General features: G+C 37.2%; 3 protein-coding genes, 1 non-coding gene and 2 pseudogenes across 4 annotated transcripts; 4 read left to right on the top strand and 2 right to left on the bottom strand.

Moving 5' to 3' along the window:
* Positions 1–13,170: 13,170 nt before the first annotated feature.
* LRRD1 (leucine rich repeats and death domain containing 1) lies at positions 13,171–41,702 on the top strand. Its single transcript, XM_047754008.1, has 5 exons — positions 13,171–15,075; positions 22,744–22,942; positions 37,492–37,653; positions 40,702–40,819; positions 41,467–41,702. The coding sequence occupies exons 1-5, from the start codon at positions 13,171–13,173 to the stop codon at positions 41,648–41,650; spliced, it is 2,568 nt and encodes an 855-aa protein (XP_047609964.1). The 3' UTR covers positions 41,651–41,702.
* Positions 20,834–21,793, bottom strand: LOC125111872 (chromobox protein homolog 3-like; annotated as a pseudogene).
* A 9,632-nt stretch (positions 41,703–51,334) lies between the features above and the next one.
* LOC125112332 (U6 spliceosomal RNA) lies at positions 51,335–51,438 on the top strand. Its single transcript, XR_007131125.1, has one exon. It is a non-coding gene; the product is annotated as a U6 spliceosomal RNA (small nuclear RNA).
* A 6,133-nt stretch (positions 51,439–57,571) lies between these two features.
* On the top strand, positions 57,572–80,412 carry LOC125111076 (lanosterol 14-alpha demethylase). Its single transcript, XM_047752865.1, has 10 exons — positions 57,572–58,113; positions 60,153–60,251; positions 64,520–64,696; positions 66,602–66,728; positions 68,966–69,140; positions 71,368–71,487; positions 72,142–72,337; positions 73,684–73,779; positions 74,614–74,782; positions 79,478–80,412. The coding sequence occupies exons 1-10, from the start codon at positions 57,940–57,942 to the stop codon at positions 79,654–79,656; spliced, it is 1,512 nt and encodes a 503-aa protein (XP_047608821.1). The 5' UTR covers positions 57,572–57,939; the 3' UTR covers positions 79,657–80,412.
* Positions 80,413–83,320: 2,908 nt separating this feature from the next.
* Positions 83,321–234,004, bottom strand: AKAP9 (A-kinase anchoring protein 9). The gene is given in 51 exon segments (XM_047754061.1): positions 83,321–83,864; positions 85,130–85,269; positions 85,833–85,962; positions 87,547–87,632; positions 89,241–89,473; positions 90,680–90,880; positions 91,747–91,926; positions 93,412–93,517; positions 93,818–94,020; positions 94,247–94,915; positions 96,358–96,508; positions 97,396–97,615; positions 103,985–104,129; positions 108,881–109,069; positions 109,333–109,524; positions 110,238–110,359; positions 110,449–110,512; positions 110,716–111,204; positions 111,712–111,852; positions 113,234–114,310; positions 116,386–116,565; positions 116,930–117,082; positions 121,856–121,960; positions 122,611–122,787; positions 124,891–125,010; positions 125,940–126,172; positions 128,659–128,871; positions 129,980–130,142; positions 145,696–145,928; positions 153,627–153,832; positions 156,458–156,558; positions 157,026–157,166; positions 158,250–158,474; positions 160,274–160,498; positions 160,500–160,631; positions 168,136–168,228; positions 169,695–169,791; positions 171,442–171,640; positions 172,122–172,236; positions 176,744–176,829; positions 178,369–178,495; positions 181,043–181,122; positions 183,685–183,898; positions 186,666–189,044; positions 194,805–195,002; positions 195,874–196,029; positions 196,810–196,980; positions 197,335–197,388; positions 204,489–204,533; positions 212,655–212,909; positions 233,733–234,004. Coding segments are annotated over 51 exon segments (11,697 nt in total). The 5' UTR covers positions 233,781–234,004; the 3' UTR covers positions 83,321–83,829.
* Positions 99,977–100,571, top strand: LOC125111911 (synaptobrevin homolog YKT6-like; annotated as a pseudogene).
* Positions 234,005–266,406: the final 32,402 nt, after the last annotated feature.

Here is a 266,406-nt window from a genome sequence, read left to right as displayed (position 1 = left end):
TCTGATTGACCTCACTTAGCATGATAATTTCTAGGTCCATCCATGTTGCTAAAAATGACAGTATTTCGTTCCTTTTAATGGCTGAATAATATTCCATTGTGTATATGTACCATTTCTTCTTTTTCCACTCCTCTGTCAATGGACACTGAGGTTGTTTCCATGTCTTGGCTATTGCAAAAGAAGCTGCAATAAACATTGGAGTACATGTGTCTTTCGGAGTCATGGTTTTCTCTGGATAGATGCCCAGGAGTGAGATTGCTGGATCAAATGGTAGTTCTATTTTTAGTTTTCTGAGGAATCTCCATACTGTTTTCCACAGTGGTTGTATCAATTAACAACCCCACCAACAGTGCAATAGGGTTCCTTTTTCTCCACACCCTCTCCAGCACTTATTGTTTGATGGCCATTCTGGCTGGTGTGAGGTGGTACCTCAGAGTGGTTTTGATTTGCATTTATCTAATAATGAATGATGCTGAACATCTTTTCATGTGTGTTTTGGCCATTTGTATGTCTTCTTTGGAGAAGTGTCTGTTTAGATCTTATGCCCATTTTTTGCTGGGGTTGTTTGTTTTTTGGTATAGAGCTGCAGAAGGTGTTTATAAATTTTGGAGATTAATCCCTGTCAGTAGATTCATCTGCCAAGATTTTCTCCCACTCTGTGGGTTATCTTTTCATTTTGTTTAGGGTTTCCTTTGCTGTGCAGAAACTTTTAAGTTGATTAAGTCCCATTTGCTTATTTTTGTTTTTACTGTCATTACTCTAAGAGGTGGATCTGAGAAGATATTGCTGTCGTTTATGTCAGAGAGTGTTTGGCCTATGTTTTCCTCTAGGCGTTTTATAGTGTCTGGTTTTATATCTAGGTCTCTGATCCATTTTGAGTTTATTTTTGTGTATGGTGTTAGGAAGTGTTCTAATTTCATTCCTTTACATGTGCCTGTCCAGGTTTCCCAACACCACTTATTGAAGTGTGGCCCATTGTATATTCTTACCTCCTTTGTCATAGATTAGTTGGCTGTAGGTGCGTGGGTTTAATTCTGGGCTTTCTATCTTGTTCCACTGATCTATATGTCTGTCTTTGTGAGAGTACCATACAGTTTTGATGACAGTTGCTTTGTAGTATAGTCTGAAGTCTGGGAGCCTGATTCCTCCAGCTTCATTTTTCTTTTTCAGGATATCTTTGACTATTTTGGGTCTTTTGTGCTTCCAAACAAACTTTAAAATATTTTGTTCGAGTTCTGTGAAAAATGTCCTTGGTAATTTGATGAGGATAGCATTGAATCTGTAGATTGCCTTGGCTAGTATAGTCATGTTGATAATATTGACTCTTCCAATCCAAGAGCATGGTATGTCTTTTCATCTATTTGTGTCATTTTTGATTTCTTTCATCAGTGTCTTATAGTTTTCAGAGTACATGTCTTTTGTCTCTTTAGGTAGCTTTATTCCTAGGTATTTTATTCTTTTGGATGTGATGGTAAACAGGATTGCTTCCCTAATTTCTCTTTCTGATCTTTCATTGTTGGTTTATACAAATGCCGTCAATTTCTGTGTATTAATTTTGTATCCTGCAGCTTTCCAAATTCATGGCTGAGCTCTAACAGTTTTCTGGTAGAGTCTTTAGGATTCTCTAGGTATAGTATCATGTCATCTGCAAATAGTGATAGTTTTACTTCTTCCTTTCCAATTTGGATTCCTTTTATTTCTTTTACTCCTCTGATTGCTGTGGCTAGGACTTCCAAAACTATGTTGAATAGTGGTGAGAGTGGACATGCTTGTTTGTTCCTGATATCAGCAGGAATTCTTTCAGCTTTTCACCATTGAGAATGATGTTAGCTGTGGGTTGGTCATATATGGCCTTTATTATGTTCAGGTAGGTTCCCTCTATGCCCACTTTCTGAAGGGTTTTTATCAGAAATGGGTGTTGGATTTTGTCAAAGGCTTTTCCCGTGTCTACTGAGAGGATCATATGGTTTTTATTCTTCAGTTTGTTAATGTGGTGTATCACACTGATTGATTTGCAGATATTGAAGAATCCTTGCATCCCTGGGATAAATCCGACTTGATCATGATGTACAATCCTTTTAATGTATTGTTGCATGCAGTTTCCAAGTATTTTGTTGAGGATTTTTGCATCGATGTTCATCAGTGAAATTGGCCTGTAGTTTTCTTTTTTTTTTTTTTTTTGTGGTGTCTTTGTCTGGTTTTGGTATCCAGGTGATGGTGGCCTCATAGAATGAATTAGGGTGTGTCCCTTCTGCGATTTTTTGGAATAGTTTCGGAAGGATTGGTGTTAGCTCTTCTCTAAATGTTTGATAGAATTCGCCTGTGAAGCCATCTGGTCCTGGACTTTTGTTTGTTGGAAGTTTTTTAATCACAGTTTCAATTTCAGTTCTTGTGATGGGTCTGTTCATCTTTTCTATTTCATCTTGGCTTATTCTTGGAAGATTGTACTTTTCTAAGAATTTGTCCGTTTCTCCTAGGTTTTCCATTTTATTGGCGTATAGTTGCATATAGTAGTCTCTTATGATCCTCTGTATTTCTGTGTGTCCATTGTTACTTCTCCTTTTTCATTTCTAATTTTATTGGTTAGAGTCCTCTCTCTTTTTTTCTTGGTAAGTCTGGCTAAGGGTTTGTCAATTTTGTTGATCTTTTCAAAGAACCAGCTTTTCGTTTCATTGATCTTTTCTATGGTTTTCTTTGCTTCTATTTCATTGATTTCTGCTCTGATCTTTGTGATTTCTTTCCTTCTACTAACTTTAGGTCTTGTCTGTTCTTCTCTCTCGAGCTGCTTTAGATATAAAGTTAGCTTGTTTATTTGAGTTTTTTTTTTTTTGTTTGTTTCCTGAGGTGGCCTTGTGTTTCTATAAACTTTCCTCTTAGAACTGCTTTTACTGCATCCCATAGGTTTTGGAGTGTCATATTTTGTTGTCATTTGCTTCTAGGTATTTTTTAATTTCCTCTTTGATTTCTTCAGTGATCCATTGGTTGTTCAGTAGCATGTCATTTAGTCTCCACGTGTTTGTGTTTTTTGTAGTTTTTTTCTTGTTGTTGATTTCCAGTCGTATAGTGTTGTGGTCAGAAAAGATGCTTTTGATATGATATCAATTTTCTTAAAGTTACCAAGGCTTGATTTGTAGCCCAGGATGTGATCAATCTTAGAGAATGTTTCACGTGCACGTGAGAAGAATGTGTATTCTGTTGCTTTTGGATGGAATGTCCTATAAATATCTATTAAGTCCATCTGGTAATGCTTCATTCAGGGCCTGTGTTTCCTTACTGATTTTCTGTCTGGATGATCTGTCCATTACTGTAAGTGGGGTGTTCAGTTCCCCCGCTATTACTGTGTTATTGTCAATTTGTCCTTTTAAGGTTGTTAGCAGTTGCCTCCTATATTGTGGTGATGCTATTTTTGGTGCATAGATACTTAAAATTGTTATATCTTCTTCTTGGATTGATCCTTTGATCATTATGTAGTGTCATTTCTTGTGTCTCAAAATATTCTTCATTTTAAAGTCCATTTTGTCTGATATGAGTATTGCTACTTCAGCTTTCTTTTGATTCCTGTTTGCGTGGAATATTTTCTTCCATCCTCTCAATTTGTATGTGTCCCTAGAAGTGAAATGGATCTCTTGAAGACAGCATATATATGGGTCTTATTTTTGTATGCATTCAGCCAGTCTATGTCTTTCAGTTGGGGCGTTTAGTCCATTAACATTTAAGGTAATTATTGTTATGTATGTTCTTATTGCCTTTTTAGTAATTGCTTTGGATTTGTTTTTGTTGCTCTTTTTTCTTCCCTTCTTCTCTTGTTCTCTCTTCTTCTTGTTCGATGACTATCTTTAGTGTTGTATTTGAGATAATTTTTCTTATTTGTTTGTGTATCAATTGTAGCTTTTGGGTTTGCTGTTACTCTGAAGTTTTGATATAAGAGTCTATACATATACAAAATTGTTTAAAATTGTTGGTCTCTTAATTGCAAGTGCATCTCCAGTGTCCTGCATTTGTACCCTCTTCTCATTTTTATGGCATTTTGACTTCTTATTTTGGTGGCATAATTGTGCATGGATGATTTTGTATCTTTACTGTATATATACCTTTACTGGTGAGCTTTGTCATTTGCGATATTTTTGTTTCCTGTTGTGGCCTTTTCTCTTCTGCCTAGAGAAGTTCCTTTAGTATTTGTTGTAAAGCTGGTTTAGTGTTGCTGAATTCTCTTACCTTTGCTTATCTGTGAAGCTTTTGATTTCTCCTTCAAATCTGAATGAGAGCCTTGCTCGGTAAAGTAGTCTTGGTTGGAGGTTTTTTCCTTTCATCACATTAAGTATATCACACCACTCCCTTCTGGCCTGCAGAGTTTCTGCTGAAAAACCTTCCAATAATCTTATCAGGGTTCTCTTGTAAATTATTTGTTTCTTTTTCCTAGCTGCCTTCAATATTTTCTCTTTAGTTTTGGTCAGTTTGATTAATATGTGTCTCCGGGTGTTCCTTCTTGGGCTTATTTTATATGGTACTCATTGCACTTCCTGGCTTTGAGTAAGTGGTTCCTTTCCCATGTTAGGGAAGTTTTCAACTATTATCTCTTTGAATATTTTTTTCTGTCCCTTTCTCTCTCTCTTCCCCTTCTTGCACCCCTATAATATGGATGTTGGCGCATTTAACATTGTCCCAGAGTTCTCTGAGACTCTCATCATTTGTTTTCCATCTTCTTTCTCTTTTCTGTTCCACATCACTGATTTCTACTAATCTGTCTTCCACCTTGCTTATTCGTTCTTCTGCCTCCTGTATTCTGCTGTTGGCTGCTTCTAATTAATTTTTTTATTTCAGTTATTGTATTTTGCATCTTTTCTTGCTTAAATTTTATATCTTTTATTTCTTTGGTCATTGTTTCCTGTAAGTTATCCATCTTTGCCTCCAGTTTATTTCCAATGTCTTGCATCATCTTCAGCATCAACAGCCTAAAGTCTTTTTCCTGGAGGCTGAGACTCTCCTGATCACTTAGCTGTTTTTCTGGGTTTTTTTCTTTCTTCCTCATCTGAGTTATAGTTCTCCGTCTTTTCATTTTTACAGGTTTTTGGTGTGGTGACCTTTTTACAGATAATAGAGTTGTAGCCTCTTACTTCTGGTGTCTGCCCCCTTGTGGCTGAAGTTGGCACGGGGGCTTGCTGTAGGCTTCCTGATGGGAGGGACTGGTGCCGTCCACTGGTAGATGGAGCTGATTCCTATCCCTCTGGTGGGTGGGGCTTTGTCTCTGGGTGAGATTAGAGGTGACTGTATGCCTGGGGGGTCTTTAGGCAGCCTGTTTACTGATGCATGGGGCTGTGATCCCACCTGGATTGATGTTTGGCCTGGGGCTTCTTAGCACTGAAGGGTGGGGCCGGATTTTCCCAAAGTGGCCACCTCCAGAGAAACACAGGCTGATGAATATTCCCAAGAGCTTTGCTTCCAATGCCCTTCCCCCACAACAAGCCACATTCACCCGTTTTCCCAGGATGTCCTCCAAGAACTGCAGTCAGGTCTGGCTCAGATTCCTAGGGGGACTTTGCTTTGCCCTGGGACCCAGTGCACATAAAAGTCTGTGTGAACCTTTTAAGAATGGGGTCTCTGTTTGCCCCAGTCCCATGGAGCTCCTGCACACAGGCCCCACTGGCCTTCAATGCCAGATGCTCCAAAGGTCAGATTCTCCCAATGCCAGATCCCCATGCATGGGAACGTGATGTGGGGCTCAGAACTCTCACTCCTGTAGGTGAGTCTCTGTGATACAGTTACTTTCCAGTCCATGGGGCTTCCCACCTGGGAGGTATTGAGTTACTTATATCATGTAATCGCCCCTCCTACCTCTTGATGTGGCCTCCTTTTTGTCTTCTGGAGTAGATATCTTTTTGAAAGTTTCAAGTTAATTTGATTGGATATTGCTCAGCATTGGGTTGTAATTTTGTTGTATTTAAGAGAGAAGTTGAGCTCCAGTCCTTCTATTCCACCATCTTTATCTCGTGTCCTTAATTCAGTTCTTATTGAAATACAAGCAAGATATTTTGTGGAACTTGACACACTGATCCTGAAACTGATCTAGCTATGTAAAGGACTTAAAATTAAGCACCATAGTTTTGAAGAAAAACAATAAGTGAGAGTGCTTTCTTTACTAGATACCAAGTTTTATTATAACGTTATAATATTAAAAAACATGTAGCATTGAAGCAAACTTAAACAAATAGATTAAACAGAATTGAAAGTCCAGAAACTCCTCCCGCACATATGTGATATATGATTGAGGCAACATTAGTCATCAATAAAGAAAGGGCTTATTCTTCAATAAACAACTGAGTAGAAATATGAGAAAAAGTTAAATAAGATCTCTACCTCATAGTAAACAAAAAGTAATTTCCATATATTAAAGAACCAACTGTAAAAGGCAAAGCATAAAATGTTTTAGATGCTGGATATCTTTCATTTGTGCCTTGTATCAGTCCTTCCTGCATAACACTTTATTAAGCTCATAATTCTGGGTTAGCCATTTGGGGTTGACTCAGCTGGACATTTCTTTTCATAACCGTGGCTGGGCTCATCTATGCAACTGTAGTCAGCTGCCAGTCAGCTAGGTAACTCTGCTTCTGAATGTTGGTGGCTAAAGGCTGAGGTAATGAGCCAGATGTCTCTCAGCCTCCAGTAGGCTACCCATACTTCTTCACATAGGTTGGGATCTCAAAAACACAGATCATGGTTATATCAAAAACTGTTGGAGAGAATAGCTCTATAAGCTCCAGTGTCCACATCTCTCAAAACTCTGCTTGCATCATGTTTGGTTAATATCCCATCAGCCAAAAGAAGTCATACGGCCCAATGAGATTCAAGAGGTGGGGAAACAGATTCTACCTCTTGGAGGACATACAGAAATGGGAAACATTTATGGCCATTGTTGTAATTTCTGATTCTGCTTTCTGTCCCCAGAGGCTAAATGATACAGATTGGATCAAGTGTCTTTCATGATCTTTGGTTTCCATTTGAATTTAGCAAATGGGGAACTAGCACAGGGATAAAAGGAAGGAGGAGAGTGAGAGTGAAGATTTATTCTCTGGTGCTGCAGCACATTGCTGCAGACTGACTGGTCTCTGTATCCAAAGGCCCGGCTCCAATCAGGTGGCCTTTCTCCACAGCGCACTGTCTCAGTTCTATGTATGTATATCTATTTCTCTCTCGCTCTATCTATATCTTTCTCTCTCCCCCATCCCAGGATAAAGCATTATCCTTTATGGTTTCCCTTCACTCTCCCCATACCTTTGTAAATAAGCTCTCTGTTACATTTTCCTCAAATTACTCAATTTCAATGGATTGTGTCTTTCCTGAGGGACTCTAATTATATAGAAGTAAATATGTTGGAGTTCCTGTTGTGGCTCAGTAGTAATGAACCCAACTAGCATCCATGAGGATGGGGGTTCAATCCCTGGCCTTGCTCAGTGGGTTAAGGATCTGGTGTTGCAGTGAACTTCAGTGTAGGTTGCGGATATGGCTCTGATCTGGCATTGCTGTGGCTGTGGTATAGGCCGGCAGCTGCAGCTCCAATTCAACCCCTAGCCTGGGACTTCCATATGCCATGGATGTGGCCCTAAAAAGACAAAAAAAAAAAAAGTAAATACAGAAGAATTTCTTAAGTGAGGCACAAAAAGCAAAAACTATAACATTAAAATATGACAAAACACACTGTGGGTATATTTTGACTTATCCATAGTTGATGTTATAGTTAAAGCTGTCTAAGCCATACATTTTGAGAAACTTCTGAGTGGAGACCATTTAGACACAGATTTTTTTTTTTTTAAGGGCCACACCTGTGGCACATGAAGGTTCCCAGGCTAGGGGTTAAATTGGAACTATAGCTGCTGGCCTACACCACAGCCACAGCAATGCAGGATCCAAGCCGTGTCTACAACCTACACCACAGCTCATGACAATGCCAGATCCTTAATCCACTGAGCAAGGCCAGCAATTGAACTTTCAGCCTCATAGTTCCTAGTTGAATTCGTTTCCATTGCGCCACCAGGGGAACTCCTGGACACAGATTATTTTAATAACCTTTAACACTCACTTAAAGCAAAAGCCAAAGGGATACTGATTAAACCCCAATCTAGTCTGGTGTGGATAAGGTTATGTTGAAGTTAGATCTACGCATAGAAATAATATATAATTTATTTAATATGTCTCCTATTATGGACATTTATGTTATTTCCAACTGGTTACCATTACCAACAATGCTTTTTGTGTCCACTTAAGTATTCATTCTCTATATACTAAAGACATGAATACATTTTCACTCAGTGCATTAAGGATCTGGAGTTGCCAAAAGTTACAGAGTAGGTCATAGATGAGGTTTGGATCCTGCGTTGCTGTGGCTGTGGTGTAGGTTGGCAGCTGCAGTTCCGATTCAACCCCTAGACCAGGCACTTCCATATGCCACAGGTAGGGCTGTTAATAAATAAATAAATAAATAAGCAAGCGAGCAAGAAAGAAAGCATCATGACTATCTTTGGTCCTTTGTTTAATCTAAGTACTTTAAGAATCAGCTTGTCAAGTTCCACAAAAATAAGATCAGGATTTTGATTGGAATTTTATAGATCAATTTGAAGACAAACCTCTCTATTTAGGTTTTGTCCAATTTCTCTCATTACATTTTTGTGGTTACATTAAGTAGTATTTTTTTTGTAGAAATCTTACACATTTTTGTTAGATTTATTCCTATATAATTGATATTTCTTTATCATAAATGAAACCTCTATTTTTTTATAATGATTTTTATTTTTTCCATTATAACTGGTTTACACTGTTCTGTCAATTTTCTTCTGTACAGCAAGGTGACCCAGTCACATATACATGTATACATGTATACATTCTTTTTTCTCACATTGTCACATTGTCACATTGTCACATTTGTAAGGTTGCTATCATAAGTGACTAGATACAGTTTCCAGTGCTATATAGCAGGATCTGATTGCTTATCCATTCCAAAGGCAATAGTTTGCATCTATTAACCCCAAATTCCCAATCCATCCCACTCCTTCCCCCTCCCCCTTGGCAATAAGTCTGTTCTCCATGTCCAAGATTTTCTTTTCTGTGGAAAGTTGCATTTGTGCCATATATTAGATTCCAGATATAAGTGATATCATATGGTATTTGTATTTTTCTTTCTGACTTACTTCACTTATTATGAGTCTCTAGTTTCATCCATGTTGCCACAAATGGCTTTATTTTGTTGTTTTTTATGGCTGAGTAGTATTCCATTGTGTATATATACATCTTCTTAATCCATTCATCTGTCAATGGACATTTAGGTTGTTTCCATGTCTTGGCTATTGTGAATAGTGCTGCAATAAACACATGGGTGCATGTGTCTATTTCAAGGAATGTTTTGTCTGGATATATGCCCAAGAGTGGGATTGCTGGGTCATTTGGTAGTTCTATGTTTAGTTTCCTAAGGTAGCTCCATAATGTTTTCCATCGTGGTTGTATCAACTGACATTCCCACCAACAGTGCAGGAGGGTTCCCTTTTCTCCACACCCTCTCCAGCATTTGTTATTTGTGGACTTATTAATGATGGCCATTTTGACTGGTGTGAGGTGGTACCTCATAGTAGTTTTGATTTGCATTTCTCTAATGATCAGTGATGTTGAACATTTTTTCATGTGCTTGTTGGCCATTTGCATATCTTCTTTGGAGAAATGTCTATTCAGGTCTTTTGCCCATTTTTCCATTGTGTTGTTGGCTTTTTTGCTGTTGAGTTGTATAAGTTGTTTGCATATTTTAGAGATTAAGCCCTTGTCAGTTGCATCATTTGAAACTATTTTCTCCCATTCTGTAAGTTGTCTTTTTTTGTGTGTGTGTGGTTTCCTTTGATGTGCAAAAGCTTGTCAGTTTGATTAGGTCCCATTGTTTTATTTTTGCTTTTATTTCTGTTGCTTTGGGAGACAGATCTGAGAAAACATTTGTAAGGTTGCTATCAGAAAATGTTTTTCCTATGTTCTCTTCTAGGAATTGAATGGTGTCTTGTCTTACATTTAAGTCTTTAAGCCATTTTAGGTTTATTTTTGTGCATGGTGTGAGGGTGTATTCCAGTTTCATTGATTTACATGCAGCTGTATAAATGACACCTCTTTAAACTTTCATTCTAACTCCTTTTTGTTAGCATAAGAAATGAAATTGACTTTTTATGTTTAGTTTGTATTCAACAACATTAATCAATGTTCATCAATTCTAATAATTTATCTGTAGATGATATTGGATTTTCTACATACATAATAACACTATTTGTGACTAATGATATTTATTTATTCTTTTATAATTTTCCATAACATTTTTCTTTGCCTCATGTCACTGGCTAAGATCTCTAATGCAATACTGAACAGAAGTGATAGAGGGCATTTTCTTGCTTCCAATATCAAAGGAAAAGTTTTTGCTATTTTAGCACTAGGTATGATTATGTATTGTATAATTTTTATGAAAACCATTTAGCAAATTAAGGAAATTCCCATCTATTCCTAGTTTTCTTTAAAGTCATGAAAATGGTTGCAATTTATCAAGTACTTCTGCATCTATTAAAATGATAATTTTTTATTCTGTAATATTTCAGTGTGGAAAAATAAATTAATTTTCTAATGTTAAAATCAAACCTTGTATTTCTGGGAGAAATGCAAATTAGTCACAAAATATTCATCTTCTTTTATATTTCTATTTTTAGACATAGAGAAGAGTATTACAATATATAGAATTTTTGCATTTTTGCCTTCAGTAAAACTGGTCTGTGATTTTCTTATTCATATTCTCCTCCTTAGGTGTTGATATCAGGTTAGTGCTAGTCTCACAAAACATGATGAAAACTATTCCATATCAGTTTAATAGAAAGAATTTTTGGAGGGAGATCAAGGTGATGGAGTATGGAGCTCACTTCCCCCCACAAACACATAAAAAATACATCTACATGTGGAACATTTCTCACAGAAAACCCACTGCAAATAGGCAGATCTCCTATCCAACCAAAACTGAAAGATCTCCATGTAACTGGGTAAGACAAAAAAAGAAAAAAAAAAGGCATCCCGTGGGGATTGGTGTCTCCGGGAGGGATCTGCAAGTTCAAGAAAGTCCACATGGGTGGACCCGTGCCCAGAAGCACTGCCTTCCCTGCTGAGAAATCTATTAAGACAGATAGAAGGGCTGGAGAAGGCTTTACTCTACTCACAAGGAGTGCTTGTGTGCTGGCTTGCTAACAATCAGGGTAGAAAGAGACTTGCACTGGCAGCTGCCACCTTGTTGTACTTCCCAATCCAAAGGGGCAAACACCCTGGTGCCACTCACTCAACACCACACGCTGGCCCAAGATCAGAGCAAAGATTCAGTCTCACTACACAGAGGCAGACTGGGGCATCTGAGTTGTGATCTGTGGAGGACTGCCAAGATCACTGTCAGCATATTTGGAGACTGCAGGCTGAACTGGGCAGACATTGTCAACTTGTGGACCAGGCAATGCCACAAGAACATACGGCAGCTAAGCGCTTAATCTCTGGTAGACAGATCCTTTGCAGAACTATGCAGCAATTCATTTCCCAGTAAGAATGCCCTGACTCTGCCTACTTCACATGGTTGTTTAACTTGAGATCTGGGGAAGACAAATCCCTGGAAAAGTTTGCCATGGAGGCAGCCCAGATCCCAGGTGGCAGCATAATTCCTCACTTCCTGCAGCCACAGCAGGCTGCTACCCACCATAGCACTGCACTAGATTTGGGATCAACACAGAAAGAAAGAGCTGCAACCTCGGGCTGTTTTTGAGTGGAACTGTGGACACCTACACAAGTAACACACAGGGTTTTTGTGACCACATGGGTCTCATTTTCTTCAACAATCATTCCTTTTAGGGCAGGGCTCACATTCAAGGGCAATGGAGTCTGATCAAACCCAACCCTTAGGGCTTCTACTCCAACAACTGGGGAGCAGATCTTACTCCCTATAAGGCAGTGACAGACACAGTGCGGAGGAAGCCCCACTTCACATCCATCACAGTTTCTAGACAGCATAACACCAATCACACCTTCTACCAAGGGGATAACAGCTAGCACACCCTGAGGAAAGATGTAGCTGCTATCCACATCAAAACTAGCCCTTGTACCAGAAATACTGGAAACACAATCTTCAAAAGGATGATCCCACAAAAAAAAAAGCCACCTTTTTTTTTTTTTTGGTCTTTTTAAGGCCACACTCATGGCATATGGAAGTTCCCAGGCTAGGGGTCAAATAGGAGCTAGAGCTGCCAGCCTATGCCACAGCCATAGCAACACCAGATCCTTAACCCCCTGAGCGGGGCCAGGGATTGAACCTATGTCCTCATGTATACCAGTTGGATTTGTTAGTGCTGAGCCACAGCTGGAACTCCAAGACACACTTTCAAGACCACATAGCTGTTTCTCCTAAATTCACAGACAGAGAAAGCTAAGTAAAATAAAAAAGCAGAGGAACTATTCCTAGTCAAAGGAATAAGAGAAATCTCCTGAAAATAGTAAAACAGGCCTCACTACTCTACTAGACCCTAAGTTCAAAAAGGATGTAATAAAAATGCTAAAGGAATTTAGAAAGATTACTGATAAAAGATGCAAATCACTGGAAAATACAAAGATGAGTCAATCAAAATTAGATAATTCAATTGCTGAGATAAAAACCCATCTAGAAACAATGAATAGCAGACTAAATGACACTTCAGTACCATATGTAAATCTGCAATGTCCACAATGAGAATGGCATTCTCTGCCTGTGGCATGAGCGGTCACTGGTTGTCCGTTTTCTGTCTTCCAAAACTTGCTGAATTATTTTATTCCCTTGTGTCTCCTTCCTGATTTTCTTTAATTTTTTTATTCCTTTCTATAATTTTAATGTGATTTTAAGAGTGTCATGTGATAAATGCATGTAATCAATAAAATATCCTTAGCCAGTAATTATACCTAAATTACTTTATCATTCATAGATGTATTTTTATAATTATCAAATTATTCATTAGAGAATTAAAATTCATTTGTAATTTTAACATCTTATACTTCTTTTAAAAAATCAACATTTGTTTTGTAGGTTTCAAAGGAAAAAATTAAACATGAAAACTAGAAGTGAGTTAAAAACCTGTGTTGGTATAAAACCTATCTGCAAAAAAGATGTCTGAAAAGGAGAGTACTCCAGAAGAGAGAGAGGATGTCACTAGTCAACTTAGGGAAGAAGCTACATCACGGTCAGTGGAGGAATCTGGATTTATTAAAGAATCCTCAAGTTCATTAAAGGAAGCCTCTGATGGGACACCTTCCAACCAAATTAGTGAAATGCGTCCTAGAAAAAATATGTTAGGTATACATGATGATACATCAATATCCTCCTCTGGAAGTAAGGCTAAGAGATTTTCTGAAACAATCACTAGACCTGACAGCTTGCAGTCAAAAACTGAGATTTCACCAAGTTCGTCATTATCAATAACTGGGATGACTGCTGAATATCAAGATTTCCTTGAAACATTAGAAAAAATTAGTCCACAACTCTCTGAAGAAAGTCAGAAAGGATTTGCTTTAGGATTAGATAACTTTACAGTTAACCTTAAAGCCAAGGGTTTGCAAGAATTCCCTAAGGACATTTTAAAAACCAAGTATGTAAAATATCTAAATTTAGATGAGAACAAAATAAAAAGCTTTAAAGGGGTAGACCCAAGTGATCTGCTAGGACTTGAAATTTTATCCATGAAAGAAAATGGGTTATCATCACTTCCATCCGAAATTCAGTTACTTCATAATTTAAAGACATTAAATGTCAGTCACAATCAAATATTGCACATACCTAAAGAACTATCTCAGCTTGGGAATATCAGACAACTCTTTTTAAATAATAATTGTATTGAGGGTTCTCCTTCCGGCTTGGAAAGTCTTGGAAACTTAGAAATTTTAAATTTGGCTAAAAATAAGTTAAGACATATACCAGATACTCTATCTAGTTTGAAAAAATTGAGGGGTCTCAATCTGGAATATAATCAGTTAACAATATTTCCTAAAGCTCTGTGCTTCCTTCCAAAGTTAATTTCACTAAATCTTACTGGAAACCTGATAAGCAGTTTGCCAAAAGAAATTAAGGAGCTTAAGAATTTAGAGAAACTTTTACTTGATCACAATAAACTCACCTTTTTGGCTGTGGAAATTTTTCGACTGCTCAGAATGAAAGAACTCCAACTGACTGATAATAAATTGGAAGTTATTTCACACAAAATTGAGAATTTTAGAGAACTTAGGATTCTAGTACTTGACAAAAATTTATTGAAAGACGTACCAGAGAATATTTCCCACTGTGTAATGTTGGAATTCCTTAGTCTTAGTGATAATAAAATAACAGAACTTCCCAAGAACATCCATAAGCTTAAAAATTTAAGAAAACTCCATATAAACAGAAATAATATAATAAAAATACCTGAAGATATTTCACATCTCAATAATATGTTCAGTCTAGAATTTGCAGGAAATATAATCACAGATTTTCCCATTGAAATAAAAAACTGCAGAAAAATAACTAAAGTTGAATTAAGTTATAATAAAATAATATATTTTCCGCTAGGTTTGTGCGCTTTAGAGTCTCTTTATTATCTGAGTTTTAATGGAAATTACATTTCAGAAATACCTGCAGACATATCTTTCAGTAAACAACTGCTTCATTTAGAGTTTAATGAAAATAAACTCCTCATATTTTCTGAGCACTTATGCTCACTTATTAATCTTGAATACCTGGATCTTGGTAAAAACAAAATAAAGAAAATTCCACCATCTATTTCTAATATGGTATCACTCCATGTTCTTATTTTATGCTGTAATAAACTGGAAACTTTCCCTATAGAAGTGTGTACTTTAGAAAATTTGCAAGTACTTGATCTTTCAGAAAATCAAATACAGAATATTCCTCCAGAGATCTGTAACTTAAAAGGAATCCAGAAATTAAACATCTCAAGCAATCAATTTATTTATTTTCCTATTGAACTTTGCCAACTTCAATCACTGGAAGAGCTGAATATAAGTCAGATAAATGGGAGAAAGGTAAGAGACATATTTTGGGCTTTGTGGGAAGATAGGACTGAAGGGGATCAAAATCTAAGCTGTGTGTGTGTGTGTGTGTGCGTGCGCGCGCACGCATGCATACACACACGTGCATGAGTGTTTAATTTAGTTAGAATATTTTATTTTGTAAAGGATAGTTTTTTTTTTTCTGCTTTTTAGGGCTGCACCATGGCATATGGAAGTTCCCAGGCTAGGGTTTGAATCAGAGCTGCAGCTGCCGGCCTACACCACAGCCATAGCAACTCAAGATCCAAGCACTGTTTGAGAACTACACCAATAGCTCAGAGCAATGCCAGATCCCTGACCCACTGAGCGAGGCCAGGGATTGAACCCACATGCAAATGGATAGTAGTCAGATTCATTTCTGCTGCACCACGATGGGAACTCTAGGAGAGCTTTTTTTTTTTTAACCCAAAATGTGGCTTACAAATAAATTTTCAACATAATAGATTTATAGGAAAATATTTCATTAAAATGAAATGTCAAGTAATTAATACTTACAACTTTATAGGTTTATTTTTATTTCAGTTTAATAATAAAAGGAGTTTTAAAGTTGCTGATATAACATTATTGAAAATTTGGAAAGTTGTGAAAAAGAAGTAAAAAAATTTCACAAGCATACTGTCATAAATACTGGTCATAGGTTGATACAACTTACTTTTACTTTTGCTTCTTATATATATGATTTTATAAACAATTATAAAAATACTGTTTACTCAATTTTAAATTCTTTTAAATATTTTCACTTAACTTATAAGAATTTTCCCATGATATAAAATCTTAATCTTCTAATCTTAATCTTAATAATCTTAATAATCTTCTTAATCTTAATAATCATAATCTCAATAATTACTATAAACAATACATGATTTACGTAACTAATCCATTGTTGGTAAGCATTTAGGGATGTTCTAATTTTTAAATAATTCTGTGATGAACTTCTTTATAATACAGTCTTCTTCATATTTTACTATTTCCTTAGGGAATGTCCCCTAAAGGACTGCTATATCAACAGGAATAAATGTTCTTATAATATTTCATTTTACTCAAACTCTAAGAGTGAGTTTTGTGGAAATATTTTTTAAATAAAAAAACTCTGATTTATGATAAGATCTCAGTAAATGAGTGAAAAGGACACATCTATTATCTAGTTATCTTTAATTTGATCTTCACAGTCAAATTAAAGTAATTTGATAGAAGCTGGACTATTTTTGGAGGATGAGATTTCCCAGAATTTTTTCCCAAAAAAACTAATCCCAAGAACATTGAAAAGCACTGGCTTCTTTTCTGAGAGAATCACAGTAGATTCAGTATATTAAAAGCTCTGAAGGTTCCTGCAGTAAAGAAATCAGTTTGTCTCTATTTAACCCACATTTCCCAAAGTTATTTGACCATTTAAAATCTAATATCTGCTATATAATACAATTCCAGAAGGGCTACTCCAGAAAATACTTGCTTAAGTAGATGGAATAAAGAATGATATATATATATATATATTTTGTCTTTTTGCTATTTCTAGGGCCATTCCTGTGGCATATGGAGGTTCCCAGGCTAGGGGTCGAATCGGAGCTGTAGCTGTCAGCCTACGCCTGAGCCACAGCAATGCAGGATCCTAGCCACGTCTGCGACCCACACCACAGCTCACAGCAATGCCGGATCGTTAACCCACTGAGCAAGGTCAGGGATCAAACCCGCAACCTCATGGTTCCTAGTCGGATTCGTTAACCACTGTGCTACGATGGGAACTCCTAGATGTTGTGTTTTAAAAATTGCTTTTTTACTAAAAGACATGTTGTAATTCTGCATTATAATCAACTAATTCATTGGCTGATTTATAATCTCACTTTTTCCTCCTGTATCTTACTATTGTGGTCTACAAGGTTATGCCCTTAACTTTCTCTCTTTTTTTGCTTCTTAGGGCTGCGCCCATGGCATATGGAGATTCTCAGGATAGGGGTCGAATTGGAGCTGTAGCCACCTGCCTACGCAACAGCCACAGCAATGAGGGATTTGAGCAGCGTCTATGACCTACACCACAGCTCACGGCAATGCCAGGTCCCTAAACCACTGAGCCAGGGATCAAGCCTGCATCCTCAGGGATGCTAGTCAGATTCATTAACTGCTGAGCCACTTCGGGAACTCCAACTTTCTCTTTTCTATTAACTTCTTCCTAGACCTCACCATGCATTCTGTTTGTGACGCCACTTTCTTCACACTTGTCTAGAAATCATGTAACTATCACCATTTATACCAAACTACATCAAAACTGTTTGTTTCCTCTGAAAAAGTTCTTGAATCATCTCTCTCATTTTCCAGTGTTACTGTCTCAATCCTGGTCCATGCTCATCACTCACTTCATGCCTAGACTATCTGGGAGCCTCCAAATTTTCTCTCTGACTCAGTTTCCTCTCTTTTCTTACAACTTATCAAAATGTGGACTTCATTTCACAGGACCATTCTTAGGAATCCAGATGTCATATCTATAGCCCACTCATGCAGGTGATTGCCAAAGACACCATATTACAGTACAACATCATTTCAAAGGTCACCAAGTGGAAAAAAAGATTTATCACAACCCCTCTCAAAAAGAACATTCTGAGTTCCTGTCGTGGCACTGCGGAAACGAATCCGACTAGGAACCGTGAGGCTGAAGGTTCAATCCCTGGCCTTGCTCAATGGGTTAAGGATCTGGTGTTACCATGAGCTGTGGTGTAGGCAGCAGACATGGCTCGGATTCTGTTGCTGTGGCTGTGGTGTAGGCCAGCAGCTGTAGCTCTAATTTGACCCCTAGCCTGGGAACCTCCATATGTCGCAGGTATGACCCTACAAACCAAAAAAAAAAAAAAAAAAAAAAATTCTATCATTGGAAAGATCACTTTGTTAACTCTCTCAGGGTAGAGATAATATGCACAAAGGATTAATTTACATAACAACAGATGGTCACTAAAGTGTCATCTGAAGAAGATGAGTCAGGTTAATCATAAGGCTTTGATTTTCCTGAGTGAAAGACCCCAAGAGGACTCTTCTTTCTCTAGTCAAACAGTTGTCACGCACTTCCACTAGCAAGAGATTCAATAATGTTTGTTCGAAGAAATGTCAAACTACAGACCTTCTTATCTTTCTTGATCTGACTCCTATCTCATAGGTTCAGATTCCAAGTCTTTCCAGGGCCTGGTTCTATGTTCCTTCTCTAAATATGTATCACTCTTCTTTCTATCACCTTTCTTTACCAGCGACTTTTATGCATGATACTTGTCTTGCTTGAAGTGTCCCGTAACTTCTATTCAATCTTTTTTTTTTTTCTTTTTAGAGCCACACCTGCAGCATATGGAAGTTCCCAGGCTAGGGGTCGATTTGGAGCTGCGGCTGCCGATCTACATCATAGCTCACAGCAATGCCAGATCCTTAACCTACTGAGGGGGGGCCAGGGATTGAACCCGAATCCTCATGGGTACTAGCTGGGTTCGTTACCACTGAGCTATGACACGAACTCCCCAATCCTATTCTTTTTTAAAATTCATTCTTTTTTAAAAAAATCTTTTGCCTTTTTAGGGTTCATATTTTCACTGTCCTCAAATTATATCAGAACATATTTAATGTTTTACTCATCAGTTGAAAGGACTGATCTATTTTTTTCTATTTTAAGGCTGCACCCACAGCTTATGGAGGTTCCCAGGCTAGGGGTGGAATTGGAGCTGCAGCTGCTGGCCTACACCACAGCCACAGCAATGAGGGATCTGAGGCACGTCTGTGACCTATACCACAGCTCACAGCAACGCCAGGTCCCTAACCCACTGATTAAGGCCAGGGATCAAACCTACATCCTCCTGGATACTAGTGGACTTCGTTAAACACTGAGCCATGATGGGAACTCCCCAATCCTATTCATTCTTAAAAGGCCATTTGAGTCCTGCCTCCTACATGAAGCTTTCTTTTAGGACTCTGGTTTATACTGATATACATTCTCTAAACACCTATATATCTGTGGTTGTAAACTTTATTATTATTTTTTGAATATAAAACTATTTATTGACCACTGTTCACCAATATTTACAATAAAGGAAACAATATACAATTGAATACCATTCTGATTACTACAAAGTTATTGTTTTTCCTGGCTTAAGCTGAACCGGTAACCTAAATACTGAGAAGACTGAGCCTACATGTAAGAAATGGGTTGTGGTGGAGTTCCCGTCGTGGCACAGTGGTTAACGAAGCCGACTAGGAACCACGAGGTTGCGGGTTCGGTCCCTGCCCTTGCTCAGTGGGTTAACGATCCAGCGTTGCTGTGAGCTGTGGTGTAGGTCGCAGACGCGGCTCGGATCCCGCGTTGCTGTGGCTCTGGCGTAGGCCGGTGGCTACATCTCCGATTCAACCCCTAGCCTGGGAACCTCCATATGCCGCGGGAGCGGCCCAAGAAATAGCAACAACAACAACAACAACAACAAAGACAAAAGACAAAAAAAAAAAAAAAGAAATGGGTTGGGGTAAAGAAAAAACATGCAGGTAAAGTTTAGATTACAAAAATTTGTTTACTCCATATATTCCTGCAGGTCTTCAATTGCCAACCTATCTGATATTAGGTTTCTATGAACAAGTCTTAGAAATTCCATGTATCATGGCATTTCAGTCAATATAGCACAGGGATTTCAACTTCTTGAAAAAGAGTGGTTCACCAGAAAGAACCTCTCTTTTTTTTGGTCTTTTGTCTTTAGAGCTGCACCCACAGCATATGGAGGTTCCTAGGCTAGGTAGGGGTCTAATCAGAGCTGTTGCTGCCAGCCTACTCCAGAGCCACAGCGACGCCAGATCTGAGCCTCGTCTGCAACCTACACCATAGCTCACGGCAATGCTGGATCCTTAACCCACTGAGCGAGGCCAGGGATGGAACCCGAAACCTTATGGTTTTTAGTTGGATTTGTTTCCGTTGCGCACAACAGGAACTCCCACAAGGAACCTTTAAATGTCCATTTAACTAAGTGTTGCTTGGCTTATTTAAAACACAGTAGGATTTTTCTAGTTTTTTCATTTGGGTGGGGAAGTTGTTGGTAGTGATAAAATTTTCCTTTTAGGGATTTTAATATAAAACTTCATTTACATGACTGTAGATATGGATACAGATTTTGATATGGCTGCTTTAAAAAGTGTCCAATTTAAATTGTTTAAAGTTGTCCAATTAATTACAAAATTATTTAATTTGAAATGTTAACACTCAAAAAATTTCAATTTTATTTGAAGTGATTTCTTATATTGTTTAAAATTATGGAATCCCAGAAACATGGGATTATGCATGGTTCTTAAATGCTGTTTTTATTTTGGTAAATGTATTAAAAAAATACCCCAAAACAAAAAACCCCAGGTCACATATATATGTATTTTATGTATACACACATGAAAAACCCAGAATGGTCCTTAGGCATTTGAGTTAAATGCAAATTCTAAATTCTGACTGAGCAATGACTACAGAGATTTTCCCCAGCATTTAGAAAAGCTGTTCTCTAATGCTGAGGAAATAATATACCATAGTATCAAATGTTCTTTTCTGCTAAAGGAAGCAACTACAAAAAGCTTTGTAGCAACTACAAAGTAACCAGTGCTACAGATGTAAAGAACAAAAATCCCCCAAAACTCCTCCAATACTACTTAAAAACAAACATATCAAACTTGATTTTCATTAGAATGTAGTTATTTCTTCACGCTAATAAATAAAAAAACCCTGAGACCCAGATTTTATATATATGTATAAATATATATATAAAGCAATGCAAACAATTATTGAGCTTCATCTTCTGGACAAGAATGCCAAGTTAGCCTCTCTTCATAAAAAGCAATTACAAAAAAAAAAAGGCAATTATAATTTGAGGAAACTTCATATTTGCCTTTTTGCCAGCACCAAGTCTGCCTCATCTGAATCTTTCCATTTCATGAGAAACATTAATTCTCCACTGCTGTCTATGGCATCAGTTATCCTTTCCAGATCAAGACCTCTGGCAAAACCTCTTGGTTTATCAGCAGCATCTCTTTTCTTTGATTTGCTATCATCAGATTCACTGTCAGACAATGACTTTCTCTTTGCTCCATCTTTTTCTTTACCAGCTTTTTGGTAAATAAATGCTTCAATTAACTCTGGACAATCCAAATTCTCTTCAGGTTCCCAAGTATTGTCTGCATCTATAAACCCCTTCTACTTCAGGAAATATTCCATTTTCCCATTCACTACACGTCAGTCCAGTACCTTTTCTACAGTAAATTCTTCAGGCTCTGCCTCTTCAACTGTTTTACTTTTTCCATTCTGTTTCTTTCCCATTTTTTGAAATGTAGTTTTATTGGAGGCCATTTTTTATTGCAGACTTGAGCTATTATTCACCGCTTCAGAGCTGCTCCAAGTCCCAGGCCTGTGGCATCCTCGGCCCTGTGCACCTCTAGCTCCAGCCCTGTTGTTGTAAACTTTATTTTGGCACTAATTATTTATTGCTTAATGCTGATTCTTCATTGTTGCATATGTGTGTGTTTTGTTCCCTGAACTAAATTTTGATCTCCTTTAAGTTAGGAATTGTCTATTTTGCTTCTTTTACAGATGGAAGAACACTGAGCACAATAACCAGTATTCACCTTGTTGTTTGGTTATTTTTGAGGGGAACATATATTCAGAGCTCTTTGGTTCACTCATGAAACTTCCTTTATTTCAAAAGCCTCTTTGATAGCCTTATTTTTCTGAAGATGTGTATTTCTTCTTTGCCTTAGCAGAATGTCTTAATTCCTGTTACTTTGTGATAATTTTTATACAAGGAATTTTTATTTGAGTCTACTTTGTCTAACTGTGTGTGTCCGTTATAAAGCCATTTACTGAGTACTTACTCAAAATTCATCATAATTGGGAACTTGTATACAAAAATTATAAAATATGTATCATGTCATTTTAAAAAATCCAAGGAAAACACACAGGAACTAATTAAAAGCAATATTGGTGAGAGTAGAAGTAAAGAGATGAAATACAGAAGAGAATCATTTAGAACAACTTTAGGGAGGAGAAGAAAACAAAGCAGGGTAAGCTTTAGGGAGAGAAGACAGTGATAAGGTGGCAACAAACACCAAGTGGTGGGAGAGTTAGGAAAGTGGTTAGCAAGGCACAGGACTGAATTGGTAGCACTGGTCAGACTGGGGAGATACCTGGATGGTATACAATTTGTCGTGGGTTTTATTAAGCAAGAGAGTCACAAAGTCTTTTTGACATGATAGAAAATATCTCCTTTTTAAGACAAACCATCTCTCCTTCCATTTTACTTTAGAAAAAGTTTTAGTCATGTAAATATTTATTAAGAATATAATTGTTTAGGAGTTCCCGTCGTGGCGCAGTGGTTAACGAATCCGACTAGGAACCATGAGGTTGCGGGTTTGATCCCTGACCTTGCTCAGTGGGTTAACGATCCGGCGTTGCCGTGAGCTGTGGTGTAGGTTGCAGACACGGCTCGGATTCCGCATTGCTGTGGCTCTGGCGTGGGCCGGCAGCTATAGCTCTGATTCAACCCCTAGCCTGGGAACCTCTATATGCCGTGGGAGAGGCCCAAGAAATAGCAAAAAAAAATAAAAATAAAAAATAAAATAAAATATATATATATATATATAATTGTTTAATCTTTGTTACAGTTAACAAGACTTCCAGAAGAGCTGTGTAATATGATCCAACTTAAAGAACTTGATATCTCAGATAATGCAATCAGAGAGATGCCAAGAAGCATAGGGGAATTGAGAAGTTTGGTTAGTTTAAAAGCGTACAACAATCAAATAAGATATCTACCACCATCTTTTCTATCTTTAAATGCTCTCCAGCAGCTAAACTTGAGTGGTAAGTGTCAAGCATAATCATAAGCATAATCAATAAGTTGAGTATTAATTTCTAGGTTGTAAGTTTTTCTGGCAAGACAGAATGGCAGTCAGCATTATATATGAAGTGCCCATTGGAAGGAAATAGCTATTGTAGGTACAGAAAATGAGATCAAGCATAAGGTCCAGTTCCCTCCTGGAAAGAGGTAATAATTTGCCTGGGAAATATGAGCATATTTTCATTTCTTTACTGGCTTCTCTGCTTATACCCAGCCATTCAGTATTTCCTCCCTTTGTGAAGCTGACCTCGTCCTTCCCTCTACACACTACCTACACAAAGTTAGGTCCACATTTTCTCTATCTTCCCTTCTCTTGGCTCCCCTGATCCCACTCCAATACCCCAGAATACTCTACTACCTTACAGTCTTTTACAAAGTAAATCACTACAATAATGAAAAAAAAGTAAGTCACTCAATCTAAAAATATCAGAAAAGATCTCCCAAAGCTAGACTGGTATTTTTCTTAATAATTGTCATTATGAAATATTTCAAGCATAAAGAAAATAATAAACACCCACATACCTACTCCCAGATGTAGAAATGTTAACATTTTGTGATATTTACTTGAGATTTTTTGATTAAGAAATAAAACAATAGAATCTTCTTTTGTACTTCTCCCCAGAGTAGAAGTAACCATTGTACTGAAAGTGGTATATATCTTCTTTCCATCCAAGTTTTTATACATTTGTATCCATAAAAAAGTAACATTATTTTGAGTTTTTAAAATGTATTAAACTTTGTCATACTATAGGGTATGTAATTTATTATTCTGTAATTTAATTTTTCATTTGTCATGTTTATAAAATTAATCCACATTAACAAATATGTAGACATTTCACTGAATTTAATTATTGTATAATATGTATAATATTCAACTATATGGTTAAATAACAATTACTCCATCTTTCTGTTAATAGACAAGTAGGTTATTTCCAATTTGTTTGCTACTATAATCATCCCTGTACATATTTCTGGTTTATATGTGCTTTAAATTTTTTGTGTGTGTATGAGTATAGCTGTAAGTAGAATAGCTGGATCAGAATGAGAACCTTACCATACTTGGGCAATTTATGTCCATAGTGGCTATACCAGCTAATCACACCAATAGTTGAGTTTCAAAAATTATGTTTTTCAGTTGGGAGTTGCACTTATAAGCAGAGCCTTATACCTTGTTAAATTTAGAGGAGTTCCAGATTAAAAACAAATCAAGAGTACAGTAAAACCTATAGTAATGCATCAATACTTAGATATAATGTAACTGACATTTGTCACCGGTATCCCCACAACTCTTAGTAAGCTGGCTGTGTAGGTATACATCAGTCTTTTCTTTTTAGGACTGCACCCACAGCATATGGAAGTTCTCAGGCTAGGGATGGAATCAGAGCTGCAGCTGCTGGCCACAGGCGCAGCCACAAGCCACAGGGGATCCAAGCCACATCTCCAACTTATACCACAGCTCACAGCAACACTGGATCCTTAACCTACTGAGCAAGGCCAGGGATCAAACTGGTGTTCTCATGGATACTAGTCAGATTCACTCCTGAAATTTAAATTTTTGGCCCCATTTTTTTATTATGGCAAAGTTTTACTGTTTATCAGACAGGTTGTCTATTTTGTCCAGGTGTAGGATATACTCTACTCACCTACTATTTGTGCATGAAGGAAAACAAGCTGAGCAGGCTCTTCTGGTATACTGGAGAACACAACTACCAATAGGAAGCCTAGTTCTCTGGATACTTTCTAGTACAAGAATCAAAATAAAATAGGAAGATCATAGGCTTTTCTGCAAGCTGAGGCAATTCTCTGTTAGTCTCCATCAGTATTAGAAGAGTATTAGTGAGGATCCTGTCAGGAGACAGAAACCACACTCTAGCTAATGACTGAGTATAATGTTGTTATCTGTATAACTGATAGCGTATGGAGAGAATCGCAAAGTTATCACAAAAGGAGCAATGACAGGAAGCAATAACCACCCTATGGATGAGGGAATAAAGTAAAGAAGTTAGAATTATTAAAATTTAGAAGTTTGGAGGAGGGGTCACCCAGCAGTACAACTCAGAAATCCGAGGGTGGAGTACTGCTTGTCTGGAGCTGGCTGCTCTGAGCTTGGGGGTGGTGAGGCTCTGTGTTTGTGTGTGTGTGTGTGTGTGTGTGTGTGTGTGTGTGTGTGTGAGAGAGAGAGAGAGAGAGAGAGAGAGACAGACAGACAGACAGACAGACAGACAGACAGAGACAGAGAAATTGATAAAGCTAGTTGAGAAAACTGCAAACTGCATTCAGCTGTTATAGGCAGGAACCGTTGCTGGTGGGGTAAAAGTGTTCCTGATGTGACACTCAAGGAGCCCACAGAAGTGGCTTTGGAGCTAAGAGACAATCACTAAACAATTGGCATGCCCAAAGTCTCCAGCTTTTACTGCCAGATTTAAAGTTAACAGGCCGAGTTCAAGTCTTGCATTTAATCTCTTTTCCTCCAATCATAAAATGAAGCTAACAGGAATACTCATGTAATATATCTGGTTTGCAGACTGAATGAAACTTCAAAAGCTGTTTCATCTGTGAAAGCATTACTCAGACAAAAATGAAATGCACTCTGGTGAACTAGCCCTCTCTGACACTAATGGATTTAGGGAGATAGAGAACCCCTCAGAACCTCAGTTTTTCCATCAGTAATATAGGAAAGCTACTAATTCTGCTTGTTCATAGAATTGTTGTGGAAATAAAATTGGATGAAGAGTATGAAAATATTTTTACATATGTAAGGCATTATACCAATGAAAGGGATTTAGAGATTAATTCCTTGCTTTCCTCACAGCATGGGCTTTAAAGTAGGACATTATTTAGAATTCTAGGAGTTCCTGCTAAGGTACAATGGGATTGACCATGTCTTGGGAGTGCTAGTATTCAGGTTTGATTCCTGGCCTGGCACAGTGGGTTAAGGATCTGGCATTGCCACAGCTGTGCCTTAGGTAGTGACTGCAGCTTGGATCTGGATCTGAACCCTAGCCCAGAAGCTCCATATGCCACGGGGCAGCCAAAAAAGAAAAGAAAAAAAAAAAGAGTCCTAGCTCCAGCATTCACTGAGAATTTTTTAAAATGGAAATAATATCTACTCTTTGGATTGTGAGAATTAAGTGGTCAATCACTAAGAACAGAAACTGCTGTGGTGTAAATTTTTAACACATTACCACCTCTCTTCCAAGGAACCAAAATACCAAATGAAAGGAAGGTAGATTGACATGAAAGCTGATTGTGGTTGTTCTCAGGGAGAAGGAAAGTTGTCTCACAGTTCCCTCTTTCTAGATCTGTATTGGTAATGCCACTGTGAAGTTATATCATCTCCTACCTGCAGAACAGCTAGTTATATCAGTATAGTATTATTTACAGATGGCGTCCATTCTGATGCTCAATACCTGGGCTTTTTAAAAATTTATTTTATTTATTTTTATTTTTTTGTCTTTTCTAGGGCCACACCTAAGGCATATGGAGGTTCCCAGGCTAGGGGTCTAATCAGAGCTGTAGCCAACGGCCTACGCCAGAGCAACAGCAGCACGGGATCAGAGCCGCGTATTGAAAACATAGCTACCATGTGAACCAGAAATTCTACTTCTGGATATTTACCTGAAGTAAATGAAAATAGCAACTCACAAATATATATGCACTCCCTTATCACTGCAATATTTAATAAGTATTCATCAATGGATGGATAGATAAAGAAAATGTGATATAAAAAGAAAAGGCACAAATCAATAAAATCAGAAATGAAAAGTTTCAAGAGAAATACAAAGGTTGTTAAGAGACTACTACAAACAATTATATGCCAATAAAATACATAATCTAGGAGGAATGGACAAATTCTTAGAAATGTACCATCTCCTAAGACTGAACGAGGAAGTAATAGAAAATATGAACAGACCAATTAGCAGTAATGAAACTGAGTCAATAATTTAAAAACTCTTGGAGCTCCTGCAGTGGTGTGGTGGGTTAAGAATCCAACTGTTGGAGTTACCATCCTGGCTCTGTGGAAACGAAATCTGACTAGCATTCATGAAGACACGGGTTTGATCCCTGGCTTCGCTTAGCAGGTTAAGGATCCACTGTTGCCATGAGCTGTGGTGTAAGTCACAGATGTGGCTCGGATATGGCACTGCTGTGGCACAGGCCTGCAGTTACAGCTCCAATTTGATCCCTAGCCTGGGAACCTCCATGTGCCTCAGGTGCAAATCTACAAACACACACACACACACACCACACACACACACACAATCCAACTGCAGGAGTTCCCATTGTGACTAAGTGGTAACAAACCTGACTAGTATCCATGAGGACATGGGTTCAATCCTTGGTCTTGCTCAGTAGGTTAAGGATCCGGCATTGCCAAGAGCTGTGGTTTAGGCTGCAGACATGGCTCGGATATGGCATTCCTGTGGCTGTGGCGTAGGCCGGCAGCCATGTGTCCAATTTGACCCCTAGCCTGGGAACTTCCACATGCTGCCAGTGCAGCCTTAAAAAAAAGAATCTGACCTCAATGGCTCAGGTTGCTGAGAGGTGCGGGTTCAATCTCTGGCCCAGCATAGCGGGTTAAAAGGATCTGGTGTTGCCACAGCTTCAGTGTCAGTTCCAAGTGTGCCTCAAATTCACTCCCTGCCCAGGAAATTCCATATGCCATGGATACAGCCATAATATTTTTTAAAAGTTAAAAAATAAAAATTAAAATTAAAAAAATTTAAAAAATAAAAACCCTCAAAAAACAAAAGTCCAGGACCAGACAGCTTCACAGGTGAATTCTACCTAGCATTTAGAGGAGAGTTAACATCTATCCTTCTCAACCTACTCAAAAAAAAAAAAAAAAAAAAAACCTGCAGAGGATAGAACACTTTCTAACTCATTCTATACACCCAGCATCACTCTGATATCCAAACCAGACAAAGATACCACAAAAAAAGAAAATTACAGGCCAATATCACTGATAAACATAAAGGCAAAAATCCTCAACAAAATATCAGTAAACCAAATCTAACAATTAAAACATTAAGCATTAAAAGGATCATATACCAGGATCAAGTGATTTAACCCAAGGATGCAAAAAATTTTAATATTCATAAATCAATCAATGTGATATATGACATTAACTGAAGAATAAAAACCATATTATTACCTGAATAGATGCAGGAAAAGCTTTTGACAAAATTCAGTATCCATTCATGATAAATATTCTCCAGAGGAGTTCCCATTGTGGCTCAGTGGGTTAACTACCCTACATGGTGTTGGTGAGGATGCAAGTTCAATCCCTGGCCTCATTCTTTGGGTTAAGGATCTGTTGTTACCACGAGCTGCAGTGTAGGCTGCAGATACAGCTCGGATCCAGCATTGCTGTGTCTGTGGCATAGCCTACTAGCCGCAGTGCTGATTCAATCCCTAGCAGCACTTCCATATGCTGCAGGTATGGCCCTAAAAAGCAACATCACCAGCAAAAATAAAAAAGAATAAAAAGGAGTTCCCGTTGTGGTACAGTGGAAATGAATCTGACCAGGAACCATGAGGTTTCATGTTCAATCCCTAGCCTCACTCAGTGGGTTAAGGATCTGGCATTCCTGTACGCTGTGGTATAGGTTGCAGATGTGGCTCGGATCTCGTGTTGCTGTGGCTGTGGCATAGGCTGGCAGCTGCAGCTCTGATTCGACCCCTAGCCTGGGAACCTCTGTGTGCTGCCTGTGCAGCCCCCAAAAAAGTAAATAAACAAACAAAAAACAAAATCTCTCCAGAAAGTGGGCACATAGGGAACATACTTTAACATAATAAACACCATATATGATAAATCCACAGCTAATGTCATACTCAACAGTAAAAAGCTGAAAGCATTTCCTCTAAAATCAGAAACAAGACAAGGATGCCCACTCATGCCAGTCATATTCAACATAATTCTGTAAGTCCTAGCTACAGCAATTAGACAAGAAAAAGAAATAAAAGGATTCCAAATTGGAAAAGAAATAAAACTGTCACTGTTTCCAGATAACAGGATATTATACATAGAATGTTCTAAAGAGGCCACCTGAAAACTAGAACTCATCAATGAATTCAATAAAGTTGCAAGATACAAAATTAATACACAGAAATTTATTCCTATGATAACAATGAACTATCAGAAAGGGAAATTAAGGAAACAAATCAATTTATCACTGTATCAAAAAAGAATAAGGGGAGTTCCTGTCGTGGTGCAGTGGTTAACGAATCTGACTAGGAACCATGAGTTTGTGGGTTCAATCCTTGGCCTCGCTCAGTGGGTTAAGGATCCAGTGATGCTGTGAGCTGTGGTGTACATCACAGATGCAGCTCGGATCCTGTGTTGCTGGGGCTGTGGCACAGGTCAGCAGCTGTGGCTCTTATTTGACCCCCAGCCTGGGAACCTCCACATGCTGTGGGTGCAGCTCTAAAAAGCAAAAAAAAAAAAAAAAAAAAAAAAAAAAAAGCTGAAATAACTAGAAATAAAACTTTCTAAGCAGGTAAAAATCTGTTCTCAGAAAACTATAAGACACTGGTGAAAGAAATTGAAGACAACAGATGGAAAGTTATACTGTGTTCTTTAATAAGAATTAATCTTGTTAAAACGACCATACTACTTGGCACAATATATAAATTCAATGCAATACCCATCAAAACACCAAGGTCACTTTTTACAGAACTGGAACAAGTAATTTTAAAATTTATATGGGAGTTCCCATCATGGCTCAGTGGTTAATGAATCCGACTTGGAACCATGAAGGTTCAATCCCTGGCCTTGCTCAGTGGGTTAAGGATCTGGCGTTGCAGTGAGCTGTGGTGTAGGTTGCAGATGCAGCTCAGATCTGCTGTTGCTGTGGCTCTGGCATAGGCTGGTGGCTACAGCTCCAATTCGACCCCTAGCCTGGGAACCTCCATATGCTGCAGGTGCTGCCCTAAAAAGACAAAACAAAACAAAACAAAAAAAAACAATAAAATTTATATGGAAACACAAAAGATGCCGAATAGCCTAAGCAATCTCGAGAAAGAAAAATGAAGCTGGAGGAATCAGGTTCCCTGACTTCAGACTATAATACAAAGCTACAGTCATCAAAACAGTATGGTACTGGCACAAAAACAGAAATATAAATCAGTGGAATAGGACAGAAAGCCCAGAAATAAACACATGCACCTATGGTCAACTAATCTATAACATTAGTTTAGGAGGTGGATCTGAGAAGATATAGCTGTGATTTATTTCAGAGAGTGTTCTGTCTGTGTTTTCCTCTAAAAGTTTTATAACCTCTGGTCTTATATTTAGGTCTCTAATCCATTTTGAGTTTATCTTTGAGTATGGTATTAGAAAATATTATAATTTCATTCTTTTTCATGTAGCTGTCCAGTTTTCCCAACACCACTTATTAAAGAGACTTAATTTTCTCCATTGTTATTCTTGCTTCCTATGTTTGATAGGGATTGTGTTGAATCTGTAGATTGCCTTGGTAGTATACTCATTTTGACAATATTGATTCTTCCAATTCAAGGGCATGGTATATCTTTCCACCTGTTTGTGTCATTTTTGATTTCTTTCATCAGGGTCTTACAGTTTTCAGAGTACAGGTCTTTTGTTTACTTAGGTAGGTTTATTCTTAGGTATTTTATTCTTTTTGATGCAATAGTAAATGGGAAGTTTTCCCTAATTTGTCCTTCTGATCTTTCTCTGTTAGTATATAGAAATGCAGTAGGTTTCTGTGTATTAATTTTGTATCCTGCAACTTTACTAAATTCATTGATGAGCTCATGTCATGTTCAAACACTGATAGTTTTACTTCTTCCTTTTCAGTTTGGATTACTTTTATTTTTTTCTTCTCTGATTGCTGTGGCTAGGATTTCCAAAACTATACCAAATAAAAGTATCAAGAATAGAAACCCTGGTCTTGTTTTTGATAATAGCAGGAATTCTTTCATCTTTTCCCCACTGAGAATGATGTTAGCTGTGAGTTTGTCATATACGGCCATTATTACATTGAGGTAGGTTCCCTCTGTGTCCACTTTCTAGAGGGTTTTTAAATAAATGGGTATTGAATTTTGTCAAAAGATTTTTCTGTGTTTATTGAGATGATCATGTGGTTTTTATTCTTCAATTTGTTAATGTGGTGTATATATTGATTGATTTGCAGATATTAAAAAAATCTTTGCATCCCTAGGATAATGGTGTGTGATCATGTTGTGTGATCCTTTTAATGTATTGGTGGATTTGGTTTGCTAGCATTTTATTGAGGATTTTTACATCTATATTCATCATTGACATTGGCCTATAATTTTCTTTTTTTTTGTAGTATCTTTGGTTTTGGAATCAGGGTGATGGTGGCCTCATAGAATGAGTTTGGAGTGTTCTTTCCTCTGTAATTTTTTTGGAATAGTTTTGAAAAATATCTGTTGCAAAGGAGGCAAGAATGTGCAATGGAGAAAAAACACTCTCTTTAATAAGTGGTGTTGGAAAAATTGGATAGGTACATTTTAAACAGTGAAATTAGAACATTAACACCATATACAAAAATCAACTTGAAATGGATTAAAGACCTTAGTGTAAAGCTGGAAATTATAAAACTTCTAAAAGAAAACAGAGGCAGGATACTCTGACATAAACTGTAGCAATTTTTTTTGGCTCTGTCTCCCAGAATAAAGGGAAAAAAAGCAAAAATAAACAAATGGGACACTTTTGCACAACAAAGGAAACCATCCGCAAAACAAAAAGGTAACCTACTGAATGGGAGAAAACATGTGCAAATGATTTGGCTGATAAGGGGTTAATATCCAGAATATATAAACAGTTCATACTACTCAACATAATAAAACAAAAAATGGGCAGAAAACCGAAATAGACATTTTTCCAAAGAGGACATGCAGATGGCCAACAGGCACATGAAAATATGCTCAACATCATTAACCATCAGAGAAATGCACACATGTCAAAACGGCTATCAACAGAAAGAACATAATTAACAAGTGTTGACAAAGATGTAGAGAAAAGGGAAACCTCTTACACTGTTGGTGGGAATATAAATTGGGGCAGCCACTGTGGAAAACAGTATGGAAGTTTCTCAAAAAAATTAAAAATAGAATTACCATATGACTCAGCAATTCCACTTCTATATATATCTGAGAAAAGCAAAACCACTTATTCCAAAAGATACATGCACTCCAATGTTCACAGCTGAATTATTTAAAATTGCTAAGATATAAGCAACTTAAGTGTCCATCAAGAGAAAAATGAATAAAGAAGATGTGGAATACACATACACAGACACACAGGAACACTACTCAGCCATAAAAAAAAGAAGGAAATTTTGTCATTTGCAACAACATGGTTGGACTTGTAGGATATTATGTTAACTGAAATAATCTGACAGAGAAAAACTACTCCACGATATCACTTTCCCCCCCATCCTCCCCTGTATATCATTTTTATGTGGAATCTAAAAAGAAATACAAACTGGTGACTATAGAAAAAAAAAAGACAGATTCACAGATATAGAGAACAAACTACTTGTTACCAGTGAGGAGAGTGGAGGGAGGAGGGGCTGTATGGGGGGTAGGGTTTTAATGATACAGAATATTACATACAGAATAAGCTACAAGGACATACTGCATAGCATAGGGAATAGAGCCAATAATTTGACATAACTACAAATGGAATATAACCTTTAAAAAATGTGAATCACTTTGTTGTACACCTGTAACTTATGTAATATTGTGTTGAACTGTAATATAATTTTTTTAAAATGTGATACACACACACACCAGAATATCATTCAACCATAAAAAAGAAGGAATCCTTGCTATTTGTGACAACATGGATGGACTTTGAGGGCATTATGTTAAGTGAAATAAGTCAAACAGAGAAAGACAGATACAATATGATCTCATTTGCATGTGGAATCTAAAAAAACCCCTAAACTCAGACGTCCAGAGAACAGATTAATGCTTGCCAGAGGCAGGGGATGGGGAGGGTGGGAATGGATGAAGTCGGTCAAAAGGTACAAGGTTCCAATAATAAAATAAATCAGTTCTGAGGATGTAGTGTACAGCATGGTAACCATTTATCATTTATTTGAAAGTTGCTAAGAGAGTAGGTCTTAAAAGCTCCTATCACAAGGAAAAAAATCTGTAACTGTGTGGTGGTGATGGATGTTATTCACACTTTTGTGGTAATTATTTCACAACATAAACAAATATCAAATCATTATGTTTCACATCTGAAACTAATATAATGTGTCAACTGTATCTCAATTTAAAAATATATATATTTTGGAGTTCCCATCGTGGTTCAGCAGTTAAGGAACCCGACTGGCATCTATGAGGACATGGGTTCCATCCCTGGCCTCGCTCAGTGGGTTAAGGTTCCAGCATTGCTCTGAGCTGTGGTGTAGGTTGCAGACATGGCTCAGATCCTGTGTTGCTGTGGTTGTGGCATATGCTGGGAGCTACAGCTCCAACTGGACCCATGGCCTGGGAACCTCCACCCTAAAAAACAAAAAACAAACAAACAAACAAAAAACCACAAAAAAACACCATATTTTAAAATATATAGCTCAATGAAATTCCATACACAGAAAAAAACTCCTATTTCAAGACTCTGATCAAGAAATAGGACATTCCCAGAAACCTTTTCCTGCCCCTTTCCAATCACTTCTCTCCCTTCTGTCAACCAAGGGTAACTACTATCATGATTTCCAATAGTATGCCTTAAAAAATACAGTATGTCAAATGAAATCATGAAGTATATACCCTTTTGTGTCTGGCTTCTTTCACTCAACATTATGTTTGTGAAATTCACTCATATTATTCTATGTAGTCATAGACAATGCAGTACAGTCCATTATGTGAATACACTGTCTTTTATTTATTCTGCTGTTGATGGACATTTAATAGGAAAGCAATCATTTCTCTATGGTCAGATATTAAACTCTGTGTGAATTCAATCCTTTTAAATTTATTGGAAATGGCTTTATGGCTCAGCATATAAGCTATCTTGATAAACATATCAAATATTATTTTTAAAAGTGTTAGTATAAAAAAAGTATAGTGATTTATGAATATCACATAGGTCCTGGTTGATAACCTTGTTGAAATCTTGTCTTTACTGGTATATTGTCTTGTGATGTTAGTTGCTTAGAGAGGGGCATTAAAATCTACAACTATGATTGTGGAATCGTATATATTTTGCTTTAATTGTCAATTTTCTTCATGTGTTTTGAAAAATATACATGTATGATTGTTGTAACTTTCAACTCTAACGAATTTTTATCATATTAAATGCCCTATGCCCCCTTTATCACTCGTTATATATATTTACTATCAATTTACTTTCAACATATCTATCTTTATATATGAAGTATAGCCCTTGTAGAAGAACCTGTCTATGTCTATCTAATGTTAGTAAAGCCACTCCAACTCTTTTGGTTAGTATTTGCATGGATATCTTTTTCTGTTCTTCAATAGCTAAAGCCAGAAAAGAAAATACTGTTTCCCTGGTCTTTGAAGCTTAGCTCTAAGTTGGAGCACTTCAATGTTAAGCTAGGTCACCTGTGACTACCTCGGTCTTCTGCTTGTGTGAAGTCCTGAAATTCACCACAGGTGTAAATCTGTTTCTTAGTTCTCTTCTGAGCATGTGTCCAATCCTCGATATGCTTATTGTATTCCTTTATCCCGAGGATTCACTGTGGGCTTTTGAACCTTATTCCCCCAAGTAACTTCCTCTTTAGTCATCTCCTTCCTGAGTTTTTGGATCTGTTTGCTGCTTTCCCTGTCTGCTGTCCCTTGTCCCAGGTGGGCACAGACATGTTACAACAACAGCCACCAGAAAGGCTGCTCCTGCCTGAGTCAGGGGAGCAAAACAAAGGTCTCTGTGCCAGTCCCTTGAGGAACCAGCAGACAGAACAAAATGCAAAACCATGGTATTAAAAGAACAAGGTCCACATTAACTTTCTGGCCTCAGCAGGCTGCACCTGGAAGGTGGGCTTCCCTCCCTATGGCTGCTGCTGCTCTGCTGGGAAATGGAGGATGGTAGGGAGATGAATGCAAAATGATTAAATTCCAGAATTCTGAAAAAGCTGATTCTATCAGCCCTTTCAGCTTATGACTGTTTCAGGTAGAGGGGATGATTTCTTGAAAGGCCTACTCTGAATTTTCTGTGACATTCATTCTAGGTGTGGTTTTTGTGTGTATTTATATTGGTTGGATTTTACTGAGTTTCTGGTCTGTATATTCATGTATTTTACTGAATTTGGGGATGTGTCAACATTATTTCTTCAAAATTTTTTTCTGCTTCATTTTCTCTCTTCTTTTTCCAAGACTTTAATTACCTTTACATATTGTCCTACAAATCCCTAAAGCTCTGTGGGGGTATGTGTGTGTACTCAGAGTTTTAAGCATCTTGTATTGATCTGCCTTTAGGTTTTCTGACTTGTCTATCTCTATATTACTATTAATTCTGTTAATTTTTAATTTCAGATATTGAAGTTTTCAGTTCTAGAATTTCCATTTATTTCTTTTTTATAATTTATGTTTACCCCCAAGAGTTCCTATTTTTTTAGTTATTATGAGAATATCTTTCTTTGCCTTCTTGAACATCATTGTATTAGCGGCCTTAAAATTCTTATATGTTGACTACAACAACTGAGTCATTTTTTTCTCTTGGGAGTGAGGCGCATTTTCATTTTTCTCTATTTTGAATCCTAAACTCTATAATTAATTCTATTTCTATGCAAAGAATGTTGATATTTGTTTTTGTTGCTATTGTTGCTTCATCGGGCACTTAAGTTACTGGACCAAAAACACAAACTCCTTCCCTGCGGTTGGCAGCTCCTTACATCTTATTTCAGTACTTTTAGCTATTAGCTGTTTGATATAGCAGTTATCTATTGATGTGTGAGAAATTTTGATGAAGTTTAGCTCTTTAAATTAATCAAACATTTATTTCATACAGTTTCTGAGGGGCAGGAACCCAGGAGGTATTTAGCTGGCTTGTTCTATCTCAGAGTCCTGTATGAGATAGCTGCCAACCTGTGGGCTGGTGCTACAGTCAGGCTTTATTAGGGCTGGTGGACTTGCTTCAAAGCTTTTTTGTGTGGTTACTGGCAGCAGGCTTTAGCTCCTTGCTATATGAGCCTCTTTATGACATGGCAACTACTTTTTCCCAGAGCTAGTGATACCAGGGCAGAGAGAGAATATACACAAGTTAGAAGTAGCATAATTTCCAAGAAGCAATGAGCAACGCTAGGACCCAGATATTGGTTTCTAAATACCTTTCTTCACTAAAAGGAACCAAGTTCCTTCATTTATGGCTAAAATAATATGACTATAAATATATAAATAGCATAAAGATAAACTGAGGCCAGCTCCTCTTGAAATGATTACAAATTCTTTGTCAGTTATCACAGTTTTACCTTTTATGCCAGGTTTATATTAAATTAAGGTGGTTTTGAAAAAAGTATGTTTAGGGAAGTAGAGCTTAATCTCCACTCCTTGAAGGTGGGCCAGACTTAGTAACTCAGTTTTAAAGAATGGATTATGGGGAGGAAAAAAATCTAAACATTATATTGGAGAAAGCTGGTAGGTACTATTTGAGCCAAGGGAGTAAGTTTAACATGCTAATGATGTCTTGTAGATATCAGGTATCCCTGGTGTGATGAGAGGATTTAAAAATTCTTTCATAAACCAAAAGCCTCAGGCTATTCTTGAAAAATATAACAGATAAACTCATATTAAGGAATATTCTACAAAATACCCAATCAATACCCCTCAAAACCATCAAGGTCATAAAAAAACAAGGAAAGACTGAGAAATTGTCACATACCAGAAGACATAGCTGAATGCAGAGTGCTATCCTAGAATGGATACTCAAACAGAAAAAGGACATTGATGGAAATACAATGGAATCCAAAAATGTCCAAAGATTTTTTTTAATAGTAATGAACCAATGTTTGTTTCTTGGATTTAACAAATGTAACAGGGGTAAACTAAAGTTAGATGAAGCGTATACAGAAACTCTATGGAGTTCCCACCGTTGTGCAATGAGATCAGCGGTGTCTTGGGAGCGCTGGGATGGAGGTTTGATCCCTGGCCCGGCACAGTGGGTTAAGGATGTGGCATTGCTGCAGCTGTGGCTTAGGACGCAACTGCAGCTCGAATCTGATCCCTGGCTTGGGAGCTCCATATACCATGGGGAAGCCAAAAAATAAAAATAAAAAGTATATAGGAACTCTATACATTTTATTCAACTTTTCTGCAAATATGAAATTATCCCAAATGAAAAGTTTATTTTAAAAATTATCATCACATCTACTCCGTGAAGTCCTTTCCTATAAGAAAACAGCCTCCTATCTTAAGTTGTCATCCTCTGTGAGGAAAAGGAACTGTTTTTCTGTTTCTATACTTCCTCCTTTTCAATCCTAGCAAGTGAACAACAGTAAAAACTTAGAGAAGGATATAATTCAAAGATAAATTCAATTATAATTTTTTTTTCTGCTAGGAAATAATCTGACAGCTCTGCCTAGTGGTATCTACAACCTATTTTCACTGAAGGAGATAAATTTTGATGATAACCCTTTGCTGAGACCTCCCATGGAAATCTGTAAAGGAAAGCAATTGTATACTATTGCCTGCTACCTGCAGAGGGCAGATGAAAGAGATGGTAGGTAATGAGTGATGACTGGCTAGCCTACAAGTCATTTTCTGGTACTATCTGTAAACTTTAAAATACTTTGCTTTAAATGGAGGTTTTCAGTCTGGCAGAGATATTACAATATTTATCATTTTCCATTTCCTGAAGGTTAGGAGTTTGTTTTGATAATTCAAATTATTTAATCTGGATCTATACAATTTGAACCACTAAAAACAGGTAAATTTAAGTGGCCAGGTGAACTCCCTCCCACCTATTGGCCTCGATGCACTTAAACAGTCTTGTCATCATGGTTATGGCCAGACTCAGAGAATTCACATACAGATTTCATCAGTTCTGATCTGTACCACCATATGCAGTTGTTCTAAAGAGCTATTTAGCCTTGTAGGAAGTTCAGAGGTTTTCCCCTGATGATGGTCACTATCTGGCTCATTGTGATCACCTATCTGTAATCCTTGCACAGTCTTCACTCCTTTTGTTCCTAAGTACTCCTTTGGTTGTCCCTGATTACTGCAGAGAGCAGGTAAATTGTCTTTTAATGTCCTTCCACTGAGCCAGATAGAGGCTGGTTTCTCCAAGCCTCTGGGATGGAAGTTTCACTGTCCAGTTCTTTCCCTGGGCCTGGGTTCCCAACAACTAAGCTTTTTCCTGGGACTATGACTTTGCTGCTCATTGTCAATTCTCAGAATAGATCCAGATTTGGATCCCCCAATTTAATTGAAGAAGTATTAAATAAATTCAATGATCCAGATTTGGGGGAAAAGAATATATACAACTGTTCCCCTAAGTCATTCTATCATGTACCATGTGTCTGTAATCAGAATGCTTACATCAGCATAATCTCATAATCTACTGTGATCATCACTAAAAATGCACAATCCTCTGTAAGCCACAGTATGCATGGCTACCATTCAAAAGCTTTTGTGGGACGTGGACCTCATTGATGGAAGGAACCTAAGAAATAAAATGAAAAGTCACAGTGATCGCCTCCTCTAACTTGCTATGCAAGTTGATTCTGCAAATTATCATAAAAAAGGGGTTCCCATCGTGGCTCAGTGGTTAATGAATCCGACTAGGAACAATGAGGTTGCAGGTTCAATCCCTGGCCTTGCTCAGTGGGTTAAGGATCAGGTGTTGCTGTGAGCTGTGGTGTAGGTCGCAGACGTGGCTGGAATCCTGCGTTGCTGTGGCTCTGGCATAGGCTGGCGGCTACTGCTCCGATTCAACCCCTAGCCTGGGAAGCTCCATATGCTGTGGGAGCAGCCCAAGAAATGGCAAAAAGACAATAAATAAATAAAACCAGCTTTAAAAAATTGTCATAAAAAAGAATATTTAGGAGTTCCCCGTCGTGGCGCAGTGGTTAACGAATCCGACTAGGAACCACGAGGTTGCGGGTTCGGTCCCTGCCCTTGCTCAGTGGGTTAACGATCCGGCGTTGCCCTGAGCTGTGGTGTAGGTTGCAGACGTGGCTCAGATCCCGCGTTGCTGTGGCTCTGGCGTAGGCTGGTGGCTACAGTTCCGATTCGACCCCTAGCCTGGGAACCTCCATATGCCGCGGGAGCGGCCCAAGAAATAGCAACAACAATAACAACAACAAAAGACAAAAAAAAAAAAAGAATATTTAGCAATAACTTTATTTCTATAAAACAAAGCTTTCAGGGGTTTAGAGAAAGGCTCTCTAAAGTACATGACTCAAGTTCCTTGTTAAAATTCTGTTACTCAAGTTCCTAAGGAAGGAAGATTCATGTGGTTCTAGCCTCTATGGGTAAAGTTCAGTGGACAATGGCAACAGATCAAAGTCAGCAAAAACAAGAGCATCCAAGCCATTTATCTCCTTCCTTTATTCCCAAAGGGACTTCATACTGCAGGCTTGGCATCCAGAGAGACTGAAAGGAAGTCATCATGGGAGATGTATTTATTCTGTAATGAACTAAAATTTCACTTGGGAGATTGAATTTTCATTTATATCATTAATATACAGTCTAGCCTGGGGGATTAATGGTATGAATAAAAATTTAAAAACAGAAAGATGGGAACTATATCTAGTCACTTATGATGGAGCATGATAATGTGAGAAGAAAGAATGTAAACATGTATTTGTGACTGGGTCACCTTGTTATACAGTAGAAAATTGACAGAACACTGTAAACCAACTATAGTGGAAAAAATAAAAATTAAAAAATTAAAAATAACAGAAAGGATAGAACATATGTGAGATGATTACAGGGAGGTATTAGATTGCTAGTTCTTGAAAATTCCCAAATTACCCTCGTTAACAAAAAATAGATTTAATTCAAATTACCTAGAAGCTTTTTTTAAAAAAACTAAAACCCAGGAGTTCCCATCGTGGCGCAGTGGTTAACGAATCCGACTAGGAACCATGAGGTTGCGGGTTCGGTCCCTGCCCTTGCTCAGTGGGTTAACGATCCGGCGTTGCCGTGAGCTGTGGTGTAGGTTGCAGATGCGGCTCGGATCCCGCGTTGCTGTGGCTCTGGCGTAGGCTGGCAGCTACAGCTCCGATTAGAACCCTAGCCTGACCTCCATATGCCGTGGGAGCGGCCCAAGAAATAGCAAAAAGACAAAAAAAAAAAAAAAAAAACCCTTAAAACCCCTCTACTTATATGTAAGCCAACATTCATTAAATAAGTCACTTGAATATAAAATAAGCATATATACACTATATTTATAGTGAATTTAAACTTGGTTTCTCAGGATGGTACCCAAAGAAGCATATTAAAAAGCCAGAATTGAAGGAGTTAAATTCATTTCAAATCCTGAAAGAATTAAAGGGTTTGTGGATCACTTTGAAGTTGTTTATAATATCCTTTTAAATAGCCATTTTATGTTATTTATTTTAGGGTTATTCAGATTTTAGAATAAATGGAACAAATGGTTCAAATTCTGGTTTGTACATTAGGTTTGCATTTTGCTTTTCAATTTTACTTGACATATGCATCTTATAGGAGCACAGAAATAAAAAATCTAGCTATAATATTAACTCAAAATAGAGTATGTTTTTCAAAAGAGATGGCCTAAATTTTCTTTTATGTTCAAATGTAGAGAAAATCTTAGAGAAGATCTTCAAGATAGTTGCCACAAATATTACAGAAACAAATTTTGAATTTCTGTGTCAAAAATTAAACTTGACAATCTCAGAGACTGATAAGTCTACAATGAGGTATGTATAAATGACAACATGTGGTCTAAGCTTATTCTCATGTTCTGATTTATATCATATTGATATTACATAGTTTTGAAGCATTCATATTAACATGACCTCTAATCTGCAGTAAAGGACTGATGTTCGTTTATTATATATTTGAGATCTACGTGGGTATAGTAGTAGTTTTAGAGCAAGTAGTCTGAAGACAGACTGCTTGGCTTTAAATCCCAACTAGTTTTGTGACCTTGGACAAGTCCTTTAACTTCTTCATGCCTGTTTCTTCACCCGCAAAATGGACAGACAACTAAGAAAGCTGTCATGAGGTGAAGTTAGAAAGAATGTAATACTGTAGCAGTAATATACTGGTTTATAGTAAATAATCTGCAATTATTTTGAGATCTTGAGTAAAACTCTCTTAGAATCAAATATTAATTGACTCGTTGATTTTCTACAAGGAAAAAAGGGATGGCATGGAATTAACATTCATTTACTATGTATGTGCCAAACAGCTAAATTTTTATATAGACTATCTTCACCAGTTAATTTAATCCTCACTTCAATCTGAAAAATTGGTTTTAAAAACCTATATACAATCCTGATGTAGTTTAAAACAATGTTCTTAACTGATAATTAAAATAATTATTATTTAAACTTATTTTCAGCACTGTTTCATTAAGGGAGAAAGTTCACCAATTACTTGATCGGTGGAAAAGGGAAAATAACTTATCAGTAACCGCTGCTGCTCTAAGAGACCAACTAACTCGGGCACTAACTATGATTGGAGCATATGAAATTATGGACAAAATAACAGCTTTACAACTTTTTACACGTGCAATTAAGTTCTGAACAGTGTCTCCATAATATGTGCTTATGATGCACTTGTATAACTGAAACAGATGTAAAAGAATTGCATGCCATGTCTCTTTTCAAGGATTCCTAAGAGATAATGACAATTTATGGCTACCACACTAGTGCCATCCTAATAAAATATTAAGACACCATTTGTGTATTTTTCTATTGCCTTGGAATTGTGATAATTATTTTTTAAAAGAAATACTTCCATTTAAAAATTATTTTATATGCTTTTTTACAACCCAAGATTTACCGGTAATAAGGTCATTAGTAACTTTCATTGTAGTTAGAAAGCAGAGCAATTTCTTCTTAGATGCTGGCTTAAAAACTGAAATGAAATTACTGTCCCTACTGTTACTGTGTTATAAATTGGATAGCCCTGTTAAACATAAGCCCAGGCCAGCATCAGTAATCCTCTAGTTTGTCTGGACTGATGGAGTGACCATCTTGTCTTGCTTGTCATGCATGCCATTCTCCCTCTCTTTTTTTTTTTTTTTCCATGTCCATGGCAGGCAGAAGTTCCCAGGCCAGGGACTGAACCCATACCACAGTAGTGATAATGCCAGACACTTAACATGCTATGCCACCAGGAAATTTAGCCTCTTTCCTTCTTCTGCTGTCAAAACCCCTCTTTTATATGAGGAACTCATTTCACGTATTTTAGGTGGAGCTGACCTTCTTCCCCTTCCCCTGTAGCCATGAGTACCAAGGTATTTTACCAATATAACTATAGGGACTGATTCAGGAAAAACCATTTGATTCAAGTCAGGATATTAAGAATTTCACTTGGCTTTTATAAAGCAAAGGAAACCATAAACAAAACAAAGAGGCAACCTATAGAATGGGATAAAATACTTGCAAAAGATACAATGACAAGGGCTTAATCTCCAAAATATACAAGCAACTCAGACAAACAACAACAAGAAAACAAACAACCCCATTGAAAAATGGGCAGAAGACCTAAATAGACATTTCTCCAAAGAAGACAGAGAGATGGCCAGTAGGCACATGAAAAGATGCTCATCATTGCTAATTATCAGAGAAATGCAAATCAAAACTATAATGAAGTACCACTTCACACCAGTCAGAATGGCCATCATTAATCAGTCTACAAATAAGAAAAGCTAGAGGGGGTGTGGAGAAAAGGGAACCCCCTTACACTGTTGGTGGTAATGTAAATTGGTACAACCACTATGGAAAATAGTACAGAAGTTCCTCAGAAAACTAAATATAGATCTGCCATATGATCCAGAAATCCCATTCCTGGGTGTATATCCATGCACCAAAATACCAGATGTATATCCATGCATCAAAAAGGTGCATGCACCCGTGTGTTCATTGCAGCACTACTTAAATAGGCAAGACATGGAAATAACCTAAATGTTCATTGACAGAGGAATGGATTAAGAAGATGTGGTACATATATACAATGGAATACTACTCAGCCATAAAAAGAACAAAATAATGCCATTTGCAGCAGAATGGATGCAACTAGAGATTATCATACCAAGTGAAATAAGTCAGAAAGACAAATACCATATGATATCACTTATATGTGGAATCTTAAATATGGCACAAATGAACTTATCTACAAAGCAGGACACAGACATAGAGAACAGACTTGTGGTTGCCAAGGGGGAAGGAGGGAGGGAAGTGTGTGGGAGTTAGGGTTTAGTAGATGCAAACTATTACATGTAGAATGAAAAAACAACAAGGTCCTACTGTATAGCACAGGGAACTATATCCAATCCTCTGGGACAGACCATGATGGAAGCTAAAATTTTTTTAAAAAAGATGGTAACTGGGTCACTGTGCTGTACAGCAGAAAATAGCACAACATTATAACTCAACTATACTTTGATTTTTAAAAAGCAAAAAGCAATTTCACTTGGACTTCTCAGTAGTTACCAGGCAAGATGCACTCTTTATGCTGGTAGGTTATGAATCTTGGAATCTTGGTCTGTCATACACAGATTATGGTAGTCTGTCTGAGAGCTGGAGAGAGAGAGAGAGAGAAATCCAGCTAGTCAAGGTTCTCCAGAGAAACAGAGCCAACAGGGTATGTGTGTGTACATATATATACACACACAAATATAGATATATAGGAGGATATTTACTACAGAGATTGGTCTACACAGTTACGGAGAATGAGGATTTGCACAATTTGCCATCTGCAAACCATAGAACCAGAAAAGCTGGTGGTTTAATTGAGTCCAAGGCCAGAGGCCTAAGAACCAGAACCACCAGTGTCCAATGGCAGAGGAGATGGATATCTCATCTCAAGAAGAATCTGTTTGGCCTTTTTGGACCATTTGGCCCCAATGGTTTGGGTGATACCTGCTAGACTGCTGCGAGTTTACCTTTTATTCAGACTACTGAATCAAATGCTAATCTTTTCTAGAAACATCTTACAGATAACACACTTACGGGGTTTCATCAGCTATCTGGGGTTTCCTTTAGTCAAGCTGACACAAAATTATCATACCAGCCACATCTGAAATTAATGGTACTTCTGGACACTCCACTTTTCACTCACTTAAGCTGGTATGACCTGGGTTTCCACAATTTTGAATGGATGAAGACCTAATATGAGTGGTTGAAAATATTCTAGACACAGTAGTTTTTTGTTGACTTTATAAAATAATTTTCTACTTGAAAGATGCAGTAAACTTTGTGATGTGAGACTAAATTAAATAAAGGACTTAGTTCTTCAGGTTGGATTTAAACACTGTATATTTTATCATGTTCTTGGTTGTTTTAGAAGTGTAACATGAATTTTGGTTCACAACCATAACACTTATGTCTCCAATCCTCCTCTATTTTTAAACTTCTTCCACTATGGATAAGAGAATCTAAGGATTTATATCAGCTTATGAACAGCTATTATTAATGTTCTCAACTTATGGCAAGATATTTCCATAGAACATTAAAATGGGAAGGATCTTAGAAATGGTCTATCATTTTGCAAATAAGAAAATTAAGACCTAGAATAATTACGTGATATAAGCCAGCTTCTCTACCCTTCCTTCAGAGATAAAGACATAAAGACATGATAATTCTTTAGATGAAACTTTTGTCTAAAGTTAGAGAAAGAGAAAAAAAAGAAGAAAGCAAGATAACATCAACAGTGAAAGCACTTTCATTGTACCTACCCAGTTCTCATCATCTCTTGCCAAACTGCTAGAATAACCTTTTAAACAAATGTCCTATTCTATGGACTCATCCAAACCACTCTGTATACTGCTGCCAGATTTATCTTTTTTAAAAACATAGATCTAATCATAGCAACTTCATGATCAAAATTTTAAAGTATTTCTTTTTTTTTTTGTCTTTTGCCTTTTTTGTTGTCATTGTTGTTGCTATTTCTTGGGCCGCTCCCGCGGCATATGGAGGTTCCCAGGCTAGGGGTTGAATCAGAGCTGTAGCCACCGGCCTACACCAGAGCCACAGCAACGCGGGATCCGAGCCGCATCTGCAACCTACACCACAGCTCAGGGCAACGCCGGATCATCAACCCACCGAGCAAGGGCAGGGACCGAACCCGCAACCTCATGGTTCCTAGTCGGATTCGTTAACCACTGCGCCACGACGGGAACTCCTAAAGTATTTCTTTTATAGCCTAAATTATTCTTTCCCTTGCTAGTCTCCAGTCAAGCTAAGGTATTCAAACTCTTCAAATATGCTATGAACGCTCACTCTCCTGCATTTACTGTTCTTTCTACAGAGAACATGTTCTCCTTTTCTTTGAGAAGCTACCTCTCCTGACAAATTTCCACACATCTTCCCTAAGACTTAGCCCAGATCATATCCACTCCCTCCCTAAAATCAAATGTTGAAACAATGATAAAATTTGCAATGTAATTACAAAAATGTCTATAAAATGATAGCTATGAGAATCCACTTCCTTAATTATCAAGTTCTGCATGTATTATACAATAGTATTCATAAAATTAGTAATGAAAGAATAAAAGCAATTTGAAATCATAAGTTAGAGCAGAACATAACTGAAAGACCAAGTACATAACAGCTATGACAGGTGAAAATTAAATCTCTAATATAGCAGCAATATTAAATGCTGTAGTTAGGTGTGTGCTTATGCTGGTGTATGACAGAATCTGTCTCTTTGCAACTGGACTTCTTTATTTTTGATGAGCTTGATATCATATCAATACCTTAGAAACTGATGTCTAGATCCTGAAAATTTTCCATCAAAAATTTCTTGTATAGTTATATTTTCTTTGGCCACACACATGGCATATAGATGTTTCCAGGCCAGGGGTCCAATCCCTGATGCAGAGAAAATGCCAATCCTTAACCCACTGTGCCACAGTGGGAACTCCTACATTTTGTTTTTAATCAGTCTGACAATTTTAGCTTTTTTAAAAACTGTAGTTGATTTATAGTGCTTCTTCAAGTTCGGTTACACAGCAAAGTGTCCCAGTCATACACAGTTCCCTTCTGTGCTGTACAGTAGGACAATTTTAGCTTTTTGAGTATTTAGTCCATTTAATTTAATTACTGATATTTGTGGTGGCTTTTTTAGATATATTCACATGCCATAAGATTCATCCTTCTAAAGTGTATAGTTAGGTGAGTTGTGCAAACTTCACTACTAACTTCAGAATATTTTCATCACTCCACAAAGAAACTCCAGGCCCATTAGCAGTCACTCTCCATTTCTCCTTCCTAGCTTCTGGCAACTAATAATTTGTTCCTGTCTCTATGGATTTGCCACTCTACATGTTTCATATAAATGGAATCACATAATGTATGGCCTCTTGTTGGAGCATGCATCAACATTCATCCCATTTTATGATTAAATAATATTCCATTGTATAAATATATCCATTATGCTTATCCATCAGTTGATGGAAATTTGGGTTGCCTCCACATTTTAGTTGCTATGAACATTAACTTACAAGTTTTTGTTTAAACATCTTTTAAAAAATTATTTGGGGTATATGACTAGAAGTAGAATTGCTGGGTCATATGATAGAACTATGCTTTTTGAGGCACCATCAAATGGTTTTCCACTGTGGTTCAATTTCTATTCTCATCAGCAATATATAAAAGTTTCAATCTTTCCACATTTTCTCCAATACTTATTTTCATTAAAAATTTGTTTTTTACTATATACATCCCAGTGTGACGTGGTATCTCATCATGATTTTGATTTGCAGTTGCCTCATGGTTAAGGAGCATCTTTTCATGTGCTTATTGGCCATTCATATATTTTCTTTGGAGACTTATCTATTCATATCCTTTGCCTATTTTTAACTGTTATACTTGTCTTCTATATTGAGTTGTAATAGCTCTTTTTATAGTCTAGATAAAAGTCTTTTTTCAAATGTATGATTTACAAAATTTTTCTCCCATTCTGAGGGCCACTTTTTCATTTTCTTGGTGTCCTTTGAAGTATAAAAGTTTTTGATTTTGATTAAGTCCAATTTACCTACTTTTTTGTTGCTTGTGCTTTAGGTGTTACATATACAGCTGCATTTCTTTAATAAATGCTCCATGGATTGCTGACAGGCTTTAGTTAGCTTTCAAAATTCTGAAAAAATTGATTTGACATTTTGTTTTGGAGGGGAGAATTTTAGGAACTTTTGACTGCATTTTCACTGACATCACCCAATGTATTTAGTTTTATATCTACCATCTTGCTATATGTTTTATCATCTGTTTTGTGTTTATTCTCTTGATCTGTTTTAATTTGATCATTTTTTCTATTAATTTTTTTTGCTATTCTTTTAGACATTACGTTAGCCATCACAACATATGGATAGCAAAATACACAGTTATTTTTACCAATTTCTGTATAATGCAAAGATCTAAAACTCCTTAATGCATGTTCTCCCTTTTTCAGTTGTTGTGTTGTTATTATGCATTTAATTCTGTATATGAAACTGGTTAACTTTATAATTAAGTCAATAAATATATGCATATATACAAGTTTATGTTTCTCAGTGTACATTCCTTTCTACATTTCTACCATCTATCTGGAATCATTTTTCTCCTGCCTAAAGAGCTCCTTTTAGTATTTATTTTAATCCAAATTTTCTCATGATGAATTTTCTGTATATTTGACCAAAAAGAGCTTGGCCTTCAGGAATGCATTTTAATAATGTTAGCACATTAGTTCTTATATGCTTCTCTAGGTAACCACTCAATTGTTCTTGGCTCTCCTAAAACTAAAAAGGTTCAAGAATCCCATCTCTCCTCAGAGGAGTTTGTTGTACTACATTCAGGCTGCCTAGTTATCTTGCAACCACAGCTCTCAGGTTCCAAAGAAGGTTATGACTTTAGAAATTTTTTCCTCTGGAGTTTGGATTTAAGAGGGGGCAATATTCTCATGTGATTTTCTTCATCCTGAATAGAAGCAGAACTCCTAGTTTCTTCATACATTATTCCTAGAATGCTTTTCCATCACTTTGCTTAAAAAATTATAATAATATTGGCTTTGGGCCAGTGCCTTCTGCAAGAACCAAAGAGCAGGATGACTTAGTTGAAGTTTTTTCTTTTTTTTTCTTCCTTTATTTTGAGACCCTTAGTTTATGTTTCTTCTCAGTCTCCCATATAGTAGTGACTGCTTAAGGTCCTAAATATACCCTCTTCTTTAGGTCTCTTCTGAGTAATCTCTATCCTACTTTTCCTTGTCTTGAGCAAATTAATTTTTTTATAGTTTGTAGCTAGAGCCTTGTGTAAATCTTAATGTCCTTGCTTTGCAAATTTGTGTCCTCTGTCAAATTCTCTATTAATTTTTGTATTCTTGCTGATAGTCTCTCAGAAAATAATCTTATTGTACCCCTAGGCAACGGCTCTGCTTGTGGATGATGCTGATACTTTAACTTTTCCACATTATTCTCTTCCCACTAATGCTATGCATTCTAGCCTCAATTATGGCAACATTCTTCCTTCCTTCATTTAATCTTATCTTTAACATAAACAACACAGAGGAGGTGATTAAGCCTCTTCAAAGTCAGGCTGGCACAATGCTTTCATCACGTTACCACAGCTTTTCAAAAGTCAGGTAGGTGTTTGTGTTTGCTTCCAGCTATCCCCTATCCTTTATAGAACACATACCCCAAAGCATAGTGGCTAGCTTGCATGTATAACTTTCTTGATTTCAAAGTTTGCCTTCTTATAGAAATTAGAGTATTCACTTCTTTTGAAATTTATCTGAATATAATCTTAGTTTGCCAATATTGTCAGCAATATTAGGGTTTGTGTGTGTGTGTGTTTGCTTTTGGTAGACAATGGTAGTCATTAATAGTTTCAGGTGAGCAAGGGTTAGTTACGTTCCCCTACGGCTTCACTCTATCAATGAAGCAAGTCTTGGACAATTCTTCCACAAATTTGTGGAAAGAAGAAGGTAAAAAAAAAAGTTATATAACTATTCTAAGTGTAATGAAGTCCTAGATCTGTCATTTTTTGATATTCTAACCACACCTTTCAGGAAAGACACTGTGGAGGCAAATGTTGCAATATACTAAAGGTAAGATTCAGTTAATTTTATACTTTGTTTCAGACAAGCAGAATTTTCCAAATTCCTAGCTGGACACATGACAATTTAGGGATTGAGCCTGGAGAGTTATCCCTATCAGAAGAGGCTATGGGGCAACAGAATTTTTTTTTTAATGGCTGCACCTGAGGTATATGGAAGTTCCAGGGCCAGGGGTTGAATCCAAGCCCCAGCTGCAACCTAAGCCCCAGTGGCAACCTATGCCACAGCTTCAACAACAACGTTGAATCCTTGGACCCATTGTGCTGGATGGGCATCGAAGGTGTGCCTCTGCGGCAAATTGAGCCACTGCAGTCAGATTCTTAACCTAATGTATCACAGCAGGAACTCCAGAATTTTTTGTTAATTGTGGTAAATTACACGTAAAATTTACCATCTTGACCACTTTTAAGTGGCATTAAGTATATTCACACTGTTGTGCAACAATCATGACCATCCATCTCCAGAACTTTTCATCATCCTAAATTGAAACTCCAAACCCAACAAACTATAGCTCTCCCTTCATCTTTCTCCTCAGCCCTTGTAACCACCATTCTACTTTCAGTCTCTAAGTAACTCACAGAAGTGGAATCATACAATATTTGTTCTTTTATGTTGGGCTTATTTCATTTAGCATAGTGACTTCAAGGTTCATCATGTATTGTAGCATGTACCAGAATTTCACTCATTTTTAAGCTTGAATAATATTCCATTATGCGTATAAACCACATTTTGTTTACCTGTTCATCTATGGGTAGACACTTGGGTTGCTTCCACTTTTTGGCTTTTGTGAATATTGCTGCTATAAACATGGGTGGAGAAAGTCTGTTCAAGTCCCAACTGTCAGTTCTTTTGATAACAACCATCCTAATGGATATGAGGTAGTATTTCACTGTGGTCTTGGTTCACATTTACCTAATGATTAGTGATGTTAAACATCTTTTCATGTGCTTATTGGCTATTTATACATATTTAAGAAATGTCAAGTCTTTTGCTTATTTTTTTAAATAGGGTTTTTGGATAGAATTTGTATATTCAGGAGTATCCCTAAAATATTTTAGCCAGTGATATGTGTGTGTGTGTGTGTGTGTGTGTGTGTATGCATTTATATTTTCTACAATTAAAAACCCATTTCTAAAACGTGATATATTTAATCTATGTGGAGTTCCTATTGTGGCTCAGTGGAAACGAATCCGACTAGGGACTTGAGGTTGCATGTTCGATCCCTAGCCTTGCTCAGTGGGTTAGGGATCTGGTGTTGCTGTGAGCTGTGGTGTAGGTTGCAGATGAGGCTCAGATCCTGCGTTGCTGTGGCTCTGGCAAAGGTTGGTGGCTACAGCTCCAATTAGACCCCTAGCCTGGGAACCTCCATATGCTGAGGGTGTGGCCCTAAAAAGGACAAAAGACAAAAAAAAAGTGATATATTTAATCTATATTTACATACTATGTTACCAATGAAAACACATTTCTCACATTCCCTATATAAGTTAGCAAAGCCTTTGGTACCTAGCTTTTAGTAGCTGACTCTGGAGTATGGCCTTCCTGATTCAGATTCTAGCTGACTGCACTGATAAGTAAATTCCATATTGTAGCAATTGCCCACATGTATACTAAAACATAATGTGACAATACTGTGTTGAAATATTTTAAATTTAAATTAAATCACATACATCATAGCAAAAAGCTCTATATGTGATTCTGTGGCTACACCACTGACCTTTCTCTCAATCCACCTTGCTCAGTCACATTTGCTACCTATTCAGTTTTTTGAACTAGCTAATTTGCCCATTCCTGACCCAGGGTCTTTACACTTGTTCCTTCTGCCTAGAACACTCTTCCTTTTGATTCTCTCATGGATTTTTCCTTTTCACTATCCAGATCTCAGTTCTAATGTCACTTCCTTAATTAACGCTTCCTGGAATTCCACATTAAAAATAGCTCCTTTTCCCCCAAGTCTTTCTCAAACTGCCCTGCTTATCTTGCACTTACATATTTATTAGCTCCATGAGAAGAAAGACTGTCTTTTTATTTGCACTGTGTACCTAGTACTAAGATGAATGTTTTGGTATATAGTAAGAGCTCAATAAGTATTATTTTACTATTTAAGTGATTGAATGAATACCCAGTGTGACAAGTGTTAGAATTGAGATAAAGAGAAAGCATTAAGAGAACATAGAGTGCTTGCTTCGGCAGCACATATACTAAAATTGGAATGATACAGAGATTAGTATGGCCCCTGCACAAGGATGACAACCAAATTCGTTTTGTTTTTTTTGTTGTTGTTGTTGTTTGTATTTTTGCCTTTTCTAGGGCTGCTTCCTGCGGCATATGGAGGAGGTTCCCAGGCTAGCGGTCTACTTGGAGCTGTAGCCGCTGGCCTACACCAGAGCCACTGCAACGCAGGATCCAAGCCACGTCTGTGACCTACACCATAACTCACAGCAACGCCAGATCCCCAACCCACTCAGCGAGGCCAGGGATCGAACCCGAAGAAACCTCATGGTTCCTAGTCGGATTCATTAACAACTGCACCACGACGGGAACTCCAAATTTTTTCTTTTTCTTTTTTTCTTTTTTTTTTTTTTTTTGTCTTTCTCTAAGGCCGCACCCGAGGCATATGGAGGTTCCCAGGCTTGGGGTCTAATCTGAGCAGAGTCTGAGACCTACAACACAGCTCACAGCAATGCCGGATCCTTAACCCGCTGAGCAAGGCAAGGGATTGAACCCACGACCTCATGCTTCCTAGGCAGATTCCTTAACCGCTGAGCCATGACAGGAACTCCCAAGCGTTCCATATTTTTTGAACGTTTCCACAGAAAAGAAAATCATAGACTTGGAGAATAGACTTGTGGCTGCCAGGGGGGAGAGGGAGGGAGTGGGAGGGCTAGGGAACCTGGGGTTAACGGATGCAAACTATTACTCTTGGAATGGATTTACAATAAGATTCTGCTGTGTAGCATTGAGAACTATGTCCAGATACTTACATTGCAACACAATAATGGGAGGAAAAAGTATGTATACATGTATGTGTAACTTGGTCCCCAAGCTGTACAGTGGGGGGGGGAGCACACAGCAGGAATACAACAAATCATGATGCCAGAACAGGTTGCTTGGGGTAGATGAGAACTGTCCCGAACAATTGTCCTGATAAGAAGTATATTAGTCAACATGGGCTGCCATAACAAAGTATTACAGATGGGGAGTAACAATAGCAATTTATTTCTCATGGTTCTAGATACTGGGAAGTCCAAGATCAAGATGCTGGCTGATTTGGTTCCTAGTAAGAGCTCTTTTCCTGGCCTGTGGCTAGCTGCCTTACACTATGTCCTCATGTGATGGCAAGAGCAAGCTCTATCTCTTCATTTTCTTATAAGGACATGGCACTAACAGATTAGGGCCCCACCCTTGTGATCTTATTTAACCATTATCACCTCCTCACAGGCTTTATCTGCAAATAGTCACATTGGGGTTGGAACTTCAACATAAACATTCAATCCATAACAGGAAGCTATATAAAGGAGGGCGAGCACTGTTGAGAGACACTCCTCCATGAGTGTCCGTATACTCCTAAGCATTCTGCTGGGAATGCTAAGGATGAGGGCACTGCAAGGTGCAGTGCTAGGCCAGTGAAGTGAGGGATTCACTCCAGCTCTGCCTTATTTCCCTTAGAAGGACCAAGCACATTAGTGGCAGGCGAGGAAAGGGCAGAATTTCCTTCCTTTTTAAGACTGAAAAATATTCCATTGTATCTATATACCACATTTTGCTTAATCATTATCCACTGATGAACATTTGAGAGGCTTCCATGTTTTAGCTACTGCAAATAATGCTGGTATAAACAAAGGGAAACTACTTCTCTCTGTATAATCATGTATATTGACCATCTCAGTTAAGAGCAGGGAAGTTTGTATAAATTTAGCCAGAAGTGTTTAGGAAAATGCTTAGAAAAATCTTTCTCTTTCATTGTCCCAGAGCTGAGAAATGTTTGTCCTTGGAGTGTGTGCTTGGTCCAGTAACTTACCAGACAACTATAGGAGAAATGAAGATTTACATTTCACTTCTCACTAGTCTAGACTTATATCAAATGGGAAAGTTTTGCTCAACTGCCTTTTACTAAGAAACTCAGACTTATGGTAATGTTTTGCGGAACTGTGTCCTGTGAATTGCCTCACTGTGGTTGGGGTGGAGTTTGGGTGTGAGTTGAGCTGTGATTCCTAGGGTAAAATTAATCTCTGTGGGTAGGAGTTAGAGTTTTCCTAAATGGAGGCTTTTTTTTTTTTAAAGTAGGGATTAAAGAAAGCTCCTTTACAGAGAAACAGAGAAGTAAATTTAAACAGGACAACTAGATACTGCTGTGTCCATGAAGAGGACTCCCAATCCCCATGAAATGTTCATTGATTTATTCTTTTCCTTTGACTTTAGAAATAGTCATATTTAGCATCCGGTTTTAATTTTTCTCATGGGTATTAAAGTTTATTTTGTTATCGATAATCCTTCAGTAAAGTTGTAAAAGGTAAAGTCATATGTCGGTAGTGTGTGGGATTTTAAGGGAATTTAAATTTTACGGGAAACATCCTTTATGTCAGAGAGCACAATCTTATGAAGGAATTACGGGAAAGTGAGGAGAGGCTCAAGGCTGAGCAGAGAGGGCAAGAGCTCTTTGGAAAAATGGTGCAATCTATACTAATTCAGGGGTCATCTTAATACAATCCTCCTCCCCCTCCAAAATACATAAACAGAAGATTACGGAAAGGGAAAAAAAGTTTTAAGAAATTATCCTAGATTATTTTCATTCAAGCATCTTATTTTTTAAATAAACATTAAAAATATTTAAAGAAAAACTTTGATCACAGACATTTCATTTACCACTCAGCATTTCTGTACATTCTTTGGTTATAATAAGGAATCAAGTTTAATTTCAACAATATCAAGAGAGTGGTCTGATGACAAGTTTGGGCAGCACAGGAAAAAGCTGAATTACCACACTCAACTAATAACATAATAGGGGTGAATCCATCGTAAACCAAAAATCTCCCTTTTCATTTTGTTGTGCTTCTGAAACTTCACCTTGGAAAACTCATATTAAAATAACAATAACTGTGGTTACATAATGGAACTACCTTCAAGTTTTAATGAATAATAGATTTTTCTTTAAAATGATCTCACAGGGAAGTAGTACTGGTGGTATGGAACTGGTTCCACAGAGAACAAAAATTGAAAATCTCACACATATTGCATCCTAGGTCAGCAGTTTTCAAACTTTTTGGTCTCAGTACTCTTTTCACAATCTTAAAAATTATTAATAACTCTAAAGAACTTTAGAAAGTATGGGTTATATCTATAAAAATTTATGGTACTACAATTAGAGAAATGAAAATGTTAATTTATTAGAAATAACAATACCATGTTAACATAATGCATTTTTATGAACACAGGTATATTTTCAAAAACAAAAAGGTGGCAGTGTTTTAGATTTTTGCCAATCTCATTAATGCCTGGCTTAATAGAAGGGAGCTAAATTTTCACATGTGCTTCATTATTCAATCTATTGTGTAATCTATCTATATTGCTTTGATTGAAGTACATTAAGATAACATGGCTTCACACAGATGAATAGTTGGAAAGTGAGGAATATTTTACTAACTTTCCCAGATAATCACAGATATTCTTCACAAGCGGTTGTATCTTAAAAGTTAGTTGTAATGTAGAATCTGAAACTATATCAATGAACTCTTTGTATTCTGTTATATGAAAATGGATTGGTCTAAATTGTACTTTGGATGTTTCACTCACACATGATTTTGTAACATCATGCACTGGTCATTTGAAGATACTGTCTCCTCTAATTATGAAAAGACTCAGTATATTGACACATTTTAATCTACAAACTCTACTTGTTAACACATTTTCCTCTGTAGAAAAGTCTCAGAATTAGTAAGTTGTCAAGTTCACAGTGGTAGATATTTCTAAAATCTTTAGTTTTTATTTTAAAGCTTTAATTTTATCAGTGACAACAAATACTGCCAGTGGTTTTCCCTGAAAGGAGAGGCTAACTTTGGGGCTGACTTCAAGAAAATATCTGGGGGAGCTCCCGTTGTGGCGCAGCAGAAATGAATCTGACTAGTATCCATGAGGATGGGGGTTGGATTCCTGACCTCGCTTAGGTCAGGAATCAGGCATTGCCAGGAGCTACGGAGCAGGCTGCAGACACAGCTTGGATCCCGCCTTGCTGGGGCTGTGGCTGGCAGCTGCAGCTCCAATTCTACCCCTAGCCTTGGAACTTCCATATGCTGCAGGTGCAGCCCTAAAAAGACCCCCTCCCCTCCAAAAAAAAGTCAAAATCCCACATCTGAATGACCAAGTTTGTCACTTGTTCTTTCAAACAAAAATGCTATTCTGTGAAAACAGCAGCTAGTTAAAAATACATGCACTCAACACCTAAACTTTAATAAAAGTAATGCTCACAATTTCATCAAGGACATTCTTAAATGGGCAATTTTTTTGATTGCAAGTACATGACTGAGAATAATGACTACTACAGTTTGGTGTGACTTGTCAATGATTTGTGCTAAGGCCCCAGAAGTTTTATTTACTATCGATCTGACACTATCACTGCAAAAACTAGCAGTAAAGAACCAAGTAACAGTTGGTTGCCCCCTCCCCTCCACTCCCATACCTGAAGCACATGGAAATTCCCTGGCTAGGGGGTCGAATCTGAGCCACCACTGCGGCCTACACCACAGTTGTGGCAAGTGTATCTTTAACCCACTGCCCTGGACCTCAGGGATGGAAACTGCACCTCAGCACAAAAGAGAGCAGCTGTGGAGACAACACCTGATTCCTGACCGATGGCGCCAGTGGCAACTCCAGATAACAGCATTATTATAAACAGCTTTGAGTTTGCAGACTCTCTGAAAGAGTCCTGGAGATGCCAGGAGGATTGTGAAACCACACTTGGTGAACTGCTATGGTAGGTATGCAGAATATAAAAACAAGGCACCACCCATATATTCTGAAGTTCATCTTGTAACAGAGGAAACCTATAGAGATGATTACAACACAGCTTTAATGATAGAAGAAATGGCAGCAGTCTGGAGGATAAAGACAAGCATGGCAGTGGAGACCAGGTAGTATTCCTGCAGTAATGCAGACAAGCAATGAGGAGGGCCTGAGCTAAGGAGGTGGCACAAGAATGGAGAGAACTTTTTTTTTTTTTGCTTTCTAGGGCCACACCTGAGGCATATGGAAGTTCTCAGGCTAGGGATCCAATCAGAGCTGCAGCTGCCCACCTACATCACCAATCAAGAGATTCTGGCCACATATGCCACCTACACCAAAGCTCAGCATGGCCCTATACTTAACCCACTGAAAGAGGCCAGGGGTCAAACCCACATCCTCATGGATACTAGTCGGGTTCATAATCAGCTGAACCATAACAGGAATGCCTGGAAAACTTTTAAGGCGGTGGAATTACAGGACCTGGCGACTGATCAGCCATGAGGCGCAGAGGAATAGGGCAATTTTGTGGGCGGTGGTGCCTTTCCTGAGAGGCACTGCAGGAGGAGCAAGGCGGAGATTTACGTTTAGTTTGGCATCAACTTTGAGTGTCAGATCTTTGGCCAGCGGTGTCACAACAGGCAATTAGCTATTACCGCTTCTTCCAAGAGGGCCTTGCCAAGTTTTCTCACTCCCTGCCGAATCCTCAGTGCCTAGCATGGCACCTAGCTCTTAACGCTGATTAAATAAAGAAACGAATCTGGTCGGGAGTCTGTGACAGTCATCTAAAAGGGGGGTTCCATTTGGCAGTCATTTTCTATACATGCTCATTTGAAACCACAGGAGAGGATGAAACCAGCTCGACTGTAATCATAGGATTTAACTCCCGCTTCAAAACCTTTCTGGTCCTAAAAAGCTAGAATAATTGTCGTTCTTGGGAAATGTTGCCTGAAATAGGTGACGACGGCCTTGAACATTAAAGTTGGTTCGGAAAACCTGTTTTTGTATAACGCAGAATACTCAACAAGCGAGACTTGTTACCTTGAAGCGCGCTTTTGAACATCTATCAGACTGGTTTTACCCGGGGTGAGGTGAGACTGACATCAAATGTCCCACCTTTCAGTGTCTGGGCGGCGTCTTTCACAAACTCCATTTTTATAAAACGTAGAGACTCCCCCAAGTCCCAGGAAGCAGCCCAGGAGCAGGTTCGGGTGTAGCGGGTCCGCGCGCCCGGGCAAGGGGCGGCGCTCCAGACACCCGCCGAGCTGACGCGACATAGGCCGAGATCACCTCACGCGCGCGCGGTGCAATCACGAAGCGCGCTTCCCCTTCCCCACCTCCACAACCCTCGCCTTGAGATCCTTCCGCCCATCTCATCCCGGCCCCTTGACCTGGCGCCCCGCACCCAGCACACCCAAGTTGGGGTGGACCGTGATTCTGAGGTTATCTCCTCTTAGGCCACATTCTGGTCTGCCTCTGTACCACCCGTGCGACAGGTGCAGCATTATTCTTCAGGTCCTCTCTCCTGCGTAAGGAGATGACCGCGGCACGAAGTCCAATTTATGGGGCGTGGCCATAGGAAGCCCCTCCCACTCCTGTGACGTACAGGGTGGTGCGTGAGGGAGTCGGCAGTAGCGGGTGCGGCTGGGTTCAGCAGGGGGCTTGAGGGCCGGTGCCCCTTTCCGACGCCCATCTGCTGGCTAGTCTCCCTCAGTGGTTTCGGAGGAGCCGCGGCGACCTCGGCCTCCAGAGTCCCCAGCAAACTGACGTGAGGGTGGCGGCCTGGATGGTGTTGCTGGGCTTACTGCAAGCGGGGGGGTCGGTGCTTGGGCAGGCGATGGAGCAGGTAACTGGCATCAATCTCCTATCCAATCTGCTCCTCGCCTGCGCCTTCACGCTCATCTTAGTTTACCTGTTCCGCCAAGCCATCGGCCACCTGACCCCACTGCCGGCTGGAGCGGTACGTCACCCCTGGGGGTTCAGGCGAGGGACGCTCCGATGAGGGCAGCTGCTCCGATGAGGGCGGCCGAAGGGCTAGCGGGGGCCTGGGACAGCGGTGGTGCTGGGCTGGGCAGTGGCCGCGGGCGCGCTGGGGACTGGGGTCGGGGGAGGGTGGCAGTGGCACTGCCTTGGCGCTGGCGGTGGCAACTGCCTTGACCTTGCTGGACTTGGTGCTGGGTCGTGTTTATAGTGGTGGCCTCGTGTCTGGTCCTGGCCGGGGTCGAAGTGACCGTGATTTTGGTCGTAGTGATGGCTGTGCTGGCCAAGGCACCGGTGGTCCTAATGGTCATGACCGGCGTAGCAGCTGAGGCGCTGAGCGTCTTGATGCTCTACTGGCAGCTGAAGGGGTGTTTTTGGCCCCCGGGGAGTGCAGGTCCTGGTGGTGTTATTATTGGCAGCTTCAGTCCTGGTGGCCACCTTTCTGTGGCATAGTGTCCTATGGCGATTTCCATCAGTACCAGGGGGATGTGTTCAGTTTGATTTGAGTGGCTGTGGCTGGAGTGTTGTAGGGATCTTCCTATAATGCTAATATCAATTTCTCTAACTTAGTGGCTTTATTGACTACTAGCTTCATACGTCCCTAATATATTTGATGAATGCTTCCTTAACCAGCCAACACCAACTAGCTTTTAAAACTACCCTTTTACTGACAATGGAATGTACAAACCATTGACCAGGTAGCTTTTTCTTTTTTTTTTCTTTTTAAGGGCCACACCCAAGGAAGGGCATATGGAGGTTCCCAGGCTAGGGGTCGAATCTGAGCTATAGCTGCTGGCCTATGCCAGAGCCACAGCAACGCAGGATCCAAGCCCTGTCTGTGACCTACACCACAGCTCACGGCAATGCCGGATCCTTAACCCACTCAGCAAGGACAGGGATTGAACCGGCAACTTCATGGTTCATAGTCGGATTTGTTAACCACTGAGCCACGACGGGAACTCCCTAACTAATATTTTAAGATTGCTGCTATTGTCTAAAGAGTGAGTTTGTAGAGCTCCTTACAAATTCACTCTTTGGACTCCTTGTAATGTGTGGAATACTGTCCCTTTTTTATCATTTGACTGCATTGCAAGTTTGATTTCCAGAAGACTTCATGTTATAATCTGCAAGTCTCGTTTTGGAGCATCTTAAGTACCTTGAGTGCTAAAGTGTTCCTGCTAGAGCTGATCTGCTCTCTCTTTACAATCAGTGAATCTAGCTCTCTCTCTCTCTCTCTCTTTTTTTTTTTTTTGTCTTTTGTCATTTTAGGGCCACACCTGCAATATATGGAGGTTCCCAGGCTAGAGGTCTAATCGGAGCTATAGCTGCTGGCCTATGCCACAGCCACAGCAACGCCAGATCTGAGCTGCATCTGTGACCTACACCACAGCTCACGGCAATGCGGGATCCTTAACCCACTGAGCAGGGCCAGGAATGAAACCCACAACCTCGTGGTTTTTAGTCAGATTCGTTTCCACTGCGCCAGGATGGGGGCTCCCTAGCTCATTTGTTGAGAAAAGCCTGAGATGTGTTCTGTTTACTGATGAATGTAGCTTCTTAAACATTTCCCTTCTTTCTATACCTCAAATTATTTTTCCCCCATACCTTCTTTATGCAAGATTCTGGGACTGAATTTGAGAGTGGTGAAGAAGTGAAGAAACTATAGTTTGACTTTTCTGTTTTCTTACTACTAATGGTTAGGAATGTTGCCTAGTGGCCACTAACAAGACTGAAGATATCCTGGGAAGTATTCAGCATTTATAATTGCAATGCCTTGGTGTTTGTCTAGTCATTTATCTTACACCAGGTTTTGATTTTCTGTTCTTTTTACTGTGGCTACTCTCTCCTAAGGTATTTGCAGTTTGGCTGTTAAGTTACTTTTGCTGCTTTATCTTTTGGTAACTCTTTAGTATTAAGGACAAGCTATCTTTTTTTTTTTTTTTTTCCCTATCATGTAAACTTAGGTATATTGTAATAGGAAATGTAAACTGCAAGGTTTTTTTTTGTTTTTTCCTGCAGAAAAGTCCACCATACATTTTCTCTCCAATTCCATTTCTTGGACATGCTATAGCATTTGGGAAAAGTCCAATTGAATTCCTAGAAAATGCTTATGAGAAGGTAAGTCTTTCAGATAATTAGTGGAAAGGAAATTAGTGCTTTCCCAATTTTCTTTTAAATGGCAGAACATTAAAAAAAAAGCTAATCTTATGCTTACCCCTAGTGTAGGAAACAGATAAAATTGGAGTGCTCTGGTTTCAGAGCTGAAGGGGCCTTGGAAACCCTCCTAGCATCTCCCATTTCCTGGGGTGATCTCTGAGAAAATCTAGTCCTGGAAACTATGATTTAAAAACCCCTGACCTCAATTTTCTATTCACTAATTATAGTTAAAATTGATAGGTGGACCCTTCTTTTTCTTAACCATGCATCTGTGGAATTTGCTAACCTGCTCTGCATGTGTTCCATGACTTCCAGTTGGATGACGCTCACAGCACTGTGGCCATTTAGCTGCTTTGCCCTTCTGCCCACTGAGCTTTCTCATACCAGTTCAGCCATTTACTCCACAGTCCCACTTTGGACTTGCCCTCACTCTTACCTGTTTTACCTCACAGTATTAATTTAGACACTCTATTCTTAGACCACAACTTCTTCTCCTGCTTAGCCTGTGCAACTCCTTCCATTATAACCATTCTTTGACCTCATTAGGGTGTCCAGTCCACTGTCCCATTTCCTTTCTCTTGATCTCTCAGCCTTCTTTCTTTATGTTTCTTCTTTTTCCACTTTGGGACCATGGTCTGTCATTCAATACCTTACATTTCCTTGCCCCTGGCTATTTGTTCTGCTTTACCTGGTAAAACCCTCAATGTTGGAGGGAGCCTAATAGTCATTTTTTCCTTCCTTGTACCAGATTAGGTCTTTCCTAATTTCGTGATTGCCTACCTTGAACGAAGTTTGAGCACTGCTCAACAACCCTACTATCTTTCTGTGGTTGGCTTACTTTCCCATTCATCTCACTGCCTATTCAACCTTCACTTTTCAAAACTTCTGAATCTTTCTACCTTTCTATTAAAGCAGATGACTTTGTGTTCTCTTTAAAGAGTCATTAAATACCATCCAGTGGGAGCTCCCTCATGTTCCTAATTTCAAACATACAAACCTACTTATATAATCATATTCTCTTTTTTTCTATTACACTAATAATTTTTTTTTTTCTATTTTAGGGCCATACCAGTGGCACATGGAAGTTCTCAGGCTAAGGGTCGAATCGAAGCTGTAGCTGCTGGCCTACACCACGGCCATAGCAACTCCAGATCTGAGCTGTGTCTGCAACCTACACCATAGCTCATGGCGACACCAGATCCTTAACCCACTGAGTGAGGCCAGGGATCGAACCCACATCCTCACGGATCCTAGCCAGGTTCATTAACCACTGAGCCATGAAGGGAACTCCTAACTCTTTTTTTTAAATGATTTTTATTTTTTCCGTTATAGCTGGTTTACAGTGTTCTGTCAGTTTTCTACTGTACAGCAAAGTGACCCAGTCACACCTTTTTCTCACATTATCCTCCATCATGCTCCATCATAAGTGACTAGATACAGTTCCCAGTGCTATAGAGCAGGATCTCATTGCTTATCCATTCCAAAGGCAATAGTTTGCATCTATTAACCTCAGATTCCCAGTAAAACACTTACTTTGTGCAGTACTTAGTGCTTTATATAGAATATCTCACTGAAGCGCCACAAAAATCCCTTCAGATTTATCCATTTTATAGATGACAAAACTGAGAAACTGATTATATAATTTGTTCTTGGACTCACTGCTAGCTAGTGGCCAAAGTAGGATTTATACATAGTCTGATTTTCAAGTTTGTGGTTTTAATGATGATGATAATAATAATGATAGAAAATATACAATGTTTATGGTGGCCAATGAATTCTTTTTTACGTATGTGTGTGTGAGATATGATGATATGAGATCTATATATGTCATAGTATATATATCATAAATACATATGTACTTGACAAAAGTTCTGTGAGGTAGGCATTATTACTACTATTATTTTCATTTAATAGATGGGGGAAACCTAAGCACAGCAATGTAAATTTCTCTGACTGTAGGAGCAGGGTCACAGCGAATATGTAGAGGAGCTGGGATTTGAACCTAGGCAGTGTGGCTCCAGAATCTTGTGGTCTAGCCCATTTTCTGCTATCACCTTGATCTCATTATAGTATTGCCTTCTACTGGAGACAATACTCTTTTGTCTCAGGAACCTTCTGCTATTATTTCTTCTCTCTATAGTTGACTACTTTCTCAACTGGATCTTTCCCATTTTCTCTGAAAAGTTCTCAAAGGTCACCCATTTAAAAGACCAAAGCTTCTCTTGGCCACTCAGTCTCTTCTTACATCTCTCCCCCGTTAATGAGTTGTCTGTACCTAATCTCTATTTTCACACCTCCTACTTATTTTTTAGTCTATTCTTGGCCCAATCCAATGAACTTGACTTCTCAGCTCTATTTGTAGTGATGAACTCTCCCTCCTTGAATTGGCTTCTCTTGTCTTTTTCTTCTACTTCTTTGACTGCTTATCTAATGCATTTGTAGTCTCACGCTTGGCCATTTACTGTTGGGGTTCACTGAAGTTTGGTCCTTGGCCTTTATTCTTTCCTAGATGGTCTTATTTCTACCTGCAGCTCCAGTAACTAGCCAGATGTAGAGGACACCCAAATTAATGTCTGGTTCAGATCTCTCCTCTGAGCTTCAGACCTGGATATTCAGCTCCCGCATGATTCTTTCTTAGTTGTCCAAAGGCATCTGAAATCCAACATTTTTCTAAAGTCTGACTCTTGATTTTTCTGTCTCCAATCCTGCCAGTCCTATTCGCTTCTCTCACTATTGTTCTTCCAATTTTGCAATGTACTGGAAGCCTATGATTCATTCTTGATACTTCCTTCTTCATTGTTCAATCTGTTGTTAAGTCTGCAGATTCTCTCCACAGTAATTCCGTATTGATCTGCTTCTTTCTCCACTGCCCTTTCAACAGGCTCCCCTCATAGGCTCTAACTGGACCTCTGGCTTTCCTTTAGCTCCTGTCCCTCCCTCCTCTCTATGCAGCAGCCAGAGGGATCTTTTAAAATATGCACAGATTAGCATCTCTTCCATGCACTTTATTTTATTTTATTTTAGTCTTTTTTGTCTTTATAGGGCCACACCCATGGCATATGGAGGTTCCCAGGCTAGGAGTCCATTTGGAGCTGTAGCTGCTGGTCTGCACTAGAGCCACAGCAATGCAGGATCTGAGCTGCGTCTGCGACCTACACCACAGCTCATGGCAATGCCGGATCCTTAACCCACTGAGTGAGGCCAGGGATAGAACCCGTGTCCTCATGGATGCTAGTAGGGTTTGTTAACCATTGAGTCACGAGGGAAATCCTCCCGTGCACTTTGAAATCTTCCATTGCATTCCATTATTTGCAAGGATAAAACTTCCTGAATATGGCTTATGAGGCTCTACCAGACTCTGCCCTAATCTCATCCTTTCCCTCTTTCTGTCACCTTCAGAACTTGTGTGAATGCTCAGCCATCAGGTTAACTGCTACCCATCCTTCAGGTCTCAGCTCAGGTGTCTTCCTCTTTTTAATATCCCTTTTATCACTTCTCTCATTGCAGTGTTGCTTTCCTTTGTGTAGTACTTAGCACATTTGCATTTGTACATTTCTTAATGTGACCATTTGATTAAGTTGTATCTTTTTCCACAGACTAAGTTTCAGTCAGGGACAGTATTTTTGCTCATTATTGTATCTCCAGTGCCTAGTCTTCAGTGATAATCAGAAAACTGCCAAGCAAAGCATTTGACATCTAACCAGATTAACAAAAAATTAAAAATGAAATCATTCGGTGTTGGTGAGATAGTGGTAAAACTGGTAACTAAATGAACTTCTGGTGTCTTCACATAGCAAGTATTGTACAGAAAGTCATCTCCTTTGGCTACTCCTGTAAATTTATCTTTAACCAAAGGGGAAAAAAAATCTGTCTTCTCAGAGATATTCATTACATAATTATCTATAATAAGTAAAAAACGGACACTTCACCCATAATGGATAGAACAGTTAACATATGATGTGTGTGTAAAAGTTAGAAAATATTTCAATATAAATAGTGAAAAAAACAGACAAAGGGTTTTATTTACATTTCATTTACAACTGGATGAACATAATTATAAATTTGGAAAAAGATTTGGGGATGACTGCATGGAATTGCAAGGTTTGCATTGAATTGCAAGGCTTCTGAATGTTTTAATTTTCAGCACTGTATTATTTGATTATTTAGAGATGAGGTCTTAGCACAGTGGATTTGGGGTAACATCACTGTGCATACTTTTCTCTCTTTAGTATGGACCTGTATTTAGTTTTACCATGGTGGGCAAAACATTTACCTACCTTCTGGGGAGTGATGCCGCTGCACTGCTCTTTAATAGTAAAAATGAAGATTTGAATGCGGAAGATGTCTACAGTCGCCTGACAACACCTGTGTTTGGGAAGGGAGTTGCATATGATGTGCCTAATCCAGTAAGTGACCCTGTCATCTTAAAGCCAAATCTATACTGTGATATTTATAGCTAGTAGTATAATATTATATACTGAAAATGGAGAAGCAGTTATTCTTTGGTTCAAAAATCTGAGGAATCATGAGACATTTGAAAGAAAGAAAACTATGGGTAACTGATGAAGAATAGGTATTTTGTTTTATAGTTGCTGGCATGGGCTGAGCAATTTTATTTATTTATTTAGGCCAGATCCTTAACCCACTGAGCTAGGCCAGGGATTGAACCTGCATCCTCATGGGTGCTAGTCAGATTTGTTTCTGCTGAGCCATGATGGGAACTCCAGGGCTGAGCAATTTTAAAGGGCTTCCTGTACAAAGAAATGGAATCAGTGGCACACTGGGATTTGATTTGAGGGGCTAAGAAAAAATAAATTCCACCAGAATGGCCTCCTTCCTTCCTATTCCCACAAGAAATTCTAGTATAAGAGCTCTTTGGGGCTAGAGATTGTTGGATTTAGAAGTTTGTGTGATTTCTTTCCTTCCCCAAAGTCAAATATTAGAATGCTACAATTTGATGTAAAGTACAGATCAGATAATTAGCCCCAGTTAGTTGGTGTAGGCTCTGACTGTGAATGTATCACATTGGTACCCTACATAGCAGGTGAATGCTAATACGAAATGTCGCTTCTGGGGGCTGGGGAGGTGTGGAGGAATGAACTGCTCTCTAAAGGCCAAAAGCAAGAGCCTTGGGAGTTCCACCTGTGGCACAGCAGGATTGGCGGCGTCTTGGGAGCCCTGAGTCACAGGTTTGAACCCCGACCTGGCACAATGGGTTAAGGATCTGGTGTTGCTGCAGCTGTGACTTAAGTTGTGATTGTTGCTTGGATCTGATCTTTGGCCCAGAACTTCATATGCTGCAGGGTAGCCAAAAGTGGGGAAAAAAAAAAATTTCAGCAAGCTGATAGACTCCCAATTAAAGCAACACTAACCCAATCTAAATCTTCAAAAGAAAAAAAGAGCCTTGGACAGTTCCTCTGGTTGGTTTTATCTATTCATTTTTCCACACAGCTGATCAGGTTTTTAAAATAGAACTGCCCCAAAAGGCTAGAACCATTCGTTGTCTTAGTGTGAATTTATTTTATTTTATTCAGACTGTATTACAGTTTAATTAAACTTCTGGAAGATAATATGAGAAATGATATTTGTTTGGGAATAAATGGGAGAATATGCGCAGGAGGATAAACATATTAGCAAAGCATAATGGACCCTTGCAAGATGGTGTGAGCCTCTGGTTTGGACTGGAAAACTGGAAGGTGACAGAATAGGAAGGGGGAGCCCTGGAGTCCTAAGTGGGGCAAGTGTGTATTATAGGAAGGAAGGCAGGAAGTAGGGCTCGTAATTTACCATTTGTCTTGGGCCTGCATACCACGTCTTCAGATATATGCGTAGATGCTTTAGGTTTCCCATATCTGGTGTAGTTAAGAAAGTTATTTTTAGGAGTTCCCATCGTGGCGCAGTGGTTAACGAATCCGACTAGGAACCATGAGGTTGCGGGTTCGGTCCCTGCCCTTGCTCAGTGGGTTAACGATCTGGTGTTGCCATGAGCTGTGGTGTAGGTCGCAGACGCGGCTCGGATCCCGCGTTGCTGTGGCTCTGGCGTAGGCCGGTGGCTACATCTCCGATTCGACCCCTAGCCTGGGAACCTCCATATGCCTCGGGAGCGGCCCAAGAAATAGCAACAACAACAAAAGACAAAAGACAAAAAAAAAAAAAAAAGAATTACCTATTTAAAAAAAAAAAAGTTATTTTTATTTTCAGTTTTTCGGAAGATTGCTTTCTTTGAGCGTTAAAGAATTGCAATAACACAGATGAATCCTTTGTGAAAAAAATTTGTGTTTTATTGCTTGTATACCTTTAATATTTTGAAGGTTTTCTTGGAGCAGAAGAAGATGTTAAAAAGTGGCCTTAACATAGCCCACTTTAGACAGCATGTTTCTATAATTGAAAAAGAAACAAAGGAATACTTTCGAAGTTGGGGAGAAAGTGGAGAAAGAAGTAAGCGAAATGTTTTGGTTTTGCATTTGTCCTAATGTTTTTACTTTTCTATGACTAGAAATTTTAAGAATGTTTGTGTATAATAAGCAAACATACAACATATGTAAAAGCACCTTAGATTTAATGCACGTTATATTGTCATGGAGTTAAATGATCCAAGAGGAAGTGATTATTGCTGCTCACTTAGCAAAACCTTAAAATAGGTTAATTAACATGCATATCAGAGTTCCCATCATGGCTCAACAGTTAACAAAGTGGACTAGTATCCATGAGGACAAAGGTTCAATCCCTGGCCTCACTCAGTGGATTGGGGACCTGGCATTGCCATGAGCTGTGGTATAGGTTGCAGATGCAGCTCGGATCTGGCGTTGCTGTGGCTGTGGTGTAGGCCGGCAGCTGTAGCTCCAATTTGACCTCTAGCCTGGGAACTTCCATGTGCCACTGGTGCAGCCCTAAAAGGACAAACCCCCCAAAAACCCATGCATATCATTTAGCTCTTTTGTACAAATAATATAAAAATGATTCATGATTGAATTTTGAAGTAAACTGCATGTAAAATTTTCATTCAAGGTCATTTTAAGATTATAAAATAGGAGTTCTCGTCGTGGCGCAGTGGTTAATGAATCCGACTAGGAACCATGAGGTTGCGGGTTCGGTCCCTGCCCTTGCTCAGTGGGTTAACGATCCGGCGTTGCCATGAGCTGTGGTGTAGGTTGCAGACGCGGCTCGGATCCCGCGTTGCTGTGGCTCTGGCGTAGGCCGGTGGCTACATCTCCGATTCGACCCCTAGCCTGGGAACCTCCATATGCCGCGGGAGCGGCCCAAGAAATAGCAACAACAACAACAACAACAACAAAAGACAAAAAAAAAAAAAAAGATTATAAAATAAAAAATTTTGAACCCCCTCGAGTCCCCTTATGGTGCAGTGGTTTAAGAATTTGGTGTTGTCAATACAATGGCTTGGGTTGCTGCTATGATGTGGGCTTAGGTGATTCCTGGCCAGAGAACTTTCACATGCTGAAAAATTTTTTTTGAACTTACAGTGGACAAGTAAAAGTCTAAATGATTTAATTATAAATGTAATACCTTGTTTTCCTAATATTGTATGAGAATGATTTATTCCAAGAAAAAAGAAATTTAAATACATAAGCTTGCTGTCACCAAAAGTGTGATTTTTTAGCCACTGCTAATGGAAATCTTAAAAAAATGTATTATATGCTTTCTTGCATTATATAGAGAATATACTGAATTTAACTTCACATTCTTTGGATAGTTCTGTGAGTCCAGTTTTTATATTGGACTGTAGTAGGTCTTACCTTCCGAGACAGTTGTCATACCCATAGCAGGAAGCAACCTCTGCCCACAGGGCAGTAAGTATGGGTCACCATAGTCTGGGTTTGGTCTTCAACTTCTTTAAAAGGTCCAGAAACCTGTTTTTTTTTTTTTTTAAATACACTAAAGTTTATGTGACATATTTCCTACTGTACAAGAAGCTGATGTATAACCTAGAATGCCACCTGAATAAATCCAAGTCCAATTGAATTATGGTGCCAAGGACACTAGAATATTTGCTGAACTTTTTTTTATTGGCAATCTAATTGGAAAGCCAAATGATAATTGAAAGTTCATTTGGTGAACATGGAATTAAAGAACAGGATACTGACTGGATAATTTTTATAACTTTTAAGTGTCATCCAGATGTGCTTGCTTGGTCCACTGTCTCTAATGTTGGGATACACTAGATATATTGGTGATTAGTTACAGTTTTCTTTTATATGTGGTCAAGACTTCAGTTTTTAGTGCTGACCTTCCCACTTTTCACCTGGGGAATAATCCATTCTTCAGTCTTTGGACTGCTGTTCTTTGGGAAGTACTTCATTACTGTTCCCATGTGCGCTACATAACTTTTTGCTGCCTTTTTATACTGTGACCTGGAACTCAGCCACATTCATTTTTATCTTCATTTTATCATTTCAAGTGAGGTTTAATACCTTTGTGGAATCTATTTTGGCTGTCCAAAGAGGTGGTGTGCCTCCCGTCTTTTGGTTTCTTGCCTCTCTTTGTTGTAGACACGGATCTGTCTATAGGCTTCTTTTTGATGGTATGCATAGGATCTTACTGGTTGCAAGTTAAGTTTCTATTCTCATTTTCCTTCACAGTACTTTTATGTGTCTAAGAAAACAGAACATTCAAATGAATTTTGGCAATAGTAATGGAAATGAGCTTTTTCCTTCCAGATTTGTTTGAAGCTCTTTCTGAGCTCATAATTTTAACAGCAAGCCATTGTTTACATGGGAAGGAAATCAGAAGTCAGCTTAATGAGAAGGTAGCACAACTGTATGCGGATTTGGATGGTGGTTTTAGCCACGCAGCCTGGCTCTTACCAGGCTGGCTTCCCTTGCCCAGTTTCAGGTATGGATAAAGAACTTTATATAATGACTGTTGTGTTGCTATGCTTGGCGTTAACAAAGATAAAAATTAAATATAAAACCAAATTGGGGGAGCTCCCATTCTTCTGTAAGAATTCAAGACAGGTTTTCTTTACATAGTGAGCTCATTTAAGGTAAATTTCAGTTTATTAGAAAGGTAATTTATTGTCTATCTGTTCTAATTTTAAAACCTAATTATGTCACATATTCCTCATATTCTGGAAGTTCTCTAAACTTTACCTAAAAGTATTAAAGCCTTTTAAGCACTTGTTTGAAAATATTTGACTAATTTGCAATAAATTATGAAATTTGTTTTGAAGTTATTAGTACCTTTATCTTTCTCTTTGTCTCCTCGACAGCTCTATTGTGAGCTCCTTAAGGGCAGTGATCATCTGTGATAACAAAGAAATATTGCTCATAGGACTTGACATATAGCTTAGTGTCTTGCATATTAGTAGGCTCTCCGTTGTAATGTTTAATAGTATTAAATTGCCATATACCCCTCCCCCCAAAAAAGTGGGAGTTTCCACTGTGGCATAGTGAGTTAAGAATCTGATTGCAGGAGTTCCCATTGTGGCTCAGCAGTAACGAATGCAACTAGTATCTGTGAGGATGCGGGTTCGATCCCTGGCCTCCCTCAGTGGTTAAGGATCCGGTGGTGCCAAAAACTGTGGTGTAGGCTGGCAGCTGCAGCTCCTGATTTGACCTCTAGCCCGGAAATTTCCATATGCTGCAGGTGTGACTATATCTGGCATTGCTACCTTCAGTGGAAGTTGCAGCTGAGGCTCAGATTCAACTCCTTGCCCGGGAACTCCATATGCTCTGGGTGCAGCCATTAAAAAAAAACAGAAAAGAAAACAACAACAAAATCTTTGTTGATTCATTTTTGTTCAAGTGAAAAATGAGTTAAATTGGAGTTACTCCCTTTTCCTTCAATGCCCCTTACTTCTATCCAATTACAGAATAAACAGGAGTGAGAGTAAAAGGGAAAGCCAGGAGTGTTCTCTGGAACTCATAATACCTTATATATTTGTAAGTTTCCCAAATGCTTTCATCCATATTATGTTAAAACATCCGGCATAGCCCTTGGCCACAGGGGGTTCTCTACAAATGTGGACCGACTCCATTTCCACCTTCCCTGTCTCTTAGATGAAGTCAGAAACTCCTGAGTTTGGTACCATAGGCCTTTCACGCCCCAGCTCTGTCTTACTTGAACCAACTGATTTAACCAGGTTATTTCACTTACTTTGATATACAGGCCTTACGTTTTCCTGGCTCTGTTGTGTTCTTACTCTTAAACTTGAATATTTTCTTCTCTTCTGCTACATCTCAGATGATCCTCAATAACAGTCCTCAAAACGAAGGAAGGCAGCAATTTTTATTAGAAGGCGTGGTAAGAGGAGGCTAAGTAGTCAGGTTGCCTAGTTTTAAATTTCAGCTCCGCTGCTCACGTAGCTGTGTGACCTTATCCAGTTACCTGTGAATGGAGGATGATCGCATCTCCCTCACAGGAGATCAAAGTGGGTAATTCATTTGTAGTACCTGTTTTACTTAGTGGGCACCACCCTATTATAAAGGTAAAATTTGGGGAATTGAAATTTGCTTTGTGATTCTAATAGTATTTTAATGAAAAGTTGAATCATATCCTATATGCTGTGGTCATATTCTAATTCATAGATCCTAGATCCTAAATCCTAGATCCTAGGTTTATTCAAATCCTAAATCCTATGGAAAACTAAAGTGACTGTTTCAAGAATTAGCTTGGTTAAAATTGGAATTTCATGTTAACGTAAAAGAGTATTCTGCTTTCTGTTAAGTTGGAAAATGGCTATAAAGGAAAAATCATTTGAGCCTTATTTTAGGTCTTTAGTTAGAACATACGTAATATGTTAAGAATCAGGGATATATGTGTTAAAACACTTTTCCTGGTAGTTCCTTGGTGGTCTAGTGGTTAGGACTTGGCACTGGGAACTCTGATCCTATATCAAGTCCCTGCATGTTGTAGCCAAAAAAAAAACAAAAACAAAAACAAAAACCAGCCAAACACCCTCCTTCACACACACATTTCCTGCCTTTAAGGGCCCTAGAAGTTCCTAACAATATAAGATTTTCATGGCTTCCTTTTTTTCTCTTTGTTCTGAGCTTTCTCAATTTGATGCCTAAAGTATTACTTTATTATTTAAAGTCATTTTCAAATGTTTGAATTACAGACGCAGGGACAGAGCACATCGAGAGATCAAGAATATTTTCTATAAGGCAATCCAGAAACGCAGACAGTCAGAAGAAAAAATTGATGACATTCTCCAAACCTTACTAGATTCTACTTACAAGTAAGAGCTCTTCAGATCACATACTAAGCTAAAGCAGGAAATTACACATTAAAACATAGTTAACTAACATGCCCATTTAAAAAGTAATAATGCTGGCAAAATTAGTAGCTGTGACCTTTGATGAGACATAAATTACTGGGATCCTGTGCCTTACTGGAATCCCAGAACTGCACATGGTGAAAAGTCTGCTAGTAAACTGCAATGAGGTATTTTGTTATCAAAATCATATTTTGGGAGTTCCCGTCGTGGCGCAGTGGTTAACGAATCCGACTAGGAACCATGAGGTTTCGGGTTCGGTCCCTGCCCTTGCTCAGTGGGTTAACGATCCGGCGTTGCCGTGAGCTGTGGTGTAGGTTGCAGACGCGGCTCGGATCCCGCGTTGCTGTGGCTCTGGCGTAGGCCGGTGGCTACATCTCCGATTCGACCCCTAGCCTGGGAACCTCCATATGCCGCGGGAGCGGCCCAAGAAATAACTAAAAAGACAAAAAAAAAATCATATTTTGTATTGGCCTTTTTTCCCTTAAGGAAAAAAGTTCTGGTTTGTGACAGGCAAATGCAAGAGAAAAATTAATTCATTATGACCCTTTATATAAAGGCTGGGGCATGGACTGTATCTGCCCAACATTCAGTTTGTGTATGTGGTCCATTCTGTAGGGATGGGCGTCCTTTGACAGATGATGAAGTAGCCGGCATGCTTATTGGACTGCTCTTGGCGGGGCAGCACACATCCTCAACTACCAGTGCCTGGATGGGCTTCTTTTTGGCCAGAGACAAAACACTTCAAGAAAAATGTTACTTGGAACAGAAAACAGTTTGCGGAGAGGATCTGCCACCATTAACTTATGACCAGGTTTGTTGTATTTTCAGTTTCGTTGCTGCTTTATGACACTGAGTATGTGTGGCTAATTTTTAAAGGGGACAGTTTGAGATTTTCTTTATGCTATAGATTAGATGAATTAGATTCTTAGTTTTTAGGAAATTCCCCACAGCCTTCCCTGGAATATCCTAATGCTGGATCCAGCTCGCTAGTATTTTGTTGATGATTTTTGGATCTGTATTCGTAAAAGATATTGGTCTGTGGTTTTATTTTGATGTCTTTGATAAATTTTGGTATCAGAGTAATATTGGTCTCAGAGAATGTGTTTGGAAGTGTTCCCTGCTTTTATTTTTTAGAAGATTTTGCAAAAGATTGGTGCTATTTCTTTCTTACATGTCTGGTAGAAGTCACCAGTGAAGACATCTCAGTCTGTGCTTTCTTTGTGGGAAATTTTCTGATTACTAGTTCGATGTCTTCACTTGTTACAGATCTGCTCATATGTTCTGTTTCTTTTTGAGTCAGCTTTGGCAGTTTGTGTCTTTCTAGGCATTTGTCTATTTATCTAGGTTACCTAATTGGTTGGCCTGCAATTGTTAAAGTATTCTCTTTTCATCCTTTTTATTTCTATTAGATCAATAGCAATGTCTGCTCTTTCAATCCCGATTTTAGTAACTTTTAAAGTGATAGCTTAATTGGTATATAATTCACATACTGTAAAATCCACCTTCTTAAAGTATATAATTCACTGGTTTTTAAAAATATATTCAATTATGAGACCATCATCACAATTTCATTTTAGGACAGTTATATCACTCCCAGAAGTGAGCAATACCCATTAGCAGTCAGGCTCCATTTCCCCCTGTTCCTGGCAACCACTAATCTGTGTTTTGTTTCTATGGCTTTACCTATTCTGGATATTTCATATGAATGTAATCCTACAATACGTGGTCTTTTATGACTGGTTTCTTTCACTTAGCATGTTTTCAAGGTTAATCCATGTCATAGCATGTATCAGTACTTCAGTCTTTTTTATTGCCAAGTAATTTTCTACCATATGGCTATACCACATTTATTTATCTGTTCATCAGTTGATGGACATGTGGGTTGTTTTCACCTTCTGGCTGTTATGAACAATGCTGTTCTAAACATTTGTGTATAGGTTTTAAAAAAGCTGACATTGATGATTTTTGCTCATGTTTTCATTCTTTCAGTTAAGTGAATTTTGGCAGGTCCCTACCATGCCATTCTTCAGGAGTGATCTCTTATCTTGCTTTCTTTTTCCTTGCTGACCATGGATACTAATAAACTCTGAACCGGTTTGTATACTATTGAAATATGTTAAATATTTGTAAAACTCAGGAAATGTTTTCTCTTTTTAGCTCAAGGATCTAAACTTACTTGATCGCTGCATAAAAGAAACGTTAAGACTTCGACCTCCGATAATGACCATGATGAGAATGGCTAAAACTCCTCAGGTAAGTCTCCTGGCTAGATCTCCTCCTCTGTGCCCTCAGTTTTTATTTGTCAAAAAGAAATATTGTAACATGAATTTTTGAAATTAAAAAAGTAGAATAATCACTTCTACATAATTTTCAGCTTTACATTTTCAAAATACATAAACATCTTTACATAATTACAGATGGTATATTATGCTAATCTGTTCCTCACATTTTTTATTTCACAATTAGGGTTTTTAAAATAGTGTATTTTTTTCTTGGTTTTAAGAATAACATTATGTATTATAAAAAAAATTCTGGAGTTCCTGTCGTGGCGCAGTGGTTAACGAATCCGACTAGGAACCATGAGGTTGCGGGTTTGGTCCCTGTCCTTGCTCAGTGGGTTAAGGATCCGGTGTTGCCGTGAGCTGTGGTGTAGGTTGCAGACGCGGCTCGGATCCTGCATTGCTGTGGCTCTGGTGTAGGCGAATGGCTATAGCTCCAATTGGACCCCTAGCCTGGGAGCCTCCATGTGCTGTGGGAGCAGCCCAAGAAATAGCAAAAAGACAAAAAAGACCAAAAAAAAAAATTCTAACAGTGTGGAAACGTGTAAATTGGATTGTGCAAAACTCCTTGAAAATCCCACCTCTAACCCCAAGGCATTGTCACTCTTTAAACTTTGTGTATAGACTTCGAACCCAATGTTCTGTCATTTGGAGATCATTTTGAGTTAAAATAATTTCCAACTGGCCTATCATCTGGCCAGTTTTAAAGTACATGTATATTTCATGTGTATTAATGCTTTGTTACACAATGACCTGATTATTTAGTATTTTTAAAATTACCTATTGAATGTGTTGCTTTCATTTGTAGACTGTGGCAGGGTACACTATTCCTCCAGGACATCAGGTGTGTGTTTCTCCCACTGTCAATCAAAGACTTAAAGACTCATGGGTAGAACGACTGGACTTTAATCCTGATCGCTACTTACAGGACAATCCAGCATCAGGAGAGAAGTTTGCCTATGTGCCATTTGGAGCTGGTAAGATGGTAACATTTTACATTTGAAATGTTTGTTCTGAAAACGTATTTGTGCCTGTCAAAATAATCCTTGTGACTTTTATTTACAAATGTCTTTCCCTTTCCTCATAGGGACATTCCTGCAAACATCTGTAGGAGTATAAAAACATCTGTAGGAGAGTAATCTTTGCAGGATGGAAAAAATATCTGTACGAAAGGAATAATTCTGTGAATCCTTTGTACAACATTTTATTTCCTTCGAATATATCTAGTTTTATCAGTTCTAATTTTTATAGTCCACCTTGTTTTGCCTGATAACAGTATTTAAAGTTCTTTGTGAATTCTATTTTAAAGAACCACCAGAGTTAGCACACCATTAAGGCAATTTTTGTGTGTGTGTGTGTCTTTCTTTTCTAGGGTGCTCCCGCGGCATATGGAGGTTCCCAGGCTAGGTGTCTAATCAGAGTTGTAGCCACCGGCCTATGCCAGAGCCACAGCAACGTGGGATCCCAGCCACGTCTGCAACCTACACCACAGCTCATGGCAGCGCCGGATCATTAACCCACTGAGCAAGGCCAGGGATTGAACCTGCAACCTCATGGTTCCTAGTCGGATTCGTTAACCACTGAGCCACGATGGGAACTCCTATTAAGGCAATGATTGCAGGCTAAATATGGTAAGAGATTGTCAGCATTTCAGTGAAGAGCAAAGGGTGGAAGTTTTTCTGGATTGTTAGTGAACATTCTGGTTCTCTGTCTGTATCCTTTAGATTTGGGCAGGTTGTGCATAGGTTTACAAAACTTTGCATTTCAGTTAACATCCTAAAATAATGCAGGCAGACCCTTGTTCCCCCAACAGTTTCTCTATTCAGTGGTACTTTCTACAGATTAAACTACATTCTATTTGATCTTTCCAAAGAGGTCATTTAAATGACATAAATTTTTTTTTGTATTGGTCAAACTTTTGCACATATAAAGGAAAGTATAAAGTCCTTCGGGAATTTCAGATTTTAATAACTGTTTCGTAATGAAATTCAGTAATACTGTATATGATATAAATATGATGAAAAGTGATAGATTGTTCAAGCAGTTGGAAGGGAGAATTCTCTAGCCCAAATTCTGCCCCAGAGAAGAATCATTTCTAAGCTGACAGTTACCTGGCTTCTACCTGGGTTAGTGATGACCCCATGGGTTAAGGGCTCAGTCCCACAAGAGTGTCCCCCACCCCTTTAGATGCCAGCTGCAAATTTAGGTTGTCACCTGTTCTGACTAAATGACTATAAACTTGAGGTTCTCTAGATCTCCTCCTTGGGGTTCCATAATTTGTTAGAATGGCTCACAGAATTTAGAAAACAGTTTGCTAGATTACTGGTTTACTGTAAAATTATACAACTCAAGAATAGCCTGATTGGGAGTTCCTGTCGTGGCGCTGTGGTTGGCGGATCTGACTAGGAACCATGAGGTTGCGGATTTGATCCCTGGCCTTGCTCAGTGGGTTGAGGATCCGGCGTTGCCATGAGCTGTGGTGCAGGTTGCAGACGCGGCTCGGATCCCACGTTGCTGTGGCTCTGGTGTAGGCTGGCAGCTGGAACTCCAATTGGACCCCTGGCCTGGGAACCTCCCTGTGCCGTGGGAGCAGCCCTAGAAAAGGCAAAAAGATGAAAAAAGAATAGCCTGATTGAAGAGAAGCCTAGGGCAAAGTAGAAGGAAGAGCTTCCATTGCCCTCTCTGGGTATGGCACCCTCCCAGCACCTCCAAAAGTTTACTAACCTCGAGGCTTTCTCAACACTGTCCCTATTCCTGTCCCTTCCCTTACTTCTTTAGGGATTTTTTTGGAGCTTCATTACATAGGCACATTGGTTAAATCACTTGATAATTGGTCATTGTTGATTAATTCAGCATCCAACCCTTCTCTCTCCTGGAGGTCAAGGGCGTACTGCAGAAAGTTTTTTATTACTTTTATTTTAATTTTTTGCTACTTGAGGGCTGCACCCGGGGCATATGGAGGTTTCTAGGCTAGGGGTTGAATCGGCCCTATAGTCGTGGCCTATGCCACAGCCACAGCCACGCGGGATCCGAGCCATGTCTGTGACCTTTACCTCAGCTCATGGCAAGGCCGGATTCTCAACCCACTGAGCAAGGCCAGGGATCGAATCTGCGTCCTCATGGATGCTAGTTGGGTACATTAACCGCTGAGCCATGACAGGAACTCCAGACAGTTTTAAACTTCTAACCATGTGGTTGGTTCCCCTGGCAGCCAAAAGTCACCTTATAAGCAAACTCAAGTGTGGGTGAAAGGGGCTTGTTAGGAGTAACAAAAGGGTCTTTTCTTCTTTGACCTTTATTGGTCTTTTCATTTAGGCTAAAGATTTGAGGAGCTCTGTGCCAAGAATGGAAGACTAAATACATATTTCTCATTACAAACCAAATTATCATAGTTGCCATACTTTTAGTAGTGAAGTCAGATTTGAAGTCAGTTTAAGTCTTCCAGCTTGATTCTTTCAAGATCCATTTGGATATCGCACAATCCTCTGCATTTCCGAATCAACTTGTCAGTTTTTACACATGAGACCTTTTAAATTTTGACATGGTTGCTATTTTTGGTTCTTTACATTCCTTTTTCTTCTATTATCATCTGTAATGGTATTTATTTATTTATTTATTTCTGTAATAGTATTTAAAGTTTTGATTGGAAGATTCATATTAACTCTTAACTATGGCTCTCTTAGGATATAAAAATGTTCTAGTGTATTTCCAAACTAGATTACCATCATATGTTTCAAACCTTACAAATATTTTACCTAGACACATGTTAGCTTTCAAAAAAAATTTTGGAAAAATCAGCTGTTTCCCCTAATAATACTGGATGTTAAAAATCTCTTGGCTACAAAGCTACAGTCATCAAAACAATATGGTACTGGCACAAAAACAGACATACAGCTAAATGAAACAGAAACAAACCCACACATATAGTCAATTAATCTACGACAAAGGCAGCAAGGATATATACAATGGAGAACAGTCAGTCTCTTCAATAAATGGTGTTAGGAAAACTGGACATCTAAACATAAAAGGATGAAATCAGAACATTCTCTAACACCAAAATGGATTAAAGAGACGGTTCCTGTTGTAGCTTAGCATGTTAAGGACCCAGTGTTGTTTCTGTGAGTATTTGTGTTTGATCCTGGCCTCAGTGGGTTAAGGACCTGGTGTTGCCACAAGCTGCTGTGTAGGTCACAGATTCAGCTCAGATCCAGTGTTGCCATGGCTGTGGTAATAGACCTCAGCTGCAGCTCTGATTCCACCCCTAGCTCAGGAACTTCCATATGCTGCAGGTGTGGCCATAAAAAGAAAAAAAAAGGATTAAGGATCTAAATATAAGATTGAATACTATAAAACTCTTATAGAAAACAGGCAGAACACTCTTTGACATAAATTGCAGCAGTCTGTTTTTGGAACCACCTTTTAGAGTAATGTCAATAAAAACAAAAATAAACAAATGGGACCTAGTCAAACTTTAAAGCTTTTGCACAACAAAGGAAACCATAAACAAAACAAAAAGATAACTGACAAAATGGGAAATGGTATTTGTAAATTAAGTGACTGGCAAGGGATTAATCTCAAATATTTGAAGAGCTCATGTAGCTCAATATCCAAAAACAAACAACCCACTCAAAAAATGTTTAGGAGGTCTAAACAGATATTCCTCCAAAAACAGACAGATGGCCAAAAAAGCACATGAACAGATGCTCAGCATCATAGAGAAATGTAGTTCAAACCTACAATGAGATATCACCTCACACTGGTCGGTATGGCCACCATCAAAAAGTCTATAAACAATAAATGCTGAGGAGGGTGTGGAGAAACCTCTTATACTGTTGGTGGGAATGTAAATATGAACAACACTATGGAGATGCCTTAAAAAACTAAAAATAGAAATACCCTGTGATCCAGCAATCCCATTCCTAGGCATCTATCTGGAGAAAACAATAACTCAAAAGGAGAAATGCACCCCAGTGTTCACTGCAGTCCTATTTACAATAGCCAAAACATGGAAACAGCCTAAATGACCATTGACAGTAATGGATAAAGAGGATGTTGGAATGGAATATTACTCAGCCATAAAAAACAAGTAATGCCATTTGCAGCAACATGGTTGGACTTAGGGATTATCATACTAAGAGAAATAGATGATATACATACATAATATATGATGTCACTTATATGTGGAATCTAATAAAAATGATAGCAACAGAAATGGACTCACAGACTTGGAAAACAAACTTAATGGTTACCAAAGGGGAAACGTGGTGTGGAGGAATAAAGTAGGAATTTGGGATTAACATATACATACTACTATATATAAAATAGAAAGTCAACAAGGACCTCTACTCAATATAATCACTTATATAGGCAAAGAATCTGAAAAAGATGGACGTATGTATAACTGAATCACTTTGCTGTACAACTGAAACTAACACAAGGTTGCAAATCAACTATACTCCAATATAAAGTAAAAATTAAAGATACAGAAATCTCTTGAGATTTTTATTATTTACATTCTTGTGAAAACGTCATCTTTTTGCTATAATGTGTGTATATCTGTTGTTCACCTTAACTGTGAATAAACAAATTTTACCCCTCCAGCCTAAAAGATATGAGAAAGAATTTAAGCTGATCTTAATGAAAATTCCTTTTTTTTTTTCTCTTCTTTATAGGGCGTCATCGTTGTATTGGGGAGAATTTTGCCTATGTTCAAATCAAGACAATTTGGTCCACTATGCTTCGTTTATATGAATTTGATCTCATTGATGGATATTTTCCCACTGTGAATTATACAACCATGATTCACACCCCTGAAAACCCAGTTATCCGATACAAACGAAGATCAAAGTGAAAAAGGCCGCAAGGAACTAAAGTGTGAAAGAAACGTCATTGTAAACTGCAAAAGCATTGAAGAGAATGTTTATGCAACACCTCCCAGTGTATTCTCTTTGTGAGTGTCTAATTTTAAAAGACAGCCAGCTCAACTTAGGGTTTTTGTATTTTAACTGAATGGTTCCATAAAATCTAATGGCCTTCTAGAAATTTCCTAATAGTTTTATATTGGTTATTACATATATTTTATGTAAGGAAATCAAGCTCATTAGTTTACGGAGGGGATCTTTGACAATTGGCAGAGTGTAAATAACACAATTTCCAGGTATTAAAGACCATACATAGCTCTTAGCAAGTAAATTCAGAGTGTTCAGATCTTGGCCTAGATCTGCAAGTATAAAAGCCCAGTAAAATCTTTGGAAGTCTTAGGTTATTTATTCATTTACTGGGTAATGTTGTGTTTAACGATGAGTGGGTAGGGAATAAACCCACAGTTAGAGCCTTGGGTGAGAGAATCCTATTGTTTTGGCATGATGATCCTTAATGATGGGGCTATGTTGTAGGAAAATATGTCCTTTGAGATTTTAACTAAAAGCACTGTCTGTAGGAATCTGAAGAAAGATCTATGACAATGACAATTATATTTCCTACAAAATAATAAAGACTGCTCTTGTAACTTGATCTAATTACTAAATCTTACACATTTATCTGCCTGGTAATCGCTCCACATGGTTGCATCCATGTGCAAGTCCAAAATAAAGTCCTTGAGGGATAAGTTTTGTTCTCCTTGGCTCGAGGTGATTTCTGCTTCCTCTCCAGAATCTAATAAGGGGATGTCTATTACTAGTTAGGTTAATTTGGGTTAACAATCTTTTTGTTTTTTTCCTTTTTAAATACAAAATCTGAGATCAGGGAACTCTGGCTTTAAGAGAAATGCAAAGTAGCAGCCTTTGGAGTGTATCACTAGTCAAATTCTATGACACCTATGTTCAAGAATCAGCTTAAATCATAACTAGGGGGAGTTCCTGTTGTGGCACAGCAAGTTATAAACCCAGAATAGTGTCCATGAGGATGTGGCCTCACTCAGTGATTTAAAGATCTGGTGTTGCCACAAGCTATGGCATAGGCCGCAAATGTGGCTCAAATCTAGCATGGTTGCAGCTGTGGCCGTGGCCTCACCTGCAGCTCCGATTTGATTACTAGCCTGGGAACTTCCATATGCCATAGCTGCAGCTGTAAAAAGAAAAAAAGTTATTACTGGGGACCTGACTATATGATACCCATAATTTGACCACATAGTTTATTATTACGAGGTGAGGCAAATGTATTTCCCCTTACATATATTACAGTTTTGTATAAAAGGCTAGAGAACTCACGTTAAACTAACTTGAGAAGGCAAAATCTGTGTTGAGTTTTTCACATTGAAATTATCTTTGAGAAGTTATTCTGTTCACACAAATTGTAAAGTGTGTACTTCAATGAGTAGAATTCAGGAATCTAGGATCTTGCATGATGTTCCATCTTCATTTGTACTAATTTCAAACTGTAACATTTTCTTTCTTTATGAATTTAGGCAGCTGCATTAGCAGTATCCGTGGTTTGTGAACAGAAACCACAGATACTTTGATATTCCAGTGTAGATGTTGCAGATCTCTTGGAAGTATCTTTAACTCTCATCACTGCTTTCAAATTATAGTAGTTATTGGATCTGCTACATCTTCTTTCTTTTCTCATCACAGAAAATTTATAAAGTCTCTTTCTAAATAACTGGTTTCCCTGGCAATCCCATATATTTTACGTCTGTATTATTTATGTCAGCATTATTCTGAGAAGGGATCCTGGTTTGACAAGACTGCTAGAGAACATCCTGGCACAAAAGGGTTAAAACACTGTGGTGTTTGGTCTGTGTTTAGTGAGTAGAGTTTAAGACTTTAATAGATTCAGTTTTTAATCACAGACTAATTTAAGAAGCATTAACAAGTTTCACTGCAGAAATCTAATGTCATAAGGAGACTGATGGTCAAACCATGGGAGTGAAATGGGACTGATCAGAGCAGAGGCTTCTCTGTCTGCTCTTTTTTCATTCTCTCCTAGTGCAGAATCATCCTGAATGGGAGGCTATGCTTAGCTAAAAAAGCTTTTTACTCACAACCTTCCCACTTCAACCAAGGTCTTAGAATATAGTAGTTACTTTTAGAAGTCCTCCAATTGGAATTCAGCTGCTAATATGTTTGTGTTGGTATAAATCGTAGACTATCTAATGCTAAGACAAAATCCTCCAGAAATAAGCATCAGATACTATTTGTCTTGCTGTTTCAGTGATGGCCATGTTATCAGGGAGGGTGCTACTTAAGAAGTAACATAGAGATGTGTATTATATCTGTGAGAGCACTTCACTCTGAATTTCTATTAGACAGCAAGAATACTGCTTAATTCTGCTACGCTGTGGTTAATAGAAGATTCTTTGAATTAAATTATTTCCACATCATCTTAGCTGGCAGGGCTTTGTGAAGATATAGCTTTGGATATAAGTAACCCTAACGTAGTAAGGCAAATGTGGATTAATCATGAAAATACTAACACAGCTTCTTTTTTTTTTTTTTTGGTCTTTTTGCTATTTCTTTGGGCCGCTCCTGCGGCATATGGAGGTTCCCAGGCTAGGGGTCGAATCGGAGCCGCAGCCACCGGCCTACGCCAGAGCCACAGCAACGCGGGATCCGAGCCGCGTCTGCAACCTACACCACAGCTCACGGCAACACCGGATCGTTAACCCACTGAGCAAGGGCAGGGACCGAACCCGAAACCTCATGGTTCCTAGTCGGATTCATTAACCACTGCGCCACGACGGGAACTCCCTAACACAGCTTCTAAAAAACACTGTATGTAGACTTAAAGTTGATAGGAAGGCACACAGAAAAACTCTTCCTCAGTGTGGGGAGAGAAAAATCCCAATAGTAGGCAATTCTAAAATCAGGGCAAATTTCTGAATCTCTAGGTCCTACATACTTGAGATAAATAATGAGATGTCTCTCCAAATTCCTATGTTAGAACCTAACACCCAATATGTTGGTATTTGGAAGTGAGGCCTTCAAGAGGTGATTAGTCTTGGGGGTGGATCTCTCACAAATGGGATTAATGTCCTCACAAAAGAGCCTGGGAGAGCACCCTGCCCCTCTGCCATGTGAGGACAGAGCAGGAAGACGGCAGTTAGGAAGCCAGAAAGCAGGCTCTCTCCAGACATCAAATTTGCTGTGTTTTGATTTTGGATTTCCCTAGCCTCCAAAACAGTGAGAAATCTCTGCTGTTTTTGTAAGCCACCTGGGCTATGGTATTTTGTTATGGTGACCTGAACGGACTAATAAGACATGCACCATGAACTGTGGCTTAAAAATGAAGGTTCAAGAGTTTCCATTATGGCACACTGGAAACAAACCTGACTAGTATCCATGAGGATGTGGGATTGACCCCTGACCTTGCTCAGTGGGTTAAGGATCCAGCCGTTGCTATGAGCTGTGTGTGGTGTAGGTGGCAGACGCAGCTCAGATCTGGTGTTGCTGTGGCTGTGGTGCAGGCCAGCAGCTGTAGCTCTGATTCAGCCCCTAGCCTGGGAACTTACATATGCTGTGGGTGTGGCCCTAAAAACCAAAAAAATGAAAACAAAAAAAGGTTCAAATACAGTGTAGTTAAAATGGTGAAGTCATTTTTATTTCAGTACTTGACAAAATACCCCATAAAATCCAAAACCTCTACCATTATACAAAAATAGGTCTCTACAAGTGATATTATCTGTCTTTATCACCAGTAGCAAATATATTAGGCAGTAACATGTAACTTCAGTAGCCTTATAAGAAAAGTGCAGGACACCTCGAGCTACACATTCAACAGTATCATAATGCGCAAAAGTTTAATCTTTTCACCCATTTGATAAATACACAAGGTTTATAATTTAATCATTTAAATTAGCATTCCACAAATATACATGTAATTTGATGATTATTGTGCATGAATACATACACAATGCTTATATGTACAGAATCCAGTTTGTTTTCATGTGCTGGCAAGGGATTTGTATACAATCATAAGCTGTGTTTGTATTGGTCCCGGTGAATATCCACAATACAAAAGCACAAAAGAACCATTGACTTACAAAAGGGAATTTGTTTAAAATCACTTTGATTCATGTTTCAAAGGATTATCTTCTCATGCCAGCATGAAACTGAGTTGAACCTGTAACATAGAAATAGGATACTTCAGTGATTTCAATGAGATTGTGACTTAAATCAGACTAACCAGTTCATAAAGGGCAGAAGAGGGACCTTGTGGCGCAAGGGTAGCGTGTCTGACTCCATGAAGGGCAGAAGGAGGCACCATTTTTAAAAACTTTTTTCTCCCCTAAAAAAATCTTATTCAGAATTGAACTGATTTTTAAAAGAGATCCTTTTTTGTGTGTGTCTTTTTTTAGGGCATATGGAGATTCCTAGGCTAGGGGTGGAATCAGAGCTGTAGCAGCTGGCTTACAAAATAGGAGATCTTGAACATATATTCAAAACTCACCGTGGCTGGCTCCAGGGCATGCTAAGTGAGATTAATGATAAGATTCTCTGTAAAGTACCCTGCAGGTTGAATGTTCTATACCTCTTGCCTCTTGAAATACCTCTTGGTCTTAAAAATCTGGGTCTTGTGAAATATAAATGCGCAGGCCAACCAAGACCCGCTATGATAATTGCTTCCTACAACTATAAGTTGCTTGGGTTAGACAATTTCTTATATGAAGAGGCAAACTACTAATTTAAAATATTAGTTCTATCTATTTTGTGGGAATAGTAGGAAAAAAGGGTCTTTAATAAAAGGAAAATATACATATACACATACATACATATAAACTGACTTAAAGCTCATTAAATTAAAATGATTCAAGACAATTGAATCAGGAGTGAATTGAGAGACAGAGAAGAGAGGTTTTTCCCCACAATAAAAAGGGAAGGGATTCCAATTTTACTAAGTACAAAAAAATTTTTGTGTGGTTTTCTTTCCCCCTCCCTTTTCCTGTTTTTTTTTTTTTTTTTTTTTTTTAGCAGAGACAATAAAAGGTCATTCTTGCACAGTCCTTTGAATGGGATGGGTTTCTTGGATCACATATAAAAAGCACTTGCTTCCTCCTCTCATCTCCCCAGCTCTTATTTGGATGCCTCAGCATGTATCACTTGACAACAAATTCTCCAGCAGAAACTCTGTGTGTCTAAGAGTACTTTGTACATAGATGCTCTTCATGCATTTCACCTAATCAATTGTCTTAATGAAATAAGCAGGAGAGTGGGATCCAGGGTGATAAATCAAGTTTTGGCTTAAATTCCTAAATCTAGCGTGGTAACTCATACTCAAGTTTAAGATTTGATTGTCCTAATGAGGAAGGTCAAGGAATTTCAAAGAGAAAGAGTTCTGGGTCTATCTAGCACCATGGTGCTGCCAGTACTTGGTTAAGCTGAGGGTACCTGACTGTACAGTTCCAAGCCGTCTTTGTAGCGCCTCTAGCCGAGTGATATAATCTGTCAGGGCTCTGTCAGGATCATAATTCTGAAGCTGAGAGCATGCTAAAGAACTGGGATTTAAATCAGCTGGAGGGCCTGGGTACCTATGAGATCAAAAATACGAACATGAATCCAAATTATCCAGAAACAATGCAAGCAATGTGCCAGTCGAGCTCCACCTTGCCTTCAAAAGGTAGACCACTGGTACTCTGCCTCATCTATATCCCTCATATGTCTGAGTTTGCCATGTATAAAGGAAAAAAACTCAATAAATTCGAAGCAGATACTAAGTCATCAAAAGAATGTCCAGCACACTGCCTGTTGCCAAGGCCATCAATAAATGTTGCAAACATATAAATGCACCTTGTCATGCAAACTTTAGAGTTTTTTTTCATAATTCTGGAAACTACCAATTTTAGTCAATGCCTTTCCCAATGTCTAATCACAGCATATATACCAATTAACACTTGATCAGCTCTGTTTCCTATGCCCTTGGAAACCAGTTACAAATCCAAAAACTATTTTTGATTCTGAGCTTTAGGTTATGTAAATCATACATAACTAAAGAGATATTTAGTTATTTTAATGCAAATCAGTCAAAGCCCTAACACTATCCTTTTTCTCTTAAGAATTAGTATATTGGTACAGGTTTTTATCAAATTCTTACCTATTCTGAAATGGTAAAGGAGACCTTGGATAGTCCAGATCTGATCTTGAGCGATACGCAGTGTGTCTCGGTTCTCCATATAGCTCCAATCCACCAGAAGAATGATAAAATGAGTCAGTCTTTTCAGCACCTAAAGTAATCCAAAATGTACCTTGTAAAGAAAAAAAATACCAAGCCCTTGAAAAATTTCTACAAAAGATAAGGCTTCATAAGAGTACCATACTCTACTACTATATCTGTTTTACTGTCATTTTCAATTATTCTTGCTACAGGGAGAAAGAGAGGACAAGTGTTGTTTTGTTTATACTTGAATATTAGTATTTCTGATAATCTGGAAGTAACTATACCTCAAAGAAAATAAACTATTTTTTATTTAAAAGACCTCTTCTTAGTTTTACCTTAGCTTTAACTAGGGTGAAGTTTGGGGGAAAAGATGATGTGGATAAAGAAAATTAGATTAATGTAATTAAGTCTTTTCATACTACTGACTTTTACTGTGGAAAAACTCAAAACCAAGATTTACTCTTACAACACAGAATTCATATATGGTACAAATTTTAGCTGTTTCAGTATGAGGATGTGTTTTTCAAAAACAATTTGCTTAGAGTACCAAATATATTTATTCTTTCTCTGCATAGAACACATCAAGGTGGTTTAATACCAACACATACAAGTTATGCTGTGTGTCTATAACTCTGTGTGCTCCCCAGCTTCTGACCTCATCCTTTTGCCTGAAATGTTGAAGTCCTAAATGTTTGAGTACAGAGAGAAGGAATTTTTTTTTTCTTTTTTGGTCACCCCATGGCATATGGTGTTTCCGGGCTAGGGATCGAATCCAAGCTGGACTTTCAACCTTCTTCACAGCTGCTGCAACCCTGGATGTTTAACCCACTGTACCGGGATGGAGATCAAACCTGGGTCCCTGCTGCTGCAGAAATGCTGTTGATGCCACTGCACCACAGCGGGAACTCAAAGAGAAAGAATTTTAGCTGTTTCATTGTATCAGCTATTGCTGAACTCAGAAACATGTTTGAATATTGCTAAATCGTGAAAACTTCAAACCATAACTTCCACATAATAGAGAAAGAGCAATCCTATCTTGAACCAGAGCCTTAAATGCAGTTGTAACAAGAGTGGGCTCTGGAGCCAGACTGTCAGGGTTTGATGCTGGGACTACCACATCCTACTGAGTAATTTGGGGCAAATGACAAATGCTTTCTATGCCTTAGTTTTTCATCTGTTAAAGTAAAAATCATAGTAACTATACTTGTCTCATAGGATTCTAAGAATACATGGAAAAAAGCAGGGCCTGGTGTGGACTAAGTGCTCCATAAAAACTAGCTCTTATTACTCTGCTGCTTTTTGTTGTTGTTGTTGTTTTAAAGAGTGGCACCCGCAGCATATGGAAGTTCCTGTGCCAGGGACTGAATCCAAGCCACAGCTGCAGCAACACAAGATCCTTTAACCCACTGCGCCAGGATCCAACCTGTGCCTCTGCAGAAATACAGGCCACTGCAGTAAGATTCTTAATCTACTGTGCCACAACAGGAACTCCCTTTATTACTCTTTAAGATAGCAAGGTCCCAGCTTTGTTAGTTATAAGGGCTCTGTCTTTGGACAGCACGGGTCCCAGAACACATTATTTGGAAGGTATTACACATGTAGTAATTTTAGAGAATCATCAACATAAGAAAAAATTCTATTTTGACTTCACCTGGATTCAGTCCAAAGCCATCCCTGTTAATATTGATGGGACCAGAACTCGTGACTCGATGCCACCGTCGAACCAAAAATTTCATTCTAAAAGAGGTGCCAAGAAAAAATTTCACATCTATAATGTAAAGAGTATAAATATACAATTTCCACAAAAGACATACATTTATATACAAACACAGAACAAATCTCATTATATCACATGGTTGCCTAATCTAAAATTATGCAAATGTCCCCTGGTATGTGGCAAAATTAGCTGAAACAGAAAACAGAGCTTCCTGTGGGCATCAGAGGTCTCTTCTGTTGCCAGTACCACGTCCTGGCTTCAGAGGTACATGGGACACAAAGAAATGGAGAGCAAAAGTAGAAAAGGGGAAGCTGGATGGGCAAAGAAACAGCACCAAGAAATGAAAAGAGGAATGGAGACTCTAAAGGACAGGTGAGATCGGCAGTAAGACAGAGCAGGGAAAGCTGGAAGAGGAGTGAGGTAATGTAATCAGGGATGGTGGCTTCAAAAGGAATGGGGTGGCAGTGTCACAAACCAGCTACGGTGAATTTCTGCCTGCCATGACCTGGCCCAGGGAACTTTGTGGAGCACAATTTTGATTTCTTAATTTCAACCAAACATATAAGAGGACAAGAAAAAGAGGGAGGTACAGTGATGTCCTTCAATGACAAATGGCTTTCATGGAGCTGTCCCAAGTTCTTCTAATTGAAATTAACAGCTAACTCCTGTGACCTTTCATTTTGTGTCTCCTAAATTATGTGCATATTGGTCAATCCAACCTTAAGGGATCTTGGCAGGAATGTCTTCTTTCTTAATCATCCTCCAGTACATAACCTTGTACAAAGTGCACCAGGTGATGAAAGGAATGAAAGATGAAGAAGGAAAGCTTTTTGCTTTCTCCAACCTTCTAACCTGTGCCAGTGCTAAGAAATGACAGAAATAGGAAGCCATCTGGCAAGGGGTCTAGGAGATGGAGTGTGCAGGCAGCATGAAGGCTGGTCTCCAAGGGAAGTGAGTGAAAGCCAGCAGATGCTACCCAGTACACAAAAACATTAATTACATTTCTTATTCTAGCTTTGTGGTCTTTTGGGATATATGTGAATAACTTGAATACAACAGAACTGGATAATACTTAGCTAGGTCCTCAAACCAGTTTGATTCTTACCTCCATTTCAACCATGTACAGAAGGAGCACCAGAGTTCCTAGCTGGAACTACCAGAAAAGGAGTAACAAAAGCACTAGCAGAGTCCAATGCAGAGCCAGGCCAGGGCTCTCTATAGCTGGGCTTGAGAATGGGTTATGTTAGTAATGAATAAAACCAATGTATGACAGCCTAAGTGACTTCAAAAAAACACTTCTCTGTCTTATGACTTCTTTTAATTTATGTATCTGAGCTAGATGATGGGCTTATTTTGATCTAAAAAAAAAAAACTGAGACAAACCAGACTGGATGTCCTACTCCTGAGTCACCTGCACCCGGGAGTGCCCTTTTCACAGGGTTTCTACAGTCAGTATAAAGTATCCCTGACTAAAGGATGAAAACCTAGAAAGAAGCTGGCATATTTTAGTGATGTGTCGCATACTATATGGGTACAGAGCACGATAGGCAGAGAAAAGACAAGAGGATTAAAAACAACTAATTTCTTAAGACAGCCTATTAAAATGTGTATTCTTTCAAGTACTTTACCTCGAAATTGCCATGGACACTCTGACAGCTGAACGAAACCTGGTGAAGCCCTTTGGACGGTTGGTGATCACCTCAAGATCTGCAAAGGCTGGCTGCGCCCCCATCCGGGCAAGTAGAGCCAGGCTGGCATCCTCACATTCCTGAAACCCACCTAGTAACAGCAGCAGGTATTTCTTTTGATAAATGAGAGCCTTCCGAAAACTTTCTGCCCTCAGGTATTTACCATAAATTCTCTATGTTTAAAGAAAAACATAAAGACATTATTAAGAAGTTATTCAAATTGTTCTCTAAAGGAAGAACATCCCCTAAATTTTTTTTTTTCAAAGTAGCAGTAGTAGATGGCAGGTACCCTACCACTGTTTTCAACTTTATCAACAAAGTTAAAAGTAGAACTAAACCTTTATACTTTTGCCTCACAAATTCTTCTGATTGAAATTAACACTTGGGGGATCAAACCCAAGCCACAGCAGTGACAACGCCGAATCTTTAACTGCTAGGCCATCGGGGAACTCCCTAGTTCATGGATTTTAGCTCCTATTCATTGCAAATGTTTTTGCATTATCTGAGGTTATTTTAGTTGTATAGAGCTACTTTCATTATTATCAGTAATACTTTTTTTTTTTCTTTTTTCTTTTTAGGGCTGCACCTGTGGCATATGGAACTTCCCAGGCTAGGGATCAAATCAGAGCTGCCGGCCTACAGCCACAGCAACATCTGATCAAAGCCACACCTGTGACCCATGCTGCAGTTTGTAGCAAAGCCAAACCCTTATGCACTAAGTGAGGGCAGGGATTGGATTGCATCCTCCTGGATACTCGTTGGATTCTTAACCTACTGAGCCACAGTGGGAACTCCTATTAAACTTTTTCAATGTTAAAGTTTGCTGTCCCTTTAAGAGTCATAAATTTAATGTTCACTCAATAGTTAAAATAAATATTCCAAACATTTTTCTTTCTTTTTTTTTTAGTTTTTTTTACTTTTTTGGGCTGTTTCTGCAGCATATAGAAGTTCCCAAGCCAGGGACAGAACCCTCGCCACAGCAGCAATGTGAGCCACTGCAATGACAATGCTGCATACTTAATCTGCTGTGCCACAGGAAACTCCAGACAGTAGTAGAGCTTTTGCTGGGGGGTGAACACCTGACTTTCTGTTGGCTTATTAGAGATGAAATTGTGTTAAGTGGAACCGTGAGCTCAGGGTCCTGCCACTTTGACCATTAATAAAGCTTAATCTGGTCCCAAAACTGGGCGTGCTTCACCACAAATTTTTTGTGACCAGCTAGGGACCTGTATTCATGACAGACTGAGCAGGGAGACCTAGAAACAAATCCTGAGTGCCACCTAAAATTCTTTAGTCTGACAGCTAAGGTTAGTAAGAGATGAATAAGCAAAAGCAGAGGAGCAACTTTAGTATATGTTTAGATGGAAGATGTCTCCTACCTTTATTGTGGTGTGCTCAGACTCAGGGCTCAGATTTTGAAGTAAAGCTTCATTTCTTAGTTCAGCCTTGAGTTTGTACACTTCAGCTTCTGCCCTTTTCAAGGATTTTTGGAGAGTCAACTTTTCTCTGTTCCAGACTTCTTTTTCTGAAGCAATGATGGCTTCAATGTTGGGGCCACCACTGAATGAAAACCTGGAAGACTGCAGAGACCAGAGGCTACTTACATAATTTTTAAGAACAAGCTCTAAAGAAAGATCTGAATTAAACATATTAAATATATCCCTATGAGAGATATAGAAATCTCAGCTTTCCAACCTCAGACAAGGAAGTTCAAAGCCAATCTCAACTGACATTAAAGAATATCCACTAACTTTAAATTTATGGTTTTGCTGAGTAGATTAACTTCCCACCTAAAAATCCTTGTGAAAACCTAGTCCAACAGAAGATATTTAGATTAGTAGAGCTTTGAACAAAAAAAGTATAGAAACTTAAAAAAAATAAACAGACTATCTGGGTCCAAATGTTGAACTTGTACCTGACAGTACACTGGAGAAATGGGGGAATAAAACCCAGCATGTACATAGGGAAGTGGATCTCTATAGAAGCCATGTGGATGTCTTGTCATGTAGCTGACCACACAGTTGGTCTTACTGGTCTTTCCTTTATATTGCATGGTAACAGAGCTAACAATTTTGTATTCTGTAATTTTTAAATGGGAGAAAAATCTAACTGATAAATAATTGACAAGAACAGGCAGAATGCACATTTGAACACTTCTTCACATGTAAGTACAGTTGGTCCATAGGTAGCAAGGTACTTCACTTTGGAGATAAGTACATCTTCGTTTGAGTATTGACTTCAGTTTTCTCATGCACAAGGCTGAGTGTGGATTAGAGATTCCAAACATATATAACCCAGAATCTGCCAGAGAGGAAGCTCCCAACAGATAATAAATAAATAAATATATATAGCTATTATTATTATTAATGTCATCCTTACAAAAATTTCCAATGATCCTATTAAGAATCAGATATTTAACATGTAGCCATGATAAAAATAGACATACATAATCTCTGCCAGCTCCTGTCCGATAACACCTGATCTGCTCCTCCAGCTTCATAACCATGTTTCTTAAATCATTCTTTTCTTCAGTTAGTTGGCTGATATGTCCTGTCAGCTCAGCATTTTGTCTCAGCAGTCTTTCAGTTAATGAGCCACAAGAAGTGCTTGGGGACATTAAGCTAGACTAAAAGGCAAAATGGCGTAAGGTCATGTAAGCACAAACATTTAAGAATAATGCATATAAAAATGTGAAGTCAGGCGTTCCCGTGATGGTGCAGCGGAAATGAATCCAACTAGGAACCATGAGGTTACGGGTTCCATCCCTGGCCTTGCTCAGTGGGTTAAGGATCCAGCATTGCCGTCAGCTGTGGTGTAGGTCGCAGACTCGGCTTGGATCCTGCATTGCTGTGGCTGTTGGCGTAGGCCAGCAGCTCCAGCTCCAATTGGACCCCTAGCCTGGGAACCTCCATATGCCGCAGGTGAGGGCTTAAAATGACAAAAGACCCCCCCCCCCCCAAAAAAAAAGTGAGGTTACCGAGAACAATAAATTTCACTAAGAAGTGCTTAAGCTGAGTATTAAATCATAAGTAGGAATTTACTAAGCAGGAGGAACAGCATGTGTAAAGGCACAAAGTCTTGGGCAAGAGTGTGTTACTTTTAAGGAGCTATAATAAGATGCTTGTGAAGACTAGAGCAGAGATTGCTTTCATTTTATGAACAATAGGCCTGAATGGGGACAGTTAAGAGCCATGAAAAGCTTTAGGTTGGAGCGTACCATAAACAAAATTCATGTCTGAGAAAGAGTAAATTAGGGAAGAAATACCCCGGTGTCAGGCAGACACATAACAAAGTTATGTGTTACCAACAGTCCAGGGGAGAAATGCTGAAGTCCTGAAGGCAGGCAGTGACTGAAGGCATGCGGGACAGACATGTACGAACTCATGAAGGTGACTGATAGAAGAAATCAGAGAATATTAATTCAAAACATAAGGAAAGAGAGAGTATTTAAAACAGAAAAGGTCAAAAGGGTCAAATGCCACAAAGAAGCCAAGACAGATGGGGGCTGAAAAGCATCACCGGACTAGTCAACTGTCGGGAAACTGGTAGCATTCTTGAAGGTGGTTTCATGGAAGAGTGAGGGTAAAAGCCAGACTACTCTTTCCAAACCTGGTTTGCATTATACACCGTGATTATTCAATAATGATAATGGAAGTTAATTTCCCCTCAAACTGTCACTATCTTCTATTAGGGGAAGGTAAACATTACTATTAACCTTTTAAATAAGTGAAAAGATAAAAATTAAAACACTTTAGAAAATACAGTGCCAGGAGTTCCCATCATGGCTCAGTGGTTAACAAACCTGACTAGCATCCATGAGGATGAGGGTTTGATCCCTGATCTCGCTCAGTGGGTTAAGGATCTGGCGTTGCTGTGAGTTGTGGTGTAGGTTGAAGATGTAGCTCAGATCTCGTGTTGCTGTGGCTCTGGCGTAGGCCATCAACTACAGCTCTGATTCAACCCCTAGCCTGGGAACCTCCATTTGCTGCAGGGGGAGCCCTAAAAAGACCAAAAAAGAAGAAAAAAAAAAAGTACCAGTTTCAAATGATTCATATACTTCCATTACATCTTTGTTCCTGATACTTTACAAGGGGTTTTTAAAAAGTCTTACCTCTTCACTTGGCTGGCCAGTTAACTTTTGTAGTTGTAAAATAATTCCATCAATATTTTCCTGAACCCAAAGAAAATCTTCATCATCTGCTGTTTCAAACTGTAGTCTTCAAGAAAAAGGCAAAAAATTTAAAATATATCACCAATGAGCAGCACTGACTAGCACAAACATTACAGAAAGAGTGACATCCTGTTTTACCTATTGCTTCTCCTTTACTTTAAGCGTTATTTCCCTGCATGAGGATGATACGATTTGTCAGGTGTGTGACTTTTGTTAAGAGTATCACCTCACAATGTAAACACGCACAATTTGAAAATTTCAACCCCCCTCCCTCACTAGTGAGGGACAGATTTTGTCCAGCTTGTTTAACCATGTCATTTCCAAAGGTCAAGCAGAAAAGTCTAACCTATTGGAGGCTTTCTGAGCTAGATGCTGGAGTTTTGAAGCCACACGCTGAAGTTTTTGTCTGATCATTTCTAATTCATGATTACAGTCTCCTCTATTCATTTCAATCATTTTAGGATAGCTTGATTCCTTTGTCTCTCCTTCTATTTTCTGCTGAAGAACCCAATTTCTGGTTCGATCACTGGTTAAACTCCATGTGGTTGGCTGGTAATTTTGGACAGAAAAAGTATTAATTAAAAATGAACAGCACATCACATTTTTTCTTATGGGAACGTGATTATTATTTATATCCCAAATAAACTTCTACTCATTACATTTTTAAATGATTTGTGCAGAGCTATATAAATAATTTTATCCAATATCAAAATTATGTGATCATAGGGCTATAATATCTTTTCAAAAAATATTTTAAAACAAAGTGTCAACTTACCTCGTTAAGATTCTGGTACAGAATTCTTCTACTTTCTCGTTTTTCTTCTCGTTCTAGCTCTTGCTTCTGGAATTCCTGCATAATTCCATGAAGTCGTTTTCCTTCAAGGTCTAACTTGTAAACTTGTTGTCTTTTCTCTTCCAGTTGGCGCTGAAGATCTTCCACTTTGGACTGGAGCTCATGCATTTTTTTCTGTCCCTCTGTATTGGCCTCTTGTTCTGTCTGCAATGTCTTTCTGTGAACTTGCCTATCCTTTTCCATTTGCTGTCTTGTTTGTAAAGAATCCAGTTTATATTTCTCAGTCTCATTTAACAATTCTACTATGCGACTGTGTTTCTCTTCTAGCTGTTTCTGGAGCTCTCTAAGGAGGTCATCAGAGGGTAAGGATGGTCGAGGCTGCCCGCTATCAACGCTACTCTGCAGTTGTGCATGTAATTCCCGCTCCCTGTCCAGGGTACTGCTCATTTCTCGAATTCGAACTTGCTCAGATTCAAGAAGTACTTGAAGCTCTAAGTTTCGACCTCGTTCTTCGGATAACTGGGCATCATGTAGCATTCTTTGTGATTCTATTTTCTGCTGTGATTCGTTTAGTTGTTGTTTCTGTTGTTCCAAAAGTTGATTTAGCTGAATATTCCTTTGTTTCTGACCCTCAAGTGAAAATTTCAGATCCTTGAAGGAGAAAGTTGAAGTAAAAATTTGTTGATGCTAATATTATTGAAAATGCTCTATAAGCATACAATTGCACCTTTATTAATACTAAGTTGGTAGTATTTGGTAACAGAACTGATTATCCATCTTATTAACCTATTTTTTCAGTGGTAGTGGTTAGAGTACAGTTATTTGGACAGCGAGTTGAGAATATAAACAAAACAGAGTTAAGCTAAATAATACTTTATCTCCCAACATTAATCATACCTGGTTAAGGAATATGAAGCAGAGTACATTTTTTCTAGGATTAATAACCTTTAAAAATACAGTATTTTTGAAATAATATGTGAGTTCCTGAAAACCCTTGTTATTTCCAATACCACATACTAAAAATAAGGGGGCTTATGGGGAAAGCTGGGTTAGGGACAAACTACTCAAAACTTATACAAACTGGTAATGATAAAAAAAAAAAAACCAAAAAACAAACAAACAAAAAAATAGTAACCAGGGAGTTTCTGTTGTGGCTCAGCAGGTAATGAACCTGACTAGTACCTATGAGGATATGGGTTTGATCCCTAGCCTCACTCAGTGGGTTAAGGATCTGGTGTTGCTGCGAGCTGTTGTGTAGGCCGCAAACATAGCTCAGATCTGGCATTGCTGTGGCTGTGGCCAGCAGCTGCAGTTCTGATTTGACCCCTAGCTTGGAAACTTCCATATACCCCAAGTGCAACCCTAAAAAGCAACCCCTCCAAAACAAACAAAAAACAGTAATCAATATCTAGGGAAATAACGTCCTTGCTAGGTAGAAAGCTCACTATGTCTGGAGGGTACCATGGTAGACATTAAAAAAATAAATAAATAAATAACAGGGCAGAAATTCTGGCTACATAGTTCTGTTTTTTAAGCCCAGAGCTAGTGAGTACTGGGATTATGTGGCTAGAAGAAGAGCTCTGAGCCAGTGGTACTAGTGTTAAAGTGGCACTGCGTACAGGACAACCTGCATTGAGGCGCCAGCTGTGCAAGGCTGGGGTGTGACTCTCTGGACAAGAGCCCAGAGTGAAGGGTCTCACTCTAAGTTGTCTTAAAATATAGCAGCAAGGGCTCCTGCTGCCAGAAAGTTTCACTGTTCCCTTTCCCTAGAAGAAAACAAAAGAACCAAACTACTTCTACATTAAACTGACACAAATGTCCTATTTATCGAATTGTATACACACTAATTCAAATTCCTAAAACATATGCTGCAGACAAATAATCTGTAAACACCCTTGCATGCAGCAAAACAAAGGATCAGACCACTAGCAATTCTGATAATACAGTTCTGATAACATAATAATATTCAACACATAGGTAACAACTTATTACACCTAATGAACAGTTTAAGGTCAACATTTAAGGAAGAGGAACATCTCTCTTCTATCATTTTGGATTTTCCCACAGACATTTAAAGACGAAGATAAAAATACCTCAAGTTCTTCTTTATCCCGCTCTTCATTGCGTCCCAGTTTGGCTTTCTCTTTCTCCAAAGCCCACTGTAGCTCTCTGGATTTTTTCTGTTCACTTGCTAATGTGTCATTAAGCAAATGCACTTCATCTGTTTTATCTTTAATTTCCAACCTAAATCAGAGAGACAAATGAACTCTCATAAAACTACTCTGACCAAGTATTATATTGAGACAGAAAGAGAAGAGTTTCCACTGAAAAGTGGTGGCATATTATAAACTAGTTATTAGAAAAACATAAACCATGTAAGGATTACAGGTTTTTGATTGTGGTTCATTTCAAATTAATTGTTTCCAGTAATACAAGTATTAGTTATTATATACCATTGTAAATAATTTATTATACAAATAATATTAATAAAATTCCCTTTGTCTTCTACTAAACGTGGGAATCATCACTTGTATGTGAAAACAACATTCAAAATAATGATTATACTTGTAATGTGTCCTTGGCAAACAGAACAGCTCAGTATTTACACCAACAAACTTATCCTTTTTACATGCATTATCTTTTTCTTTTTTGGCTGTGCCCATAGCATGCAGAAGTTCCTAGGCCAGGGACTGAATCTATGCCAGAGCAGTGACTGGAGACACAGCAATGACAATGCCAGATCTTTAACCTGTTGCACCACCAGGGAACTCTATATGCCTTATTTTTTAAACATTTTGCATATTTTACCTAACTAAAACATGAATTCCATTAGATGATAAATATCACTTCAAATTACTGGCAAAATAAAAGTCAAAACTATGTATCTTATACAAGTATCAAATGCAATTGAAGCCATTGAAAGACTATGCCAATACCTAATCATGAGTTTATCACTTGGAAAAATATGAGGTGTTTCCTTTTTACTGTAGTTTTTCCTATAAATAACAGTTTCGTGCCATTTAAACAGCATATAACAATGTTATGTTTTTGTAAGATTTGCACAATGTCTGTGACAAAAGTACTCTAAGTCCTTCACTTATACAGGTTTCTAATAAGGAAGCTTGGCACACCTGAATGCCTCTAATTCCTTTAGGTGCTTATGCTGTGCCTTGAGTGTTGTTTCTAGTTCCAATTTAGTTTGTGCAAGTTCACTTTTTAGTTCAGCAACCACCATTTTCTCAGAACTCAGTTGTTCCTGCAGTTCTGTTGCTCTGTCTTTCACACTGGTGAGCTCCACTTGCATCTCCAGGATTTGAGACTGCTTCTGCTGCATATTATATTCCAAGAGTTCTAAATGGAAAATTATTAATATTTAGATTATGATCTAGCAACTCATATTTGGTTTATAAATATCTGTTGATAAGAACTGATTTGTTATTTAGGAGATTACTACAAAGCAAATATGAAAAGACTATAGCCCCCTAAGTCAGCTGACACATATACCTGCATATGCATGCTTTTCTCACAGTGCTACATCATCAGGATTTCAGGACTATACATATATAAGGATGATGAAAGTTTAACAGAATTCATTGCTGGATATACGATCTGAAATAAATAAAAAAACCCTGAGGTGTTCACATAATACTATATAAACAGCAATCTGTATTTGTTTATTCAGAATTTCAATAGCTCATACTAAAAAATTCCAATGGTTTTTGGCAGCAAAAGCACTTGCAGAAGTTATCCATGTAACTCTGACTACAATGAGCAGCACTGCTTGCTTGTTTCATTTGGCCCTCCTTCTCAGACAGTCCCTGAGAATTTCATTATAACAGAAGTGAAAGTCAAAATGCCAATTTGGATCATGGTTTTTTCTTTAAAACATACCATATCCCTGTTAAATGTCAGTTATAATGAAAACAAACTGAAATGTTCTCTCTCCCTCCTTCCCTTTTTCCCTTCCTTCCTTCTTTCTTTCTTTCTTTCTTGGGGCATACCTGTGGCACATGGAAGTTCCCAGGCAACAGGTCGAACTGGAGCCATAGCTGCCAGCCTACACCACAGCCACAGCAATGCCAGATCTGAGCTGTATCTACGACCTATGCCACAGCTTCAGGCAACATTGGATCCTTGACTCACTGAGTGAGGCCAGGGATTGAACCTGTATTCTCATGAGTACTAGTTGGAATCTTAATCTGCTGAGCCTCAATGGGAACTCCAACAAAGTGAAATATTTAAGTATTAAATAATAATATTTAATAATAATATTTAATCCCTAAGTACAATAAATGAAAAAATGTAGTGAAATATATATCAGAATATATTTTTGTAAAATATATAAACTTATGTATATATGCACAATTAAATGGTCTGAAGACATTATTTTTCTTGGGTTTTAAGTTATTACTTCAGGATTTAGCGATTATAGGGGTGATTTTTTACTCCTCTACTTCTTTTGTTTCTCTACTCTACCATAAATACATTTTTAACTTAAAAAATTTTTATCCAAGTTCATTACTTCATATTATATCACTTCATATTACAATTACACTACTGATGTCAGGAGAAAGGAATAACATTAGCTTTGGAGAATTCATGTTAACTTTGCTTTTAAAACTATTTCTTAGGGGGTAGAGGCTAAGGATTTACATATATATATATATGATACCAATTAAGCTTTTGATGTGATTCTATTTAACTCAAGTAAAATAACATTAATAAATTCTCTAAAAATAATCTTTACTTAATCCTATGTCTAAATATAAGGGATATATTTAATTTCTGACCTCATTATACCTGTTTTCTCTAAAATATGTAATAAGGGGTTCCCTTTATGGCTCAGTGGTTAATGAGGACATGGGTTAGCTCCCTGACCTTGCTCAGTGGGTTAAGGATCCGGTGTTGCCATGAGCTGTGGTGCAGGTTGCAGATGCAGCTCAGATCTGGAGTTGCTGTGGCGTAGACTCGCAGCTACAGCTCCAATTTGACACCTCACCTGGGAACCTCCATATACTGCCGGTGCGGCCCTAAAAAAAAAAAAAAAGACAAATAAAATAAAACAAAATAAAATATGTAATGATATTTAAAACCTTCAGCTTTTCAATGACAAATGTTTGGTATAACTTTCAAGATGTGCTAAATTATAGCTGTTTCTATAATTAGAAATGAAAACAAAGACATTCACTAGACACAATGGAAAATTAGATTTCAGTTCTTTCTTTTTGTCTTTTGTCCTTTTTAGGGCCACACCTGCGGCATGTGGAGGTTCCCAGGCTAGGGGTCTAACCGGAGCTGTAGCCACCAGCCAGCACCAGAGCCACAGCAATGCCAGATCCAACCCTCCTCTGCGACCTATACCACAGTTCACAGCAATGCCAGATCCTTAACCCACTGAGCAAGGCCAGGAATTGAACCCACAACCTCATGGTTCCTAGTCGGATTCGTTTCTGTTGCGCCACAAAGGGAACTCCGATTTTACTCTAATGCTGCAGCTCAATTTAAATTATCAGATACCCCTATTGAAAAATGAGGAAAAGATTTGACAAGCACGTTATAAAAGCAAAAATCTAGCTAGCCAATAATCATGTGACGAAAAACTAAGGGCAATTCTGTAATTAAAGGAATGTAAATTAAAACCATAGTAACAGAGGGCGGCACTGCCCTCCTCCCTGCGAGCTGGTCCTGTGGCCGGGCCAAGGACTGGGCACCATGAAGCCCTACAGCCTCAGCGTCCTTTACAAAGGCGATTCCAAGGCAGTGTTGCTCGAAGCCGCGTACGATGTGTCCTCCTTCATTTCTTCCAGAGGTCCAGTGTTTAGGAATTCATGACCTTCACAAGTCAACTGATTGTGGAGAGCTTGGCAGAAGGCAGCAAAGCTTCTGTCAAAGAACAAGAATATCTGTGCCACGTCTATGTGAGAAACAGCAGTCTTGCGGGAGTGGTCCTTGCTGACAGTGAACACCCATCCTGGGTGGCTTTTACCTTGCTGGAGAAAGTACTAGACGAATTCTCCAAGCAGGTCGACAGGATATTTTGGCCAGTTGGATCTCCTGCTACCATCTAGCACACAGGCCTGGTGGTCACCTCAGTAGATACCAGAACCCCCAAGAACCTGACACCATGAGTAAAGTGCAGGCTGAACTAGATGAGACCAAAATCATCCTGCACAACACCATGGAGTCTTTGTTCGAGTGGGGGGAGAAGGTGGATGACCTGGTGTCCAAGTCAGTGGTGCTGGGAGTGCAGTCCAAAGCCTTCTATAAAATGGCCCGGAAACAAAACTCATGCTGTGCAATCATGTGATGGCAGCTGGCAGTGCCCCTGTGCCGGACCGTCACTGTCATCCACATCAGAACGCAGCCCCAGATGCAGAGCCTCGCGGAACCACCCAGTGTGGGACAGACTCAATTTTCGCTTTGGAGCTCCTGGGAGGAACCGAGGGTTGTGGAAGGGACCTGGGGGTGGGAAACGTTCAAATCCACATGTCTAGTAATTTTTGAAACGATCATTTGAGGCCCCTCAAGCTGTATTTCTGGCCCAAATGAAACCAAAAAGCTCAGTGACTCCCATAGATGCTGCAGGGCTCGTTTTTAACCCCTGGGAAGGACGCGGGCCCCCACCTTGGGCAAGGCCCCGGCGGGTCACCATTAGGCTTCATTTGTACATTAGCACCATTAGCACTCCAATGAGCACTGTGGGGCCACCGTTAGGGTCGGGGTAGGGGTTGGGGGGCGCAGGGCAGCCCTTCCACATCGGCAGGAGACAGTCACTGGGCTTCACAAATTCTGAGACCTTGTTTGCATTCATGCTGAGACTTTCTGCAGTGCCCATCCAGCAGGTTCCACAAAGATGCCTTGGCAGTAGGGGCAGGGCCCTGTCCTCACTTGCAGTTTGGCTTTGAACATTTGGGTCATAGCAGCGTGTGCCATAGTCTCTCGTGAACGGTTTTCATTTGCCTATGTTGTGACAAGACTGTCCTGACAATCACCTGGGACCTGCATGTCTCAGCAAGTGGCCTTTACTGTGGCCACCATTCCTGTGCACCAAAAACAGGTGCCAGCCAGCCTGGGGCTCCCAACACTCCACTTGTGGTCTGAGCCCCCCACATCCCTGACCATCCACCAGCAACCCACCCCCATCCTGAGCAGCACGAGGCCCAGGCCCTGAGGTCCAGCATGAAAATACACACACAGCAACCCAGGCAGTGGCCCAGGCTGGGTGCTTCTTGGCCTCTCTGGTGTTTTGGGCCCTTTTGCTATGTTCCACACTGCCTCCTCGTGCCCTGCTGTGCTTCCTTAAGACACAAGTTCAAGATGGGCCCTTGGGACTCAGTCTCCAGGGAAGCCCCTGCTGGGTGGTGTCAACCAGTGTGGTCTTGTCCTCTGGTGTCCTTCCAGGACACTCTGTTCCAGCCCCTTCCAGGAAGTGTCATGGCCCTGTATTCCCTTGCTTGGGCCAGGAGTCAAGAACCATATGGCTTCCGAGGACTCCACCCCAGAGAGGTGGACCTCCCAGCTGCCCTTTTCCTCTGGGTGCTGTGCTGGCCAGAGGATGTAGGGCTCCCCCAAAGTAGCCTCCCCATATGATTTTCCTGTTGCCCTGGATGCCTGTGAGATGCAGACCCAGCCGCCTCCCTGGCATCTTCCTTCCATTAGGAAGACTGAGCCTTGTCTGACTGACTCCTCCCACTTTGGAGGATATTGGGGAGAAAGTGGGGTGGGTGGTGGCGGGGGGTGGTGGGCTGGCCCTGGCAGCAGCATTTCCCAGCTCCTGTTATATTCTAATGTTAAATTATTTGGCAAAGAGTTTATTTTAATAACTGCTGCCTAACTTTTCTCTGTGTTCTGTTTGAGAGGTTCTTATCTGGTTAAAGTTGTCTTCTGAAATCCTCTCCCCCCCAAAATAAAATAAAACCATAGTAACGATCTACTGCATACCAAGACTGAAAACAAAGGGCTGACAGTATCAACTGATGGAAAAAAAAAAAAAAAAGAACACAATTTTCGTACACAGCTAGAAAATGCACACGCTGATGTGACCACTTTGGAAAACAGTTTGGCTTTGTCTAATAAATCTGGAGATATGTATTCTATGATCCACTGGATACTTTCCTGGGTATATATACAGAAGACTCAGGCATATACATGCAATCAGAAACACAGCATCATAATGTGAAGAACAGTATGGAATTTAAGCATGGCTAGAAAAGCAGAAACCACCTAAATGTTCAACCACAGAATGTATATATAAACTGTGGAATATTTACACAAGAGAATTGTATAAAGTAACAAAAACGAATAAACTAGAAATAAATGTGACTGAGAAGAATGTTACAGAGAGGTGAAAGAAACAAGACACAAATATATGCAGAGTAATAAAGTTCAAAGCAGGAAAATCTTTAAAATTCTTATGGTTTAGGAATACATACACAGGCAATAAAAAAATCAGGATAAGGGTTACCTTACCTCTAGGGTAACCCCACAGAGGAGCCTGTATTCTAGGTTACTAAGAGGAGCAGAAGAGGGCCTCTGGGATACCTCACCATGGGTAAAGCTCCTACAGGTATTCATTTAATATTATTTATTTGTGCATTTTACACTTTTCTGTATGTTACAGTTCACACACACAAACGTGTTAAAAAGAAATGGTTACTTTCACTGTGGATTTTTTTCTTTTAGGTTTTACATAGAACTTCAAAACAAAGAAAGATAATGAACTTAATGGGCTAAATAACGCATTCAAGGCAATGCTTGTTCATTTTAAACTAAATGTATGTTTATATGTCAGAAAATTATTGTCTCTTGGATTATTCTATGAGAGTTACTATCATTCTCTCTCCACACAGCTAGCTGAAGTCACTTTCAAACTCTACAGGAGATAAAAGCAAAATTCTTTGCTATTTTGAAGCATGTCCTTACCAGCTTGTTTAGCACACACAGAATTCTTTTCTCTTGCAATTGAGGAATAACCCTCTTACCTGCACCACCACCACCTCTTCCCAGTGTCAAGAGCTGTTGCTTTGTTTACAATGGGAGCAGTAAGCTTAGATGGCAAAGCATGACTGAGCATTTTCTAACTTCTATTCCCAAAGCTGAGTATGAGTTTATGCCTGGTCAGAGAACCCTAACGTAAACAAATATTTTTCAATTCTTAAAAAAAATTTAGGAGTTCCCATCGTGGCACAAAGGAAATGAATCCGACTAGTATCCGTGAGGATGCAGGTTTGATCCCAGGCCCCATTCAGTGGGTCAGGAACCCGGTGTTGCCATGAGCTGTGGTGTAGGTTGCAGACATGGCTTGGATCCCCAGCTGCTGTGGCTGTGGCATCGGCTGGCAGCTGCTGCTCCAATTCAACTCCTAGTCTGGGAACTTCCAGATGCTGTGGGTTAAGGCCCTAAAAAGCAAAAAAAAAAAAAAATTATATATATGTAGTGTGTGTATTTACATATATACACATATATGTGTGTATGTATGTATTGTATATATATCTTATATATATATAACGTATATTTGTACGTTCACGTGTGTGAATCTTAAAATGAATTGGACAACTCTTTAATCCCTAGAGAAATTAAGGTAGATTAATTCACTGATGTGAGAATGAAAACAATTTGACTAGGAAAAAATATGTTTTAACTGAATAGTAATAATAAATGAAACAAAGTGAAATATTTTTACCCATTTCTGTCACCATATGAGCCTGTCATACAGCATACCTTGGCTTGGTTGATCATTCTCTTGTTCTCTTTTCAGAATCATTTTTCTACCATTCATTTGGGCATGCAGTGCTTGAATTTCAGATAACAAACTCCTTCTATCTGCTTTCTGGAGGCATTCCATAGCTGATTGATATTCAATATGCTATAAAAAGTCAAGAGAGTTATAAAGACAAAAAAATTAACAACAAAGAGTTCTGAAGAATGACATGCTAAAATTCCTATATATCCTTCATCCAAATTCCTGAAATGTTAATCACATTTGCTTTTGCATTCTCCCTCTCCCCGCCCTTGCCCTGAGTGTGTGTGTATAATTTTTTTTTTTTTTTTTTGCTATTTAGGGCCATACATACACACCCTTGGCATACAGAAGCTCCCATATGAGCAGAGAGGTAGCCACCGGCCTATGCCACAGCAAAGTGGGATCTGAGGCGCATCTGTGACCCATACCATAGCTCACAGCAATGCCAGATCCTCAACCCACTGAGGGGGCCAGGGATCAAACTCGCATCCCCAGTAATAAACTAGTTGGGTTTGTTACTGCTGAGCCACAACGGGAAATCCTGTGGATGTACGTATACACAGATGCACATGTTAATTTTCAAAATTTGTGAGGCTATCCTGAAAAATGCTTCTTTACCCTGAAAAATTGCAGTTTATCATCCCTTAAAATAAGAATGTTCTTTTTTACAAACCACAGTACAATTATCAAAAGCAAAGTATTATACTACTATTAACTAATATACAAAGCTTATTTAAATTTTGCCAAATATCCTTAATAGCAAAAGGGGAAATAAGTGATATTTATAATTCTTTGTCTTTTGTGACCTTGAATTTTTGAGTACAGGCTAGTTATTTTGCAGAACGCCCCTCAATTTTAAAAAAGTTTATCTTGGAGTTCCCATTGTGGTGCAATGGGATTGGCAGTGTCTCTAGAGTGCTGGGACACAGGTTTGATTCCCAGTTTGGACACTGGGTTAAGGATCTGGCATTGCCACAGCTGCGGCACAGGTCACAACTCAGCTGGGATTTGATCCATGGCTCGGGAGCTACATATGTTGTGGGGTGGCCAAAAAAGAAAAAAAAAATGTATAAGAGCGTAACATTAAAAAAAAAGTTAATTTCAAATTAATTTAAGACAAAGTTCCTGAGTACCTTTTGGCCACCTTTCCCTGATAACATCTTATATAACTAAAGTACATTATTAAAGCCAGAAAAATACTACTTAAACTGTAGGGCTTATTCAGATTTCATTAGTTTTTATGTGCACCCATTCTCCCCCCCCCCCATTTTTTTGCTCTTTAGGGCCTCACCTATGGTATATGGAAGTTTCTGGGCTAAGGGTGGAATCACAGCTACAGCTGCCAGCCTACACCACAGCCACAGAAACATGGAATCCGAGCCACGTCTGTGAGCTACACCACAGCTCACGGCAACGCAAGATCCCCAGCCCACTGAGCAAGGCCAAGGATGGAACCACATCCTCATGGAGACTAGTCAGATTTGGTTCTGCTGCGCCACAATGGGAACTCCCAATGTGCACCCATTCTTTTTCTTGGTGTAAAGAACTACAAAATTTTTTCACAGATACAGGTTCATGTAACCACCACCAATCAAGATGCAGAACTGTCTCATCACCACAAAGAGACTCTCCCCAGCTCTAACCCCTGACAACCACTCATCTGTTCTCTATCACTAAAACTTTGTCGTTTCAAAAGTGTTATGTAACATACAAGATGCTGCGAATATCAACAGTGTTTGCTTGCCTAATAGTATCTCACTGCAGATTTGTTCTTCCATTCACTTGTCAAAGAACTTTTGGGTTGTTTCCAGCTTTCAGCTATTATAAATAAAACTGCTAGGAACATTCATATACAGGTTTTTATGGGGACATAAACTTTCATTTTGTCTGATTAAACATCTATGACTTCTAGATCATATGCTAAATGTATATTTCACTTTATAAGAACCTGCCAGATCATATTCTAGAGTGGATCTCCCATTTTACATTCCTACAAGCAATGTTATGAGAGATGCAATTTCTCTGCTTCCTCACCAACACTTAGTGCTGTCACTAAGTTTTATTTTGGCCATTTTGATAGATGTGGAGTGGCTTTAATTTGTTTTGGTCTACTACGTCTCCATGAAAAGACTTCAGTTTTGCACAAAAGTGACATATTCTTCATATCAGGAGGTACATGTCTGTTTGTTCCATTATTAATGATATTAACTCTGATCACTGGGTTAAGGTGCTGCCTGAGGTTTCTTCACCGTAATGTTATTGTTCTTCCTTTTGTAACCAAAAAGGATTTTCTGAGAATTTACTTTGAAACTATGTAAATACATTTTTCTGGTTTAACATTTTTATACTAGAAAAGGCAAAAAGACAAAAAAAAAACCAAAAAAAATTTTTATACTAGTTTTAGCACCCACTACTGATTATTGCTTGAGCTGATTTACTACTTTAACTATTTCTTCTATACACTAGTTGCTATTCTACTGTAAGACTTTTTCTTCATTTATTTATATCAGTATAAATTAATGAACTTTGTTTTATAATCTGTCATAATTACATCAATAATAATATCATTATTCAGATGTTCAAATTGTCCCAAATTTGGCCAATGAGAACGCTATCAAGCTAGCTTTTGTGATCTTTTGACATATTCCCTTCATTCTTTAAGCAATTCCTTATCTACAAAATAAGATATTCCATGTTCAACCTGTACTTTCCCCATTCCAGTCCTGGCTTACTTCCTTTTAATGTAGTTAGAAATCAAGATCTGGGCACTAAGTGATGAGTAGATTTTTAACTACTGATTTGATTCCTTTACTAGTTATAGGTCTTTGCAGGTTTTCTATTTTTTCCTGAATAAGTTACTTTTTTAACTGAAGTATGGTTGATGTACAATATTATATATAACTGTACAATATAGTGACTCACAATCTGTAAAGGTTATACTCCACTTAGAGTTGTTATAAAGTATTGGCTATATTCCCTATACTGAACAATATATCCGTATAGCTTATTTTATAAATAATTTGTACCTCTTAACCCCTACCTCTCTATTTCCCCTCCCCCATCCCTCTCCCCAATGGTAACCATTAGTTTGTTCACTATCTCTGTCAGTCTGTTTCTTTTTTGTTATATTCATTGGTTTGTCTTATTTTTTAGAATCCACATAAAAGTTATATAATATAGTATTTGTCTTTCTCTCACTTATTTCACTAAGCATAATACCCTCTAAGTCCATCCATGCTATTGCAAATGGTAAAATATCACTCTTTTTTATGGCCAAGTAGTATTCCATTGTATATACACACACATTTTCTTTATCCCTTCATCTGCTGATGGACATTTAGGCTGTTTTGTGTCTTGCCAATTGTAAATAATGTTGCTGTGAACACTGGGGTGTGTGTATTTTTTTGCATTATCATTTTTGGTTTTCATTAGATATATACGCAGGAGTAGAACTGCTGGGTATGAATGAATTTTGATAAGCAAATTTCCGCCCACCTCACCTAAGTTTTTGAATTGATATAAAATTATTCATTGTATTCTATTATTTTTATATCTCAGCTATATCTTTAGTTATAATCCCATTTTTATTTCTAATTTTTAAAGTGTGCTTTACCATTTTCCTTAACCTATTTTCCAGAAAAGTCTCTATATTATTAACCTTTCAAAGAACCAGCTTTTTATGTTTTTATCCTCACTAATGTATCAGTGTATGCATTTCACTAATTTCTTTTTTATTACAGCAGAGCCTCATTATTTTTAGATTACATATTTAAGAATTTGCTTTTTCATTAAAATTTATCTGTAGCCCCCAATTCAGTACTTGTGATGATGATGATGGTCATTCTCAAACATGCACACAGAGCAGCAAAAAAATTTAAATCGCCACAGGCATATGTTCTTAGCTAAACGTGAACAAGGTGATAATCTATGTAAACAAGTATCCTTTTTGCCATCTATTCAGTGCTGCGTTTTTTGTTCTTTTGAGTTTTTATTGGTGATTTTGCTATTTAAAACGGTCCCAAGCATAGACATGAAGTATGGTCTAGTGTTCCTAAGCACAAGAAGGCTGAAAAGTGCATTACAGAGAAAATGCATGTGTTACATAAACTATGTTTAGGTATAAGTTATAGTGCTACTGGTCATGAGTTCAACATTAATGAATCAATAATATGTAGTAAATAGGATGTCTTTAAATAGAAACACACATAAAACAAGGTTATGTACTGACTGGTTGACAAAAATATCATTACCAAGGGCTCACAGGAACCTATCTCCATATTTCCCCTGTAGTGATGGCTCAGCATTCACAGCAACTTAAACAGAATCTAACTACTACAAATAGTAAGAACTGATGGTATCTTACTCTTTCTACTTTCTCTGGGCTTAGTCTGTTATTCTTTTTCAGACTTCCTAAGCTGGATGATTGGTTCATTAATTTTTGGCCTTGATTCTTTTCTAACATTAGGCCAAACTTTTTTTTTTTTTTTTTAAGGGCTGCATCTGTGGCATATGGAATTCCCAGGCTAGGGGACGAATCAGAGCTGCAGCTACCAGCCTACGCCATAGCATAGGCAATGCCAGATATGAGCTGCATCTGCAACCTACGCCACAGTTCACAACAACAGCGGATCCTTAACCCACTGAGTGGGGCCAGGGATTGAACTCACATCCTCATGGATACTAGTTGGGTTCTCTATGGCTGAGCCACAACAGAAACTCCTAGACAAAACATTTAAGGTAATAATTTTTCTCCTAAATATTGTTAGTGGTTCTTGTTAAAATTTGAACCTTCAGGTTTACTCTAAAATTAACCAATAACTCATTTTTAATTGCAATGAAAAAGCATTCTTTGTTTTAAAGTTTCATATTGATACCTGTTCTTGTATTCTCTGTTCCAAACAATTTAATAATTCAACTGCATCTCTAGTACCAAGAGCTGTCAGTTCAGTCTGAAATGCAGCTAGTAAAACACTGTGCTCCTTTAAGAAAACCTGCTGAAGAGCAAGAAGAAGTTCACCTCGCCAGTCAGAGGAGCTCTCATGAGACTGAGAATTATCATAAACCTAGCAGAGTATAAAAAACAAAAGTTAGTTTTCAAACAGCATGTTTAAGAAATGTTCTAAAAGTGCTATCTGTCTACTAACCAAAATCAGTATTAAAAGCCTAAGAGGATATGAATTTATCTTCAAGTGCGGAACTTGGGGCATTTACAAACTATAGCACTTTACGTGAAAATACATCATAAAAGACAATTTCATTTATAAAGTACATTATTACTGATAGAAATCATATAAAACTATTTAGGTGCATAATATTCTTTGAGTACCTCAGCCTCTTTGTGCACTTGCATTTTGGTAATTAAATCCCTAAGAGAGGAGATTGTGCTGAGCAAAGTTCTTCTCTCTTCTAGCCAAGATTCTGAAACTTGCTGAACAGAATGGTCTTCTCCATCACTATAGGGAGATTCGGTGAGAGAGAGCACCTGCATGCCTTCATTATGGACAGCTCTCAGTAATCCCTAGACACAATAACCAAGGAGTTAGAATTAAGACATTTTTTCAAAGTCTGCAAAGTCAGATACAGAAAGGGAAAGAAATTTTAAGATAGCTTACCCTAGTTAGATTCACTACAGAGAGGAAACATCAGCCTATCATTACTGAAGGCCTTTTTCCTATGGAAGGGTAAGCCAGTCCCACAAGACGGCCTATCACTTTGTATAGCTCTCATCTCTCAGTTCCTTTTCTTTCTTCTGGCCATGCACATGGCATACGGAAGTTCCCAGGCCAGGGACTGAACCCACACTACGGCAGTGAGAACACTAGATCCTTAACCTACTGAGCCACCAGAAAATTCCATCTAAGTTCCTTCTATTTATCTAATGTGCTCTTCTATAATTTAATTATCAGGCACTAATTTGACCAAAAGAAATATGTAGGAGGTAAGTTCTAGTCTTTGATACTATTTTAATAATTCTGGCAAACTAAAATACTGGGAATAGAAATTATCTTTTAGACATCTTTATACAGATAATCATTAAATATATTGTGCTTTATTTTCTGCTAAATATAAAAATAAAATTAACCAGAGCTCCAAGTGTCCTAGCTATGTAATTCTCTCTTCGAGAGATCTTATTATATTAAGATCTGTTCTACTAACTTGTAATAAACTACTATGTTCAATATAAAAACTACACTGGTTAAGTTTCACTAGAGATGTCTGTCTTTCAGTTACCTTTATTTTCTTTGGAAATGAATCTGCTGAACTTTCACCTTCTTCTCCTCGGCCTTCTGATGCTGTATCAAATCCCTGACTTTGTGTAAGATAAATTCCCTGACCCCAGTCTGATCCAGAATCTAAAATAAAGAAAACCATTGACTATTAAAGAAAAACAAACTCTTTTTAAACACATACCATAAAAATTGCATAAATTTATATAACTTACCACTGGAACATATTTCTCTAGCTTGGTAAGCATCAGAATGTGTTAATTCAGGAACTGAAGATCCCTAATCAGAGAAAACAAATAAAAAAAATAATGTTTGTGAAACATTATTATCTGACTCTACACAATGGAATGATTTTAAATTGTGATTTTATCATAAGTAAGAAATTGCCTCACATTTCTTGGACTCTTAAAATTAAAACACAGAATTTTGAAAAAAAAAAATCACAGAATGTTGAAAAAACACATATGATAAAAACCAAGTACCTCTTTAGATCTCAGACACTGTATCACTGACTTCAAGGTACCACATTCCTCTGTCAGTAACTGAACAGCGACATAGTGATCTCTCTTTAAGGTTTCAGTTTCTGAAATATGTCTGGATTCCATATCCATAATTTCAGCAGCATGTAGTTCTTGCATTTGCTCAATTTTTTCAGTAAACTGGTTAATTATTTCAGTGACTTCTTCCGATGAACATTCACTCTGTAAATCAATTTGGATTCCTGCATTTCTAACAAGAATTTGTGGCGTCTGATTGCTGCTGTTGACCTTGAGAGTCCCATCTGTCTGGGATGCGGAGCTTTTACCAACTTTTACAGGAAGCGGCTCTAATATGCAGATATTTCTGTTTTCTTGAACCTCAGTATTATCTTCTTTTTCTAAGAAGTAGGATAATTTCTCTTCTGCCCTTTTGAGTTGATCCCTAACTTGGCTTAAATCTTTCTGGAGAAATGCTATATTTGTTTCTTTTACCTAAAACATAATGAATAGAACAGTATAACATTCAGCTTAAAATATTACATGAAGAATTTAGGGTAGAGAGAATAAAATTCATGCTAACATGTTTATTTTCCTCAGAATAAAAGGAAAAACATTTCAGGAATACTCATGCTTTGCATATGTATTTATTCACATATATATGTATAGTCACAGATTACCACACAAGTGAAATCATTTCATCAGTCTCCACTTTTGGTTTGCAGGGGATATATAGTTCCTTTTAACATCTGTCTTTCTCCTCCTGCATTAATCTCCATAGACCACAGATTAAAACAAAGTCCCTAACAAAGATTCCAAGGAAAACAAACAACAGAAATGAGAGAGACAAAAATCTGTAATAACTTTTTATCAAACTCACAATGGATTTTTTTTCCCCTAGCTGTTAAGATCTGGGTTTGTTTTCACAAAAGAGAATATATTTTGAAATGAAATTAAGATAGGTAGAAATAAGTGAATTAGGAACTATGTTACTCATTTTACCAGAAGCTCTTCTTGTAGCTTCTCTGCCTTCTCTTTATAACTGGCAAGTTCTTCTTTGGTAGCTGCTGACTCAGCCCTAAGTGTGCCAAGTTGACCAAAAAATCCATTTTCTTCACTAGTATGAATCAGCTCAGTAGTTGTCTGAATAGCAGTGGAAAACATAAACACATCATTTTCAAAAACAAAACCAAGTTCAAGGCACTTCTGCATTCTAATGAGGCCTTTTCAAGAATAACTTCCTATCAGATAAAAAGGGTTTAAATGATCCAGGTTCTTTCAACAAATAGGGAATCTTCTTCAGAACCGTCATTTTATATTCTTGAGACATTAAGAAGGATTTTTCAGGGAAAAAAAAGTAGATCATGTCATCAGTATATATTTTAAAATTTTATAATTAATGAAAATAGTTTTGTTACCCATTCAAAATTGTTTCATATTTATATCACTTTTCTCAAAAGACACCACATATTACTAAGATATTTCTTAGAAGTTTTATATACATATGGAAAGTCACTATTTTAAATTCAGCAATGGATATAGCTCCAGTAAGCTATGAGGAAAAAGCCTAGTAAGTAGAAGGAATTATTATCCTTTGTGAAATATATTACCTATAGAATCCCAATATAAGAGTTAATCTTCTGATATTTACATAAGAATACACATTTAGTGTCAAAAATTATACAGAATGAGAATTTGATAAAGTCCTATGCTAAGAAATAACTGCGATTTCAGACCTTTACTTAATAAGACTTAAAAGGTGAAAGGCAAATTTTTCTTAGGAAAGGATGAAATCTATCATGAGGTATAAAATCTGCGAAAGCTCATGACTTACCACTCACATATTAATTCACAAGAACACTAGTATATTTTGACATTTTTTCATTACTTAAAAGGGATGATGAACATATAATATTGCATGTTAGAGAGAAAAGGAAAAAACCCACACAAGTTCCAGAGGACGTTTGCTAAATGTAACATTTCCAAGTTTCTTCTCACTGTTCTACTTAATGACTATGCTAGTAAAATAAATATCACGATTTGAAGACAACAAAATATATTTTGTGTCCATTATTCTATTGATAATATGACTATACACAATGATATTTTTTATAAAAACCCTTAATAGGAAGTGCCGTTGTAGTGCAGCGGAAACGAATATGACTAGGAGCCATGAGGCTGGCAGGATCGATTCCTGGCCTCGTTCAGTGGGTTAAGGATCCGGCATTGCCATGAGCTGCGGTGTTGGTCACAGAGGTGGCTCACGTCCTGTGTTGCTGAGGCTGTGGCATAGGCTGGCAGCTGGGTAGCTCCGATTCAACCCTCAGCCTGGGAACCTCCATATGCCAAGGGTGCAGCCCTAAAAGGACAAAAAACAAAACAAAAAAACACAACACCTTAATATATAAATTGCTAGGTGTAAAGAACATCATAATTTAAGTTAGTAGTTTAAGGAACAAAGGAACAAAAGGGTTTCCTGGGGTATTAACCTGAAAAAATAAAATAAAATAAAATACAAACTAACCTTGAGAACTTCAAAATCTCCTTGAGGGCTTCTGTTCCTTTCTTTGTCTCCCTGTTTTTTCTCATTGTCCTCCAACAGCTTCTGTAATTCTAATAACTTCTTTTCTTTTTCCAAAGCATTTTTCTCTGCAATTTCTACCTGCTCTTTTTCTGAGATCAAGCTAGTCTGCATTTCAACCACCTGGCTTTCTAATTCTGATATTCTCAAAGTCAGTACTGAAACATCTGACTCCATCTCATTTTTTGTTAGTTGATTTAAATTCTGTGTATCTGTTCTTTCAGATTCTAGTGAAACTGCTTGTTTATCTTGACAGAATTTTGCATATTCTTTAACTGCTTCAAGTTGGACTTGACTCACTAAAGCAGCAGCAACCTTTTCCTCAAGTATATTTTGTAGGTTTACAATCTTCTTTTTAAGCATTTCTGTTTCAGACTGGCCTTGCTCCTGCATGTCCTTTATTTGCTTATGACACCGGCTAAGTTCTAAGTCCTTTGCACTCACAGTGTTCTCAAGTTGTAGTACTTTTGTTTCCAAACTGCTTATGGAAACTTTGCTGTTTTCTTCAAAAGATTTGAGGTAAGTCTGATTTTCCAAGGGTTTAAGAGCATCTTCAGTAAGGACTACTTCTAGTCCAGGTTTGTTTTCACTCAGATCATCTATAGCCATGTTAATACTTTTCTCTGGAATGCCATGGATTCTTTCAATATTTTCACGTTCTCTCTTTAGGCTGCATAATTCTTGTGTTAGCTGGTTCATTTTAAAATTGGTTTCTTTAAGCACATTTTTTGTAAAGGCCATTTCCTCATTAGTGGTTTCTACCTGCTGTTCCAAAGCCAGTTTTTCTGCTATTACCATATCCAACTGATGTTTTAAACTATCTGCTTCTTCTGGAAGAGTATTAGCATCCACTGATGTCTTCTGTTCAATGTTTGCCAATTCCTGTTGAAGTTTTTCAATCACTTCATTAAGCTGCTCAATCTCTTCTTCTCTATTTTTCTTCATACGTTCTTGATCACTCATCAAACATTCTATCTGGGTTTCAAGATCTTTTATTAGTTCATTTTTTTCTTCAATAACCTATTAGTCAATGAAAACAAGTAACACACATAATAAATATACATTTATATTTGGGGAATTTTAGGGCAAGATCTTAAAGTGCTGATCACACACAAAAACAATATACTTCTTAGACATACTAAATTCTAATATAGGCCAACAGTCCCCCATTATATCAAACAAGGAACTTATTTAGAATTTCATTCAGAAAGTCATTAAACATAAAGTGATTTACACATTTAGTAGCTAATACATGTAAGTAAAATAGTCAATATTAATGCATTCTAACTGAAAAGGATGAAACTTTTTTTTCTGTCTTTTTAGGGCCACACCCGCAGCATATGGAGGTTCCCAGGTTAGGGGTTGAATCAGAGCTGCAGCTGCCTGCTTACACCACTGTCACAGTAACCTGGGATCCGAGCAATATCTGCGACCTTCACCAGAGCTCATGGCAACACTGCCAGAGCCTTAATCCTGAGTGAGGCCAGGGATTGAACCCGCATCCTCATGGATACTCGTCAAGTTCATTACTGCTAAGCCAGGACGGGAACTCGCAAAGGTGAAATACTGAAACAAAACAGTCTATAACAGACAGTGGCCAAATGTCATCATCTTATTTAACTCATACTAAAAAGAATTTTTAATAGATTTGATTATAATGATAAGATGCAATCTGAATCAACAGAGACTCCCTATAACACATCAAAAGTCTTTGACAATATTAAGAGGGGATATAAAGACATATAGCATGTTAAACCAGTGTGTCTTAATAGATTAATGGGTAAAAAAGAATTAAGGTTTTATTGGACTTACATATTCAAAGAAAAACTGAAACATAACTCTTTTACCCTTTAAAATTTTAGATTAGCTACTATGGAAAACAGCAATGAGATTCCTTAAAAAACTAAAACAAGGAACTCTACCCAATATTCTGTGATAATGTATGTGGGAACAGAATCTGAAAGAGAATGGATGTGTGTACATTTATAACTGAATCACTCTGTTGTACAGCAGAAATTATCACAACATTGTAAATCAACTATATGTCAAAAAACTTGAAAAAATGGAAAAATACCCCAAAAAACTAAAAACAAAGCTATTACATGATCCAGAAATCCTTTTCCTGGACATATGTCTAGAAAGACAAAAACTCCGATGACCTACATGCCAAGCAACAACAAAAAGATACAGGCACCTCAATGTTCACTATTTAAGTAGCCAAGACAAGGAAACAATCCAAGTGCCCATCAACAGATGACTGGTATAAGATGTGATATATTGGAGTTTGTGTTGTGGCATTGTGCCGCAGTGGTTAACAAATCCGACTAGGAACCATGAGGTTTCAGGTTCAATCCCTGGCCTTGCTCAGTGGATTAAGGATCCAGCGTTGCCATGAGCTGTGGTGTAGGTTGCAGACGCGGCTCAGATCCTGTGTTGCTGTGGCTCTGGCATAGGCTGGCGGCTACAGCTCTGATTGGACCCCTAGCCTGGGAACCTCCATATACAGCGGGAAGTGGCCCTAGAAAAGGCAAGAAGACAAAAAAGAAAGAAAGAAAAAGATGTGATATATATATACACACACACACACACACACACACACACAATGGACTATGACTCAATCATAAAAAAGAATGAAATACTGCCACGTGCAGCAACATGAGTGAACCTAGAGAATATCATACTAAATGAAGTAAGTCATACAAAAATAAATACTATATGGTATAACTTATATGTGGAATCTAAAAAATAATGTAAATGAATCTATATACAAAACAGAAATAAACTCACAGACACAGAGAACAACTTTGTGGTTACCAAAGGGGAAAGAGAAATGGGGAGGAATAAACTGGGAATGTGGGATTAAGAGATAGGAATTACTATATACAAAATAGATAAGCAATAAGGATTTACTATATAATACAGGGAACTATATTCATTATAATAATCTATAATGGAAAATAATATGAAAAAAATATAAAACTAAATCACTTTGTTGTACAGCTGAAACTGTAACAATATTGTAAATCAACTATATTTCACTAAGAATAAAAATTCTAGCTGGAGTAATTTCATATAATAATTTTAAATTACTATACCTTGTTATCTGTTGTAATCTTAAGTTGATGCTGAAGTTTTGTAATTTGCTCATTCAATCGGTCAATTTCTACTTCTTTTTCTTGCATTATTTGAGCAAATTTCCCAAATAGTAAATGTTGGTCCTGAGTAGAGATGGCACCAGATTGCTTTATGGCGAATCCCAGTTTTTCCATTTCATCCTAGGGTCAAAAATAACCATCTCAGTAGGATAGGCATTACAATGTGATTTTTAGAACATTCTGTCACTTAACTCTTACCAAGCTATAGTGCCCAACATGTACAAAAGGAAAAAATTAGAGCTTTCATAAAATTACTGTAAATAATCCTTAAAATAGTTTGACAAGGGTCTCCAAAATTTTTCATTTATGACAAATTCAAAAGTTTATGTTGGGTTGAAGATAAATTCCATGAAAATCCATTTGCAGTTAATGTTTCCCTGTTAAGTATTATTTAGCAGCTGGATTTAGCAAATGCTTAACAGTAGAGCTACACGAGACCGAAACAATGAGTTATTTAGAGGCAAAGTTTTTCCTAACTAATTACCTTAAATAATTTGTTTTCTTGTTCAAGTTCTTGTAGACGGGTAGTAGATTCTTTTTTCTGTATTTCTAATTGCATATGCAGTTGCTGGACTTCTTCATTCTTATTTTCCAGTTCTTCTCTGAATTGTTCTAACTGTTCTTCTAAGTTCGTGATCTTTGATATCAAAATTAGCAAAAGGAAAGAGAAAAAAAAACTGTCTATAGAAATGATTACTTTTCAAAAAAGAATGAACAGTGCTGTGTTAGTTCAACAGTATATAAGCTTAAAAGACATGAGCCATAAGAATACTGGAAAGTAGTCTCCTTAGCCCAGATGTAACTGTGTGGTTTCTAGACATTTTCAAAGTGAACACATTTAAACTATCCTGCCCAAAGCAAAGAGACCTTGGGAGGAAGGATACAAGGAACAATTTTTCCTACCTAAAATTATCCTCTGGTAAAGCATAAAAGAGTTATGGGAGAAGAGTCCACATTCATTTTAAAACTTATTTTATGTTAAATTAATTGCTATCAAAAAGGCTCAAGAAAGCTGTAGATTTAAGTCAGTTATTTCAGCCACCAAATGAGACTAGCTCAATTTCGTCCATACTAATACTTAACCTAATGAAAGGGGTGGCAGCCATGGGCCTTACTTGAGCAGAAGGGAGCAGAGTCAGACTCTAAGACCATGAGAGCCTCAGGTCTAAAATACAGAAACTTAAAAATTAAGTTAGTAAAACCATTTTAGAAAAAAATTATAGTGCTGCTGTTTGCAGGACAATTGAAATTCGGCTCATTTCTTAGCAGAGATTACCGTTAATGGTAAAGCAATTGCTCTCTGATGGTTATACAAAGACTGAAACTAATGGTGAACATTAAGAGCTAGTATTTAAAAAACTGGGTTCAAGTGAGGACAAGGATAGTCATTTAGCTCGATGCTTTGTGCTTCTTAACACATTTTTAATGAATGAATTTTCAAATGTGTATGTACCCAATGATCAAAACTGCCGCATTATAAGCAACCTAAGGGAGTTCCCGTAGCGGCTTAGTGGTAACAAAGCTGACTAGTGTCCATGAGGACACAGGTTCTGTCCCTGACCTTGCTCAGTGGGTTAAGGATCTGGTGTTGCCATAAGCTGTGGCAAAGGTTGCAGATGTGGCTCAGATCCCACATTGCTGTTGCTGTGGTATAGGCCGGCAGCTGCAGCTTCAATTCTACCCCTAGCCTGGAAACTCCCATATGCTGTGGGTGTGATCCTAAAAAGACCCCTCCCCCCACAAAAAAGCAACCTAAGGAGTTCCCCTCGTGGCTCAGCAGATTAAGGACCCAACAATGTCTCTGTGAGGATGTGATTTGATCCCTGGCCTCACTCAGTGGGTTGAGGATCAGGCGTTGCTATAAGCTGTGGCACAGGTTGCAGATGCAGCTTGGATCCAGTGTTGCCATGTCTGTGGTGTAACCTCCAGCTGCAGCTCCAATTCGACCCCCAGGCTGGAACTTCCATGTGCTACAGGTACAGCTATAAAAAAATGATAGCAGTAACAAATAAAATAAAAGCAACCTAAGATCCAAGAGCTTAGAAAGCATCTATAAATCACTTATTACCTTAGAACTTGAAAGGGGGTATATTCTGATTATACCCCAACATGAAATCAGAATATCTTAGCATTAGCAAGGCAAAGACCTTCAATATTTTCTTAATAGAAATAATATCAATACTAGTTATAATAACAATCATTTACAGACAATTTAGTATCAGGTATTACATGCTTTAAATGCATTATTTTTTTTTTGAACTCTGGAACAACTTTATGACATTTTTACTAGGATTATGTCCATTTCAGAGATGAGGAAGGGAGTCACTAAGAGAGGAGTACCATGTCCTGCAGTCTCAAGGCTGGTATGTGGCAGCCAGCTTGTGAACTTCAGGAATTTCTGGAGCTACACATTCTTAACCATCCTCTTTCCTGCTTCTAATAACTAATGTCTAAGACTTATATTAAAATTATTTTCTGTAACACTGGTATTAAACTCAGTAGACACACCTTAAACCTATTTAGTAGTTGTATATACATAATTATCAGGTTACTTCACTGAAAATTGTGATAATTTTATCTTCCTCAAAGTTACCTAATGTAATGGTATTTATACTGATCCTTATCTTCTACAACTACTTTTGAAGACAAGATAACAATTCAACACCTACATAGATATTTAAGTTCAAAGTTGCTGCCCTGCCTTCACTTGATATTTACTTTTTTTTCTTTTTTGGATACAGTAAAATTTATGGTCCAATTCTTAGTCTTGATATTCAAAGGATGGCCCCTGGAACAGAAATGGCATCGCTTGGGAACGTTTTAGAAGCAGATTCTCAAATCCCATCCCAGACCTACTCAATCATTTTAACAAGATCCCCAGGGGTTTCATATGCACATTAAAGTCTAAGAAGCACTGATCTAAAGCATTTAAACTCCTGTCATAACTAGCTAAACCTGAGGCATTAAAACAGAGATTTCAATTCCCACAATGACACCGTAAGGCATTCTTTCCTCTCATTCAGCCAGACTTGAGTGTCAGTCCCTGGCTTTTCGTATTACTAAGTCTATGACAACCAAAACCAAGAAGAATATTAATAGGGCTTAAAAACAGGTTGGTAGCTTTTTGATTTAACCTTGTTTACTTTAGCTACCAAGTGATATCTGCACCACTTGGATTACATTAATTTGCACCTATTTGTGCTTTCTTTTAAATGCTCTTCTCTTTCAAATGTATCTATACCTCATAGGTAGACAGTAGATTCCCTGAAGACTGGTGCAGGTTTTACAATTAAACAGTGATGGTCTACATGTAGGAATTCGATAAATGTTGAATGACAGTTTATAGTATATCTCACCAACAAGGTAAAACATACCCGGATGCTTTGGCAGTATAGCATCACAGGGTTCCAGAATCAGAGAGACTAAGGAGGAATTCATGCTCAACCACTTACCGTGTGACGATGAGTAAATTACTGAACCTCTTTTAAGACATGATTTACTCATCTGTAAAGTGGAGCTATCAATAGAACCTATCCTCAGGGAGAGTGGAAGGATTAATGACATAAGGCATCTAATATTTATTCACACTTTCTAGCACAGACCTCAACAAAGTTAACTGCTATTATATACTACTGGTTAACTATTATTATTCACTATTGCCATTGGGAAGCTAGATCTCATCAGCTCTATGAAGAGCTAAAGCCTATTGAAGGCATCTTTTTCTTAACGAAATTCCTCCTTCTATTTCTCTCCACATTATTCTCCTTCTCTTATATATCCTGAAACACTGTAAGAAACTTAAAAAAAAGTTTTATACAAATATAGTTTATGAGAGTAGTAGGAAATATCTCAATTATAATGATATATAAACATCTTATGTTTATGTTTATACTGTCAGATATCTGAAAATATTTGTTTCATGTAGAAGAGAATACTTAGGAAGATATTTTCATTAAAAATATATATATATTTCAATTTTGCATTCCTTTCTTTTAGTCTCCAGTTACTGAGTGAGTGAGAGGGTTCTGACAGAACACGTGTCACTGTTATTCAAAACTAGTAGACCAGGGCCAGTCAGCAGTTTAACACTCTCATCAATGAACATATCTGACTCTGTCTCACCTGCAAAAACTAGGAGCTAGTAAACATAAGCTCTCTAAGGTCTCCTGTAGTTCCAACAACTATGAGTTTGAATAAAAGGGAGGCAGTTATTGGACACTTTAAGAAATTAAGGTGTCAAGTAGTGTTAAATAAAATTAAAGTAGTAATAAAAATATAAAATTAGTAAACTTAACTATCTATAATCGATTATCATTGCCTTTGGGTTCAGTTTTGGAGTTCCAACTTTTTAGAAAGCAGACAATTTATCTGATTATTTAGTGTATGGTAAGTCCTTAAATGTTAATTAACTCTTTTCAAAATACACTGAAGTAGTTGTATAACAACAAACCTGTTCCCTGCCCCTCACATGAAAACCAAAAAACAAATAAGAACCTCTTAAACAGACTATGTGATAATAAGAAAATAATCCTTCTTAAGGAAATGATCATTTCTATTAGTCATTTCTATAAGTAATTTTTTCCTCTTAACTACAAGTTCTCTGAGTTATAGTTTTAGCTGACTTCAAAATCATTCTATTTTTCAAAGCACTTATTAACATTTATATACTGTTCACATTCAATAGATATTTGTTAAAATATATATGTCTTGAGAAAACTATATGGAAAGAGATAATACGTAATTAAAATTTTTTGGAACATTTTAAATGATATGATTTAGCTAGACAACATACAGTACAATATGCTTTAGAAAAACTAATAGTAGACCAAGTTTAAACAAAGTTATTATTTAATTAGGAATTGGGAATTGCTACTGTTTTAAAAGTGTGTTTTCTAGTTTTTTTTTTTTTTTCTTTGAAGGGAAGGAGCAGAAAAACATCAAAGAACTTTAGATAATTATTTTATTATTAGTCTTTTCTTTTAAGAACATGCTTAGTATATTGTAAAAAGGCACTATTATCTTCCAGGGCAATACAACTTAAAAAAACGTCTCCTGGGTCCAGGCCTTCATACTTGTCCCCTCTACCTGGGATGGTTTTCCTCACTCTAGTTTATTGTTCAAATATTTATTGTCTTCAAGGTCAACTTAGGCAGTGACCTAAGAAAGAGTCTAAACTTGTTTTAGACCATAAACACTACTTTGATAAAATTATATTTTCTAAAATAATTCAAACCACATTTTGTTATTAAAAATAAACTGAGATTTTCCTGGTAGAACAGGTGATTAAGGATCTGGCACTGCCACTGTTGTGACTCAGGTTGCTGCTGTGGCACAGGTTAGATTCTCTGGTTCAGGAACTTTTACATGCCACGAGTATGGCCAAAAGAAAACAAACAAACAAACTCCTTACCTCTTTTTCCTTTCTATCTATGGCATCTCGTTCAGCCTGCAATTGTACTTCTAGGGATAATTCCGCTTTAGCTTCTACAGCTCCAAACTGTTTTCGATCCTCTACCTTTAAATACATGAGAATTTTCTCAAAATTTCAGATACTAAATTCTGATTATCAACTTTAATTGGAGAAGTAGCAATTTTATTTATCTAATTAGAAGCAGATAATCTGTATTAGTAAATACTCAGATAATCAGGTTTGAAAGCATTTTATACAAATTCAAACAGCAATGTTTGACAATTGTAAAATTTCATTTCTCTGATAAAATGAAAGTGATCCCTTATCTGCGCCCCTCCCAAACTTCCTTATCTTGCTCCTCTTTTATTCATTTTTGCTTTCTGTAGCATAACAGGAATAGATCTCATCACTTCTTAGTTTGGGGTAAAGCATCAGCTTAAACTGGTGTCTACATATTTTTTGCTTTGCTATCATTTTAGAATCACAACCTTAACGAGGGTTAAAAGTGTAATTAATTCTTCCAGTTTAATTAATTTTCCTGTATTAGGACTCAGATATGCAAAGAATATTTGGAGCTAAGTATAAACAGAAATGGTTATGATGCCAATGAAGACATAAAGATATATACATTATGCAATAATACCAACAAAGAATCAACAGTAATTTTTTTCTTTTAAAAAGAACTGATGTTCATGTGACTAAGAATAATCTGCATTAAAACACTTAATAAAATTAAGCCAAAGAAAATATCACACCTTCTGAAAAGTGTCCGTACTAAGGAGTAAGGCTTGCTCCAGTTCTCTTACTCTGAACTCCAGTTTCTCAATTTCTTCATTCCGCTCCTGTATATCCCTCTGAAGCTGCTCTTTAGAGAGCAAGAGTTCACTGCACTTGTCTGTTTTTTCTTTCAAATGATTTGTTAACTGCTCAACCTATAAAATAATAGGCAAACAATGTAATTTTTAAAATGTCAGGATGTTACTAATATATCTATCCCCACTTCAAAAATGACTTTTAGATGCTATGCTAATTCCTTTTTTGATAAGGACAGCAACTATTGTCTCCAACCACAGTGACATATTCTGAGTTAATAAAACTAAGCAGAACTAGTAAAGAGAAATAATATTTCTTTCACCAAACCTTTAAAAAAAAATTCTCTAAAGACTAAGATTTTCTCTACCTAGGAGGAGAAAAAAAAAATATATTTTCAAAAAAAAAATACATTTTTTTTTTTTACCATTTCTTGGGCTGCTCCCGCAGCATATGGAGGAGGTTCCCAGGCTAGGGGTCGAATCGGAGCCGTAGCCACCCGCCTACACCAGAGCCACAGCAACACAGGATCCGAGCCATGTCTGCGACCTACACACCACTGCTCACGGCAACGCCGGAACCTTAACCCGCTGAGCAAGGCCAGAGATCGAACCCGCAACCTCATGGTTCCTAGTTGGATTCGTTAACCACTGAGCCTCGACGGGAACTCCTTTTTTTTTTTTTCCGGAAAAAATATAGATTTTTGAATAATGCTGAATTATATGCTCTAATGGCACAACCACACTAAAACCCAATAAAGACAACAAGCTTGCAGAGCACTGACTTACACTCATACGTAAGATAAGATGACCTAAAAAAACTTTCATGGATTATATTTCTTTCCACAAATGGTTATATAATCACTACATATAATAATACAATAGTTCTAAACTCCACAGGAGTCTTTAATGGAGACATGTGGGAAGCTTTCTCAGGCTACACATTCCACCAGCCCAGAATAGAGACAAGGACGTCAGGTGATGAGAGGGATCTGTATACCTTGAAAATTTCCTAAGTGATTCTAATACACAGGCCCTGTGATGGAAGGATACAGGAAAGGTTTTTTTGACTTTTTTTTGGTCTTTTGGGGCCGTACCTGCAGCATATGGAGATTCCCAGGCCAGGGGTCCAAATGGAGCTGTAGCTGCCAGCCTACACCACAGCCACAGCAACTCGGGATCCGAGCCGCATCTGTGACCTACACCACACAGCAATGCTGGATCCTTAACCCACTGAGCAAGGCCAGGGATTGAACCTGCAACCTCATGGTTCCTAGTCAGATTCGTTAATCACTGAGCCACGACAGGGACTCCCAGCAAAGGTTTAAGAGAGCTTATGAAATCAGTTTTAATTAAATGAAGAGAGAAAGCTTACTAAAAAAATAAATATGATATTAAGAAAAAAAGATATTTTTCCTTATTTCAGTGACTTTGAGGAAATTTTCTAAAAACAGCACTTATTCCTCAAAATGTTCAAAGAAATGCAAGCTTACCTACAATTACAGACTGAAGGATGGACAGTAATAAGGCCACTGAGGAGAAATTTTAACAATAAAAGGTAGACTAAGCTTTGAAATAAGGTCAAGGGACAAGACAACCAAACAGGTATATAGCAAAATGGCACAAATACTGTTAGTTAGTTTTTGTTTTGTTTTGATCCTGAGAAAATCAGAAGCTGGGGAATCAGATCTGGAAAAATAAGAGGAAAACAAAGGATCGCAATGTTTTGGAAGAAAACCAAATATGTATCCTTGCTAGTTTCTTGAAGTTTCATGAATGAGGCAGCAGGTTTTGAATATAAGAAAACAAATAGTAGGAAATGGTAGTAAGTTCTAGAGCTTAAGTATTCTTTTGAGTTTCAACAAACACATGGCTATTTTTCGAAAGTTAAAATATGCCAGAAACAAGATGAATAACTATAAACACTGATAGTTAGGACTGATAACTTTTCTACTGCTTCACTACATAAGGCCATTCTATAAAAGAGTCCCTCTATTCAATGAGAATGTAGATATTTTACTACAATGAGTTCATAGGTATTTGTACTTCTCTGTAACTTTTAGGGTTTCAAGAATTGTCTCACATTGACATAATACTTAAGTTTCTGATTTTGAATCTTTATATATAATACAAAGAACTCCTTTTAAGGTTTCTTATGATACGCATCTTACTTTACGCATAAGATACACATTACTACAAGGTAGACAGTATCATTAAAATTCTTACCTCTCTGGTTTGATGTTCACTGATAGGCTGGAATCGAGGTATGACCTTAAGTTGCTGCTCTAGTTTCTGTATTTCCTGTTGGAATACATCTCTCTCATGTTCTCTGTCAATGGCTTGCTCCTAAAATTTAATAATAATAGTAACTGAAGAAATAATATTTATTGAAGCTATTATTTCCTTACTTCCCTTTAATTATCAGTACAGTTTTGTATGAACACAAACAACTAATGACTAAAGAAACACCCCAAGTCAAAAAAGTTTAAAAAGCTAACATCTGTTGTATGATACATATACTATATTAGGGCTTTTCAACCAAAATTTAAACATTTAAGTGATGTTTGGAGTACAACATTTTAAAAAACTCAAGTACTAAAACGGCACTTACTCCTCAAAATGATATGTATGTGCTCCTTAAAATGAATTTACTTTTTTGGAACAAAGAAAGAATTCTACTTCTGGTTACTAAATAAAAATAAGTAGAACAAATTGTTCAGTAAATCAATTTATTTCATCTTAATCTATGTTTTACAACTAAAATTATAAAATGTGTAAGAATGTTTCTCTGATTGGTGAAGAGAATATCAGGTTTAAATGAAACCCCAAAGAAGAAAATCCATGTGAAATTAGGGACTTCACATCTTTTTGGAAGAGAGTAATACAGCATGACAACTCTCCAGTCCCTTGCTTCCAAGGGATACCTGTTACCTACATGTGTATCTTTTATGGGTCAAACAGTGGGGGTCAATCAGCTCTTGGGATCTTCACTCTGGCTACTGGTTAAGAAAAAGAGTAGGACAAGTTTCTTAACTATGTATTTGGAAAGGCTAACTGGCAGGGTTTATTCATAATCTGCCTGTACTCCTTTTAATTCTGAAAGCTGTACAATAAAAATTACTAGGATTTTCAATTGAAATAGTACTTGGTAGATGACATGTACAGATGGAAATATTAAAATTTAAGAGTCTCTTCATAATTTAAAATCCACAACCTAGAATAGCAGCAAATAGCATTCCACTAAGAAAATTAATATTAAAATTGAAAATACTTACATCTAAAAATTTTCTCATTTTTTCTAACTGCTTTTCCAGTGCTTGGTTTTGCTGTCTTAAATCCATTAGCTCAGCATTTTTTTCCTGTTCCAGCTCTATAAATCTACTAACTTGTTCCTCAACATCTATTTCTAGAGCTTTCACTTGTTTTTGAAGGTCATCGCGAACTTTTTCAGCTTGACACTGTACTTCTAGTTTTTCTTTCATCAGTTTTTCTGTTTCCTGTAGTAATTCTGTTTAGAAATGCAAAAAAATTACATTAAATCATAATGATATTATGATAGTGAAATCACCCATAACTGTGTTCAAATTCTAACTTCATGAAACGAAGGAGTTGAATTTTATTTCAAACACATGTAAAAAAGGAAATTATGAAAATATCAAAATAACACATTCCTATATAAGCAAGCAAGCTACTATCAATAAAATTACACAGAATTAACAAAAAGATTATGTCCTGTCATTAAAAACAATATTTTTGTGAAAAAAATATAGCAAATGATCCCCTCAAAATCTATTTTCACTATAAAGAAAAGAGCAAAGTCTAACTAAATTCAAGCATAGAAATAACTCGCCTCAGGCAAAAATCAATTCATTCCAAACCCATAAAGTCACTTTTATATGCATACACAAGACATATGAAAATCAAATACTGTAAATCTTTAACCAAAGTAAGTAAGAGTTTCAGAAAAGAAACAGAATTGCAATCAGAAGTTCCTGTTAGTCTTATTCCTCATTAGATCCATATTCCTGAGTTTGTCATGCATGCTTACATGTTATATGTATCAAGGGAAAACTGACAAGTATGAGAGATAATAACACTTAAGAGCAGAGACTGTGAGTTCTCATCCTAGCTCTGCCACTTTTCTCTGCTACACTTAACATGATGTCTTTCCTCATACATAAACTAGGGAGAGTAATAGTACTGATCTCTAAGAGTTACTGTGGGATCAAATTAGTTAATATATGTGAAGACTGGTGCTTAGAGTACAGTAAGCACTGTACAAAGTGTTAGCTATTAGTATTAATATTAATCATATAAGAATAAAGTATAACAATCCTCTAATGAAAAAAATGGAAAGCATATTAACTCTAGAGGTCTTTCACTAACTGGCCTGTCAACACTGTACTTAGGTCTAGGAATCTACACAAAATAGCTTTCCTTTTAATACAATATGGATTTAGATGTTCATATAAAAGTAAATCAACCAAAGGCTCTTTACTAAATTTTAATGATCCTATTGATACCATCATCTTATATATACTTCCTGATTCAGAAAGAGTATTTTGAAAAGTCATAGGCTCCAAGAGTTTAATATATTTGTTAAAGAAAAAGCTGTTTTAATAAATGAACATTTTCTTTAAAAAACTGAAATGGTCTTAAGCTCTGTGAAAAAAAACAGATATAATAAGATGATGGTCACTATGAATCTCAGTTGTTAATTCCAGATATAAATATATTTTTATTCTAAGAAAAGTTGTCTTGTTAAAAAGAACTGTAAGTATGAAACACAACAGCAAAATTAGAGATATGTTAGTTGGTTGAAAAACCCAAAGGTCACCCAACGACCATGCAATTTCATTAACACACCTGCTCCAGGTGCTGCATCAACTGCAGCATCTACTAGTCCTATTAGGGAAAAAAAATAACACATACACAGAGAACAGAAACATAATTTACATGTCTTCTATTTCCTAAAATAGAACAATACACATATACGCACACACAAAAGAATTAGAATTATCATTAGTAACATTTTGAGATATAGCAGTACTTCTTGAATGGTTTACATATATGATACACATACTTTCCACATTAAAACCTGTGTGAAACCTGAAAAACTTCATCATATTACAAAAATGTATGCTTTATCTCTAAACCGATAAAATTTAATTAGTAAAACTCCACATTTATAATTCCAACTACATGTGTAATATAAATGCGAAAGGATACGATAAAAAGGATTTAAAGTTCTATTGTTACAAAGACATCTTTTTTTTGAACCAGTAAACAAACTTTAAGATGTTACCTAATTTCTCATTTAAGAAATTAATAAGGTTATTATAAACTTAACTTATAAGGTTATTTAAATGGTTATTTATAAATTTCTTTATTCTTTAAACTTCTATTTAGATTAAATAAGATGTCAGCTTGCTTCCAACAGCCATTGACCTTTTCAACCTAACATCCTGCAGGCTGAAATCCACCCTACATGCTCACTACTAGGGCCAGATCAGTGCTTAGTTAGTTAATCCAAGTATACATCTTTGCTGCCTTTCTACAATTAAAAGAACTAAATCTTAGACAATTTAAAAAATATCCTGCCTTTTTTTTTCCTTTCTTTTTTTGGCCCCACCTGCAGTCTATGAATGTTCCCAGGCCAGGGATTGAATCTGAGCCACAATGAGGCAATGCAGAATCCTTAACCCACTGTGCCACAGTGGGAACTCCTATCCTATCTCATTATATGCAATTTTCCCTTTAGGCAGAGATTTGAGGATAAACAAAGAATTATCTTGTGTTAAAATCTGCCAAAGGAAAAAGAAAAAAAATTCTGATTCCACATGATTGGCTAATAAGACATTTACTAATAAGGTAGATTTTCTTATAATTTTACAATCCCTATATAAAGTACACAAATAATGGCACTTAGAGGAGGAAAAAAAAGCCACCTTGAATCTTCAAGGAATGTTACACATTAAGTCTAAAAATACATACGCTGTTCAACTGGGCCTGCCTCTGCTTTCATAGCTTCCTTCTGCCTTGACAGTAATTCTCTTTCTTCTTGGATCTGCTGTTGCTCTGCTTCCAATTCTTGTAATCTATTACCTGCACATAACAACTCCTGCTCAAGACGATCTATTATATCAGTTTTTTCCTGAATTTGCTTTTCAAAAAGCGTTTTTTCATCTGCATAGCCATCAATGACACCTACAAAATAAACAAGGAATGCAACTATTACTGACTTCAAATTTGACCATTTTTTTATATAAACAATCAAATGTGTACTATTAGCAAACTTTGCTTTTTTGTTGTTTAGGGCCACACCTGAGGCATATGGAAGTTCTTGGGCTAGAGGCTGAATCGGAGCTGCAGCTGCTGGCCTACGCCACAGCCACAGTCACACCAGATCCACGCCGCAACTGTGGCCTACACCATAGCTCAGGGCAATGCCAGATCCTTAACCCACAGAGCAGGGCCAGGGATTGAAGCTGCCTTCTCATGGATACTAGCTGGGTTCATTGCTACTGTGCCACAATGGGGGCTCCCGGCTTGCAAACTTTAAATCATTCCAACTTATTATGAGTCTTGAATTTGCTGCTGATGAAAGTAGCAACTATGGTACGTTCAATGCAGCCTTTCTCTTGTTAATCACTGTGCCTAAATATGAACTTCCTCTGAACTTTCCACTTCTTTGTTACGCTAATATATCACATCAAGTAGCTCACTTTATGAAACAGATGTGAATAGCTAGGTTCCTAGGAAGCTTAATCTAAACTGGATGCTCGTGAACTGAGCAACATTTTAAATACACTAGAGAAAGCTGATATTTTAAGCGATTCTACAAGGCCAATACCCACAACAACATGGTGGAATATAAATAGCATGGGGTTTTAGAGGCTTAAAGCCTTGAATCACCACCATTTAATGCTGACTCTGAGCAATATATTAGCATCTCTTTGCTCCAGTTTCCTCAACTTTAAGTTTTAGGATAGTGGGATTATGGTAATAACTATCATTCATTTCTGTATTTTCTAAAATTTTAAATATTTTCTATAATTCTGTATAGAATTATCATTCCTGTATTTTCTAAAATTTTAAATATTTTCTATAATTGTGTAAGTACCTTTTATAATTAAGTACTATATATGTATAGTTTTTCAAATTGTTTACAGGAATTTTGAAAACAAACTACAACTACTTTCCAACGGTCACTCAAATTAAGAGTAGACTGTTGGTTTCCAACCCTGACTTGTAATGAAACCTATTTTTAGACTTGAAATTTTTCCAACCTCAGTTGCCAATGGCAAGTGCTCACCCTCAGCCTTACTGAGCTCCACAGCCAGCTGTTCTCTGGCCCTGGACTCCTCATGAAGGCGCTCTCGAAGTTCTTCTTGGCACTTAAGGGACTCTGTCACTTCTTGCTTCTGTCTAAATGACTCACGCATCAATTCTGTCTGTGTAACTTTTGCATGTTCCAGCTAAATGAACAGGGAAAGCACATGTGAAGGAAGACAAAGTGACAAGAATACCAGTGGCTTAAATAAAAATACTTTTAAATGAATATAAAGGCATACTGTTGAACTGTATTCATTTAACTTTTTTTTTTTTTTTTTGTCGTCTATTTAGGGCAGCACCCATGGCTTATGGAGGTTCTCAGGATAGGGAGTGCAATCAGAGCCACAGCTGCCTACACTGCAGCCACAGCAACTTAGGATCTGAGCCTTTTCTGTGACCTACACCACAGCTCATGAAAACACTGGATCCTTAACCCACTGAGTGAGGCCAGGGATAGAACCTTCATCCTCACGGATCCCAGTCAGATTTGTTTCCGCCACTGAGTCATGATGGGAACTCCTAACATTTCTAGTGGATGCTAATAATAGTAGGTAGGGTAAGTCAGTAGATAAGCAGATTCGCTGTGTACAACTTCCCACGAGAGATGTATTCTAGTTTTACTGAACAAAAAAAATGCTTCTTTTGGAAATAAACCACTTTACATCACTAGATCTGTATTCTATCATATGAAGAGAGATACAAAATTAATGATACATAGGCCCTTTTTGTATTTGGTAAAGAATTTTACATAACTGTGCTCTAGGATAAGTTTTATTTCTTTTATATTTAACATTCATTGATTGTGACTTTGGCTGTACACTGTGGGGAATAGTAATAAATTATTAATACAATGGCATCAATGAATAAAATCACAGTGGCACAAAAAATGAAATTATAACCCATGTTTTAACTAAAAATTTTGTATTTCTGTCCATTTGTGAAATATACACCAGACTCTAAATGAATATTCAGCTTATTTTCAAAACCTCAGAATACAGAGGCATTACCCATAAATATAATCTCCTTAAAATGCTGTCATTGGCACACACTGACTATATCCTTAAATAATTTTTAAGGTGACAGTCAAGTATAGGCTCAAGGTGAAAGCTCTCAAAAAAACCACTGATAATTAGCAGTTGCATGAAACTTCAGAAAAGCATTATCTCTAGTTTCTCGAGCTTCTTACTGTTACAACCTGCTTTATCTATTTTGGTGAAACAACTAAACAGGGGAAAAATTAAACTCAAATGTTTCTAGTACTTAATATTAACACCACTAATTATTTTTGTTAAAAAAAAGTGATGACCACATAAATAATAGGCTCACAACGACGAAAAAATCTGTAAATTTATATATAAAATATCTGTTAGGAAAACATTATCATGTTTTAAGCTTAAAATATGAATCAAACGTAGTGCTTTCTGATTTATAGTCAGATACCAGTAAAGTATTATAAAATTATAATAGTACTTTAAAATATTTTATTCTTAAAGACTTCTTTTTTCTTTTTTTTTTCTTTTTGTCTTTTTGCTATTTATTGGGCCGCTCCCACGGCATATGGAGGTTCCCAGGCTAGGGGTCGAATCGGAGCTGTAGCCACCGGCCTATGCCAGAGCCACAGCAACGCAGGATCCAAGCCGCGTCTGCAACCTACACCACAGCTCACAGCAACGCCGGATCATTAACCCACTGAGCAAGGGCAGGGACCGAACCCGCAACCTCATGGTTCCTAGTCGGATTCGTTAACCACTGCGCCACGACGGGAACTCCTTCTTTTTTCTTTTTTTTTTGGCCATGCCCATGGCAAGTGGAAGTTCCTGGGCCAAGGACTGAATCTGAGCCACAGTAGCAATCTGAGCCACTGCAGTAATAATGCTTAACCTGCTGTGCCACAAGGGAACTACAATTCTTAAAGACTTCTGCTCTTCACATCTGATTAGTATGTACCAACAGCAAATAGATTTTAGAATTACTAAATAAAGCTCTTCATGGTAACTACGCATCTGTATATAACATTATCTAGTGTGCAATTATTCTTGTTTTAATAAGATGAATTAAATAACATTGACAACTGATTACTTAAAAATAATATGAATACACATTTAAGACTCACAACAGAAAATTAAGCATATTTTTAAATCACAAAATATTTCCTAAAATATCTAATAATATGTTGTTACCTCAACAAATATAAAACTTAAAAACATTTTTACTTTTGACCGGCAAAAGATTAACTTTCTTTAAAAGCTGATAACCAGTATAGCTTAATTTCTATTGTTAAAAAATAACTACAAAATATGAAATAACTTATATCCAGTCATGCTCCTGAACATACAGTCACATCCTATATTTTAAAATTAAATTAATTACCTTCAAATGTACATATGTAATATTTTTCTGTGTTTTATAAAATGGTTGCCTGGTAAATATGTGAAATCTCTAAAAGAGTTCAAAGCTCTAATTAGGACATGAATTTTTTTCCCTCTTTTTCAATTTTACTGTACAAATATAAAGATGCACTTACAAGATAAATACTTGCTTTAGATATGAAAATTAAATGTCTGCTTCTATATGCTATTTCTTAACAAGATCTAAACCTGCCTTAAGATGAATTTAAACATTACTATAAAACAACAAACAGTAACTTAATTTTTACAAAGCAAAACAAAAATGTAGGGAATCAAATACAGTATATCCAGCAAGCAAATGTCATTTATTACAGCAAATGGCACTCACTTTTTTTTGAAATAAGATTTCTTCAAATATTTATCTACCTTTATACTAAAAACTCTTCTATCCAGTTAATATGTAGTTTATTCCTAATATCTACATAATACCTATACCTAATATCTAATAACATGAAATATAAAAAAGTCATATTCAATATTTTCAAATCATTTAAGAAACTTTACATTAAAAATATTTATCAAGTTTAAATATTCTGTCACTTTAAAAGTTTCAGGGGAGGTAACAAAACTATTCTGAAAGCCATCTGTCTTGGTAAATATTAGCTAGTATACACAGTTAAAGCCATGAAAATCATAAAAAGTGCTGAATAACTTCTAGTTATACTGAATAACTTGTAGTGAATCATTTACAGCATTTAAGTGTTAAATGAACCTGAAATACTAACTATGCTAAATACCCTTAACAATGTTTATAGAATACATTTCACGTAAAAAGCAGAAAAAAGCATTTCCTCACAGGATTAGCAGGTATATTAAAAATAAGTTTCTTATGGAGCAAGCAAAAAAGCTGAAATCAGAATCCAGGTTTCCTTTTTTTCTTTTGTGGAACCATAGCCAATATGCAGTATGATGGTAAACATTTCCTAACTGGCTCAATGACAATTCATGTAGCTGTTTTAGGTATGGCAATGTCTATTCCCTCAAATATAATCATTACATTTCTGGTCAGGATTGGCATCATAAACACAGAGAAGAAAGATTCTTAAGGACAAGCAAGATCTTTTAAACAGCTTGCCTGGCATGAGAGAAATATTATCTCATTCTGCTTTCTGAAATTAAAAATGTCACCAAGGTGGGGCTTGTAGACCAAATTTAGACCTTTAATACATTCATTATTAGAGGATGAATGAGTAATAACACACCAAACAGGAAAACAAGATTCTATTCCATTTACTCTTACCAAACACATTTAAAGTTCGTTTCTCAGTATAGTTTTTTAAAACTAAATGTATAAAAAACTGAAAGTAAAAAATAAAACTATAAAAACCCAAATTTTTATACTTACTGAATACGGAGGGGTAGGCAGAGAAATTTTTGAAATAAGCTTTAATATGTGCCCATTTCTTTTATGAATAAAATGAAAAATAGAAGTGTTAATAATTACTGAGTTATTTTCATCCAAATGTTCACACAGAGGAAAAGGATGTGGTAAAGGCACACGAGATTCAACCTCATAAATGTCTTCATCTTGCTCTTCCAACCACGAGCCACTTTTGACAGCTGACAAATAGGTCCTGTAAGAATCCATTCTAGAAGTTGTAGCTGCCAAGGTTCCTCATATTTTTATCAGTTTTCCACTACATTTAAAAAGTTTAGTTTATCAAGACATACCACAGCTGTATGAAAATTTCCTTTTGCCACTATCAAGTAAAAATGAAATTAAGTCTACAACTAAATACAAAAGAAAAAAACCCACAAATCTAAAAAACAACCTGTATCTTCATCAGTCTTCAACAACAAAAAAGAACAAAGTTAAAAGCAAACATTTTCAATTAGAATAATTACTAAGTCATTGAAGAATGAAAATATAAATATCTAACTAGCTAAGCAATAAAACTGCTTTCGTATCAAATATGTCTGTGGAAATAAAAGTCTTCCAAGTAGATCCTGGCAGGGAAGGTCAAGTTTTAAATCTCCATAGTAGCAGTCTTAAGAATGTAGTTACAACATTATTTCTTGTTGCCGCTGCTTCCCTCAGTGCTCCAAACTGAGCTATTCAAATGGCCTCTCATGCTGAGCCAAAGGATTCTTTCTAGTCAGTGTCCCCTGAGGAAAAGGTCAGAACAGAGGGTGTGGTTTAATGTCTCTTTACCTATAGGTACACTGACAGGTGGAATGTGAATTAATACGCCCACAAAAAAAGCCTGCCTAACAGGATCCAAGCTCCAACGTCAGAACACTGAAAAGGATATTTAGATAAGTTTATAATGCTTCTAAGATAAGCTAGTGTTTTTCCACTCCATTAAAAAATTGTTTTAATTTAAAAATGTGAAGTCATGTTGGTTTGATTCCACAATACCGATTAGTTCTTTAATTATATCAAATAATCATAATTACTTCTGGAAAAACTATTTCCTTTTGCTAAAAATAATATTCTTTTGAGCAGTCATCAGAACTAAATCTAGGTAGTTCAGTTATAAGCTTTTTCTACACTGAATTGTTTACAGAGTGAATGTCAAAGGAAAAAAAATCCCTTTAAAAGGAATGCATTGTATATAATAGTTAGTAATTATACCACTTGTTATCCTATGAACTCTTACTAAAACTTAAAAGCCAAGTTCTGTATAATGGTCTCCTGGTAGCTCCAGAAATCTTGGCAATTATGAACAAATCAGCTACTCAGAATTTTAAAAGATGAACAACATACTTTTTAATATTTAAGTAATTGAAAAAGCTTTCATTGTGGTGTCTTTTCTCTACCCAGAAACTAAGTACTCTTAAATTATGATACCTTTATCTAGTACGGAAAAACCCATACTAAAAGAGAGCAGGTAATAACAACAAAAATGCATTTCATAGCCACTTTCACTACACGAATTTTTTTAGAGGAGCTAATATTCAAACCTTTTATATTTCGTTAATAAATAGGGCAGAGAAAAATGAGATTTTCTTCAGAGAGTTCAGAATCTACAGGGATATGGTCTGGGCAGGGGAGGGGCTGCTGCCTCTTAGAATTCTGGACTAGGCAATGACAAATTTGTTTATTATGGTTTCTTATGTGAGGCCTCCAGTTAGTTTGTGAAAATATCTTAACATCTGTACAAGATGGAGATCTAACCTTACCACTGGTTCAGCTAAATTGGACTTTACTGGGGCTTTAGCAGATACAGATCATCAATATACTAAATGCTCAGCTTTATGAACTGGTGGGACCCATGCTCAGCATACCGAATACTTCTCAAAATAACCTTTCTCAGCTCCCTCTGCAAATTACAATTTATTTTGAATAATGTGGTGTCCAATTTCTCTTATTTGAAGCAAAAACAAAACCCTGAAAGTAAGACATATCCCTTTATAAGTAGGAACATTTAGGTCAAAGTAAGAACTAACTACAAAGCTCTCTCTCCAAGTGGGAGGGAAAAGACTCAAAAAAAGCAGCAAATTAACGTGATTTAGAATGCGACAAACGGCTTTTTTTTTTTTTTTTTGGTCTTTTTGCTATTTCTTGGGCCGCTACCGCGGCATATGGAGGTTCCCAGGCTAGGGGTCTAATCGGAGCTGTAGCCACTGGCCTATGCCAGAGCCACAGCAACGCAGGATCCGAGCCGCGTCTGCAACCTACACCACAGTTCACAGCAACGCCGGATCGTCAACCCACTGAGCAAGGGCAGGGACCGAACCGCAACCTCGTGGTTCCTAGTCGGATTCGTTAACCACTGCGCCACGAAGGGAACTCCACAAACGGCTTTCATAACAACAGTAAATTAACTGATGGCATGCTATATTAATTCATGTTCAGAAAAGTGATCTTGAATTAAAATAACTCAAATTATAGTCTATTTCCCGACCATCACTGTAAACGTTGTTTATCCATGCTAAACAAAAATCTACAAGTAAGGGGTATCCCCTTATAACTGTGGTCAAGATTAAGAAACAAACCACTATGAAAACAGTAAAATTAGGAGCAGGGGGAAGACTCAACACAGCAATAAAGATGATTTAAAATGGGCAAACAGCTCTTCCCAAAACAGTATATTAACCGATGGTACATTATATATATATTGATGTTCAGATAGATTACTCTGAATTGGAATAATTCAAACTTTATATATATATTTAAATTTAGAAAGTATATAAAAAGTCCTTGCAATCAAAAACAGTTAAACTAAAATTACCTCAATTTTTAGAAGGACAGCTTTTAATTATCTAGACTAGCTCTAATACCAGGTTTCAGATCATGAAGATTTTAATGTGTATTTGAAGGTATTAATTTGTGGTTTAGAGTTAGGTTTCCCAAACAAAATAGTTTAACTGCACAAAGTGAAGTTATTTAACCTTTTTTCCACAAATATTTCCCTCAATTTGCATAACACTTCTTTTGCCCTCTTTTGTATTTTTCTAAGTTATTTTTCTAATAGACTGAATCCTGGATACAATGACCTGACAGAGCACTGACTAAGCTTATAATCAGCTCACTGGGGGCAACACCTAATAGTACATGTATTTCAACACTTTATTACTGTTTATGTTTAAACCACAACCATTACAAAGCAAAAAGCTTAACTTATAGTACTACTGTTTCATTCTCAGAAAAAGGCTCCTCTTTTGAGAAAATACAGAAACATGTACATTACTCTCAAAAATGATTATTAATAAACTCAAAGAGAGTTGCCTATAATAAAAACTATTCTTTTATTATTTTCTTTTAATGCTTAAAGGAATCTCTTGGTAAATAATTGCCTATGGCCCTAAGTAATATCTCTGGATTCTAGAAAACTTTAATTGCTAGAAGACTATTTCCCACAGCACAGACTTGATTTCTATTGCTACCTGATCCAAGAATCAAGAATTTGAAACCACACTCTCAAAGATAACTTTTCTGCAGAACCACAAAGAGACTACTAAATAAAGATAATGTTAAAAAGATTACATTTCTAAGGGCTTGAGTAGTCTCAGCACTTTTATTCCTACTCTAACAAAAGGTATCACAACCAAAAGGAAACTGTAATAGGTTGAAAATGAGCCTGAATATATTTATGGTAGGCTGTCTCAGAAAGAGAGAAATAAAATCCACCACAATAAATGTCTTATTATATGGATTTGGACATACCATTGGGCAAATGATTTGTAAAATCAAATACATAAAGTAAAATACAGATATTCTGAAACCAGGCTATAAAGGCAGATACCCTGATACTTAGTAACAAAAATGCTTACTAGTTCTTTCATTAAGTCAAAATCCATCTATGGAACCTAAAGAAGTCCCCAAACTTAAAACTAAATAAGACAAGGTTTAATCACGTTTCTTCCACTAAAATTATACAACATATAAAACACCACCATTTTTTTTTCTTTTGTCTTTATGGGGCCATACCCAAGGCATAGGGAGGTTCCCAGGCTAGGGGTCTAATCAGAGATGTAGCTGCTGGCCTACTCCATGGCCACAGCAATGCCAGATTTGAGCCGTGCCTGCAACCTACACCACAGCTCACAGCAACACTGGATCCTTAACCCATTGAGCAAGGCCAGGGATTGAACCCGCAACCTCATGATTCTTAGTTGGATTTGTTTCTGCTGCGCCATGACAGGAACTCATAAAACACCACCATTAAAGAGGGGGGATAAAAAAGGAAAGAAAGAACCTTGAATATTCAACAGTATTTACTCAAGACTAGGGGCCTTTTCAATGAAACTCTTCCTCCACCCCAAACAAAAGCCCATTATCACGGGCAATAATCTCTCCAATCTTAAAGGAGACAAAATCTCTAGGCTCCAAAGGCCACATATTCCACTTGTATTCTGGATTCCATGCTTAATTACCCCAAGGACCTGGCTCCACAAAGCCCATCCCCTCTGACCTGCATCTGCAACTTTTCCATTCTCCTCAATATAAATATTCCAACCTTAAAAAAAGCATTCTCCCCTTTTTAAGCGAGTGCTCTCTTGTTTCCTTCACGAGAGAAGAAATTGCTGTCTCTACTTCTTCAACTCTTTTTAATTGTTTAAATTTTGAATTCCTCCTCTATCAATTCCATGTACCTATTCTCATCAAGGTCACTGATGACACTCATATTGAAAGATCCAATGGACACTACAACCTCAGCATCCATGACCTTTCCATGGTATGACATTTATGGAAAATCACTCATCTGGCTTTTATAACACTATTCAATTGATTTTCCTTTCATCTCTCATTCTTAATCTCTTTCGCAGACATACCTACCTGTATTTTTCTTTTAAATTTCAGCATCCTATCAGCAGAAAAAATTAGCTCTGCACACTGTCCAAAATCATGGGTGTCCAATGTCTTTAAGTGATGACAACTTCCAATCTAGTCTCCCCAAACTCTAGACTCTAATGAATATTTCCATCTTCTCATGCATTTCAAACTCAGATTATCTAAAACCAAACTCATTATTCACTTATTTTGCCACCCCTATCATGGTAAATGAAATACATCAAAAACTTAGTTGGTAAAAGATTCATGTGTGGTGTCATCTCCTCTCCTTATCCCCCACGTCCAATGTCACACCAATTTTTATCAAATTCAACTTCTTACAAGTTTTAAAGTCACTTTTCTCTTGTCCTAACTTGATTTCTATCCCTCTTCACTTGGGGTCTCCTGTCTCTGCACATCAGTATCTCTCCTCACTATCTTCCTACCTACCTACCCATCACATTGCTGCTAGAAGAATCTCTCGAAAACACAAATTTGATATTATTTAAAATTTTTTATTGTTACTAATTAACTGTGTGTGTGTGGGGTGCCTGAGGCATATGGATGTTCCTAGGCCAAAGACAGAATCCAAGCCACTACAGTGACAACACCAGATCCTTAACCTGCTGCACCACAAGAGAACTCCTGATGTTATTATTTTCTACCAAAAATACTTCAATGACTCCCCATACGTTTCAGCATAAAGGTAAAACTCCTTAACTTAAGCCTCGAGGAGTCTGTGACTTAACCACTGCTGTCCTTTTACCCTCAGCTTCTATCAGTTTCCCACAATCCACCCTGGATATTTACAACATGAAACTGTAAATATCCACTGTTCTCACATACATCATCTGATTTATAACATGTTATCTCTTTGACATAAATTTTCTTCTTGACCTGCCCACTTAGTTTCTACTTTTAAAAATCTTCACTTGGAAGTCTCATTTTCCCTTGAATTACACTTTCACCTGCATTACTCCACTGAAACTGCTCTTGTAAAGTAACCGATGACCCCCAGATTTCAAAATCCATTCCTCACACTGTAACATGACTTGTCAGCAACAAGTGACAGAATGATTCACTCCTTTCATTTTCAAAGGGCAGGAAAAAATGGCAGTTTGGAGTATGGACTCTGAAGCCAGACTAGTTCGGTTCAAATTCTAATTTAACACCTGTCTTGTAAACCTGGGCAAGTTGTCTAACTTATGCTTCTGCCCGAACCCATCCATCTCCTCAGTCTGTTTTCAACAAAGTGGTCAAAGTGATCCTTTTGAAAAACCTAAGTTAGATCAGTTACTTAAAAACCTCTTAACCCAAAGCTGGAAACAATCCGTAATCCTTTGGATAAACAAACTGGTGCATCCATACAGTGGAACATTCCTCAGCTATAAAAAGGAACAGACTATTACCATGCAAAGATGACTCTTAGGTGCATTTTGTTAAGACAATGAAACCAGACCCAAAATAATGCATAATATACAATTTCATTTATGACACTTTGGAAAAGGCAAAACTATAAGGACAGAAAGCAACTAGTGGGTTGTCAAGGGCAGAATGTGCAAGAGGGGCTGACTATAAAAAGCAGAGCAGCATCACGGAATGTGCAAGAGGGGCTGACTATAAAAAAGCAGAGCAGTATCACGGAATTTTGGGGTGACAGAAACACTCTGTATTATGTTTGTGGTGGTATATACCTAACTCTGCTGGTCTGTCACAACACAAAGTGAAATTTAATGTATGTAAATTTTAAAAAAATTCAACAAAATGTGGAGGTACTCAAAATGGAATAAAAACTATAACAAATGATTCTAATTGTATTAAAAATGGATAAAAAGGAGTTCTAGTTGTGGCTCGGTGAAAACAAAGTCTGACTAGCATCCATGAGGATGTAGGTTAGATCCCTGGCCTCACTCACTGGTGAAGGATCCGGTGTTGCCATGAGCTGTGGTGTAGGACACAGATGCAGCTTGGATCTGACATTGCTGTGGCTGTGGTGTAGGCCAGGAGGTGCAATTCCGATTCAACCCCTACTCTGAGAACCTCCATATGCCACAGGGATGGCCCTAAAAAAAGCACATACAAAAAAAGAACAACAAAACTACACTAAAGGAATACGGAGAAAAGAGTTTACCTAGGATACTTTGAAAAAAAGTATTTTGATTGTATACCATACAGCTAAAGACAAAGAAGTACTGTACATAAGTACTGTACTTAGTAAATTTGTTTTCATAGGGGTATAGGTTAGCAATTGTAAAATTACTTTGTGGGTATAAAATTACTTTATGGGTATAAGTGGCTTATCAGGTAAAATTACAGTAGATCATGAGAGTATGGTTTCTCACAGTTGGAGAACGAAGTTAAAAGGGAAAATGTTACAAAGAATGTTCTGTTACTAGACAGGAATTTGAGGTTTCAGTATGAACTTATGTTTTTATTATATATACAGATAGATACAGAAATAACATACATACAAAGGTTTATACTACATATATTTTCAAACTGTCTGCTGAGACAACCGTGATGCTTTAGTAACAATAAGCTAAAATAGCACCTAGATCTTGGTTTCTAAATATCACTCTCCAATAAAAGGAATTTGAATTCCTTGGAGAAGTGGTAATTCTAGGGCTGAGGCAGGAAAAATATAAAACAGGCCCAGGGTCTCTGTTAGTGCAAATGCTCAAAAAAGTAAGCACTTCAAAAGTGCTCAAGTGCCAATATGAAATAGTTCTTAATGCCAAAGCTGGAACAAAGCAAATCACTATAGTAGGGATTGCGACCCATTGAAAAAAATTAATAGTCATGAGTTCACATAGACCTTGATTAGTTAAATAAATAAATGTGAGTGAAGAAAACACCTCTTAAAGAAAAATTCCAATCAATAAATGAAGGAATGAAGAAAACAGAAAATTACCTAAAAAAACACCACAGTAATAACTTCACAGGTAAGACTGACCAAGAGGTGCTAAAATTAGCAGTTGGAAGTTTAAGGAGAAAAAGGTATTTGCCTAGTATGAAGGTACTTACCCCAAGGCATTTATTAATTACAAAAGGAAAATAATAATACTACACTGGAAAAACTCTCCAGATACAAGTAATCTAGATTAACATCACCCAACAATAGGACTTGTGCCTTTCTATTTGACATGCAGAGAAGCACGTATTACTTCTGCGGTATTCTTGTCAAAAATTCAACAGGTTCATGTAATCATGAGAAAATATCCAACAAAACCAAACCTAGGGACATTCTACAAAACAACTGGCTAGTGCCTTTCAAGTGTCAAGGTTATGGAACACCTAGGGTTAGGGGAAGCTCAGGGAAGAGTATATGAGAACTCTTGGTACTATTTTTACAACTTCTCTGTAAGTCTATAATCATTTCAAAATAACAAGATAAAAAATTGTACACAATGACTCCACACCTCATTAAAAATTAAATTCCAAGCTCCATAGAATCTGGTTCCCAGGTATCACTCTGACTTCATTTCCCACACTTTGCCCACTCTCCTTGCTCCAGCTGCATTGGCCTCTTTATAAACCACACAAAGAGTTAGTATATGATCGCTTCAGGGCCTCGTACTTGATAGTCCTTTCCCTGAAACATTTTTCCCCTACTTAATTACGTGGCTGTCTCCAATACATTTCTTTCTTTCTTTCTTTCTTTCTTTTTTAAATGGCTGCACCTGAGGTATATGGAAGTTCCTGGGCTAGGGGTTGAATCAAACTGCAGCTGCCAGCTTATGCCACAGCCACAGTAACGTGGGATCTGAGCCCCATCTCCAAGCTATGCTGCAGCCTGCAGCAACACTGGATTCTTAACCCACTGAGCAAGGCCAGAGATCAAACCCACATCCTCACGGAGACTACGTTGGGTTCTTAATGCACTGAGCCACAATGGGAACTCCTCCTATACTTTAAGGGTTGTACTTGACTAACACATTCTTAGGCCTTCCTTAATTTTCCTGTATAAAACATCCTTTTCCCCCATCATGGCCTATCTTTTCATATTTTATTTTTCTTCACATCAGATATCATCATACAGCATATATTTATTTATTATTGCTCTCCATCATTATAATGTAAGCTTTATGAAAGCAGGGATTTTGTATATTTTGGTCAATGTTATACTTCCAGTTACCTAGAAGGGCAATGGTTATATAGTAGATACTCAATAAATTTGATGAATGAGTGATTCATCTGAAAGTATCAAGTCCTCCAGCAAACTTTATTTGTTCCCACCCTAGTCTCAACTCAGATGCTGTTCTCTTTTCTAGTCTTGGGGTATCCTATGCTGAGCTATTTACCTGAATTTCTCTTTCACTGCAAGCAAAAACATATTACAGCAGTGTCAGTTCTGTTTTAGAATTTTTTTATGACAAGAGAAAAAAAATTAAGGTAAAAGGGAAATATTCCATTATGAAGAAGAACCAAGTGACACCTTACAGGAAAAACGGAACACTAGTTATTTCACAAAGAAGGCTATACATTATTTTGTATTATCACATTCAAAATCATTTTAGTTATTAATGACATATTCTAAAGAAGTCAATGTCTCATGGAATAGTAGTAACTGCACCAAATTTAAAGAAAATTTTGCAAAGTTTCTATTCCCACTGCCTTAAAAATACAATTCACCTAAAAATATGACTTTTATATCAAATGTCAAATATTTTAAGCTCTTATTTAATTAATTAATTTATTTATTTTGTGTTTTTAGGGCCATACCCACGGCATGTGGAGGTTCCCAGACTAGGGGTCGAAATGGATCTGTCGCCAATGGCCTACACCACAACCACAGCAACTCCAGATCCGAGCTGCATCTGCAACCTACACCACAGCTCACAACAACGCCGGATCCTTAACCCACTGAGCAAGGCCAGGGATCAAACCTGCGTCCTCATGGATGCTAGTCAGATTTGTTTCCACTGAACTATGACGGGAACTCCCGAAGCTCTTATTTAATACATACTAGCAGAACACTTCAAAATTCAGCTAGAATAATGTGAACATTATGGTAATAATTTCTAGGTCAGTGGTTCTCAAACTTTAGTGTGTACCAGTATCACCTAAAGGTCTTGTTAAAAGACAGGCTGCTGGGACACAGAGAACAGACCTGTGGTTACCGAGGGGGAGAGAGGGGGATGGACTGGGAGTTTGGGGTTAGTAGACGCAAACTATTACACTAGAATATACAAACAACAAGGGCCTACTGTATAGCACAGAGAACTATATCCAATCTCCTGGGATAGTCCATGAATGGAAAATAATACATATGAAAAAGAATGTGTATATATATATATATATATCTGAATCAGTGCCGTACAGCAGAAATTTGCACAATGTTGTTAATCCACTATATTTTGAACATTTTTTTAAATTTAAGAAATTTTAAAAAATTCAGTCCCAACAGAAAAAAAGGATAGGCTTCTGGATTCCATATTTCAATAGGTCTGGGGTGTGGACTAAGAATTTACATCTAGAACAAGACCTCAATTATATTTATTTTGCTGCTTATAGAGATCACACTTTTAGAAGTATTTACCACTCTTGTCAAAATTTCTGTGATCTATTCAGTAATATTTAAACTAAGACAATACAGTAAAATCTAAGTAACAGATCACTGCTTTAGTATTTAACAAACTGAGAATAATCAGGCTCCTACTGTACCTCACCACCTGTCACATAAGCAGATGTGATGAGCTTGTAACCTTAGCCTGGGAAACAACATCTCCCACACTCGCATCCTGACAGTGTTAATGGATTATGGGGAAAGTTTCTCCTCAATATAGCCTGTAGGAACAAGTCCAACCACCGATCACTTCTGATTTTGTCAAAAAACAAATTTTACAGTGCATTACCCAGACTGTCCATAAATTACAATGGGTATCAGGTAATATAAAAAGCATCAATGAAGCCCAGATATCAGAAATAAGAAGAAATCATAGACATTCTTTCAACTTCTCAACTTCTGTTTGAAATGCACATGGATCTAGAACACTCTGAATAAAGATGTCAGTGAAAATGTTAATAATACTGGCCCTGTGGCTGGCAACAATGAGACATTCACTTGATTAACACAACAGCTATGAGTCTACAGATAAACTAAACATTTCTTAAGTGCGTGAAATTTCTTCATTTTAAAGCAACAATTAATTTTTCAAATTCTGTATAGAGTAACTTAAACAATTACCATACAGGTATAAAAATCTTATAGAGAAAATTGTAAGTTAAGCCATAAATGTAGTGGCATATACCCTCAAAAATTCTATGAAAACAATACTCTACTGTGAAAACTGTCCCTCACTAATTTCCTAACCAAGGTAGTAAAGTGGGGTAATCTAATCATATTTGTGAAAAGGATGTAAAAATCACATGAAGGAATTGTAGGTTTCATTTATTATACTGAAACAGTAGTGTGTTATAACACACTTGAGCATATGGTTTATTTTAAAGATTCCTTATACTAATCCTTTGGATAAATAATGTATATTGTAATGGAGGATTTCGTACAATGGTAAAGTTAAAATCTTTTTATCAAAAAAAGAACATGTATGAGTCCAGAAAAACTGAAAATTAAAACAATGAATTTTATTTTTTTATTTTTATTTTTTGCTTTTTAGGGCCACATCAGTGGCACGTGTAGATTCCCAGGCTAGGGGTCCAACCCAAGCTATAGCTGCCAGCCTGCACCACAGCCACAGCAACCCAAGATCCGAGCTGCGTCTGTGACCTACACTACAGTTCATGGCAACATCAGATCCTTAACTCACTGAGTGAGGCCAGGGATCCAACAGGCAACCTCATGGTTCCTGGTTGGATTCATTTCCGCTGCACCATGACGGGAACTCCAGCAATGAATTTTAGAACCTAAAGTGTCTATTGGTATATTACATTAACCATCACCATCGAAAGGCTACTGATAGCAATACCCGTTATCACAAGGACAACAAATTAATAAAGGAGAACCAAACTAAATTTCTGTGAGTCACTAAAAGAAACATGTAGTCACCATTCCCTGCTTAAAAAAAAAAAAACCTACTTCAAACTCAGTACATATTAATAACATAAGGTTACCTGATTACTAGTTTCACTTATGGCTTCTAGGAGTTTTTCAACTGCTGCTTGTAGTCGAGAGCTAATATTCAGCATAAGCTCTTCATTTTCAGGGTCTATTTCAGTTCCAGCAAATCCACTCCTCACGAGCCGTTTTGAGAGCTCTGTTCCTTCCTCTGTTACTTTTGACCACATGCTACTGTCATTTCTTGGTATATCACTTCCAGAGTAAGATGATAAGGATTCATCTGTAACTAGAATAACAGTATTTTAAAGGTAATAAATCAATTATAATTAATAAGTATAGCTGATAAGTTACAAAATAACATGAAATTAAAAGCTGAAATCATTGTCTCTATAAAGCCTCTTAATAACCTTATCACAAAATAAATAAAATAGGCAAATACAGAATGTAATATTTTCAATAACCTACCAGGTCTAAGAATGGGAAGAATAATGCTATGCTTATAGGACTTGGTATAAATTAATATTTGAGATAGTATTTTTCTTTGATTAAAAAATTTTAATTGGGAACATGGGGTTATCAGACACAACTTAGAATAGATTTACAAGGAGATCCTGCTGAGTAGCATTGAGAACTATGTCTAGATACTCATATTGCAACAGAACAAAGGGTGGGGGAAAAATGTATACCTGTAAGAATAACTTGATCCCCATGCTGTACAGCGGGGTGGGGGGGGGGAATTTAAGACTCCTTTCAATAAATATTTACTAAACGTCCACCATATAGGGTTTACTAAGTAATGGAGACACATACAGCTGGCATGATCTGGTTCCTATCCTCCAGAACATCACACACAGTGTAATGAAAAAACAAATATATAAACAACAATATGAAAAGAAAAACACTGTGTAAGGGCATGTTCCAGCTGAATGGAAGGATTAGAAGGGCTTGATTTTGGAGCAGACCCTTTGATTTCCTATACTGAGCAGCATGACCTGCTCAGCTAGACAGTAAAAGTGACTAAGATCTTTTTGTCACTTTTTGTCACTTTTGCTACTTTTCAGAATGTATACTGGGAAGAGGCCAGACTAATGAGCAGTTCTAATTTTAACTACAGACTCATGGTTTTTTTTTTTTTTTTCTTTCCTTTCCTTTTTAGGGCCACACCTGCAGCATATGTAAGTTCCCAGGATAGGGGTCGAATCGGAGCTACAGCTGCAAGCCTATGCCACAGCCACAACAACACAGGACCCAAGCTGCCTCTGTGACCTACACCACAGCTCATGGCAACACTGGATCCCCAGACCCACTGAATGAGGCCAGGGTTGGAATCTACATCCTCATGGATACTAGTCCAGTTTGATTCTGCTGAACCACAATGGGAACTCATACAGCATCTTTATCCAAGGAATTAATTGCATTCTAGTGACATTTTCTTTTAATGGATACAGAGAATTTGACAATCTGAGCAAAGATAACACTCCAATATGATGGGAAGTCAAGGCTTTATGGGGTGAAAGTATGCAGAGAAGCAAGAATGAGGTAGGAGAAAGAGCTGAAAAAAGGGGGTGGATTCAAGATGTGAATGGTCTTAAATTTTATAGGAAGCTGCAGGTTTGGTTATCAAATCATGGGGAAGTAAATCATTTTTTGAGAAGCAAGATAATAATGAAATCTACGAATCAGAAGCAACCTAAAGCAATGCAGAGGAAGGACTAGAGAAGGAGAAGAGTCTGGCTAGAATGTTATTTCAACTGCCCTGGTGAGAAATGTTAAAGGCATGATATAAAATGAATGGGCATTGGGCAAAGGTTAGAAGAGACTGAATGTATAAGAAAGAAATGTAGTCAAAGATGACCCTGGGTTTCCAGCGGAGATGATTCTTAGAGAAGAGTCATTAAGAGAAATACTAAAAAATCAGGAGAAAGAGTACAGAGTAAGCATGAAAAATGGTTAGTCTGAAGTGTTAATAGGATATGTGAAGGAACTAAGTCGACTTTTGGAAATCTGGGTCTGCAGAGACTTAGTACTCACTTGTAGAAAGGTGAGAGTCAAATCTTGGAAGTAGACACATTTGTTTTAAGAGCCCAAATACAGGAGTTTCCATGGTGGATCAGTGGTAACGAACCTGACTTATATCCTTAAGGATGTGGGTCTGATCCCTGGCCTTGCTCAGTGGGTTAAGGATCTGGCATTGCTTGAGCTGTGGTATAGGTCGCAGACACAGCTCAGATCAGGTGTTGCTGTGGCTGTGGTGTAGGCCGACAGCTATGGCTCCGATTCAACTCCTAGCCTGGGAACTTCCATGTGCCACAGGCGTGGCCCTAAAAAGGAAAAAAAAAAAAGAAGCACAAACAGTTGGAGCCTCTGTATAAAATAAGCCAACAAAAGAAAATGTGTTTAGAAAAAATAGAGAAAGACAGGAAAGAGATGTTCAAGAGACAAGAAGAGAACATTTCAAAAAGATAGAGATTTCAATTATGTTATTTGTCAAGAAAGTCAAATAGGACAAAAACTGAGAAGATGCTACTGGGTTTAACAACTGGGAGGTCACTGTTGTCCTTAGAGAGCAGCAATGGTACTGTAGAAACAGAAACCAAAGCTGGTGAAAGTTGGTCTAATTGCTCTTAAGAGTTTGGTGAAGTTTACCGAAGTTTACCTTAAGGGGGAACAAAGTTAAGAAAAACCTTTTTTTTTTTTTTGTTATTATGAAGCTAACAGCATGTTTTAGGGTATACAGAAGGAATCAATGAGAATGAAAAACACTTAAGATACTATATTAAACAGGAACAAATCTCAAACACAAAATATAAAGATATATAAAACAAAATGGATTATAAAAAGCCACTGAATGTTAATTTTTAATGGCTAATAAAAAAGACATTAAAGTACCTAGAAAAGATGAAGATGTCAACCAGCTTAATGCATTTTATTGATAACATTTTGAAGATATAAACAAAAATAATCTGAATATGTTCCAAAGAAGAAACAGAATGTGTTTACTCCAATGAAATAAAAGAATGAAAACAACATCAAACTTATATTTATAATAACTAGTCTTTGGTGGGAAAAGCAGAGAAAAATATTAAATTGGCAGAGTAATTTCATAAAATGTCAACAGAAATCTCAGAATGACCAGTTTGGTGAACAGAATCATGATTTCAGATTGACAAACCACTCAGATTGTGTCTTAAATATAGCAGATGATGGTTATTCAAAAATTCTTTAGTCACTTATTTTATGGATTATACCATGTACATTCCATATAGACAGCAATAAACTTCTCAGGATAAGCAGGATGGGTGATATGATAGAGCATTCTCCTGCCCCAATGACCTGAGGATTTCCAGGGCTTCAAGGGGAAACCACTGACTCTAGTCTAACTCTTGTACCTAACAGATAAACTGGACTGAAGCCCAGGGTAAACCAGAAACTTGCCAAAGGTCACAGTGAGCTAAAACAATCAAGGACCTCCTCATTCATAATCTGGCATTCTTTCTGCACCATCACACTGCTCAAAAAAAAAAAGTTGCAAATGAAATTCAGTCCCTGTTCTCTTCAGGGAAGTATAAGCTTTCTACCACTGAAACATCACATTACAGGACATTTCCTTTTAACCCCCTGGAGGAAGTCATTTTTATGAACCAGTCTAGTATTCACTCAAGTTCAAGCAATTTCACATTGGCTCAAAATTTCCCTTCAGTTTCATAAAGTAGGTTCCTCTTATGAGGAGCAAATTAGTAAGTCAATTATTTATTTTTTTGGAGAGCTAGCAAGTCCACACATGTTTAAAATCTAAACAAGTTTAGACTTGAAGGCTGAAAATAGATCACAAGTGTTACTACCTACAATAAAAAGGCATATATAAAAATTGAAAAGCAAAAGTTGTTTTGTATTAAATAGGGCATAAGATATTCTAAAAGTTCACTTTAGTTTTTATAATAATATTTACATTAAAAATAAGAAGAAACATCAGAGACATCTTACATATGGGACAGGGTATCAATATTTTAAAGACAATGTTTTCTTTAAAGTTTTAACTTATATTCCTTTAATTCAATATTTTCTTCAAGATGCAAAATGAAGCTAAGTGTCCCCAAATGATATTAGTGGTCTTCCTAATTCTGTCTGTAAGACTAGCACAACATTGCCAAAAACAAGAACATAAAAAACTGAGTAATTAAATGGAAAGTGCACATTATAACCCCAACAAAATTCTTATCTCTTGTTTTTCTTTTCTTTTGCTTTTTATTGGTTGCACCCACAGCATATGAAGGTTCCCAGGCTAGGGGTTGAAGCAGAGCTGTAGCTGCCAGGCTTCGCCACAGCCACGCCAGATCCGAGTCTCATCTGTGACCTACACCACAGCTCACCACAACGCCGGATCCTTAACCCACTGAGCAAGGCCAGGGATTGAACCTGCATCCTCACAGATACTAGTTGGATTCGTTTCCGTGACACCACTACAGGAACTCCATCTCTGCTTTAATATTCTTCATACTGTACTTAATTGTGAATTTAATCTTTCCTCTTATATCTTACTATTATTCTTTATCAGCTAACAGTTAAAAAATCAAAGTTGTTTTTAATTTTAACTTTTTAATTTTGGCCATGCCAATTGCGTGCAGAAGTTCCCAACCCAGTGATTGAACATACACCACAGCAGCAACCCCCAGCCACAGCAGTGACAATGCAAGATCCTTAACATACCTTGCCACCAGAGAACTCCCCAAATTTATTCTTTTCAAACTTTGTTGAAGTTTTTTTTTTTGTTATTTTTAGGGCCACACCCATAGCATTTGGAAGTTCCCAGGCTAGGGGTTCAATTTGAGCTGCAGCTGTCAGCCTACACCACAAGCACAGCAACACCAGATCTGAGCTGCATCTGCAATCTAAACCACAACTCAGCGCACTGCGAGATCCTTAACCCAATGAGCGAGGCCAGAGATCAAACCCACGTCCTCATGGATGCTAGTTGGGTTTATTACTGCTGAGCCATGACAGGAAATCTTGTTGTTGTTAGAAGTATTTTTTAAATTAACTTCACTCTTGGTTAAGCTCTCAATCAAGGGCTATTTATTTTCTACAAATGAATCTTGATGTATATAATTAGGTAATATTTTCTTGGCCTCATTGTAAAAGTATTTATCAAATTACACTTTTAAAAAACAATTATTTCATAAACTAGTTTCACTCAAACATCTAGGAAAGGGGGCATTTTGCTGTTCTACAGGTATTCAAAAGACACTTTGAGGAATGTTCTGTACATTACAAAAATATTTTTTGTTTTTGTTATCGGTTCTCCTAGATATTTCTAAGTGGTTGCTGAAATATTTGGCAAACAACATACCTTAAAAGACAGCAAACTCACTTACAGAGCAGCGTTCCCATAGTTACAAAAGGAAAAAAGTTGGTAATTTAACTCAGGCTGAGAGGATTATATTTATATTCCTTTTCTATAAGATAGCAGACCTAAAAGAACATCTGATCTACTAGTCTTCTTTCTTGCATGGTTGCATCTAAATCTCTTAATATAGATTAAATATGTCTATGTCCTATTATTTTTTAATAGCTGCATTCGTGGCATATGGAAATTCCTGGGACGGGGATTGAATGCTCCACAGCGACTCCACAGCTGCTACAGTTGTATTCTTAACCCACTGCACCACAATGGGAACTCCATGTCTATGCCCTATTTTAAGATTTCTGGAGTTTCTGCTGTGGCTCAGACAGTTAAGAACCCAAAATAGTGTCTGTGAAGATGCAGGTTCAACCCCTGGCCTCTCTCAGTGGGTTAAGGATCCAGAGTTGCCACAAGCTGTGGTCACAGATAGGTCACAGATGCAGCTCGGATCTGGAGTTGCCATGGCTGTGGCATGAGTTTGCAGCTGCAGCTCTGATTTGACCCCTAGCCCAGGAACTGCCATAACCTGTAGGTATGGCTATAAGAAGAAAAATAAAAAAGATTTCCAATGATACAGTAAGTAGTACTGTCAGTCTAATTCTAAAACCATTTATTGAACAATTTCTTTTTGCTCTGTTTTACAACAATTCTCAGTCTAGTGAAGGAGGCAATGAAATTGTGATTCAAGAATAAATAAAATCATGGTATTTAATGTTTACTTAATACCATTTAATATCTATCTAGTTCAATCAACTAAGGCTTTAAAAATAAATATTTAGGAGTACCCCGGAAGCCTAGTGGTTTAGGATCCATATCATTGTCACTGCTATGGTTCTGGCCACTGCTATGGAATGGGTTCAATCCCTGGCCTGAAAACGTCCACATGCCATGGGTGTGGCAAAAAAAAAAAAAAAAAGGGAAAGCAAAGAATGAGTTTTAAAGAAGTTTAAAGTTATAGTATTATTTCAGCTCTTACTTAAAACGCATTTTTTAAAATTATCTTTGAATGTAACTGAGGCTTTAAAAATCATTTTTACTTAAAAATTAGAAATCAAGCTTTTCTCTGCACTTAGAAACATGTTACTGGCCAACCTGTAATCAGGCCAACTTTCTCTCAGTAGGATAATTTCTTTTCATTCTTCCACATGAAACTTCATAAACAGAATGCTCTGAAAAACTGTGTAAGCTGGCATTTTTATTTTTATTTATTTATTTTTGTTGTTGTTGTTGTTGCTATTTCTTGGGCCGCTCCCGCGGCATATGGAGGTTCCCAGGCTAGGGGTCGAATCGGAGCTGCAGCCACCGGCCTACGCCAGAGCCACAGCAACGCGGGTCCGAGCCGCGTCTGCAACCTACACCACAGCTCACGGCAACGCCGGATTGTTAACCCACAGAGCAAGGGCAGGGACCGAACCCGCAACCTCATGGTTCCTAGTCGGATTCGTTAACCACTGCGCCACGACGGGAACTCCTGGCATTTTTATTTTTAGATGACTGGGGTCCAAATGGGGAGAAGTTCTTGGGTATGGAATGGTAGTGATGAAAGGCCTTGATCATCTGATCCAAGTGGCCAGACCCTGGCTTTCTCCATCTGACAAAAACTTTTTCCACTTTTATTTCCTGATCCCTCTCCAGCAAGGAACAAGGAATTGGAAAAAAAATAAGATTAGAGACTGGAGCTTAGCAACCGTGAAAGTAAGAAATCCAAAGACGAGTCCAGCCAACATAGCCAGAAAGGAAGAATTAGGAAGACAGCTATGTCATGTCATGTTAGGACCTAACCCTCAGATCTGCACATACTCTGTCATACTTCAGAATGTTTTCCCAAAAGGAAGAAAGGACCTAGGAGAAGACAGTCCAAAGATAGATCAAGCCTTGGGTTTTTTGGTTTTTTTTTTTTCATCCACGGCATATGAATGTTCCCAGGCTAGGGGTCCAATTGGAGCTGTAGCTGCTGGCCTATGCCATAGCCACAGCCACACAGGATCCAAGACACATCTGTGACCTACACCACAGCTCACGGCAATGCTGGATGCTTAACCCACTGAGTGAGGCCAGGTATCAAACCTGTGTCCTCATGGATGCTGGTCAGATTCGTTAACTGCTGAGCCATGACTGGAGCTCCAAACCTTGGGTTTCTTAGAAAGACTTTCTTCTAACCATCTCAACAGGTATGTGAAAAACTGATGCTTGATTCTTAAAAGCTTTTTATTTCTAAGCTTTCCTTAATTTACAGGATGGTTTTAGGATGTTGCTTAAACCTCAGAGATATTGGTTAAGAGTCCCGAGTGGTGATATGGAACTTTTCTTTCACTGAAGAAATTAAACAGCATTTGGTTGATGTAGCACAATAATAACCCTGAGTTATGTGTAATGAAACTCTAATACACTCCCTTGCAAATGCTAACAACAATGCTCTTTTGAAAAGACCGGCTCTAGTGTATTTGTGTTTGGAGGTCTTTTTATTGGAAAATACTTTAATATTTTCTCTTCTGTATTTTCGACACATATTAAGGTGCTTTGAACTCAGCAAGATTTGTTGAAGAAAATGATGATAGTTTCAACAGCATATAAAACTTTTACCTCCTGTATGTTCCTCATGGACACATGACTTTATTGGTGTCTCTGCTTCTGACATCCAAATTAGGCAGGCAGATGACTGGCCTTTACTAGATCTATCTAGAATACCAAGGACATGGCGACCAATTGTTTCTTCAACAGCTGCTGTTGTCTTTACAACTTCTAAGAGGATTTTCAAAAGTCTATTATTAGCCTTCTGGAGTGCATACCTGTATAGATAAGGAAACATTTATTAAAAAGTTTAAACTTTTAAAGCAAACATTTCATTATTTTCCACAAAAAATACACTAAAAAATATTTGACTTAAAAAAATCAAACTTCCTATGATCCTACTAAAATGGTATGCAATAGCACAATGAAGTGCCTTTTGTATTTTTTTTAATAAGAATTTCTTTCTTTATTTACATATTTATTTATTTATTTTGGCTTGCAGAAGTTCCAGGGCCAGGGACTGAACCCGTGCCAGAGAAGTGACTTGAGCCACTGCAGTGATAACACTGGATATTAACCCTCTGAGCCACAAGAGAACTCCTGCCTTTTGTATTTGATTTGACATAAAATTTTTTCTTCTGAAAAATTTATCAATGAACTATAACATTTTCTTAAATGTGCAGCATTTTATTGACCTAAAAGAAATCAAATAACCAAAGTTTTAAGCTAGAAGAGTTTTCTCAACTAGAAGAAAATTTTAGGGAGATGCAAAAGCTCAGTTTTATAAAGTGTAGCAGTACCTAAGCATATGCAAGTTACTGAGCTAGTAATACCATTTACAATTAAACATTTTCTATTCAAATTTTTATATGTAGAACAATATATTTTAAAATGTAACAGAACAATTTCACCAGAAAAAAAAAATGTGTTAGTATTTCCATAACTTAAGGCGATGATCTACATGGTCAAGTTACAAAAAGTAGACAGAGACCTGTTTTTAAAAAGGTCTATAGTGCAATTTCACTATCTTTCAATACCAGAAGGAATATCCCAGGTCATTTACTATATCTGCTCCAGAGACAGAAGTTTCTCCAGTTACATATACCACAGTCATTTCAGCCAGTAGAAGAAACCTATTTTCAACCAAATGGAATTAACAATGCCTCTCTTTTTTATATTTTTACTTTTAAAAAATTAGAAAATGTTCCTAACCACCCAAAAAAAAAAAACCCTTAGCAATCAGAGATAATCACTGTTAACACTTTAATACCTAGCCTTCTGGATATTCTCCCCCTCCCCTTTCTCAGAAATATATACATTTTAAAAAGAAAAATGGGATTATCCTGAACAAAGTGTTTCTGTAAGCTTTCCTTTTTCCTTAATATATACATTTTCACATGCCAAGAAATATACTTTCATAAATAGTGATCTAGAAGGTTATCTGATTTATCTTCTGAATAACTTAACTCTCTTATCCTAACAGCTTAATTCAACAAAGGTACTTCAGTGGCAAACTATATATTTAAAACATGTAGACAAAATAAGAGACTTTCATAATAAAGGCCCTCAGACTTAAGATAGTTTCTCTTTTATCTTTACATTGTGGGAGGTCACCAACAATCAGGTTACAGGGTATCTGCTTTCACAGGCTCATGGCATGGCTATTTTAAGACAAGGTAATAAGTGGAACAGTCTTCCTTCAGTATTTGTCAAGTGAAAAAGACAGTTCTAATTTTACACCTAGATCAAGTTCTCTGCTTCCATGAGCAAGAATATTAAAAATAAAACTCTAAATAACTTAGTAGGGAGTAAGTAAAGTTTTATTTAACTTCTTCTGGGGTTTTGTTCAAGCCCCAAACACACCAGGACTAGGATGATATGAAAATATTTCTACGTAAAAGAAATGATTAGAACTAATATGATGGCAAAAAAAAAAAAATAGGAATACTCATTTATCAACACTCACTACAAAAATTCCTAAAAATTAAACACTGTAAATTTTTTAAATATACCAATTATAGATAAATCATATAAAATAAACAAAGTGTTTATTTTATATTGCCACGGTAATCTAATTTTCATACACTGTCTTTCTTGTTTGAGTTCCATACTGACTGTGTTCCATACTGATGATCCAATGGGGAAGCCAAAATCTTAGGGGCCAAATTCCTCCATGCAAGCTGAGGAAGGAGGTTAGGAGGACACAGAGGGTTGACAGTAACAGAAATTGGAAAAGGAGGAAATTAAGTTAGTAGATATTAGGTTTGATTTAAAATTAAAGAAATTATTTTCATTTGAACAAAACAAATTTTAAAATGTTGTGCTTAAAGTCTTTACTATTAATATGGGATAACTATTCTCATTTTTATATTAACCTCTATAAAATCAAAGTAAGGGAAAGTTTTATTAACATTGGATCATTCATTTATTTCTCTATAAAAAGTTGGATGTGGATTAAAAGTTCTCATCTGTTATAAAGTCATGAAAGAATCTAACTGCAGCCCATCACATTTACTTTTTTTTCTCATTATAAACAAACCAGAGGGTGGCTTATACTAAATGCATGTCCATATAGCAAAGGAATAAGCTCACAAGCACAACTTTATTTTTTAGGATAAAAAAAAAAATGGCAGATGAGCAGAATAAAATTAATCAAGAAAGGTTCAATAACCAAATAACACCTTATCATTTGCTGAGTTAGGTATATGATCACTATCCAATTAAATCACTTCATATATGAAAGATTTTTTATAATTTAATGATCAAAAATTGATCATTCTTTATATACAGATTTAATGTACAAATAAAATGCACAAGATAAAAATAAGGACAAATCAAGTTTATAACACTGAAACAAATATTTTAATTCACTTTATATTGAAAAAATTACACATTCTGTATACCTTTCACTGGACAGAATTTCAGGAGGCACCTCTTCAGGTTTTCTGTCCAATTCCTTTTCTTTAAAGGTCTGTTCCTCAACTTCTTGGTTTTCATTTCCATTCTGTTTAAGTTTTTGTAAAGGTAGGGAGGACAAGACAGAAAGAAAACCTGTCATCTTGAAAACAGCATGTCATTCTTCTATATTGTTACGAGGTGAAACAAACTCTGTGTACAAAACAGATACTGTTTGAAGTAACATCTAACTATATTTTATCAAGAAGTTAGCATTATCATAAAAGATAAAACAGTCTGGTGCACAGATGAAAAAAATACTAATGCTATACTGCGACAAAAAAGTTTGTTAGGTTACTCTGCTCCTTGGTGAAATAACAGTTGCTGCTAAACCACTGTCAGATTCAAATTACATGGAATGTAAGGCATCTTGACTCCACCTACCTTACATGTAAATAATCACAAATACATTAAGTTCATATCCATAAAAAATACATTTCACACCAACAACAAAGACACACAGATTCTACTGCATCGCTGATCCATTGCTCCTGGGTGGGCCAAAGTCCATACTACCTGTGTTTGCGTACTGCTGTTGCGCAGCTCACAACACAGCTTCTCTCTTCCAGCTAAAGACAGCTGCTTTAGTGCTTCCAGCTCCTCTAAAAGCACCCTCTCTCTCTCTGAAACCAGGTTTTCATTATCTATTGAGGATCTCTAAATAAGAAAAAAGGTCATGAGAGAATATTGTTTGCGATAGAAGGAAAAAGCAGGAATATTAAGCAGATTTCTTTTAATCCCCTGGAACCAACAGGCCCTGGTTCTACCATGATTCATATTCCATGATTAGGGGTTAAAAGCATATATACAGTTCAATGCAAAATTTGAAATTTAAAGAAAAGCTAATTAGGCCTAACTATTCAGGAATTTGTGCAGCTCAGTATTATTTCATATGCCAATTTTGCATTGAGAATTCAGAAGTTAAAATCTACAAAATGCAATGAAGAAAAGCAAAATTAATTTTTTCAAAATGACATATTTTCTGTTCAACTCCCAATTTTCCTATTATTTTATATGTGAAACTATATTTCAAGAGTTCTGTTATCTCATATTTTACCTTTTCAAAATAAACTGATTAAATTTGTTTTTATAAGAACTTTTACATAAATATTTGCTTTTCTACAGTGATTTTGTGAGTATATTATATACAACAATTGATAAGAATCCAGTTCCCAAATACCAAGAGTATGTAAATTTAGTCAAGAAAGTGGTAAGAACATTATAAAAATTTTCACTTCTCAAATCAAGAAGAGATGTTTCCCTGGAGAAAGTTCCAGAAACATACAACTTTAGATTCCCATTCATGATTAAAAAGATAGATTAAAGATAGTTATAAAGATAAACCTTGGAGATGCTAACTGATAGACTCACAAATCTGTAATATGGAGAAACTGAATATCAACTGCACCTTGACACAAAAATTTTCCAAAATTGTCTAAGTACTATTGCCATGTATGGTCAATGGAACGATTAAAAACAAACAACCTTGTAACCAATTTCTCTGTGCCTAAACAAAGTAGGTAAGCCAAATGGTGAGAGACTAGGCACTCCAAGGTTGAGTTAGGTGTCCCTAACAAGATCTAAGGCTGTCGTACCAGTGGAGTTTGTTCCTGATGTTAAATATTTGTATTTATTTAGATCTCAGCAATAGTTTTGACTCTTAAAAAAAAAAAAAAAAAAAGCCTATATAAAGAATATTGCTATTTTAATTGGGGAGAAAAGGGACTCTAGGTCCCTTACCTGAGCTAGTTGTTTATTCAGCCGCTTAATCTCTTCTTGTAGCTGTTCCTGGTCTTCTCGCTGTCTCTCCATCTGCCGCATGTGTGCCTGCCTTAACAATTCTGTTGCCTGTTGATGTTCTTCATATTGTCGTACAAGTTCCTGTCTCATATCTTCCAATTGTTCTTCATTTAACATTAGTTGTCTGGAAGCATCCATGCTTGATACCAAAATTGCATCATGGAGCTAAAAATGATAAAAAAAAAATTTAATAAAAATGAGAATTTCAAAAAAATTAAAATTTCAACCATAAAAATGTGTCAACATTGATATTTTATTTTATTTTTATTTTTTTGTCTTTTTATGGCTGCACCCGCAGCATATGGAGGTTCCCAGGCTAGGCGTCGAATTGGAGCTGTAGCTGCCAGCCTATGCTACCGTCACAGCAACATGGGATCCAAGCCATGTCTGTGACCTACACCATAGCTCAGGGCAACACCAGATCCTTAACCCACTGAGCAAGGTCAGGGATCAAACCCGCGTCCTCATGGTTCCTAGTCTGGTTCATTAACCACTGAGCCACTACAAGAACTCCAGCATTGATACTTTAAATAGATATGAAAATAATTCTAATACTAACCCCGCGAGGCACCTCATTTTAAAATTCCCACTCTTAAACTAAAGCATAAATAATTTTTAAAAATATTTGTCTCAATTATAATGTCAAATCAATATGAAGTTACTTTATTATCATTATACACATTCTCCAAAAGCAAAATAACTATCAGTTATTTAGATATAATCTAAGGTAGGAGAAGAATAAAGACACTCAAGAGTGCTTCTACTCCTAATGAGTAACTCCACATTTATTTTTTAAGTGCCATGCCCACGGCATATCAAGTTCCTAGGCTAGGGCTTGAATTGGAGCTGCAGCTGCAGGCCTTTGCCACAGCCACAGCAAAGTGGAATCCAAGCCGCACCTGTGACCTACCCTACAGCTCATGCAATGCAGGGTCCTTAACCGACTGAGCAAAGTCATGGATCAAATCCGTATCCTTACGGATACTAGTCAGGTTTGTTACTGCTGAGCCATGACAGGGAACTCCTATTCCTCTTGAGATTTTATAAAGAAATAATATAAATGGAATACTTACACTCTAAAATTGTATTTATAAAATAAGAAATTTTCTCTCTTTAATTTATACTATGCAGTGATCATCAGAGTACTACAGAGAACTGCTTGGTAAGAAGCCATCTTCAATAATTTATTTGAAAATAAAAGCCTTATATTCCACTTTCTCATACTCATAATAAGTCAACTCCTTCGTGGATTTTTACAAGTCCCTCCATTCCTAAAAAGCTATACTTAAACAAACCATTTTGCCTTGAACAGTTGCTGGAAAATACCTCAATTTTGCACTTGGAAGCTGACAATTTTATTTGAATATGCCTCTAAATAAGATATAACCTATCCTAAAAAATAACGATTAAAAAAAAAAACCTATCATGAACATTAACAAAAAACTGAACTAAGATAATTTTAAAAAGTAGAATTTATTACATTCTATTAAAGGTACAGTTGAGGTATAGACAGAGGATAGGTCCTCCATTCACGACCAAGTAAAGAAAAGGAATTGGCATACACAGGGTAGAATGCTTTAAATTGTCTTCTCAAACAGGTAACTATTTCCTTATGATATTATTATATTAAATTAAGCAAGTCTTTTATTCACATATATTGTCAAACTGTGGTATCATGAACTGAAACAAAATTAATATAGGTATAACTTACAATGAGGTTTTAACATGTGCAATGAGTATAGGACAAATAGAAATACTAAGAGTCAGACTATTTTATTAATAAATAATAACAAACTTATTTAATAATAAGTCATTTACTCACATACTTTAAAAACTGTAAGTCAAGACTGAACTGAATACTTCTCCATTACATTACTGTTATTACTGCATAACATTACTCTATTTTTAGAGTGAGGGAAGCCACAATTTTTTAATAAGTTTTATACTCAAGGAAGCATACTTACAGATTGTCTGACTATAAATGTTTTATCCTTGGAGAACATTTCTTCTGAAATAGCCAGTTCATGGTCCTTTGATTCTTGTGTATTATCAAGATTATCCCTGTCTGATGAAAGAACTTCCTCTGCATCTTCTCCTAACTCTTTACTAAGTGGTTTAAATTCTTCATGAAATTTCCCATCTGTTGCCTCAGAAGTCTGAAAACCAATCTGACCTTGTGATAATTTCAGTTTCATTTAAGTAATGCTGTTCTTGCTGATAGAGAGCAGATGTTTGTTTTGATGATGTAGTATCTTCTTTTTCCCCAGATAGTCTAGATAGTTCAGTTTGCTGAGCAAATGCTATACTCATTGACACAATGACCTAAAGAAATGAAGTAAATAAAAAAGAATTAGGTTTATAAATACTAGGAAGAATTTAAAAAGTAAGATACCTCTCAAAATTACATGAATTAGTAAGAAGATGGCCTTGTGGTTTTAAACTAAAAGAAATTCTTAGATAAAACAGTAAGGAGATATGATTCTCTATTCGAAAATAAATCTCATGCCGAGGTACTTTACTGCTTGCATTTTAAAAATAAATAATGATAAAATTTTTTCTTACAACAGCAATAAATGTTCAGTATAGAAATTAGAAAAGAAATAACAGCCCTTATGTTTCTCTCTTCCAAGAAACATCACTATTAAAACTTCAGTAAATGCATTTGCAATACATTTCTTTACATATAGATGTGGATATGAATAGATACAGATATGCATTTTTCTTATGAAAAGTAGTTATATTCTAATACCATAATCTGGTTTTATAGCTTAACTATGGTAAATACCATTTTGAGTTAAGAACTACATTTCCATATAATTTTAAATAGGTTTAAAGTTTCATATTATACAGATATAATAAATTTATTAAATCAATTCTCTATGTTGGACATTTAGAATGAATCCATTCTTTTTTTTTTTTTTTTTTCCTTTTTTGCACAACCCAAGGCATACAGCACTCTCAGGCCAGGGAGAGATCTGAGCCACAGTTGTGACCTATGCCACAGCTGCAGCAACACTGGATCCTTAAACCACTGTACTGGGCTGGGGATCAAATCCCCATCCCTGTACTCTACAGACACTGCCAATCCCATTGCGCCACAGCAGGAACTCCAGAGTGGATCCATTCTTAACACCAATTTATAAACCACTTGTGACAAAATCTTTTTAATTGTGTCATTGTGCATATTCCTTCTAATTTCCTTACAGTAAACCCCCAGAAGTACAGCACTAGGTTTATGTGACTGGTGAGTATGCAAATACAATTCAGTCTAATCTATTTCATTTTCTACTTCAATCATGATCCTGAATACCTGCTTATTTTACTCCCACCCACCATAGGTGCTCAGAAATTCTGATCAGCAGCCTTGGCTCTTACAAGTCTAAGCCTCTGAGAATCAACCGTATTGATTATGCCAGAGCCACAGCAATGTGGGATCCGAGCTGCGTCTGCAACCTACACCACAGCTCACAGCAACACCAGATCCTTAACCCACTGAATGAGGGCAGGGATCGAACCCGAGTCCTCATGGATCCTAGTTGGGTTCGTTAACCACTGAGCCACAATGGGAATTCCTTGATTAACCTTTTTTTTAAAGTACCATCCCCACATAGAATTTGTAGTAGGGGAAGCCTGACTGCCACTGTCAAAGATACAGTATGCCTGGGGTTTGAAACTTTTGTGTCTACTGGCCTTCAACCTTTTATGTTCTCCCTGTTGGTTCTGGCCATATAACTGGACTATTGCTTTAATGTCCTATCTTGAACCTGATTTGTATATCTGGGGTCCTGATTCCCAGCTGGTTCCTGCTAGCCTCCTTCTTCCCAAATGTAATGTCTTCCAGCTCCTGAATGGAGAACTGCTCGAATAGAATAATGCTGATAACAGTATAGCAACAATAAAAGCAGCAATGATCATTTATCAAGCTCTTCTTTTATTTCATTTAAAAATCCTACAAGGCAGGCACAATTATTACCCTGATTTGAACAGATGGGGAAACTAAGGACAGAGAGTAAAAAGACTATGATATTAAGTGATATACATGTCTTTGACCCCCAAAACAAAGAGCAAATAAATGGTGAAAGTTGGAGCTGAAATTCTGCATTCTTATCTGAGCCCCACCCCCAACTAAAATGTAACACTGTACATCTGAACAAATCTGTCTAGAAGTATAAAGTTACAAGTGAATTAGGAAGAATAATTACAATGATAACAGTCAATGCTGAGAATTCTTTTTTTTCTTTTTAGGGCTGCACCCACGGCATATTGGAAGCTCCCAGGCTAGGAGGTGAATTAGAGCTTTGGCTGCCAGCCTACACCACAGCCACAGCAATGCCAGATCCAAACTGTGTCTGCGACCTACACCAGCGCCAGATCCTTAACCCACTGAGCGAGGCCAGGGAATCAAACCCACATCTTCACTGATACCAGTCAGGTTCACAACCCACTAAGCCACAACAGGAACTCCAATGCTGAGAAAAGTGAAGCGTACAAGATTAGGAGCCACGTCAATTGTCACATGTGTAATAAGTGTTAGAGTAGATAGAGATCTGAAGCAAATCCACAGTGTCTAACCATAGAGGTCAAGCACCTTAAACACTACACATTATATTCTGTCCAGACAACCCACTAGTACATCTCACTAAGTAAAATGGACCTCCTAGATGCCTATGCCAGTTTAGACAGAACCAGGGTTTGGTAATAATGTTCTGGACATTGTCATCAGGAAAATATGCCCATTACAACAAAATGCCAAAGACTCAGATGAAGGAATTGGTGAACAAGGCAACACAGCTTAGCAAAACATACCTTCAATATTTTTTAACTAGTTGTCAAAGCCTTAAAACTGGCCTTTCTTTATTTTTTGTCTTTGGAGGGCTGCATATGTGGCATATGAAGGTTCCCAGGCTAAGAGGTCAAATCAGAGATACAGCTGACAGCCTACACCACAGCCATAGCAACGCAGGGTCCGAGCCAAGTCTGCAACCTATACCACAGCTCCTACACCAAGTGACCTACACTTTGCTCCTGAGGAGCCAAGGCAGAGATCGAACCTGCATCCTCATGTATGCTAGTCAGACTCATTTCTGCTGAGCCACAATGGGAATGCCTGGCTTTTATTTTAATCTCTGTCTTGAACCTAATCTACTTATCTGTCTATCAATACTAAGAATGCAATATGGAAAGACAAAAAGATTAAAAATATCAAAGAGAAGCAGAGATAAAAAGAATAGATTAAGATGGAGTCCCATCATGTCTCAGTGGAAATGACTCTGACTAGCATCCATGAGGACACAGGTTCAATTCCCACCCTTGCTCAGTAGGTTAAGGGTGTTGCCACAAGCTGTGGTATAGGCTGCAGACACGGGCTTGGATCTGGCATGGCTGCAGCTGTAGCATAGGCCAGCTCCGGTTTGACCCCTAGCCTGGGAACCTCCATATGCCATGGGTACAGCCATAAAAAACAACAAAAAAAGACAAAACAAAAAAGGCAGAAAAATGACTCCAGAAGGAAGGCCTGAGACACAAGAAGGATTAGAACATTAAAAAAAATTGTATATACATGAACAAATCTAAACACTGATAAGTAGAAAGCAATAATATCTGCATTTAAATTGTGGAATAAAAAAACACTAGACAGAGATTCGTAATTCCAGTCAGCATATAGTAAGCTCGCTATAGCCTCTCTTTCCCACTGATTACAACTAAAAACTCTGAACAAAATACAAAAGCAAATTACCTGAGAACTCTGAAAAGTAAACAAAAGCAGGCAAACAGCAGAGGGAGTCAAAACTCGGAAAAGAGATCTGTATGGGGAGGGTGAAACAGAACTTGTGGCCTGAGCCTAACTGGGTTGTCTGTTTAAAAAAAATAAAATCAAAATAAAATCACAATCTCCATAGGATTATAAACCCCAGAGTTTACAGAACCAAATATTCAAATGTTCAACAGACAATTCAAAATTAGATGGCATACACTTTGTTGCATACTGAATTTGTTACCAGGGGATTTCCTCTTAAAAAAACAAACAAACAAACAAACAAAAAAACCCTAAAGGAAGTTTTTCAGGCTGAAGGGAATTAATACCAGAGGGAATCTTAAAGTTTGAACAGCAGAATACTCATTCTTTTCAATATGCATGGAGTATTCGACCAAACAGAACATATTTGGAACAAAAAACTTAAATGACATGAAATCATACAAGGTACACCCAACCACAAAGAAATTAAAAATTATTATATTAAATTATATCAATCAATCAACAATAGGAAGGTATCTGAAAATCCCAAAGATATGAAAATCAAACTTATTTCTAAACAGTCCATGAATCGAAAAGGTCACAAGTGCTCCTTAAAAATATCAATACAATCAATAAACTTCTAGCTAGACTAACAAAGAAAAAAGAAAGAAAGTAGAAATAACATATAGCTCCCATAACCATTAAATGATAAAGGGACACTTAAACAACTCTACCAACATAAATTCAAAAGCTTAGATAAAACAGACCAGTTCCTTGAGTGACAAACTACCAAAGCATATTCTAAGAGAAATACATCATCTAAAAAAAACAAAATCTACTAAAGAAACTGAATTCATAGTTTAAAAAAACCCTTCCAACAAGGTACAATCTAAGCCAATAAGATGATCAAATTCTATGAAACGTTTAAATCTGAAATGATATCAATACTACATAAATTCTTCCAGAAAATAGAAGAGGGATATATTTTGACATTTTATGAGACCAGCCTCTGATATCAAAACCAAATAAAGACATTATAACAAAACTAGGAATAATGTTCCTCATGGATATAGACATAAATATTCTTGACAAAATATTATGAAATAGAATCCAACAATATAAAATGGGGGATACTATCTCCAAAGGAGCACAAAAATACTTTAGAGGTGATGGAGATGTTTTAAATCTTGATTGATAACTGTGAACATTTGTTAAAATTCACCTTTTGCAGTTATAATTGGTGAATGTAAAATTCATGTAAACTACACATCAATAAGGATGATTACAAGCAAACAAAAGCAAAAATGTGACCAAATGTTAAGTCACAAAAGAAGCTCTTGAAATTCTGAAAAATTGGTACCATAAAGATCACCTTCTTTGGTATATGCGTTTAGATTAGAAATGGGTAACAAATAATTAAAAGAACGGTATGGGTTGGAAACTAAAAAAGCTAGACTCAATGATCTTGTAATTCTCTGCTTTCCATTCACCATATTATCTCATCAAATTCCATCTGTGGTTACAACTAACTCTGCCTACTCTCTGCCTGTGTAGCTGAACTCAACTGAGGAGAAAAAAATTAAAAACCAAGCTGACTGGTCTCATTTTAAATTCACAACCACTACCACTGAAATGGGCCCTTAGTAATACTGGGCAATTATTTGGTTTTTTTGATTAACAATGTTTCTTCAATTTCTGTTTTACAGCAAAGTGACCCAATCACACTTAGTTCCTTGTGCTGTACAGTAGGGCCCCACTGTCCATCCATTCCAAATGTTACAGTTTGTATCCACCAACCTCAAACTCCCTATCCATTCCACTCCCTCCCCTCTCCCCTCTGGGAACCCCAAGTCTGCTCTCCTTGGCCATGATCTGTTTCTGTTTTGTAGACAGGCTCATCTGTGCCATATTTTGGATTCCACAAATAAGTGATATCAGGTATCTGTCTTTTTCTTTCTGGCTTAGTTCACTTAGTATGATAAATCTCTAGTTCCATCCATGTTGCTGTACTGGCATTATTTTGTTCTTTTTATGGCTAAGTAGTATTCTAATGTGTATATGTTCCACATCTTCTTAATCCATTCATCTGTTGATGGACATTTAGGTTGTTTCCATGTCTTGGCTATTGTGAATAGTGCTGCAGTGAACATAGGGGTGCATGTATCTTTTTCAATGAAAGCTTTGTCTGGATAAATGCCCAGGAGTGGGGTTGCTGGATCATATGTAGTTTGTTTGGATCATCTATTTAGTTTTATGAGGTACTGCCACGCTGTTTTCCATAGCAGTTGTACCAGTTTACATTCCTAGCAACAGTGAAGGAGGGTACCCACAGTTAACATCATTCTCAGTGGTGAAAAGTAAAAACAGTTCCACTAAGATCAGGAACAAAACAAGGATTGGCACTTTCACCACTATTATTCAACATAGTTTTGGAAGTCCTAGCCATGGCAATCAGAGAAGAAAAAGATATAAAAGGAATCCAAATTGGAAAAGGAGAAGTAAAACTATCACTGTTTGCAGATGACAGGTACCAAATTTTTACTCTGAAAAGTTTCCAATAGTAAAATTCTGTATCAAGAAAAGAATGTTTTTCTCAAAGAAAAATTTACAGAACATTCTGGGGCAGTAGATAGGTGGGCTCCAAGATAGACATGTACAACCAGCCACCTGTCTATCCTTCAGGATAGAAATAACAACAGGCACAAGGCAAATAACTGGTCCTTGCCTCTATGAACTTGTGAAACAATGGTAATGATGGGATCAGAAGCGGACTAAGCCCTACTTGGGCAAAAGACCAAGAGGTCACATACTTCCCATCCTCAGGGTCAGGGAGACCCCAACTACACAAGTGTGGAGAAACCCCTCTAGGTTAGAAAGGGAAGGGACACCAGGCCAAAGTAAGTCTAGATAACCTTCCCACCATGCCTTGCTTTGGAATCCATCTTGGCCAAGAGATGCACATGCAGATCAGAGAGGGTCCTGGGTCTGGTGAGGTGTGAAAGATAAAACAGGATAACTGGCCAAAGGAAAATAAAGACCAGTAAGAACTGCCACATATAAGTGGTTTAAACCACCTCTCTGATGCACTCCTCATTTGGGGGGACATTCATACCTGTGCTTTCCTTTGGGTGTGTGTTATTGCTTTGCTTCTGCCTTAGATAAAATAGACTACTCCTCTGTGTGTTCTCCCACTTGTACTGTGTTTCTAAAATAAACTTTGTACGTCTTTTTTATAGTCTTTGTCTCCTTGGAACATTCTTGCTTTCTATAGGGGTCAAAAATTGGGGCAATTTTGCTTTTAGCCTCTAGCCAGTCTAGTGGCTAAGATTCCTGGTTTTTATCCAGACAACACAGGTTCAACTTCTGAGTAGAGAACTGAGATCTCACTTCAGACCATCACTCACTGCTGCCTCCGAGATCAATTCCACTTAACGGCACTGTGGTTAAAACAAGTATCTGACAACTTAAATGAGCTATGTATAAAACTTTACAACAGGAGTTCCCACTGTGGCTCAGCGGGCTAAGAACCCAACTAGTATTCATGAGGATGCAGGTTCAATCCTGGACCTTGCTCAGTGGGTTAAGGATCCATGTTGCCGCAAGCTGCAGTGTAGGTCACAAATGTGGCTCAGATCCCACATTGCTGTGGCTGTGGCATAGGCTTTCAGATGCAGCTCCAATTCAACCCCCTAGCCTGAGAAATTCCATATGCTGTACATGCAGCCCTGAAAAGGAAAAAAGAAAAACAAAAAATTACCATCAATAAAATTTTTTTTTTTTTTGGTCTTTTCTAGGGCCTCACTCACAGCATGTGGAAGTTCCCAGGCCAGGGGTCCAATCAGAGGTGTAGCTGCCGGCCTATGCCAGAGCCACAGGAACGCGGGATCTGAGCCTCATCTGCAACCTACACCACAGCTCACGGCAATGCCAGATCCTTAACTCACTGAGCAAGGCCAAGGATCGAACCCGCAACCTCATGGCTCCTAGTCAGCTTCGTTAACCACTGCACAAAGATGGGAACTCCAGGAGGCGCCAAGGCGCCAAGGAAACACAGGTCACAATAATCTTCGAAACAAATTATAAACTTACCTTAGCTACTTCCTCTTCTAATCGTTCTTGGTACTGTTTTTCCAGCAACTTAACCATGTTTGTTTTCTGTTGCTCTCCATATTCACTAGAAAACTAAATTAAAAAGCAAAATATGATATGCTTATTTATATTAATTGTACACCACTAATTTTTAAACTTCTACTCAAATACACTCAAAAATTAATATTTTTTAGAAAACTTCTGAGAAGTTTTAATTAATAAGTAAATGTCTGCTCCCTTAATTAAAAACAATAATCTAGTGGCTAATTCTAATAAATAATTGTACTCACTACTGTGAATTTAACAAAGATGTAAAGTGAGAAATATATTTACATCTCTACTAACATATAGTTCTAGAGTGGAAAAAAGATACTTCCTAAATATAATTAAATAGATACGCATTTAAGTAATGTTAACACTTGGCTATCTTTGCTCATGAGGTTATAAACAAACTTCTTTTCTTCTTAGTACTTATTAACAGTATCAAATTTTCTACAAATACAAATTACTTTTATAAATAGAAAAAAATCAAATGGCTATTTAAATGTAAACATGTTCTCAGCATAAAAGCACTTCTTTACCAATTATCTGAAAAGTCATCCAGAGGGATACTCCACATGGGATGAATATGGAAGAATCAAGGATGTGGCCAATGCCACACTTTTATTCTAGAGTTAGAGAAGGCAATGATCTTTTCCTGTAGTACTTAAGAACTAGAAATTTACTGAGTGGAAACCAGAGTTTTCTAGTTATAGGTTTAAGAAAAGTGGTCACAAATTGGGACTGTATACATTGTTGAGGAGAGGCAAAATGTGATTTACCTGGATGAGATATACTGTACAAGATGAGGGGATTTTCTATCTTAGACGGCCTGTGCTGAAAAAAGCCTCATCCAACTGTCCCAGCCCTAAGATATTAAATTTTGGGGATCCCTAAATACTATTCTAGAGATGGTCTAGTTCAATTTCCGATGGTGGGAAAAAAAAAAAAAAAACTGTTTCTCTTTTCTGAAACTAATTTGTTATACAGCTCATGTTATCTAAAACAAGACAAATTTTAAACTAGAATATATTTAGGATGGAAAAAAACCTCTTGTGCTTTTCCTATACTATGAAAATACATTAAATTTCTTCACTTACATAATCTTCTGGGTCTTTTATGTAAGGTGTTATCCTCATAATTATCTATTTATTTATTTTGTCTTTTTAGCACCCAAGGCATATGGAGGTTCCCAGGCTAGGGGTTGATTCAGAGCTGTAGCTGCCGGCCTATGCCACAGCCACAGAACTGTAGGATCCATGCAACATCTATGACACAGCTCACAGCAATATCAGATCTTTAACCCACTAAGCAAGACCAGGAATCAAACCTGCGTCCTCATGGATACCATTAGTTGGGTTCGTTACCGTTGAGCCACAACGAGAACTCCATATCCTCATGTTTATTATATTAACTTACTTCTCAGCAACTATTTATTGGATAATTCTTAAACCACAGACATACAAATCATTTTAACAAAAATGAAACCAATGCACAGTAACAGTTTAAAAATATAATACCTCTGCTGTGCCATCAATGTTCTGTTTTAGACAATTTCCAGGGTATACTGTTTTCCATAAATTTGATTCAGCAATTACCACTGAATCAATGGAGAAGCTAAATATAAATAAAAGAAGGTGAAATAATTAGAGTTGTGTGTCAAATTAACTGGTAGCCCAATTTATAGCACGCACAGAATGTGTACCAATCAGTAGAAACAAGAATAATAGATCAAGAGTTACAGTATTGTAACTTAAGTAATATTTTTGACTAATTTTTCCACTTTAACAGAATTAAATGACAGAATATTTTAACAGACTATCACTGAATTATATGCCATTTCATAAAATCTACTACAAATTATGACATGGAGCCACTTATGAGTCCTGGAGCAGCAGAGCCAAAGTTAGATTAACTCTCTGAGGGTTTTACAGAGCTAGTTAAATACTACAGCATGCTTCTCTACTAAGTTATAAACTGTCATTCATTTAACAAATACTTAATAATTTCATAGGCATATAGTAATCACTTAATAAAGGGTTTGGGATACAGTGAATTAAGTAGACAAAAATCCCCTTAACAAAGCTTGAAGTCCTTCACAGGAGACAGATAATAAAAACGAATATATACAGCTTGGTTTTTATTTTATAGAAATATAAAGTTATATATATATAAATAATATTAAGAAATACAGAAAAAAAGAAGCAGGAAATTAGTATATGGATTTCTAAGGGATGATTTTAATACTGTGATCAGGCTAGGCCTCATAAGAACACGACATTTGACTAAGATCCAAAGGAGGTGACTGTATAGGGCATGCAAACACTGAAAGATCATTCATTATAGTCAGAAGCAACAGCAATGAGAAATAAGATCCTGAAGAAGGAGCACATGACAGTTTGAGGATGCCGAGGAGTTTATGTGGCTTTAGAATAGCAAGTGACAAGCAAGTCAGTAGGAGATATATTCAGAGAAGTAATGGGGACCCGTTATGTAGGGCCTAATAAGGTAGAGTAAGGAGAGAAGAGCACTGGAATAACATAATTTGTCTAAAAGTTTAAAGCAAACTTTTGAAACTGTGTTGAGAACAAACTTTAGGTAAGTTAGGGTAGAATAAGAGAGATCCACTGTTGCAGTAAACCCAGTGAGACATGAGGATGGCAGGGACCGGGGGCTGGTGAGAAGGGGCCCGGTTTAGATGTATTTGGGAGGTAGAAATAAAGGGATTTCTCGACAGTGAGGAATGAAAAAGGAGTCTCCATAGATGGGCTTGTTAGATGGCTACAGAAAGAACAAATTTTGAGGGGAAGACTCAGAGTTGTATTCTGGACATGGTGAGTCTAGGCATTAGACAACCAAGTAGAAAAAGTCCAGCTACAGTTAGAATGACAGCTTATATTCTTTGTGCGATCCCTGCATCAAAGTGGCAAAGACTAGGCATCCAATAAACAACACATACAAGACATGCACACTGTTTGATTTAATCCAGCATATTCATAACAATCAACATCTTCATAAAGCAGAGGTGTTAAGTAAAATCCTTATTATAAAATATATTTGGTTTACACTAACATTTACTTCAAACATTTCAAAGATAAAGAATTATCTCCTGCTTTTATTTCTTATATAATGCTACAGCCCATCTCTTTTTTTTTAAGCCAAATTTTTCTAAGTTACATTTTTTCCTAAAATAATTGTACTATGATTGTTACTAAGCCACAAATAATATTGAATAAAATTTTAAATAGATTATAAGTAGATGGATACCTTGGCTGAACTGTGGACTCATTAACAGCTTGAAGCCTTTCCTGCAAAGAATGAATCTCTGCCTCATGGTTCTCTTCAGTTTCTTTCAATTGCTGCTGCAAAGAGGATACAAGGTTTTCTAACTCTTGAACTTGTCCTTCAAGTTGTTTAATGTTTTCAGTATTTTCCAGAGTAGATAAGATGCTTTTATGACTAACATCTAAGGTAAAGGGAACAGAAGAAAATATACATTTCAGTAAGTCAAAGGACAGAAGAAAATACACATTTCAATACAAATTTCTTAGTGAAAAACCAGAGTCACTTTTTTGTGTATGCATAGAATATTCATTCGTCTTTGAAAAATAATGTTTTCAGTACTAATAACTCAGGTATCAAGTTAAACTCATTTTGACTAATGAAACATGAATATGTAACTCAAGTTCATTTCTTCTGTCTTCAAGGCTGAAGTATCCCTAAATCTACCAATTTTTGTTTTTAAAAATTGAAAACAATTTAGATCACAGATATAAGAGTGGGAAGAGATGGTATCCAAAATGTACATTTTAAGGTTGAGAAAACTGAGACAAGAGAAGGTTAAAGTGAAATGCCCAAGGCACTAAAGGGTCTCAAATTTCAAAATAAAAATGAAACTAATGAGCATTTGGTATAAAAACACATTATGGTATATAATCAAAATTTACCAATGTCTTGCAAATGGGCCATCTGAGTATGGGTTGATAGAAAGTCTGTTTCCTTTTTTAGTAGGTTTTCTTCTGCAAATTCAAGTTTCACATCACCTGTCTGCTGTTTCTGCATCTATTGAAAATAACAGAAGAAAAGCAGTGACATAAATATGTGGTTCGGCGTTGTGAAAACTACATAAAAGCAATTTTACCTTTTAAAAAAATCACCTAAAATTGTGATACCCTAATACAAATATTTTCCCTTCCAAGTTATTCCATGTTCTCTTGTGATATAGTGACTCACACCCCACTCCTTTCATAGCACTGAAATTAAATTAATAAATAATGTTCTTTCTTACCCAGAAGCAAGTTAATTTTTCTTCAAAAAAAGGAGCCACACAGAACTTTGGTATAAAGTTCCTAACAATATTTATAATATGACTTAGGTCTTTGAGATTTCAACTCATAAAGACTAAATTTTATATTATCAATACTTGACAATATACCGGTTACTAATATCTGGATACTAACATACGTATAACCAAGTAACTGATAAGTGTATGCTCTTCTTTAAACAAAAAAGAAGGAAAACAATGAAAACAGATAAACGTCAGCTTAATCCCTTAACTATTAAAATTAGGCAAAGTATGTCAGATGTATATGTGTATTAATTCAGTCATTCCTCAGATGTTTAATAATCAATCTACTATGTGGCCAGCATTGTGGCAAAGGTGAGTAAGAATATAAAATTAGTAAAAATACAGAATTTATCAACTGATCGGGGAAAGAAAATTAAACAATTAGAGAAGCATTAAACTACAAAGTCTGACTAAAAGGCAGTAATAGAAGAAAGACTGATGTAGATCTGAGTAATTATGGAGGAACTCAAATTTGATTTGGGCCTCCATCATTCTGGGCAATGAATGATTAGGAGAGGCTAAAAGGAAGAAAAAGTAAAAGCATTTGTGAAAGAATGCTATAAGTAGTGAAGACAATGACCTTGTTGAGAGGGTTTAATTTGGAAAGGATGGGAGAAATTGCGCCAGATAAATGAGATAGATCTAGATTAAAGAGCACCTTAAAAACTAGGGGAAAGAGTTTGGACTTGCCAGACTAGAAGAACAAAGGTGGGCAACAGGATAAAAGCTATTTCCCACAGGCTCTTACCAAGTCTTCTACCCACTCCTGAAATGGTACCCCTGTATACATTTCAGAAGACTCTGACTCCTACTTCCCAGAGAAAGTAAAGCCCATCAGGTAAATACTTTAGTTTCTAGTTCAACATTTCTACATTGTCACTTAATTCAATCAACAAATAGGTAATAAATAATCCCTTACCATATGGTAAATAAAGCAATGTGCTAAAAAGAGGAAATAAAAACAAAGAGACTTTCTGATTCTGAAGGGTTTAGTGGAGTTTAGTGTAATGGAAGAGGCAGAAGAGTAAACAAATAATTATAATAACATGAAAAGTAGTTCCCATCATCACAGCTACTATAGGGGTGGTGTCCTATGACTCCACTAGGAGAGGATTCTAGAAGTTTGTACCTGCTTCCCTAGGGCTGGCCCCATACTCCTTTTCAAACCTTTATGGGGCTGATTTTTAGCCTTGAGTACAACCATTATGTTGAATCCTGTGAATTCCTCTAGTGAACCATTGAACAAGGGAGTGGTCTTGGGGACTCTCAGCCTATCTACAGCCTGCCTCATTACACAGACATCTAAGGTGCAATTTCACTGATACAGGGAATGAAAGAATCATGAGCTGTCCTGGTCTTGTTGCTCTCCTTTTTCTTCCACATCAACTATCAATCCCTTAGGTTCTTCCTTAAAGTATCTTATGAATCATCCCTTCTTCTTTCCTACCTCCCACTGCCACCAGATTAATCTCCCTAAAAGTTCAACCTCATGATGCCTAGCACTACAATCATGAATTTCCAACAGCTTTTCCATGTCTAGAAGATAAGTCCCACCTAGCATTCAAACTCTGGTACAGTATATAGACTCCATTACTCTCTGAGCAATGTATATTAAAAATATGTTACACCTAGACCTCTAAGACTTTGACCATATCACCTTTTCCCCCCCTGGTGTTTCCGTTCCAATTTAAGTCCCACCTACCCCAAGAAATCTTCCTTAGTTATCTGCATCTATACTTATGTACTTATTTGCTTAATTCCAAAAGTACTTCTTTAAAATAATTAAATGTTGCCTTGGATAACTATTTTACATACAGTTACACATACACCATATTTCTTCGAATTAGTTTATGAAGTCCATCAATTTATAAACTGCTTCCACCTAGTGACTACTTACATTATATTAGTACAACTTGGCATATAATTAGCAAATAAAATTTACTGGCTGGATAGTTGAACGGGAAAAAGGCATACATCTTTCATTTCTTTTGTACTCCCTTCAGAGTAGACTGCAGTTTGATGGAAGGTCAGCGGCTAGGGGAAAGAACTGTCTGGGATAATATGATTGCCAAGTTTCTGGATGAATATCATTCTTCAAAACTGAGAAGGGAGGAGAAGCTGGTTTAAGAGGAAAAAAGTAATAAATTCAAATTTCAATGTTGATTATTAGATGTATGACTCTACAGCTCAGGAGTAAGGACTGCCTAGAGATCAGGAAAGCACAGATGTGGATGAGGGCAGCTCATAGCATAATTAGAGGATCAAGTACAGATTCTTGGTGACTATAAATGGGTGGGCAAAACCCATAATAAAGCTTAAAAAGCCACGGGAAGAAAATATTCTAAGAAAACAGCAAGTTGTACAAAATCAAAAAATGACAATTAAAATGAAAACTAGTTCAAGATACACTAAGCATATGTTTATACTTAACAGCTGCAAAATAGAATGACTCTAATCCTAGGCGACAGAACTATTCTGGGTACCAAACGGTTTTTCTTATTATTTATTTTCTGTAATTGTTTCCCAATTTAAAAAAGCTTATTTTAAATATGTCTCAACATTTAAAAAAGCAAAAGACTTCATATAAAATTGATAAACTAAAAGAATTAACAACACTGGGGCTGGTTCTTCCATATAACAACACAGGGTGAAGCTGAGCAGCCTCTGCCCCCTTTTGATGAAGTCTGTTGTCTTCAGGTTTCACTTTCCCAGCTTTCATTTGGCTTTCTTCATTTTTTTTTTTTTTAAATGAGCAAAGCTCACATAGGTATTTAGCTGTATGATCTCTGACATATAACTCTTCTTCCTCTTGATAACAAAAGATAATGAATCCTTAAATGGAATAAATCCATAATAAGCCCAAAAGAGACCGAGAGAGAGAGCAACAGAGAAGAGGTGGGAGAAGACTGATTAAGCAGGGTGAAGGGAGAAGCAGCCTAAAGCACACTTGAAGGGAACCACAGTCACAGGAGATATTTAACTTGCCCAGCAGGACTCCAGAAAGGCCCCAGGTGCAGAGAGAGATCAGTGTAGGAAGGAAGTGGATCAGAAATCAAATATATTGATCTTCAATTAATCATAGTATAACCCTTTCTCCTGACCCAGCTAGTCTCAAAAGAAACCAAAAGAGGTGACTGAGAAGTAAGGAAGCAAGTGTGGGTGTTTGTGTTTGGGAGTAGCTGCCCACACTCTAGCACTGAGGAAGAAGAGAGGTGTGTGTCTCATCAAATCAAACTGTCCTGAACAGAAAGATAATATCAATATCACTGTGGTTATTGGTTTACTGTAATCCCCCCTACACTATTTAATAGTTTCAACTATGTATTACCATAAGGACAAGCAATATATTTTTAAAAGAAAGAAAAAGAAATGTAGAGTTAAAGAAGGGTTTTTATCTAGCCACCTACCATCCTACATGTTTATCAAAAGAATACTGGGATAGGTTTACAGGTTTTAAGAAAGGCTGGATCAGGATGTACTTTAATTGCACAGAAAAAGGAAGAGAGGGAGGAAAGTTCTTTTTACTTTCTGGATAAAACAGAGAGTGAAAAAGAGGGAGAGGAAGAGAAAGAGGAAAAAGAAAGAGAATTTTAGCTAAAGTATTCCTCATAAGCAACAAAATTTTTAGAGTCTATCGATCTTTCAAATCGGCCTAAATATTTTAATATAAAACATCAAAAAGTACCCCAAACAAGCAAATAGAGATCTTTCTGGATTTTTTTTCCTACAACATGAAAATTACAACACTATGTTTGCTAATATGTTGTTACATTACATTTATGATACAGTTAATAAATTACATTATGCCACCTATACTCTCTTACCTAGTTTTCTATGCATTTTTAAGACAACTGCTTCAAAGAAATATGACATATATAAAACCATGTGAAATTAATTACCTATGTTCTAAATAACTAATTACTATTTTTCTCTAAAACTAACTCACCCCTTTAAAAAATGTTATATGTAAAATTAAATGCAACCATTTCACCAAGTTTACAATTTTATATTTCATATATATGTTAACTTTATCATGATTTCAAAAACTCTCTATAGGGTCAAAGAATATCCAAATTGCAGAAATTCCTTCAGCATACTGATATTATAAATATACGTCAATTTTCATGTTTACTTATTTTTGAAATTCTTGGTTGATGAAGCAGCTTACAAAACAGCAGATAATAAATGCAAACATTTGAATACATTTTTCACTCCACATACCTTACTTAATCGTGACTGAAGTACCAAGAGTTTGTTGTATTCTTCTGTTACTTTGTTGAGAAGAGTTTGCATATTTTCTTGACACTCTAAACGATAAACAATTATAATCATTTCACTCCACAGTAAAAGTCTGCTTCTTTCAATGAGTACTATTCATCTATTCATAACTTTAGAATATTACCTGCTAAAAGTAAAACTCCTATGTATAGTAACAAATAATTAAAATCTCATTAATATGAAACACTTGCTACAAAGATAACTCAACAATTTCATATTAAAATATGTTAATTTCTTTTGGCATTCATTAATTTGTACATACTTTGTTCATTATTCATACAATGGACAGGAGGAGGAAATATTTCGTCTTTACTTCTGAAGGAATATCAAAAATTTGAGGTAGGAGTTCCCGTAGTGGCGCAGTGGTTAACAAATCCGACAAGTAACCATGAGGTTGCGGGTTCGGTCCCTGCCCTTGCTCAGTGGGTTAACGATCCGGCGTTGCCCTGAGCTGTGGTGTAGGTTGCAGATGCGGCTCGGATCCTGCGTTGCTGTGGCTCTGGCATAGGCCAGTGGCTGCAGCTCCGATTCGACCCCTAGCCTGGGAACCTCCATATGCCGTGGGAGCAGCCCAAGAAATAGCAAAAAGACAAAAAAAAAAAAAATTGAGGTAGCAATTTGTAGAAATAAACTAATGTAAGATTCCTGTTGAGAAAGATATTTGAGGAGTTCCCGTCATGGTACAGTGGAAACGAATCCGACTAGGAACCATGAGGTTGCAGGTTCGATACCTGGCCTTGCTCAGTGGGTTAAGGATCTGGCATTGCCATGAGCTGTGTGGTGTAGGTAGCAGATGTGGCTTGGATCCTGTGTTGCTGTGGCTGTGGCGTAGGCCAGCAGCTGTAGCTCCGATTGGAACTCTAGGCTGGGAACCTCCAAATGCCACGGTGCAGTCCTGAAAAGCAAGAAAAAAAAAAAAAAGATATTTGGCATTCTCTCTGTGGCACAGTGGCTTAAGGATTCAGCATTGCTGTAGCTGTGGCATAGGTCGCATCTGTGGATTTGATTCCTGGCCCAGGAACTTCCTCATGCCACAGGTGCAGCCAAAAAAAAAAAGAAAGATTGAATGCCTCCTTTTATTTCTCTCTCTTTTTTTTTGCCACCCATGGCACGCAAAATTTCCCAGTCTAGGGATCAAACTCGAGCCACAGCAGTGACAACACCAGATCCTTAACTGCTAGGCCACCAGATAACTCCTTGAATGCCTTCCTATTCTTTTCTTTTTTTTTTTTTTTAAATAAGACCTTAACATAAACTTAATAAATAAGGTAAGTTTTAAAGGTTTGGACTATGGTATAGAATTAAGAATTATAATGATGAAAAAGATGGAAGAAGAGGAATGGAAGATAGACAAGAAAACTTGGAGACAATTTTGGTTTTCTTTATATCACAATTTTTATTGCATTATAAAAATAAATATAAGATTTCATGAACCTGAAAAAACAATATACTAAGATAAACTCACCTTAGATACGTGACTAAGTTGTGAATTAAACGTAAAAGTTTATAATTAATTCTTTTAAGAAAATTAAATATTCTGTTCAATAATATAATAAAGCCTTTATTACCTTGAACTTCATATCTATAATCTCGAAATTCTAGCTCTTGATTTTCAGAAGTAGGAATACCAGATATCTCTTTCTCTTCACATGTTAAAGCAGGAGTATAATGTTCACCAGGGATATTGCAAAAAGACTGTTGACAATAAAATTAGGTATTTTATGGGATTACATTTTTGATTTCTGCCTCTAAAGGTCATTAAACATTATTTTCCTATATGCAGAAGACAGTCTAATTGGCATGGAAAAATCAGTAAGAAAACATTCTTCCATATACCAAACCAATCTGCAAAAGATATAACCAAGTCTAAATCTTTCTCTCTCCATATACAGAATATCAACCATTTCTTACACCAGGAAAATACTGATAGTCTTCATTATCTATAAGATATATCAAATGCAGCTATCAAAACTAGGAATTTTTCTGCTTCTAATAATGAACAGATCTCATACCACTTTCAAGCGTGGATTCTATTCTGAATGTTATCTCTATAATGTCAATTACCCTTGAAAAAACCCAAACATGAGGATAGCAGTTCAAAAATGATGACTAGGAAGTTCCCGTTGTGGCGCAGCAGAAATGAATCTGACTAGTATCGGTAAAGATGAGGGCTTGATCCCTCGCTTTGCTCAGTGGGTCAAGGATCCAGCGTTGCTATGAGCTGTGGTATAGGCTGCAGATGCAGTTTGGATCCAACATTGCTGTGGCTGTGGTGTAGGCCAGCAGCTGTAGCTCCAATTCTACTCCTAGCCTGGGAACTTCTATATGCTGTGAGTGAGGCCCTAAAAAAAGCAAAAAAAAGCAAAAAAAAAAGACTAGAAAGTAGTCTATAAATCCATTGAAAATACATGAAATAGATCATATTCACATTCTTTTCTATAACATAAGAGAATATTATGTGGTTTATACATATAAGAATACTAAAACTATATGACACATTATTCTGGTTTTTCTTCTAACAGACAATTCTGTCATCACTTATAAAAACAACATATGCCCCATAATCATTTGATAAGCTAAGTTTCACCTTTGCCTCTCATGCAACTGGAAATAACGACTTCTAGACTTGAAAACCAAATTGTTTACTGTTGCTATTCCTTGAGACCTGAATAAAAGTTCACTATACTGTCTACTAATAACTGAGGTCATGAAGTTTTCATAGTCCCTTTTTAGTTTTATAGACTAGTAGTAGTATAGCAGTTTTATAGACTACTTTCTAGACATCTTTTTTTTTCCACAGACCCTAAGGTGGAATTTTATCATAAACTGATAAACTGATTCAGGTTGGTGGAAACCTGAATGATCACTCAATTTACAGATGAAACAACAGACCCAGAAAGATGAAGTAATTAGTCCATGGAAACATCAATGACTAGTGACAAAACCAGGTTTCATAATGAACTCAGGGGACCTCTCTATTACAACCTGATTCATATTTCAACTTGAGATCAGGAGTCAGGTAAAGACATTAATGGGAGAAAAGAAAATATAAAGTCAGCTTATAAATGTACTGCTGTGACTTGGGTCCCCTTTCCATATTTACTATCAACAATGTATATGAAAGGACAATGCCTGAACCCTTCAAGAGATGTGGAAGCTGAATGAATAATAGCCTTCAGTATGGTTATTTCTCATTTTTTTGTGTGTTTTGTTTTTTGAACTATTCTATAGGTAATCAGAATCAGTAAGGCAGCTTTACTTTCCCAATGTTACCCTCCTCCCTCTTCAAATTACAAATACACAGGGTGGGACAGAGACATGGGACAAGCCTAAGCATATATTTTAATTTCTGAACTATTTCAAATACGCAGAAAAATTGTTTATTTATTACCTAGCTATAAGAAACAGTAGTATTTTATCACATTATATCCATATTCTTAAAAAGAAAGTGAAATTACATACACATTTGAAGCTTTCTGCATTAAGTACTGCTTACCTATTTCATTCACTTCTCTCTGCCCAGAGGTGATTACTCTAACACACGTTTTTTTTTTTCTTTTGAGATTTATTGATATTAGTACACACATCAAATACTGCTACATGGTGTTCAATTGTATGGATATATCATAATTTGTTTATTCATTTGCCTATAGATGGAAATAGCTATTTCTAATTTTTAACTTAACATAGACCCTCTTGCAGTGAACATACCTGGTTGTGCACATGTGAGCCTATGTAGAAATAAATTCCTGGGCTACTTATCAGTTTGCTTCTAAAGGAAGTACACTCCCACCGGTAGTGCAGAAGAGCTCCTATTTCTCCCAATCTTCACAAATATAATTCTACTAGGTATAATTTGTGTTTTTAGATTTTGGCAAACTGAAGTGTGCAACCTTATCTCACTAGTCTGTGCAGCTAAGTCATCAAATTCACTCAACCACCAAAGTGGACAGGGGTAGGAAACAGATCTGCATAAGGCTCTATTTTTGTTTTTAATTAGGCATACCTTTTGTGTATTCTACTGCTGAGATAATTTACTTAAGTTTCTTTTGTTTCGAACTGATTATCAGGAAAATATTTAAATGCTAATTTTAAACTTAAAAACTCAGGAATATTTTCTAAATACATTTCTGAGGTAAGATAGTAGGGAAAAACTAATCTGGATGATGCTGTTTATCAAATCAGTAGTAACTTAATATTTAGCACTTCTTGTCTAAAAGTACTTTTTATCTGATACCATACCTGTGTAAAATGAGAACACTCATCAGACACTGCCTTGTGAAGTTTTCCAATAAGCATTTGCAAAGGCTTCACTTCATCACCTAGCAGAATAGATATTGAATTAGTATGTTCAATTTACATACTTAAAAACTATTTTCAGAAGTTCTATCATGGCTCAGCAGAAATGAATCTGACTAGTATCCATGAGGACCCAGGTTCAATCCCTGGCCTCGCTCAGTGGGTTATGGATCTGGCATTGCCTGAGCTGTGGTGTAGGCCAGCGGCTGCAGCTCCAACTCAACCCCTAGACTGGGAACCTCCATATGCCTCAGGAGTAGCCCTAAAAAGAAAAGAAAAGGAAAAAAACACTATTTTCATATTAAACCTATGTCAACTGAAAGCACCTGGCAGTAAGCATAGTAAGATTAGTTTTTTGTTGTTGTTGTTTTTTTTTTTTTTTTTTTTTTTAAGGGCTGCACCTACAGCATATGGAAGTTGCTGGGCTAGGGGTTGAATCAGAGCTGCAGCTGCCAGTCTACAGCACAGCCACAGCAACTCAGGATCTGAGCAGCGCCTGCATCCTACACCACAGCTCATAGCAATGCTGGATCCTTTAACTCACTTAGGCCAGGGATCAAACCCGCATTCTTGTGGCTTCTAGTCGGGTTCTGAACTTGCTGAACCATTGACGGAAACTCCCAGTAAGATTAGTTTTAAATTCTTTCTTTTTCAAAGTTAATTTTTACTGCTCAATGTTAATTGTCTCAGATAATTTATAGAATCCTCAATTTATATCCCACAAAATGGCACAAAGCAGTGACTTCCAAGTTTTTTACTACATTCCAATATAAGAAATATATCATACAACTTATTATATACATATATCCATATAAAACTGAAATAAAAATTTTTATAAAGCATTATTCACTCTTTATGTTATGTACTCCAATGTTTTCTGTTCTATTATTTACTAAAAAAAAAAAAAAAAAAAGAGCTGGTCATTACTCACTAAACTGAGCTCATCAGCCCTTAATTAATTTGTAGTTTGAAAAACACTGGACAGATTCAATCTGACGAGGATACCAATACCAGCAATGCATACTTAAAATCTTATTCAATTCAAACCCAAGCAATTCCTGAAGTGAAAAGTATGGTATTCCTATTTAAGCCACACTTTATAAATTCTACTCTGTTCAACAAAACAATTCCAAACTTGTTAACCACCACCACCACCCCAAAGGTAGATTGTCAAAAGCAGAGGCCTAGAGGTACCTTGAACAGAGGAAGTCTAATTAACTGAGTAATTAAATAATTATTAAAGATAAAAGTTAACAGAGTTCTCTTGTGGCACAGTGAGTTAAGGATCCAGTGTTCTCATAGCAGTGATTTGGGTCACTGCTGTGGCATAGGTTTGATCCCTAGTCTGGGAACATCTACATGCTAAGGATATGGCCCCAGAAAAAATAAAAAGGACAAAAGTTAATTGCAATTCGTCTTCCACGTAAGGTTCCTTAAATGTTGCTGTTTCCCACAGTGCCATCTTAGTCTTCTGGCTCACTCTTCAGTCTCCCAGGGCATCACATTCCTGTCTCTGGCCTCAAATGTTCTGTTGGATTATAAACCTTTTCCTTGAGCATAAACTTCTCTTTCGTTTCAGCCTTCTATTTTCAACTACCTACCAGACATCCCTTTTTCAAAGTCAGCAGGTATTTTTAGCTCGACTTTCCAAACTGAATTTATTATTTTTCCCACAAATTTGCTCCTTATCCTCTTCACAACTGGAGTTACCCTCGATCCAATTATTCAAACTGGAAACTTAGAGATCATTCTCAATTCCCTCCTCTTTTACTACTAACTGCAGACTACAGCCTACAACACTTTCTTCTCCATTCCCAATGACACTTTAACTTAACATCTCATTGCTAACAGAATTATTGTAAAAGCTGCTTACCTGGTCTTTCCATCATCTACTGCCTCCCCCAATTTGTCCCAATGGTGTCATCTTAAAATAAAAATCTTACTATGCTATTCTATTTAAAATCCCTCAGTATGACAGAACATTGTAAATCAAGTATAACTTAAAAAAATTTTTTAAATAAAATCCTGCAGTAGGTCTTATCACCAGTATCATAAAGAATTAAACATGCTTGAGTTAGCATATATGAAAGTTTTTCCGATCAGGCTCCTGCCAATCTTTTTGGCTTTATTCCCCACTACTTTTTCACATACCTTGGATTCTCAATTCTCCAAAATGGATGCGGTCTCTCACACCTCAACTTTTAAGACTCAAGAGCTTTCCCTAAAATTCCAACCTCCCTACTCCTGCCTCACTCTCCTAGGAAATATTAGTCTTTTCTCCTATCTCCTGCCATTCTTTCTGTTCATTCTCCTATCACAGAAATGTTCCAACTGCTTTCTAAGAATTAATTTCATATTGCTTTTGCACAGGATTGTTGACTTCCTGAGGAAAGATAATTCAGTGATTTTAGATTTCTCAAGTACTTAAATGAATATCCAATGATTACACAATAAAAATGAGTCCAGGACTGGAATATTCAGTCATATTTCTCCATGGGATCTAAGTCAAGAATAGAATCATGGAGTGCTGGGTTCTAAGTGATACTTGTTTCATAGTACTTATAATTTTGTTAGAAACCACTTACTTGTTTCTTGCGGTTTTATATTCTGTAGCTCTAGTTGGTGTATTTCCTGAAGTTCCTTTATCTTTTCCTCTTGAGCAGAAATAAGCTCCTGTTTAAGACTGCAAAGAGCTTTATCTTTTTCATTTTCCATATATTCACGAACCTGATCCACATGAGTTGAATAAACCAGAGAGAGGCATATACGTTGAGCTTCCATCTGCAGCCTTAAATCATTCTTAAAGTGAATTAATATATAGGTTAGAAACTTTTTAAATGGTAAATCAAATAATTTAACTTTTTTTCACATACACTGATACAAGGGGAAAAAGTTTAATTTTTTTTCCTCACTTATTCTGTTGCACTGACCTACCTATTTTTTTCAAGGAAAATAGCACAATATTTTTGTTACTTCAACGTCACGGTAAATTCTGGTATCTAGTATAGTTAGGACAGCCTATTTAATTTTTATTTAAAAATAATGTTTTAAATATAGAGAAATTCAAAGAATAAGGCAGTAAGTCCTTATATATGCACACCCCGAATAACAAATTTTTTTTTTCATTTCTCTCCTCCCTACACATATTTTTGATTTAGAAAAAAAGATAAAATTTAATCTACTATGTTCCCATTCCTCCTTCCCCAGAGGCCAACATTATCATATACTGGCTGCAGGTCCAGTTTACTTTTTATACTCTCACTTCTCAATGCATCTATAAGAAATGCATTACATTTTGTGTTTGTAAGAATTTAAATAAATGGTGCAAGATGGTATTTATTTTGCACACTGCTCTTCTCATTCAATATGCTTGAGATCTATGTAAATACAGATTAATTTAACTGTGATATTATATACATGAATATATCAGAATTTATCCATTTCCTTTTGAAGATCAACTTGATTTCTAATTTTTTGATACTTAAAAAAAATGCTGCAATAAATTCTTATACCTGTGCCCTTGTACAAATATGCTAGTATTTCTCTAATGTAGTGGTTCTCAAATTTTAGCACACATCAGCATCACCTGGCATGCTTATTATATTAAAACAGACTGATGGGCCTATATGCCAGAGCTTCTGGTTCAGGAGATCTGGTGTGGGCCCCAGAATTTGAATTTCAACCTGCTTCCAAGTGATGACGAACTGATAGGAAGCACTCTGAGTACCACCTAGAAATGTAAATGCTGGGTCACAGATAACATACACTAATTGTAATGGATTTTAACAAATTTTAAAAACATAACTGTACCAATTTATACTGATATTTAACAGTGTAGGTGAATACCCATGTCTTCACATTCTCATCACACTTTTTATTGTAAAACTTAACTCCAATGTGATAGGTATAAAGTGCTATGATACTGTTATATCAACTTATAATGTTGAAAGTAGCTTTTTATGTTTATTAGCCAATGACTCAGTCCCAAGAGAATAAGTGTTTTTTTGTGATCTCAGCATTATCTCTATGCATATTTAGATTGCTTTTAGGTGTCACTGCTCAGTTTCTTCCTGAGCTTTCCTCCACACACATCACTCCTCCCCCCATCACTAAGGGGGTTTGTCTTGGTCATGATGAGTGGGTGGTGATAGCTTACAGCTTTACTTCTCTCTACTTTAGGTAAGTTAATGTCAAGGAGATGGTATCTGAATGTCATTGAAAATCTCTTCAGTTAGAAAAACTAAAATTCTTACTGAGAAAATTTGACAGCTTTGACTTTAGGTCCTCTCCCAATAAGGCTACTTAAAAAAATTTAAATGATCTCTAGCATTTGGGGAGTGATTAAATAAAATCATATTTCAAAATCATGACTTTGAAAACAATTTCAGATATTTAACAGAGTATTAACAGTTATGATATTTGAACTTCTTTAAATCTACTTAGGTTTTTCAAATGTAAAATAACCTTACATTTGATAAAAGATCATAAATGTGAGTATACTTATTAGAAGTAAAAAGAAAAAACTTTTCAATGGCTTCCTATTGTTCTTAGAATAAAATCTCAGCTTCTTATAGTCTGTAAGGCTCTCCAAGATCTGGTCCCTTCTTTTTTCTTCAAACTCTTTCTTCCACTTTCTCACAAACTAAACACGCCTTTATTCTGTTCCTCAAATTCATCTTTTGTTGTCATGATTGCTCTAATTTACATGTGGTAGCCTCCTCCCTGGCATTCTGATGGCAGTTCAAATGTCATTTCCTCCAAGAGACCTTTCCTGACCACCCTATTTAATGCTGCCACCACCCCAACCACCATGCTGTATTGTGTCTCATTTTCCTTATAAATCATAGCTATTTCTTAATTATGCTCCTTGTTTCCTCACCTACTGCCTGCTTCTATCACTCTAATATATGCTCTTTGAGAGCAGGAACCTTATTTCTCTTGTTCACCACTGTACTCCTCAATCTGGCAAGAGATTCAATAAATATGCGAAGAAATACATAAAGCTCTAGTTAGCGCTGTTATAAAAGATACTCGGTGGAATTTTCCTGTTACTTCTAATTTCAGTATCTAGCATATATAAATTATCAGGAGAGATCTATTATTACCGATTATATGCATTCTTTAACTGTATTTAGAATTAATACTTTTTTCCCCTTTCAGGTATGACAAGACTCTAAGAAAATTCTATAGACAAATTAAATAGAGATTTCCTTGGAAACTTGAAAACTCCAATATGAAGAGTTCAAAACCAATCTTTGGGATTGTAACAAAATATTACAAAAATAACTTTTCTACAGCAGACTCTCAACAAAGTTATTTAAACTCTGGTCTTTCCAAAGAAAATGTGTTCTAAATTCTATTTCCTGAGCAGAATAATACAGATTAAAATAAAAGCAACAATGTTTTTAAAAAAAGATAAAAGAAATGATAAATTACAGACCTAAATGAGAATTACACTACAGGGTTTATTTTCATTCTCTTGTAAGAAGGTTAATTTGTGTTTTATGACAATGGAAACTTTTAGTATGAAATGTATAATTTAGCATACACACCTAAGTAAACATACCTGTTGTGATTTAAGTATACTGAGCTCCTGCTGAAGTTTATCATTTTCATTTAATTCAGTTGTCCCAAGGGATGATTCATCTGTCATTGATGGCAAGTGATCAAAAAACCATTCTTGCTTACTTTCTTTTCCGAGAGTCATATTTTCAAAAGGAATTTTATCTTCTTCTATTATTTTTGATTCTTCACCAAACTCTTTATTTATATTAGGAGCTGACCCTCCAGAATCCCTGCTTATCAAGACTCCATCTTTCAAAGGGCTTAAACAGACATCACATATATTTACATTTTCCGTTTTATTATTGTTAATTATGATTTCCAGCTCTCTACATCTAAGTAAAACTTGCTCTTTCTCTTGCTTTAAAGATTCAACTTCTTCTCTTAGAAAACCAATCTCACCATGTTTCTGTTTTAATTGTTCAGAAAGATCAGACAGCCTCTCTGACAGTTCTAACTTTTCTCTCTTGGTTACCTCAAGTTTTTCCATAAGTTCAGTTGTATCTTTCTCAACAACCTCACCAATTTCCAATGGTTCTGCTATAAAAGTTTTGTCATCGTCAAAGACTGAACTTTTCATTTTCACTACAGTTGGGTTCATTCTTTGCAAATGATGAAGTTCTTCACTAAGTGCTTTAAGCTTACTTTTATACTCTACTTCTTGTTTATTTTTACTGTCTTCTAAATCAGTTTTTACCTTGAGAAGGCAAGCATAATCCTCCTGTAATTCTTGATAGTTAACCTCAAAATTTTTTTCAGCAAATGAAAAAGTATTCCTTTGCTTTTCAATCTCTTCAGTTAGCTGAATACATTGTTTTTTGAGGTCTTCATTTTCCTCTCTAAGTATTTTCATTTCTTTCTGCAAGCTACAGTCTTTGGCTTTGGACTGAATGGAGTCTATAAAAATTAATCTCTCTTCTTGGTTAACTGGAGTATATATTTTCAACATGTCTTCAAGGGCTTTCTTTTCATCTTTAAGAATGTTATTCTCTGTTTCAAGTTGTATAAATTTTTTTTGAAGGTCATCCTCTTTTTCCTTCATTTGTTTCTCCAATAATTCAGTTTTAAGTTGTAATTCTTGAACTTCTTGTTCAAGTGTACCCTTTTCCTTTTCTTCTTGTCTGAGTATTTCAATTTCTTTTTGAAGTTGATTGATTTGAAGAGTCATTTCTTCTGATTTTGAATTCACAAGGGACTGCTGTAAATCTTTCAGCTGTGAAATCTCCAGAATTAATTGATTCTGCTTAGTTATCAAACTGTCTTTTTCGAATTGCATGGTTTCTATCTTTTGACTCATTTCATTCTGTAAGCTATCTATCTGCTGCTTATAGTGAATGCCTAAGTTATCTTTAAGTTTTTCAATATTTATTCGATGCTCAATTTCCAAATCTTCCTTCAGCTTGGAAAGTTCTTCTTCGTGACTAAACAGAAGCTGTGTTCTCAGCCTCTCTAGCTCAGCCTCTTGTGATTCAGCCATTCTGTCTAATACAGCATTCTTTTCTCTTTCTAACATTTCAAGTTTTATTTTATAATTTGTAACTTCTGCTTCGTGTTTTAATTCTAGTTCCTTCCTGGTTTCAGATGCAGAAACAATCTCAGCTTTCAAATCTTCCACTGTACTAAGGGACTTGTGTGCTTCACTGAGTTTACTTTCTTGTTCAGCTATTGTCTGTCTAGCCCTCTGAATCTGGTCCCTTGAAAAGCTCAACTCTTCAAAAAGGTCTTCAAGCTGTCTCTGTAGAGCAGACTTCTCTCCTGAAATTACTGCTAGTTCTTCCCTGAGTTTTTCCTTTTGAGAGTTAGTATCTTGCAATTTTATATTCAGTTCATTTATTGCCATATTCATTAACTTTATTTGGTCTTCATTAACTGTAACATTTGGATATGATCTTAACGCATTTTCCACTTCTCCCTTATGTCGTGTTTTAAGTTCATCTATCTGTGACATGTGCTGTTTTATTAACTCTTGTTTCATTTGCACTATCTGCTGCCCATACATCTCATCCAGCTCTGCCCGGAGTTGTTCTAACTTTCTTTGTGTTTCTTGTTCCATTCTTTGTAGGACATCAGTTTCAAATTGACTATCTTTATGATTTTTCTTCTGAAGTTCTTCAACTGTCCCCATTAATTGTTTTATTTCCTCAGAACACTGTCTTTCCTTTTGCTTGGAATTAGTCAGCTCTAATTTTGTATTTTTTATCTCTTGGTTCTTTTGTACAACCTGTTCTTGTAATTCTTCCAGTAATTTATCAGTAGCTGTTACTTTATCTTTTAGCTCAAGAGTTTTTTTTTCTTCTTCTTTTATTTTTGTATTTAATTCTTCAATGATGGCCTCCTTTTCCTGTATTTCTTTACATGAATTTTCTGCTTTTTTATCCTGTTCCTTTAGAAAGAAAAAATGAAAACATAAAAATGGCATTTTTTAGTTCCTGGTTGCTTCTATCACTTAACCCCATTAACTGCCAAAAGACTGATAGAAGACTACTTTTACATTATCCTACAAAAAGTAACTGCTGAGCCTGCCCCTTACTTTTTCTCAAGTCAATGAGACACAGGACTTGTGTAACCAACACTACTTATAAGCAAATATTTCAGCTGTTTTGCTTTCTTGGGAGGAAGAAATTTGCTATGATTAAATTTTTAAGTAAAATATTCGATTGGGTTAAAATGTTCCTAAATCATTGTTTTTCATCTTTCTCATTGATCAACATTATAAGTATTCAGTATTTGCTATAGCTAGAGTATTATGTGCTTTCTACAGTGCCAGATGACAGTCCCAAAAATAAATCAAAGTTTCTTCCCATATGGTATTTTAGTGACCTAAATATTTGGTGAGCAAGTGCTGTATAAAAAGAGTATAATAAAAACAGGTTCCTACAGGTCAGCCTTAACTTCACTCTTAGGCCTAACTGAGTCAGAAATTTAGGGATATGCCATGCTTAAGTGGCTGAATTGCAAGTGACATGCAAGACCACTACAACATTAATGGCATATCAGTTTTATCCTAGACTTTTAGTTTAAACAGAAATTTGAAAACAAGACAGATATTTTTTCCCCAGTTCTCAATCGGGACACTATTTTGGAATTGTAGATAAGCATAAACCCAGAACACATGCCAACAAATAGCTATAATCACTATCATTCAAGAAGTGTTAACACATATGGGAGTTGAGCAGAAGCCCTGGAAACAAAGCTTTATCTCTGTTACTTAGTTGCCTGAGTAATTAAGGGCTGTAGTCTAAAGGGCAAAAAAAAAAAAAAAAAAAAAAAAAAAGTTGAATCCACAGAAGAGAATATAAATAAGTTATTAAAGTCACTTTCAGGAGACACAAGTCCCAGGCCAAGAGGACTTAAAGGCACTTCAAATGACTATATTAACATGTTTTTGAAAAAGAAATGTCAAAGCCGGAGTTCCCGTCGTGGCGCAGTGGTTAAAGAATCCGACTAGGAACCATGAGGTTGCGGGTTCAGTCCCTGCCCTTGCTCAGTGGGTTAACGATCCGGCGTTGCCGTGAGCTGTGGTGTTAGGTTGCAGACGCGGCTCGGATCCCATGTTGCTGTGGCTCTGGTGTAGGCCGGTGGCTACAGCTCCAATTAGACCCCTAGCGTGGGAACCTCCATATGCCGCAGGAGCGGCCCAAGAGATAGCAAAAAAAAAGACAAAAAGAATGTCAAAGCCTAGGAAAAACGAAAGCCTTCCCTCAGAGGGCAATATTGGGAGTACCCATTTAAGTACAGTTCAAGAAGGAGAATCAAGGTACTCTGGGAATTCCAATCCCTCTGGGAAAGCCATGCCTAATGTAGAAAGCAAGGTAGGGGGCTGGTGCAAAGAGAATTTAAGAATTTTAATCCAAAGGGATGACCATTCCTACTAGAAGATGGATATAGGAGGTTATTATCAGTGCCTAAAACCACTGAACATTTAATTCTTCTAACATTCCTCTATCTCATGATCACTATGCAATTGTTATTATTTGGCTTTTCAAGTTCATTTGTCCATGAAAAGAAAGTAAAATCCAATAAATCTGAAGTATACAGGTTCCTGTGATAATTACTTTTCATTTTAAATTAATAATCTTAATTCAAGGTTTAACATTAGCCTCTTGAACTTGGAAAATCTGAGTTCACCTCTGAGATAGCTCAAGTTTCAGCTGATGGAAAATAAAAACAAAATCAGGTGTTCCTGCTGTAGTGCAATAGGACCAGGGGCATCTCTGGAGCACTGGGATTCAACTTCAATTCCCAGCCCAACATGGTAGATTAAGCATCTGGCATTGCTGAAGCTGTGGTATAGCAACTGCAGCTTGAATCCGATTCCTGACCTGGGAACTCCATATGCCATGGGGAGGCCAAAAAAGAAAAAACAAAAATCAGACTTCTGAAGCTACAAGTCAAATGCCAGATTCTACCTTATGTAAATTAACCAAATCAATCTTTGCTATTTGTGCAGCCTCTTGAGAAAAATCGTATCAGCTTTTGTCCTGGTGTCACATATCCCATCAATGCTACCTTAAGTTATTACCAAGTGCTGAGCCTTCTGAATTTAATTTCTGGACTACAATATGACATTTAAATCAGTTTAATATCTTTAAATCTTGATGTTTTCACCTGTAAAATAAAGATAATATTATTTTCTCTCTCTCACAGAACATGCTTGAATCTAAAATTAAATAAATAGGAGTTCCTGTCATTGCACAGTGGAAACGAATCTGACTAGGAACCATGAGCCTACTGGTTCGATCCCTAGCCTCACTCAGTGGGTTAAGGATCTGGCATTGCCGTAAGCTGTGGTGTAGGTCACAGACGAGGCTCAGATCCTGAGTTGATGTGGCTCTGGCCTAGGCTGGTGACTATAGCTCCTATTTGACCCCTAGCCTGGGAACCTTCATATGCCATGGGTGCAGCCCTAAAAAGCAAAAAAAAAAAAATTACATTAAATATATTAATGTATTAATTCTTATTGTGTTATATACACATATAACATTTATATACGAGAAAAAATCTGTAAGGCACTTGGAGTGTATAAGAAAATAAAATCAGTTCATGGCAGTCAACTTCAGTTAAACTTCAAACTTAACAGTAATTAGTCTTGAAAATGTTGTTGTTATAAAATCTGTAATACTTATATTTCCTGGGTTTTCATGGGGGCAAACCCTCAAATAACAATATCAATTCAAAACTGTCCAACACCTGATATTATTGCAAACAACAGATCTTTATTCAATTATTAAATAATACAAATTCTTAGTTCATTTTTCTTAGTACCATTTATTTTAAAGTACATGGTTTTAAACCACTTAACATTGTGCCACAAAAAGACAGCTCTGTGGTTAAGGATATAATCCCTCTAGTTTTTGGAAGCAGACCTGAGAGAGTAGGGAATAATATAGTTTCTGCCTATGACTGCTGGACCATATGAAGTTCAGGTTATTAGGACAATAAGAATCAACCTGGAACAGTTAATGCACTTGCACAGGGACCAAGACACTTTCAACCATCATCATAATGCCCTAGACCCTCAGCTGCTCTAATGGAACCACTACTGAGGGGGATTCACTCAAAAAGAAAAAAAGGAAATAATATGTATGTAATGAAAAGGGGACTGAAAAGAAAAGTAATCTTGCTAACATTCAAATTAACAAAGGTTATTCCTCCTATGAAAATGAGTATCTTGAATTTTATTTTTGCGTTTTAGGGCCGCATCCACGGCATATGGAGCTCGTCAGGCTAGGGGTCAAATCGGAGCTATAGCTGCCGGCCTATACCACAGCCACAGCAACGTGGGATCCGAGCTGAGTCTGCAACTTACACAACAGCTCACGGAAAAGCTGGATCCTTAACCCACTGAGCAAGGCCAGGGATCTAACCTGCAACCTCATGGTTCCTAGTCAGATTCATTTCTGCTGAGCTGTCATGGGAACTTCCCCCCTCCTTCTTTTAATAATTTGAATTTTAAATAATCTCAAATTATATCATGTACTGAATATAATAAATACAATAAAAGTCTAACTACCAAACTCTTCTGAGGCCTAGGTTGCCTTTCTACTCTTATCTCTTGGAAAGACTCACTTTCAAAGACCTGTTTTCTAAACTATTTTTTGATTCCTATATACATTTTTAACATGTTTCAGCCTGGATTTTCATGCGCATGCCTCCCTGTTTAAAAGTCCTCCCCATCTTATCTTTTTTTTTAATCTTACTTACTTATTTATTTATTTATTTATTATTTTTTTTGGCTTTTTGCTATTTCTTGGGCCACTCCCGTGGCATATGGAGGTTCCCAGGCTAGGGGTCGAATCGGAGCTGTAGCCACTGGCCTACACCAGAGCCACAGCAACATGGGATCCGAGCCGCGTCTGCAACCTAACACCACAGCTCACGGCAACGCCGGATCCTTAACCCACTGAGCAAGGGCAGGGACCGAACCCGCAACCTCATGGTTCCCAGTCGGATTCTTTAACCACTGCGCCATCACGGGAACTCCCTCCCCATCTGAGTAGCTGCTATGTGCCATATATTACACCAACTGCAGAGAAAACAAAATACAATTAAAAGGGGATTGTTCCAATTTACAGCCTTACCTCAAATATCACCTCTGTTAAAGTCTACTCTGATTCACTTCCCTTATGAAGCCAGACCTATTCAGAACTTTCAACACACTTTTGACCCTTATTTAGCCTTGTTTTGTGGTGTCTTGGGTACATGCCGTACTAAACCAGGAGTTCCAATGAAGAAAAAAGCACATTTAAGCATCACTATCTCTTGCAAAAGCCTGATGCAAAACAAGTGGTCTGTAAACATCTACATAATGATTTTTAAATTACTTTGGTTGTAAAGCATGCCCATTTTGTAATTTTAATATCTTAAAATTGTGTGTTTCCTATCTTCCTAAGAAACAGTCTTTGGAATCAGACTATCTAGATCTGAAATCTAGCTCTACCAATTTATTACCTGAATACCTAGGCAATTTACTTTATCATGCTTTGCTTTGTTGTCCTCATATGTAAAATAGGGGTGATAGTGGTATCTACGAACATCTCCACTGTGTGGTATCACACAATATGGCAGCTGTGATGATTCAATGAGTTAATATGTGTAAGATGCTTTGAATATTGCCTAGTATCAAGTAAACAAAAATAAATGCTAGCTAATATATTCAAACAACGGTGTTGTCTTGGTAATTTCTCAACATACTGTAGAGAACCTCCTAAGCTTATAAAAGGAACTATGTTATATGTTCAGTACAGATTTCATATATGCAAATGAGTCTACTTGCTTAAATTTATTTAGAACCCCCAATCAATACTCACATTTTCAGAAGTGCGCAGAGTGGTAAAAAATTTGAGGTGTTAGACACGCATGATTCCATGACATAAGTCTAAGCAAGCACACTCTTTTTGTTTCAGCTCTCAATATGGAAAGAACAAGGATGGAGATGGTGAGGACTAAGACGGTTGAGGGCAATGCAGTGCAGTGCAAGAGATTCTGGTTCTGGACGAGTTGAATGGGGTTTGAAGATTATAGAAACTGTGGGGGGGTGGCCCGGAGAAGACATTTAATTCTTTTAATCCTCATTTTCTCTTGTGATAATTAAACAAAATATAATCTACCAGGATAAGTTGTTCTTAGGATTTAAGATTACGATCTATATGTTGGTATGTGTGTTTATGTATGTGTATATATATCCCCTTGGAGCATTATTTGCTAAGTAAGTCTTCCAGGCAACTTTATGATACATAACTACCACGAATAAAGAGAATCTGTATTATCTTCTAATTAAATTTCATTTTGCGATAAAAATATTTTCAGGATTTCAAAATCTTGGCTAAAATGAGTAGAAACACCTTTAGAAGAAAAGTAAAAAAAAGAACAGACATTCTCATTATAAATGTAGATCCCCTTTAGAACTCAGTTTAACAAAGGCTATCACTTTCAGGGAACTCAGTAATGAGTATTATCTTAAAACCTATTACTGTACGATTCCCAATTGCCTTTGAAAAAAATTATTTAACATACTTACAGAACTTTCTTAACTATGAAATTCTGTGATGTGTACAACAAAAGCACTTGCACAAAAAACTTAAAATTAAAAAATTATTGTAAAGCTGCAGTGTGTTGGCTGACTTCCTTAAAATAAACATACCATTTCATATGCTTTAATTTTCTCTTGCAAGAAACTAATTTGCATTTTGAAGTCTTCTTTCTTTTTGTGATAATCTTCTAATAGATGGTCTTGTTCTTCCAGCTGTTGCTGATGAGTGAGGATCTGCTGTTTGGCTTGTAGTAAATCTGCAGCTGTGCTACTATGAGTGCTATTTCTCAGAGTTTCACTAGCCTGTAACTTGAAAACAGAAAGAAACCCCAAAGCATTAAATTCTTGAGTGACTGCACAAAGAAACAGGATGTCTTGGGGGTATTACTCAGCTCACAGTTGTCCTCTGGGAACTGTGCTGGATTCCCAGGCTTGAGACCTCAGCAAACACACTGCCATGGCTGATTGGATAACTGTGAGTACATTGTCTAAGCTGATAAATTCCCCCCTTTTGCTTAAGCTATCTAAAATTATTTTCTGTTACTTGCGAGCAGAAATCTTAATACAATTAGATTTCTATAGCTCTAATTAAAGGTAAGGGGATTATATTCAATCTAATTACCATTTTAGAACCTACCTGAAGTAAAATCATACCAGAGTTGACAAAGGTTGGATATAACTACAAGTTAATTTCTGCAAAAAAAAAAATCCACCTTATCAGATGTATAAAATTTTTCAGGATTTTAAAATACAGATGAAAGGGAGTTACCATAGTGGCTCAGCGGAAACAAACCTGACTAGGATCCATGAGGATGCAGGTTTGATCCCTGGCCTCGCTCAGTTGGTTAAGGATCCAGGGTTGCCCTGAGCTGTGGTATAGGTCTCAGACACAGCTCAGATCTGGCATTGCTGTGGCTGTGGTGTAGACCAGCGGCTACAGCTCCGATTTGACCCCTAGCTTGGGAACCTCCATATGCTGTGGGTGCAACCCTAAAAAATACGAAAATAAAAATAAAAAATAAAATAAAATACAGATGAGGAAGGAGTACAAATAAAAGGACAGCAAGAGAAGTTCCCACTGTAGCAAGTGGCTTTTCAACAAATTTCCATTTGTTCTGGAAAGTACAGAAGAAATTCATTACTAAAACTTTAATAAATCTGTTCTACTAGAAATACTTACATGCTGGAATTGAATCTGTAATTTTTGACTTTGTTCTGTCAACTCTAAAAATTCTCTCATTGTCTCATCCTTTTCTCTTCTTGCTTGTTGTAAATTAGCAGTGAGCTGGGTTATGATGCCATCTCTTTGTTTAATGGCAGCTTCAAATTCTTGCAACTAAAAGACATCAGTGAAATTAAAAGTGCTGGACTCAATTTTTTAAACAAAATTAAATATTAATGAAGATAATTTCTTCAAACAAGATATTCAAAGTGTGTTGGCAGAATTTTTATAAGCAATCTTTCTTTAACTGAAAGCTATTATGAGAATTATCTTTATTTCTAAATCAACTTTTTAAAAATTATCTGAATTAGGAAAGAAAATATATTAGGTCTGACATATCCATATATCTATTTCTAGAAGGACAAGTGCCTTTACATTTAGGGATTCTCCAATCTGTAGGCATTGCCATCATAGACATGTTTAAGCCTTACTTGTTTCTAAAGAAGATGAAACTGAAATATATTTTGTCATCCTCATCAATGTCCTATTTTACCTTGTTTTCATAACTGACAGCTTTCATTTTAACCTCAAGATATTACTTGCAAAGATTCACTGATATTTTTAATTAGTTTAAATCATGACATACTGATGTGTTTTACACCATAATTTTCTCTCAGGCTGATTACAAGAATATCTATCCCACTGAAGTTATTTCAACCTAGTTATCTTAAAAATTTAAAAAGTTAAAGGGAAAAATCCATTATTATATTAGCCCTGTTAATGGACTCTAAGTTTTAAATGACGTTGCTTATGGTAATGTAAAAGGATAAATGTTTATGAGATGACTTGAAGTAATCATTTTAAAAACCTATCTTTAAAGAATGTACAAATACTGTCATTCAAACTTTCTATTTTTGTTTTGTAACAAGCCAAAGCCAGAGAAGGTAAACACACCTGCTGCAGTCCTTCTGTCCCGTAAGTAGCCCTCATTTCTTCTAGTTCTCTGTTTAGCTCTTCAATCTCATGTTGTTTCCCAGCCAATTCATTTTCCAGCATCTCTAGGTGGGGCTGACTGTACTGTGCTCCATGTTCAGAATAAGAATCATCAATACCAAATTCTTCTTCCTAAACCAACCCATGTTTTTAATAATCAGTATCAGCAACATTCCCTCAGGAAGAGGGATACAAAAACTGAATCTCATAGCAAAGACCACTTTAAAATATTACCTAGGAGTTTGCTGGTATGACAACTTACTTTGTTGTTGTTATATATACCTCAAGAGCAAAAACAATATATCTGCAAATTCTGTTACAATTGAGTTTTATAACAAAGGGTAGATAACTGCTTTGTTTTATATTAAAAACATTTAGAAACCACACATAGAAAGAGAGACATGCAGGAAAAAGCTTTGTTAGTAAGCCAAATGTTTTTAAATAGAATATAACATTAGTATCATGAGTAGTTTTTAAATACTGTACCCTTAATAAATTTGTAGGCTTTCCTGTTCTCACCACAAAACTGCAACCATTTACCTGCATAAAAACAATTTCCTGAAATATTATGCTTTTTAGATAGAACATTATTTAGAGCTAACAACTATATTTGTGCTAACTGTATTCATGCTTTTTTTTTTATGCCAAAGGAAATGGCTTCATTGGCAAAAACAAATACAGTGATTAAATTTAAACACCTAAAAGATTTTATGACCATTTTCAAAAGCCAATGACTTCTCATATATTTGAGTGCATACAACACAAAAGACAGTGTAGAATACATTTTCATTTTAGTGAACTGAAGTTCTCCGTGCAGTTTCTCTTTTGCCTTCAGTAAATCTCAAGTTACTAGATCCTCCTCTCCAAAACACTGCCTTAAAATAATTTAAATAATTGTTTTTTGATTAAGCCTTATTCATTTTAAAGTAAAACTGTTCACGTGTATAAATTCACTGAAGGCTGGCAAGCAGGTGAAGAAGTAGGAGGAGATGAAGAGGTAAAGAACTTTCTCCTGGGGGCACTATGACAGCAATGCCAACTCTAACAGAGGTGGGGATTTTCCAAAATACATACACTCTGTCAGAGACATTCTGTGGTAAGAGGAAGGAGGATGGCAAAATATGTCTCTGGGGTTGATGTGGAAGAAGATTAATTTCAGAGCAATTAATCTATTTAATAATCCCCTCCTTTTCCCTGACAGTGCACAACTGAACTTCATTCCTGCTTACACCTTATTTTTACTACTGAAATACATAGGATAGAATATCCTAGAATTGGGATTAGATTGCTATGGACCACAATACTTTAAAAAATGAAGACCCTAATTAAGAATTCTTTACAGAGTTTTATTCCTTTGTTTTTTTCCCCAAGGATAATTTAAAAAAAAAAAAAAAAAGCCGAAGTTAAAAATAATTCATCTTATGGCAACACAATCAATATTGCAACTTACATTTTAAAACTATCAATAGACAGCAGTAATAACTCTATGAAGATTATTAATATCAGAGTCATATTTCTTTACAAACTTCTATATGTATGTCAATAAAACTCTTATCTTTTCTCCTGTTAAAAAAATTATTAACATCAAGTCATTTGCAATAATGTTCAAATTAAATTCTTCTAAATTTTGAGAGTTCCTGTTGTGCCTCAGTGGTTAATGAACCCGACTAGTATCCATGAGGACATGGGTTCAATCCCTGGGCTTGCTCAGTGGGTTAAGGATCCGGTGTTGCTGTGAGCTGTGGTATAGGTCACAGACTTGGCTCGGATCCCATGTTGCTGTGGCTGTGGTGTAGGCCAGCAGCTACAGCTCTGATTCGACCCATAGCCTAGGAACCTCACTATGCCCTATGTCCTTTTAGGTACAGCCCTAAAAGGACCAAAACAAAAAATTCTTCTAAATTTCAATTAGCTTTTCTTGACTTTGAAATGAAGCATTTTGATAAACATCTTCTAAGATTTTGCTTTAGAGTAACAGTTGTAATGAAATGGATTTTACAAATATCTTCAAATATAATAAATGATATCCCATTAACTCATGATGATATCACTATTATTTAAATTAGTTATCTGTCTATAATAATTAATTGTATACAACATATTACATAGCCAAAATTCAGCTTAATTTTTCTCTAAGTTAATCATATTTTACACTGAGCAATACATATGCATTGGCTTCTTAAAATATTACATGATTATTGGAGTTCCTGTTGTGGTGCGGTGGAAATGAATCCAACCATGAGGTTGCGGGTTTGATCCCTGCCCTCATTCAGTGGGTTAAGGATCTGGCATTGCCGTGAGCTATGGTGTAGGTTGCAGATGTGCCTTGGATCTGGCATTGCTGTGGCTCTGGATGTGGCTCTGGCATAGGCTGGCGGCTACAGCTCCAATTAGACCCCTAGCCTGGGAACCTCCATATGCTGCAGATGCGGTTCTAAAAAGACAAAAAAAAAATTACATGACTGTTTTAAAAACTTAATTATCTTATAATAAATATAAAAATGTTGTAAATATTAATAATTTTAAAAAATTTAGTATCATGTAAATAGATAATAAAAGATTACATACCAGAACTAAACTAAAACTATATTTCAAAGTTTGAAAAGAAACAGTCAACGGAGCATTAGAATCATTAATGGTTAGCAATGAATTATTCTCTTTTGTTGGAGAACTTTGCAGAAGGCAAATATCTGCTGATGCAGAGTTCTAAAGTACAGGGTCTCCTTCAAAGACAGGATAAGGGAGTTATGCATAAACCATGCTATTCTATAAGCAGCTGCACTATGCCCTAGAGGTATGCACCACTGCTAGTAGTTTCCCTTGTTATTTGCTGATTTTACTCTCTAACCTACATAAGTGACCTTCCTTAAAAAAAAAAAGGCATGTGGGCTAAAGCCTAGGCGCCTCTGTTCTGCAGAACGGAGTGCCTTCTGGTCCCCCACTTTCTAAATGTAAAAGAGTCTTGTGTGTTTTGTTATGCCACAGTCCCTCTTTCAGGATCTCCCGTTGCCCTGAAGCGCTGGACATGGCCCTCTTTTTTAATGCAGATAATTATTTCACTGATAACCTAAAACGTAGCGAATTTATCTCATCTTTTTACATCAGCCTTCTAAGACAACACTTGGTAAACCATAATATGAAAGCAAATTAGTAACCTGAAACATGGATATTAGATTATCAGATTCCTTTAACTCAAGAAAACCTTAACTTTTCTTTTTTACAGGGCCACATCTGTGGTATCTGGAAGTTCCCAGGCTACAGTTTGAACTCCAGGTGCCAGCCTACACCACAGCCACAGCAACTTCAGATCCAAGCCACATCTGCAACCTACACCACAGCTCAGACCCTTAACCCACTTAAGGCCAGGTTTGTTTCTGCTGAGCCACAAAAGGAACCCCCCTTAACTTTTCTTAATGCCCTTTTATTTAACTGTGGAATTTGTCAAAGTTATTTAACCTCTAGTCTATATTAATATATTATTTATGAATTCATAGATTTATTCAATCTATATAGACAACTTAAAGATTTGGAAAATACAAGTAAGGTAGATTCTAAGTTTTAAAATGTTCTGTACAAGTAAGTATCATCTCATAAATCTACTGCTATTCACAAAGAATCAGAGGAAAGATCACTTTTATTTTATAATTATAAAATGTTCTTCACATAAAAGCTTTTCCTTTCAGTGGACATCAGTTTAAAAACATAAAAGACTAACTCACTCTTTACTTATGATTAATACCCTATCCTTAGTATACTTAGTTTGGCAGTACATACAAAAATATGAATAATAATTCATATTTTATATAACCAAAATAATAAAAACTAAGAAGACTCTGATGGTTCATAAAGTTCATGAACATTACAGGAGTTCAGTTTCTACAGCTAACTCTTGGAACTGGAGCCAAGAACTAATGAGGTTAAAGCTAAGTACCAAACACCACGTTGTACACCTTCAATAAAGATACAATTTGTAATTGTCAATTATACCTCAGTAAAGCTGAGGCAGGGAAGCAGAAAAGGGAAATAAGTGAAGAAAGAAAGAAAGAGGAAAGAAGGGAGGGAGAGAGAGTGAGAAAGAAAGAGAGAAGGACAGAAGGAGAGAAGCAGAGAAAGGGAGGAAGGAAGGAAAAGGAACCAAAGTCAAAGCTGAAAGGAAAATAAAGTGACAAAGGAAGGAAGGATGGAAGAAAAGGAGGGAGGAAGGAAGAAAAAGAACCCAAGTCAAAGTTTAAAGGCCAAGTTTACATTACTCTATGGCTATAGGCTATGTTTCCAACTCTAGCCAGTCATATTATAAAAGTCATGAAAGTGACTTGGTTAAGACATACTGAATAACCTGATGAAATCAATAATGAGACTGTATATCCTACTATCATGTCATCTTTTTATACATAGCAAAGCATATTTATTTACTTTACTCATCTCTATATGTTGCCTGTAGCATTTCCAACTTTCTCCAAACAACCCTAATCAAATGGTACCAATAAAAACATTTCATATAAATATATGGTTCTAGGTATTAAATATCCCTTCATCAAGAGCTGAAAAGATTATGGATAATTAAAATTAATTTGGTAGTTCCCATTGTGGCTTGGCAGTTAACGAACCAACCAGGATCCAAGAGGATTCAGGTTTGATCTCTGGCCTCGAACAGTGGGTTAAGGATCGGGCGTTGCCAAGAGCTGTGCTGTGGGTCAGAGGTGCAGCTTGGATCTGGCATTGCTGTGCTGTGGTATAGGCCAGCAGCTGTGGCTCTGATTGGACTCCTAGGCTGGGAAGCTCCATATGCTGCAGGTGCAGACCTAAAAAGCAAAAAAATTAAAAAATAAAAATAAGATCAATTCATAGGAAGGGTATTTTTTATTTTGTCTGCTTCCTCTAGTATGTGTAATTGAATATATTTTTATATAGAACAGATCTTAGGTAGGTCATAGGATAAAAATATCTAATGCTTTCTAAACCTGAATCCATTTTTCAATCCAAAGAGTGTACTAGCCACAAAGTCAAGAACATTAAGCACATACCGTATCTATCTACATAAAATTTCCAAGCTACTTTCTTATTTTTAAATTTTTTGGCTTTTTTTTAGGGCCACAGTTGCAGTATATGGAAGTTCCCAGACTAGGGGTCAAATTGGAGCTGCAGCTGCTAGTCTAAATCATAGCCACAGCAACGCCAGATCCAAGCCACGTCTGCAACCTACACCACAGCTGATGGCAACACCAGGTCCCTATCCCACTAAGGGAGGCAAAGGATCAAACCTGCATCCTTGTGGATCCTAGTTGGGTTTATAACCTACTGAGTAACAATGGGAACTCCCCCAAGCTAATTTCTAGTTAAATATATAATCAAAATCAGAAATCTTTCTCAGTATAATTTGTTAAAAGAATTCTCATTTGTTTCATATAAACATAGTGTGAAGAAAAGCATAATTCTATTGAAGTGCAGCAAAAAAACAAAAACAAAAACAAACAAGCTTGGCTGATTCTTTTTTATATACCAAACACCATACTAAAACTACCAAATAACCCTCAAAACTACCCTGAGAAACAGACATTATTTCTCCCATTTTACAGAGCTTAAGTGATTTGTCCAAGTTCATACAGCTTCGACGTGATGAAGCTGAAATCTAAACACAAGACTTTCTGGCTCCAAAGCCGCTCATTTCCCCATATGCTAGAAAAATTATAGCCATATTTACACAAAATACAAGATAATTATGTATCTTATGATTAAAACTATGTAATTTAAAAATTTTAAGAACAGTTAAAATGTAAACAGAGCAGCCAAGATTATTAAACTTTGCAAATTTGTCAATTGCAGTGAAGTTACATGTGTAACTTCCTAAAAAGGAATTTCATTTTTGTGGGGTGATAATGAGAAATAATCCCTTAAGAGTTCTAACATGAAGAGAATTACAGTGTGAGATTTATTTATTTATTTATTTATTTTGTCTTTTTGCCTTTTCTGGGGCCGCACTCGCGGCATATGGAGGTTCCCAGGCTAGGGGTCTAATCGGAGCTGTAGCCACCAGCCTACACCAGAGCCACAGCAACATGGGATCCAAGCTGCGTCTGCAACCTACACCACAGCTCACGTCAACGCCGGATCCTTAACCCACTGAGCAAGGCCAGGGATCGAACCCAAAACCTCATGGTTCCTAGTCGGATTCGTTAACCACTGCACCACAACGGGAACTCCTACAGTGTGAGATTTATTCCTTGGTTTATACATTTGACCTGCTGCATCCTAACATTTTCTGCCTCCTACCAGGATGAATATGCCTTAGAAGTCTCTTGAAATTCTAGCCCAGTTCAACATCATTAAATTGAATGGCTAAATACCAAAAACTAGCCCAGAGTATGACAGATTTTAGTATACCCATTTTCGCAATCCTGCTAAGACATCACGAAACATTTCAGACTATCAAATTTTCTACTATTTTCTAAACATAGTGAAATATCTATGCATTATACTTTCTCAAAGTATAATGCATTGTGAATCCAGGTCCAATGTGTATAATATTACAAAGATTATGATTTAAATCCAGTTGAATCTATCAGAGATTATTTCATATTTTTCAATGTGACTTTCTACATCACCATTTTTTCAAATTACAAATGAGTTAATTTAGTTTCTGTGACTAGCATTTGAAAAAGTATCAGATGATGACTGGGAACAAAGTATCTTTCATGAAACTTTTGTTTGAAAAATAAGTATATATATATAAAATTCATGTGCATATATATATATTACTGTGTGAACAATTATTCATGTATATAACCATACACCTATATGTAAATACAAAAAATTACATATACATATATAAATGTAATATATTTCTTACTGTTGAATCATGATCAACATGTTCTTTTACTTGTAGGACTTGTTTTTAAATTAATTATGGAGTTTCTGTTGTGGCTCAGCAGGTTACCAACCCAACTAGTATCCATGAGGATATGGGTTTGATCCGTGGCCTCACTCAGTGGATTAAGGATCCAGTGTGCCATGAGCTATGGTGTAGGCTGCAGATGCAGCTCGGATCCTGTGTTGCTGTGGCTGTGGTGTAGGCCGGCAGCTGCAGCTCTAATTCGACCCCTAACCTGGGAACTTCTATATGATGCAGATGCAATTGTAAAAAGAAAAAAAAAAAAAGAAAGTATTTCCTAAAGTGTCTAATGCCCACAGTAGCTTTTATCACTAAATTAAAATCATGACTACAACATTAATTTCAATAAATGAATTTATATAATTAACTAAAATTAAGCATTTGTAAAAAGCATTACTCAAAATAAAATAGGCTATAATATGAAACGTTTACTGTGTTAAATATGGATGCCTCATAACAATCACTTTTCCTAGAAACCCAATTTCAACACCCTCCTAGAAACTAAAACAAGGCCTTAATCTAAGGGTCAAGCTATTAAAACAAATTTAAGACTTTGGTTAATAATTCGAAAAAAACATATGTCAGAAAAACATAAACTTCAGGTTTTCTAGGTCATTTACATCATATTATGCTATATTTTATCATATTTATAAAAATAACGAGCCATGTGAGTTGCAAGTAATAAAGTACTACTAAACAACAACTTCCAAAATAACATAACATGTCAAATCACAATAATACTTATTCTTACCTCTGAACTATAATCATCTGCTGTGGTTGAAATTTCACTTTCTGGCTAAAACAAAAAGTAAAAACTGATTATATTAAGGCCTTCCTACCCACCTCCTTGAAATATTGTACTTTATAGCACATTAATATTGGTAATTTATCATGGAAAACTCAAAAAAAAAAAACACACCTTATTACATTAAGGACTTCCCCCTCCTAAATATCATACTTTATTAGCTCATTACTATTAGTAACTTATGACAGAAAACTCACAAAAATATTACTAAAAACAAGTAAAAGATTATGCAAATCTTTAAAAATTCCACTTGGATTATAAATCACAATGGCTAAATAACACATCTAAGATTTATCACTAGGCAGTTTTCTAAATATAAAAGTATCAAGAGGTATTTTCACACAGGGAGTTTAATACACTGCAAATCATTTGTAAGACAAAACCACCAAATAAGATACCACCCCTCTAATTCTTGCATTTCTCCAAAATAAAGTCTTAAAACGTTCATCAAAAAAGTTCAATTTCTTTAAAAAGTACAATCATTAAATCCTGATGTTAGATTATAACAACTTGAAGAAATAAAACAAACTGTGTTGTTATTAAACCACTGCAGTTTACAAAAAACTTTTGAAGACATTTTTGCTTCATCCTTTAACCCCTGGGATTTGAGTAAAGTGAGTAGATTTTCCAAGCTTCCCTTAGCTTAGAAGTACTAGGATGAATAGCAGAGGAAACCTAAATATTCACTGCTTTTACTGTTCACCCTCTCATCTAACCTAAGAATCTAATTTTACAAATGAGAAAAGAGACCCAGATATTTCACCTTTTCATTCAACAATATGAACTATATATGTCCCCAATATAGGAGCATGTAAATACATGAAACAAAACTAACAGACATAAACGGAGAAACTGATGTAAATACACTAATAGTGGAAGATTTTAACATCCCACTGACATCAAAGAACTGACCTTCAAGAGAGAAAATCAATAAGGCAAAAGAGATTCTAAGTGGCACAGTAGAACAGTTAGATTTAATTGATATTTTCAGGATATTACATCCAAAAACACTAGACCACACATTCTTTTCAAGTACACATGGAACTGTCTCTGGGACAGACCACATACTAGGACACACACAAAAAAGCCTCAAAAAATTTAAGAGGATAGAAATTATTTAAAGCATCTTTTCTGACCATAATGGTAGGAAACTAGAAATCAACCACAGAAAGAGAAATGAAGGGGGGAAAAAAATTTACAGGAAGACTAAACAACATGCTACTAAAAAACCAATGGGTCAACAATGAAATCAGAGAAGATATTTAAAATTACCTTGAGACAAATGATAATGAAAACACAACCAACAAAAGCTGTATAAGCAAAAACAATCCTAAAAGGAAAGTTCACAGCCATATAGGCCTTCCTCAGAAAATATGATCCCAAATAAACAACCTAACCAAGCACATAAAAGAATTAGAAAAAGAAGAACAAATAAAATCTAAAGTCAGAAGAAGGCCAGAAAAAAGAGAGGACAAGTTCCCATTGTGGCACAGCGGAAACAAATCCAACTAGGAACCATGAGGTTGCAGGTTTGATCCCTGGCCTCACCCTGTGGGTTAAGGATTCAGCACTGCTGTGAGCTGTGGGGTAGGACACAGACATGGCTCGCATTTGGCATTGCTGTGGCTGTGGTGCAGGCCAGGAGCTGTAGCTCTGATTAGACCCCTATCCTGGGAGCTTCCATATGTTGTGGGTGTGGCCCTAAAAAAGGCAAAAAAAAAAAGAAGAAAGAAAGAAAGAAAGAAAAAATAGAGAGGGAATAAATAAAAATTTAAAAAAATCAATAAAACCAAAAGCTGCTTTTCTGCAGGGTAAACACAACTGACAACCTCTGGCCAGGCTCACCAACAAAAAAAGAGAGAGGACTCAAATAAACAAAGAAAGAAATAAAAGAGGAGAAATAACAACTGAAATCACAGATAGACAAAAAAAAAATATTAAAGAACAATTACACACCAACAAACTGACAAGGAAGCGTACAAATTTCTAGAAAAATACAACTCACCAAAAATAAATTACAGAGGAATAGAGAATTTGAATAAATCAATCATTAGAAGTAAAATAGAATCTGTAATTTAAAAACTCCCTGTTTAAAAAAAAAAAACTCCCTGTTTAAAAAAAAAAAAAAAAAAGTCCAGGACCAATGGCTTTACTGTGGAAGTCTACTAAATATACAAAGAAAAATTTGTACTAATCCTTCTCAAACACTTCCAAAAGAGGAGGGAACACTCCCAAAGTCATTGTATGAAGCCACTATCACCTGATACCAAAACCAAAGACACTACCAAAAAAGAGAAATACAGGCCAATATCTTTGATGAATACAGATGCAAAAATCCTCATGAAGATACTAGCAAAATGAATCTGACAACGCATAAAAAAGACCATACACCATGATCAAGGTGCATTCATCCCAGGGTCACAAGCATGGTTTAATATATGCAAATAAATCAATGTACCACAGCAACAAAAGACAAAACCACATGTTCATCTCAATAGATGTATAAAAAGCATTTGTTAAAATTCAATATTCATTCATAATAAAATCTTACAGAAGTGGGTATAGAGGGAACATATCTCAGTATAATTAAGAGCTATTTACGACAAACCCACAGCCAACTTAATACCCAAAGGTGAAAAGCTAAAAGCCCTCCCCCTATAATTTGCAAAAAGACAAGGATGCCCACCCTCACCACTTCTATTCAACATGGTATTGGAGGTCCTAGACACAGAAATCAGACAAGAAAAAGAAATAAAAGGTATCCCAATTGGAAGGGAAGAGTAAAGCTGTCATTACATGCAAATGCTATGACACTATATTTAGAAAACAATAAAGACTCTACACAAAGTTACTAGAACAGAACACAAGATTAACATCCAGAAATCTGTTGCATTTCTTTACACTAACAATGAAAATTTCAGAAAAAAAAAAATCCCATTTAAAAAACAGCTCATCAGGAGTCCCCATTGTGGCTAGAAGGGTTACAAACCCAAATAGTATCCAGGAGGATGCTGGTTCAAGCCCTGGCCTTGCTCAGTGGGTTAAGGACCTGGTGTTGCCATGAGCTGTGGTATAGGTCACAGATGGGACCTGGATCCCACACAGCTGGGGCTGTGGCATCAGCCAGCAACTGTAGCTAGGATTCGACCCCTGGCCTGGGAACTTCCATAAGCCGCAGGTGCCACAAAAAAAATAATAAATTTTTAAAATAAAATATTAAAATATAAATTTTAAAAAAACAAAGCTCATCAAAAAATAAAATACTTAGGAATAAACCTGACCTGAAATACTTATATTCTGAGAAATATAAAACAATGATAAAGGAAACTGAAGATGAGTCAAAGAAACAGAAAAATATCCCCAAGCTCTTGGACTGCAAGAGTTAATATTGTTAAAATGGCCATATTACTCAAAGCAATATAGAGCTTTAATGTGATTTTAAAATACCCACATTTTTTACAGAACAAATAATTCTACATTTATATGGAACCACACAAGACCTAGAAGTGCCAAAACAATCCTAAGGAAAAAGAACAAAGCTGGGGGCATAATCCTCCCAGACTTCAGATAGTACTACAAAGCTACAGTAACCAAAACTGCCTGCTATTGGCACAAAAAAAGACATATAGATCAAAGGACTAAAACAGAGAGCCTAGAAATAAACCCACACACTTACACGCTATTAATCTACTACAAAGAAGGAAAGACTATACAGTGAAGAAAAGACAATTTCGTCAGCAAGTGGTTTTGGGAAAGCTGGACAGCTGCATGTAAATTAATGAAGTTAGAATACACCCTCATATCACAAACAAAAATAAATTCAAAATGGCTTAAAGACTTAAAGACAGGACACCAAAAAACTCCTGGAAGAGAATACAGGCAAAAAACATTCTCTGACATAAATCACAGCAATACTTTCTTATATCAGTCTTCCAAGGCAAGAGACATAAAAGCAAACATAAACAAATTGGACCTAATCAAATTTATAACCTTCTGCATAGCAAAGGAAACCATAAACAAAACAAAAAGACAACCTACGGAATGGGAGAAAATATCTGCAAACTATATGACTGACAAGGGCTTAATTTCCAAAATATAAAAACAGCTCACACAGCTCTATGTCAAATCACCCACTCAAAAAAAGTTGGCAGAAGAACTAAGTAGACATTTCTCCAAAGAAGAAATACAGATGGCCAAGAGACGTATTAAAAGATGCTCAACATCTCTAATTATTAGAGAAATGCAAATCAAAACTATAATGAGGTATCACCTCACACCGGTCAGAATGGCCACCATCAAAAAGTCTAAAAATAATAAATGTTGGAGAAGGTGGAGAGAAAAAGGGAACCCTCCTACACTGTTGATGGGAATGTAAATTGATGCAGCCACTATGGAAATCAATATGAAAGTTCCTTAAAAAACTAAAAACAGAGTTACCATATAACCCTGCAATCCCACTCCTAAGCATACACCTGGAGAAAACTCTAATTTGAAAACACACCCTCACGCAGTGTTCCCAGCAGTACTATTTACAATAGCCAAGACATGGAAAAACCTAAATGTCCATTAACAGGTGAATGGATAAATGAGACACACACACACACACACAACTGCACACCTGGAATATTCACAACTACAAAAGAATGAAATAATGCCATGTGCAGCAACATAGATGGACCTGGAGATTATCATACTAATTGAAGTAAGTTAAAAAGACAAATATTATGATTTAGTTTATATATGGAATTTTATAAAATGATACACTGAACTTATTTACAAAATAGAAAAGATTCACAGACAGAGAAAACAAACAGTTACCAATGGCGAAAGGGGAAGCGGGATAAATTAGGAGTTTAGGATTAACAGATACAGACTACTATATATCAAAGAGATAAACAATAAGGTCCTACTGTATAGCACAGGGAACTATATTCGGTATCTTGTAGTAAACTATAATAAAAAAGAATCTGAAACACACACACACACATAGATATGTGATTTACACAACACTATAAATCAACTGTATTTCATTAAAAAAAATTAGAGGCTTTCCCATTGTGGCTCAGTGGAAACGAATCTGACTAGCATCCATGAGGATGCAGGTTCAATCCCTGGCCTTGCTCAGTGGGTTAAGAATTCAGCATTGCCATGAGCTGTGGTATGGGCTGCAGACGTGGCTAGGATCCCGAGTTGCTGTGGTGTAGGCTGGCAGCTATAGCTCTGATTCAAACCCTAGTCTGGGAACCTCCATATGCCACAGGCACAGCCCTAAATAAATAAATAAATAAAGAAAGAAGAAGAAGAAAAAAAAGTCAGACTCATGGGGCCCACTCAGATCTACTTAATCAGAATCTGTACTTTATGTAGCATGTATATACAACAGAATATTACTGGGCCATAAAAAAAAGACAAAAGACAAAACAAGGCCATTTGCAGCAACATGAATGGAGCCAGAGACTCTCATACTAAGTAAAGTAAGCCAGAAATAAAAAGACAAATATTATATGATATCACTTATTTGTGGAATCTAAAATATGCAACAGATGATCCTATCTAAAAACAACAAACAAACAAATAGAAATAGAGCATGGCCAAGAAGAGCAGACTGGGGTTCCCGGGTAGAGGGAAAGGGGAGGGAGTGGGAGGGACAGGCATTTTGTGTGTTTCTGGGGATGCAAACTGTTATATCTAGAGTAGATGGGCAATGGGATCCTACTGTACAGCATAGGGAAATGTGTGTGATTGGGTCACTCTGTTGTACAAAAGAACTTGATGAAACATTGTAACTAAACTATAACAATAATAAAGAAAAATAAAAAATAATAAAAAAAAAGAATCTGCATTTTAGCAAGATTCCCCATACAATCTGTGTACACTGTACACACTGAGAAGTCTGAGAAGTGTTCCTCCAATATGGGAAAACATAAAAATAACTGTCTCACGTTCTTGGGGAAAAAACAAAAACAAAACCTAAACAAAAACATACTTAAAAAACCCAAAACTAAAAAGCACCAAATATGAACCATCACTGTCTCCCTTCTCACCTATACTTATTGAAATTTTATTTAGCACTCAAGACTAAGGTCTAAATCTACCTTCTCTGTGATGTAGTAAGTGGTGTGAGCAACAAAAATAAGCTTCCCCCTACTCTAAAACCCTGTAGCAGTGGTACATAACTTATGTGGCCCTCTTTTAAATCCGAAATACTTTCAGGATGCAAGCCCTCATGATTCACTCACTTAGGCCTTTTAAACAGCTACAGTTTAAATGCGCATTGTGTACTAAAAACTGTGGTACTGAGGACAAAATGGTAAACAAGACACTCTTTGCAATTGAAATGCTAAAATTCCACTGAAGAGTCCAAATATTGACTTGTTAGGTACAAAATGAAAATAGATACATTTTCGAACCAAATCAAGCACCAGCACTACCATATTTATTATATAAAAGATCCAGATTTCAACAAAAAAATTACAAGATACACGAAGTAAAAGGAAAGTAAGGCCCATACCCAAGAAGAACAAGCAGTAAACAGAAACTGTCTCTGAGGAAATACAGATGTTGGGCTTAATATACAAAGATTTTAAATTAGCTATTCTTTAAAAAGTCAAATAAGTGAAGGAAATAATGTCTAAAAAACTAAAGAAAATTTGGGAATATCAAAAGAAGAAAGAATTTATAAAAGAACCAAAGAAAAATTCTAGAGTTAAAAGTAAAATAACTGAAATGTAAAATTCACTAGAGGGTCTTAACAGCAGATCTGAGGAAGAAGAATCAAAGCAAATTTCAATTTCTTTCAATAGAAATTATCCTGTATGGGAAAAAGAAAGAAAAATTTTAAAAAATGAACAGATCATCAAAGTCCTGCACAACAGTACCAAACATACATAAGCATAATGGAGACCCAGAGGAGAGAAAAGAGACAGAAAGATCATTTGAAGATAAAATGGCCAAAAAACTTGCGTATTTTGATGAAAAACATTAATCTATGTATCCAAAATGCTCAAAAAATTTAAAGTAGGAAAAATGCAATAGATCCACTTTTATGATGAACAGCAAATCTCTATGACATCTCTGATTCTTGGCTAAATCCCTATGTATCTAAATACCTCTGTTTCCACATAAACATTCCAAACTATAACCATCATGTGCCTGTCCAACTCTCTTCTTCCTGAGCATCCCACTGTTCTCTAACTCTGGAGTTCCCACTGTGGCTTAATTGGATTGGTGGCGTCTTGGGAGCACTGGAATGCAGGTTTGACCCCCAGCCCAGCACAGTGGGTTAAGGACCTGGCCTTGCCACAGTTGCCTCGTTGCCAGCTTAGGCTGCAACCACAGCTCAGATATGATCCTGGGCCTGGGAGCTCCATATGCTATGGGGTGGCCAAAAACAAAGTAACAAAATAACCACCATTCTCTATTTCTGGCCTCAGTTCTCTATATTCTGGTCTCTGCATAGCGGCTTCACCATGCCACCCACCACCCAATCCCCTTTATCTTCTCCCTCATCTCCTTATTCTGGAAAATTCCATCATTAAGCGGAGGAAGAAAATTAGCATTTATTGAGGAAAACTTCCTATGTACCAGATGCAATAACCTGCCTTTCACCCTTACCCTGTCCCCATCACTTTGAGATTTATTTTAAACTAAACTACTTACAGTTTCCAAATCACATCACACTGTTGAGAATGCTGATTCTGACACAAAGGTTGTCTCCTCTACCTCTCTGCCTCTGGCTAACTCTAACTTACACTTCAAGACTGGGCTCTATTACCTCTTCCAGGAAACTTTCGCATATAACACACATGAGGCTGATTTAGGCATTCCCCCAAGTCACCACTGCAGGGCACCAGGTGCACTGATGCTGGCACAGCCCTAATCAGAGTACACAGCCTACCTTACATTCGCCTTCCCCACTAGTGTCTTTCCTAAAGGATAGAGACTGTCATATTTACCTCTGTATTCTTGGTGCTCAATCCTTGGTATATTACAGTTGCTCAAGAAATGTTTGTTGAATCAAGTTTACAAAAATCGCGTAGGGTGCTAATGAGTGTCATCATTACAACTTCCCATTTAGAATGCTAATGTTTAAAAATCTGGATGAATACTTACTTCAACAGAGAAAACCTGGTCATGTTTAATTACTCCTCCACTGTGTAAAGTTCTTATTATTGTGGATTCAGGAGTTAAGGCTGATCCTAATCTCTGAGAACTATTTACACACATCTCATCACTCTGTGATTGCTCAATATTCTCAGCATGGTATGCTGACATGTCATGTTTACTGCTTGAAGTTTTCTTCTTTTTCTTCTGCTTCTTAGGATTCTGCCCATCAGGCTGAGCTTTCCTTTGTCGAAACTGGGCAAGCTACAGGAAAAAAAAAAAAAATCATTATTGTCAAAGATTAATTTTTCCTTATCACCGCTAAGAAAAAAAGCAGCTTTGGAGTCACTTTCTTTAAAAGATCAAACTATCACTAAAATGATGACAAAATAAAGGACAATGGTTACTGTTTTTAACATAGGGATGACTACTGAATTACAAAGAAATTAGGTATTTCTGAATCAATGCTATTCAAATATTGAGGAAACTGAAAATATCATGTCTAAAAAGAGAAAATTAACTCAGAGTTGGGTAGAATAAGGAAAAACAAACACTCTCATTCACTGTTTAGTGAGAGTATAATATCCAGGCATGAAATTATATGAAGACAAGGAGCTCTAAATGCATTTGTTTTGTGAAGTTTGGGAGACATACTTATTTATACTAGTAAAGGTAATTATTCTATGCAAAAATATTTAGCTATACAAATGATCATTGCAGCCTTGTTTATAATGGGAAAAAATTAAAAATATTTTCAATAAAACAACAGAGCCTCCCAGCATACCATTACCAGGAATTCTGCCATATCCTGGTGTCACCTGGACTTATCATTTATTTACTATGTTGTAACTAGAGTATTTTTCTTAGTTAAGTTTATTTTAAAAGGAGGCTTTCTATCCTTGATGTAAATTAAAAGACAGTATTGCTTGTGATTCCTTTTTTTTGGCCATGCACGCAGTATGTGGAAGTTCCCAGGCCAGGAATTGAACCCATGCCACAGCAGTGATAATACCAGACTCTTAACTGCTAGGCCACCAGGAAACTCCCACTTGTGATTCTTTTTAAAAGAAAAACAGAAACAAAAATGAATACAATGAAAAATTTGAAAAAATAAAATAAAATTACATTATTAAAATTTTAGCTAGATACATTGCTGAAGGTTCTAAGAAGAATAGGCAAGTGCTAGAGGAGTGCTAAGAATCTATGAGTGCCAGCCAGACTTTTGGCCTGTCATAAGCAGATGGACTTAAAGAAACCTGGAAATGTAGTAACATTTTTACAGTACTATCCACTGTTATTTAAAACTAGATCAGGATATTACCTAAAATATCTCATCACTACCTAAATCAGAAGTATGCATTATATACTTGGGCAACACTGGGTTAATTCAATAAAAATAATACTAATGCAAACTATTATTAATATTGAAAATATTAATGTAAACCACCATTAATAATACATGTTTATGATACAGTAGTAGGTATAATATTGCAATGTAATACCTTTTAATAAGAGGAAAATTATGTGCATCTCTTCTAATTGAGACAAGGCAGGCCTCAGGCTCACAATCTCTAATAGTTCCAGCTATGTTAAACTGTAATAACATTTTACACATAGGCATGGATAAATTCTGGAAGAATATAACCATAACAACTTTGGTCTGTCTCCGAATTTGGAATTACAGGTATATTTCCTTATGCTCATTTGAAATTTCCTTTTTGGTGCAATAAATTTTCTATGTTTTATATCAAGCAACTACTTACTATGAATTCCTAAATTTAATTTGAGCTCTTGGTCATTCTAAGAGAAACAAAAGCATAAGAACAAGTTAAGCCCTCTGTGCTTTAGAAAGAAGAAATATACTAACATTAATTATATAACTATAAATTAGACCAATTACAAAGATGGTCAGTAAATTCTTAGTGATATAAAATACTAAAGCAATCGTGATGATGTTGATATCATTAACCATCAAAATATGTGATAAATACTAAAATTTATAGATTAACATACAGCATGTTATACTCTTGTCTGCTGCAGATGAAGAAAAGTTTATATATATGTACTGTTTACTTAATAATTATGTCTAACAAGTCAGAAATACCTAATCACTGACTTTCTAGAATATAAAAATATATCACATTTAAATTTTTTCCCAGTTGTTTAGCAACTAGTCATTCTACTATCTGCTTAAGGAACAGACGCAAGACCAGCTGCCTCTATTTGTACATTATTAAGCTGCTGTAATGCATTTAAACTACTTTGGATAGCAAATTCATTCTTAAAAATAAACCAAGTGAAACAATTATATATTATCTATAAATAGAATCAAAAGACTAGGCACACCATTTACAAAAGATCCCTCAGAAAGAATTCAACACCAAAAAAAAATGTTAATAATGACATACTTGATATTTTAAAATATATTCAGATAGCAGAGTATATCAGGACAAAGATGAAGATTTTGTTAGGTTATATACTTAATTTATATTTAATATTGATTTATATGTATAAATATACAACAAAAGCAAAAATTAAAACCCTACATTATAAAAAGACTGATTTAAAAAAAAACTCTGAGACAACAGTATTATCTGTCATTAAGTGAATCCAGTGAAAATGCTAATAATGGACACAAATAAAAAGTAGAATGGTTCAATTATAGTATTTAAAACTAATCACTTTTAAGCACATAAAATTACCAAGACACTGTTTTAGACCTATGTTATTGATTATATGAAGTCATATTATTTTTTCAGAACAATTAACTAGAAGGTAAATTCCATAAAGGTAAGAACTTTTGTTCACTGCTATATATTCAAAATCTAGAACAGCACTCAATATACATGGTGAGTGAATAAAGATTATCTTTTACAGAAAAGTTAACATTAAGCAATCGTTTTAAGCACTGTTCCAGAGAACCTAGAAACTAAGATGATATAACAGGCATATCTAATTCCACTATATAAAAAAGTTCCATAGTCTCAGAACGCAAAGTAGCAATTTAATGAATTAAAACACAAAATAATCTCTCTCACCATAATCTCTCTACCCTACTAGGCAAAACAAACAGAAAAAGCAACCAAAGACAAAATTAAATTCTCAGAAAAACAATGCCCACAACAGTTTTTTAGGATAAGCAATGAGATCCTGCTGCATAGCACCGGGAACTATATCTAGTCACTTATGATGGAGCATGATGGAGGATAATGTGAGAAAAAGAATGTATATATGTATGAGTGACTGGGTCACTTTGACGTACAGTAGAAAACTGACAGAACACTGTAAACTACCTAAAATGGAAAAAATAAAAATCATTTTTTAAAAAACAGCTTTTTAGGAAGAGTTCTGTTTTCTAAAAACATGCGAAAAGGAAGAAGATCCTATCATAAATCTAATTTCGTATAGCTATCTAAGCTATCTTAATTTTAAATTTGAAAAATGGCAAACTAGGAAATAAGCAAAATCAGAAACTTTACTCAATTAGCTGAAATGATACACTTTAAATTACTGGAAAAACATTTATTCTAAAACATGCTAAAAATTCAGACTACTGCCATCTGTGTTTGTCATTTGGAAGCCAATTATAAAAATGTTAACATATGTAGGCACAGAAATAGTTGCAAGATTTACTGGAAAGATATTATGTCCATATACACTTGTCTTTCAAAATGAACTTGGATCTCAAGCAAATGTCTTGCCCTGACCAGAATGTGAATAAATAACAAAATAAAAATGACTAATAATTTAGTCCATAAACTCAATATTTATTACTTTATAATCATTCTCAATAAAACAAAATTTTTAAATGCTGTTAAAAAAAACACATGCAAAGTTTTTACACTGTCATTTCCAAAAAAGTACTAATTGGAATCTTTTGTTTCTTGAAAACTGATCAGATGTTTACTATGTGCCAGTCACTATGGTAGACCTGAGTCAAAATATATGGTCCTAACAGCAGGATCTGTTACTCTAGGCCAGTCTAGTATTTCACTGAGTTGCGAGAAACAAGATTAATGTTACTGTACAATATTGTAAAATCAAACAGAACAGTCATACATCTTTAAGGAACTTAAGTACAGGAACATTTCTTGTCCTTATTTTCTCAAAAAAAGGCTTTCTATAAGAGATGTGGTGGTAGAGTTTTATAGCTGTGAAGGAAATAACTTGACATGTGACAGGTAGTGATGAACAGTACATTTATTTAACAAATATTTATTGACTGCCTATGTTTTTGCTCTGTGCTCAAGGCAGGGTAGATAGTGATGAATCAAGGAGATACAAACCCTACTCCTATTAATTGTAATCTAGGTAGGAAGAACAAATTAAATAAGTATAGGCAGATATAAAAATATATCATTTCAAGAGATAATAAGCACTTTAAAGACAAAATATAGGTACTAAAGAAAGTACACAAAAGAAAGACCTAAAAAAAAAGAAAGACATAATTCGTGTGAGGATAGAGGGAGAGGTCATGAAATATCTTACTGAGAAAAGATGTGGAAGCCGAGATTTGAAGACAAATATGAGTCACTTGGCCAAAAGTAAGTGGCAAAATAGAACAAGAACATCTGACTCCAAATTCTGTATTTTTTCCATTATACCAATTTACATTCCATGCATTCTGATCTCTTTTCTTTCATTTGTCATTAACTTTAAAACAATAACATAAACTCAGAACATGAAGTTTAAAGGCATGAACAAATGAAATCACCAAACAACAAATACTTTTTTGACAAGACTGGGGGGAAAACACACAACACACACCCACAACACCTACCCACCCCCCCACACACCAAAGAGATTATAAAATATTTTTAAAGTGTTATCTAGTCTCCTTAGTTTTTAAAAACAGGAGTTCTCTTGTAGGCAGCGGGTTAAGGAGCTAGTGCTGTCACTGCAGGGGCTTGCGTCACAGCTATGGTGCAACTTTCATCCCTGGCCCAAGAACTCCCACGTCGCAGGTGCAGTCAAAACAAGAAACTAAAATAGCTGGAGTTCCTACTGTGGCACAGTGGGTTAACCCAATCTAAGTAGCTCAGGTTGGTGCAGGGGCACAGGTTTGATCCCTGGCCTGGTGCAGTAGGCTAAAAGGATCCAGCTTTGCTGCAGCTGTGGGTCAGATTCAATCCTTGGCCTGGGAATTTGCATATACTAGGGGAGCAGCCATTAAAAACAAAAGCCGTAAGTAGAACCACTTTCTATGTTTTTTTGCTTTAAAAAATTTAAGAAATCCTGATTAATTCTAACTATGGTGCCTTTTTGTATTTGTCAGTTCTGCCTTTAAACTTTTCTAACATTCCTTAATGAGTGCTACACAGGAATGCTGTACAAACTATTACAACAAAACTGCGGGGGCCTAACTATGAAAACGATTAACACAGTTGACCAAAAGACAACTTGTACAAAGGGCTGAAGTGGGGCAAATGATTGCAAAGATGACAAAAGCAACACTTCATAAAGACTGAAGTATATTCTCCAACAATAACGCAAAAATACAAACTGTTAGAAAATAATAGTGCCAAAGAGACCTGAGGAAATCAGATATGGAAAAGCACACAGGACTTTCATAATTGAGCCAGGAGTCTTATTTATATCTTATAGCCTCATTCAATAGTAATTTTTTCTTAAAGATTTGGAATACCTTCATGTCTAAGAAGAAAACAGATTCTGCGGCCTAAAAAAAAAAATCATCTTAATATTTCATATTTTACATTTCATTGTCTGGCACATAGTAAACACAAACTTTTTTGAATGAAAATAATGTTTCAAAAAGAATATGGATGATGGGGTTTGTCTCTGCAGCACTGAGCCAAAAGTTTGATTCCTGGCTCGACGCAGTGGGTTAATATCAGATCCAATGTTAAGATCAGATCTGAACCCTGGCCTGGGAAATCCATGTGCTACACGGCAGCCAAAAAAGGGAAAAGAAAAAGAATATGGATTACATATAATAGAGTACAGCACTGTTGTGTCTACAGAGACTATAATAAGCTAGCTATGTGACAATGGACAAGTTACTTAACCTCCACAGGACTCAAGTTTTTTCAACTGTACAATGAAGGGGTAGATTAGAAGGATCTTTAAAAACTTCTTTCAGTTTTAGCATATGATCCAGTAATTCCACTCCTAGGTGATATATCCAAAGAAAATGAAAACACTAATTCAAAAAGATACATGCACTCCAATGTTCCTAGCAGCATTATTTACAACAGCCAATATATGGAAGCAACCTAAATATCCATCAACAGATGACTGGATAAAGAAAGTATGGTGTACACACACACACAGGGATATTACTCAGCCATACACACACACACACACACACACACAGGGATATTACTCAGCCATAAAAAAAAGAATGGAATTATGCCATTTGCAACAACATGAACAGACCCAGAGGGTGTTATGTTAATGAAGTAAGTCAGAGAAAGACAAATACTATATGTTACCACTTATGTGTGAAATCTAAAAAATAAAACAAATGAATATAACAAAATAGAAGAGACTGAGATATAGAGAATGAGTGGTTACCAGTGGGGAAAAGGGCAAGATACAGGGGTAAAGGATTAAGAGGTACAAACAAGTGTGTGTACAAAATAAATAAGCTACAAGGAAATACTGCACAACACAAGGAATATAGTCACTATTTTATGGATTTAATATCTATAAAAATATTGAATCTCTATGCTATAAACTTGAAACTAATATTGTAGATCACCTACATGCCAATCAAGCAATCAATAAAATTTCTTTCAGTTTTAATGCTTATTTTGGAAATTTTTTTTTCAACTGTTCCTTTTTCTTTTTTTCCCCATCCCACACTTTTGTTTTGTTTTGTTTGCATTTTTTTTCTTGTTTTTGTTTTTACCATGCTGGCAGCATGTGGAAGTCCCATGGCCAGGGATTTGAACCCGTGCCACAGCAGTGATCCAAGCCACTACAGTGACAATGCCAGATCCTTAACCCACTGCACCAAAAGAGAACTCCTCCTTTTTCCTTCCCCATGGTCTCACTAACTATATGGGAAAAAAAACTAGAATTCTACATTATAAAAAATTTTATTTAGCTGTTGCTTAAAAAAGATAATTCAATTAACAAGTGATCCCAAAGGAAAAATGATAAAGAATAAAAAGTGCAATGATTACAGTATTCAAAACAAATCACTTCTAAGTACATCAAATTATTAAAATACTGTTTCAGGCTAATGTTACTGATTATATGAAGTTATTACTGCCAAACAAATAACTAGAAGCTCCAAGAGGCAGAGATTTTTAAAGTATGCAGAACTTCCTCCTGAGAAAAATGGCCAGTGCTCATAGCTCCTACCATCCAGCACACCCACCCCAGCTGCTTCTCCTACTCTAGTTTGATGAGAAAACAGGCTAGTCAATTAGGCTCTTTTCTTGGAATTAGGGAACAAAGATTAGGAAACATGTCCAGAAAGTTACAGAGGGGAGATGAATCTCATTGAAGGATTTTAAAATCAGCATGTTAAAATAATCATATCAATATCCCTAAAATCACCTATAAGGTACACTTATGTGATCAACCTACTAGTCATGGTGCAGAATGAAACACTTTTTTGTGTGTCCCAAACAGCCAGTTTTCCTTCTGATGTTAAGTCATCGCTACTTTTTCAGTTGCACACCAAGTATCTGACTTATAAGAGTTCATGATGTATTGTCCCTTGGTTTTGCAGAATCACACAAAATGGCTACGTCAGTGGATGCCAAACTTTACTGCGCACTGAGGATCTTCAAAACAGTGAGTCCTGAATTCCACCCCAGATTTTCTGATATGGGAATGGAACATGTCTTAGGCTTTGAAATTATTTAAAGCTTTCCAGGTGCTTCTAATGTGCAGCTAAGTTTGGGAACCACTAAGTTAGATGCTTATACTATGAATAAAATTGCTTGCTCCATTTAAATAATTTTTCTCCCCCCCCCTTTTTAAGTGACAATAGTGGGAAACAATTCCACTGAATAGAATGAATTTGGGGATTCATCCTGTAATTTTTGGTCATGTGCAAACTGATGTATAAGCAAAGAAAGATGATCTGCAAAGAGAGGAGTATTAAATATTGTGAAAATGAAATGAGATGACAAAGAGAACAGCATTGGTTTTAAACAGCTTTTCAGTTTCCATGAGTCCCAACTATACTTCTCTCAGCTTCCTTTGAAATCTCTATCTTTATAACAACTCTTTATTTTTCTCCCCTTCGCCTAAATAATCAGTTTTTTTGGGAAACAAAAGAGCCCTACTAGAATTAGGGTGTTTACATTTAGCTATTTCAATCAGTCAATATTTTGTATTTTAAAAAAAAACACATGGTTTTACTGCTTCATCTGTAGAGTAGTAACATACAACTACCACCTGGTGGCAGCATACCTACCTGAATAAGAGATTTTTTTGGAAAGGAGTAACCTTTTCAGAGGTGAAACATGCCAAATATACATTCTTCAATAGTTTTTGGCTAATTTTTGGTAAAATCCACACTACCTCAACTGATATATAGCTCCTCACTATCTGATGCCCACTTACTTCTCCAATCTAATTTTCTACTATATAGCTCAATTCTCTATGCTCCAGTATTAAGAATGATGATGATGGCGGCTAGTACTTCTTGAAAAACTTTTTATAATCTGACAATGTTCTAAGAGCTTTATCTGTATTAGCTGAATTCTCACAACAACCCCAAGGCAGGTACTATTACTGTCCTCAATTTCCAAATGAAAAACAGAAATACTGAGAAGTTAAGCAACTTGCCTAAAGTCACAAGGCTAATAAATTCGAGCCAGGATTTGATCTTAGACCATCTGGTCTCACCCAAGCTCATAACTACTACAATTATACTGCTTTTCATAAAAAAGAAAAAAAAATTGAAAAAGTAGGTAACATTCAGCACTCTTTTCTGATTCCCATTCACCCCCATCTCACTATAATCTGAATCCTTTGTTTCCTTTTCTGACCAACTGCTACTAAAGCTGAAGGTCACTTTTCAGGTCTATCACACCTGTTTCCTCATTTCTGACAAATGGCCACTCCTCCTTACTTGAAACTCTTCCTTTAGTTTTACAGACATTATCATCTTCTAGCTTTGTGAATAGTTTGTATCTCAGTATCCTTTTCAGACACTTCCCTGTTTTTTTAAACATGGGTGTTTCCATAGGATTCAACTCTCAACATGCATCCCTCTTAATCTTCTTGAGTGAGCTCCCCATTTCTGGAATGTTGTCTGGTATCTTTAAGCCAAATATTTATCTCTAGTATGGCATCTGTCTTAAGCTCCAGACTCACATTCGATTTTACACTGGACCATTCCTCTAAGATGCCCTCCAACTCAACATATCCAAAACAAAACTCGTCTTCATCTTACTCAAATTATCTGTTACCCTTCAAATATGGTCACATTACCTAACTTAGAGACCATTCACTCAAATGCTCCTTTTCCCCAAATTTGTCCATGTTTCCCTATCTGAGACTAGCACCTACATCCCTTCAGTTGCTCAAGTCAGAAAACTGGAGTCTTCTCTTGTCTTAGTCTGTCTAGGCTGCTGTAACAAAAATATCATAGACTAGATGGTGTATAAGCATCAGAAATTTACTGCAAAATCAGGGAACTGGCATATTTAGTGCCTGAGGAGAGCTCACTTTCTAGTTCACAGATGGCCACCTTTTTGCCAAAGCCTCACATGCTAGGAGGCAAGGGATCTCTCTTTTGTAAGGGCACTATTCCCATTTATGAGGTTCTCCCTCATGACCTAATCATTTCTCAAAGACCTCCCACCTTGATACAAGCACATTGGGGGTTAGGGTTTCCACATATGATTCTGAGGTGACATGAACATTCAGATCATACCCTTTGCAACCATTTACCACGGCCTCTCAATCCTTCCTCCTAAACAGTGATCAAGGATATAAAAAAGCCGGTGGAGGGTTGAAGTTAAGAACAAAATCTCTTGGGTCAGATGGAATGGGTTTGAATCCTAGTTCTACCACTATGACTTTGTGCAAATTACTTAACCTCTCTGGTTTTCCCCACCTATAAAAATGGCAATACAAACAATATCCACAGCTCTTAGAACAGTGAATAAAGATTAAATAAGAAAATAAATATAAAACCCTTAGCATAACGCCTGGCATTAGAAAGTGCTCAAAAATCAAATTCATGCTTTTCTTTCACTGTCAACTTTTCTCCTGTCCAAGAGAGAGACAATGAGGTAGAAACAAAAGTGGGGATAAATCAATAAATATTAAAAATATTTAAAAGGTCAAATCAGCAGAATGTGGTAACTGATTGGCTCTGAAAAGTAAAGGAGAGTGAGTCATGAAAACCAAACAGGAGCTGAGGTAATGTGGGCTTATTCAGTAGTGGTGTTTGAATAGGAAAAAAAAAATTAATGGAACTGGGTTATAGGTACACAGAATATAGGAAATAATCACAAAATAATTCAAAAGGTTTTAGTTTTCATCTAAGATGTTTTCTGAATAGGTATAAACTAATGAGCCTCAAAAATATGATGGGACATAGGATAGAAAAGAGAAAACAAGAAGAGTTTCTGCTGTGGCACAGCAGGTTCAGGATCCAGAATTGTCTCTGTGACGGCACAGGTTCGGTTCCTGGCCTGGCCTAGTAGGTTAAGGATCTGGTGTTGCTGCAGTTGTGGCACAGGTCACAGCTACACCTTGGATTCAATTCCTGGCCCAGGAACTTCCATATGCAGCCAAAAAAAGAAAAAAAAGAAAGAACACTAGAGCACTAAAAAATTTTAAATCCAAATCCTAGAGGAAAAAAGATTATATAGACCCTTCTGTCATAAGATTAAAACACCAAGACTTATTAAAATCACTTACACTGCATTTTACCTTTTGAATTAAAAATAAACATATATTATTCTTAAAAAAACCAAATTATTATCTTCTCTATTTCTCAAAAATTGCTAATTAAAAATTGCATTGGTTGAAATGGAAAAGAGAGAGTTCTCTTGTTAAGAGGAAGTCACTGAGTAGAAATGCTCAGACATGGAGTTCTCGCTGTGGTGCAGCGGGCTAAAGATCAGCCATTGTCTCTGCAGCAGCTCAGGCTGCTGCTGAGGCATGGGTTCCATCCCCAGACTGGCACAGTGGATTAAGGATCCAGTGTTGCTGCAGCTGTGGCTCAGATTCAATCCCTGGTCTGGAGACTTCCATACGCCAGGGTTCAGGGCTGGGACTCAGACAAAGACAAATATTCTTATTAGAAAAGGAATTTATACAAATTAAAAATTAAATCTCAGTTTGGCAAACAAAAATATTTTACATAAAAACATTCCCAATATTTTAAGCTGTCTTTGAAAAGTTTCCATAACTTTCAGCCAAAATTTACTATTTCATGTATAAAATTCCAGTAAATACTTGCTAATGCAATTTTTACACACTTTTGAATATTTTCCCCCTTTTTTCGGCTGCACCCATGGCATGTTTGATTTCTGTGCCAGGGATCAAACCCACACCACAGCAGTGACCCAAGCCACAGCAGTAACCACATGGGATCCCTAAATCGCTAGGCCACCAGGAAACTCCCCTAATACTTTGCCCTTTAGAGGATCTACTCATCTATTTGACCTAAGAAATCAACAATATGGAGTTCCCATCAGGTGCAGTGGAAATGAATCCAACTAGGAGCCACGAGGTTTCAGGTTCTATCCCTGGCCTCATTCAGTGGGTTTAGGATCCAGCATTGCCATGAGCTGTGATGTAGGTCACAGAAGTGGCTCAGATCTGGTGTTGCTGTGGCTGTGGTGTAGGCCGGCAGCTGTAGCTCCAATTAGACTCCCAGCCTGGGAACCTCCATATGCTGTGGGTGCGGCCCTAAAAAAACAAAAAAAAACACCAAAACACAACAACAGTGTTTTATGCACATAGTCAACAGACCATAATAATAACAGACCGTAATTACCTCAGACTACTGCCTCACCCCATCACAAACCCCTGTTTCTCTTTCCCCTGCATCCTCTTACATACTTTCACACATTAGGCTAGCTTTTTGATAAATATAGAGAATACTTTAGTTATAAGTGGCCCCTGTCCCTATCTTCCCTGAGGAAACAATAAGGCAATAACAACTTGAAAAAGTGAGACCCCTGAGGAATAAACACAGCCTACTCACAGTTTCACAATGAATGATCCTTAGTAAACAAGGAATTTTATTTACTAATTTTGTATATTCAGTATTAAGAAATAGAAGGAAACAGTCTAGATTTTATAACCTGCTAGTTTTCCAGAGATCTGTAACCAGAGAACCTATTCAATTAATATAATTTATAAATTCAAAACTTTATTTTACAGATTAGGATTCTGAATAACAAAGTTTAGTGTAGTACTTACTAGTAAAAATAATTTTGAGGAGACTTGGAGAAATGATCTCTTAGAGGAAAAGAAATAACTTGAGGGCTTTAAGAAATAGTTTCTTAAAATGAAAAAAAAAGTCAAGTTTACAGAGAAACTTTTATCTTACACAAGAATCTCTAGCAAACCATAATAATTATAGCCATGATGGCAACTGAAACAAACACCACAATGTTCATAAACAAAGAGAATAAGGGAATTTTTCAAGGTACAAAATAATCTATAGATTAATAACCTAGGCAAAAACCACTTCTGGAACAATGCTAAGTTTTTGAATAGCATTAAATCCATGTGCAAATCAACCAAAAGTTTATGCAGTGTATGTAGACACACATTAAGTATCCTAAGTTACATTTAGGTGACTATGACCACAAAAACTCCAGAAGTAAAAAAGAAGTCAATATGACAACAAAAATATCTCACACTAGTAAAGTATCTGCACGGATCTATTCTGTATGACAACAAAAATATCTTACACTAGTAAAGTATCTGTATGGATCTATAATGAAAATGACAGGCCTTTTTGTTACTTAAGATTAGGGTTTTTTTTTTTTTTCCCCACAGTGAAAATGGACTGGTAATGATCAAGCCAAAAACTCAACAGGTGCTCCTTGGACAAACTGTATGCACTTGTAAAACAGCTGGCCATGGAATGAAATGACTCACTGGCCCACACAAAATTCAAACTTTAGCATCATGCTCTAATTAAACCACCAAGAAAGAAGCAGCAGTTTAAATTTTGGCAGAGCCCAGAAGGCCTTAAAAAAAAAAGAAAGAAAGACAGATAACCTTACTGGAGATGTGTACTCTGCTCTTCTCTATCAGCTGCCTGAGTGCATTTCTCACTCTCTCTCTAGGTATATAAAAATAGATACGTAATATAAATATAATAAATAATAATTAATAATAGTACATAAAAGAAGTAACAACCCAATTTAAAAATGGGCAAAAGACTCGAATAGACAGTTCTCTAAAGACAGACAGATACCCAATAAGCACATGAAAGGATGTTCAACATTCTTAGTCATTAGGAAATTTAAAAAAGTAAAATGAAATTCCACTTACCACCCACTAGAATAATTTTTTTAAATGGAAAACAGTAAGTGTTGGTGAGGATATGGAGAAATTAGAACCTCATACACTGCTGGTGGGAATATGGGCAGACAGTAGGAAAAACTTTGTGCTTCCTCAAAAAACACAGAATTACCATATATATGATCCAGAAATTCTACTCATAGGTATATACTCAAGAGAAATGAAAGCAGGTACTCAAATATTACATACAAATGTTCACAGCAGCATTATTCACAACAGCTAAAAGGCAGAAACAACTCATACGACCATCAACTGATAAATAAACAAAATGTTCTATATACTTAGAATATTATTCAGCCATAAAAGGGAGTCAAGTACTGATTTATTCTACAATACTGGTGAATCTCAAAAACATACTAAGTGACAAAAAGCAAATAATAATAGTCAGATATTATATAATTACATTTATATGAAATATCTAGACTAGGTAAACCCACACAAACAGAAAGTAGATTGGTGGTTGCTAGAGGCTTGGTAGGGGTGGAGGGGAAGAAGGGAATGAAGAGTATCTTCTTAATGGATACAGAGCTTTATTCTGGGATATAAAAACGTTTTAAAATTAAAGAAAAGTGGTGATTGCACAATGCTGTGTTATGTACTAAGTGCCTAAAAATTGTTTAAGATGGTTCTTTTTATATAAATTCTACTTCCAAGTAAAAAATCATAGCTCCTTTATTTATTTGGCATTTTAGGGCCACACTTGTGGCATATGGAGGTCCCCAAGCTAGGGGTCTAATCAGAGATACAGCTGCTGACCTATGCCACACCTACAGCAACGCCAGATCCTTAACCCACTGAGTGAGGCCAGGGATCGAACACGCAACCTCATGGTTCCTAGTCAGATTCGTTTCTGCTGCGCCACAATGGGAACTCCCATGGTTCCTTTATATCTAGTACCAAAGGAGCTCAAAATTCTCAATCATTACCACATTTATTCCTCAAAACACCTGTTGTGAGTCATGGACTCTGACAAGATTATTCCCACAGACAATAAGGCCCAAAATTTGTAATAATTTAAACAAATGCTTGCTAAGTAAAAGTCCATAGCTGCAGCTGTAGGCGTTCAAAAATGCTACTTGATTAAGCAAATTAATGTCTGTACTAGTGTCTTTTCTAGTACAGAAAACAGCAGTATTATAAATACACTGCCCCAAAAGCAAAACAACCTTTATAAATTTATAAATAAACTTTCTAAAATTCTGAAGCTTTCCAAATTAAAGTTTTTAAAGAGATGCTAACCAGTGAAGATGCCTAATTTCAATTTCAATAGAATCCAATTGAGAAATATAAATAATGTTTCTTTCATATTTAGCAATTTACTGTGACAACTTTTTCTAGCTTCCATATTAGAATAAATTCATTTACATTTCAATGATTGGTAGCCTATAACAGATAAATATTTTACAGTCATAGTTTAGTTCTGACTATAATTTTTATATATAAAAAAAAGTGATGTTTTGTTTGAAAATAATTTTTGCCCCAGTCTTGTCATATTCCAGTCACTTAAAATCTCCTCTCTTTTTCACTTTCTCTCTTCCATGTGCTCATTCCACTTTCAGTTTTACTGACAGGACACAACAGATCTCCTTGCCAAGTCTCCCTTCACTGGATCTTAACCACTTCTCTATCCCTATTCCTGCCATTTCTTGGATTCCCTTTAAAAACCTTTCTTTAATATAGACTTCAAGAAACCTGTTCTGCCCATTTCCTCCATATTCTCTCTCTTTAAGGCTCAAAATTTTTAAATTATGTTTTACTTTGTTTTGTTGCTTTTTTAACAAAGCCTAAAGGTCATGAAGCAGTTTTTAAGTCAAAGACAATGCACCACTGTTGCAATAAATGTTACTGAAAGTACCAAAATAGTGTATTCAATTTGAAAGCTAAGCAAGCTATGTCACATATGAGAATAAAAATACTAAAAAGTTTAAAAGAAAACAGAGACGGAGGGCAACTTTCTTAGTGATGCAGAGGTGTGTATGAAATATGCAGGAACAATTTTATACCATAACTTTGTCTATCAGGGTGGAAACAGTAATTGAAAAGTCCTGCTATCAATAACCTAACAAACAGCTTGCACAGAGCATTGTACTTTTTTGCATTTTTTGGCACTATTTTTCAAACTGAAAATGCTCATTAAACAAATGAAAATCATATAATTACTACTTACTGAATGCAATAGGCAAAAGTTTTAATAATTATTCGAGATAATGCCTATCATATAAAATGCTGAATAAGTGGTATAAAACTTTGGTTTTATCGAATTCCGCTACATTAGAAGAATATTAAAAAGTTTAACTAGGAATTCTCACTGTGGCACAGTGGGTTAAGGATCTGACAGAAGCAGCTTGGGTTACATTCCCCCACCCAGCACAGAGGGTTAAAGGATCCTGCGTTGCTACAGCTGCAGCAAAGGTGGCTCAGATTCAGTCCTTCACCTGGGAATTTTCATATACCCTAGGTACAGCCATTTTAAAAAAAGTAGGAGCTCCTGCTGTGGCACAACATGATTGGCAGTGTCTTCAGAGCACTAGCAGCAGGTTCAATCCTCAGGCCGGCATAGCACGTTAAGGATTCAGTGCTGCCGCAGCTTCGGATTAGGTCGCAATTGTGGCCCAGACCTGATCCCTTGCCTGGGAGCTCTATACGCCACTGGGAGGCCAAAAATGGGGAGGGGGGGAAATACATGCCTAAGGTGAATTTACGACAGTATTATTTTTATGCTAAAGACACAGCTGTCTTCTAACTTTGTTCCCTAATGTAATACTCTCTTTATATGAGAAATAATTTTACTTGGAAAAAAATGAAGTCACTCAAAGTGGAGTTAGAATAGTTTGAATCAACACAAGGAGAGCCTACGTAGTGCTGTCCTTGTCAGCACCTTGTAAATGGTGTTAGCCCAGCTCTGAAAATATTTACTTAATGCAGTAATGTCTCCCATCCCCATGGGTCAGGCTTCTTGCTACATCAACGCTGAGGAAATAGCCCAAAGGCAAACCAGAAACCAAAGGTAGCAGAAAAACTAAACTGTCCATAAAGCCCATTCACCAGGCTCCATCAATGCTTGATTATTACAAACCATTCTCTCAAGCTCAGTTATTGGGTTCTCTCTTCCTCATGGCAAATCTAAAATAGCAAGTTAGAAGTAGAGGCAGATGAAATGGAGCAAGGCAAGATGAGCATGTTCATGGCAATGTGAACTGACAGCAAGGAAAAAGAATAAGAACTAAAAAACCAGAAATGAGATCTATAAATGTCTGATAATAGAATCCCAATTATATAATGCAAGCAGCACTGGAATTATAGTTCCAGGACTACACTAATATCAGGGCCCTTAGGAAACCTAGTTATTCTGTGCTTCATTTTCTTGTTCTGTATAATGACCATAAATATAACACTCGTCAACATACTATATTTAATAAGCTTTTATTATTTCTAAAAGTGGCATTTAAACATTTTTATTGGTCATAAAAGAAATATATTGCAGAGAATTGGAAGATTACTAAAAGTGTAAAGAAAATTAAAATTGCCTATAACCCATCACCAAAGATAACCATCACTTACATTTTGGTGCATTTTTTCAGGTGTCTTCATATATAAATATATACATATACTTTTTCAGTAACATTTTTATTAATCTGTCATTATTTGTGAGCATCTTCCCAAATCAGAAAATTTCTTTAGAATTATTTTAATGGCCAAATACATCAAAATTTATTCTCTTATCATTGCAGATATTGGTTAGTATAAAATATTCCATAAAGTATGCTATACTGTACATGACAGGTCATTTTAAAAATGATCATTTATAGATACAAAAGGAAGTTTTTCAATGAACAGCTTACCAAACACCAAGAAAAAAATTTATAAGTTGTGGTTTGTAGAACTCGATTATCAAATACAATACTTAAGGGCAATTAACAAACTAGACACTTAAAAAAAAAAAAAATCAAGCATCTTTTAAGTGATTTTTTTTTTCTTTTATGGCCACACCTGCAGAACATGAAAGCTCCCAAGCAAGGGATCAAATCAGAGCTACAGCTGAGGCCTATACCACAGCTACAGCAACAATGGATCCGAGCCACACCTGCAACCCAATGGGAGCGTAAACCCACTGAGCAAGGCCAGAGATTGAGCCCATATCCTTATGGACTGCACAGAGACTATGTTGGGTCCTTAATCCTCTGAACCATAATAGGAACTCTTTAAATGATTTCTTCTCTTTTTTTTTTTTTGTCTTTTTAGGGCTGCGCCCGTGGCATATGGAGTTCCCAGGCTAGAGGTCCAATCAGAGCTGTATCCTCCGGCCTACACCAGAGTCACAGCAACACCAGATTCTAGCAGAGTCTGCAACCTACACCACAGTCCATGGCAACACCAGATCCTTAACCCACTGAGCAAGGCCAGGGATCGAACCGGCATCCTCATGGATGCTAGTCAGGTTCATTAACCGCTGAACCACGACAGGAATTCCTTGAAGAGATTTCTATTGCCAGCAATAAAAGACTTTCAATTAAGAGAATTCTGGATTACTGCTATTAAATTACAACATGCTAGTAATCATTTTGCTTATTCATTCACTAAGCAAATATTTACTGAGTACTTTTTTGATAGGCATTTTGGTAGGCTGCATTACTATCAATAGTAAGAGCCTTCTTTGTAAAAGAGACTTTAAAATAATACAGCAATATTTAGAAGTTCCCGTCGTGGCGCAGTGGTTAACGAATCCAACTAGGAACCATGAGGTTGCGGGTTCGGTCCCTGCCCTTGCTCAGTGGGTTAAGGATCCGGCGTTGCCGTGAGCTGTGGTGTAGGTTGCAGATGCAGCTCGGATCCTGCATTGCTGTGGCTGTGGTGTAGGCCGGAGACTACAGCTCCGATTCGACCCCTAGCCTGGGAACCTCCATATGCCATGGGAGCGGCCCAAAGAAACAGCAAAAAAGACAAAAAAAAAAAATATATATATATATATAGCAATATTTAACACATTTTAACAAATGAAAAAAATTCACCCCAAATCCTACTTTACCACCCCTCTCACTGTTCTTACTACCCAGTGTCTGTCTGTCCCACTAAACTTTAAGAACAGAGAATAGTGCCACCTATTTCCAGCTTTTAGTATAGAGTTCATTCCGGTTTGCTGAATGACCTGACACAACCCAAAGTTTTTAAGTCTTAATATAAAAGCACACATTTATACAAATGAAGTAATATATACACTAATTTTTTTTCTTTTTTGGCTGCCCTGGGGCATATGGAGTTTCTGGGCCAGAAATCAGATCTGAGCCACAGCTGCAACCTACAAGCCACCTGTGGCAATGTGGGATCCTTTAATCCACTGCACCAAGCCAGGACTGAACCTGCATCCTAAAGCTGTAGAGACACCAATGATCCCACTGCACCACAGGAGGAAATCCTGTACACACTATTTTATTTTATTTCTTTCCATCTTTTTGTTCTTTTTTAGGGCCACACCCACGGCATATGGAAGTTCCCAGGCTAGGGATCTAATCGGAGCTGTAGCCACCGGCCTAAGCCAGAGCCACAGCAACAAAGGATCCGCACCGCGTCTGTGACCTACACCTCAGCTCACGGCAATGCCAGATCGTTAACCCACTGAGCAAGGGCAGGGATCGAACCCGCAACCTCATGGTTCCTAATTGGATTCGTTAACCACTGCGCCACGACGGGAACTCCATATACACACTATTTTTGATGATGCTGTTTTCACTCTATTTTCCATGTTCCTAGCAGTCTTCATATTACTGACTGTATAATATTCCATCACACTTATGTAATATACTTTAGAAAATGATTCTCCTAATATTATCTTTGAAGGTTGTTTCTAGTGTTTTCATACTGTATAGCCAATGCTTGAGGAAACATATCTTGCCCTACAAGTCTCACAGATATATTTCTGACTGGAAAACTATGGCTTAATTCTATAAGAAGATAATCTTCTACAATAAGTGAACATTTAAAGGAGATTTTTACCCCATTGGCGGAATTTTAAAGGACAAAAACACACATACAAAGAAACTAGAATTCCTTTTTTGTTGAATCAAAGCAATTTAAATGAATCCTCTATTGTGAAATGTGTTGTCCTAAGCATTTTATTGGGACTGCTTCACATATATTTAGGAAAGTATACTTCTGGAGGCAGGCTGTAAAAATTCTGAAGTAACAAAGAGCCAAGCAAAATGTCTAAGTAGAGCTTCAATACTTTTGTAGGGAAGGGCACACTTCCACTTTCTTGGATTCATAGATCGTGCTCATATACTCAGATTGCAGAAATTTAATCAACTTTGAGCATCTAAAGATGCCTTGATTCCCTTTTTCCTCCACGTATAGCTTCTAAAATAATGTCTACCTGATAACATACAAGGACTTAAGCTTTGACCGTAGATAATATGAAGCTAGTTTATATACTTACATTCATTTAAGGAACCTGTGCTAACCATCTACTACTGTATCTCTGCAATGTGTGCTTCAGGGATTACTGAAATCATAGACCCCAATCTCCTTAACTTGTTTATTTGGCAGGAGGGAAAGGTGAAGAAGAGAGAAGAAACCGTTAACTACATTATAATTTAATCGTGGTCCAAAAATGACTGCTAACAATCATCTCTAATAAAACAGACTATAATCTATAAACAGTAATTTCATTACAGGGAGGAAGTGGGCCTTTGAGTGGCCAAAAAAAAAAAAAAAACTCAAACATGTAATTTTTAAAAGAAATATCCTATTTAGGTTATATTTTGTCTTGCCAAATTTTTTGTGAAGCCAAGTGAATGATACCTGTGTATGATTTTGCGTTGTTTGCTTTACAGGTTTTTTTTCATACACATACATAAAACAGGGACTCAACAAGATTATATAGAGAGAGGTAACAATTCAATTTAAAGCGGGAATTCTATAGGTGTTGCTTAGAATATGGAACCCTTCGTCCCCTGAAGTTCCATTCACAGACTGCATTACTATTCCACACAATACAAAGCGCATGCCATGACAAAGACCTCCAAACACAAACATACAAAGCCAGGCTCCTAAAAACGCCCCTAAAGCGAAGTTCACAGCTGGCACTTGTGGCACACTCAAGCCACTGCTGAGGCAGCTGTCACAGGCCAATCACACACCCAAGAGTGCCAGCGTGCCACCTAAGAAAGCCGAGCTAATGATGAGCGTACAAATCCCTTACCGAATAAAGAAAAGCCCCAAATCCCCACCCTGAAGAGCACAATGCCTCCACTACCCAGAAAAGTCCCTAAGTAAAAAAAAAAAAAAAAAAAAAGTGGAAGGATGGAAATTTATAAGCAATAAATACCAGATTAGAGCAATACGGTAAAAGAGGGATTTTATTTGGGCGTTCAAATGAGAAAGGAACCACACCACCCAATCCTCACGGAAATATCCGCTAGGCAGTATAGCACTAAGCTTTTTCAATTGGAAAAGGGAGAGAAGAGGGCGAGGGGAAATGCGGACCCTGCAGCACCTCCCTCCCTGGCAGCGCACCGGTGCTGCAATATCTCCACTTCCCAGGCCCCCTCCGAACCCTTCCCAGCCACCGCCTCCCAGCGCAGGCCGGGCGGCCTCCGGTTCTCTTACCCTCGCTTTGCCGGCCTCCAGCTTCTTCTGCCTCTCTTCGTCCTCCATAGCTTCTGCGGGGAAGGCTGGGGGAAGACACGCAAGGGGTCAAGAGTAGAAAGGAAAGGTCGGTTCAGACGGAGGTGGGACCGCAAGCTCCACAGCCCCGCTCGCGGGGCCGGGCCGGCGCTCCTCCCCGCCCGGAGTGGAACCAGTCTCCTCGCTCACTGGCTGACAGTACTCGGCCGCACGAGCAGCGTCGTCACCGCCGCAGCCGCCATCTTCGTCTCCACGTAAACACACGGCGGGACGAGCGGGAGGGCGGGGGGCACGTCAAGCCACGCAGCCGCCTCAAGCCTCGCGGCGCCGGGCAGGTGCTCCCGCGGCCCCGCCCCGTCCCGCGCGCCCCGCCCCCGTCGGCCCAGCGCTCAGCCGCCAGGGCGACCCCCGCCCGGCCTCCGATCCTCGCACCCACACCCGAAAAACCAGCTGGGAGAGCACCCTCGCCCAGGGCCGAACGCCACTCTCCGGGTGGCGGAGGGGGTTGGGAGAGAGGGAGTGTGCCAGGGGACCCAGTCGGACCCCCACCACTGTCCAAGGACTCAGTGGTCGTTTTTAAAGCCTTGAGATTTTGCAAATTTCTAAAGAAAAAATAAAACCCAAGTGCCTGATGGCGAAATTGGTGAAGGCTGAAAAGTCCCAAAGGAAAAGATGGGGGTAAGGTGGATCGGGAAGAGGATCCACAGGACACTTTTTCAACCTAGATTGACTCCTCCACCCGAAGGACGGGGAAGGCAGCTAGCAGCTCTTATTGCTTGCTTCCTTAGCGGAAAGTCCCTCTCCGATCTCGGGTTCATCCTTAAAGGCCCACCTCACACGCCGCCTGGAATAGCTTTTCTGATCTCTTTGTTCCCTCCACCGCAACCGGGAGTATCCAGCCTCATCTTAATCCCCTCCCACTCCTCCTTGGAGCTTGCCCTTAGTTATGGTGTCCTGAAAAGAGCCTAGGCTTTGGAACCTAGGTTGAGGACAAAGCCAGGATAAACTTTCTAGCTTAGATGATCTTGAACCAAGTTACCTATCCTCCTTGAGCTTACCTGGAAGTTTTGGAAGGGTTGTTAATATATATGAGTTAACATGTGTTATATTTAAAAAATCCTTAATGTCAGTTTCCTCTCTCCTTGTATTCCTTTATGCATACTGCGTGATAGTTTAAAACCTTGCGCCCTTCTTAATTCACCTCATATGCCTGACTTCTTAAGAGCAAAGACTATCTTGCTAATTTTGGCATTGCTAAAATGACTAGCGTAATGCTTTGCACCCAATGAACACTTGTTGGATTGAATTGAGCCACTTTAATAAATTGAGCATGACTCTTTTCCTGTGTTTTCATCTGTTCCCTCAATACTTTTTCCTTCTCATCATCTTACCCTCAAATCCATTCCTGGGGTGAACTACACTTCTTAATTTCTCAGGTTGATCATGTTTCTCCTTTGTTTTGGATTAGGCTGGACTGAAAAACTAGCAGGTATGAATTAAAATAAGCTGAGTTCAATCATAGAAGTGGTGTTAAGTGAAAACTAAGGTTTAAAAAAGAAAAAGAAAAAAAAAACCTTAAGATCTAAAAATCTTAAGTCCACTACAAGCTGAAGACTATTTTTAAATAGTCATAATTTAGAAATTCTTAGATTTAAAAAAGACTTTTTGTACTCAGAATCCACAATGCATACATATTGCACCAGTTTGTAATACCCAATATATTTTGTCCTGTTTTCCTAACCTGAATTGAGAAATGGGTGAGAATAAACATTTTATTAGAATAAAAGAATTGAGACAATAAAAGAAGAGATGATTTATTTAGTTGTCACCAAGCTAATCAGAGTAAAACCGGATCTAGAACCAAGTGTTCTAAAATGCACTGGTTTAAGTACTGCCTGGACAGAGGGATTGTGTTTATAGATTCTGATCCTCTAGGAGGAGGAAGCTCTACAATATCTAAGATATTTCTGTTTGTTACTAGACACTGCTTTCTCAGTAGAATCTATTTGTTGCAATGTGTGCTGAAATGTTCAAAAAACATTTCTGAAAATATTTGAGAGCCTTCTAAAGCAACAAGATTATTGCAGTGTTTCCCTTCACTAAGACTAGCCAGTTATACATGTCTGTTTTATACATAATAGGTGCTCAATAAATGTTGAAAGTTAATTGTGTGTTGACTTCTATTAGGAGGACAAGCCTGTGGTGCTAGTGCACAGCTACCTCCTGATGGCAACTATTCATGTCATGCATGTCATGTTATATCATGTCACATCACTCATTCATTCATTCATTCAAGTCATTCCCTGAGAAGATACTTGAGCAAAGAGATGAGAGTGAGCAATGGAGATAAGTAAGGGATACAGCAAGCCTAAAATTCTCTTTTTTTTTTGCCTTTTGTCTTTTGTCTTTTTAGAGCTGCCCCTGCGGCACATGGAGGTTCCCAGGCTAGGGGTCTAATCAGAGCTTTTGCTGACCGCCTATGCCAGAGCCACAGCAACACCAGATCTGAGCCACTTCTGTGACCTACATCACAGCTCATGGCAATGCTGGATCCTAAACCCACTGAATGAGGCCAGGGATAGAACCTGAAACCTCGTGGCTCCTAGTTGGATTCATTTCCACTGCACCTGATGGGAACTCCATATTGTTGATTTCTTAGGTCAAATAGATGAGTAGATCCTCTAAAGGGCAAAGTATTAGGGGAGTTTCCTGGTGGCCTAGCGATTTAGGGATCCCATGTGGTTACTGCTGTGGCTTGGGTCACTGCTGTGGTGTGGGAACCTTCATAGGCAGTGGGTGCAGCCCTAAAAAGACAATCAATCAATCAATATAAATTAAAAAAAGGGAATTTCAAATTACATATGTACTTTGCATTCAGGGCTCACACTATTTTTCTATTAGACTGTGCTGTTCTAGAGAGCCAGTTTAGATAGGAGAGGGATAGGATGACTGATTCTTGGAGCATTCCAACTCTAAGAGGGAGGGATGATGGGAGGAATTAGCAAATGAGAAGACTGAGAACAGTGGCTAACCTGGTAAGAACTAGCAGCCAAATAAATTGGAGGAGGGAGTGATGAACTGTGGCAACTGCTGCTAATAGATTAAGTAAAATGAAGACTGAGAAATGACTACAGGATTTATTTTAGCAAGGTAAAGGGTCCTGGAGGTTTCCAGAGAAGTCATTGTAAATCAGTCATTAAATCCTACCAAGTACAAACACTGCTTCTATCTTTCTCAACAAGGAGCCCCTGGAAGTCACTTCCAAGGGATCAGATTTGAAAAGGGAAATGATACCTATTTGTCATCCCTGATTGGAGTTACATTCTAGTGATTCTTTGTAACATCTGTAAAATTCACAAATAAGCTAAAGTTCTTTTAGTGGTGACTTGCTTTCTTAATATTGCACTAATTTCCCCAGAGGAACTAAAGATTTCTAAAACTACTTTATCTAAAATACATTTGATCGGGAGTTCCTGTCCTGGCTCAGTGGTTAATTAATCCGATTAGGAACGATGAGGTTGCGGGTTCCATCCCTGGCCTTGCTCAGTGGGTTAAGGATCCGGCATTGCCGTGAGTTGTGGTATAGGTCGCAGATGCAGCTTGGATCCCGCTGTGGTGCTCCGATTAGACCCCTCGCCTGGGAACCTCCATATGCCGCGGGTGCAGCCCTAAAAAGACAAAAGACAAAAAAGAAAAAATACGTTTGATCATTTTAGTTGCCATTCTCTGGATGTTGCCAAATCTATATAACTCATTTAAGTCAATCACCTGATTTTCATTAAATATTTGAACTCTGTCTCTCACCAAAGCACAATTACCTTGAATTTTCCTATGTGCTTAATTCCTATTTGTGTGTCACACATATTTTAATAACAATACCACATGATTGACATATTACTCTCATTTTCATTTAAATGCAGACACATTTCCCCTTACAGTTCTGGTTTCATATTTTCTTTACTGCTTTCTGGAGTTTTTACCTGGGTAAATTATCAATATACAATTTAATCATGTACTTGTCCACAAATATTTAAAATGTATACAGGCTTTTGGGAGTTCCAGTTGGGGCTCAGCAGAAACGAATCTGACTAGCATCAATGCGGACGCAGGTTCAATCCCTGGCCTCAATCAGTGGGTTAAGGATCCGGCGTTGCCTCTAGCTGTGGTGTAGGTCACAGACGCAGCTCAGATCCTGAGTTTCTGTGGCTATAGCTCCCATTCAACCCCAGCCTGGGAACCTCTATATGCCGCGAGTGTTCACCACCCCCCACAAAAATGTTATGCAGGCTTTTGGATTTTAATCCTATTATTTTTTTCTTTTTCTTTCTTTCTTTTTTATTTTTTCCACGTGGCATATGGAAATTTCCAGGCTAGGGGTCAGATAGGCACTGTAGCTGCTGGCCTATGCCACAGCCATAGCAATTCGGGATCCTTAACCCATTGGGTGAAGCCAGGGATCAGACCCGGGTCCTCATGGATACTAATCAGGTTCATTAGTGCTGAGTCATGATGTGAACTCCTTAATCCTATTTTTTTATTTTTTTGTCTTTTGTCTTTATAGGGCCGCACCCACGGCTTGTGGAGGTTCCCAGGCTAGGGGTTTAATAGGAGCTGTAGCCACCGGCCTACGCCACAGCCACAGCAACACGGGATCCAAGCCTCGTCTGCAACCTCGTCTGCAACCTACACCACAGCTCACAGCAACGCCAGATCCTTAACCCACTGAGTGAGGCCAGGGATTGAACCTGCGACCCTATGGTTCCTAGTCGGATTCATTTCTGCTGCGCCACGAGGGGAACTCCCTCCTTAACCCTATTTTTTAAGGCACCTCATCCACTGGGTGAATTCTGTATTTGGTTATGCACACCATTTAAAGATGAGTCATTAAAAATGAGTCAGAGGCCCTCAAATGCCTCATCAGTAATTCCTTACAAACAGGTACACATCTTTCTCATTTTTCAAAAGCAGTTTATTGTGAAACAGAAATACCAAGGATTTTACCGATTGCTGCTTTCAATTTTTCCAGGCCTAGAACAATACATTGTATATCCAGATACATGATCTTATGGAAATAAAAATGTTATCTCATTATAACCTGTGTGAATGAAATCTGTTGCCTGCCATATCAGTAAATAAGGATGTTGCAGTCATCAAGCCATCATATCACAGCCTCCCTGATGGTAAGCCCTGAGAGAACTCAGGATGGAAATATCTAGCAGTCAGCTGCTGCAGCCACCCACAAGGTGCACCATGAGGAGACTCAGGATGAGAAAGTATGGGATATTGGCCCCAGACAGCTGAGGTGCATATCAAAAGAATGATTTTAGTGAGCCCAGACACTTGCATCTTCTCATACATAGAAAAGTGCTAAATTCCTTAACTTGAGGTATCTGGTTTTCTTTAAAATAAATCTTTTGATGCTCCAACTATCTGGTCTTTGTTGCAAAATCTCCTACATATATTGGCTCCCCTACTTGCCTCTTCAGAGCAGTCTCTCAGAGTTATCTGAGATGTTGGGTTCCAGACTGGGGTCCTTTAGTCTTGTCCACTGAATAAAACATAATTCTTAACTTCTAAGTTGGGCATTTTTTTTTTCCACTTGACACCTGGATCAAAATTACTCAAAGAAAATTTTCATCTATGACTTTTTTTTTTGGTAAATTAGATAATTACCTACTCAGTTGTTTCACCATTCTGTCCATCATTCATGGCTTTGCTTCCCTAATTAGAAGACACTGCTAGCTACCATTTCCACTGAGCATTTTCCACCATCACTTGCCATGCAAACTGCTTAAAACTATGCTCAAGATCTTCTATCTGTAGCAAAATTTCTAAACTTCTCTGTTTCAGGTAATGACTTTTTTCCAGTCTCCTCAACTTGAAATCTTGGTGACATCTTGAGTTGCTCTCTCCCTCATCCATCATATCCATCAGTGGTATGTGCTGTTGTGCTTTCCATCCCCGGTGACTTGACTCCTCCCCAGCTTTTCTTTTTCCATGTGAACGTGGTAGATTATACCCTCATTATCTTATAGTTTGAAAATTTCAGAAGACTCCAAGCTTGTATGTCAGTCTTATTCCTCTCTACAATAGTCTAGTCTTCAGAAATCTGTCAGATTAGCTTTCTTAAATGCCACTTTGACTGTCACTCCATTACGAAATGACTTCCTACTGCCCAATAAAATGAACTTCAAATTCCTAAATCTGTCATTCAAGGTCCTCCATAATTTGCCCCAGTTTTACTATGTGGTGCTAACTACAACTCTTCCTCCTTCCCAACTCCCCATTCTAGTCAAACAGGTGCCCCCTGGGATCCCCATGAAGCAATTACTAAATCACATTTACACAATGTCAGAAATCCATATACAATGTTATAGTCTTCACAAGACAAATATTTATGGGAAATATGATTGAGCTCATTTTGCAAATGTAACTAGTGCCCTTTGTAGTTACAGTTAAGCTGAAGAAAAGGGGGACATTAAATCCTAAAACCCAAAATGAGCATTTTTACTTATTAATAGAGGTAAAGTATATAAAAAGAAAATAGGAAGGAGCACAATGATGTATCTTTTACATTTTATAGATTAAAAAACTGATGGTTTAAGAGATTAAATGACTTGCCCAACTTTCCATGCTTAGGTAGCAAAAAGTCTTCTCACTTAGACCTAGCCCCAAACCCCCTGGTTTAAGTCTTACTCCATTTTGTTAAAGTGTTCCTCTAAAAAAAATTAGTAATTAAGTTTGAAAGGAATAAATACATACTTACTGAATGTATAAATAAAACTTAGAACTTTTTTGGTTAAATTTAAAGGTTTCAAAAGAGTATGACTTATGAAGCTGGTTTAAAGTGGCCAACTTAATGAAATGTTAGAGAAATCTAAGATGTCACCATTATCAAGAGGGAATTCTATGCCTGAAATTCAAGATATTGCAATCAATTACTGAAGAGAACATACATTAACCTTAGATCTTCAAGGCTTTTCACTGTGACAGGAAGGAAAGGGGAAGAACACAACTTTTAAAAGAATGACATAACTGTTGAGGGTATGACAAAAACTGGTTAGTGCTAATTAGGCCTTAGATGGCAAAATACTGGACTTTCAGTAGACCTTGAGTCCCATTATATGCTCATTGCAATACCTTAGCATGCCAACTTTTTTTTTTTTTTTTTCCCTTTGGCCATACCCACATCACGCAGAAGTTCCCAGATCAGGGATTGAAACTGTGCCACAGCAGTGACAATGCTGGATCCTTAACAACTAGGCCACCAGGGAACTCCAACATTAGCATGATAAATGACACAGCCACAGGTACCATGACAGTTCCAAGGCCAATCATAAAAGGCCAAAAAGTGGGTGGTGGCCCATTTCCTAGAAATAGTTAGAATAGTCCTCCCACTCATTAGCCTATGTAAGTACCCAGCTCTTAAAAACTAACCACCCTTACACCTCAGGATCACTCTCTATTTCCGAGACCACTCCATGACCTGGGGCTGCCTCTTGCCTTCTGAGACTGCCTGCACTCTGTCTATGGAGAGGGTATCTCTCTAAATAAATCTACTTTTACTTTACTATCACTTGTTCTTGAATTCTTTCCTGGTCAAAGACAGGACTCTCACCTGGTGGCCTGTCTCAGGAACTCACTTGAGATCTGGGACATGACAGTACTCTCGCACCCCATTTTTCCTGCAACAGTATTACCAAGCAGTCATATAATCTGAATGAGTTTCTAAAAGACTTGTATCAAGGGTCCATGTAGTTTTTAGAGTCAAGATACATTTAGTTTAAATACGAAAGGAAATTTCAAATAATATTTCAGTGTCTCTTCTGTTTAAGCCAAGAGTCTGTTAGATGTTAAATAGTCTCTTCCCTTTTTATGAAAACTGCCTTGAGTTGCTATGGCTTATGCTGGATTTGAGTGAAACCAGCGTTGTTTACCCTGGGCTACAAAGTTTGGATGGACCTCTAAAGATTGGACACAAAGGAGGCTGAACTCCTGTGAGTTAATTTAGTATAAAATTCTATCCAATTTCATCAGTCATTTTCTTTTTATAAATTTCGTTCTTTCTTTCTTTTTGTCTCTTTAGGCCCACACCCATGGCATATGTAATTTCCCAGGCTAGGGGTCAAATAAGAGCTACAGCTGTCAGCTTATGCCAGACACAGCAATGCAGGATGCGAGCTGCGTCTGTGACCTACACCACAGCTCACCGTAATGCCAGATCCTTAACCCACTGAGCGAGGCCAGGGGTTAAACCTGCATCCTCATGGATACTAGTCAGGTTCGTTACTGCTGAGCCACGATGGGAACTCCAGGTATAACTTTTCTTACCATCTTTAAAGAGCCTATTAAACAGATCTTATGAAAACTGTATGTCACTTTAAAAAATGAGCAAAATAATATGAAATATTTGAATGCTTTCAAATATATATATTTGTAACATATCCCCAGAATTTATAAATATATATACATATATATAACACACATACATTTAATATATATTCACATTCATTTCTATTCACCCAAGAAACCAGGACTGGACCTCACCATTGTAAAGGTATGTAAGGGAATTCTGAATGTGTTTATATTCCTGTGAGTGTGTGTGCGTGTGTAGGTATGTAGGTATGTATGTGTAAGAGTCTATAAAACTTGTCTAGAGAGTCTTTTAGAATAAGTTACCAACCAGCAATCATCACAAACTTCTTTTTCTAAAACAATGGCTGGAATGGAGTTCCTTTCGTGGCTCAGCAGAAACGAATCTGACCAGGAACCATGAGGTAGCGGTTTCCATGCCTGGCCTCACTAAGTGGGTTAAGGATCCAGCATTGCCGTGAGCTGTGGTGTAGGTCGCAGACGTGGCTTGGATCCTGTGTTGCTGTGGTTCTGGTGTAGGCTGGCGGCTACAGCGCCGATTAGACCCCTAGCCTGGGAACCTCCATATGCTGCAAGAGCCGTCCAAGAAACGGCAAAAATACATAAAAAAAAAAAACTGTGAGAAATAAATCCCTGGTGATCATAAACCACCAGTTTATGGTACTCTGTTATAGCAGCCCAAATAGACTAAGACAACTTCTGTTCTTTAAGTTATGATTTGCCAAATATGTACCAAAAATATTAAATGATCATTTTTGTACCATCTTAATACAGTTTTTGCTGTAGAATTTGAGTAATGTATATATGACACAATTTAATACAGGAATTTCATTCTTAAATAATCTAGGCTTGAAAAACCTACAAAAGATATTAATAGTTCACAGAAAAAGAACTATTAATATTAAAAAGTATTTAAAAAGTTATTAGAAAAAATTAAAAAAGCATGTTAGGAGTTCCTGTCATGGCTCAGTGAAAACAAGTCTGACTCTCATACATGAGGATGCAGGTTCGATCCCTGGCCTCACTCACTGGGTTAAGGATCTGGCATTGAGCTACGGTGTAGGTGCAGATGTGGCATTGCCATGCCTGTGGTGTAGGCCTGCAGCTGCAGCTCTAATTTGACCTCTAGCCTGGGAACTTCCATATGTCATGGGTGGGGCCTTGAAAAAAGAAAAAAAAAAGTGCTTTAATGTACCAAAAAAATGCTGGACCTAGCTTATAATTAGACAAATGCAAATTAAAATTATACTCAGAAAACATTTCAAATATACTAGGTTGGCAAAGCATATGTCCTTACAAGTGAAAAACTAATATAGGTGTTCACAAAATACATTTATATTGGCTATTAGAGATGATCATCAACAAATATTTGCAATTCCCAGCACTTATATGTAAAAACAGCATTTGCATTTTTTAATTCTTTGTTGGCCTCATCCAACATGGAAGTTCATGGGCCAGAGATCAAACCCATACAACTGCAACCTGCACCTCAGCTGTAGCAATGCCAGATCCTTAACCCACTATACCACGCAGGAACTTCCTAAATGTAGCAATTCTGAACATGCAATTCATTGATTTTTAAGTCTTTGGTTGAGCATGTTCCCAATCAATATTTGATTTTCATTTTACTTATAAAGATACCCATTACATTAACAGCCCTTAAAAAATAGTAATAAGCATGTTACGATCTACATATTGGAATAAGTAATGATTTCATAAAATTTGTCCTTACTTCTGGTATGTTCATCTGATTAATTTTTGTGTTGTTACACAATAGGAAATGTTCATTTACATGTAATGAAATTCAATCCTGCTGAGACTGACCAAGGGATTATTTAAAAAAAAATAGGTGTGCTTAGGTATGAAGATACAAGATTGGAAATGGATCACACACTCTATTATCAGTATTGCTGTACTTTTCATGATTTTTTTTCTAAATATTTGTCTAGTTAATGAAGAACATGAATTATTTTTCAATAAATTTCTTGTGATATTTTCTTTTCCATATATTTTATTTATTTATTTATTTATTTTTGTCTTTTTAGGGCCGCACCTGCACCATATGGAGGTTCCCAGGCTAGGGGTCGAATTGGAGCTGTAGCTGCCAGCCTATGCCACAGCCACAGCAACGCTGGATCTGAGTCATGTCTATGAGCTATACCACAGCTCACGGCAAAGCCTTAACCCACTGAGCGAGGCCAGGGATTGAACCTGTGTACCATGGATGCTAGTCAGATTCGTTTCCACTGAGCCATGACGGGAACTTATGTTTCATGTATTTTAATCCAAATTATTGCAACAGTCATGTAACAGTCTTTAGGAACAATTCACAGAGACTGTATACAGTTTTGACTCTTTAATCTCACATATTTGATAATTTATGAAAGTTATACCTGCACAATACAGACTAAACAGGAGAATTAATGCAATAATCTAGAAGACCTGACCAAAACAAACAACTGAATTATAATGAATTCAATTCTCCACATTCTTTTTAAATTAAAATTCCAGATAAACTTTCATATGTTCTGTAATACACACCTACCTTTTGCTTCCTCTCTATTTCTCTTTCATCTCTCAAATCAAACCTTTCCAATGTGCCCTTTATAACTCACAAGTGTAGTCAGCCAAATCCCAAATATTAAAACCTTTTCTCTGATCTTTTCCTTTACTTCTTGATCTGCTGGAACTTATTCTCCACTATCACACTGCTTTCCCTGCAGTCCTCCGAAGTGGGAACTGTTCCTCCCACAAGGAAGCCATGGGGGCTAGAGGTGGAGAACAGGCTTTCATCCACACAATTCTACCCACACAACTCTACTCTGCTCTTGTCAAGGTCACCTATGGCCAGTTTGTTGCCAAATCCAACGCTCATATCTGGTTCCTTCTTTTTCTTGACTTCTAAATGTCGTGGTGCCCGAGGGGAGCCCTGGATCTTTTCTCTATGTCTACTCACTATTTTGGTAAACTTGCCTAGTACCATTGTGTAAAATACCACCTAAATATGCCTACTTATAATTCTAGCTTGCACTCTTCCTTGAACTCCAGCTTCAGATGTCTAATTATTTCTTTGACAAGTCTACTTGAATGTATAATACACACTTAAATACATTTGAAGCCAGACTTTAAAAATCTACCCCAAAGCTGCTCTTCGAAAAGTTTTCCTATCCCAGTAAACAGTAATCCTAATTTAGGAGTTCCTTGGGTCAATAAGCTTGGAGTCACCCTGGTCTCTCCTCTTTCTCTCATAACTAATATTCAATCCAGTAGTAAATTGTGCTCTCATATACCCATAATTCTGCCACGTATTGCCACTTCCACAAGTATCACCCTAGTCCAAGCCACCATCACCTCTCACCTTGATTTTTGGTAAGGTCATAACTGGTGTCTCTGCTTCTATCCTTGTCTCTTCTTGGTATATTCTTTACACTGTAGCCAGACTAATCCTTATAAAATATGTCACATAATGTCATTCCTCTACTCAAAATCCTTTAATGGCATTACATATCATTCAGAGTAACACCTAAAATCTTCATAAGGCTACTTGATCTGGTCTTTGAGCTCATCACCCCTCTCTGCCTTACTTAATCTGATCCAGCCACACTGGCCTCCTTGGTCTTTTTCCAAAAAGCCAAGCATGTGTCTGATTCAGAGTCTTTGCACTTGATATTCCCACTGCCTGGAATGTTTTATCCCCAGACAGCCAGACCTCACTTTCTAATCACCATCTGATCTCTGCACAATTATCATCTTATCAGAGAAGGTCTTTTCTTTTTTTTATATAATTTTTTTTATTTTCCCAGTGTACAGCAAGGGGGTCAGGTTATCCTTACATGTATACATTACAATTACATTTTTTCCCCCACCCTTTCTTCTGTTGCAACCAGAGAAGGTCTTTTCTTGAACATCCTATAAAAATGTCCTGCCCCTGCCTGTCTTTATAATTTTTCACAGTGACACGTGTCATTACAAACATCATTGGTTTATTTTATGTCTCTCCCCCATCTCATGCCAGAAATGTCCCCAAAACAATGATTTTTTGTTCACTGCTTATACCCCCCAAGGGTGGCACATAGTGGGTGCTCAATAAATATTTATTGAAAGAATGAATAGGTAGACTCCCCTCTCTCTCTTTCTCCTTCCCTTCCTCCGTGTATTTGCCTTAATATTCATGTAAATATTAGCTAAGTATTTCTGTAGTAAAACTACCAACTGCTCTTTGAGAGTTCCCCAAATCAATTAAGATTCTATTTAATAGATTAGATGAAAAATGATTTTTATTTGTTCTCCCCCAGCAGTGCTTTTCTATAGAATTTTCAACGAATGAAGAAATATTCTGTATCTGTACTAGTATGGTAGCCACTAGACATGTGGTTTCTGCACACTTCAAATGTGGCTAGTGTTCAACAGAAGGACTGAATTTCGAATTTTTAAAATTTTAATGTAAATAGCCGCATGTAAAAAAAAATAAAAGACTCATTAATTAAAAAAAAAAACCAACACAGTCACATGCAGCCAGTGGCTATTATCTTAGTACAGTTTTAGACAATATAATTTTTAGTAGTATATTAAACAAGTCCAATTAAACATTTTATAATTTCACATTTCTATTTTTCATTTTTTTAAAATTTAATTTAATATTATTTTCTTAATTATTAATCAGATATCTTGGTTCCCATTTACATTTTTTTCACTGATTTCTTTCCAATGTAAACATATTTACCTTAGATTGTGCATGTGTGCATTCAAATAGCGATACGTAAATAAGATAACCAGCAATTTCTAATATAAAGAATGAAACCTAAGTTTCATCATAAAATTTAAAACTGTGAGGTTGATTTCAGTGGATATTGCTGGTTGGCTACTCAAAAGCCATTTCTAACCTGATTCTCCTTTTTAACTTCCCATGATAGATGCTAGAAAGACAAATAATTTCCTAGCATCCTTTATAGCAAGTAATAGCCATGTGGCTAGCTATGACCCATGAGATGCAAGCAGATACTTACTAGGAAAGTTCCTGGGAAAGCTTTTGGTATTCCGACAAAATAGATATAGAAAACACAATTCTATTCAGAATTAAAAGGTTCAGTCCCTTGATACACATCATGGGAGAATCACAAAAATATGCTGAGTGAAAATATCTAGACGACTGTACATAATCAGTAGTTTTATTTTTATGAAATTCAGGAAGGCAAAATTACACTTTGCTGATAGAAATCGGTACCACAGTTGCCTCCAAGTTGAGTGAAATGAGTGGTTGAAAAGGAGCACAAAAGAACTTTCAGGAGTGACAGAAATATTACGCATTGATTTACATGCTGATCACATTTGTGTATACATTTATCGATATTCACTGATTGGTATGTTTAAGGTATATTCATTTTCCTACATGTAAATTATAACACAATTTTTAAAAAGAAAGAAAGAAAGCACCAGAGGTGATGCATATGCCCTTGATCTGTCACCCCTTTCTTCCTGGACATGATTCCTGCCGCAGTCATTTTGTCTCTGACAAAGACCAAGATAATTGCAGAGATACTTGCCCTAACATTGTTAGCCATTGAAACACTGCAATAATTGTTCACTTCTGAACTTCTTATACCAGAAAAATAAACTCTGATTTGTTTCTGCTACCATATTTAGTTAATGAAAAAAATACATTTTACTTGGACTTTTGAATGAGCCTAATGATGTAATGATTTCATATTAAGTTATTTGTTTACATTCCATACCTCACCTAATGGACTCTGACATGGCCTCAAACGGTTTATCATCGTAGAAGCATTGACGTGGGAAAATAGGCATTTGAAGAAATTTACATCATTTTAATTAATAAGTAATTAGTAATAATAAACTAGAATGTACATGTAAAAAACTTAAGAACTGGTTTTTCAAAAAAAAAAAATAAACAGGTGAGGAGTTCCTGTCATGGGGCAGCAGAAATGAATCTGACTTTGGAGCCATGAAGTTGTGGGTTTGATCCCTGGCCTCGCTCAGTGGGTTAACGATCCGGCATTGCTGTGAGCTGTGGTGTAGGTCGCAGATGTGGCTCGGATCCTGCGTTGCTGTGTCTGTGGTGTAGGCTGGCAGCTGTAGCTCCAATTAGACCCCCTAGCCCAGGAACATCCATATTCTGCTGGTGCGGCCCTAAAAAGCAAAAATAAATAAATAAAAATAAAATAAAATAAACAGGCGAGACCCTCCTACACTGCTGGTGGGAATAGAAGCTGGGACAACTACTATGGAGAACAGTATGGATGTTCTTTAAAAAACTAAATATACAACTATCATATGATCCAGCAATCTGACTCCTGGGCATGTATCAGAGAAAACTATAATTTGAAAAGATACATGCACCCCAATGTTCACTGAAGCCCTCTTACAGTAGCCAAGGCATGGAAGCAACCTAAATATCCATTGACAGAGGAATGGATAAAGATATGGTACATAAATACAATGGAATATTACTTAGCTATAAAAAAGAATGAAGCAATGCTATTTGTAGCAAGATGGATGAACCTAGAGATTATCTACTAAGTGAAGTAAGACAGAGAAACACAGAAAAAGATGTGAGATCACTAATATGTGGAATATAATAAAAACTATACAAAATAATTTATTCACACAACAGAAATATAATTGAAGATTTGCAAATAAAACTTATGGTTACCAAAGGGGAAATGTTGGGGAGAGATAAATTAGGAGGTTGGGATTAACATATATATTACCATGTATAAAACAGATAAAACAAGGACCTATGGTATAGCATAGGGAAATCTACTCAAAAATCTGTAATAAGCTATGTGATAAGAGACTTGAAAAAGGATATATGTATATGTGTAACTGATTCACTTTGCTGTAACCTGAGACTAACACAACATTGTAAGTCAAATATACTTCAGTAAAATTTAAAAATAAAATAAACAAGAAGGCAAATAAGAATGAAGAATAAGATGTTACATAACATTCTTTTGTTTTAGAATTTTGGTCTCTAAAAGGGAATACAACTGTAGTTGCTAAAATAAGAAGAAATTATGCAGGCTGAAAAAGTTCAAACTGCCCACCATAAAAATAATTGTCACAGTTAATATTTGTTGAGTACCCCTCAAGTACCTATCAGTTATGTACTAAATGCATATTATCTCAACATAATTCTAACAACTCTATGAAGAGTTTATTATCCCCATGTTAGCATAACAAGATTGAGCCTGCACAGAGGTGAAGCAACTTTCCCAAGGTCATGGGGCTGATAAAAGGCAGGGGCAGTCCTTGATCTTGGGTATTTCAGATGGTAACATTTAGTGCCCTTAACCATGGCTCCATTTACTTTCTTCTTGCCACCACAGGACAGAATAGGTTTAAGGCAGTGTTTTTTATTTTTATTTTTTGCCTAACAAATATCTCGAAAATTTCTGACCCATATTAGGGTGTTATTATAACTGTAAGTTCAAAAACTGGATTTCCTTATAAAACTGCAAAAAAATAATCTTACTCTGAACTAAAGAAAGATACTGTAGCTATTAATCATAGTTCTTGTAGACAATTCTGTAGCCTAAAACATTTTATAATCTGTCTTAATTTTAATATTTAAATAACGGTAAAGCTTTGCTCAAGATATTAGAATAATGATCAGTTATAATCTGTTAAGAAGATATTTACAGAGTCTTGAAGAATTCAAAAGATGATATATAATACCTGCACTAAAACTTTCTAAGAGTAACTAGAACATTTTCTTTTCTTTTTTATCTTTTTAGGGCCACATCCAAGGCATATGGAGGTTCCTAGGCCAGGGGCTGAATCAGAGCTGCAGCTGTTGGCCTATGCCACAGCCACAGCAACGCAGGATCCGAGCCATGTCTGTGAACTACACCACAGCTCACTGCAATGCTGAATCCTTAACCCACTGATCAAGGCCAGGGATCAAGCCTGTGTCCTCATGGTTACCAGTCAGATTCGTTTCCGCCGAGCCATGATGGAACTCCACTAGAATATTTTCAATTCTGCGATTTCATCTTTGTAACTTTTAGAAGATAGTAGTAGCACAATTACAAAAACATTAATTAAAACTAGTCAGTGATAAAGCGATTTCAAAAGATTAAATGAGCTTTTTTTCTAAACAAGGAAAAATCAGAGGCTTTTTGAGAAAAAAATTAATAAAATCCTAGAAACAGAGACTAGTAGCTTTCCCTCCTCCACCCAGTTGCCTAGTGTCTAGAAAATTCCCATAAAAGTATTTTAACTCAATATAGTTCTTGGTCAAATTATGAAGTTTGCTATCATGCGAATGAGAAGAGACAGGAATAAAGAATTGTTGCTCTATTGAATTGTTTTTAATTTCTTATATAAGCCTGATACAGATATATTTTTAGTGGCCAAGCCTCAATTAGCTAGCTCACATAACCACCCAAGTTTTTAACTCTCATATTTGTCCACACTGAGTCTCTAGCAATTCATTAGTTATAGTTCAGGTTTTCCTGCTTCAGCACTGGTTCTCCCAGTTGTTCCCACCCACGAATCTCTGCTCTGGGAATCTGTGACTCCCTGTACCCACCTGTTTATTCAGTCCTGGGGGGGGCAGCTGTTTTTCCTGTGTCCTCCCCTCTCTTATAGATCCAAGAAGTGTGATTTTCCAATCTGGTCAGTTTTTTTTTTTCACTTATTATGACAGATTTCCAAGCTCCTAATACATAGAACCAAAAACCAGAAGTCCTACCTAGAAATTTTGAATCAGAGAGGTTCTAGGCCTGTAGACATCAGGAATGGCTGAAGTCAGGAGACAGATGCCAAACTGACGTAGGAGAATTTAATAAACCTCGCCACCCCCATTTCCCTTCCTGGCTTCCAGAACGTTGGAGGCTAGACATATTTTCCCAGATGGGATATTACGAGAATCCTCTTTTAGAAAATGGATCAATATGTTGGATGCTCAATAGCTGTGCCAAATCACACTTAGAGGGGGCCCATTTATCAACAAGCCCTGCCAATATCTTTCACATACAAACAGATAATCAAGAATTACAAGAAACTTGAAGGAAACTTTTTTTGGGTGTTTTTTGTCTCTTTAGGACTGCACCCACGGCATATGGATATTTCCAGGCTGGGGTTCCAATCAGAGCTGTAGCCACTGGCCTACGCCAGAGCCACATCAACATGGGATCCGAGCTGCATCTGTGACCTGTACAATAGCTCACGGCAATGCCAGATCCTTAATCCACTGGGCGAGGCCAGGGATACCAGTTGGGTTCGTTAACCGCTGAGCCATGATGGGAACTCCTGAAGGAAATTTTAACATTTAAAATGGAAGGCAAGAAAGTTCCCTTGTGGCACATTGGGTTAAAGATCTGGTGTTGTCACTGCTGTGGCTCAGGTCACTGTTGTGGCAGGGGTCTGGAAATTTTCACATGCTGCAGCCATGGCCTTCCAAAAAAGAAGAAGAAACCAAAATAAACAGGGAACTTACAGAAAACAGAGATGGTGTAGAGAGTGAAGGAAAAAAGAATTTTAAGCACATATAATGTATATCCTCAGAGATAAGGAGAGGGTATTGATTATGTACATGAGGCAAAAACAGGAGGGCCTATAAAAAAGTAAATACTAGGTAACCAAGAATAAGCTCTTGGAAAATAAAGAGAATAGTGAAAATGAAAATTTTCGTAGAAGAGTTGGAAGCTAACCTTCAGGACATTTCCCACAAAGTAGAATGAAACAAGGCAGAGAAGGAAATGCACAAGAAAAGATAAGAAAGTTAGAGGTCTAAAACCCAACTAGTAGGAATTTCAGAAAGTGATTTTAAAAAGGAGGGGAGGATAAATATGAAAGAAATAAAACAAGAGAATTTCCCAGAACTAAAAAGCAGGACATTCCACTTTGAGAGCCCATAGATTGCCTTGCATGGGAAATGAAAGTACTCCAAGAAGGCAAGGAATTACAGAACTCTGGGCAAAAAGATATCTTGTAGCCTCATCTCTTTCGTACCTCTTCCTTCTTTGTCCTGCTTGAGAAAACCACAACTCTGATTAAAACCAACACTAAACTCACTCTTTGAACCCAAGCCCCACCAACAAGACTGCAGAAAAACCATGCTGACTGGTTTCAGTTTAAATTAATGACACCTACCCCAAATGGGCTCTTAATACTACATTACTCATGCCAAGTTTCCATGATTCATTCTCTCTCATAGTGACTGCTTCATACCTTCTACTCTCTCATTAAACTCCAGCCCTCTGCTAGCATCCTAACTTTTAGCTAACAATTTTGCTTTCTTTTGCTGGGAAGAATTTGGAATTAATTAAAAGAGATCTTTCATAAACTCCTACTGTCACATATCCTCCTACCTGCTATCATGAGGCCCACGTTGTACCTTCTCTCTTTACTTTTGATGAACTCTCCTAGCAAAGGCAAATTTCTCTACTTACACATTATATTTCATCCCCTCTTGCCAACTCAAGGAGATTGCTCCAGTAATTCTCTCCTTTCTCTCCTAAATCATCTAATTTTCTCTCTCCAGGATAAGTATACAAACATGTTACCTCTCTCCTTCCCTCTCTCCCTCCCTCTCTCATTCTTTCACTCTGTGCATGAGTGCGTGTGTGTGTGTATGTATGTGTGTGTGTGTGTAAAACCAACTGTCTCTTTACTTTCCTAGCTACTGCTTTATTTTTCTCCTTCCCTTGTCAGCAACACTCCAATTATCTCCATTTTCCTCTTTGCCCATTCTCTCTTAAATCCATTATAATCATTTTTTCTCATCCCCATCATGCCATCAAAACTGTTCTATCCAAAGTCCCCGATCATTTCCATGATGCCAACTCCATGGTCATCTCTCAAACTTCATCTTCCTTGACCTATCAACAGGGCTTGTTACAAATGGTGACTCTCTTCCTTGAGACACTTCTTCACTTGACTTAATATTTATCTAGTTTTCCTCTTCATTTTCTGGCTGCTCATTTTCTTTTTCTACTGATTTCTTTTCATCTTTTCAACCACTGTTGAAGTGCCTCAAGGCTCAGTCCTTAGATTTTTGTATCTACTCACAAAAGAGTGATCGCATCTGGGCATATGACTGGCATGTGACTGTCAGTATTCTGATGACTTAAATTTCTCTCTTAGCTTGGATTTTTCCCTAGACTTTGATATTTCTACTTGGTGTCTCAAATTTTATATGAATACAACTGACCTATTGATATGTACCCTTCAACTGTCCTCCTATAGCTTTCCCCACTTCACTGAAGGTTAACTCCTTTCTTCCATTTTTGCAGATAAAAAACCTTGAAGGCACGCTTGACTCCTTTCTTTCACACTCCACATCAAGTAAATCAGAGAATGGTGGCTGTGAGGTAGGCTGGCAGCTCTGATTTGACCCCTAGCCCGGGAAATTCCATATGCTGCACATGCAGCCTTAAAAAAAAAAAAAAAAAAAGGCTCAGCAAATGCTGTTAGCTTTATCTTTAAAATATGCCCAGAATCTGGGAGTTCCCGTTGTGGCGCAGTGGTTAACAAATCCGACTAGGAACCATGAGGTCCCGGGTTCGATCCCTGCCCTTGCTCAGTGGGTTAAGGATCTGGCATTGCCGTGAGCTGTGGTGTAGGTTGCAGACGCGGCTCGGATCCTGTGTTGCTGTGGCTCTGGGTTAGGCCGGTGGCTACAGCTCCGATTCGACCCCTTGCCTGGGAAACTCCATATGCCGCGGGAGCGGCCCAAGAAATGGCAAAAAAGACAAAAAAATAAATAAATAAATAAAACTGCCGGTACTATTTCACATGATTCAGGAGGTTCTTTCTGAGACTAATAAAACACAAAAAATATTTTAAAAAAAATATGCCCAGAATTTGACCATTTCTCATATCTCCACAACCACCACTCTGGTCCAAACCACCATTACTTCTCACTTGGATTACTGTAATAGCATTCTAAGCGCTTGCCCTACCTCTGCCCTTAGGTGATTCTTTGACCAGCTCCCAATGTGAGAGCAGTTACATTTCTGCTCAAAATTCTCCAACAGCATCTCAACTCTTTTAGAATAAAAAGCCAAATTCTTACAAGATCTGGCTCCATCTTACTGCTCAGAGCTCGTTGCCTTCTACCTTTTACCTCCTATACTTTGCTGTAGCCACACTGGCTTCCTAGGTGTTCCTTAAACAAGACAGTCATTCCTGTCTCAGGGCCTGTGCACTTAGTATTCCCTCTGCCCAGAATGGTCATCCCTTGGATGTCAGCATGGCTTATCCCCTCACTTCCTTCAAGTCTTCACGCAAAGTTCCCTTCTAAGTAAGGCCTTTCTTATCCAAATTTCCACCCCTTACATATTTTTCTTCTCTGCTTGAGTACTTATTACTATCTAATATGCTATATACTTTACATTTATCTTGCTTATTATTTGCGGCCCACCCACAACTAGAACGTAGGCTCCACGAAGGCAGGGATATGTGCCTTTTTCCAGTGCTATAATTCCTAACCTCTAAAACATAATCTAGCTCAGTAATGGGCTGCTCAACAAATATTTGTGAATTAGTGAATGTGTGTTTTATAAAAGCTCCCATAGAGGAAAAAAAAAAAACAGATTCAGGAATCAGAATGGCAGCCTGCTTCTTAACAGCAACATTGGAAGCTGTGAAACAAGAGACCAATGCCACAAAAAATGTAGAGGAAAATGATTTCCAGCCTCTTGGGATTCCAAGGCAAACTGCTAAGGAGGGTAAATGAAAGATATTTTCAGACTTACAAGACTTCAAAAATATTGCTCTCATGAAATATTTCTTAGGAAGCAATCAGACACTACTAAAATGAGGAAAAAAAGACAAGAAATATGAAGATATGCATTCCAGGAAACAAGCAATTCAACACAAGGGGAGAGGTGAAGGGAAAACCTAGGATAATGATTAGTAAAATTCTAGGCTGTCATCCTGCAGAAGGCAATCTATACAGAAGCAGGAGGATCTGGACTCCAGGAGGGATTTCTCTGAGTAAAAACCAGAACAATTGCCCACCTGATATAACTGCTCATAAGGAAAGGACTTTGTTGAAGAAGTTATTAACAGGCAAATAGAAAACTAAACAACACTATGTGGTGTAGTTATGAACAATATTTTCATAGTAATAATAATGTAAAATAATGGCCAAATAATTTGACTAAAAATTGTAAGATGGATAGAGAGGAATGCGGGGAAGGTAAGTACCGAAGCCCAATCCAAAATTTATATAAAAAGTTGATATATAAACACCAAATGTGTAATAATAAAAGTAGCAGTACATTATTTAGAATTATGAATATAAATAGCTAAAGAAAAAGAAAAGAGTTGAAAGAAACTTCCTCTGGAGACTGGGCATGAGAGATTGAGAGAGACGGGACCTCAAAAGTCTCCTATTCATCATTATGATCTTTGTAGTACTATTCGCTTTTTTTTATTATTATATTTTTCCTTTTAGAGCTGCACCTGCAGCATGTGGAAGTTCCCGGGATAGAGGTCAAATTGGAGCTGCAGCTGCTGGCCTACACCACAGCCACAGCAACACCAGGTCTGAGCCCCATCTGTGACCTACATCACAACTCTCAGTGGTGCCGGATCTTCAGTCCACTGAGTGAGAGCCAAGGATCAAACCCACATCCTTATGGATACTAGATTGGGTTATTAACCCACCAAGCCACATCAGGAACTCCTGTAGTACCATTTGACTTTTTAGGTTATATGAATGCAATTTTGATAAAAGTAAAAATTAAAATTTAATAAATTCATGTAAAGTGAAGAAATAATGTTGTAGAAATGTCATTTAGAGTTATAGAAGTAATAAAAGGAGTTAAACACAAATGGTAGGAGTTCCCACTGTGGTGCAGTGGATTAAGGATCTGATGTTGCCACAGCTGTGGCTTGGATTTGATCCCTGGCCCAGGAACTCCCATGTGATGCTGGTATAGTTGAAAAGAACAAAAAAGATAAAGACAAGAACAATGGTTACCTCTGAAAGTGGGACTGTGAGCTGACTTTTTATGACCAGGCTTTCGATTGCTTATACAACAAAAAAAAAATGAGTAAGATTAAATCGCAATAAAGGTTGGCCCATCCGATGTTATGTCGGTGGGAATCAAATAGTCCTGAAAAACAATTGCAAATTAGCCTGCTTTCTTAAGGGCATTTTGTCAGAACACAATCACCAACACAAAGAAACCACTCTTTTGAGAAAAATGAACGTGTTTGGGTTTCAACACGATGATGTTACAGTGACTTGTCATTCTAAAAATTCTATCTTAATATCAAGGATAGTGCCTGTTGGTTTAATAGGAATGCTCAAATCCAAAGTCAAAACTGTCCACTTTAATTGAAATGAACTTCCCATAAGAATTAATCCTTTTGGGATTTTGTTCTAATTTTGTTTTAGGAGTAGATTTTCCCTAATACCCAGTGGAGTCATTTGAGTTCTGACTCAAGAATAGCAAAGAAACAGTCACAATAGGTAAATATTTGCTCAGAGCTTTTGAGTATGCCATCATAGGTTTCATGGAGCCCACTCATGGAGGTTACCCAGTGGAAAATACCTCTTCTTTTTTTTTTTAAAGATATTTTACAACATTCAATAATTTTCAATAATTAAAAAAAAATTTTTCTTTTAAAGTATACAATATTTTAATACATACTGAAAACTATAACACATGCATATGGGATAAAGTATGAAGATGTAATAAGCACCAGTCAACCTACCACTCAGTTGCAAAACTGGAACATTACCAATACCATAGTAGAAACACTGGCCATTCCTTTCCACATGCCATCCTTGTTGCTACTAAATAGAAATCTCTACAGCAAACTTCAGTACAACCTATTTTGATTCAAATTAATTCCATCTGGTTCTATTCTCTGAAGAATAGTATCGATGAAACGTCTTTGCTTTTAGTCACAAATGAGTGAGTATAGTATTTGCAGTTGATACGTGGTTCCAAGTCCAGTTCTGCCACAAAAATCGTGTAACTGTGGACAAGTTATTTAACTCTTCTGATATACAATTTCCTCATCTGTAAAGCAAAGATAATGATTTCTCATTTCTAGGGATCTAGTAAGACTTAAATTGGCAAACACTTATAAAGCACTCATTACCTATAGCTATTTTTTTTTTTTTGGTCTTTTTTTTTCAAGGCTGCACATGCAGCATATGGAAGTTCCCAGGCTAGGGATCGAATCAGAGCTGTCATTGCTGGCCTAGGCCATAGCCACATCTGAGCTGTGTCTGCACCATAGCTCATGGCAACGCAGTATCCTTAACCCACTGAGAGAGGCCAGGGATCGAACCGTGTCCTCATGGATACTAGTCAGATTCGTTTCCACTGAGCTAGAGGGGAACTCCTACAGCTATTTTTATAGAAAGCAAATTATTGTGATCTTAGAATCTTTTACAAAGTTTGAAGGAAAAATAACTAGATATCTGATTAATTCCTTCATTTGGTAATATTTGCTTAAAAAACATAAAAAGAAATGTTTCACTTAATTTTCCTGGATATTTTATTATTTATTTATTTATTTTTGCTTTTTAGGGCCACACCCATGTCACATGGAAGTTCCCAGGCTAAAGGCTGGGGAATCGGAGCTGCAGCTACCGGCCTACCCCACAGCCAGGGACAACACGAGATCCAAGCTGTGTCTGGGACCTACACCACAGCTCACGGCAAGGCCAGAACCTTAACCCACTAAGTGAGGCCAGGGATCGAACCCACATCCTCGTGGATAATAGTTGGGTTCATAACCTGCTCAGCCACAAGGGGCACTCCTGGATATTTTAATAACTGAATCCAACAACTTCTGGGTGATTTCTGGTTGATTATACAGATATTAGTTGTTAGGTTGGCTAAATGATTGCTGTTTATTAACGAATTCATTAATTAAAAGAATGACATAAGGTTAAAGAAAACAATAGAGACTGCACATGAGAAATGACAGTAGAATATTCATTTAATTTGTATCTTATGTTTAACGGACACAGTATCATAGATACACAGAAAAAAGGGCAATGACTTGAGAAACATTTTGTTTTAGTCATTCGTTTTTAAAAAATCTTTTATTCTGCTTTAAGAAATAATGGAACCAGTTGTTACAATACAGCAGTTTGAAATATTGCCAGTTAGTCTGTCACCATGGTAGCAGCATAAGTGGAAGATGTAAAATACAATATTCTACCAACCTAGAGGTGGACTTCTACAAGGAGACGTGTTTATCTAAAGAGATACCAGATCAATCCCCTTTATTCTTTTTTTTTTTTCTTTCTTTTCTAGGACTGCACTTGTGGCATATGGAGTTTCCCAGGCTAGGGGTCTAATCAGAGCTGTAGCCTCCAGCCTACGCCACAGCCACAGCAACATGGGATCCAAACCGCGTCTGCGACCTACACCACAGCTCACAGCAACACCAGATCCTTAACCAACTGAGTGAGGCCAGGGATGGAAACCGCTACCTCATCCACCCTCTCCCTTGGCAATCACAAGTCTGTTCTCTATGTTCTATGAGTTTGCTTCCATTTCATAGATAAGTTCATTTGTATTATATTTAATACTCCACATATAAATGACATCCTGTGGTATTTTTCTTTATCCTTCTATTTTGCTTAGTATATAATCTCTGGGTTGATCCACATAACTGCAAATGGCAGTATTTCATTTCTTTTATGGCTGAGTAATATTCCATCATTTTCTTTATCCATTCATCTTTTAATGGGCATTTAGGTTGTTTCCATGTCTTGGCTCTTATAAAGAGTGCTGCCATGAACATGGGGATTCATGTATATTTTCAAATTACAGTTTTGTCTGGATGTATACCCAGGAGTGGTGTTGCAGGATCATACAGCAACTCTATTTTTAGTTTTTTAAGAAACCTCCATACTGTCCATAGTGGCTGCACCAATTTACATTCCCATATTGAGTTTATTTTTGTGTCTGGTCAGAGGGTGTGTTCTAACTTATTTGATTTATATGTGGCTGTCCAACTTTCTCAACACCACTTGCTGAAGAGACTGTCTTTTCCTCATTGCATATTCTTAACTCTTTTGTTGAAGATAAATTGACCGTAGGTGTTGTGGCTTATTTCTAGTCTCTCTATTCTGTACCATTGACCCATATATCTGTTTTTGTGTCAATACCTGGCTGTTTTGATTACTGTAGCTCTAGTATCATCTGAAATCTGGAAGGGTTATTTTCTATTTTCTATTTTTCTTTTTGGGGGCTGCACCCAAGGCATGTGGAAATTCCTGGGCCAAGGAGCAAATCTGAGCTGCAGCTGCAACCTATGCCACAACTGCGGCAATGCCAGACACTTAATCCACTGTGCTGGGCCAGGGATCAAACCCTCACTGCTTCAGAGAAAAGAGCAGATTTTTAACCTGCTGCACCACAGCAGGGACTCCTACATTTTCTATCTTTCAAATTCTGGAATTTCTTTAACATTTGTAATATGTAAAAATAATATATTTGTCCTTTTATTTCTTTTGGAATTCAAATATGAAGTGGGTCCTAATGAAAAACCTTGTTTCTTTTTCATACATTACCGTTGGGAGTGAAAATTAGTACAACTTTCATGGAGGGCAATTTGGTCCCACTTGTAAACATTAAAAATGCTCATACTCTTTGACCCAATAATTTCAACTCCTAGGTTTTCAGTCTATAGATAATCTTGCATACATGCAACACAAAATATATACAAATGAAATACTTATTGCAATCTATTTGTAAAAGTAGAATATGGGGAACATTAGTTAAGTGCTCCTTGTTAACAGACTGTTTGATGAATTATGCTATACTTATACTGTGGATTACTACGCAGATAGTAGCTGGAATGATGACTTTATATGTCAGATGTGGAACAATCTTCAAGAGTGAAAACTCAAGGAACAGAGTAGAGTTTATGGTATATTACCTTTTGTGTGTAAGGACAGGAAGACAAGGGTTGAGGGGTTTATACATGTATGTTGGCAAATGCATGGACTATTGTTAGAAGAATCACCCCAAAACTGGGTACAACATTTGCCTTTGGAGAGGGAAGCTGGGCAGCTGAAGAAAAGGAGAGAGACTTGTTTTCACTGTATATGCTTTTGTATCTTTGTATCATGAGTATGTAAAGCTTTCTTTAGATATACACATACATATAGGTATACACACTTGCATAATTTTAAAAATTAAAAGGAATATAGCCTCATGTCCTGGAAGAAATACACAGCCTGACATTACCCTTCATGTCTTCTTTCCTCTTCCATTACTTGGAGAGGACTTAAGTTCATTTGTTAACAAAAACCATATGTTTCTGTCTTTACAACTATATTGCATGATCGTTGCTAAGTACTTGGATCTCTTAACCTTAACATTTTAAAAGTGTTTGGTTTTTGAAACATACCAATGTAGTTGGGCCTCTGCAATCTAAAGAGAAGTGGAGATTTGATAATTATAAAGATAGAAAAGAATCCCCTTTGGAGGCTAGAATTGTTTGTGGCCTAAACTGAGTAACTGCCAAATTGCTTCAATGTACTATTTACACAGTCTCAAAATGATATTTTAGCAGAGGCCGTAATTTAATCTCTGAAGATGGCTGAGTTAGCACCATATAAAATCTGTAAAACGTTATAAAATGTGCATCATATATGTAAACATATTTAGAACCAAATGGCAATATGTTTTAAAACGTACGTCAAAGACTTTACTTTTTTTTTTTTCTTTTTTTAGGGCCGCACCTATGGCACATGGAGGTTCCCAGGCTAGGGGTTAAATCGGAGCTGCAGCTGCTGGTCTACACCACAGCCACAGCAATTTGGGATCCAAGCCTCGTCTGCGACCTACACCACAGGTCACAGCAACGCCGGATCCTTAACCCACTAAGCAAGGCCAGGGATCAAACCCTCAACCTCATCGTTCCTAGTTTGATTCATTTCCACTGTGCCCCGAGGGGAACTCCGAAAACTTACTTCAAACTTTTAAAAGAAATTTTTAAACAATAAAATAATACATCTCTCAGGAAAAAATGTTAAAATTCCAATACAGGAAAAGAAAATGACAAAGATCTGATAAACTTTTGTAAAATATTATCTTGCTTAGAGGCAAAGACTGCCTCGAGTCCTATGTTTTGTGGTTATTTCATTGACTGTCAATGAGGAACAAGAAAAGTACTTTCCTTAAAAACTCTCAAGTACACTAGACAAACATTCACATCATCATATGCATTCTCACACCACAGGTACAAATGTATACAGATCAGATCAGTGCCAATTCACTAATGTTTTCTCTTCATCACCCCCAGGAATTTATATCTATTTCTCTTCTAAAGATGTTTAAATGACTGTACAGTCATACAAATGAACTAGCACTCGATGATCGTCTAGAGTGACTGTAATAATACATACCCCCTGGAGAAGGATGTCTTTGTTTCCTGGATCTTGGAGTTGTACAACATATGGTCTGACAGATTTTAAGCTCCAAGTATCTATTTTTAGACATGGCGGTTCTTAACCCTTATCTTTTAATAAAAGAGAAAGTATTTGTTGAGCTGAGACTTGCTTTCACAATAGTACTTTAGCTAGAAAGCAAGTGGCTCTGTCAGTTTAGAAGGTTTGGTGAGATGAATAATTTAGTCTGTAGGAGTAATATGTCTAGAGAAGAAATTTAAGTAGGGGTTAGATAATGCAGGTAATTAATTAAATGATCTTAGGATATCTGATTCACAATGACTAATTTAAATATGTACTAAAAATACATAGGGATAAATCATGATTGTGATATTCTCAAGGGCAACAGAGAAAATACAATTCACTACCTAATAGATAAAAATTTGTTTTATGTGCTTAAAAACATTTGAGAATTTTCTCTCTCCTTTTGTTTGTCTTTTGCTAATGTTCACAGAGAATCACAGCGCCTGGTCGAAATAGAAAACAGACTCAAACTAAGGTTTATATTTAATGTCAGGAAAAGTGAACATATGTTAATTTTAGAGCACTTATCTTTAACTAGATAAATATTTCAATTTTAAAAGCATTTTTTTTTCTGAGAATAGTTCTTGACATTACAATAAGCATTGCTTCTTCAGGTTGTCATAGTGATTAACTAGGTACAAGGGGTGCTATCCTCTTGGTACTGGAAAAATAATATATAGTAGATTCTCCTGGGCTGAAGATAAGACTAATTCCTTCCATGTCATGGACGACTGGGCAGTCATCAATCTTACCCACAGAAACAGAGGTCATTAAAATCTGCCTTCATAGCCATCCCTCTCCTTTGTCAAACCTTAAGGACTCTCCCCTATGATAGTGGAAGAACAGGCGACTTAGTTAGGGGAATGTCTAGCATGGTGCTAGGTATATTCATGTGGTCCTCAACTTACAGATGAGTTGGGTTCCATAACTTTGGTACCAGAGTAGAATTTTCATTTAAGACAATGTTATAGATGGTGCTAATGTTCTGAAGAGACACCCTAAAATGAAGTGTTAACAAAAATAGCAAAACCCAAAACTGTTATAAGACAAGTATCAAAGCAGAAAATAACAAACTGACTAGAAAAACTTTATGTTGAATGCTGGTTTCTTTAGAGGAGAATAAAAAGAATATAGTCTCTTCTGGGAATTATCAGGAGCTTTTATTAGCACTTTTATAAACTGTAGAGGTTGTTCTTCCTTTTTTACACTAAAATTTCACTTAAAAACATGTCACTTCTCTTTTTTTCAGGTTTAAATACACTGATACTAGTCTTATGCTTAGGCATGATCATAGTCATGGTTGGGGAGATAAAAATGAATTGAAGGAGAAGAGAAGATCCTAGAATTAACAAGGTTCAAGTTACAAGAGGAGGAGAAGAAAGGAAAGATTAAAGATGTTTCTGGGAAAGAGATTATTAAAAAGTATCACTAACAGAGGTGTAAGTAGTGAAATAGAGAAGATCTGGCAGTTTGACATAGGCATGGCTGAGTGATGATGGATCAGAAAATTTCCTGTCCATACCTGTCACAAGTGACACTTTATTCAGGACAACTTGTTACAACGGTTTGAGCAGGAGATGGGGGGCAGAAGGCAGTGGGAAGGCATTAAACACCTGATGTTTTGCCTGCCCAGCAACTGTTTCCCCTTCTTTTATTCCCCACGTTCCTTTGGGGCAAGGGATTAACCACAAGAAAACAACAGCCTGTAATTAATGGAACTGGGAGTCTAGGCCACAGTGGGATTAAGCTGAGCTGCTGAGCTGCTGTTAGCCTGAGGCTCCTCTAGGAACAGAACTGGTCCCAGAATCCAGAGTGAGGCTTTAACCAGCAGGTGAAAATTAAGCAGCTCCAGTTCCATAGTTACAGTAATTCTCAATTCTGGCTATACATTAGAATCATCCACTGAGGATTTAAAACCAAACCAAACCATCCAAACCAAACCCAAACCTGAAAGCCAGGTCAATGTCTCGGCTCCATGTCAAACCAATTAAATCAGAATCTCTAGGGGTGGAGAGCTGGGCTTCAGTACCTTTAAAAAGCTCCCTAGATGATGCTAACATGCAGTTAGGATTGAGAACAAACAGCAGGTTACAGAGGTGAAAAAGTTAAGTGTCCAGCTCATGTGTAAGGGTGAAGAGGGAAGTTCTACTTTGGAGTAGGCAATAATTGCTTAGTATCAAAGTGGGATTTGAGGGACCAAGGGGGAAGCAGGAGGATACCAGCTACTTAGCAGGTACAAGGGTTAGCAGTGCAGTGAGGCAGGCTGGATGGCAGTAAAGCGACGCTGCCCATTCTTTGTTATTTTGCTTACAGGCAGCCCTAAATTATCTCCCCAGTGATTCTTTGACAAATAACAATCATCTCCCTCTCCCAATGTCTAGCCAAGATCAGCAGTCATTTAAAATTCAGCAGCACTGGAACTCTCCCTTTGGTGCAACAGGTGCATTGAGATTGGTGGCCTCTTGGGAGCACTGGGACGTGGGTTTGATCCATGGCCTGGCTCAGTTGTTTCAAGATCTGGCATTGTCATAGCAGCGGTTTAGGTCAAGACTTCGGTTTGGATCTGATCCCCGGCCTGGTAGCAGCCACAAATGAAAAAAAAAAAAATTATCAGCACTTATTTGAGTGCTTAAGATTGGAGGAAGAAAGAGCCACTTTCATGGGATCCTAAATCTACCACCTCAGTACATGGAGAGCAAACCTCCCACTCAATAGAATCACGCAAGTTTAGGGCAAGAAGGGACCTTCAGTATCATCTGGTTCAACACTTTTCCTTTGGACATGAATATCTCCATTTGCTTGTTGAAAGCAAGGAGTGTTTCATATTTTTCATTGTTTCTCTGGCGCCCACCTAGGGATGCATAAATATTAAAATACCACCACTTGAGTGAATTTACATATGAGAAAGATGAGTTGCAGAGTTCGTTCATTCATTCATTCATTCAGTCAGTCACTTTATACCAGTAAAAAGAGAAAGCTTTAGATATCCATGAGAATGAATACATAGCATGGAGATTATAGTCAATAATATTATAATGCATATTTGAAATTTGCTAAAAGAGTAGACTGTAAGTATTCTCACACAAAATAACTATGTGAGGCAAAGGATGTGCTAATTAGTTTGTGATAAGCATGTCACAATGTATAGGTATATCAGATTATCATGTTGTACACCCTAAATATATACAACTTTGTCAATTACACCTCAATAAAACTGGAAAAAAAAAAGACTAGTGAACAATTGCAATATACTCATAATTCTCACTTCCATTTCAGATAATGTCTTCTATTATAATGGATATTTTGGTATTCCACAAACAAAAATAAATTTTTGCAGCTCAAAAAAGACATATAAGAAGCTAGAATATTTCTGATAATCTTAGAAAAACATGTAATTAAGTTTAACCAACATTTTGATATACTTACTTGGGAAGGCATTTATTGGGTGCTATAGAGGTTAGTAGAATTTAATTATTAAGAGCTCAGACTCTGGATTCAATAGCCTGGGTTTGATTTCTTTCTTTTTTTTTTTTTTTGTCTTTTTGTTGTTGTTGTTGTTGTTGCTATTTCTTGGGCCGCTCCCGCGGCATATGGAGGTTCCCAGGCTAGGGGTTGAATCGGAGCTGCAGCCACCGGCCTACGCCAGAGCCACAGCAACGTGGGATCCGAGCCGCGTCTGCAACCTACACCACAGCTCACGGCAACGCCGGATCGTTAACCCACTGAGCAAGGGCAGGGACCGAACCCGCAACCTCATGGTTCCTAGTCGGATTCGTTAACCACTGCGCCACGACGGGAACTCCAGAAAAAGACTTTTTAAGTGTGAAAAAAGTATAAACTCAAAGTATAGGCCTGGGGTTAAGAGTACAGGTTCTGTAAATTACCACCTGGGTTGAAATCCTGTTTCCACATACGTAATAGATTTATGAGCTTGAAAAAGTCACTTAATCCATCTAAGCCTCAGCTTCCTTATCTGCCAAACTATGCCTCATAGGACTGATTAAGGAAAATAATTTTATGTATTAAGAATATTCTGGGGAGCTCCCCTTGTGGCTCAGCAGGTTATGAACCCAACTAGTATCCATGAGGATGTGGGTTCAATCCCTGGCCTTGCTCTGTGGGTTAAGGATCTGATGTTGCCATGAGCTGTGGTGTAGGTCACAGACAGGGCTCAGATCCTGAGTTGCTGTGGCTGTAATGTAGGCTGACAGCTTCAGATCTGATTGGACCCCTAGCCTGGGAACTTCCATATGCTGCACGTACAGCCCTGAAAAAAAAATTCTGGAAAAATGTAAACCAAAAAGACATTAATAAAATGTGAATAGTGGTTATTTCTAGGTGATGGAATTATGGCTGAATTTTTGCCCCCTCTTTTCTAATATCTATAGAAAAATATTTTCTATTTTTGTGTTTTCTATAGTGAATTAAAATATTATTTCTCAGAGTTCCTGCTGTGGCTCAGCAGTAATGAACCCGACCAGTATCCATGAGGACAGAGGTTCAATCCCTGGCCCTACTCAGTAGGTTAAGGATTTAGCTTTGCTGTGAGTTATGGTGTAGGTTGCAGACATGGCCCAGATCCCAAGTTACTGAGGCTGTGGCATAGGCTGGCAGCTGCAGCTCCAGTTTGACCCCAGCCTGGGAATTTCCATATGCCATGGATGTAGCCCTAAAAAAAAAAAAATTATTTCTCTCTGAGTGTCAGTATGTCAGCATAGCATTGCAATTATGATCATAGACTCTGGAGCTGGACCACTTAACATTCCAATCGCTCACTAGCTGTGTGAGCTTGGGCAAGTTACTTAGCCTCTACCTCAGTTTCCTCAACTATAAAATGGAGACAATAGTATTTCT

Source organism: Phacochoerus africanus, chromosome 11 (assembly GCF_016906955.1).
Source record: "Phacochoerus africanus isolate WHEZ1 chromosome 11, ROS_Pafr_v1, whole genome shotgun sequence".
Taxonomy (NCBI): Eukaryota; Metazoa; Chordata; class Mammalia; order Artiodactyla; family Suidae; genus Phacochoerus; species Phacochoerus africanus.
Note: the sequence above shows the minus strand (reverse complement) of the source record. Positions and strands in the feature narration are given on the sequence as shown.

Bases quoted from the DNA above. Each gene is read 5' to 3' on its own strand.
- LRRD1 (XM_047754008.1), top strand. From the start codon at position 13,171: ATGTCTGAAAAGGAGAGTACTCCAGAAGAGAGAGAGGATGTCACTAGT. The intron at 22,943-37,491 runs GTAAGTGTCAAG...TTTTTCTGCTAG, and splicing joins CCAGCAGCTAAACTTGAGTG to GAAATAATCTGACAGCTCTG. The intron at 40,820-41,466 runs GTATGTATAAAT...ACTTATTTTCAG, and splicing joins ACTGATAAGTCTACAATGAG to CACTGTTTCATTAAGGGAGA.
- LOC125111076 (XM_047752865.1), top strand. From the start codon at position 57,940: ATGGTGTTGCTGGGCTTACTGCAAGCGGGGGGGTCGGTGCTTGGGCAG. The intron at 60,252-64,519 runs GTAAGTCTTTCA...TTCTCTCTTTAG, and splicing joins TAGAAAATGCTTATGAGAAG to TATGGACCTGTATTTAGTTT. The intron at 64,697-66,601 runs GTAAGTGACCCT...AATATTTTGAAG, and splicing joins CATATGATGTGCCTAATCCA to GTTTTCTTGGAGCAGAAGAA.